Below are 285,021 nucleotides of genomic sequence, written 5' to 3' on the forward strand. Positions count from 1 at the left end.
TGACGAGAGCCGGCCAGCGGGACGTGATGAAGAGATAGATGGATCCATTGAGTGAGAACGTTTAATGTGTTGGCCACGTTAAACGTGTAGTGGCAGGCGCTGAGCTGACCTCCACAATGGCCAAGGCAGCAGGAAGAGATTCTTCCTTCTTCCCCCCGCTCTTCAAGCCATGCAGTGTCCCCTGCATCTTCCCACCTCCATCCCAACGAGGCTTCCAAGCCAACAGCACGCGTTTTGCTCTGTGTTGAATAAAAGTAGCTCCTAACAAGGGCTTTTGGTCTCTGACCCAGCAGCTCATGCATTTTTGGGAGGGTGAAAGACATGGGGTGCAAAAGCCCAGCGCTGCAGCACCGCAACGGCTGCCTAACACCCCACCTGCTGAAAACTCGTTGTTTGTATTCTGCATGCAGGTTTCCTTTGTTTGCACACATTTCTATTAGGCCTTAATAGGCTTCATTGAAGTATTTTCAGGTTCTGCCGAAAAACAAAACGCCAAAGGACGCCTGAAATGCTGGGTTCCTAATGTCCTTCCTCAGATTTCAGCTTTTAAGACAGCACATCAAAACAGGAACATAATGAAGCTGCTATTATTACTAATGCCTTCCACATTATTTGAGTTGCAGGGAACAATTAAACGGCACAAATGACGTGCTGTTACACTTGGGGACGCTGCCAAACGGCGGCTCCATTCACCTTCTCTCCTCTACTTCTGTTCTTCCCCACCTGCTCCCTGTCAGGAGGCGAGGCGCAGCCGGTTTGCTCCGCTTCCTCTGAAATTCAAATCAAAGAAAACTCCAAACGCTCCCGTTTCCTTTCAGAAAAAAATGAAACGAAATGCGTGCAAAAAACGTCACCTTCCGGAGGCTTTTGCCCCGTAACAGCGGCAGCCCCTTGATGCCTCCGGTGCGGGGCAAATCGCACAGTGGCTCTCCGTGCTGGGAGGAGACCCACCTTGCACCCGGCTGCCTCTTCTGCTGCTGAAGAGCCCGGCAGGTCTCCTCAGTTCTCTGTCCAAGCTTTTATGAGCCAGACTCATTAATCACCTCGCCCTTACCAAGGGAGACCTCGCTACACACTCCCTGCTTGCCAGCTCTGGATCGAAAAGAGATGGATGCGGTTCCTGGGCTTTTGACCTGAGGTTGCTCGGAGCTTCAGGTTTTGCAGCCCTCTGTGCAGGATGGTTGTGTCCCGTCCCACCTGTGGAGCACCTGGTCAAGAGATGGAGCTCTGTGATGTCTTGCCCGTGGTTCGGGCTGTGCAGGTTGGCAGGAGCTGCGAGCTTTAGCCTCGCAGAAAGCCATCCGGCCGTGCAGCGGGTAGAGATGCCATGCCCAGCCACACAGTTAAACAGACGAATAACGCTGCCCTGGCACCGGGTACCAAGTGTCATTCATTTTATGGCTGGAAGCAGCCAGGAGAAAGCATCTTTTCGGGCTAGGAAATGCACACAACACCACTGAAGCTGTTGGAGGGTTTTGCCTCGTATTGTGAAGTTCTGGACACACGGCTTCCGAAAACGGCATGTTCCACCAGTCCCCCAGGAGAATGGCCACGGTGAAAGCACAGGGACGGCTTCAGCATCCTTGGGCTGTGATCTGGAGAATCTGCGTAACTCAGAAACCTTCAGCCCACAACTGTGTCTTTACGCAAGCTGCCAACTTTGGTTTGGATCTGTAGGCTTGTGCCTTCTTCATTGGGCTTCCTCCTCCAGCTGGGTCTGACAGATGAGGACTGGGGTGGGAGGAGTATCTTTAGCAAGGAAGGCACCTGGCAGGCGTTGGGTCAATTGATGAGATGTGGGGGTGGTCAGGGCCAGAAAATTATAAAGGGCACAAGTTGAGCAATCACTGCAAGTGGTACAAGGTGGTTGGAAGATGATTCATTAGCAAAGAGCTTGTGGACACCGGAGGAGCTTGGCACTCTCAACAAGGACGGATCTCCAGGGGCTTGTTATAGACAGGTAAGGTAGAAAAAGGAGCTCAGAGACTTTTCTCTGAGTACCTACAAGGGGTTTTGGTTTTAAGTGAAACGATGGTGGTATTGGAAACCATCTACGAACATACGCTTGTTTGCTCCCGTCTCCAAGTGGTTTGGTAACGCTCTGGGTGGAAAAATCCAACTGTGACAGTGGCAACGGGTGAGCGGCTTCTGACTTCCACCGTTAGTGGGGTGGGATGTGGGGAGGTGATGGGAGGCTTGTATCTGGTCTTTAGGCTTGAATCTACCAAGGAGGGCATCAGCACTTTCTTCTGAGCTCCTGAAGCTTCAAAAAAGCTGGAGATGGAGTGGCTGAGGGCAGTAATGGCAGCTGGGAGAGTGGGCACAGGGTGTGTTAGACCAGTGCTCTTACATGCTGTAGGGCTGCAGGATGTTCTCGTGGGTTTATACCAAGTAGAGCAGGGAATTGATACATCTTGAGTGCCACGTTCTGCATTTGACATCTACTGAGGTTTTTTTGAGCCATCTTGTGTGTGTGTATTCATTCTTGCAAAAGGCTCTTGCCTGTTTGCTTTAACACTAATGAGATATTCTCCCTCATTTCTTTGTTACGCCAGCTCTAATTTCCAACTCTTTGACATGAGCAACCATTTTTCTCTGAAAGGCTGAGATCATGTGGCGGGATTATAAATTTACTCCTGAAATGCTCCATTAATAAATAATAAAGTGTTTATAAATATGCAAAATAGATTATTAGTCAATTCTACAAAATCTTGGCTACAGGAGCATAAAAGTGTGCCCTGCAGCTTGTATATCTATTATAAAAAAGAGGAAGAAACTAAAAAGAAATTTAGATTCCCTTTTTAAGTTCCAAGCAGCAAATGCTGAATAACTTACTTCTGATAGTGATTATGTTAAAAGCAAATCATTTGTTTCCTTGAACAGTAGCAAACAACGTGCTGCAAATATGTGATTTTCAAAAATATTACATCGACGCAGAGGGACAAGAGCAAGTTGTTCGTTTGAACAGCTCATTAAATAGCAGCTCTTCAGCAGACACCTCACCCTGCCCGCACGTACCCTGAGTGGTACTATTGTTTTATTTAAGCTCAGTGAGCTTCAGGAATGCTAACACCGTTTAAATAGACCCGAGTCTTAACGACAGGAGCTCAGACTGGAACTTTGAATTAAGTCCCGTTGAAGTTTGCGTGTTCCCAAGTGGTACCGGCCAAAGGGTGGTGCACGGCCGCGCAAGAGAAGTGCGTGGTGACTTGGGGCCACGCTCGTTGGGGTGCATGGGCTGTGGCGAATGTCGCCTCTGAGTGTTCTCATTTACTGTGTAGCACAGCCTCCGCGTCCCCCACCGGCCGTAGCCACGCCTGTGGTGGGTTTAGGGACAGGGTTAGAGCTGGAGCATCAAACGGTTGACCCCTGCCAGGGGACGGGTATTGATTGCTGCTGTACAGGCTGGGCATACGGCTTTTATGAGCTGGTGGGTTTGTGTCATTGAGTTAGCCTTGGGAAATAGTGGGTGCTGAGGGTCCTCTGGCCAACCTCTGCTTCTCTAGCAAGACCCATCCTTGTCAGCAGGTCGTTGCAGCAATGTTTTGCCTTGTTTCTCCAAAAGAAATGGCCTTATTCCTCCTCCGCCACAGCTTTATCTACACAGGCTTTGCTACCCTGTGTTAAACCACAACGATTGGGGGTGGGAGTGAAGTAACTGGGAAGGTGGTGGCAGAAATATCAGAGGAAGCTGGGTGGCGTTCACTTCTGAGCTCTGACAGCATTGCTTCACCATCAACGAGAGGAACTGGTCCGTTTCAACAAAAAAAATGTGTCAGATCAAGGAAAGAAAACAGGAGAAATTGCCTAAATAGACTGTTTTTTCTGTTTACCTGAGGAACATCTTGATGCCACCAGGATCTGTGCCGTAGGGATCCTTACGCGAGGAGAGGGAGAGAGCTGGGTGATTTCAGACACTGTCCAAAAGGCGCCGCTGAGACAACTCTGCTGACAGCCAGGCAGAAATGAAGTGGGGAAATGTCAGATGTTCTTGACCTGAGCTTAAACCTTTATGAATTGAGGGCAGGAGAGGAGAAAAGTGTCTATAAAGAAGAGCTTCTTTTCACGTAAATATGTTCGTATCAGGGCAGAGGCAGTCTGGAAACTCATGGTGGGGGGCGAGGACACCTGATAGGGGGAGGCAAAGGTTTTAGAAGAGATGCCTCAAGGAACTGATGATGATTTGAAGCGTTTTATTCATTTTTGCTCAGCAGCAGCACCGCGATTATTCTGGGCTGGCATCAGAGCTGATGAGGACCAGCCACATGAAGCCAGGCCTCCTTGTATCTCCTCTAACAGACGCAGGGCAGCAAAAAATACTTGTTACCTGGCGAGAAACCCACCCTGGAAAGTACCAGCTGAGACTTACTGTGAATAGGGCCAGCAAGTCTGGAGGAGAGAGTTTGGCTTCTGTGATCCGATAGCCCGGAGTGAGTTGCTCTCCTGCCTGTGTGTAAGTGGGAGTGCTGCCACAGTTATTTCACTGGCTTTTAGACTTGGCAGAGGAGTCCCGAAGGATGCTCTGTGCTGCCTAACGCAGAGGAGATGGCCAAACTGGCTCATTTGGCATTTGGAATTGGTAGAAGTCCTGAGCAGGTATCTGTTGCTAAACTGTCGCTAGGCCAGAATTACAACATGGACATTAGATTAAATTATCTATAAAAGGCCAGTGGAAGAAGCCCAGAGGAGTCAGGAAGAGCTTTAAGTAGATGATATGTGTTACCCTTCATACAAAAGCCTTAAAATAAATCGAGCTGGCTGAAATGGTGCAGCAGGTCATCTAATTTTTATCCCCTCTCATCTTCCAAACCAATAGTCCCCCATCTGCACACCACAAAGCTGAAACCCTGCCCAGGAAGCCCTAGTCCTCGCCTCACGTGAGAATCAGTGGGTTCCGTCCATCATTGGGAGGGATGGAGTAGGCAGCGGCAGGCAACGACTAGGAGTGTATCCTCAAGCCAGGGCTGGCAGCCTTTGAAGGCTGGCATTTAAGATTGTAATTTCTTCCAAAATAGAGATTGAACACGCTGGCTGAAGCTGTTCAAGCCCCTCAGGACCTGCCTTGTCTGCCCGCAGTCTAAGCAGGTTCTCCCCTTGGGGCCAGGAGTCGTCCCCCACCACGGAGGGAAGCAATTGACCAAGATGGCTTATGAGAAGCCAGCAGGAAAGGACTGAAAATCCTAGAAACCAGCTTTGTGCCTCATAAACCATCAAGAACTGCATCGGGATTTTTAAGGCCCTTTTCTTCTCAGCTTTACAAGCAACGGCCACCCCTTCCATTAGGCTTTCTTGAACTGAAGAGCTGTTTTTCATGAGATAGATAGAAGTGCTGTTTTGAATTATATTCAGCTCATTTAACATGCCATGAGCAAGCGGTCACTAGAGAAGCAAGCCAACCGGGAGCTTGCTTAGTTGAGCTCTGAGGAGTAGATGTCTGTTAGAAACCAGAAGAACCTAGAAAAGTTTCTGGTCTTGTACAAATTGGTAATTGCCAGCTGTTAAGGAGATGAACTATCTTCAATGATGTTTTTGTGCAGCCTAGCTACAGACTACTTGGTCTTAAGCAATTAGAGCTATTCCTGTTTCACACTCTTAACAGAGCTCGTTGTCAGGGATAATTCAAATCATCTAGGTTAAGCTAACATCTCCCTGATAGCACTTGCCAAACATTGCTGGCAATTTTGCAGTCATCAGTATCAAGGCATCCAAAGATCACTGACACTAAGACACACAAGACAGACGCCCCCTCCCTTTTCCAGGGTTATAAACATCTTAGCTCCGTTCATTTAACCTCACACTTGCGCACAGACTTGCTAATAAGAGCAGCAGCTTGTATAAAGTTGGCAAGAGTCGCATACAAAAAAGAGGGGAAGTCGTGTTATACTCTGGCCCATGCATAACTCTGCTAGATACTGGAGAAATAACCCTTTAATAGGATCCCTTTAAAAAAAAATATTTATATCTGAAGACTTGTCTGAGAAAATCTTTGTTGTCCAAGAACTTAGTTGCAGCTTCCAGGCTTCCCCTATCAAAATTCACAAGGGGCTAAACTGAGCCTTGCCCCTTCTGCCCAGAGCCCCAGCTGCAATCATCATCAAGCTCTAGCTTTTCAGCTCTTAATTAGCAAATAATTTACACCAGATTTTTGGTCATTTGCTCATCTTACACTTGAGATCTCATCACAAAGGCAGTACAGCCAGAGAGAGCAGCCATTACATGGCATCTTCACTTCTGCAGCCTATGCTAAGGGGGGGGTGAGGGGCTGTCCTGTTTAGCCACAGCTGGCTGATGGGTCTTGAACTTCCTACACAAACCAGCTTTGCTGCATAACAGCTGGCTCGTGGCTGAGGCCTGATACCATTTTGGTAAGTATTTTGAATTAAATTGAGTTTTACTTTACTGACAGGACATAATTTAAAAGGCACTGGCTGGACACCGGCTGCCTTTTGTCTGCAAGACTGAATTACTCTTAGACTTTTACTGAAGAGATGAAGACATCAAGGCATGAGCAATTGTAGGAGAGGAGAGAGGCAGAGCTGATGCATGTACTGCGTCACTCTGCCCAGGGTCTAGGAGTGTCTGCAATCCATGTAAAAGTAGTGCAAGAGGGAAACAATCTAAAAGTGTGCACAAAATAAACAAGTGAGCCCCAGATTGCCCTAATCCTCATCTCTAGCACTTCATCTCACCATGCCCTGAAAGCCACAAAATTGCTTCAGAGACAGGGAACTTGGTCAAGCTAGACCGAAGTGGAAGGAAGTCTGCTTAATGGCTGTGGTGTGGCCTGGCCACCCCAGGGAGGGGATGTGGCTTGGTTCACTCAACTGGGCTCAGAGTCTGGGCCAACAGGTCCGCAGCTTGCGGGCTCCAAGGTACCGAACGTGGGGGTTGTTGAAGCTACTGAAATAGCTTCCCTATTGCAGAGCGTTTTACCTTTTGAATCCAGGCATAAGCCTACCTTCTTGATGGGCACCTTGTGTGACTGAACATAAGTCCTCTTCCATGCTGCTAAAACCAGTTTCTCCCCTTGTCACGCTCTGGTTAAAGGTCACAGGACTAAAGGATTTGCACTGCAGGGATCACCAAACTTCAACAAGAAACAGCCCCTGTCCCATTCACTCCCTAAACATAACACAGAAGACACGGGGGATTTCAAGAACATGTTTAATGATGGCAGTTTCTGCTGAAACATCAGAAATCCATTCAAACTAGTCTTACCCCTTTTTTCTTAAAAAGAAGCTTTGGTCACAATGACAAATTCTCTCAAACATTTTTAAACAAAGTTCAAGCAATTTCAGAAAACAAAACGCATGGTCCTGATAATTCCGCACACAAAAACTGCAGCAGCAGAAACTCACCTAACAGAAGAAAAAAACCCTAATGAAAACCATAGCCCGTCACCCTGCAGAGATTACACCACGTACACTGAATTAGAGGGAACGGCTGCAAACAAAGGGTTCAAATGTGTTTAGTGCTTGTGTGTTCCAGCTTCATTAGTGCTCGTAGAGTTCTACAAGTCAGTTTAGGTTTAAGATAAGCATTAAGATAGCACAAGTTACTGTGCTAATCAAGCATTTGCAGTCATCTTCTGGGGCAAAAGGCAAGAAAACCCCACCCCAAAACCCAAATACAAAGCTATCCGTGTACGTCTGACTTAATTCTGCAGGCAAGCACGGCACACCAGCCTCTGGCTTCTCAAATGCAACCTCCAGTGACAGGGCTGTGGTTGGAGTAAAGAAGCTGCGGGTTTTTCCTCCGCAGCACAGCATACACAAATAGGAAAGCCTCTAAATTTGCTTGCTCTGTTTGCCTCTGCTACTAGTCGGTGGATTTTGTAAGCAGTGGGCAAGCTATAGGCAGACATCTGTAATAACGTTTCTCTTTTCATTTTCTGTAACAAAAAAATACGGGTTTAAAGATGCTCTTGAACAAAGCAAGTTTGACTATGCAACACAAAATAGCAGCAGATACTAAGACATGTTACAGTCACAATGCAATTGAATCTGCAGTGTAAGATACACAGAACATTAAGGTAAAACATTCATGTAGTGGTTAATGGCTATTTCTTCTCCAATGAACTCCTAGAACTACCTGAACCAAACAGTCCAAATTATTAAAACTATGTTTTAAACTAATTCCTACCATTAAAAAAATATTCATATATATATACTATTAGATGAGTCACGTCAAGTGCTCTTAAAATCTTAACTAAATATAGCTATAGAATATTTAACCAGACACTTTAAATCACATACAGCAACTTTTGTAGAGGTAAACACCGCCTCACATTTGCGACAGCAACTGAGTATCAAACAAAGCATTCAGATTATTTTCATGACCACAAGCAACTGGTGAGGTTGGCCTTTTATTTCCACCAAGCAGCTGCTGCTGCTTCCCCATAAGCGCTTTTTAGCTTACGGCACACAGTTTGGGAACTTCCCCGAGGAGCCAGAGCATCCCAGCAGCAGCTGGGCACCTCCATCCTCAACATCTTGAAATACCTGGTCCCTGTCTACCGTTGACATTTGGCCACCTTATGGAAACAGTGGGAACTTTTAGACACATGCAAGGAAAGCGGCTGGCCTTTGCCAGCCTAACTCAGCAAGTGACCTGAAGTTGGTGGAAGAACTCCTGATTTCAAGAACTTACTCACCCTTGGATAGGAGAAGTGCCCTTTATGCACCTTTACCTCTCATCTCTCTCCTACATAACTTGGTCTCTCCTTTCTTTTGTGCACAGAGAAGGCTTCATTCCCTCTCCGCCACTCTTCCAGCGCGCCCGATGCTCAGTTTAATGAGTTTGGCAGAAAAGTGGACATGAACATGTTGCCATGGTGTCTGCTCAGCCAGGGCAGCCACCTCACTCCATCGCCTCCTTCCACAAATGCAAACAGAAGCTTTTAACCTCTCTCACTCCTCTCAGCATCGCCACTTCTCTGACTTCAAAAGGACTTGGTCTGCCTAAGAAGTTCAATCCACAGTCTTCAAAGTACTTTAGTCCTGAAAAGACACAGTATTTCCTTCAGAATCATCCAGCCTAAGTCGGAAACTTGTTTTACCTAGGCAGGGAAAGAGCCCCAGATCTTATCTCAACCCACAGCACCGTTCAGCTTACCGGTCCCTGCAATTCCTACCAGGAACACAACCTGCTCGGCTCCATCCTCACCTCGCAGCCGACACGTTAAATATTGCTTAGTAACGGTAATACAGAATGACTCAAATTCATTCCGTGAATGAAAATAACATAGCATTTTTATATTGCCTCAATGACTAATATTAACACAACAGTCTGCTGTGGGATTTTTCCATCCAGGCTGAGCGGGCTGTTTGCAAAGCTTTCGCTGAGTCACGGCTAGGGAAAGCAAGCCGTGTTAGGGGAGCTTCTTTGATGAGAGCGCAACGCTGCTGGAAAGGAAAGGAAAAAAAAAAAAAACACCAAAAAACCCCCACAACATTCCCCTTCACCTCCTCTTACTGACTGCAGGGCCCAAGGGAACGGCGCAGAACTGCAGTGGGTTGTGGTATCATGACAAAGCAGCTCAGTGTTCTCGGCAAGCCTCAAATCCCAATCGGTCTTCAAAAAAAAAAAAACCCAAAACAAAAAATAAAAAAAAACCAAAACACACCCAAAACTAGCAGCTTGCTGCAAGGATGGTGCTTTGCCAGATACTCTGCAGTCTCCTTGAGGGGTTGTAACTGCAGGAGGCTAGTAAGACGGTCAGGCAAACAGCAGGACAATGCTAAAAAAAATTGGAAAACATGCACTCCCCGAGAAAAGCAAGGTTCCAGCCAGCTTAAAAACCCCAAATAAAAAGGTGTTAAGGGGTGCAGTAAACCGAGAATAAACATGTCAAAGAGAAGTCTGAACTGCATCTGTGGTTACTTTAAAGGAAAACCACAAAGTAAAGAAACTAAACCAGTTAGGTTTGCCCTTTCTAAGGATGGCCTGGAAAGCGTACATGCTTGCGGTCTTCTAAACCCGATCCATCCAGATGCAGTAATCTAATTCTCATAGTGTCACCCCACAGCTCTGACCTCTGCAAGCACAAAGCACAGCAGGGAGCGATGGTTAAAAACACATCCTTGAGTTAAATGGGATTTGTCAAGCAGGTGCTAGGGAAAAAACTTCCAGTTTGATATAGATTAAGATCACTTACATGAAGCTTCCATGAAAAATAAGAGGTGTTCCTTCTGCAATCTAATCGTTCCACATGAGAACTTATTTTGCTTAGAAAAAAGGTAATATAGATGAATGGTAGATAAGTTACAGTAAGCACAGGACAGTACAAAACACTGTTTTTACTCCCTGTGGAAGGGCAGAAAATTACAAAAATATATCTTCTTTAATCCAAGATTGTTGTAGTTTAGGGCATGCCTGATTCTTCCTGTTTCCCTGTGGTCTCATTCAAGTTGGTCTGATCAGAGCTCCTTGGGACAATGAGAATGTCATCACGAAAGCTTAGTGCAATTGTTGTTTTTTAAAAAAAAAAAAATAATCAGTAGCAAGTCAAGAAAGTTTTCTACTTGAGTCAACCTCTCACCCCCTGCCCCCACAAAATCCTACGCTAAACATACAGTGTGGCATTTCAGCATGGCTTACATTTGTACCACCTAAAGCCATAAGTCACCTCTGTAAGTCCCAAATAATACACCTTCATTTTTCCTTTAAACACATGATGTGTTTAACAACGACCAAAGTTTAACAGTGACTAAAGTACTGAATTAGGATTTTAGAAAATAAGTCCTTGGGGCAGTTTGGTTCAATCTTCCTTTTCTTCTTCCTTCTTCAAAACTTATTTAGACCATAATGAGCTGCAAGTCGGTACATAGGACTGCTTCTTTTCATGCGTTAGTGATACCGCAGCCCTCCTAAAGCAAGAGAGCACTGAGTTTGCAAAGAGGAACTCTGGTCATTCCAATACAACAGTTTGGAAACCAGGGAACCGAATGGTGACGTTTTGGTCATAAGATCCATAGCCTGCTGTACAAACAGCACCTCGAGGAGATGAGGCTTGGTTTGGTTGTAACGCCGCAGAGATGAAAGCCTCCCCTTTCACAGTTATGGCTTCAGCAGGTCCCTCGACAGCAGAATGACATCTTGCAGGGCACCAACGCTCCACAGAGCTGCTTTACCTGGAAAGCAGAAGAATTAGTACAGCTGTAGATTTGCAATTAAATAGCTCACGGGCAGAGACGAGAACCCATGCGCAAAATGGGGGGGGGGGGGGGGGGAAACAAAACACAAAAAGCCACAAAGCAAAAGGCAGCATTATTCACAGTGATTGCCATCAGTTCCCTCCAGCAGTTGATTTCCATGGTGACACTGGACACTGATGTGATGTTAACGCTGTGGCAGAGAAGCCAAACCAAGCGAAGTGAAAAAAACCAGAGTTACACCAGACAAAACCCAGATGCTGAAAGATCCTGTGACCAGCCACTGTGCAGACCAGAGAAGGGAGTGTGCACAGGGGGGCTGCTATTTCACTGCACCTGAAACAGCATCTTAGACATCACAGCTTTTTTTTTTTTTCCACACCAGTGCAGCCCCTTCCTAACCAACACGCGTGGACTGTCCTCCTTGCTGCGGATTCTCCTCCTGACACCCTCCTGCTTTAACTGCTTCAGGGTTCAAATAAAAAAAGTCTTAATAGGAACTTGTTATACTCCACGAAGGAGGCGAGAGCCCTCCTGTAGGACTGCACCGCCAGTGTATAATTGACTGAAAAAGCCAGCAGACTGCGGTGTGCTTTGCAACAACTGTTACAGCCACATGAGGAAAGAACCTAGCCTTCAAAAACCAAACAAGAATTGCTTTTTGATCATCTCTTTCCTCCCTTGCTGTGGACCCAGGGGAAATCCTTAACAGCAGCACCAAAGCTTTGGCAATTTGTTGTATTTATAGTAAGCAGCTGACTCTGTTAGTGATTTGCACCCCCTTCAGATGAGGATAAATGATACCCCTCCATTTACACACAGCTTGTCACTGCTGCCTGCTGGGGAAAAAAAAAAAAATTAAGCTGCTACAAACCCCAGTGCAATTCACCTAGCATCATCCAGAATGGCCTGCGGCTTTTGCCGGCAAAAAAATCCATTAAAGCTGCTCCCTTGAGAGTCAACACCTTGCCGTAACAAGCAGACAATACCATGCTCCATTCAGAGCTGCACACACAGCCAGGATCTGGAAAGGATGTATTCAAAGAGAAGACACCAATAGTGTAACTCTCATATTTTACAGAGACTCCCAAAAGACTCGAGCACATCAAAGGCTGAGCCCTGCAACTGTGATGAAGATGTTTCCACACAGTTCAATGCTATCGGCGCCTGAAAAAGGGATGAATCCAGCCTTTACATGTGGTGCATCTTTCCTCTAAAACATCCTGCAAGCTCTCAAAAGCCCTTTAGTCCCATGATGGTTGAATAAATGTTCCTCTTCCCTCTGCCTGCCACCACTCCTAACACATAAATCTTTCTGCTTTCAAGAGCACTTTGGAAGATGCATTCCTAAAATGCTTCCGCGTTTTGCTTGTGGTGCTGCCGTTGGAGGGAAAAATGACAATCCATGTGGAAAACAAACTGAGGAATTTCACTTAGCCGACAGGAACGATGAAGGCTTCAATCTGAACCAAGAGGAACCTGAGGCTTTCTTTTAGTAGTTATTTAGAATCCCGACATTGAGGTTGGGACAATTCCAGCTCCGGCATTTAAATTCCAAGTTCTTCCCTAACTCCAGGCTCTCACGTGGCACGTATCACCCTGGACTCGTAACGCTCTGTGGAGACGGTCGTGAAATGCAGGCAGCTGGGCTCGGCAAGCACAGCAAGAGCAGAATGCGCTGCCTCCAGCAGCTGCGAGGCAGCAGGGAGAGGAGACACTGCTGATACCCCAGATTACTGAAGTGCTTTCAAAGCCTTTCATGTGCAAGGCGCCACAGAATTTATTCAGTACTTGTTTTCGGTTTTCTATTGAAGCTGACAAGAAATCCCCCAATGAGCTCTGCTAGAGTTAATAAGCTTAATAAGCTAACAATTTTATTTACCTTTTCAGAAACGGGTTCTTTTTGCATCTGTTTTAATCTCTTCTCTCTTATTACACAAAACAAGCGGCGTGCTCTGTGATGGGGGATGGACACTAATACCAGTTTGTCCGGGACATCTACCCATAACCTACTTTACTTCAGTCCTCTCTCCTTGAGTATCACAGTGCCAACTCTCTGATGAGCCAGTGACCTGTCCCATCAAGTAGGAGATCATGAAACCTGCGCAACTTTCCCTTGCCTTCTTGAAAGAAAGTGCTAAAGTAGCAAAGAGGAGAGGGAAACCTTAAAATCAAGATCTATTGATGGGATGAGAAAGAGGACACTTGGAGGATGGGATTTAGCTTTCCACTAACTCATTTTCCAAGATGTGCAGCAAGTGTAATCCCATCATAAAACACGAAAAAAATATCTGACATATGGAAAATGATGATGTTCATATAATCCAAAAAAATCAATTGGACAGGGATACCTTTTGGCCTTCAGCAGCACAGATTGAACTGGCGATGAAAAACAAACACCCTTTCCATGTTCAGTTTGCTTTTTTCGTGTAGCTTTATAATAATTTCAGAACAATTCTTGAACTTTTTATCCAAACACCTCTTTCCATACCAGAGCAAATACACACAGAAAACCATCCTCCATTTTAAAAAATGGTTTCCGTGAAGCTGTTCAAGGAGGTGCCTAAGTGATCTGGCATCTTCGCTCTGTGACAATCTTTGATTTATTCTTTCAGCCTCTTGTCGCACAGAAATTGTGCCTGCAGGATTAGAGAAGCCATTGACAGACCTGTTTCCCCGCTACTGAAATGAGATCGCAAAGGGGGCATCTAATCCTGCACACACACTTCTGCATTTGTCGGAGGCAGGCAGTGGGTGGCTTTTGCATCCACAGAAAGGACTGTGTTTGGTTAAGATTTTGAAGTAATCTCATTAGCCTGCTTTACGGGGGGAAGGTGCTTATTTCTCATTGCTCCACGGCCCAAGGGAAGTCGGGGGTGGGATCTACCAGAAGTCCAAAACCTTAAAGCCTCCTGAAAAAAAATTTTTTTAAAAAAAAAAAGTAACAACCTTCATCCAACAGCCCAATTTACAGAGTTTGCAGCTCTTTGATGCCGCATGTAAGACTGGAAACAAATACACACAAGGACAAAGTATTAAAGGAAAGAAAATTAACTGCATGAGAACAACTGGAGAGGTATATGTCGCTTCTCCCCTGTTGCTGCTAGACACCAACTGCCTTTTAATTAGAGCACTGTTTGCATTACGTGGGGGAGACAGCACAGAATCTCAATTGCTCCCCCAAACACAGATGCAAGTGCCAGTATAGATCTTTCAACAATGGAGGGGGGACCTCAAACAAACCAGCCCCGAGACTACCCACATCATCCTCAGCAAAGACTCATGCTACAAACCCTGAACAACTCTCTATTTATGACCTGCACAGCAGTCGGAGTAGGTTAATACTGGGGTAATACACTTAGTATTATGCACAGGAGATACCTAATGTCATGGCACTCCAGGCCAGCCCGTCAGATTTTTCCCTACTGCCATGCTGGTGGTAACCCCAGAGATCTGAAAGCATAGGATTGTCTTTCAGCACATATAAGTAACGCTTGAATTGAATAATGCTTTAGTCCATCACAAGCAACACATCCCTACTGCATTGCTCTTTGGAAAACTGGTTCCCTTTTCACTCCATTCCCATGTTTTCTCAGAAGCCTGTACTGTAAAAATACTTTTGGTGCCTTTCTAGTGGAAAGCACTGAGCAAACATCATTGCAGATCATCGCTTTATGAAGAATGGACCATTTTCCCCATAGTTTCACAGCCCTTAAATCAAAAACGAACAGGACAAAAGATTCCAGCTAATTTCAATGGGATATTCAGGAGCCAAGGAGACTTAAAAATTCTAGGTTTAAACGGCTGCGGAAAGTTGGTTTCTGATGTAGATATGGCAGAATGTATGTTACAACACTGAACAATGGCCAGTCCAGCCCATAGGCATATCTTTCAGTACCCATGTGTCACAAAGAAATAAAGAATCAAGGAAATCAAAATAATGGCTCTTGTCAGCCATGGCACTGCACCGGTGGATCGTGCTACAGCGTGGGGCTGCACGAGGTTCAGCCTCTCTGAAAGCAATCCCAAGTCCTTATACAGTCACCAAAGCAGCACCTGGTCAAAATCCCCTCGCCGAGGCTTGGTAGCATAGATGGGCCAAAATTCTGTCGTGCCATAAGCCAACTAAGCACCGCTGCTAGGAGACTGCTTGAATAAACCCGAACAGCCGCCACAACTGATACTGACTGCTGGCAAGGATGCACCTTCATTTGAATTAAAAAATAAATAAATAAAAGAGAGAGCGTGGAATATTTTAGCCCATGGGTACTTGGCAGGAGACATCTGTCACTCCTCTGTCCCCATCGCGACTGCTTCCAGGTTGCTGCAACTCATGACATGTTGCTTTAGTTGGCTAACAAGCTGAAACAGCAGTATCACCCCATTCCTTATGGATCAGCCCTGGTGATACCTCTGCAAATTCACCTGATGCATCTGCCCTTTTTTTTTTTTTCTTTGAGATAATGGAGAAGGGAAGTAGTTTTCCTGACTTAGCAATTAACAAAGGCTCTTTTAAAACTGTAGGCACTTGCTGAATATCCAAAACAAACCTGTCTCTCCAGTTGTGTGGCTACCTGCATGTATTTATAACTCCCACAGAGAAGGATAAAATTACCTCCCCTTACCCTGTTTTCCTGGAATTTGCACCCAGCTGCAAAAAACAAAAGAAGCCTTAGATAGCACACGGCAACTATTCCCTGAATGACAATTTTGGGGGTGGGGGGACACCGGGGAAGGAAACCCAACAGAAGAACTGGTAGAAATTAGTTCACTAACTTACTGCGGGTGTGTTTGACGTGTCCTTTCTGAAGCTCTAGCCCTCTCTTCCCATCTGAACGCAAGCACCTACAAAGAACCCTCCTGACTGGTTTAATGGGGATGGCAATGGTGAAACTTAGCAATTCACATTCGCAAAGAAGTGTCTTTTCTGGTCACAGGAGATAGGAACTGTTTGGGGATGTACTGCCCATGCCATACAAAGGAACCAGAGAGCTTGATACCTTCTACAGCAAATGTATCTTCAAAGAAGATTTCCCAAAATCAGTACTGTTAAGAGGCTGTCTGTAAGATGATCTCCCCCTCAAAACTGAGGTAGCTCTGTTTGAGCTAAACAAATATGTGTCTGAAACAGCACGGACTTCAGAAAATGTGGAATTTAATAGCTGTTGCACTGTGACAGAAAGGAAGAATGCAGAGCTGAAGAGAGGACTGGTTGGCTAAGAACCAAAAACCCCTACAGTCTCCAACCAGAGCATCACAAAAGGTGAAGAGCCATTTGTACTGCAGAGGAAGGCATGAAGACCAAATATCTTTTGTGAAAGCATCAGCACAGTGTGTGCTCCAGCGAAGCAACATCAGATTGCACGACTACAGCCCTCAAGAGTCAGATGGTTTCCAGCAAGCTCTCTTTTTTTCTTCATCTAGTATTTCACTATCAGACATCTTATCCTGAAGCACTGCCGCGATTGAGAATATTCTGTTCTTACTCTTTGGAAAAGCCCTCTGGTCTCACTCCCAAAAGTTCACAGAGAAAGTACTCAGTTAAGAGACAGAGGGGCAGGAGACACAGGCTCTTAAAGTAGGCCATGGTGAGACAGATCTCTGCACTCTGGTTTTAACAAAGCTCAGTCCCAAAGTAAAAACTGTCCAAGCTGAAATTATTACAACAAACACAGGGCAACTACAAAGAATGGCAACAGTCAGGCAAGGACTGAGAGGAATCTTCTACTTCAAGAACTAATTATTTATACATAAAGGCACGACTCACACCCTTCATTGTTTCATGGTTTCCAACTACTGCTTGACTTTTATAGAGAAGTAATGCAGTTATTTTGAAAACAACCAGCAGAGCATGCGGTGGTATGTGTTTTAGATGCTGGCACACACGTGCTTAGAGCAAATGGGTTGTTCCCCCTTTCCAAAGTTAGGACATGGGCAACATGGGTAAAGTCTGTAAAATCTCCAGTTAGCAGTTGTCAAGATCTGTGTTTTTATAATTAGGAGAGCTCATTTCAGCCAAAGTGAGACAGATTTTAGAGTAGGCCTTATTTGGATGAGAATGCAACTCAAATGCCGTGGGTGGCTTGATACAAATAAAAATAAGAGATGCAGATATCCTGTTGCCATAAATCAATGCACGGCATCTTCATGCGCTGAGTGGCTGCTATAAATCTCAGGCCCAGAATAGGCACCAAAAGTTTTGGGTTGTCACACTGCTTCTTTTTCAAAAAAGGAAATACATTTAAGGAAAGTTTGTTGCTAAGGGATAACTGCTAACAACATCATCGAGGGACCACAGTCCTCTCTTTGTCACAGAAGAACATGAGAGCTCTCTGGTACAAACCCAGAGATTGGTGGAGATTTGCTGTCACTTCCCTCCCAGGCTCACGGCAATGGCAGTGCCTGAGAAAGCAGCCCTTGACCCACAGCCCTCCATCCAGTGTGTGTTGAGGCACTTGAGAGTGCACAGGAACGACTGCCAGCAGCTGCCCGAGAGGGGAAGTTCAGTCCGTTAAACCTTGTTAGCTATTTGGGGCACGTGTATCCCGTTGTGCTGCTCCGCAGAGCAAAGAGGAGGGCAGACAGCCTAGGGGCAGTAATGTGGTTATTACAAGAGCAGGAGAGTACAGCGCAATGTGTGCTGAGAACAGGCGGAGGGGCTGTAAAGGTGAGTGATCGTGCTTGGGCAAAGCAAAAGGGAGACTGACTGCCTCATCTCTGCCAAGCTGGCCCAGCAGAGAAAAAAAGAGCTGACTTCACTAATAAGAACTCCGTGAGCAAACCTAACTGGATGGGCTCGCAGCAGTACCTGTATTTCACATCAAACACTGTTGAGTCTTCATCCTCATCGTCTTCTTCGTTCAGAGGAGCCATTTCTACACGCTCGGCTGGAGTGGTGATTATGTCGTACTTCCTGGTCTTCTTAATCCTCTTGCCAGACCTGAAACACAGAGGTGGGAAGGGAAGGATCATCTTCATACAGTATTCCTTGGAGAGGCTGAAGCTGTTCCCACCAACACAAACCGCCCTGTTTGATCCAGACCTCCCCAGATACGAAGGCTGCGGAGCCAGCCTGAGTCCCTTCCCACTGCCTTTCCAAGGTCACGATTTGTGCCTGTCGGTGTAGAGCACAGTTTCTCATCAACTGCAATCCAGATCAACATCAGTCTTTTGGCCCCTGACAAACCAGAGATCCTCTGGCATCCCGGGCAGGCATACGAGCGCAGCAGCCCACTGAGTCCTCCTGCTGCCATGCTCAATAAGTGAGACATGGGCTTAATCAGCTGAAGCAGCCACTGGTTTAGGGAACGTGTTTAGATTAGAAAGCCCAGGTTAAGCCCTACTGAGACAGTGGAATGTTCTAGGCAGGATTATAAGGAGCAAAGGGGTGGTGCTGTTTAGGTACAAACAACCTGCTCTCTTTTGTTGCCATCGGGCCAAGCTCAGGACTCCCAGAGCAACCTTGAGCCTTATCTGAGAATTTTCACGCTCTATGCTGTGTAAGTGCTATGAAAAATTATCAACTGTTGTTCCAAGCTAACTGTACCTACCACCTCTCCTCCTACAGATGCCAGCCTTACTTTCCTTTGGAGATGGAGATGCTCAAGCGCCTGCATATCCCACGGTTTTGAGAGATCTGTTTTCTAACACTTACTTTCAATTAACAAACAATTGGTACGCGGCTTTTCAACTAATTTTCTGCCTCTAGCTTGAATTATGCAGGTTCTTTCTATTTCACCCACTCCTTTCATGCATATTAGGAGGGTCACACTGCTCATGCATGAATTCAGTTTTGAGATTATACATTAACAAAGGTGCTGATGTGTAGGGCTAAGCCTTCAGGGAAAAAAGCGGATGCTTTTGGTTAACAAACTGCAGAATTTTCCCCTTAACCTTTTATAAAAGAAAACTGGCGACTGCCAAGCACGGGAAGGGAGCTGGTGCAGGCACAAGCAAGCAGCCCCTAAATTTTGGTAATCACAACCACCGCTCCAAGCAGACAGCACGTCATGAGTACACTTTCACTGTCAAGATATCTTGCCTTGGCATGTCATACAAGGCGTGCCGGATTCAACACTGCCATTTTTGCATCAAGAATGTAACCTTTTAAAGAGTTACACAGCAGCAAGAACCAAGGTGCGACCATTACAGAGACACTGGGACTCAAGCCCTGCGTTTGCACCTCCACTGCAATGATCCCTCCTAGGCTTCAAGCAAAGGAAATTTAAATCCGTGAACAGCTCGGACGTGGAATTCTCAGTGCCTCTGCCTAGCATTGCTTTTGGGCAGTTGTCCAAGGCTGAACAAACAGGTCCCAGCCCTTGGGATGGAGCAGTTTGCACTTCCTCCCTGTTCTGAAGGCTAAGGTCGCATTAGAAGCGAGAAGAAAGATGTCTCCTGTTGTCTAATCTTTATAGCAATCTGTGCTGCTGGGTCACGTAGAGCACAGGCTGGTTTGTTCTATTACTGCTGTTGTTGAAACACGCAGTTTTATATCCAATACAGTAGGACTCAACCCAAACACTTGAAAACCCTTTTAAAAACACTTCTCTATATTATTCTGCTTCTCAGCCAAGAACTAGCAGCAAAGTGATGCAGGGAGGTCTCATCTTGCAAGTAATGCACTGCTGTTACAAGAAACATTTACTCATGCTGTGAAGCCTAAACACAGACCAAACCTAACCTGTGTCTACCTGTCAGAACAAACCAAGCACAGCCTCACCACTTTGCTTTTCATGTACAAGATACAGGGGGTTTCCATAGCTCCACTCATTTAAGACCTTACCTCCATGTCAGGCCCACTTTATTGAGAGACATCCTCCCTCGTTCCCTCCATTACAAAACATAACTTCATTCTATGGAGTTCATTTTACAACAGTTAATTTTGGAGTGTTTGAAGCAATTACTGCAGCACAGGTATTTTTAGAAATGGAAAACCAGAACCCTTTAGCCTCCAGCCATTAATTAGTCTATTTGGGCTACACTTTAAAGAGGACCCGGAGCAGAACTCACTGCACAGCGATCTATTAATCCTCCACCACCCTCTCTTAACCACAGTGCTCATTTAGAAAAGGGAGGGAGCTCGTTTTGCTGTTGGGTTTTGGCTAAGCCGCTACAATCGCTTGTTTGCCATTGGCAGGGCAAAGGGTCTTTCCTTGCCTCTTCTTTCTCAATTAATTCCACACCAGATTATCTAGCTAATTTGTCACTAGTCTGCACTTTTCAGTAGTCCATTTTCTCACACTTGCTCACTTGAACGGCAACTCCCATAGGCTTCACAAATACTAGAAGAACCACCCAAGCTAAGTTTCAAGGAAAGCCTTGGGAGTGTCCCTACACGCACGCAAAATAAGCCGTCCCATCAGGAAACGGTTGCACATTAAAACCCCCGAACCTCGGAAGGATCCCTGTAATCATCAGTGATAACAATGCGAAAGGAAAAACACTTTATCCAGCGGGTGGGACCAGGCAGCATCTTTTGTTTGGAGACACAGCGGAGTCAGCAGAGTAGCACAGAGCAGGAACTACAGAACACAAGTGTTACATGAACTTTGGAGACCTCCTGGATAGGATCAGGACAGGTGAGCTACCATGGGCAAAGAGAGGATCTCCTTTCCAGCCACGTTCATTTTGTGGGGGGTTTTTTAAAGCAAAAAAAGCAGCATGCTGGAAGCTGTGTTCAGAAGAGTACACCCCTTGCACAACGACAAGCTGAAATGCTCTCTGAGTGGTTTAGCCAGGGTAGAAGTAGCACTGGGTATTTCAGCACAGAAAACTGTCTTCCACTTAAAAAAAAAAAAAAAGAAAAATCACATTGAAACTGCTATCTGACTTCAGCCACCCCCCGTAATTAGAAGGGGATGCTACAGGTCTTGCACTGAATCATCATGAAGAAGAAAAAAACAATTTAACTACAGCCAGGGATATTAACCTTTCACTTTAGACCCAGTGCTGCTCCCACCAAAACAAACTCACTGGTGTTAACAGAAGGCCGGCATAGTAAGCACAGCGCTTAATTGAGAGAAGATGAAGAATAACATATTGGACGTGGGGCCCTGTTTCCAGTTCCCCCTGAGCTGTTTGGCCACCGTGGTGTTTGTACACTGGTACTGCCCTTGGGCTCAAATGCCCGCGGCACCACACCAGGGCCGGATCCATTAGAACTCAGAGGGACTCCATGCACCGCACCGCGCAGTGCAAGGAGGGACAACACACGGAGATGGGCTGGAGCAGAACGCTGACTTTCTGTCTCCATGTTTTGACCAGGGGCTATTTTGATCAAGCACCAGTCATATGCAGCGCTGCATCCTGCTTTCCGAGGCATCATGTGGTGGAGTAAATGCTCAAGTCAACTCACTAGTTCACTGTATTATATACGTCTCTAATCTATTTTAGTCAACAAGCCTGATGTTCAAAGATAATGCTTTTCTTGACCCAGAGAGAGAGGTCTCTGCATTTCTAATCTAGCATTAACACTTCCTGCCAAGAGATACAGAGGGAGGGGACCTGGAAAAAAAAAAAGAAAAACCAAAAAAACCCTATCCCTTCTTAGCAGAGTGCTCATTGGAAGTCTAATTAAGCCGGCAACAACCTTCCTCCTAGAACTGCAGCAATGTTATATTGGGAATGGAATTAGGACCAGTTTATTTACTGTCAATGGGACCCCTTAGCCATTAAAAAAAAAATTATAGAAATATAAACCTGGGGAAACTCCAGGCTTATTACCAGCTAGCTGATGAATTAGATCTGTGATATTCCATTACTGCTGATCTGTCTGGGTATCTCTGCTCTCTGGACGGTGCTGTACACACCACCGTTAAACCATGAAGGTAAGTCCTTACATGTTTTCCGGATATACACCTCGCTGTAGCAAACTGAAGATGCTGTGCTGAAGGTCCTTAAGATGGAATAAACTCAGCCACAAAGAGCAGAAGCGTCCTCTTGTTTAATTGCGCTGCTAATAGGAGGGATGTATCCGAGGCTGCTACTGGGAATAACTTCAGGAACACCTAAATGGGATACTGTTGTGGTTCAACGAAGCAGTGATGTCTGTAAGTAATTAAAATACAGCCACTCATACCTGGTGGTCAGTACAAGTACCAGCACGTACTTCCAAACGTTACAGCACAGTCAGACCCATACTGCCTGAGGTGTACTCGAGAAGTATCCTTGGTTTATAGGGCAGAGCTACAGACACTTTTCGTGATCTACCCAAACTCTACAAAGCAGTGAATCCTACAACAAGAAACAGCATTCATCCTCTGTTGTGACTGTCCACATCAGAGCTGTAAAGAGCCCAAGACAGTATGAGACAGCGATCCCCCCCCTCCCTTCCTTCCGCCAATTTGCCGTCACGCTCGCATCAAGACAACCAGTCTTCCCAACGACAGGACCTCTGAGACATAGGACTAGTGTCCCTTTTGTCATTCTCTGTGGCCCTAACTAAACTACTTGCAGCTTAAGTGAAGCTTTCAACGCGGGTCACAAATATATGTTTTGGGGTTGGTTGTTTTGTTGGGTTTTTCTGTTCTTCTCCATTTAAGGTCATTTTAATAGTAAGTTTTTCTTTCCTGTTCTTGGCAGAGGTCTCGTCTTTGCTGGAGTACTCTAACTGGTTATAATACAATTAATTTTAAATCAGTCAAATTCTCCAGGGCTAAGCCTTGGATGGCCCCAAGCAACTGCCCAGCTCATAGAACAATGGGTCTTGTATCCTATGATCATACGCTTGAACCTCTCTCCTCAATTTCGGTAATTTATACCAGTTTTGCAATTACTGGAAAACTAAGCTCAAAGTCGTATTTGAGGAAGAAATCAAAACTGAACAACAAGCAACAAAACAAAGCAATGCATTACAAAATAAGCAGGTAGCTTCTCTCTAAAAATTGAGATAAATAGCAGCCTTTTCCAGCCTGGGTTCTGTTCATTCAAGGACAGGTCAATACATGTAGCAAACACTGCACACAGTTTTCTGCAACTAAAGCTTTGGGTTGCTTTCAGTTGGCCCATTTGCACAGAAATAACTTATCCGGTTTCCCTGGAAGGCATATGGTCTACCAGCACAGATAGCCACATCTGAAAAATCACGTTTCCTGGGAGCTGATCCCAAAAATTGCATTGCAATGAAATGAACTGAGCTGCACCAGGAGAGAGAAATAGGGCAGAATACGGGGGTAGAAAAGCAAAAATCAAAAACACAGACGAAAGAGTGAATTCGGCCACATGAACTGTTCATAAGCTGTTGCAAGACGCTGTATTTCTTGGTAATGCAACTTACCCAACTATTTGACTGAGAATAACATGAAATTTGGTCTGCTGTGGAAATGGTTTTGGTTTGGGAACACGCAGTGCCCAGGGGTATAGGAAAGAAAGCAAGCCCAGAACCGAGCTCACCAAAAAAAAAAAAAAAAATACTATAGCAAATTAGGCCTTGACACATGTAGCCAAGTAGAAAAGTCTTGGCTGACCTTCATAGACCCTAGTAGCCACAGAGAGAAAGGAAATTCAGACCACTTTGGTTAATACCACATTCTGAATCACAGGACCATCAGATGGATTCAGAGCATAACATTCCCCAAAAAAATGAAGAGGAATCTCTGAGCGATGCCTTAAAAACAAAGCTGGAAAGTTGGAGAAATATATCCATCCCTGCTCAAACAAAAAATGGAAAATAATATATACCTAAAAATATATAAAAATTAGATGTATAAAAAAATAAACTGTACAAAAAAATAAAACCAATGCCTGTGACAAGAATATCTGGCCACTCACTACTTCATTTCATCTCTACAACCCATATCTAAAACGATAATTTACTTGCAGCAACCCAGAGCAATTTCACAGTGAAGCTTTAATCAAAGATTGGATTCCAGCAAAATCTCTTTAACAGGAATCCATGACACTTCAGAAAAAAAAAATCGCAATGTTTTTGACTAAGTATGAACAAAGCTCTTATTCTGATGGAGAAAAGCTTTACATTTATTGAGGGTAAATCCCTTATCTCTTCTGCAACAGAATCGCCTCCAATCTATGTTGTCAGCTACAAGTGTGACACTGTACAAACATACCTGTTGGTATTCTCGTCTCATTTGCAGATGGCATAACGGTTTACAAACAAGTGCTCTGTCAGATAAAGAAACTCAGAAGACAAAAGCTTCATTTTCCATTTTCCCTGCAGGTTCCCTTAAAGATATATGAGATATCTCAGAGGGATTTTTATTTTCTTTTTACATACCTTTAATGCTGCATTAACTCTGACCAGTTGCATAATGACAACTTTGGCATGGGAGAATTAATCCATCACTCCCAAGGTGACTTTAACCTGGACCCGGGTTTGCTGACTATGATTATAGGGAAAGGTCTTTAGAGGCTATCAGTTTGCTTTCTTTGGCTAGAAGTGTTCAGCCTTATGCAGGTCTCCTTGACACAAGGTCTCGCTTTATACTCAGAAGAAACTGAGGCAGAGGAAGTAAGCTCTCTCTAGAGAGACCTAGCAGTAGAAACTTAAGATTTTCTGCACTTAGTTATACACTTCCTAATTCTATCTCACATACCTACTATCCGTTTTGCCGTGTTTGTTCATGACAACTTTATACAGCTGCAAAGTGGTTGTATCGATTAAAAAAAAATTCTCTTCAATATTTTACTGTGTTCTCCCAAACCACCTCGCTTTAATGAGCAAATTTATTTGCATTGTCTTTTGCCAGCTGCTGCAACGGCTAAGAAGAATTTGGTTAAACGTCAATTTCTTTAGAAAATATCAGTTCTTATCATCTCGGTCTTTAAGACCACACTTTATAATACTGCCGTTGTGAACGCTGCCCTTTCTACACGGAATTAATTCAGAAGCAGGAGAAGCAGAGCATTCAGCTGCAGCCATCATGTAAAGACAAAGGAGCTGCTTGAAGACAGAACAAGGAAGAATTCACCAACTCCACTTGTTCAACTACTTCTGTCACCTGAGACGTGGCGCACACCTCCTCCCTGCCGCCGAGAGCCAGCTGCTCTGCTCTCCGGGCTCTTTCCTGCTGCCCCAACCTAGAAGTCAGACAACTGTTAACTACTGAAAGTTTGTGATCTTCCCTGGCAAAGCTGGGCACAAACAGGCAACAACTTTTCATTTGTAGACTGCAAGACAGGGACAGCCTCTAGTGCACACCCTGACAGCACTCTCGCCACTACCCTGAGAGAAATAATAATTAACACTAACAGTGCCAAAGAGAGTTTTAATATTTGCTTTTCTTCTGCTCTGGCAACAAGCCAAGAGGAAGGCTGGCTTTCCAGAGGGACTGAGTTTAATTTGCTCGTGTACCTCACAGCAGGAGACATTACATGAGTTTCAAGGGCTGCCTGGATAACTCAAGCACGCACCAGCACCAACCCACTTCAGCAGCATGAAGGGCAGTGAATGAACTGGCCCACAGCAGTTACACCACAATAAATGGACAAGATACAAGCCCCAAGCAGATGCAAACCTCTGCCCAGCTTCCTGCTGCTCACTAGCAGCTCCTGGCTTCTCCTGGCTCCGCAAGCAACTGGGACCATCTTCCCTTGTGATGGAAACAGGGGCTTGAATGCATCAGCACTCTACCTGACCAAAACATCGGGGAGCGTGGCTACACATCACAGTTCCAGTCAAATCAGGGCTGTGGTCTAAACCAACACCTACTTTTGGTTATGGACCTTCTCAAGCCTATCTGCGTAAGCTTCATTAAAAGGAAAGAGTTGTCTTTTTTTACGCAGCAGGAGCTACTACAGCGGCAGCATCTGCACTACCCCACGGTGCAGACCACGCACATGGCAGAGAACTCTGGAGATCAAGCAGGGCCACCCAGAGCCTGCTGTCCCATTGGGCTTTGAGGATGGAGACCCTACAGCCTCCCCAGGCCACCCACCCCAGCAACCTACCATCCCCACAGCAAAAAACCCACCTCACTTATTTTCATACATTCTGGTGGAATTTACCAAGTTGCGGTTTGTGCCCACCCCAGACCCCAGTCCCCAGCCATGGCCGAGCTGGCACCCGTGGTACCCCGCACCCGAAAAAAGCCATTTGAAACCCAACTCCTGCCCTGCTTTTCTGCAGAAGCGGAGGAAGACGCAGGTTTGTGAGGCCGGAGCCACCCCTATGAGGTGTCTCCCAGCAGTTTCATGAGGCGCTTACACACGCCATGATGGAAATCAGGCTCTAAAACCCATCATTAAAAGGCGAGGAGCTCCGTACCGCCCGGGCCTCCCGCCTCTCCGGGGAGGCCGAGCGCCTCCCGCCTGCCTCGGCCGGAGCCCGCCCGACCCCCGGCCTCCCCGCTCCTCCCCGGCCGGACTCAGCGGAGCCCCGAGGCCTCGGCCCGGCACCTGCCGGGGGAGGGCGCGGCGCGGCCCGGCCGGGCCCTACCTGAAGACGCGGAGCAGGAGACAGGCGATGAGGGCGGCCGTGAGGGCGCAGGCCCCGATGACGGCGGCCTTCAGCGCGGAGAGGTCGCGGAGCAGAGCGGGCACGGGGCTGAGCTGGGCCCCGCTGTGGTTGCCGGGGGCTCCGGCCGGTTCGGCGGGCAACCGGCTGCCGTTCACCACCACCGCCGCTACCGGGCCCGCCGCAGGCTCCTGGCTGCCGTGAGCGCCGGGCACGGCCGGCAACAACAGGGGCGGCAGCAGGCAGACCCAGAGCAACAACAGCGGGGCAACGGAGCGCATCCTGCCCGGCTCCGGCCGCCGCCGTGCCGAGCCCCGGAAGGCAGCACCGGCCCGGCCCGGCCCGCCCCCTACCCCCGAGAGGCGCCGCCTCCCGCCGCCGGGCCCGCCGCCGAGGGGGGCGGCCGGCACCGTGGCCTTCGGCGCCTCCTCCTGCTCCTCCTCATCCTCCTCCTCCCCGCCGGGCCCCCCGGCTCCTCAGGGCCCCGCCGGGGCCAACGGCGTTTCCTCGCCGGTCAACGCCTGCTCTTAATGAGAACGGGCAGCGTCTGCCCCATGCAGGGGATCGAACGGCCACCCAACACGGCACAGGCCTCCCGTGCTGCCGGGCCGGCTCGGCGCGGCTGCTGAAACCGAGAGTTTCTAGATGGGATTTGCCCTTTTTTTTGCCTTTCCACTGGTCATTTAGGCTTTGCTGTGGGGTTAATTTGTTTACCGATATTTCACATCTCCAAAAATCTTAAAAATCTTAAGGTTCGTGGATGACGGCTCTGCGAACCATCCCGGGTTGTGCAGAGCAGTGCCATCAGACAGGCCAGACAGGGAGGATAAATCAGGGATCCCACTCCAGGATACCGCGAAGACACGACTTAGTTTTGCTTTCCAGGTTTTATTCACATAAGCTTCAACCCTGCAAAATAACTGTCTGGGGAGAGGAGTGTGTTGCCACCAAAATGAAGTGAATCGGAGACAAGAGGGAAAGAAATGAGCTGATTTCCTTCCTATTAAACCCAATACGTCGGGGTTGGTGTGGCAGGGTATAATCTATACAAACGTGTGACTAAACTGTGAAAAAAGATTGCAGAGGCGTATTCCTTCTGGCAACGTCCCATTGGAAAGGTGGCAGTGAAATAATGCGCGGTTCATCGGCTCCCGCAGCCAATTGGGATGCTGTGTCAAACGCCACCCACTCGGGAATAAAAGCATCCTGTGTTTTTCTGCAGGAAGTTCTTCGGGATGAGGAAATTTTGACGTGGACGATGTGCAGAAGGCTCCCTAGACGTTCTGAATTGGTCATTGTTCCAGCTTTATTTCACTGCTTACTTTGGTGTGGTGTCCCAGTTTCCAACATGGGGCCCCAGTTTATTTCTGTTTGGGGGGGTGGGGGGGGAAATATCCAGCTGGGCAGAAGGTCAAATTGGTGATGCGGACTCTTTCCCAAACCTTGGTGTGAGCGCTGCTCACATGATTTACTGTTTGTAAACACTGACCCTGATGCCGGCCCTGCCTGTTCCGAGATGTTTGCCAGCTGCTGCTCGGCCTCTGTCAGGTTTCGCTTGGTCACACCCTGCCATTCCCCTTGCAGTGTGGTGCTTTTCCGTAGGGTGAAGGAAGAGGTGAAAGGGGGCCCCCAAAGCGAGAACCACCTCCAGCTGATCACAGAGCTTAGAGTCCAAATCCACATCAACCATTCGCCATAACTTGTATATTGAAATCAGAGCTCCACAGTGCCGTGTACGGGGCACGTACCTGGTCAAAGACACTCTTCACCCTCCGAAACTAATATTCACATATTGCTGTATGGGAATCCCAAGTGTGAATCCACTCGGGATTCTGCCTTCAGTGCTCAGCCGTTAGACGGGAGTGATGGGTAAACGCTAGATGGTGTCCCACATTGATCCTTACCTTTGGTGTTCCTTGGGCAAGAGGAGATGAACGGCAAAGACTCCTACTAACCTCGCTCAGAGCCGAGTACTGCCAACTTTGCCGTGGGGTGACACAGGATGGGTGGGCAGCACAAAATCCTTCTTGAGCATGAAAAATGGACGTTGCTGGGCCTCTAATTTTCCTGCGATCGTCTTTGATCTGATCTCGGCACTGCTGCTGTGGTGCTGGATTGGCAAAGGGGCGCTGTAGGCTTTGTAAGCCAAGTCATTCTGTTTCACATCCATTTTTTAATAGAGCCAGACTTATTCCTGAAATAAATATTCTGCAGGTTTGCAACAGGATTTGCTGTATTACATGAGTGTATCAGTGTAATTTCCTCTCAAATGCACAGCCTGAAACATCTGTTACTTGACTAGCATAAACTGGGCAGTGGTAGATGCTGGATCTGGCACTTTTGTTTGACTTTTATTACTAATTTGGCTTTTTTTTGATGTTCCCATGGCAGATATTTCAGTCTACTAAGATTTAGGCTGAAAGCCAGCGGAGGGAATTAATATTTATTGTCGCTCCAGAGCTCTTCTATTTGACAAGGTGCAATTGTACCTGTGTGTGTGGTGTCAAACATATTCCAAACAGTCTAGAAATGATAAAGCTTAGGATTCTTCTGGCTTGTTTCTGATCCCCCTAAGAAGTAGGCTTATGCTGTTGGGATTTTTGGTGCTCAGGTGAGAAGCTGCACAGCAGAAGGAGGTAAAGGAAGGTGTTATCCATGTGCAAAGTGCAGTTGATTCCGTGTGTACCCTTGCTCTGTCCCCTGCCTTCTAAGGATCTTATTTATGCCGCCTTCTGCCTGGGTCTGAACATAATTAGGTTTAAGCAGCCTCTCTGTGACGGTGGTTAACGATTTGGATGCTTTTTATTGCATTACGTGCATTCGGTTATGTTCTGATCAGCAATGTCTAGACACACGTGGGGGTAGAGGCATGACTCTGGTTGGAAATTAAACCTGCGGAGTGGGGGGCTCCCATAATTCGTACCTCTCTGTACCTCTTGTGTGAACCCTGCATCACTAGAAGGTGTCAGAGAAATGCAGATGTGACCAACCACAGAGCGTTTCAGGAAGATGATGCTCCACTTCAGTGGAGCCTGGAGCCACATGTCAAGCTCTCCGAAAGAAACAGGAATCTTCCTCTTGGCTTAGAGGAGACTCCCATCAAACTCTGCGTTGCTTTGCGGAGTTGAGCATGTGCCTGGAGGTGTCTGTGACCTGCGAGGAGATGGAGCAGAGCTGCCGGCTGGCACTCTGCAGCATTAGTCCTGTGGTTCACCAAGTGTCCCCTTCCCATGGACATTCTCCGTGGGGTGGGTGGATGTGTACCACCCAGTAATTCTGCTGCTCCTTTGGAGCATCTCCTTATGAGGAAAGGCTGAGAGAGCTGGGACTCTTTAGCCTGGAGAAGAGAAGGCTGAGGGGAGACCTTATTACTGTTTACAAGTATCTAAAGGGTGGATTTAAGGAGGATGGAGCCAGACTCTTTTCAGTGGTTCCCAGTAACAGGACAAGGGGTAACGGGCAGAAGCTGGAACATAGGAAGTTCCGATCGAATATGAGAAAAAACTTCTTAACGGTGAGGGTGCCAGAGCACTGGAACAGGCTGCCCAGGGAGGCTGTGGAGTCCCCTTCTCTGGAGACTTTCAAGCCCCGCCTGGATGCAGTCCTGAGTAATGTGCTCTGGGCAATCCTGCTGTAGCAGGGGAGTTGGACTAGACGATCTCTAGAGGTCCCTTCCAACTCTGAAAATTCCGTGATTCCTTTTGGCAAAGGATTGCCTCCTGTGGCTGCCCTTAAACGTTGTACTTGTGGCCTGGAAGACCTAGATTTATGCCATGATGCCTCCATTCTGCAGTGCAATTACATTATATGCCACCATACAGGACATTATATTCCACCATATTGTGTGGGATGCTGAGGAACCGCTCAATTACAATTTAATTTGGTTTTGTTCTTTAATTAGGCCAGAGTGGGCATTGTTCCCATCTGTTCAGTAGAAATCTCAAGTGACTGATTCTTAAGAAAATAATATCTCAGCTGTGATAATTTTTTTTTTTCCTGACCTATACAAGGTATTTAGCGTAGTCTTTTCCCCTTTATATGTTAAAATGGCTGAACCAGTGGAAAATGGCTGAACTTGCTTGAGGATGAGGCATTAAAGCCCCAGGAGGTAGTGTGTCGCCCGAGGACTTCCCGGCATCTCAGCTAACTTTAGACAACATAAACTGATCCAGCTGTCCTTGCTGCCTTAACTTCCTTTGGAGCCAGAAGAGGGAAGTTTTACCCCAGAAGGGCAAATACTAAGCCAACCTCAAGAAATGCTATGCTGGAAAGGAATCCCGAAACCATAACGGAGGGGAAAAAGGGCCCTCATCTCAATGATGGTCGTGGAGTAGGATCTTCCAGGTTTTCAACCCTGCAATAAACTCCAGCCATTCAAACTCTCGGCTTTCAGAATAACATTATACTTGCTAATTTTACTTGCTCTTCATATTAACATTCAAATAAGTAAATAGGCTGTTGGAGCGGAGGGAGCTTGGAAGCATTTTTTACCGTCCCACCCCTAAAAATGCCATTAAAGTGGGGAGCAAGACATCCAAAATCTCTGTCAAATGGCAGTATCCCAAGGAAATATTTGCAGATTGTTGCTATATAAATAATACGTGAATATTGCTTCTGAATTTTAAATTAACTTTGCAATCCTAGCTGGATTCTCAAGATGCTGAGGACTTTTTGAGTAAATGTATTTGAGGTGAAGAGTCATTAACATGACAGTTTTGGGTAACATAATTTGTTTCATGTGGCTTCAGGTTTTTTTGGTTTGGGTTGGGGTTTTTTTGTGGGTTTATTTTTTTTTTCCTTGTAGATGCTTTACTGATATTTCGCATGTCATTTGCCTAATTTGGGAATCATTCCTAGTTCCCGGTTTGGAATGCGGGATTTCGCAACTCTGTTCTTCAATGACATCATGTGGTTTGTTCTGAACAGAGCAGTAACAAATAAGAGCAAGGGGAGTTTACCAGCCCTTCTATAATAAACATTTTATCTGAATAGTCATCTTCTGGGGATCTGAACTAATTTGTGGGGTTTAGATTTTACCTAGCAAGTCACGTTTTCCGTGTATATGGGACAAAGAGTCCCACTTGGCTGACAAGGATACTACATCTCGGTTTCATCTCCCCCTGAGCAGTGGTTGCTGTGAAAGCCTGCGCTCCCGAGAGCTTTGGTAGAAGAACAGGACTTTGAGAAGTGGAGAGGAAATTCATAGTCGGTGAAAAATGCAGAAAATATTTGGTTTCCTTTCTGATGAGAGCTTGCTTTTCTTTCCTGGTAACAAATGCGAATCTCAAGGAGAAGGCTTTGCTGATTGCAGGGGTGGGAGCTGGCGTGGCTTTTCTCTCCCCCCGAGCTGTTCTTCCAGTTTACACCTGTTCGGTATCATTATAAGCTGGAGCTCTCGCTAGCAATTGCGCTTTCTGTAGAAGACCCTGGTGCTGGCTAAACAGAACGAGCGAGAGTCTTTCTATACGCAATTGCTTCTGGGAATGACAGATTTTGGTATTTATGGATGCCTATTACAAGAGCATCCCCATTTGTGGGGAAGGCTCTTCATGCATTGCTTAGCAATGCATATGAAGCTCAGGCTGCCCTTTCCTTTCTGCTCTCCGATGGCCTCCAGGCAGCACCCAGATGTATTTTTAGCTCTCAGAACAGGGAAGAATTTGCAAGAAATTGTGCAGAGAAGAAATGAGCAACGGAGTTGAAACTGGCTCAATTGTTGGATTTAGGCAAGTTGGATTTGCGGGAATGAATACATGTTTCTGTATGAGAAATGAAATGTATACAAAATGAGGCAAACTACCTTCCCAAGGATTTTCTGCAGAAGTAATACACCTTCTGGACAAAGACTGAAGCTCCAGTAAGGAGGAAATAAAGTTTAACGTGTAAGGGATCAGTGGTACATGAGCACACCTCTGACGTCTCAAAACTAAAAACCCAGGCTACCCGCAGAGATATAAATTCAAGGCGCCACCAGGTCTCGATCAGAGAGTCTTTGAGCTTGGATGTCAGACAGGAGAGCACGTGGTAATTGCAAGGATTAATCATTCTTCCAGCGGCTATCGATAGATAACCTCAACCAGCAGTGCAGTAAAACTGCAATGCCTCATCTATCACGAGCGGTCCGAGGGCTGCTGTGACGTCCTAGCGCTAATTAAAGCCCAGTGATCTAGAGCCAGCAGTAGCTTCAGACAGACTTGGACCAGTCTGACTCCTTCGCACGTTCCTAGTTAGCACATTATATTAGCCTGTTATTCCTATAACCCTGTAAAGCATTTATGGCTTTTTACAGACACTTAAAAGCCGGTGTTATTGCTGCAAAAGGCTTGCAATTTAAGTCTATGATAAGCAGCAGATTTCTTTTGAACAAAGGTTGGTGCAGTCATTAAGCTGGGGCGCAGAGATTATCTCTTGAACAGGTTCCTACAATATCGCTAATATACACAATGTCACAGTGTAGCAGTTAATCTGAAAAAAAGCAGGGGAAGGAAGGACACCAGTAAACCACAAATCTTTGTTTAGTTTGGATAACAATAATCAAAGAATGCAAAAGCCGATTATGACTTTGCCTCCCGCTGCTTCGCTGCCTATGCATGCAGTACATCCCGGCTGGCCCGCTGAAGTGCAACCTCAAGAAGCTGACAAATAGTTCAAGTAATTTTTTTAAATTTTTTTTTTTAAGATAATTTGCAGATTGTGTCCTTAGACTGTTTTTCTTCATCTCAGCTGCATAAAATAAACTCATGGGGGTGGTAGCTGCTAATCTTGCAGCCTCAGATGGCTTTGGAGGTTTACTGATGATGTTAAAGTGACTGCCAAGTAGCAGGACTCCATCCAGAATTACAAGTGACCTGGATGTGAAAAAAACAGAATTGGGTTTTAACCCCTACTTATATTATCTCCTGGTCCAGCTGAACTGTCGTTGCCCCCAGACACGGCACTTATTTTGTCATCACAGGAGAGATAAGTCTCAGGCCAAAGGAGATATATGTGTGCTGTAATACCGTTTCTCATCCATCAGTACCTGCTCACCTAGGTCTTAAAAGTCCTGCACAGGTATAAGAAGCAGAGAAGCCACCTGAGCCCTTCTAGGGTGCCGCACTAACACATCACGGTCGTTGCCACTTTGAAAGCAGCCCTGGGATGTCTGCGCACCGTTTGTCACGCAGACATCCCTTTGGAGCGTGTAGCTGGGTTCCAGAAAGCCTGAAGCTCACGGAGTTGCTGTAGGACTTGCCTGTCCATCCCATGGTGGAACACCTCACCCTGACGGGTGCCTTTGGAGAGGTCGTGCCCTCTCCCCACGTCACCCCGCACCTGTGGGTCGGAGTGACCCCGCTGATCCCGGGTGCTCTTCTGTAAAGCATGTACCATGTCAAAGTGCTAGGGAAGAGCTAGTTATCGAGAGCAACACGCCTGGCCAAACATCTGCTTGTATTTCACAGGAATCCTAACACCTGATGGAGCAGGGAAGAGGCAAAGCGCCTCCTGGCTCTACTGAGACATTCCCCTTTAAGCAGCAGCAGACTTTAATTCTGGTTTAATGGAGCAATGCCTGTAACTGTCATCCCAGCACCGGCCTGTCCCCTGGAATGACACTGATCTTGAGTTGCCTCGAATAACTCTCCGGGTGGAACGTCGCCCCTGGAAGCTGTGAGATTAAACCCTTGTGGCATCTTGTTACAGGAATCAGCGGATAGAGGATTATAGATGTGCAAGTGGCACCCGCTCTCTGGGGAAGGTAGGGAAACATCTGTTAACATCTGCAGCCGGGCTTCCAAATCCCCAGTGTGAACCAGAGCCAAGACTGTTTCATGGCAAGATGGATACCAGGAGGAGGAAGAGGACACCCCGAAAGGTGCACTGACAAGGGAAGGTCCACGAGCTCTTGCTACGGTCTGTTGCGTTCAAAAAGGGCCGAACACTGTGGCTCATTAGTGCTGTTTTTGTTTGCTTGGTTTTGCTGTGATTTCCAGAGGGGGATTTCTCTGGTTTTACTTTAGAAATATGAAGCCTTATCTTTGTTTGGCTGGAGGGTCCCTAAGGATGAGTGGAGAAATAGTGGGATTATGACCTTACTAGATCAAAAGATAAAAGATAAGCAATCAGGAAAGGAAGGATTATTTCTTAAATTGCAGGAAACTCACTGCTGCTTGTTATCATCTATTTAATTCAAATATCAGAAAGACACCTGGGGTAAGAATCTAGATGTTCAGGCATCTCATCACTTTAAAAAAAACCCCTCACAGCTACTTTCCACTCTGCTTAAAAAGCAAAGCAGAAAGGGAAGATGTCTTGCTAGTTCTCAAATAAGAAACATGTTTTTTCAACTAAATTCTTAAGCCTCTGTTACACATGAAGAGTAGGTGTAAAATACATGTTTCCTTTACAGAGCACCATTAAATCAGCTAAATAAATGTCGCTTCCCACTACACAAATTGTCACTTAAGCCAGCCTTTGTGAGCTGCTATTTCTACCCATATCTTGTTTTTGCTGCCTGAAACACCATTTTAAATATTTCCAGCAGCACCCCAAATACAGCTGATTTTTGGAAGCAAGCACTTCAAATAAGGTTGGCTGTAAAGAATTTGCCTGGCGCTAAACACGCGCTGTCAGTGCTGTTATCAGCACAGTGCCACAAACCCTTCCTCACCTGTGGGATGCTAATGGGTTTAGTGCAGTTGAGATGAAAGGTGTCTGGTCCGTGAGCCTATCCTGTTTCTCCCCATTTTCTTTCCCCAATCCAAACACCTGTGAAAGAACGTAGTGTTTCTGAAGGTAGGAGTCTAATAGCACTGTATGGAGCCAAGCATAACACACAGTCCTCCCCAAGGAGACTGATTCACCGTAGTCCCAGCTATGAGGGTTTGTTAATCTAGCCTCTGCTCCAGCTCCCGTCCCCTGCCAAATCTGCTGCTCCTCTAAATCCTGAGCACCGAGACCCCTGCGAGCGCTTCTCCCGAGCCAGACGTATTTACTACCTTCCAGTGCGCCTTTCTTCACCTTAAGTCAAACCCCTTAAAATTTCAGTCCTAAACTTTGAGCACGGCTCTACCCAGTGCCTGGTAGGGTGAACCTTGTTAGAGCATTAAACCTCACGCAGTCCAGGCAACAGCATCCCCGTTCTCTAGAAGAAGGGCTGATAGAAAAATCAACTCATTTGAATTCAGCTTGGAAAAATTTCCACTTTATGTCATGCTTCCTGCCAGCAGAATGCAAAGCCTTTTTATCAGACTAAACCTTCTCCAAATCCCTGGGCAGTGGGTAATAATGTCTACTTCTATAGTCTACTTCAAAGCATTTCATCAAAGCCTTCACTACCTGCACAACACCGTAATGACCTTTATTTTACAGAGAGATAAAGCCGCGCTCAGGAGCCGCGTAGGCCGGTGGAGAAAGGTGCGATGGCGCGGTGTGCTCTGTATGCGGATCTGTACCTATTGCTTTGGCTGAGCGATGCGAGTGGTAAATTGGGAAGTGCTTCCAGGTCACAGAAAAATGATACCGTGCAGACAGTTTCTCCACAGGCTACTGGGCATCAGCTAACGCCAGACAGGGTGGGCCGGACCTACAGGCAAAGATCATTCCTCTGCTCCCCCCTAATACAAATCCTTGGGCATTGGGTGCTCTGGGGCCACCTAAAGTAATCTGGCACTGGGTTCTCTTGCCCCAGTTCCCTGGCTGCGCTGCTCCATCCACCATTGCTCCAGAACATCCTTTCCTGGCTGCCGCTGTAGATCCTCAAAGGGAGGGATGCTCCCTTTCCAGCATGGCAGGAAAACCTGTACACGGGAGTTGCTCTGCGCTGGCTAAATTTGCCCAGTTTCCCTAGGGCTGACAGACCAGTGGTCCGTCTGCAGTTGACAGTGTCCCGAGGAGTCCTCCACCTGCTCCTAGTCCCGTTCTCCTCCAGCCAAGAGGTGCTGGGTGCTGGGTTAAGGGAGCTGCAGACTGCCTGCAGGCCACAGCAGATTCCGAGTCCTAAACCCTGTTTGGGTTCTCTAGAATCCCTCCTGAAATAGCGGTTGTAAGTTCAAATCCAGCCCCAAACACCTAAACCAAAGGAAAGATGAGAGACATTTTCACTTGTGAATTTTCATCCGCCAGCAGAGGAGTGAGTGTAGATTTGAGAGAAATAAGAGAGAGTTAGTTACGCTCCCTTGAATAATCCACTCTTGTCAACAGAGGTTGCTAATAGAGGTTCTGCCTGGGCATTTGGATGGAAATTAATGCACTGAGGAGACAAAGCCTTGTGCATTTTGCAGACATGACACTAGCTCAGTGAACGGAAATGATACATCGAGTTTTATTATAGAAGATTCTTGGTAGACCTGTTTATTAAATGGCTTGCCTGCCAGAAGTGCTAAAGGATTCTCTGCTGTTTTCCTCCCAGCTTGCTGTATCAGACATCTCTAGGGCTTCAGGTGGAGCATCTCCCCATACACTGCACTTTTTAGGGTTTTCCCCCCATGGCATGATCGTAATGAGCATCACCTTTAAAGCCTATAGGCATCAGCAGAGACGAGATTTCCAACCTGCCTGGCTCTGAGATTCGCTGCACTGAGATATTTTCACTCTTGAGTTTCTAGTCTACCCAGATTCCTTTGCATTATCTTTCTGGTTTCCCTGGTGCTTGTGATGGCTTTCAACTTCATGTCACATTTGTGAATGCCTGTCATGCTTTTGTTCAATCCTTTTTTAGAGTCATCAATAAAAATGTCAAAAAAGACCAAAGACCTGATCTCTGTGATGCCCTAATAAACATAATTCTATACCACAGTAACTCCCTGTTTAGTATTCCCCTTTGTTTGCAGCCGCTCAGCTGTGATTCGGTCCATGGACTATTGCATTCAGATCATCCAAAGAGCTAAATTTTATGATATGATATCAAATGCTTTACCAAATCCAAACATGCTCACAGATTTTTAAGATCAGAAAGAAGCACGAGAGCATCAAATCTGCTCCTTTCAGTCCTCGGTTGAGCATGCTAACGGGTATCACTAAAGCATCTCTTCCAGAATGTCTGTAGTTAAAGGCCCCAGGAGACGGGAAATCAAATATTTTGCTTCATTAATCACACATATTGCTTTTTTTTGTTTTAAATAACTTATTGTTAAATTTAATCATGCTTTACCTTCTAGACATTGTTTTTGTGCCTTTTTTCTCTAGATTAAAGATTGTCTAGTACCCAGTTGTTTCCCACTATGCTTATTGATGTTTCATGCAGTGATCTTAGGGGTGGTTTGTTGTTTTTTTTTCTTTTTCTTACTAACACTGCTCTTGGTTCTGCAAACTCTTCTTTTCATACATACCAGCCAGTCTCTGTGATGAGGAGGATCTGCTTTCACGGGGCAATTTGCAGGCTTTGAAGTAGAGTTTCTAATTCTACCCATAAGCAGATACCTGTCAGCTCTGGGAAGGCTCCCCTTCCTGCACACCTTGCTATGGCTTGTGGGTTCCCTGATGGACTTTAATTTTCATCTCTCCGTACATAACTCATTTCCAATCATTTAAAAGCCCAGGTGAGGTTCAAGAGCATCTCTAAGCAATGGTCCCGAGTCGCTCACTCAAATGTGGGCAAAGGCAGAGTAACTGCTTTGAAGTCGGTGATGGGAAACAGGTCTAAATGTCAGGGGAGACAGACACAATCTCTTTTGATATCTCTGGAGCAGGTCACGCAGAAATAGCATCCCAAACAATATCTCTGACCAGCTGTTCATCTGGTGCCTCCGGTCATTCTCCGCATACCTCAGATCCCGTCTCCCAGCTGACAAGAAAACCAACGAATCCAAAAATGGAATTACCTAATTTTCTTCCCCATTATCTGAGGCTCATAATAGAAATGTGAAGCGACCTGCTGTATTTCAGCAGCGGAACCGAAGATGCTGGTTGACTCTCAGGTCTCAATTCTCACTACATCACATTTCCATTTGCAAAGGCCAGGGTCAAGCCTGGTGGGTTTGGGTTTTTTTTGTTCAGGAAAAGCTCCCTACAGATAAACTGGGATTCTTTCAGAGTTGAAGAGGGAAGGGGAGAAAAAAGGAAAGAAAGAGCTGCAGGATTTATTTAATAGAAAAAGCTTACTTCTCAGGTGGTGTAATTGGGGGTAGTTCTGCTGACTTCCACCCATTGAAGACTGGGAGCACCCTGTGCTCCACCACCTCACCCCATGACTTGTGGCAAGGGTGATCCAGGCTTCGCTCTGTCCTTTCATTGCAGCCAAACAGGGCCGAGTAGTGCCTTTCTCCGTGGGAAGGACCGTGACTCACCTGCCGTGATGTGGATTCGGGGATTCTCCAGAGCCACGGGTGGAGGAGAGACAGGCAGCACTCTCCTCACCCTCCTACCTCCCAATCCCGCAGGCAGGGAATTGAGAGGAAGGATATTTAAACATTTTCTTTACTTGCTCGATCTCCGAGTCCAAATATACGGGTGTCTAGGTCTGGGCTTCAGCTGGAGAGCTGTAAATAAGGACCTCTAAGCTGTCTTAAGCTTGTAAATCTTCCCGTCATCCTGAGAAATCAACTGACGTCATCAGTCAGACCCGCCAGAGCACACTTCATTATGCTCAATTACTCGGGGTCGAAAGCAAACCCCAGGGCAGCCCGCAGAGCTCGGACCTCGCGGAGCAAAGAGGAAGCAGGGCAAGCACGGCACCCGCAAGGAGCTGAGGTGCTGCTCCTCCTGGGCTGTGGCGCGAGATGGACGTGGCCGGCAGCCGGCTGCGACGCCGTGCGGAGCCACGGTGCCATCGGTTCCCTGGCGTCGAGGTTGCCAAGGAAGCAAAGTCACAGGATCTCCTCCGCGACCATCTGCGCTGTCTCGTAAGGCATCAAACTCGTCAAGGAGATTTCTCCCCTGGGACATCATCTAGACCCTTGCCGGGGTGTTTGACTTGCACGGTAGCGAAATGCCTCCAAGTTAAATTAATTATTCCAAAATCGGAGAAGGTGAAAAAGCTCTGCTGCGAGCTCGGTGCCACAGCAGCAGGAAATTATTTTGCTCTTGGTTTGGGACTCCACAGTGTCAGGAAGGCCCATGTTTTATATCTGAGCAGCAGAGCTAGACCTCTACATCCTTATCCGTGTACCTAAGTGAGTGTCAGCCCCAGGCTACGAATTCAGGCCACATTGTGTGTGCCGGGGCCCTGCGACAGCTTTTCATAACGTGATCCTCTCGGATGTGGCTTCCCACGCACAGTCCTGCTTCATAGACATGATGGAGGACACAGAACCTGCCTGCAGGCCAGTGAGGAGAGCGGTGAGGACATCCTCTCTTCCCTGGCCATCCTTCCTGTGGAAAGGACTGTGGAAGCGCAGGTTTCTCTGGAGACAGCGAAGCCAGAGAAATGAAAAAGAGCAGCTTCTGTGAAGCGAGGAAGGGGGAGAGCGGGTCAGGCAGGGCCACTGACCCACGTCCCGCACTGTGAAGCTGCTCTACAGCACATCAGGGGCTTTTCGGAGAGAGAGGCCAAGCCCTGGCTGGCAAAGTTACATCCTGACAGTTGCCGTGATGAATGGGATGTGATTCACGTAGCAAGTGTGATCCCGTGGTGGAAGTCGCTTTGCTGGAGGATTGATGACGCTCAGCATAGGTTAGTTCATCTCTCCCGGTTCCCTGCCCCTCTGCCCTAGATCCTGCAGGACACAGAGACCACAGCTCGCCTCCACCAGCCCCAAACGTCCCTCAGCGTGTAAGAGAGACTGAAGGCATCGCCGGGGGTTGCCTGTATCGGAAGGATGAGTTGTCCAGATCTACTTCTGGGCACCTGAGAGTTGTAGCCTGGCTGAAAAGAGCATTGCAGCCCCCCACTGAAAAGCTGCAGTGACGTTATGCCACAGCCTGGGCTAGATAAGCAGGCTGCGAGGGAGCAAAGGGGTCGAGAAGAGGGTGTTTCTCGGTTCAGACTGCAAATAAGAGTGGAAGTTGCAATAGGGCAAATCCTTGGTGGGAAACAGCGGGAGGAACGAAAGCTGGAGACTTCTGTGCTACCGTGTAAAACGGTGTTTGGGACTCCAGGGACAAGAGTGTCCTTTCGAGCTCCTATTTCATTCTGCATCAGGGTGCAGTCAAGAAACAACGTGGGAACAATGATATGACCCGGGGACAGGTCCCCAGTTCTCAAAGAATAAGAGGTTAAATTCAAGCAATTTTGTAACTTTCTTTTCCCAAGTTCAGGACCGTCTCGCGGAACCTTTGGGGATGAGAGAAGGAAATTTTCCCCCTCGTTGGAAGCATCATTGCCCTGCGATACAGGCAGGCTGGGAAGAACCAGGGAGCTGCATGTGGTAGGAGAACAATGCCAGGCTGCCTCGGAGGTTGGCGTTGCTGCAGCTTTCTCTCCTGCTATATTTCAAGAGGGTTTTAGTAACTCTTGGGTCCTCTTAAAACAGATTGTCTGATTCTTGGCAGTATATTTTGAGCGCCCAATTTGTTTCGTGGCACAGAAGCGTTTCTGGACCACGATGTTTCTATGTCAACACATGCTTGAGGAGGTAATTTTTTCAGCAGAAGTGGCAGGTGTTAGAATCCAGATCAGAGCTCTCTCCACATCTCCGCATATTTTTAGTAAAGGACTTTTTTAATAAGACGTGTTGATATGTTTTCTCTATGTGGGATTAAAAGCACTTTAGGCTCACGCACGGAGTTTTGCTTTATAAATCTGTGGGAGTGCAGATTTTCTCCACTCTTGTCCACTCTTGTTATATTGCCTTTGTGAAATGGGAATAATAAACCTTGTCTGCCTCCTGAAGGGGCAGAGAATTAACTCTTTGAAGTTTGTAAGACCATATAAATGCCTTGCTATTATTAACGTTACTACTACTCGGGGCTTTTAAACAGCTGCCACATTTCACTTCAGAGGAGGGTGCCTTGAACTGGTAGGTGAAGCGAACACAGTATATCAGGGTGTTACGCTGAAAAAAAAGCTTTGGCTTCTGTTAGGTTGAAAGGCACTATATAAATATGAGTTATTTGTAGAAATGGATTTTATAACCCTATCATTCTCCTCTGGTGTACCTCTTAATCTAAGGGTTTCAGTATCCTTTATGAACACTTAACAAGACCTATATTAAGCTTCAAGCCTCTTCAGTGCACATATTTTACATTTACATCGAGTCAATGCAATGGGGACAGATCCGTTTTTTTGCCCAGCTCACGCAGCAGGTCAGCGATGGACCTGAGTGGCCTGCTTGGCTAATTAACAATTCGTGATGACCCGCTGCACAGATAATGGCAAGAGAAATGTGGTAGCTTTAGGAAGTGGTGGCCTCTCGATGCTGTCACGGTTTTGGAAGATTTGCGGCCTCTTCTTTTTCTAGGGATAGCTGAAGACCGATGGTCCCATTTAACAAACGTGGGCTCCCGCTAAGTGGTTTTGGGTGACAGGCACCAGGGCCAGGCTCTGAGCCTGGTGTCTGTGTTTGATCTGCACTCACCCCTTCCCATACCTTTCATGAATACCAGGACAAGAATAATAAAGGAAAGCCCATGAGTGTCCCAATTAATGCAGTTTTGGAGACACAATGGGTAAATTATACAGACTGGGAAACTAAGGCAAAGAGCTGGTATTTCAGACAGTTCTGTATTCAGGGTGCCAGACTTTTGATTGCTATAAGATGAAGGATTTAGGACCAGATAAGCATTTCTTGAAGGAAGATGCTGAGGACTTCGCTAGTCTTAGTCCCTCCATTTCTACACTGGGAACCTTTTCAATCTGCCTTGAATCTTTGTCAATGGAGTGAAAACATTTTTTCTAAGCTTTGATTTACTATTTCTGCTTGAGGAGGAAAGAATCACAATTTGATCCGCGATACCTCAGCAGCGCAGAACGACACTGCGGGACGATGGCGGTTTCAGCCCGTGGCTGGTAACTCTCCCTGAGCTTTCAAAGCCGCGGAGCAACAACAGGGCAGTGCAGTCCTCTGGCCTCTTCTCAGGCAAAGGTTCTTCTCTTGATGTCCTCCAGACGGTGTGCATGGGAAGGCAGCAGTGTGTTAATGTGGAGTGGAGGAAAGCCAAGAAATCAGTTGCTTGATTTTTCTAGACCAAGTTCTGTAAGCCGGTAAAGGCCACAGGGATGCGTGGACAAGCCCACGGCGCTTCTCTGGGCACAAGGCTGCAGGGAGGTTCTCCATCACTCGGTGACCCATCCCCTCTCTATGGGAAGTTTCCAGCCCCTCGTGCTGGAACAAGGTCTGTGCGCACCGTCTGTCAGGGGACGGAAAGTGGCAGGGTCCGAGTCCGTCCAGTCACCTCTGCAACCAACCTCCCTCTTCAAAAAAAGAGCAAGCATTAGGTTTCCCCTGCGCTTGTTAATGAAGCCCCTGTCCTTGGCCATACCAGATGGTAAACCTGTCCAGTCTTAGCTCTGGTATCTCAAGAGCATTATGGTTTGAGAAACCCACAACAATTTACTGTCGTTTGGACAACTATTCTATCACCTGATGACCCCTCCCCACCTGGGAAGGGGAATCGGGGAAAAACAAGGAAACACGAGGGTTGAAATATAATTAGATTTAATAGGATGAGACTAAATAATTAACTTTAATAATACTAAAGAAACAGCATTGATCCTGATACCAATATAAAATATATGAGGGTTATACCCAGCCAATTCTATCAGCAGGGAGCCATGCACTCCCCGCAGGGGATGGCCAATGTGGGACACTGCCAGCGCTACAGATTAGGGTGGAAGGGAAGGGCTCAGGGGTCCGGCACCGGGGCAAGGAGTTCTCTGGATCAACGCCATCAAGGAAGAGAGAGACTCCTCAGCAAACTTTCTAATTTATATTGAATGTGACGTTCATGGTATGAAACAATCCTGTTGGCCAGCTTGGGTCAAGTGCCCGGGTCTCGCTCCTCAACCCTGCACCAGGAGAGCTCAAAAATACTGAGACCTTGAAACCCACATCCCATAGCTAGCTATAAAGTAAATATTTTTACAAATTCAGACACTGGGGTCTTCTGAAAGTGCAGTTTTCCCCAGCATTAGAAGATAAATTAGTCCTGTGTCACTCAAACCAGGACAAAGAGGTACACGCAAGCCACAAATCGGTATGTGCAAAGGAGACTGTTATTGCAGGGACCGGACTCTAACCCTCCTCGCCGGGAGGCTCACGGCAGGCAGGGGGAGAGCAGGGGCCCTCTGCGAGCTCACACGGACCTGCCATGGGAGGTACCACCCTGCCCACCTCCTCCTTCTCCTGAGCGGGAACAGCACAGGGAGCAGGATGCTGCTGACCGGCAGGGATGTGTTTGGATCCCTCAGGCTTGGCCTGAAGGGATCTTATCCATGGCCAAGGGGAGAGTTCAGTTCACAACTCAGTTTAATCATGGACAGCTGTTTATTTTGCCTGTGAAGTCTCCGCTGGCTGCTAAGCTACACATCAGGCAGCCGCAGACTTCACTCTTGAATTGCAGCCGTAGCCACCAGTTCTGACACGATGCCCAGGTCTGGGACAGTGTTTTAGCACTGAACGGCTCTTCATCCTCCAGCTACTTCCCAGGAGCCCGAGACACTGGCACAGGTTGCCCAGAGAGGTGGGGGAGGCCCCATCCCTGGAGACATTCAAGGCCAGGCTTGACGAGGCTCTGAGCAACCCAATCTAGTTGAAGATGTCCCTGCTGACTGCAGGGGGGTTGGACTAGGTGACCTTTAAAGGTCCTTTCCAACCCAACACATTCTATGATTCTATGATTCACTTCTTCTCTCTCCTTCTCTTGTGCCTACTGAACCTTTTCCCGTGGCACTGGCTCACAACTGCTACATGCTGCATCCGCTGCCTGGAAAGGAGAAACTGCTGGAGGCAGGGAAAACTGTGAGCCAGCGTGGGCTCCTGGAGTGATCCACCCGCCCCTCGCAAGCCCAGACAGCTTCAGGGCATGAACGGTCTGATGAGCCTTTTCCCTTGTCTGGGAGAACTGCTGTTGCTGCTGAATTTATTACCCGTGTTATCCTTTGTCCTGCTGCACGCAGTGGTGGGCACATTTCCAGGGGGGTGCAGGGGACATGGGTGTGCTCCCCTGTGGGTCAGGACCAGGACGTGGGTATCCGAGTCCCTGTGTGTTTCCACGCCACCTGGGTCCCATCACTAGTGTCTTTGCCAAGAATCTATTGATTTCAGGCACACCGAACGCAGGCCTTTAGATGCATTTGTTGCTTTATATCTTCAAAGTACTCAACAAGCATTAGCTAATTAATCTTTCTAGTGTGGCCTAGAAAAAATTAGGCCTAAAAAAAATTACCTGTAAAACAGGTAAATATTATTCTTGCTCTGGAGCCAGAGGATTTAAAACAAGAAGATACAGTGGCTCCACCAAGCTATCCCAGAAAATTGTGTGAAGGCCAATAGCGAAGGCTCCTGACTGCTGATGGCAGCCATCATCTGTGCTGCCACGGGGATACGTACGTGGCATGCTTTTCCAGAGGAATTAACAGTACAGACCTCATTTGTCATCACGGTGATATGCTGAGATGCAGCATGAATTCTGATTTCTAGCCCTGTAACCCGCAGGGGCTTCACCAAGTATGGAGTTACCAGAAGGGACAAAATGGAACGTGGTCCCTGTTCTCAGCATCGCTGTGCATTAGATGCTCAGCTGCATTTACAGGTGCCATGTGAGTTAGAAAACGAAATACTGTGAGACAGCCTCTTCTTTTACAGCCACTTCATTTACAGCTGCCGAGGAAATCGGATTTTGAAGAGGCAGCTGAATTTAGGATGTTTCTTTCCACCAAACCACCGAAATTTCCAGACGGGTGGACTGTGGAGGCATGAGGGTACCCTGGATGTGAAAAATAAAGCAGCTTCCTATTGCTGTTCTCAGTTTGAGCTGAAATTTCCCTATGAAAAATATGTAGCTGCCAGCACTGCGGGTGGAAATTATTTGCCGTACTTTTGCATGCTCGCCTTTTGAATAATGTCAGTCTTAATAAGAAAAAAAAACACAGCCTAAGAGCTTGACACCGTTTTGCCCGGTTTGATGATCAAAAGTGCTTTTGTTCTTTCTGCTGCTCCTGTTGTTTTACAGGGAGAAGACTTCAACAAACAGAGAGCGAGGCCGCCCAGGCGGCGGCAGAGACGAGGATTAAACTCCAGGAGTGAGGCGCGGATGATACCTGGAGGTGACACGTTTTGTACTGAACATGTCATTAGCTCCCACAAAGCTGTCTCGCTGACGCCTCTTCATTAGCCACATACTTCCCAGCCCAATTGCCCATGTAGCTCTGCAAGGGATCCCATCGCTTTATCCCAACGGTGCCGCATACAAAGCAGGAAAGCTCCAGATTTCAAGCTAGCCCCACAGCAGGAGATATAATTAGGGAGCCTGGTCCATCAATATTTCACCGCATCTCTGCTCCGTGAGGGAACGGGCTGTGGGATGTTTCTCTGTAGCTCATGTGCTTCTCAAACTTACCTCCTTGACAACTCTTTAGTTTAAACAAAGATTATTTTGGAACTGGAGCTGTCAAAAAGAAAAAAAAAAAAAAAAACAAACCAACCAAACCCAGCAGCTCCAGGAAGTTTTCTTGTTAAAATATGTTGGCTCGGCAGCACCATCTTCTGTTCTGCCCTTTAAACAGCCTTAGATGTCACACTTTAAAAATGAGCGCCAGTGCCTCCGTTAGCTCGGGGCAAAAGAACAGTTTGAATAAGATTGAGTTAATGTTTTCCATGCTGGGAGTCGAAGCCATAAACCAGACACAGCCCAAGAGATGGGAAGCGTGAGCCCAGCCCTGCAGAGCGAGGGGACGGCAGGGACCGATAAATCCACGGTTTGGCCATGTGAAACCTCGCAACCAGGGGCAAATCTCCCCAAGTCAAGTGGTTTCCCAGGTGAGATGCTTTCCCACTGGTGGTTGTACCCCTGCTTATAGGATTTTTTCAAGGGCTGTGACCCCCTCGTTACTGCGGGGGCTTTGGGGGAGCAGGAGGTCAGGTCCTGCTCTGCAGAGTCCACCGTGCACACCCGCTGAGCGGGGACATTTGCTGCGGGGTTTGCTGGGCTTTGAGGTGGGGACGTTCCTCCCTGCCAGAAAAGCTGCTCGATGGGCGCTCTTTGGTGGTGCTGCGTAAATGCCAGGTCCCACCCGGCAGAGCCCAGGGAGATCCAGGATAGGAGAGGTGGCAGAGGGAGGAAGGACTTGGAGGAGCCAAGGCAGGCTGGAGAGCTCGCATACAACAGCGAAAAATCAGGAATTACAGGAGGAGCTGCTCCTTGTCCCACTGCTCCGCAGCACATTGGGATTCAGGCAGAGATCTGTGGCATGAAGGTTAAATTAGGAGGGCAGCCACAGTAATTTCTCGTATCTTCTTCTGGCTGGCTGCTGCCTCCTCTCAACGTCCTGCACACATCCTCTGGGCCAGCCCCTCATCTCCTTCATAGAATCACAGAATGGTTCGGGTTGGAAGGGACCTTAAAGATCATCTAGTTCCAACCCCCCTGCCCTGGGCAGGGACACCTCCCACTAGATCAGGTTGCTCAGAGCCCCATCCAGCCTGGCCTTAAAAACTTCCAGGGGTGGGGCTCCCACCACCTCTCTGGGCAACCTGTTCCAGTGTCTCACCACCCTCATGGTGAAGAATTTCTTCCTAACGTCCAGTCTGAATCGACCCACCTCTAGTTTTAATCCATTCCCTCTAGTCCTACCATTACCCAACATCCTAAAAAGTCCCTCACCAGCTTTCTTGTAGGCCCCCTTAAGATCCTGGTAGATACACCTTCACCTCCACATACTCTGCTTCTTCATCCCACCATGCAGGCAACTACCCCTATGTATCTCTCTAGCGTGTGCGTGAGAAAGAGAGAGAATATCCATATTTACCTTTTACTTTAGAGTATTGTTGCGGTCCCGAAGTAATTAATATCTGAGCAGCTCAGTTCCTTGCGTGGCGATCATCACACGAGAGGAAAGTGTTCTTATGAAAAATACAACAAAGCCCTTAAATCTAAAACACAGCAGCTTTCTTGTAAGAGACACTCCGTGGCAGGATCCTGCAACACAGCAATCAGTCGCGCTTTAATATACAGGCCAGGGTAATGTAAGAAATACTTGGAGAGCAGCCACAGCTTTCACAGCAGCTGCTGCTACATTTTTTGTCAGGATTAAGTTCATTTCAATTATAGAAAGGCTTGTGATCACCTGCTAGGAGGTCTTCAGGAGGCCTAGGGTGTGTATACAGCTATATTTAAACACGAAATGCCCGGCATACTCCGGCACCATCCCATTTGCAGAGCGCTCTGCAGACATCCCCTAATTAAGTGTTTAAGTATAGTTTCCGTCGAACTTTATGGCTTGGTAGGAGCGGATTTTTTTTTTAAAGATCCACATAAATCCTAATTTAATTTGGAGGCAATTTAAAGGAGCTGAGGAGACTGAATAAAATGGACATCGTGCCGTGCATCCCTTTGTCACTGCTGCATTGCTCGGGCTGCGCCAGAAGAGGGCTAAAAATCGTACCTTTTGGTGCTGCTTCAACCCTTCACTTCACACAATGAAATGCTCGGGTCCCAGTGTAAGCACCCAGATGCCCAGGCAAACCTCAAAAAGGAGAATTTCATTTTGCACAGAGGTTGATGGACAACGTGGGCAGCAAAAAGGCTGAGAAACCAGCATGGGAGCCTGGAGCCCTCTGTGCAACCTCAGAAGAAGAGCAGTGGGAGCCGGGACAGAAAATGAACGTCCGTGGTCTGTGGTAGGAGGATGGGCAGTTTCACATGGCCCTTCTGCCAGCCACTGACACCAAAGGTCTCTTCCACGATGCAGCCGGGCCCAAGAGTCTCGTTGGCTGCAGTGTGGAAGGGAAGCAGCAAATGGGGATTGCTCAGGGGTTTAAGTGACCATTCTACGTGTGGCCTGTGCCATTTCCCTCCCTGCTCCAACCCGGGTACAACCACAAACACAAACCTCTGGGGCTCCCGAAGTTTAATCATACTCATATTTTGCCCTTCTGTGCCCTCTTCCGTGGCAGGTTTGCAGAATTAGCAGCAGATGGTCCCACAAGAGATACCAGTGTCCCCGTCTGACGGCAGGAGAAGGCAGGTATGAAAGGGGCAGCCGTTCCCCTCCTGCTTCACCTCCCGCTCCCCAGCGGGCATCTAAAGGGGATGTCATGTTGCAGGGCTGGCCAGCAAGGGGACCACTGATGCTCCCCCTTCCTACCACGCCTGTCTTGTCATCGTCAGACCCTGCAATTGCTGTGAAGGGACAGAAAACAAAGAGGCCAGAGGGCTCTGGCAGCTCAGGCAGAAGGGAGACCTCTCAGGGCAACAACAGCAAGGGCTTGGCAGGAGTGACTTCTGGTGAGAAGGTCTGGCACCTCATCCTCTGACAGCAGTGATGGCAGGCAAGTCACAGCTATCATTTGACCTAGGGAATGATGCAGTTTGATTGTCCTTTTAAAAATAAATTAGGAAATAGCTAATGCCAATTTTTAAGAAGTGTCAGAACAACAGAAGCTTCCTAGCACTATCCAAAGTGCTGCCAGAAGGTTGTTCTCAAAGGAATTAATTTTGTCTAATTAAATATCTCCACAGAGCTCTCCAAGTATCAAACCAAAACATCAACAAGCAGCACTTTGCAGACTAATCGGAATCACGCTGGCGATTGGCGTCGTGTGCTGAAGTGTTAACAGATGGAGCGGATGGTCACGGTGGAGGAGTGGGAAGACAAAGCTCCCTTTCCACCTCTGCCCCAAAACAACGCACTTCATCCCCCGTCTCGGCTTACCCATCTGCGAAATGCATGGAAAATACTTCCTATAGCATGGATTTACCCAGAGGGCAAGCTAGCTGTGGTCACGGAGCGGTGCGGCAGAGGCTTTGAGGGAGCTGAGAGCTTTGGATTTTTGGATGAGGTTCAGCTGAGCCAGGGTAGAAGCCCTGGTGGGATCTGGAGGATTACATCTCGCTCCGCGCTGCAGCAAGGGGACTTGCATTGCTTGCAAAGCCTCAGCGTTTCTCAGTGTTAGGCTGATGGTTGGAATCGATGATCTGAAAGGTCCCTTCCAACCCAGACAATTCTATGATTCTGTGATTCAGGCGTGCCAGAGGCTGGCTCCCAAATCTCTCCAAGATGGACCGGCGGGTTGAGCTGCCTCCTGGAGGCAAAGGGCTGCCGCCAAGTCCTGCCCTGGAGCATCCTCTTCTTGCATTGCTAATTCACACAAAAAATAAAGCATTTTTGCATTCAGCCTGATTCAGTTACTGTCACTGGCTCCTTTTTAAGTCCCGAGGAAGTGGAAACCTTGCATTACAGCCAGCTCTGTTGCTGCCCCAAAGTTGTTTTCAACTCCTTCTCTTTATCAAAGAACAGTGCGTTTACATCCACGGCCGTGTTTTGGCAAGCTGGAGAGATTTTTGACACTTGGAAAATAGAGCTTTTAAAAATATTTCTTACCTCAATACCTTCCATTTTAGAAAAGCTGGGCTATTCATTGCAAATCAGGTTAAACGAAAAGAAGTGGGAAGCAGCAAAGTCCTCAAAAAAAGTATAAATAGCCAGCTGAAATTGCCAGTGCAGGTTGGTACAGGGTATAATACAGCCATTCAGCGCAGGCTCAATTACTTCTCAAACCGTTCTGAAAAGCCCACTGGCTTTGCTACCTGTTACGAGCATTCACCCTGTTTCTGGGAGACAGCGCGAACTCTGGATGAGATGCGACGCGGTGGCCGCCTGATGCTCCTGGAAAGACCTCCCTGAGTCCGGTGCTGCATTTTGCGATGCAAACGTGGGGCCTTAGCACCGCACGGGATCATCTGCGGGACAGACAGGAGCATCTCACCCTCTAGAAAACTCTCTGATTATCCATCCCTTCCAGCAGACAATAACATTATTCCAGGTCGGGGCTTTTGTTTGTTTTTTTTTTTAGTGGAGTGACAGACACGCCGATGAATTGTTTGCATTGCCGGATGATTCCCATTGGCAGGGATAATCTTGCTGCAGTAGGGGGGGGGAAAAAAAATCCAAAAATTACCTTTTGTTTTGTAAAGCCACTGCAAATAATAAAGGCCATAAATTATCAGTGCTGCGCACCTACAACCGTTTAAAATTTTCTACTCATAGCATCTCACGTTCCTGTCGGCCTGATCCGCAGAAATGCTGGGGAATAGCCACAAGCGGCCCGAGGGTGGAGAGGGGCTAAAGATGATTTTCACCAGGAGGGGGGGCTCTCTCTGCACCAACTGCGGGCGAACCACGGCCTGCTGCAGGCAGGAAAAACGGCAGGGGAAAAGCTGGGCTCCCCATTTTGTTCCTGATGCGTTTTCTGATAGGTTTGCAAGAATTTCACAGGCTATTTAACTGCAGTGATTTGGTTTTGTACAGCTAGCAGTGCCCTATAAATCTAATAGTAAAACAAGCTTCCATGCAAAGTGTGCTTTTATTCCCGCTTCAATGCGACAACTTAGGTTTTTTGGAGAAATTTGGCACAGGGAGGGGAGAGTACACTTGTCGCATCCCTTACAGGTCTGTAGGTGAGAACCTTTCCCTTATGATTTTAAGATGTTTACAGGATGCTAAAAGCTGTGCAAGCCACCGCCACACTTGAGATCTGAATTTCCTATTAAAAAAAAAAAAAAGTTCAGGTAAGATAAAAGTATTGTTGCCCCTCTGACCTAAATAAACTGAGAAATAAAATCAAGAACTTAGAATTGGGAAGGGAAGGGAAGGGAAGGGAAGGGAAGGGAAGGGAAGGGAAGGGAAGGGAAGGGAAGGGAAGGGAAGGGAAGGGAAGGGAAGGGAAGGGAAGGGAAGGGAAGGGAAGGGAAGGGAAGGGAAGGGAAGGGAAGGGAAGGGAAGGGAAGGGAAGGGAAGGGAAGGGAAGGGAAGGGAAGGGAAAGGTGCTGAACGATTCATTTCTTTGAGTCGGTTTTGTGCATTTACAAATATACAAAATCCTCATTTTCTGCACAGGAGGTCTCAAACAACTGGGGCAGTTTCCTTGTTCAGAGCTGCTGACCCAGATCTTGCTCAGTTTTTCCAGCATCACACACCATTTCTTGTTCAGGGTGTTCTGGAACCCCCTTATTTCTCACTTTCAGTAATATTACTCCTTACTTTTCAGTTTGTCTTGCTCTCTTGTGTGCCTGAGGCAAAACACCGATCATCCACACATCCACCCACAGGCTCCCAAAGCAGAAATCCACTGCCCAGGCGGTTTGAACCCCCGCGCTGTCATTTTTGGGGACAGGGAGATGCCTTTATGCCCTTTGGCTGCCTGAAACCAGCGACACTGGGCTCAATTCTGCGTGCTCCAGGGAAGCACAATTCTCTTTTTTTGTTTCCTCTGGGAGTTTTTCCTGTATTTCTAGGTTGGGTTTTTTTTCCCCAGTCTCACCGACCCCCGTCCCGGACCACGAGGTGGCAGCCGCCGGTTTCCAGCGGGGTGGCAGCCACCGCATTCCAGAATCCTATATTGGAGGATATATGAATATATATATATATACACACACATATACATATATATGCTCCAATATCCTCCCTGAGGGTGCTCCGCTGCGCGTTATAGCAGGGTGGGAATGGGCACGGGGGGGATGTTTTTGCTCCAGCGTCACCGACAAGGGAAATATTATCAACAACCGGGGGGGCGTTGAGGTGATTCAGGGTTCGGTTTATCAGGCCCTGGGTTGAAGGACTCCTCGCTGCTCCTGCTGGGTGACAAAATAGGTCTCTCCTGCCTCTTGTCCTCTGGGATCCCTAAACGGATCTCTGGGAGTTTAGTTGTATTTTCTCTCATGTTTTGCGCTTCATTTCATCCTGTCCATTTGAATATCAAATGCAGTTTAATTCTCCTGGCTGTTAACACGCTGAGCAAGTACGGCCAATTAGCAGCCCTGTCATTTGACTTCCTAATTGCTACCTTTTTCTTCTTTTCTTTTTTTTTATTTTTTTTTTCCCCCTTGCAACAGGAATGTAACTTATCTCACAAGCGGGAATTACGTTCCAATTTACTGCCATGGACAAAGCAGTGCGTGGTGAAGACGTGTTTCCTTTTTGCATGCTGTGTTGGTTTGGGCTAGATTTCAAGTCTGACCTCTCCCTATATATATATATATGTAGGTATATACTGGATTTTTATGCACTATTGTGGGTGGCGCTAGACAGACAGCGTGGACAGACAAGCAGGCATTCTTTCTTCTCTTTTGCAAGGGCTTTATCTTCGTCTCAGAACAGGAGGGATTTAAGTCTGCTGGTATCAATTTGATTAAGAACACGGAACGTTTTTCATTATTTCTTTTTTTTGTTTCTTCTCTGTTGGGATATTCCTAAGCACGAGGAAATTGTGCAATCAAAACGACCGTGTAACTCAGAATTGCAACAACTCGTAATTGCAACAGCCTTTGGAGTCAGCTTACGCCTGACTGCTGAAATAGTTTTATTCACTGATAGAATATTTCTGTGTTTAAAGAAGAAAGCCTGTGACACATACCCTTAAAGCCATGATTTAGGTTTCAGTCTTATAAACAGATGGGGATAACCATAGGGTTTGGTTTGTTTCTTAGCCCACGAGAGCCGTATTCACCCCAGCTTCGGTCACAAAATTCCTGGCAGAGTAACGGCATTTCAGGACTGATTTAATCTCTCTGTATTTCATAGTTACTTCCATGAGGCACACAGGACAGGGGGCCTCAGCATTTCACCGTGACAACAGGACTGAGATGGGGACCTGCCTCTGCAAATCTCCCTCAGCCATCAGCAGACAGGGGTCTTGGGGCTAGAGCAGTCCCAGAGCCACCTAGAAGGAGGAAATGGGGCCAGTGTACCACGTATTAACCAGTTCCTGGCAAACCCCTCTCCGGAGAGGTCCACCAGTTTCCAAAGGTGTATTTTGGAAATGGAAGACCTGCATTTACGCAGCCAGGTGAGATGGTGAGGAGACACCACACATCTCATGGTAGGCCGGGCTCCAAACGTGTGTCAGGCAGCACCGTGCCTTTCTCTTTAGTGGTCACTTTAACAGAAGCTGGACCAGCAGGGATGAAAATTGATGCAGTTCTCCCAGCAGGTCAGCGGTCTCATTAGGTACGTATTTAACAGGAAAACATTCCAGCGCTGAGCCAAACCACAGCATTAGAGGTAAAGCCAGAGTCCCCGCGAAACCCAGTTATCCTCTGAGCACTGCTTTAATCTCTCACCTACCTTTGGTATTTACATTCATTTCTTCAATACAGGATTTTTGTTTACCCAGGGGAATGTGTCATTCTCCCCAGGGGAGCTCAAATTTTAGCCAGGTGCAAGTCACGGCAGTGCTTTGCCAAATGACCCACCACCCTGCACTTGATGACACAGGGACAACTGCAGTTCCGCGGTGGAAGAGGAGAAGCCCTTGTGCCACCACTGCTGGTATTTACCGGCACAGCCATGCTACCAGCAGGACGCAGGGATAAGGCTGGGATGCCAATGTTCAACCCAGCCTGCTGAGGGACCTCCCCATCTTCTAATGGTCTTGTAATGGAGGGCATCAGCCAAAATACCAGTTACCCTCTTCCAGGAGTGTTAGACTGGCATGATGTGTGTCCTGCAAAGGAATATGGATCCTCTAGCATATTCCTGCAGATTTACACCATCAACCAGACAACTGGGACATGATTCTCCGTAAGCAGGAAGCAAAGCCTCATTTCCTGCGAATTTGTGTCCTGTATTACCGCAAAAATCCCGACTCCCTCCCCATGTCTCCCGTCACACCCACACCAAGCCGTGCCGTGATGATATGCACACTAATTAGCAGGCTAAAACGCACGTGCAGGCTGGCCGGGCAGCTGCCGCTGAGCGGGATGGCAGATGGCCACGCTCACAGCCTTCCTACCCCAAGCTCGAGCGTCTGGAGGTCAAGTGGGGGAAGGGGTTTTTGGGAGACACTCAGAAACTTCTCTTTGGTTCTTCTACGTGTCATTTTTCAAGTGCGGTTGGATTCGGCAGCAGAGCTCAAAGCATCATAGGAGGCACCGCCAGATCCTGCAGCACAGCATTCCCATAGGAAAGTGGGATAACAAGGCTGCGTTGAGCTGAGCTGGCTGCCGTCTCGCGTGACTCCACAAAATCTCTACCTTCTGTGTCTCCTAAACATCCTCAGCAAGTCTGGAATTGCATATGTTGTCACACTAGAACAAGCTCCTGTTGGCTGGAGCTGGTAGCAGCTTCCAGACTTTTCGTTTTCTGGGGTAACACAGAAATACATGCTGGAGTTAGCAAATGTATAAATATTGAAACCAGAAGTGGGGTAACTTCTTTGTAAGACTGAAAGTGTTGGTAGGATCCCTCCTGTAGTTCCTCTTCCTATAGTTCCTCTACCTGCCCCCTTAGATGGTCATTTACTCAGGCATTAAGGCAACGCAGAGGAAGCTCTGGGTTCTCTTCCCCCGCCGATTTCGCAGTGCCCTCAGTGGGTGCTGGTTTAGGAGAGAGGAACCGGCCAAGCCCCGAGCTGTGGCACCATGGGGCTGTTTCGCGGTCAACATGCACCAACCCAAGTCCTCAGTGATGCTGGCAGAAGGCATCTTGCACTTCTTTGCACCGGTCCCCTATTCCCACCCCTCTGTGTGCTGGCCCATGTGCTCCAGGTACTGACCCAGGTGGAAAATAGAGAAAAAAGGAAAAAGATTGAGTTTGAGTCCAGATGAATTCATCGGTCTGGCTGAAGGCGTGACCACTCACTAGCAAGCATCTCCTCAAGAGAAGGCGCCGCTTTCTCTTTGAGCAGCAGCTGATATAGAAGACAGTTATTAAAAAACCAGCCTGAAGTTGTAGCTAGACGAATATCTTCCATAGATACAAGCACTGCTGCCAAGAACAGTCCCCCTTTCCTCCAGTCCCGGCCACAGTTTCCCAACACGGCAGTGCCCTCGCCTTGAGCTGATGGGTGGTTTCAGCCAGATCTGAGCTGGCTGGAAGCTCCTGCTTAGTTGTCAGCTAAATTAGTTCCCTGACCCAGCACCCTGGGTGGCCATGTGCGGCCGAGGATGGCGAGAAGGACATCCGTCTCTCCCATTCAACACTCCCATGGCTTTGTGCCCAATTAAAATGACTATTAACTGTAGCCTTCGTTAGTAGGATTGTCAACGGCAACTTTTAATCAAGTGTTTGGCTTGCGGAAGAGGCGGAGGAGGGAAAGGATCCTTTTTCCATTTACCACGGATGCTTTTAAAAGAAAAAAAAGACAACCTAAAGAAAATTCCCCACGAGTAATTTGAGTGTGATACAGCTGGATTTTAAAACTCAGGATTTAGGTGTGGGAGGGAAAAAGTATATTTTAAATCCCCACTTTCTCTCCCCAGCCAGATGAGTTTTAGCAAGGATCAGGTGAAGGTGGTGACTGTTTTCCATGTTGGCTCTTGAATGCTTCTGCCAGAACTGGATTTTTATGTCCCATTTACAACAGGGCTGGAGCAGGGGAAAAGTGCTGTAATGGAAGTGCTGACACCAGTTCATCGCACGGCAGCCCTGCTAACGATGCCCCTGGAGCTGGAAGAACCGACTTGGCAGCTTATACCGGGCCAAGCCTGACAGAAAGGCTCTTTGAGAATAACTTACTGCTCTAAAAATAAACACAGAAAGGCTAAACTTCTTTGCACTGGATGGGTGGCAAAATCATTCTCGGCTTTATCCGAGTCCCAGGACATTGTCCAGGGCTTCCCCAGCCAGTGCTGCCACAGGACAGGGTTAATTGCTTGAGGTGTGGTGGGAATTGTTTGGTGTGACTTATAAATGCTCTTTATCTGATAGAGGAGGTACCCGAAGGAGAGAGGAAAAACTGGCTGAGCCGGAATAGCCCTGGCCTCGCTGAGGGTGGAGGCAGAGTAGTGCACAAGACTAAAGGTGGCTTATCTACGCTGTGTCCTTCTATCCCTGTGGGACTGCAGAAGGAAAGCCGCTGGCCACCAAGTGTCCTCTCAGCCTTCCAGGGCTGCACTGGGCTGGTGCAGTCCTGCTCTGGGCTTCCTCACACATTTGTCATGACTGTGATCCCTTTTGCTTGTACGGAGTGGAAATCCGTTCCTGGGGAGGAGGAACAAAGGCTGGGTGGCTGTAAGCCACCATGCTGTGGTCTTCAGGGAGTTTCTGGTTGTGTTCTCGGAGGAGCCGCCTTTCTCTTTTCTCCCATTGAAACGCACGTTGTGCCACAAACCGCAGGGCGAAGTCGGGGGAGCAAACCGACTGCAGGTGTGCTCAGGGCACACAGAGACCCAGGAGAGGTGGCACTGCAGAAATGGAGTTGCTATTTAGCACCATGTGAAAGCGCTTCAGCTGCGGACACCACCATTTATCTTGATTTTTCAAGAAACCAAGCCCAAAGCTGAGCCTCGAGCGGAGCTGAGCTCAGTTGTTGTTTGTGGGGGGGAGAACGGTGCAAAAATCAGGAAGTTCTGAGGCTCGCTGAAGCAGAAACGCTTGTTCAAACCGCAAAATCTAAAGGGAAATTTAAGGGAGCCTGGGGCTTTTAACAAGGAACTGTTCTTTTTTACACAATGAGAGTTTCTCTTAGCAATGCACCAGCGTTTAAGCAGGGAGGTGACACCTAGCCAGCAGGACCAAGAGCACAGGAAACACAAGGGACGCTCAGGAGATGGGAAAGCGATGGGGGCACCACAAGAGCTGGAAAATTAATTCAAAAATATGTGTTTTGAGTGGACTGCTCCAGTTTGGAAAAGCGTAGAGGTTACTTGAAAAGCAGGCTATGAGCAGATGTTTTAAACTCAAAACACATTAAGGTGAAAAGGCCTGACGCAGCCGTGCTCAGCGAGGCCCCAGCATGGTGTGACACATCCCTTACTGCAAGGCACTGCCCTGCTTTGGGAAATGTATTAATTTAATGGAAGCCAGTGGCTGCGTTTACCCATTGCCCTGTGACAACGGTGTCCACTGTGTGGAAACCCCGATAAAGCTAAGAAGATAACAAAGGTGGGGCATCTTTGCCTTCCACTCCCTTGTGTGTGTTTACCGAGCTCAAACCCTTTTGCTTTCTTTGTCTCAGATCGCAGCCTTGGAAATGCAGCAGTAAAATTCCAGCAATTCCCTCCAGCCGATGGGAGGCTGCCATGTGGGCAGGTCCATGCACGGCCACCAGTCCTCTCCACCATCAGACTTCTTCCTGTAACTCCAGGCTGGGACGGAGCTTAGCTTTCACCCGGAATGCAGGTTTGCAGTTCTGCCAGGGAGGCTCTGTAGGAAGCCTTGCGTGCTGGGGAAGGGTTTCGTTTCATTTCTCTGTACAGCTTGTAAAAGGCTTCTTAGAAACCAGATCTTTGCACTTTACTTGGGTTTGCTTATCTGCCAAAAGCTGTTTCAAGTTACTCTTTCCATGCCATATTAAAAGAATCCTCAGGTAAGAAAGAGGTAGCAACAACAAGTACTGTATACCTTTGTTGAAAAGTCACCGCTTCTAATTACGTTCCCTCCTTATAAGCTTTAATATCGAGGACTACAAAATGAGGTCAACCTCTATTAAATGTAATGACTTTCCCTGTGGAGCTTGCAATGAAAGCAGCTGCACAACAAAGGTTTCTATTTAAGCGGGGGGAGTTTCTGTTACAAAGAAGTCCCCTAACTCAGAGCAGGGGCTTCATTTTCATTTGCTGGCTGCAACAAAATGAAAAGATTTGGGTTGAGACTTTAACCAGTGCTTATCTGAGAAAAACAGACAGGAGAAGATGAATTAAAACATAAAGATGGGGAAGAACAAAAGCCATGTTGCTGCAGGAGCTGACCTAGAACTGCTCTGGCAAGAAATACCTTAAATTGCAGCTTCAGTGGGGGCAGAAAGCCCAACTGCATCCTTGGGCCAAAGCAGGGCCATCATGAGCCACAAGCTCCGTCCTTGGGCCAAACCAGAGCCACTGTGAACCACAAGCTGCATCCTTGGACCAAACCAGGGCCATCATGAGCCACAGCTGTGGCCTTGAACCAAATCAGGGCCATCATGAGCTGCAGCTGCATGCAGTGAGCACCGAGAGGTTCTAGAAGAGCGGTTTTGTCTCTTGTTTTCCTGCAGGTTAGGCACAGTTGGTTCCTCAGAGGTGCCACAAGGAGCAGAAATGGAACCTGTAGTGAATATAGGAGCTGATTTTGAATGTTGTGATGAGTACTGTTTGTGCAGCAGTGCTGTGACGCTCTCGTTGGGCAGCTTGTGTGGCCAAGTGCCTGCTGGGTAGATGTTGCCTTGCCCAACTGGTAAGTCTGCAAATCTCTGATTTTTTGTACGTCAAGAGTGCAGTAGCTTGAATGGGTTGCTTAGTGCTCCCGTAGCTATTTGTGTGGCTCTTTATCTTGGTATTTTAAGCTAGGTAGGCATGATGCTGTCCTAAGAAATTTTGTGCTAGAAACTGGAGGTAACTTTCCTCCATGGAGGAAACATGGCTGTAACTTTCAAAAATTGCTGTTGCCCCAATAAGAATCTAACAACTGGCAACGTAAGCTTGCTCTTTCTTTAAAGGCATTTTTTTTTCTTCCTGTAGCCTTGCAGGCAGAAATTTGCCAGGCAGTTGTTAAAACACTGTGCCTGCCAAGCGCAAGAGGATTATTTTAGCATCCGCTCTCCGCTAATATTAACTGCTCCGCGTTCAGGTCGCCATGTTTGAGGCTGTGTCGAAAGCGGCTTTAGAAAGGCAGCTGCTGGCTTGTTCACCTCCCGCCTCAGCTCTTCCCCCCCCCGCAGTGCTGCTTAGCTCTCTGCTTTACTTCTTTTTTTTTATATTGCTGCAGTCAGTTGAAATTTCATGCAAATGATATCTGCCTTTATTAATGCCCCAGCGTGCTAGTGACGCACTGCAGCCTTTCTCACAGGAAACAAAAAAAAAAAAAAAAAAAAAAAAAGAAAATTACCCTGGGGCGCTCTGGGAAGCGAGGCTGCGGACCGACTTTCTCCGGCAACCGAGCTTCTCGCCCTTTAAGAAAAAAGCCTGCAGTAATTTTCCATTACCCTGCAACGGTTCTTGTCTACGTGGCGAGAATTGTTTGTGGAGGCTGGAGCATCACGGGTGAGGCGCGAGCCCTGCTCCGGCTGCCGTTGCTTGGCTACGCGCTCGGCATGCCGGCAGCGTGCCAGGCTCCCGGGAAGCACCTTTGTTCCCGAGAAGAGATTGGAGTTGTGTTTTCATGCCAAAGGCAGGGGACAAACGCTGCCTTTCTCAAAGCAGCCCAGCAGAACTGGGGTTTCCAAATAGCGCGAGCCAGCCAAATACTCGGTTATAATAACATGCTTGAGGTCGATCTCCTGTGATGGTTTCCCTGCCTTTGCACAAGGAAATGTCTTGTAGCGAGCTTGTGTTGTTTTGTTTGCTGTTGCACCAGTCATAATAGTCACTTAATCGAGGCAGCGTGTGGAATCGGGGAGAAATAACATCACCAAAATCTCCCCCTGCTTTTGCTGTTTCCACCTAATAAACTGGACGGGTAGTTGTTGTTCTGCAACTTGATAAACAGATATTTATTTATTGATTTTTAATGTAAGCTCTGGACTCCCGATGGGGGAGTCTCTGCTCTAGTCAGGGGAGGGTTATCTGAAGTGCTTGAAATATTTCAAATGCCACCAGCAAAATCTGCAGCGGCACGGAGGCAGAGGCTTGCGTGCTTTCCCTGCTCGCTGGGGCTAGGCTTCGCGCACGGCAGCAGTGTTAGCGCTACAGGCATTTCCATGATGTTTCAACCATGGCTTCAGCTCTGGAACAGCTTATTTTATTTGTGTGAGGCTTGACGCTTCCATTAATAACACAGCTTTGTGCTCCTCTGCTAGCAGCCTGCGCTGTCAAGGTCTTTCCCTCCAGCGGCTGCCAAACTGACTGATAACTGCTAAGCACACGAGTCCTCCCCATTAGGTAACGCTGCCGTTTGCTTTCTGCAGCAGCTCCAGGTGCCCTCGGGAGCTGGCCCCCAGGAGGAATGACTGAACATGTTGTTTCGGGGTGTCTGGCTACCACCGGAAACCCGAGAATTGAAAAACTTGGTAGAGGGTGGAACACATGGAGCGTCAGCCTTGATTTTGCTTCATGGAGTATGAAGCCAGAGGGGAATTTTATATGCTTGTAATCTGGCATCCTTCATCGCGCAGGTGAAGGAACCTCACCCAGCCAAGCCCTGGCACAGCTACAGAGGGGACCACCTACCTGGCCCCACTCCTTGGGGGGGGCTCCAGACAACTTGTGGCTTTGAGGCATCTCTCCCTGGGCACTGGCACAGCCCTCCCTGCAGCCCGGTCACCCCGCCATGTTTGTCTCCTAACCACAACCTCTCTGAGGCTTACAGTTTAAAGATGTTGGCTTCCTGCAGTTTCTCTTGAAAATTAGCAATGTTCTCTGCTTTCTGGGCTCCTTTATGGTCCCGTTTCCTCACATCCAGCCTTTCTACCACCTCCTCATCATCATCCCTGCTGCCAATGGCTCTGTTGCTGCCACCCAGCTCAGCTGGTGCCATCTGGGGACCTGCACAGCACTCCCCGCATCCCGGAGAGCCATACGAGAAGGATGGATGGAGCTGGGCATGTTTAGCAGCTTGGCTGTGTGCTGTCTCTCACCTGGAACACGCTTGTCCTTCATCAGTGAAGTCTGCTTTGTATGTTGGGAATGACTGAGCAGATGTTTAGGATGGTGAGTTTCCATATCCCTAGGTCAACTTTTCCCATATGGATAACTCGATGGTTAGAAACAGCGCCTTATCCATCCTACACATTGTTTGGCATTCTGTTCAGTTAACTTTTTGACTTGTCTTATCTGTCCTTGGATATTTATTTTTTTTTTAAAAAAAGTCAACTACTGCCTCTTAGCAATTTCAGAAAACCTTGGTATCTAAAAAAAAGTTTGGCTCTTGAGAAGCAATTGTTAGTAGTAGCCATTTTTCTTTTCAGGTGTGAAAAGCAGAACTTCTGAATTCTTAAATCTTTTCAGGAAGGCAAGCTAATACAGTGGCTGGTGAAGGAGGATCCCTTTCTGAAATACACTTGGCCCTGTGCTGCGTCTGCTATGATGTGCCACCACCACGGCTTGCCTTGGCTTGGGATTTGCTCCTCATAGGAAAAACGCGGTGGATCTGGTCTGCCAGGAGGAGGGTTTGCCTCCCTGGTTGGAGCAGTCAGGAATGTGGGTGAGTCACTGCCTTGTTTGAGGAATGAAACCTTCCTTCCCAGTTTCTTATGCCTTTTTTTGTTTGCTTTTAGAACTGGAGTGTGTTGTTGAAGGTAACTCGTGCTCCTGTGGCTTCTCTGTGGCTCAATCTTAACACCTGGTTTCACATTTTGTATTTCTTTCTTAAAAGCACTCAGAAATCCATAGGATCCGGCAGATTTTATGAGATCAGAGCAGGCAAAACCACTTCTGTCCCCAGCGAACACAGCTCATTTTCAGTACAACCGGTGCAGCAGGGTGTAGTTGTTCTCGCTAATTAAAATAGTGGCGATTTCTAAATACAAAATTAGAACAGTCTTTGAGGACAATTTGTTTCAAGGAGGCAAGAAAAGCAGAGGAGAAGAGAATGTGTAGGAAAGACACAAAAAACACAGCACAATTTTCTAACTTTTCTAGCTTTCAGCTCTTTGATTAAGCTTAGGGGGGGACCTGTGGCCATTTTGTGAATGATTTATCTGATTTCAAAGCTTTTTAATACCTCAAATGATATTACTACCTTTGAAAATAAGGTCCCTACTTTATGTGGATGCTTAAGTATGAGTTTAGGTTCTTTCTTTTATGTTTTGCAGATTGGAAAAAAAGGAGCTATTAAAAGCCTTTTCTTACATTATGCCATTTTTCCTCTACTGCAATTTGACATCTAAAACTGATCTTTTTTTTCCCTTATATAATAGATAGCTTTCATTCTTGAGTTTGGTGTGGGGTTTTTTTGGGGTTGTTTTTTGTTTTGTTTTTTTTTTTTTACATTTCGATGTATGTCTGCCAGATATTCCCCAAAGCTCAGTATTTATATTTATTCCCCAGCAAGCATGTGACTTGTATGACTGCATAATTATATCAAAATGAATTTGGGTTCCTTTTGTTGCAAAATGTTCTTGGGCTACAGATACGATTTGAATGCGTGATAAGCTCTGAGTACTGAGATTACAAGAAAAACTATCTACAAAATCCTACGGATTAAGGTCATGCATGAGATATTTAATTCTCCTTCCTGTGAGGTTTGATTGCAAGATACAGTCTGCTCCCACTGACTTCTTAAAAATGAGAAAGCTTGAAAAATTGACTAGATTCTGTCAAATTTGTTTTGCTGCTAGAGGAGCTGGAGGTGTTGAAGAAATAGGGAACTGTGAGGAAAAGAAGAAGCAGGGACCAGGAGGGTCAAAATCCCTGCTGGCTCACAGCTTGAAAGCAAGGAAAGCCACCAAGATGACTCCCTTTTTTTTTTTTCTGCCAGAATTTGATCCACTATAGAATTAACTCTATCAGAAGGGGCAGCTTTTCCTCTTCTTTGTTGCTGTGATTGCAGCAGTGTTTCAAGGCTGCAGTTGGGACCAAGGCTCCATTTTGCCTGGCCAAAGAATCCGTGTCCTTGCAAGTAAAAGACGCAAAGTGAGGGCAGGAGAAATGTGGAGAGCAGAATGGAGGTCGCGGGGGAAGCTCCTTGGCCCTATAGAAATTCAGTTATAGGTGGGTTTTTTTTTTTCCCCCAGAGGCAGGTATATGATGACACAATATGCCATAGAGCCTTGACTTGACGGAAGGTAAAACTGGGATTGCGCTCTCTGGGCCAGCCAGGCCCTGAAGACCACTGCTCACCTCTAAACCAGGAGCTGAGTTTATTTTAAAGAGATGACCATTCTTCTGCTTGAATTTGCTCTGAGATCACCAGTTCTTTTTTTCCACAAGCTATTGAAAAATCCTCCGATGGGAATAGCTTCCAGTATTACGACATACAAATGGGGTGTATCCTTACGGAGAGCAAACCACGCTGGTTTTAACAGTTAAACATAGATCACCCACATGTGCTCTCTCTCAAAATGACCTGGGGGTGTAACAATTTCGCCCCGTTGCAGACATTATTAGTCTCTTCTGTCCTTCATGCTGCCTGTAACTAGGGCATCGCTGCTGCCTGACTGCATGTCCCAAGGGAGCCGGGTGGTGTTTGTGCAAACCTGATTGGGCTGAGAAAGGGGTGGAGAAATGCAGTTCTCTGCCCAGGATATATTTAGTGAATGCAGCTGTGGGAGGCAACAGGAACAAGAGAGTTCTTGTATTGCCAGAGCTCTGACAGCTCACATGCCTAAGTAACCTCCTGTTTTCTTAGCAATATGTTCGTTCCCCCCCCCCCCATAGCGTTTTTAATTTGAATGTAAAGTTATACTTTAATGGAGCCAGAATTCTTCCTGGAGCTTAAAAGTGAGATGCATTACGGTGCCAGCCTTGCTATAGCCCTTCAGGAGGAGCAGCAGGCACCTTCCATGTGCACTGGACCTTCTCCATGGCATGAAGGGAGATTTGACTTCATCCGTTAGAGAGGCTAGTGGTGAAGGAATATGCCTTTCATGTACACTGCAGCGCTTGCTTGGACTGGAAACAGCCCATCAGCACCAGTACGGCCCCTCCCAAGCAAATAAACTCTGCTTCTTGCTAGGGCTGATGAGCTGGGGTGGAGAGGCTGCTTTTGGTATTCCAGGGCAGTTCGTTGTGCTGTGCAAACTCTGCTGGTCTTCCTGGCATCTCTGAGATTCTCTGTTAAGTCATGGAATAAAAAAAAGAGCACAAAAACTATTTTACAGACGCACCGGGTCAAGTGGGAGCATGTTGCTGTTGCTCTGCATTAGGACTAATTTGTCTGTGCTCCCTGGCCATGTTCAGGCTTGCCCCTGGAGAAAATAGACTAAGGCTGGGAATTCCCCAAGCATTTTCTTACCCGGCTTGCTCAGCAGTGCGCAACAGGCCATGAGCTAGTCTGCCTCAAACATTAAAAGTTTATGACAAATCAAACTGTAGAATATAAAAAGAACTTTTTTTTTTTTGGGGGGGGGGGCGGGTGGGAGTGGGCTGGTCCTGTTCTAATGCAGTTAAGGGGTTAGAAAAACAAGGCTGGTGCAGGGAGACCCAAAGTATGTCTTTGTGTCTGGGCATAGCGCAGGGATGATGGAGATGTATCCATTTAGAGGGAGACAGACTATGCCATGGCATTCTTAGAGCTTGCCCCACCTTATGGTGTTTTTCCATCCCACAGCAGCATGGCTGGGAGATGCTGCAGTGGCACAGCAGTGTGACAGCAGTGACACAGGGCTCCTCTGCCAGGGCAGCACCCTGACCCTTCCCGCCCCACGCTGGGCTGCCTGGCTTTGCCCTTCCTGTGGCAGGGACTTGGACCCACCCGAAATTCCCATCAGAAATGCAGCTCCTGTGGGTGGCTTTCACAGTTCCTCCACAGGCTGGCACAGATCCTGAAACAAATCCAGCTTTTATCCATATTTTTCTATGTAGGGGTTCTGGATATAGCTGTCCCACCTTTGCATGGTGTGACCTGAGAGAATTTTGGCGGTTTATTGAAAATATACTAAAGTGTGTAGTATACCAAAGTGTAAAAAAAGAACAAATCTGCACTGAGCTCGATGCCCTGGGTACCCACGTATTCTCTCCCTAATTCTCACTAAGTCTGTGGCTGAGACTTGAGCTTTTTCAGCAGTTAAATGGTTAACTTCAGGACTAATTGGCTCTGAGGCTCCAGTCCTTTGCAACAGATTATTGGCATGCTGGTAAGAGCAGCTCCCTTCCTTCCCTTCCCCCATCATTATAAAAACATGTACTGTAGCGAGAAACCAAATACCACATGGCGCCCTACACGGAGCCCATCCGTGCTCCAGCTCGGTATTTAGCACAAAAGTCCCTTTATGTTTGGGAAGCGGAGGGAGAAAATTCTGGAAACGCAAGATCGCGGTGATACCGGCTGAATCAGCAGATTTATTTGCACTGACCGGGGCGCTGGAGCCCAGAGCCCGGTGTCCCAGCTCAGCCTGAACCCACTCGCCCCACGCCGGTGGGGATGGGTCCCTGGGTGGTTGCCCAAAGGTGGGAGATGCTGGTCCCTGCACAAGGAGAGCTCTGTGCGCGTCCCCCGTCCTTCCCTGTTTGTCAGGTCACGGCTTTGTGGAGGGCTCCGAAGAGTCCCTGAGGGACTGAATGTAAAGAGAGAAAAATGAAAGCTTTTAAAAGAAAGGAAAAAAAAAAAAAAAGTTGCATTTATGGTTTCCTGCGGGGACGCCTGCGTTTGTAGGCAGCTGTCTACAGAGGCAGTCGCCATTTCGTGAAGCGGCGTTAATGCAGCGGGAGGAGACATGTTGTGTTCGGGGGAGTTTGTATTTTAAGGTTTTTCTCTCTGGTTTTCATTGAGAGGCTTATTCATGCCACCTTCACCCTCTTTCAGTCCAAAGGCTTTCATTTTTAAAGTTAAGCTAACAAAATAATAACAAGAAGTAAGAAAAACAAGGAAAAAGGGGAAAAGTTCTCCTGAGGGGAATCACAACCAGAATCGTGTCTCTCTCCACGAGACTTTAAAAAATTCAGAGGTGTAAGATGGTTCCAAAAACGCCACGAAGCCCCTAGCGAGGATAACCAGGATGATAACACAGCTCACGGAGGCATGGCTGAGGTGTTCAGGGGAAATGTAGTATATTAGGCATGTTTTAAATACAGTGTTTGATTCTAGTATAAAAAGATGGCTGACTGGTCTATGCACACATGCTACCGGCCCTCTTTGACTTGCACAGGCTGACTTGACTTCCAGGTATTGAGATCTTAGTTTTGATCTAAAAAAATCTCAGGCCGCTGCCAGTGCGGCAGAACCGCTCGTTTGATCAAAAGAGAAAAAACTGATTGTGGCAGGAGCAAGGTCAGACTGAATCCTCTTAACTGCAAAACTCGTGGAGAAAGCAACAGCATTTTTGTTAAGGGGCTTTGGTTTTGGAGTTTACTGTCTCCACTCCGGGATCTTTCACTTGCAAAATACATTATAAGGCTCATTTGTTTAACAAGTCGCTGGGAGAGGGAGCATTAATGCTGGCATTTGGGAATACGAGCGATATTGTTGCATTTGATTTTGGTTTCGTGTCATTATTTTCTGGTTTCAGAGTCAGGAAAAGCTGCTCATTTATTTTTCATGTAGCTGTATTTTTATCCTGGCTTCTTAAGGAGGCAGGGCTCACGAAATCGTGCTGTTAGAGGCCTTGAGCTTTTGATCCGATGTTCAGTTTCAACAAATTCTGGTTCTGGTGTTTCTGCGCTTTTGGGGGAGGCTGCAGGTTGTAGAGACAAATTAGTGGTTCTGCGAAAAAGGACTACAAAATGAGTGCAAAGGCTGTTTTTTTTCTGCTTTCCTTGTTGACGGAGCAATCGGCATCTCTGTGCCAGTTGACCGGTCAGTAACGTAGAGCCGAGAGCGACGGCGGGCTCTGTGGGCATGGCGCAGGCGCGGCGATGCTGGGGGGTATGCGGAAGCAGGCCTCCTTGTTTCAGCTGCTCACGAAAGGCTTGATAACTTCTAACCGCGATATTCATATCGAAACTAGGGTTGCAGAAAGGATTAGTCATACTTAAAACCAAGAGAAAGTCCGATTCCGCCATGTTAACTGCAGTTGAATTTTTGCAAGGCCTTTGATCTCCTCGCTCTGGGCCTAGAAGAGCATTTCTTTTTAAAGCCTGTCACCTGCGAAGATTTCTCTGAGATGCTGATTCCTTCGTGACAGAAAAGCAATGTAAAGAAACCTTTTTTGCCACCTCAAGATCGTTATTTTCTTGATTGCCCTTTTATATCCTCCAAGGGTTACATTAAATCTGCAGGTCAAATGTAACTGGAATGCAGCGTGCCCCGACGACCAGCAATATGTGTGGTACAGAGCTCTCGTGGAAACTTCATGTGCATCTTTGGTTTGTTCGTATAAGACTCTGCATTATAATGATAATATAAAGCATAAAATCATATATAAAAATTACTTTTCCAGCATATACTAATATGCCTTTCTGAACCTCTTAATTAGGTTATATTTTCTCCTATGCTTAATTCCATTTTATTATCATCACTTGAGTAGACTTTCTGAGTTTAAATAATTGTTTTTCAACTTCATTTTTTATTCTAATTTTCATTGTCTTTAGTGTGTGTGTATATCTCTATATAAAGATAATCCTTTATTAATCTGATGAAGAGAATAGTTTTCATTCATGCAGCAAAAGTACTGTCCCTGAATATTCATTATCAGCACCTGATATCTTAGCCAGAAGCACAATATATTAATAATTGGAGTTTAAGGAAAAAAAAAAAAAGCCAGTTATTAAAGTCCCAGTGTTTCATTTTTGTTCATGTTATGATTCTAAATTATTCAAGCATTTGACTGTATCTCCTACACATACAATTCATGTTCCCCATGCATTTTTTTCCTTAAAAGCATTCTATGGTCTCCTTTATCTTACATACGACGTCAGTGTTCAAATGTACTCTTTAATACCAACAATGTGTGTGGATTGTTACAATAAAATTTTAGATGGTTCCCTGATTAAATGCATTTTTTTTTTTACGTATTTGCTTCTACTTAAGTCTAACATTCAATCTCTTGATATTCTGTTTCATGGCAAGGTTTTAAAGGTATACTGAAGCAGATGAATAAGAGGTGAAGTACCTAGCACAATTTAATCCATATTATTCCTTTTGCCATTATTAATAAAAATAGGCAAGAATAAGAAATGTTGGGGAAAATACAAAGATTATTGATGCAGATATACCTGCTTATATGTGCTTGCTCTTACTCTTGGAACTCACAGACCTCTGCTTTATGTTCTGGGTTAGTTCATGGCAGTTACATTTTCCAAGTACTGACATACATGTTTGTTCCTAAATTCATTTCATATGCTTCCAAATCCTTAGGACAACATTCCATTTAGACACACCAAGAAAAACCTGGAGTGATTCCACTGACCTAAATGTAATTACTCAGCTCCGAATTAAAGGCACAGGCACGTAACTGAAGACCCATATATTTGGAGTAACAAGAAGAGATCAAAATCCCAGCTTTTGTTATTAATCTAAATGTTTCTAGACCTTAAAACAAGACACATTTGTAGAGAGAGGTAGTAACTTCTTGTGAAATCCGCTATTAAATTTTGAAGCAAGTCGTCTTTTGGGCATACAGAATCTTGTTCAGGTCTTCTGCTGGGTGAAACTGCGATGACAGTTGCAGTCAGATTGTTCAGACAGTGATCAAGTGCTGTGGATGTCTCACCCAAGGTGTCTTGCGTCCCCTTTGCCGCTTTAATTGTACAAAAAGCCATTGACCTAATTTTGCGACAAGACTCTACCAACGGTGTTTTCTTGGGCTGATTACGTTTTTTCACCAGCTCACCTTCTAATACTAAGCTTTGACTAAATATGAAAAAAAAACCCCAAAACATTGTGAATGATTTCAAGCTGAGAGAAGATTATCACCGTTAGTGGCTTGGTCAGAGCGAAGGAGTATTTCTTTCACCATGCAAATCTGTTGCCTGCAACAGTTAAAGCTGCTAAATCTGGAGCTTAGATGGAGGACATGCCTGATGTGCACAAAACCGCTCCAGTCCCTAGGCTGATGAGCGCTCCTAGATGGATAAAGCTCTGGCAGGAGCCAGTTTATAGCGAACTGACTGCAGGAAGAAAATATAAAACCTCACGGGAAACATCCGTCTGACACAGAAGCTATTTCTGTTCAGGTGACATTCTAATCCAAGTGTGTCCCTGATATAGCATCACTACATCAAAAATTGATGGGACTCCACATCTAACAAGTGTTGACAAATACGAAGAAGTTTGTTTTGAGCTACAAAAATGAGGGGTCTTCTCTTTTATGTATATGGTACGTTACAACGGGGTGATTCAGGGCTTCATCAGACTGTCTATAAAATAAAAAAAATATATGCTTATAAGATTTCAGAAAAAAGGCACAGTTTCTTTTCACTGCATGTGGCAATTTGCTGCATAATGCATCATTTTGTCAACTATTATATAGCAATCAATAAAATGCCTTATGGTGCTACCTGCACTCAGGAGACAAGAATGAAGATTGTTATGGAAACAGGCTTGAAACTTGCTTGAAATAAAAATCCCAGTTCTATACTTGCGTTTTTGGAGGCCCGGGTTGTTTTTCTTTTCTTTCTAGAGTAGCTGTAATTCATCTTGTTCGATTTGAGTGAAATTCATCATGTTTGCAAGGCTAGTATGAAGCCCCTGTGCCTCCACGATTTATCAAGAAAGTATATTTGTTGTTATGCTCGTCATCTAAACTTTCCAAAGTATCCACTAGAACTCAGATGGAGAGTTAGTAGAAAATAAAAATTAGAGCTTATAGTTGGGGGGGAGGGGTGTCCTTGATTTTCATGTGTAAATACATATTTGTGCTAAGTCTGTTTTCCTTTTTCTGATTATATTCCTCAAATACTTAAGCAATCAAACTTTACTGGCTCATGTTTGCAGCAAATAAATTTCAAGGATAGACAGATGAATGCCTTCGGAAAATGAACTTTAAATCTGCACAAGGAAGTAATCAAGCTAGAATTTCAAATTATCCGGGTTTAAAAAAACCTCCAAATTATTATTAATTTCATTGCCAAATGTGTTTTTTCCCAGCTACGTTTAAAATCCAAATACTCTGAAGATTTTGCTTAAAAGTTATAAAGTGTTCTCTTCTGACTCTGTACGTACCAATTGTGTGATATATTGGAAAGTGAGAGAACAGTATCTCTGTTTTGAAACGTAAAATTGGGTATGGCTCTCTTAATCTTGCCAATGCTTTTTTTACAGACTCTTGATAAAACAATGACCGCCTCCCAGCTCAGCAGAACACTCCTACGACTCTGCAGACCATATTTTCCAGCTAGAATGGTAAGACAAAGAACACTGTTAGCAGCTTCTACTCTTTAAACAGATTTAAAACCCCACCAATATGTCTAATCCTTGCATGTTTCCAGTCCTGCAAGTATCCAAGCAGCAGGCTTCATCAGTAGGGAGAAATTAAAGTGTGTAAGTCAAGTCACAGAACCTGCCTTTGCTTGCTATAGCTACAGGTATTAAAGTTCCTGGGAAGGTGCACATTACTTTCTTATTTGCTGTCAAAGGTGATTTCAGTAATAAGCGAAGTTGCATCATTCTTTTTCTCGTAAGGAGACATGTAATACCTTGTTAGCACTTACAGAAATTCTAGTGTCCAAGTAGGGACAGGCAAAATGGTCAATCAGTATTTTTTCTACCACGTCCCAGTCCTCTTATAAAAGTTTGTCAAGCCAAGCACAATAGTTTGTTACCTAAAAGCTGACCTGAAAAAAAAAAAAAAACTTCTTACAGGTAGCAGGGGTTAAAAAATGGGGGTAAAGAAACAGATCCGTTGTTCCAAGCTCCAGTGGCTTACTTTAAGAAGCAATTAAACATATTATTAAACAATCACAAACTGTCATAAGATTTCATCAAAATAAGGGCTAGTGTATCTTTCCCGCTTTTCTTATACCTCTAAGACTGCTGTTTAAGGCAATCACTGTATGTTAAATGTTGACCAAATACAGTGTTAAATACCTTGACAGAGGTGGTTACTATTTCTTACAGTTAAGATGGCAACAAGGGATAATTAGAAGATGATCTGTAATAACAACAAAGAACTTCAAGTTTCAAACCTCCTTAGGAAAAGTGAACTTGATTTCTCATGAAAAATATATGTATATTCCTTAGTCAAGTTAATAGAAAGCACAATAATTAATCCTCTCATTAGACAACAGTTACTGGTCTTTTATTTGCCTTATTCTGTACAGGAACTCATGCAAAACTGAAATAGCGAAGTGGGTAAGTTTGGGAACTCTTAGATCCAAAATTTGAGCTCAGGCCACAAGATCATGTGTACAGGAACAATACTGATTCTTTGATGCACTGTGACCAACAAGTTAAAAATTTGCTTAGGAAAGACAGCTAAGATATTGGTTCCATTTCTCAATTCCATTACGTCCTTATAGTTTTTATTGATAGCTTATTTTTCTTTGGAAACAGGAATAAAAAGAGCTGAATCTTGGTTAAAATTGCTTCATTTTGAATAAATTGAAAAAGCACTGGAGTTTGGCTTAGCAGACTGAAAGATTTTTTTTTCTTTACCATATGTTTATGACACTGATAGGAATTTGTTTCTAATTACTCTTGGTAATAAACCTTTTTCTTGCTGCTCGCAAGGTTCATCGTTCTAAACGCGAGCACCGAAAAAGTGCTAGCAAAACCACCATATTAACATAATCTTAGTTTTCAGTGTTAAATCCTAGAAACAAAAAGGGCGTATGTAAAAGTTCTCTCTGTGTGTGTGGATGTGTTTGCAATTATTCATTACAGGCTGGAACAAAAGTCTGGATTTGAATTCCAGATCCAGCCCCGGAGCAGAATGAATAGCATGAGCTGATTGCTAGAATTGGGTTTTACCCTTGCTGCTGCTGTTGCTACTGCTTGTTTTGTGACAGCAGCATAAACCTTTAGCCAGGATCAATATACCATAATCATCCTCACCCGTCACACAGGGAAGTTGGTTCCATGCTTAGAAGAACTTTGTCTTTATTTGCATTTCTGTCTGTTGCTGTTATTCCGTGTCACGGCTGTGAGAAGCCCACAGATGCGAGCGGCGCAGGCATAGCCGGACTCTTGAAGCATCTGGGCACGTTGCTCAAAAATCCCAGGTTTTCAGCAGTGTGATAGAAGGTAATTTCTATCTGCCTGCACAATGACTTGATTTTAATAGTGAATTACTGAGGAAGGAAACAGAAGGGGAAAAAAAATAAAATAAAAGATTGTTTTAGTAACATGTTACAGGTTACATACAAAAATAGAAAATAGGACTTTATTCAGGACAATGACAATTTCTGTGAACATCCAGTTTGGAGGAAGTTAAATGCCTGCCACAAAACAGCTTGCTGTGTTCAAAGGGCATTTGATATCCTGTTTGCGTATTCTCTATCGAAATAATCCAAACTATTATGTTTGGCTTCAGGCCTAGAAAATTATTATTGATTTCTCCCGAACAGTGATAGAATTTTGGTTGAAAAAAAGTTTGGTGACATCGCACATCTCTCAATCTTGTTTAGACTCTGGCTTTTCACTTCAAAAGGCAGATACAATACTTAACCATTTTGTCAAATACGGGTGTTAGATCTCTCCCTCTCCATTATATTTGTGTCACCAAAGAGCTATATGCTACATTTGCACCTTGTGTATCACAAAGAACGAGCTGCTTCACCAATCTTTTGGTATCCTCTGGTACAGAGGGCATGTTGGGGTCGGCAGGGAAGGGACACCGTCCTGTGAAACTACAGTGTGCTTTTGCGTGTCGTCCCTAAGGGATAATAACAATCTTCACGGGAGCTGGGGAGAAGGAAAAAAGGTTGTAGGAGAAAATAGTTGGAGTAAGTATCAGAAAGTGAGGTTGTGTGTATCTGGAATGCTAGCTGCAGATGCAGTCTCAGAAAATAGTTCCCAAATTAGTAATGGAAACGTTAAGTTGTCTCGTTATTATCAGACATGTAGTTCATAAAACATGGCTGAAGTATTTGGTCTAATGATACACAAAGCAAGGAAACGTGTTCTCTAAAATAGAAGAAATAAACGGTATGGAGGAATTTGCAGTTGTGTAGAAATGCTGAACTTAGACGGAAAAAAACAGGGGTAACCACAGAGGCAGTAGAAATGAGAATTTTGTGTTTACACAAAACTGACCATGGGCGATAAAGAAGTGAAAAAGGAGACCGGCACTATTCTACTGTTTAATTAGGAAAAAAGAATGCAAACAGATAGACTGTTACTGGTACATGAACAGCAAAGTTGTCTGACAAGTACTGCAGGTCTGGAGAGAGTGATACTTACGTTCATGTACATGTAACTCACTTGAAGCCAAGAAACAGGGGAGGTAATGGATACCAGTGTAAGCTTTTTTGGAGCTGCTTTAGGCCTTGGTGGCCAGGAAGCAAAAGAGCAGTACTGAATATATTTAATAAGGATATTAGACTTCCAGTAATTTTTCGGTTACACGTAACAGCAATACAGAAAGTGATTTCCAAAACCGCTTCTGTCTGTTAATGTATATTTTTTTAAAAGAGGAACAGTCTATTGTGTTAGATTCGGGTATAGTTAGAGAAAATCAGATAACAGTTTGAGCATACAGGTTAGGTCTTGTTCAATTACAATCTTAAACTCTTCTGCCTGGAACTACAGTACTCTTAAAAAGTGCAATTATGATCTCTTTTCTCCCTTTCATGTGGTTATTGCAAGTGATCACACTTTATATATCTTTCTAGAAATGTACTTGGATTCTGGGAAGAAACAATCGAAAAGCTGGAAATTGTACACTGAACTTCTCATCTTGATCCTTACTGTGAAGTCATACCTTGCAGCGTCGGCTGAAAATGCCTGCATGAGTAGAAGTGCTTTTGCTGTGCCCTACTTTTATCTAGTTCCCGCCTTATCCTTGGCTGCCTTTCCCCTTTCTTCACCATTGGTTGTTTTCCAAGGAGGACAGTATCTGGGTTCTGTCCATGCAAACACCTTTACATGCAGTTACGCATGAGTAGCTCCAGTGAGAGCAAGAGGATTAGCCTTTGCAAGAATCTGAATGGGAATGAAGTTGCAGAACAGGCTTCCTGCTCTGCATAGTCTCCATAGACCAGAAGTTCAATTCTTTTTCTTGTGGGGGTGGGGAAAAAAGGCCTTTTGCCCTCTTCCTGTGAGAAGCAGTATCTGCTCTTTTGCTCCACCATTGATTCCTTGGATGGAGAGTCCCATGCTGCGGTACCTTTATGTGGGCCACCGCATGTGGGCCACCATTCCTTCTTTGAAGATGGTAACCACCTTATCACCACTCTCTACAAGCCAGTAGATTTGTGTGTTCCTCCCCTGCTATGCTATACAGGGAGGTCAGCTTTTCTCTGTATTTTTAAAGGAAATACATCTCTTGACTTAAAATCATTTCTCCTCAGGGACATAAGTGAGCAGTTCTTTTCAGCTGACCAGCTACTTCTGGCTTTTCCAGGACCCAGCTCAGGAGATCGCTGCTAAAGTCCAACTGCATGATTTCAAGTGCCGGACTAGCTCCTGAGACCTTCCACAATCATTTTAAGCATTGTTGGTTTAATTGCTGCCATAACTACCCACGTTATTAGTATAAAAAAGGAAGAATAGGACTCCTTTCTCTCTGCTTTTAATGGAGTAAGCCATGCAAATAAAAGGAGGAGACAGGCATGCATATCATTCAAACTGACTGCTGAAGTATGTAAATATTAATTATGCTGTTCTGTCAGGCTTGCTGGGTGTGCCTCTTGCAGAGGAACATCATAACCAACTGTATGGGGACAGGCGTTTGTGACAGTGACCAAGAATGTGGGGGATGCCCCTCTATTGTGCTGATATCTGAAGTGGTTTCCATGGCAGTAGTCAAAATAGGAGGCAGCGTCCTGGTGAGGTTGGCATACGAGACAGTTTCTATGGTGTTGGCTAAAAAAAGTGCGATACCTAGTTTTATTTGCGTGTCTGTCGTGTTTTTGAGAGGTACGAATGAGGGCTGGGATTGCTGTTGCAGGTGGGCAATGCGAGTGCTCTGGCTCTTTCCACCGGCGGGGCTTAGGAGCGGGTTCAGGGTGTACAGTGACGGAGGCCCAGGGCAGTTGGCTGTACTTTGGTCAAGAGAGCAAAGGTTTTTGTGGCACCTCTGTCTGTGGTGAGGTGGAGCCGGTGCCCAGCCCTGGTGCTGGGTGGGCTGTGCCAGGGCCCAGGCCAGGCTGCCGCCTATAGAATCATAGAACAGTTTGGGCTGGAATGGACCTCTAAAGGTCACCTAGTCCAACACCCTGCAACGAGCAGGGACATCTTCCACTAGATCAGGTTGCTCAGAGCCCCGTCCAGCCTGACCTTGAATATTTCCAGGGGTGGGGCATCTACCACTTCTCTGGGCAACCTGGGTCAGTGTTTCACCACCCTCAGTTGTAAAAAGTTTCTTCCTTCTATCTAGTCTAAATCTTCCCTCTTTTAGTTTAAAACCATTACCCCGTGTCCTATCACAACAGGCCCTGCTAAAGGGCTAATGAATCATAGAATTATCGAATGGTTTATGTTGGAAGGGACCTTAAAGATCACCTAGTTCCAACCCCCCTGCCATGGGGCAGGGACACAGGTTGCTCAAAGCCCCATCCAGCCTGGCCTTGAGAACTGAGGTCTTTCTGCAGGAATGGCAGATAGGGAACTGGGTCGTTAGGCGAGGGGTGTTTACAGGCCAAGTTAGGGGGGTGAGCCCCTGTGTAGGTCGGTGCAGGTTGGCGAGGGGCGCCTTGGGCGCCTTGGGCAGGCTGAGGTCTGAAGAGACATCTGAAGCGTGGGCTAGGAGAGAAGGCGGTGCTCAGATCAAGCAGGTCACGGCTGCGATGATGCGGGGTGGAGCCGGGGACGCGCCGGACAGGTGGGGCTGGGGAGCGGGTGGCAGCAGGGCCCAGGGCTGCCGGCGGGGCGGGCGCTCCGAGCCGGCTCCCTGCCGCCCTCCTCCCCCTGAGGGGAGGCTTGTGCGGACGGGGCACGAGCCCGCGGTGGGCGGGGTGTGGGGCGCGAAGAGTCGGGCGGAAGCCAATAGGAGCGCCGAGGTGGGGGAGCGGCGGCGAGGGCGACCAATGGAGGCGATGCGCGCGCTCGGACTGTGGCGGGGCGGTCGCGTCGCAGCCAATGGAGGAGCGGCGCGCGGCGCGCGCGCGCAGCCGAGGGCGGGGCGGGGCGGAGGGGTGGAGGGGGGGCAGGGGCGCGGGCCCGCCCCTTCCTCGCCGCAGTGAGTAGTGAGCGGGCGGCCATGTTGTGGGGGGGGGGAGGGGAGGAAGGAGTTGAGAGGAGACGGGAGAGAGTCTCTCACACATACGGCACAAGATGGCCGGGGAAGCAGCCGCAGCTGCGGACGGGCTCCCGGGCGCTGTCCCCGCCGCTCGGAGCGGGGAGGTCCGGCGAGCCGCCCTTGGGTGCCGGTCTCGGCGACCAAGTCGGGCCCAGCGCTCTGAGGGGGGTTGCGGGACGACGGAGGAGGGCGGCGAGCCGGGCTGCCTTGCCGGGGCTGCCGACGAGCGGAGGGCAATGGCGCCGGGCTGCGGAGCTCTGCCCGCGCCTCTCCCTCGCCGGGCGGGCGCGGGGCTGCCCTTCACCGCGGGCAGGGCGAGGAGGGGAGCAGCGCCCCGTTCTCAGGGCCCCCGGTGCCTGCCGACGGGCTGCTCTTCGCCGGGTAAGTGCTTGAGTCTCTTCGCTTCTCATTGTCCTTTGTCCTTGGGAGGAAAAACAAAATGTCCTTGGAGCCGGGAGGGGGAGGGGGCGCCTGCCTCTCCCTGCCCCCCCCCCCCCGCCTTTCCCTGAGGGGAGCCGTGGGAACCCCCGCTTGTCTCCGTGACCCTTTTTTGGGGGGAGCCTCGCAGTTTCGGGGGGGAACGGCGGGAGAAGGGGTGCCGCAGAGGGAGCCCGGCTCGGCGACCGCCCCGCTGACACTCGGCGGCTGCCGGGCTGCAGAGCGCTTCCCCCCCCGCCTCCGCGGCTCCTGCAGCACCGAGCACCCCGTCCCCCATTGCAGCAGGGAGGACGGGGGGGCAGCTGCAGACGGGTCCCCCAATGCAGCAGTGGGGAGAGGGGGGGCTGCAGACTTGTTCCCCTCCAGTGCAGCGTGGAAGGGGGGCATCTGCAAACCAGCTTGTAACTCCAATGCAGCAGTAAAGGGGGGGGGGAGAGGTGAAGGCTGGACTACATCATCAGTTAAATGTTTAGCCCCAAGCCCATGTCTGTTTAAAGAGCATTTGTTGCCCATTGCTGCTCAGAAGGGGATATGTTTTCGTAGTTTGTAAGAACAAAGACGCCATGTCCTTTTCTCTTAAAAATAAAACTTGGTGGTTTTTTTGTGGGGTGTTGGCTTTTAACTCTTTCTAAACCAGTAGGAAAAAAACAGGCTGCGGATAAGACAGCTTAGTACTTTACTGAAACAATAGGTAGAAATTTACTTCACTCGAAAAACAGCAGTTCAGGTGCAGAACTTTAAAGCAAACTCTTAAGAATTACGTGCAAGATGATTTTGCAATTAAAACGGCAGTACAAAAACTTACAAGCTTAAAAAAAACAAAGCTCGGTCATGCCAAGTCTACAGTTTAAAGTTGGCAAAATACTACAGTTGTGATTTAGACGACACTACGAGAAGAAAAGGTAGTTACTTAAGTATGAATTACATGCTAAGGAAACGAATGAGTTTCTGTGTGACATTAAAAGCTTTTAAAAAACATTTATTAGGTGTCAGTTTTGGTTTTAGTATTCAGTTTATGTATTTTTCAGGGAGCTTGCAGTAATTTCTGTTTATGTAGCTTTTTTATCGTTGTTTCGATGGTTAATAATTTAGAAGTTGTACAACACCTATTGCAAGACTTTCTAAAAATGCAAGTTTAAATGGAATGCCTGATGTTTGTTATGCGTTGGCTCGCATTCGGCAATTACCAATTTAAGGATAAAATGGTAATTCCAAATGCATAAAAAGTCACTGTAGTAGAGAAAGATGTAAATATATGAAGAACTTTAGTTTTAATTGGAGATTGTGTATAGCCACATTTGTTGAATTTATCTGGTATACACTTGTACAGGATTATAAAACTCCGTGCAGGTTTTAAATATTGCAATTGGAGGTAAATCTATATTTTTCTGGTACTTCCTCTGCAAATACGAATCCGTCATTACAACAATGAAAGTTGGTTTTTTTTTTGAAATATAAAAACAAGTTTCAGTGACTGTTGGACTTCTATCACCTTTATGCAGAGTGTTCGGTATTTTTATTTTTGATTTGGATTATGGTGGTTTTATAACCCCAGCAACAGTTCTGCAGTGTAGAACAGGTTCTGACATACACACTTTGCTGAAAAGAAAGTTCTAGCTTTAGGTGGGTGTCTGCTGAATTTTTCTTTTTTATATATATATATTAGGGGATAATTTTTAAAATAGCTTTGACTTGTTTCTTTCAGCTACTGAAAATAAAATAGCAGCTAAATGTCTCTGAAAGTAAATTGCTCTTAATTCTTAATGTAGTTTATTAAATGATTTTGTGGTTTTATATATATAGGGTATACAAATTTTAATTTGTATCTAGATATCTTTTAAGGTAACATTAAAATGTTATTTTAATTTACCCACGTATTTACAGGATGATTCCAAACTTCTAGAGTATGAAATAGTGGTGATAAATATAACTGCTGCAAAATAAAATATTAAGCCTTTTCACAAAAGGCGAGAAAAGTTGGTTAAAGGTAGTGCAGATATGGTGTTCCTTGTGTTAAAGAGCATAGTTTAGGATCTGATTAAAGGTTAAAGAAGTTGAAGGACAAAGAAGATAATCTTTTTTGGGGAGATCAAGAAACTTATGACTTAAAATTCAGAGATGATGATGACAGAAGCCATTTTAAAATTACTTTGCTATCACTAGAGGTTATATTTAATTTTGCATAGGCTACTTCTAAAGACTTTCATGTGGACAAAAAAAAAGTAGAAGGACCGACAGGTATTGTGTGATAAATTACTCAGTAAAAAATTATATCTTAAATTGGCTAGACATTTGATCTTTAAGTCATTCAAAATTAAAGTAATGGGAGACAGAAGAGCAGATTGCAGTTATTCATGCAAAAATATAGACCATGCATGTTATATGTCAGTCACTCTTCATCTCAGTGTTTTTCTTCAGCCAAGTATGTACAGCCACCCGTACTTTTATTTTTAGAGTTGAGTTCTAAAGATACAGTTACTGCTATCATAAGTTTTTCCTAACCTAATAATTACCTAAAGATCAATAAATTTCAAGTGTCTGACTTGTTTTGCTTTTCTAAAGCAAAATGCTGAAAATTTCCATACTTTTTATTTTTTTTAGGTAGAATTCCATGAACAATACCTTATTTCCTGACTGGCTTCCAGAAGAATCGTTCATACCTTATTTTCTTAGGTAAGAGTGGTTGTAACTTATGGTAGTATGTTAATTTTCTCATTATTTTTTTTCATCTTGGGATTTGTCTTTTTGCTACTGTGCAGACGGGAAGAAGAAAAATCTCATTTTTAAATTGAAGGGGAGACATTTTGTAAATTATCTGTACTCTTTAAAAGCCTTGTTTTGCAGATATGGGTAGACTGTCTTAGAATAATGTGATCTTTATGCTGCTACTTCTGTATAAATTTTAGTTTAATAAAGTTATTTAATAAGTGGATTGTTATTTTTTTATATATGTATACACATACACGTGCATTATATTTGTTGGGAAATGACAGTATTTTCATATAAACCCAGAAGTTCTGTGTGTCCCATTTTACCAGTGAAAACATGCATTGAACTTTAAAAATTGTTTGTTTTTTGTACTTAATGAGTTTGTAGCATTAACGCTTGGGAATATTGTAGAATTTGTATATGATAGTAATAACCCTAGACTTCAGGTATTCATACAGAAGGAAATTTTTGGGGCCTGTTTCTCATTTTTGAAGACCTGAATGCTAATGCTTGTTAAGGATAGAATATTACATTCTTGTTCTGTAGGTAAAATTTTTATTAATTGTAAGACACCTTACGTGTTTTGAAAAAGTTCACATCAGTCAAGAACTGTAGGTAAAATCTGTATGTACCTTTTGTTTTCATACAACCATGGTTTTGTGTTGTGTTTTTTTTCTTTTTTTTTTTCTTTAAAGGCTATTACTGGATATTGTTCTCACTTCCAAAGAGTCAGATGGCTCGTTGGGTGAAAGACCTTGAGCAGATTTCTGTACTGTGCATACCAGGTATGTTATACTGTGTTAGTTTTGTTGTTGATTTTTTTAAATTATCCTGGAAGTAATTTTTTTTATCGAAATAAACATTGAACATTTAAGCTACAATGTGTATTATCCTGTTGAATTCTCTTTCAAGTTTTAGTGCATTTGAAAACTGTTAGTATGTACTAAATACAGTAATGTTAATGTTTCCTTACGCATCTTGTAAGATTTTTATCGTCGCTCATAAATAAGACTTTTTTAAAAAATCCGAAATGATCATGTCAGCACGTTGTAAAATAAAGCTGTGCTTGTGAGAATTGCCATCTCTACTAAGGACATTCAGTCTAATCAAACTTCAGAAATTCTTTTCCTTCAGTTGAAGATACTGGTTCACTAGCAGGTGACGTTCATAAGCTTTTCCTTTCCAATAAATTGTTTCTATACAATAAACTTCAAAATTCTTTTTTCAGTGTAAATTTTACTCTTAAAAGCCTAAACCTGCACCCAGTCGTTACGAAGTATCTTGCTGTCCTTCTTGCGGTATAAACAAATCAGCTTTCTAATGTTTGGGTTGGTTTTTTTTACACTTTAATGTACTGCATTTAGAGACAGAGTAACATGTTACATTTGAATCCTGCTTTCACCACTGTGTAATTAAAAGGTGGGAATCTTCTTTGCCTATCTTAACTGGTTCCTTTTCACAGCTTACCATGCTAACGTACTTCAGTACATATTCAGGGCCTCCAAGTGTAAGCCATCTTCATGAAGACACGTGTATCAAGATTCTCAAAAATCTCTTGATAATTTGCCTTTAAAATCATGATAACTTAAGAATACAGATCTTATGAACCCCTACCTGAGTGCAGCTGTTCTCGTTGTCTTGGAGGAAGGTTTCAGCCTGTTCATATAAGAGAAGTCATATACCGATTTTTGCATAAGCTTTTTAAAATGTCTCTTTAGATTGTAGTAAACCTGTACTTGCAATAAGTCACTGCTAATATGCAAGACAATTCAAATAATATTTATAGATAATAGATGTGTACCATACAGCATGGACAACATGCAACAAAATGGCTAATGAACAAGGTTGTTAGGTATGTTCTAGAACTTCATTGTGTAACTGTCTGATGTGAAGTTTGAGAACGAGAAGTTTGTGTTAGAAGTGACCTGGTACCTTGAGAAGGACAGCAGAACATATATGGAATACCACATGAATTTTCAATTTAGAGGGTCAAAATCTTCAAGTCTTGCAGTCTATTACGATAAAGGCAAGACTAGCCTGATTCACATAAAAGTCTGATAGTAATGATGGGATTGAACTTGTCAAACTCAAGATTTGTATTCCTGATGTTAAATCCTTAAATTTCTAAAGCTGCAACTTTTAATTGACCTGCTCTTTAAAAAAATAAAAAAAATATAAAAAAGACAGTGCTCGAGCAGGGTCCTCTTGAATGGCCTGAGCATTTTATGACGAATATGAAATTGAGCAGTGTGATCTTAGGTATTTCCTGTATCATAATGATGTTTGTGCTGAATAGATATTATAATAAAAACATTTAAATGTCCCTTGTTACTTTTGTGAGCTCTTTGGAGCTACCTTTTCTTGTAAGAACAGCGTGTTTTCATCTAGTAAATGGCAACTTGATCTTTAGGCTAGGTAGACCTCAGTAGGCTAGATGCACACTTCTGGGGACTTGAGAAAAATTTTAGTTCATGACCATCCTACAGCATACTAATGAGGATTGATGAGGTCAGAAGAATGCTCTCTGGTTGAGTCTTTTTTTGGCAGAGGAAGCTGTTCCTCTGTGGTGATAAAAAGCCATACTAAGTATTCTCATAGAATTAATTTGTAGCATTGACAGTTTATGTGGGAAAAACATTGGTGTGGTGATATATATCATCTTTACAGAAATCCTTCATTAATTTATCCTGAGAAAGAATGTGGTGTCAGGTAAATAGCTTTAAAGCATCTGGCCTCACCTCATGCTGTAAAAGGAGATACACTTTCCTCATTCTTAGAGCTAGAATTGCCAATCTTTTGGTAAAGGAGTCATGGACATACAATGCAAGGCATGTTTTATGTGGTATAGGCTGTACTGTACTTGTGAGACCTCATTCTACGATTTAAAAATAAATATAAGCCACAACTATAAGATTAACTAAAAGGAATAAAAAGTAAATCTATGTTTATTTTTAAGTTGGGGATGGATTTTTTTAATCACGCAAGTTACAACAACTACTGTGAGTAGTTTGATTAAAAGATTTTTAGTTTGACATTTATTTAAAAAAATGTTAAATAGGAAATACAGGTGTTAATCTGAAAGGCTAATTTTTTTCAGCTGAAACTTGTATTTATTAGCTTTATAGTTTGTGGCTTTTGGCATAAGCCTTCAGCTTTTGTGATGCATAGTATATTTCAGGAATTAATGTGTTTTGGATATTAAAATTTGAAAACTCAAAATACAGTGGTATATTTTATAAAGGTGGAAAAATGATCGCTCACGTGATCATACGAATGAAATGTAATACGTTATTAAATCTTGGTTCTGTTTTTGCAAAACTCATTGTTTGGTTCATCCGTTCACTTAAGAGTAGAGAACTCTTACTACTACTGAGTGGTACCACCCTGACAAATATTAGATTCCTTTTGCAAAATTTTGCTGAGGTAAGAACACACTCTGGTTGAGTCTTAATAACTTTTTCCGTAGAGGAAGCTATTCCTCTGTGGTAATATAAAGCCATATTAAGTATCCTCATTAAAGCTTCTATGAAATTACCATACCTGGATGTTAACTATAAAATTAAAGAAAACAGGAACTGCCTTGAATGCAGAGTATGTATGTTTAGCTGTGCCATAAATTATTAAAAATAAGTTCAGAGCTGTAAGTTGAAAATCTCTCAATTGTTAACTTTACCTAGGCTTTTTGTATTAAATTGTAGTTTCTCAGTGGCACTTTTTTGAGTGGAACGGCACCTAAATGACAAAAGAAGATTTAAAGGGCATAAGTAAACGTCTTTGCCCTGTTCATGGCTTGCGCTTTGTATGACTGATAGATGCCTCTTGGATGATCAAAGTCCAGCAACCATGTTGTGTTTCTTCTGCCAAGTGCCTATCCACCATTTTAGAAGTACATCAGTCTTGTGCTTCCATTTAATAGTAGCTGTTGGATCACATTTTAAATGCTTGTTTTCAACCTCTAAATTTCATGTTCATTTGGATATTCTGCATGTTTGTGCCAGTTTCCTATAATTTTTTATCATTTCCCCTTTCTAAAGGGATTTTTTTCCATATTAATCATTTCAAGTAAATTGCATCAACAAAGAAATTACAATTCTGTTCATCACAGCTTGCTTTCGTTTCCACATCTGAGTAGCTATCAATTTGAAGAGGAGAACTGAGAAGAGTGTAGAAAATTATGCACAGTATATCACTGAATAGATCCATTAATTTTTATGTATTTGAGGCTATATTCTAATATAAGTAGATTCTGAGAGATCATGAGATCTCTTTGCTTGTACAGGTTAGGTGGATAACTTGTATGCCTCTTGATAGTGGAGGATGTGGATTGCCAATAAGTATTTTTAAAGTTGAGTTTTCAAATTTGGGCCTTGTCCATATAGAGATAACTTTGGGATACAGAGAAGAGAACTTGTTCCGTGTCAGCGTGTTAAATAATGCCACTGCATCTAGCTGATATCACCTCTTAGTAAAATGAGTATTTTAATTGTTTTTATGTGAAGGGCAGATCAGTTCGTTTCGGCATACTTCCATGTGATGCCCAATTTTCTTTTTCAAAAATTGCAAGAAGGATTTTCTTCTTGTTGTTGCTTTGTTTCTTAAGGGATTTGCATATAAGACTGGGTCTGAATTTCTTGGGTGGTTTGCACAGGTTCTTTGTTAACAGGTTGCCTAGTTCAAATTTTTTATAAAAATGTCTTTTGTGCTATATGCTGTGATGTGCTGGGGATGTTTATTTTATTTGGGATAGGAATTTTGTAATAGTCTTAGGCTAGTGCTCTGGTCTTCTAGGCCCTTAAGTTGTTCTCTTTTTTTTTTCATTTTTTAATTTTCTTTTAATTCAAGTATTTAATATATCATTTTCCCTACAGATGTGTTGAGGAATTGATTTACTCACTGTAAGCAAAATAACTGCTCTTGATTGAAGCACTGGTAAGTTGTTATTCTGAGTAACGTTTACTTTTTAGCTTTTAAAAAAAACCCAGTGAACACACGTGGCTATAATGTGGCTATAATGTTTAACTTGCTGAAGTTTTTGACAGAATACATCCTGAAATTCCTTAAAGTTTGTCTGTGTGCACGTATGTGTTTCTAGAAGGCTTAGTTAGAAGGACCACAGGAGCATTCTTGCTGGGCTCTTGGGAAGTGAAGCTATACTTGGATAGTTCTCACAACCTGTCTCAATGGAGAACAGCTTTCATATCTAATTGTAGTTCTTTGGTCTTCTGCTTCTGTGATTTAACTCCTTATTTTGTTGAGAAGTATTTGCTCATTCAGAATGCTTTGGTACACAAATGTCTGTCTCTACTAAGTACTACACACAATTTGGATAACATGGTGTGGAAAGTATCATAGCAGGAAGAATATGTCTTACAAGCATCTTGTGTTGTCCTTTTACACTTCTGACAGGATCAGTGAGGGTCTTTGAGCAGATAGTTACTGTTTTCTGTTCTATGTTCTGGTTCTGTTCTTCATTCATACCATTTTCTGCAAAGCTGAACCTTTATGTAATGCTGATACAGTTTTCTGTATTAAACTGCTAGCTGTTAGACTTCATCTAGGAACCATTCACCATATAGTCAAAATACAAAATTGGCGGGGTTGAGTAGAAAAACACATTCAGTTTTATATTGGATGAATATGGGGATAGGATTTTCTCCAGTTTCCTTTACTGAAAGGAATTTGGTCTTGATGACCTTTTGCTGTCTCTAGCACATTCTGTGGCTCTCTTGGGAGTTGTCGCTGGAAAGACCCAAGTCCTTTTGTCTTCTTGTCTGATTAAAATTCAGACTCTTTGATTCTACAGTTTTAATTAGGGCATCCATTGCATTTTGTGTATGTGAATCAGTTTTTTTAGTGGGAAGCTCTATTCCTGTAGAACTACGCTTCAGAATATATGCTTTTCTTTAAAGGAGACAGTTTCTTGGAGACAGTTCTTTCAGTATGACATGCTACCTGATTGAGTAATGCTTTCCTTACACTGTAGACAGCTTGAGAAAATGTTCCAAGAAGGAAATATTCTCTTGTTTCGGTGAAGAGATGATAGTGATTTTTAACTGTCCAATGGCTACGTATGGTAGCAGAGACCATCTATGCTGCCTCAGTCGCTAGAAAAGCGGCTACTCCCAAAGTCCCCTGCTTTCTTCTCATCTACTCACGTGATGTGGAGACTAATGTAGAACTCTTTGAAAAGGAAAAAGAGTGTATGTGGGGGCTAAGGTATAAGTCTTGCTAGGCTATATTATCCTGGCCTTGTGCTGCTTTTAGGTACATTTAATTTTGAACCAATTTTATCACTGAGTTTTCACTCCTGAAGCAAAACAGTAGAATTCATGAACTTTAAGGAATTGCATTCTTATTGTGCGTACTTGTGCTCAGTTTTGATGATCTTTGATTAGTGTTTTATCTCTTCTGCTGCTGTGTTCTGTAAATTTTACTACTTTGTTCTTTCAGAAGTCTTAAACTAATTATCACACTGTAGGTATGTGTAGAACAGCATATTTCTCACTATGTTAGAAGTAAATGTTACTCCTTCCAACTCTTCCTCAAAACTCTTCTTGTGCTGTCCACTGTTGCCTTTTTTCCCCAGTCACTGGCTATAATCTCTAAACATGTGACTCATGTTCCATTTTTATATTAATCTTCATCTGTTTCCTGCATCTTTCTGTGTGCATTTTTCTGTTTCCTCTCATTGGATTGTAAAGCAGTTGTCAGATCTGGTTTCTTGGGCAGGAATTTGTCTTTTCAGTTACACACTGAGTAATTCTCCCATCCTCTTGCGGTTTATAATCCTTGCCCAAAGGAAGGGGTGAATGTGAAACTCTTAATTGACTTAGAAACAGTTGTCTTCAAAAGAAGTTGGCTTCAAAATGCCTTTGTAAAAACATCCAAATGTATGGATCTTGAAAAGATCCAGTATTACCCTCTGGTAAACATAAATAATGTTTAGTTGAAACACTGATTTTTAATTATCTTTTTTTAATAGAAGGGGGTGAAATATTTGAAAACACCAGGAGCTTTGTTGAAGTTGGCATACTTTGCTTAATGCAATAAAATTTATTATTTAAAAAATAATATCCACAAAAAACAATGGATCTGTGAATAAAGTCACATCTTACCTGAAATTAATCTCTAAATCTGAGAAACTTGGCAAACAGCCTTTGTTAGCTAAAAATACCTGATCCTACATGAGTTGTGCTTTTACTGCTGTGCCTGCTGAACATCTAGTAGTGGTAAAAGTGGACTTAGGACTGTCCAGAGTACTTAGTTACTTTTAACGATTGGACAGAACATCATTATGGACTTTAGAAGTCAATAAAGGGCACGTCTGCTTTTCCCTGTAGTGTCAAAGTTACCGACATGTGTCTTTGAAAATGAAAATCTTGCTTTAATGAACTTTGAAGTGTAGAACTTCAGGTTTGGTTTGCTCAAAACGTCATTCTGTCCATTCAGCTCCCTCTGTTGGAGTGAATTCCCCTTAATAGCAGTAAGTTTTAAGTTCAAACCTCAGTGTGAGGGATTTCACTCTGGAAAACTTTGTGTCTTGGTGTCTTGCGCCCTTGCGGTGATGCATGGACATTCTGCGTGTTACTGACCTTCAGTCTCAGACTAAAGAAACGCAAGGTTTCCATAGCCATGAAACTGCTGAAGCTGTGGATTTGGCCCTAAGAGATATCTTTTATTGCTCTGGCCCGGTAATAGGTAGAGCAAACAAATAAGGAATTACAAAAAGCCTAAAGAGAAAAACTTTGTGAACTCATATCTTTCAAAACTGTTGCCTTAAACCTTAGGCATGGTTGGGAATGGTATCTGTCCGTTGATACGGAGTGTCAATATGTTACCAGTGTTTTGAAGGAAACTTTGAAAGTGTTACATGACTATCCAGGTCCCTTATTTATTGCTACCAAAATCCTATGTTTGGAAAAAAATACAGTAAATAGAAGATAATAAAGCTTGAAAAATGGGATGATGCCTAACTGATGTTAGAGAAGGAATGAAATATTAACATCATCTAGCAAAAAAATTGGGCTACTCAATGGATGCCTTAAGTGTAGGATCACTGCATATGTCTTAGTGGTGAAGGAGTGTATTTTTGCAACGTTATTGAAACTCCTCAGTAAAATGTGTGTTAATTCATAAATAAACAAATGCTGAGAAATCTTTTAAAGCAAATGTAGATTTCACATGAAAAATGTACAGATTGCTATTAATATTTTGGCCATTACTGTGGCATCTTTTTGATGTATGAATAACTTTTAGAATAAGGGCTGTTGTAGCATCGTCTTAATTATAATCAGTTGTTATATCATCAGTTCCGTATACTACTAATTATTTTACAAGGTCAAGAGAAGTGATTAAAATGAATATGGCGAAGTTACTTGCAAAGTTTTTGGTACAACCAAATGCAAGTGAACCTAGTAGGGAAACTTGCCCTTGAATTTACTTTTGGCAGATCTCATTAGTGTCTAAGGCAGAAGGCTAACCCAACTGCAAAGGGCTTTTCAAGGCTGATTAATATGTAACCAAATGACGTTTTTGAGAGCTGGGGAAAGGTGATGCCAGTAACTAAATTTCCTTATGTTAAGCTTCTTACAATAGCTATAAAATTTTTTTTTAATGGTCTTATTTATGGGGTTTCCACTGTGCTCATGTTAGTACTTCTGAATATTTGATTGTGACAATAATAGACAACTGTCATGGTTTGGTTTTTGTGTTTTGGTACTTTGGTCAAGGCATTGGCATTAAAAATTATTCAAGGTTTTAATTTATCTTTAAATGCCTAGATGGATTTGAAATTAGGCTAGTATACCAAAACAGCCCCAAAAAACTGTTTATTCAGTTTAGTGTGGGGAAAAAATATTTTAAAATATTTAATTCCTGTCTTAAGTGAGGATGAGTTGAATGCTTGAAACAAAGAATTTCTGCAACCTTTGAATGTTCAATTTCTGAATCTGAAAATATGAAGATCCTGTGGTTGGATACTATTACAACTATGCACGTTGCACAATACAAAGCAAAGTGAATTACCAGATCCCGTATTCCACTTCTATGTGTTGTCATTCTTTTCCCTTGTATTTAAAATGAGGAATTCTATAGAGGAATATAAGACAGGACGTATGGGCAGTTGTGAAAGTCAGACTGAGGCTTGTTGCACTCGTTCCATTGCTGTTTGATTTGCTATAACTAGTTATTTTGAAATGAGAATGGGGAAACTGGAATGATGAGGCAGAGACCACTAGATGGCTCCACTGATTTTTGATGTCCTGTGGGTAATTTCTGCATCACTTTTTGTAAGAATCTGCCCAGGATTATCAGGGGAACAACATAGTGGTGAAGCTGGCTTTCAGACTAAAATGAGATTAGTACACATTCAAAAGAATAAATTGACGCTGGAGTGCAGATACTAAAAACCATGAAGACATTTTAAAACCTTTTTTGTATGTCAATCTCTGCAGTTAGCATTGGTTTTAAAATGATGTTTTTAACACTTAATAACTGCCTGTACTTGATTTTTGCATGTTAGGAGGAGTAGTGTTTTGGCTTTTTGGTTTTTTTTTTTTTTTAAGTACATGGGCTTATTTTTATTGGAAGAAAATGTAAAGATGGGTTTATTTGGTTTGTATTTATACATGTGGAAGTCATTTGATCAGTTTGGTTTGTCACTCACCTGTGGTCTTGGTTGCTGTTATATGAAGAGGAAAGTTGGAATATGGATCAGGAGTAGTATGGTGGCCTTGCTAAAGGCAACTAGTGTAACTTGTTACCATTTTCATCTGATTTCTGACATGTCCTATCCCACCAGTAACTGAACCAGCCATTCTGTTTGCATATAAGTGTGTGTTTGCTGTTGCACTGTATGTCTTTCATGAGCTAGAAGACTGGGTTAAGATGGTGGAATGTCATCTCTCTAGCCACCATCTGTATATAGGAAACCAGTTTTCATGCCTATTACATTGGTTTTGATGGATCTGTGTCTTTGAAGAAAGGAGCATGGACAGTAGTTGAAAAAAATTGGCTTAGTATAATAACCTTGGTTTTCCACTAAGCAGTGTCAGCTTTAGTAGATGGGTCGGTCCAATAAAGATGGTTGCCAGAGCAAATATCTTGGATTTCCTGCTATTGATTTCTCTAGTGTTTTAACACTATGGAGAAATTTCAAATGGAATTTATGGAGCCTGAACGGGTTCTTGAACTTCTAATCATTCCTCCCCTACTTCTCTATAGTTTTGGTTAAAGTTTATATTTTTGACTCTTGAACTGATGATTTGACATTGTTTGTTCATGATAAAATTAGATGTTCTGGAATATGTAATAAGGAATGAAGCATCAGTTATATGTTTAAACTATCTTCAAGGTACAGTAGTTGAATGTCTTAGTTTAAAGATATGATCTGTATTCCAACAGCATTTTTCTTTTAATTTTCCATAAAGAATCCAATCAGATGAAGAGTGTCAAAAGGAGTCTACGAATGAGACACCAAGATGGCAGTTCCACTGTTGATTGAGAGGTTGAGGAAATGGACTAATGCATGAGTGCTGTGATATGTCTGTCCAAGAGAAGGATGTTAAAACGTGGACTCTCGTGTTATTAAACCAGAGAAGATCTGGGTTGTGATCATCCTATCAAAATGGACTTTGCACTTGAATTAATGAGGGAGGACTCTATCAGTGACTGTCCAATGATGGATCTGTTTGAGAACTGGGTGGCAAAATTTTCCTCTTGGGTTGTGTATGCATCACAGGCAAATTCGTTTGGTAAGAGATCTGTTGCTCCCCCTTTGGAGAAAATGTAATGTTTTTTTAAGTGACTTAATAAAAGGTTTTGGTTTCTTTCACACTTTGTGTTTGTCCTTTCTGGCTGAATATTTTTTTTATTGTGTTGATATTGAAGTGAGTTACATTTTTGGTTGCTATTAAAGTGAAAAATACTTTGGCTGCTAAGCACTAAAGGCATGGTAAAATTTTGTGCTATACTTGATTTAAAATGTGGTTTTCATTTGCAAATTGTCTTCACTTTGCCATGACTTCTGATGAATTTTTTATTTGCTGGTTTGTTCATTCAGGTGCTTAAAGTTAGGGGTTTTTCAGGACCTGACCTATTGTCAGGGTACTACTTCTGCTGAATTTTCTGAAGTTATTTTAAGATGAAATTGATATCGGTGGAAGGCTGGGAAATATGACAATAAAGGAGTACTTGAATGTTTTGTGTAACCTTTTTCGGTATGCTTCTTCGGTTGTGTATGGGTACAGAAACTTTTCAACAGATTTCCTGGACAACATACTTCCTAAACAGTCTCTTGTGTCTTCAAATTGTTCTGTACAAGCGTCCAGTCTCCTTCACCGCTATTTGATGTAGACTTAGCTGCATGATACTGTACCATGTATTTGATGAGAAAAAAATGGAGTTGCTTTTGATATTGCTACAGATGATGTGTTAACCTTTACAAATGAATTTTAAAATGGTCCTGATGATCAACAAAGCAATTTCCTTTCAAGTTTCTTGTGGATCAAATAGTTAAACTGTAGCCACCTTGCTATGTACGTTTCACCTGAAATTCATAGTTGTCTTTGTTTTATGCTGGAGGGCCAAGATGACAAACCTGATGCTGAGATAACCTAGGTGTTTTCTTTTAAAAACAAACACAAAATACAGACAAAACCAAAACCCCATTGTTTGTTTAACCATTTGGCTTGCTCAGAGTTCTTTGTAAATATCCGTTTTTACCATGATGAATTGTTCATACCTGTTTAATCTTGTTATTCTGATGATGCACGCTTGCTCAGGTTTGGGTTTGCCATGTGGTATATGGTGGAGTTGGATACTGGGACCAACCCATAGGGATGCCCATTCAGATGAGTGGATTTCCTTGGTGTTCCGAAAATTGCTTGGAAGGGTCTTGCATAGTGGTTTTTAGTTATTGTAGTTTAGGAGCAAGGGGTCTTCTGTAAATAATTGCTAAAGTGAAAGTCCTTAAAATGGACTGTGGCAGTGGAGTGTACCTGCTCCAACCTCGATGTGGAAAGATGATAGGTTGTTGGAGGATGCGAATGGCAAGTGCGTGGAGGAGTTGATGGGGACTCTGTTGGTTCTGCTGGTAGAAGGTGATGTTTTCGGGGTGTTGGGATGCTGTGCCATGGATCGTCCCCATAGGAGCCCAAACTAACCCATTACCCCTTTTCCCCCTAGTGTCTGATTTCCCTGTCTTGTTGTGATGCTTACGCATATGCAAGATGTCCTTGCACTTTAAGGAGGCTGTTGCTTGTGGGAAGACAACTGGTGGTCAGAATCCAGGAGGTTCAGGGATGCTTGGATTGCCTCCATTTCCCCTGGGATACATCCTCTCGATAGTAGGATGTTGTATTTGACGTGTTGCTTGATTTCCAGTTCTACAGCTCAGCTGTTATATGGCTTTAAAATTAATATGTCGTGTTAAGATCTGTTAACGAACATGAATGGGTTAAGGATGGGAATTAGAAATAACCCTTTTAATGGTGTCATCCTTATTTTACAGTAGTGCCTTGGTGTAACCGGTGAAAATTGTGTAGCTGTTGGATTTTTATTGTCAGGGAGAACCACTAGGGAGGCGCTGTTGAGCTGGAGGGGGCTTCCAGCAACGTGGGGTTCTTGTCCCAGCGCCTGAAGCCCTTGTCCCACGCTTTAGGTGCAAGCCTTGGGTGACAAATGGTGGAGCTGTTGTCTGGGGCTACTGCCACTGAATGGAGAAAAAGCTACCCCTTGGGTGGGCTGAGCCCCAAGGTGGGTTGCTGCTGGCTGCATGGCTGTTAGCTCCACTTCCATTCTTTCAAAATGGCTTGTAAGAGCACCACTTCCTGTCCAGGGAGGAAGTAATTTTAGCCCAGGCACTGAAATATTTAGCAAATCTTTAAAACAAAAGGCACAAATTCCATTTCTTTCTGGTTTCAAAAGGGTGTCTGAGCCACATGGGGTTAAGGTGCCCCTTCAGCTGGGGTAGTTGGAAGAAGCCGGGGCTGTGGGGCTAGCAGGCACCCTTTAGGTGGAGGCTATCTCTTTTTTTGGTAGAAATGAAGGGGTGGGTCTATGGTACATCACCTGAGTTGTGGGGTAAATGTAGAGAGTGTCAATCAAAGGCAGAGCTCAGAGCTGGGAAGGAGCTCTAGATGGCGGCTGTGCCTTAGAGAGAGCGCGCTCAGCTCCGTGCCTTCCCCAACACTTTACGCAACTTTCCCTAACTTTCGGGCAGCCTCAGGGGGCCCCCACAGCCCCTTGCCTCTCCTAGGCACTAATCGGGGGCCGAGCGGACCTTTTTCGGGCAGAAAAGCAGCTTTTGAGGGCTCCTTTTTCGTGCCTTGCTGGAAAGAAGAAGCCGTGGAGAGAGCCCAGGTCGTTGTTTTTCCAGCTTAGAAGCCATGGCGTACCTCCATTTTTGTGCGCTCTCCTAATGAGCTTTTTCCCCCGGACATTTTTCTACTAATTATCGCTTCTTTTGGTTTATCGGCAGCATATTTTTTGGGATTAGAATATATATTTTTTTTCATTCTCTGAAATTCGTATTTTATCATTATAACGCTAAATATTTTGGATCTAATGTTTTTCCACTACCCGAAACTAATATCGACTTGGTCCTGGCGGCGGTGCATGGATCAGGTAGGTGAGCAATTATTAATAATAATTTTTAGATTTCTGCCGTTTTGAGTACTTTGATTTTCGACCGATTTGAGCTGTATTGGGATGACGCAATAAGATACAGAGATTATTTGCATCCAGTGTTACTTTGGGAAAGTTTGCAGGATGCTCCTCTGCTGTGTTTATTCTCGGATTTTTCTTCTAAAAACGATTATTTATTTTAAATCTCCGTTTTGCCGTGTTGATCAGTGTTGTGTATTGTTATAACAATATCATTGCAGCGTCAGGACTTTGTTCCTGATAATGAAAGCCAGTGAAACGAACTGGGACCTTACCTTTCTTTCAACTTTTGACAGTAAATACCTGGGCACAGGACTTCAAAGCAAACAGACACCCCTGACCCCCTCTTAATATTTAAGAATAAAAAGATGATGAGAAATAAGGACAAAAGCCAAGGAGAGGAGGGTTCAGTCCACAGCAATGCATCGAGGTATGATCTATCAACTTTCTTTTTTTTTTTTTTTTTTTTTTTGGTAAAACCTGTGAATACCCTGTATACTTTGACAGCCTTGGGTTACTGTCAGTGCTTAATACAAAACATTTTACTGATTTTGTTTCCTTTTTAAGGAATGACCTTGAGATTGTTAGCATGCCACACCCTAATTTTTTTTGGTAGCAATTTCTGAAAGTTGTGTTGTGACTTAAGGGCCCATGTCATAGTCAAAAGGTACTGTACCTTTATTCAGGGGAGCCCTTTTCTCTGTATTATGTTTTTCCAGCTTTTGAATTTCAGTTTTTAGGTTTTTTGTGCTGTGAAAAATGACCTTGTCGGTTTAGCCATTGCTGCATTGCACCATTTTACATACAAGGCAAATTTTTCTTTGAAGAATCTCAGAAGTCTAAACTTTAACTGAGGGCCATACAGAAGCCTGGTGTAGTAGTAAATTATAGTAAATAGACACAAGAAAAAGTTACATGAATGAAAAAAAGCTCATTTTAAAATATAAACTGGAAAGTGCTTGTTTGTCCGATACCCCTTACTTCAAATTTTATTTGAGCTTGTAGAACTTTGATACTGTTTAGGTATTTTAGAATATTTTGATACATTTTAACCAGACTTTCTCCTGCTGGTGATAGCATTTCGTGTTATAAAATATACACTGGGACTGGTAACAAGAGCCTCCAAATGCTTTGCTTGTTTGTTTGATACATTTTTGCTCAGAGTGTTTTTATTTACTTTTGTTGACTAATGAGATTCTTTACAGATTTTTATAAACTTAACCTTGATGTGGGAAAAGTATGAAAGACTGGAAATGTTTCTGTGCTAGGAATGCAGAAGTATAATTACTGAATTGCTCATTTTGTATTTAAAGAGTCGGCTTTTTCGAAAATTGGAAATTAAACTATATGCATTTTTGTTTTCTAGTTTGTACATACACTTGAGTTTTGCATTTTGTTAATTTTGATTGAATCGTGGCCTGTTTATTTTTCTCTGGTGTTGTCTTCAGTAATTTTTAACCAACATTAATAAAAAAGAATTTTGAACTGTCTGTTGTATCACATGTGCTCTATGTGATGTTTGCAGGTGTTTGAATAGTATTCTTGATGTCCAGTATTTAACCTTCCTTAAACACACAAACTTGAAATACTGTGGGAATACATATTTTATCAAATTACTGTAACCTTAGAAGCATAAACTTGGATGCTATTCTGGATTTATTAAAATTGCACTCAAATTTTAAATCCTAAAATGGATATAGGTAAGTTTGTTTAATTTGAAATCATTATTAACTAAATTAGCCACAGGGGCTGTTGAAGCATTACATATAGCACCTATACAGAGCTTTTTATAATAATGCAGTTTAAAAACACATCAGAGTTTTAAACCATGCTATCTTTATATTACTGGAAATACTGCACACAAAATATTGCCTAAAAGAGTCGATTTTTTTTTTTAAGTTACATATGGTTGTTTAAGTCTTTGTGTTTGGGTTTTTTTTTAAGTGTGGATTACCAGCAAGAGCAATAATAAGTATAATTTTTTCAGGAAATCTGAATTAAGGTATTTTATCAGTATTAGAAATAATGCTAACTAGGAGATGAAATTGGAGACATCTAGCAGTAGTTATACAGGAAAAAAAAACCCCTTTGGGGTTTTTTTTGTCCTTAGGGGTATTATATTTGCATAGTCTCTCATGTGTGCTTTTGGTGTTTTCATTGAAAGGTTATATATTGTAATTGATCAATTTGTATGTAACACCTGTTGTGTGAAGTTTCTCTTCTCCCCCTTTATGATTTTTTTTTTCTCAAAATGAATTTACTGAGGGTAACATCCACTCACCTGGAGTGTGGGAACAATGGAGCACAGGATATTTGTAAGTGAGCCCTGTCGACCTTATTTCTGAGCTGTGAGTCAGCTGAATGTCGTAAAATGGGCTTTACTTCCTGAGGTTGACTTGAAGTTGTAGGGGAAATGATTTCTAGGAAGTCAAGCCACCACTTTGCTTTACTGTAGCCCAGAAATGTACTGATGTCTGCACTTCACGTGCTGCTGGCCGGTTTTCTCCCCAGTTTTGGGACCAGCTCAGCATCTGTGGGAATACATGAAGTCCTGTGACCCAGACCCTGGTGGGAGGCCTGGGTGATGGAGATGGGCGGAAAAGTCTCTGGGCTGGAGAAGCAAAAATTCAGGCCTAGAGAAAGGTGTTAAAGCAGAAGAAAACACAGTTCCTGTACACCACCTTAGCGTCCTGACTGGGGAATATGTTTGGAATTGACTCCTACCTCTCCAGTCCTGAGGAAACACAAAGGCATATGCTGAATGAACAAAAATACCTGAGAATTGTCCTAAAACAGATGATTCTTCTTGGGGAGGGAAATGGCGTTAACTCTTTACAGTTTGGAAGCTGAGGGGTCTGCCTTGTGCCTTTCTAGATGAACAGCAACACCTGTCCTTTGTATATTGACAGTAAACCTTTCCAAACTTGAAGCTGATTGATTTCATGCAACTTTCTCCACCTGGGATAAAAGTTGGGATGCTGCAGTTACTGGTGACCACCACCTGTGTATCTGGGACTCACATTAAATAATTGAACAAACCCCTGGCGTGTTTTCTAGCATCTTCTGTGCTGCCTTTCTGAAGGGCAGGTGTTGCGAGAGGGTACCTCCATGGTGGAACCCTAGTGTGAACTTCAGAGGTGAGAGGCAGGCTGAGGTCCTGAAGTCCAGGAGTGAGTTTTGTGGGGGATAGCAAGGAACAGGCGGTGGATAAGGTGGTCCTCTCCTTTCCCCTCACTTCCATCTCTTGCAGCTGCTCCTGCACCTCCTAAATACACCAGGGTGGGAATGGTTTCTGCTGCAGAAGCTGCAGGGCTGAACAAAACCCTTGCGTCTGTATCCAGCACTTGGCTTCTCTAGTGCTAAAATGTTATTTATTTGGGGAAATAAAAAGGATTGTGGTGGGTTAGATCTCAGCCTGTTTTCTGTTGAGAGAGCTGGAAGTCTGAGGTCTGAAATGGCGTGGGTTTTTTTTTTTTTTTTTTTTTGCTCAGCAGCCACCTTAGAGAGGCAGAGAGCTCTGCAGTGTGTGCTGCAGCCCTCGCAGAGCAGAACACCCTGGTTTTACGTGGCAGCCATTTTATGAAGATGTAGTTCCATACGAAAGAGGATTTGGTGGGGGGGGAGGAGGGAAACGAAGATGTTAAACAAAAATTGCCCTCTCTGACTGCCTATGAAAGCAGAGGGCATCCCTTTTCATGTTTCGGTAGCGCTCGGCAAGCCCCGATTTCCCCGTGAAAGGAGAAGGGAAGGCTGCACCGCCTGGCATTTTGGTGCGGGTCCAGTTCAGTCACAAAATGGCTGTTCCTTTGTGCCGCATAGCTGACAGACATACTGCATTGCACTGTGTGCGCTCCGCGATCAGCAGGAAGTTGCTGGTGGGGAGTTCAAAGGCCATGGCGTGCTGGCTGGGGACGGGGATTGGCTGCGCTCGCCTGCAGACGGGCGGGTGGCCATGGCGGCCGAGCCCTGCCTGCGCGCGATGCCTGCGCGCGCCGCACACCCGCTCCCGCACCACCCACAGCTCTGCTGGGCTCTACTGGGTGTACTGGGAGCCTGGCCCTGGAGCGCACCGCTGCCGCCTTCCCTCGCTTCCCCTCATCTGGCAGTCGTGGGCTTTTATTTATTTTTTTTTTATTTTTTTTTTTCTTAATAGGGCAGGCTATTTTGAGAAGCAAGCGGCTTGAAAAGGAGCAGGGTTATTTTTGGTGCAGATTTTTTCTTTTTTTTTTTTTCCCCTTCCCTTTCTTTTTAAACTTTGAAAGGAATCACAGAATATCATAGTATTCCTGGAACATCTGGCCTTTTTTTTTTTTTTCAGCATCCTTAAACCACTAACACTGACTTGCTTTCAACGTGCATTTTGCAACTGATTGTCTTTGACCTGACTGGAAACATTGAACACGTTTATTAAAATGCCTCTGACTATGTGTTTCAGCTTTTCATCCGGGCTGACGGGTTATTCTTTTAGCTGTTGCTGCCATCATTTATCTACCGAATCTTTCAGTTTCATTTGAGTCTTTCGGTTTCATTTGCACTGCTGGATTCTTTAAGGATTTCCCCCTCTCCTCTCCCTTTTTTAAGCTTTAACCCTGTATGAAGCTGTCCGGAGGCTTTTTTGAAACGGGAAAATGCTTGATCAGTGCAGAACACAAAAGGAATAATGTGCAAGGAATTCATATGAATAATGATGTAATCCGTGTGCAGCACAAAGGAGATTGTTCTTGTTTTGCTTTGTTACTTCTGTTTCACATTACCCTCTCGAAGGAAATGTCTCATCTAATTACGAATGCACAATTCTGAGACTTTCAACTTCTCTGTTTCCTGTTTTGTGATTGCTGCCAGGAGTGGATACAATATACACAGGGCTATAAAAAAGCCTCACCAACTGCAAGAAGCTACATTTAGCTGCAATTTAATCTCTTCTGGATTGTTCTTTTTTAGGGAAACATCTTAAGCTAATTAATGAAACCTTGCGTATTCTCTAAATGCGTGACCGTTTTGCTGAGTAAAAATGGGAAAAATAGGAATAAAGAGCTCACCTGGGTAGTTCTGTAACCCTGCAAAAATGCTCGTGTGGCAGGCAGTGTGTGCTGCTGCCCGGGCGTTGCTGTAGGTGTGTGCACGTGGGCGCACGCATGCTCCCACCGCTCTCCTGCCTGAGCCCACCCATGCCTTCAGCCGAGAGGAGCTGACGTGGCTGAGATGGTAGATTAGAGCCAGTTCCGCTTTCTGTTGGGTTGATGTTTCACCTGCTGCACTTCGAGGGCAACAGTTGCCCTTATCTGCACCTTCCCCTATTTCCTATATGAGCCGAAGCCTAACTCTCCCACGGCTGCAGGAGAAGCAACGTCGTGGTGCGGTGCCACACCGTCGTACCCTGACTGCTTGTAGGGAATGGCACTTCTGAGAAGACAGGAGGATCTCACGGGTGCGCCTTGGGAGCAGCGTGGCTGTGCGCATTTGGGGTGCAATAACCGTGTTTTGCACTAAAACAAATATTTCCACTATTAGCCTTGTGTTAGACCTTTAAGAGAGCTCAGAGGGAGGGCCAAGAAGGCAGTGACATTTAATTTTAATCAGTATAGGAAGAAACCAGTTCCTGTCTTTGTTTTCATATTTTACCTGTAGTCTCAGAAAGCTGTTCATACGATTAGCAGGTTACTGAGTTGATCAGCCTGTCTCTTAGGAATTTTTATACTGAGATGTCTCTTTATTCAGGCTTAGCACTGCTAGTTTTAGGGAGCAGATGCAGTGAGACTAGCCACGTGGCTAAGTACCTGGGGCTGAGCAGTCGTGTAGGGACTGAACTGAAGCTTCTGATGCCATGGCCTTGCTGCTTCTGAACTGGAGACAGCTAAAGGAAACCTACTTTGGGTGGGTTTGGCAGCTTATGCTGAAATTACATCTCCTGGAGGAGCGTGTATCCACTGTATCTTGTTTTCGTCCCTTCCAGAAGGAATTGCAATGTTAAATTAGGCTGTTAAGTTCTGAAGGTGGAGAAGCGCTTTAAATCTCCCATTGCCCCAAGCTGAAATCCAGCTCAGGAAGATGGTGATAATGGATGGGGAAAGATTCGGTTCTGCATTGTCTTTCCTCTCCTTCAAGGAAAATAAATACAAACAGAAGAGCACTGGGGGAGGGGGTGGCCTGGATTACCATAATTAGATATAAGCAGCCTTCTAGCAAAGGGTGTACTGTTCTACTGACATGGTGTCTTACATAAACTTTTCTGATGTGTTTTTATTAAAAGACATGCTGAAAAGCCATTTTGAAGATGCATTTTCAGCTGGTGGTGGTGTGCATGTAAAGTCCACCTTTATATCCTGTGAAGGATCCTTGTAATGAAAGCAAAAAAGGCTAGATGAAAAATTCACATCTAGTGACTTGCAGTGAAGTCTGTCACTCTGTTAATCCCTCCTTTTCTTGGAACAGGGATCGTCTTCTGGATATAATAAGAAGCAAAATGTCGAGTCTTTCCAAATGTTCAGTAGCTCTTGTGTCACTCAATTTTCAGTGTACAGCTTGCTTTATATTTACCTGTGGGATGAGATAGTCTGCGCTGGGGTGTATGTGTTTTTCTGGCCTTGGCTTCTAAGGTTAAAAAAATAAAAAGGCTGAAAGGATGATCTCCGGTTCCCATCTGGTATTGTGCTGGTAGTGCTCGCATGGCTTTTGGTCTTGGCAGGGCTTGTGAGGAGTAGGTTTGCCAAGCGCCGGGTGCTTTACGGGTGGGATGCTGAACACTTCACTACTCCTGAACCTTTACCCGGGCTATGAACATGCATCTTGCAATGTCAAGAATCCACTGTCTCCAGAACACCTGGCTCCGTAGGAAAAAGTTGTGTTGTAACTATTTATGTTTCTTGCAAGTTTTATTGCTAGGTGTGGATGACTTAATAGAATTGCTAATATATTAACTATAGGAGTCGTTTGCATCCCTTTTATGGGGAGGAACCTCTGCTCTTAACTACGGAGTTGTCACCAGTTGAGAGCTTTGAATGCCATGTGCTGTCTGTAAAACGGAGGCTTAATGATGAGCCTTAAATCTCTTGGTTAAAAACAGCTTTTAACAGTCACTTGGAAGAAAACCCTCGGGCCAGGTCAGACTCCCCTCTTCTGAGCTGCCAGCTCATCTGGAACCAGAACGGAGTTTGTGCACCTTCATCTTCTTGTTAATGGGTTTGGGTCCTAAATTTCCATATTACTGCAGTTCTTTAAGCTGTTAGGTCTTAAAGGAAGTTTGCAAATGTTATGGGAGAAAAAAACAACCCCCCTTTCTGTACTAATTTAAACCAAAATTGCGTGTGTGCACTCCATCCCCGCCCCCCCATCTACATGGCCTTTACAAAAAGTCGTCTGCTGCTGCTGTGCGGAGTCCTCTTTGTGCTGCCATTGGGCCTCAGCCGGGCTGTCCCCTGCTGTGACAAAGCAGAAGCTGGGGCCGGAATGGCAGAGTTAACCCCTGCCCGCCTTGGGGGAAGGTGTGTGACCCTGGGCTCCTTCCATGGCCTGGCTGTGAGGAGTGGACCAGGACCAGCCGGGGTCCCCCGGCGGGTGGTGGCTGGTGGATGTGGAGAGGTGGTGGATATGGAGACGCTCCGCCGCCTTCCCGGGCAGGGAGAGACAGCCCTTTTCAAAACCCTGAGAACCGCAATTGTCCTTCCCTTTCTGTGCAGGGGAGGGGAAGGATGCTGCCTTTGGAGATTCTCAATGGTGCTCCTTAATCAATCAGACAGGTCTTGACTCCTTTTGTCCCTGTGCTGTTTTTCTTTTTTTCTTTTTCTTTTCCCACTAAACATCCCAAGCATTTTCAGCCTCTGGCTCAAAGATCAGAGAGCGAGAGAGCCAACTCGCCCAATCGTGAATGAACTGCTCCTTTTGCTTGCTTATGCGAGCATAATGTGGTGGCTTTGTAGTGGAGAAAAAAAAACAACCCACTTTTGGAAAATACTTGTCATTCAGGACAGCCCAATGTGCTGTACAGGGCGCTGCAGCAGAGCAGTGAGGGATATATTTAGCTCGCTGCGTGCTCAGGATTGCTTTACTTTTGGCAGTTGGGAGTCCTGTGCTGGGGCAAGTAACGGTGGCCAGAATTCGTATGAAGCTTTCCCTCCGCCTCCTCCCCTTCCTCCTCCTTTGAGCCAGGCTGGAAACCAGCACGACCCAATTCTGGTGGTTATTTAGATAGGATACCTGCTGAGTGCATAATCCCGCAGTTGTTACGGTAGCACCATGGCCCTGTTGAGCGTAAATGTAATTAACACCCAACCTGTGCAAGCAAGGTTTGCAGTCAGGTCTGGAAAATGTGTGTATTCTCCCTGGTAACTCTTCCCGCTTGCCTATTTAAGAAAAAAAAAAAGTTGCCAGTCACAAAACGAGGTTGTGGAAGTATTTTTTCTGTTTTTTGAAGGATATGTTGGTTATTGTAGAGGGGCAACCCTGTAACCTTGGGAGTGTTTGTGCCCTTTAAAAGCCTGCCCAGAGTTGGCCAAATTTTATTGTGAATATAAGAAGTTATTTGAGACTTGCTTCTGAACAGAATGAAGAGCCTGGCTGCATTTAGCGTATTCTGGTTTAAGTTCCTGCATTGAGACTGACCATTGTTAAAAATACGTACCATGCGTACGGATAGTAGAGTAGCAGGAATATTTTTCTTCCCTCCCTTCCCCCCATTTCCACTTTTGCCTGCAGGAAATAAATCGGGAAGAGCTCTTGCATTGATGGACCCCTCCCAAGGCTTATCACTAAGAAAATCTTTGCCTTGGGAGACAGGCAAGCACCAATCACTCTTTTTAACAGACTCTCGGAATAAAATAATGGGAACTCAAAAAGCTAGGACTGAATTTATCTTCAGTATGATGGTCTAAGTGTCATTCACTTCACTTTCCTGCAAGCTCCAGGTACTCCGAGGCCTTGGTGACACTTACTATATAGTATTTGCTCATGTTTTTTTCCCCAAGGCAAGGCCTCTGTGGTCCACATATTATCCCCTCTTTATCAAACGTTATCCCCTCTTCATCAGGTGATCTATAGCCAGCATCAGTCTTGTGTTTCCCTGCCTTGTTTAGCCTAGAGGTGAAATTGAATGTGGTTCGGTGGGGTTTTTTTACAGCTACTCTGTGACTTGGGTGCATGCATAAATATTAACTGATGGTGCTTGTTTTATTTGCAGTATATATAGATATTTCATATGTGCTTATATATAATGATAGGGAACATCACATTTACAAATCAAATATTCAAAGGAGATGTTTAACGACATCACAGTATCCTGCTGAGTTGGTGCATTAGCATCTTCTGTGGTTTGTTACCATCCCTTTGTGTGTACAACAGTTTGAGCGTAGGTCACTTTGGGAAGACACATCAGTGTAAATAGTTTTAAACTGGTGGCCTACACTGGCTTTGCTGATCTGTGCTTTGGAGTGATCCCAGGGCCGTTGCCACTGGTGGACAGGTGAGACTGGCAGCCCTCGCTGAAGAGCTGTGGGGGCTGAGAAGCCTCTTGTACTGGTAGAGCTGGACCTGACAGATATGCCTGGTCTGGAGAAGACATCCCGCTCGCTTTGGGGAGCCACAGCCTAGCTGCCCGCTGCTGTGCTGTGGGTCGGTAGTGCCGTATGGCAGCAGGTCCGGTGGGCTGACCTGCGGTTCTGACCCATGACCCCCTGGATGTTTGAAGGTTGCTGTGGAGTTGGAATGCTTGAGCTGTTGCAGACGCTTGGCTTGGCTCTGCCAGAGAGGGGCGTTGAGGACCCAGGGGTGCCCCAAAATTTGCATCTTTTCTCCTCTGTAACTCGTCTGTGCTGCCAAACGTGGTATACTTCCACTGTTCTGGTTCCTGTAAAGGCTTGGTCCTGATTTTGCTAAGCCGGCAGAGACCTATTTTGCTGTTCCTCTGGGCTCGTCTTCTGAAGTGTTAACAAGTTCAAGTGGCTCATGGAGGAGTCCAGCAGCCCAGTCAGTACTGGCATAAGCACCAGTACTGGGAACGTGAGCTGTAGAGTGAGGAAGGGTGGGAGATGTGAGGGGGGTCTCCCAGCTACCTGCCGTTGGCCTTTCGGTGGCAGTGAGTCAAGACGGGGATGGGCACCGGAGTGTCAGTTATCCACAGAACATGTGAAGCTGTGTCCAACAGCACAGAGAGTTTAAGTGTTATGTTTGCTGAGGGGATCAATAAATTTGGTTTCTGATATTGTCCAGTCCCTGGTGTTATCCAGCCCTGGGAATTCATGCCAAGGACCTTCTCGAGCCTGCTCAGGGTGGTTTTGCTGGTGCTGAGTACCTGCTGAGCTTGCAAAGCCAGGTGAAACGTTGCTGTTTGGATTCAAACTTGCTTAGATTCAAAATGTTCACAGCTAAAGCTAGGAGGAGCTTGGCTTGTGGGAGGGTCTTGGGTCATTAATCCTCCATTAATCCTCCCTGGCTGAATTCAAGTTCTGTCCATCAAAAGCCAAATTTTAAAGTCTGGGACAGACTGGTCCCTGTTAAAACCATTCTCTTGTCAGCTCTTGGTTCCAGATACGTGTATTTGGGTAATTTTTTCAGCTTGTCTTACACCTTCTGGAAACATACATGATCTTTGTACTGGTTGAGAGCTTATAAAATGTTCTGTTGCTGTTAGCAATGATCCCCTATAAAATTAAGTCATATGTGAAATATTAAACGCTAAGGCAGGAGGCTTCAGGCACACGGTAATTGCCTTGTAAACAGAGATGCCTGATTGTAAAGGGTCTTATCGCTGCCGTTCAGCTACTTATTTCTTGGAAGAAACGTGCCCTTCTTGGTAAGGGATGATTTAGTTTTCTTCCCCCACAAGTCAGGAGTAGACTCTTAATTAAAACAGAATTATAGCCTGAAGTATTTCTTAGAAAACAGGGGAGCATATTTGGCTGAGCCGTAGCAGATCTTAATTTTTATAGGAGTTTCTCACTTCAAGGGAGTTACCAAAGGTCCAGCTGTAGCTTTCTTGATGTTCAGGGGTATTTCTCTGCTGAATTTGGAGGGGGGTGGACTGGCTGAACGGTGATTTTTGTCACAATTGATTATAGCTTATCCCCCACTTACAGTTTAATTGAAAGTAGGTCTTGTTTGGATGTAACTTAGGGGCACTAAAGCAGGGCATATTCCAAAAATAACTTCTGAAAAGAGGACTTAAATCTCCAGTTATGTACAGTGTAAGGCCTGACTTGACATCTAATGTTGCTAATCCTTTATACTCTGTTGGCAGGTAGAAATGCTTCCTGATTGTCTCGGTGAGACTTAGAAAGGATTGCTTTATGGAATTAGCCTTTTTATTGTATCAATGTAGAAATAAAGACAAGCACATATCCTTTTGCCTGGAGAACAGGTTCCTTATTAAAAAAGAATTCTTTGTAACAGCCTTTGAAAGGACATACCACTTCTCATCTGCATTTCTTTCCTTAGTAGGGCAAGCATGCGCATACCTGTACATGCAGATGTGTGTGTCATCTCTCTGTCACTAGAGAATTCACCCTCTTTTCAGATGACGTGGTTGACATCTTGGAAAAAAAAGAATTACAGTGTCCAGGCAATGCTGTGGATAAAGCACGTTAATTATGGCTATCAGTGTGCAGAAAGGCTGTGTCCTTGAAATAAAGCTTAAGGCCTTGAGAAACAAAAGAGCTCCAGAGTGGGAGGAGGCCACTAATTACTGTTCTGCCTTTAAACAAATACTGCCAAAGCTGTCTGGCCTCAGTCTAGCCTGGGTTGTTATAATTTCTTCCAGCTATTGCTAATAAATCTGATAGAAGAAAAGTGCCTTCGTCTTTCTTGTGTCCCCGTGGAACATGGAACGCCAGCACGACTCAACCAGAGCCTGATGTTGCCACTTTGCGTTGTGACAGTAGAGGTTTGGAGGCCTCCAGATCCCATTCTTTTGTGGGAGTCGAGTCCCCATCCCTGCAGGAGGCTCTGTGGGACGGTGTCCTGCTGAGCCCTGCCCGTGGAAACCGGCTGTCCCCAGAGCTGCTGGAGCGTCGTCTCCTTAAGTGGTGTGGCAATGTTTCCTAATAAATTCCCTTGGTTTTCTTGAAAAAAACAAAACCAACCATGAAACTCTGAAATTTCTCTAATGGAGAAGTTTCGTCACTTTCTCTAAGTAGACTTGGTTGCAGAGCGATGTGGTTGAGCGGGATGCTGGGAGCAGACATCACCAGATCCATGGATGTGCTCAACCGTGCGGAGGGTGTCAGGGCGGGACGTGATGGAGGACGCTGGTGGTGGGGTGTAGCAGGAGGGCACAGCGATGGAGGGTTATGGTGGAGAGGAGGGGACTGCAAGGAAGGGACAGGCGGCGGCAGGGTGTAGCGAGACGGCTCTGTGTGGGGCTGTGCCTTTGGTTGTCACAGGTAGGAGTGGGACGGGCAGGAGTGACCATGAAGCCTGGAAGGGTGGCAGTTCAACTTGATTTTCCAGCCCTGCTATGAGGGAGCGATGCCGTTACCCCCCGCCTCCTTCGAAACTGAGCTGGGATGATGAAACCAGCAGCCATCAGTGACGGCTCGCCCTCCGCTCCTTCCTGAAAAGCCTCCGTTTCTCTCACTTCAGCCGTAGAAATTCTCGCTGTTTGTGTTTCCCCTGCTTGTGCTGCGCCCTTCCAGCGTAAGGACTTGCGACAGACCCACAGCAGGGCGGCAGCCGCCACTGCCAGGCGATCGCAAGATGGTGGAAGAGGGATGGCTGTAAGATGGCGGGCGGCAGCCTGCCTGCCTGCCTGCCGGAGGCGTCTCCGGAGCCGGCTCCTGCAGCGCTCGGCTGCCGCCCTCTGCCCGCTCCCACCCAGCCGGCAGCTGCACCGGCCCCGAGCTGCTGCAGCCGGCCTCGCACGCTTCACAGACAGCTTAAGAAATTGATTTAAGAGTAAATAAAAAAAAGCTTATTTCCATGGTGTAAATTAGCCCTATTTGCCTGTGGATGTACCTGTGAATAGGAGCTGGCTCTGGTGATGCCGTCTCTGTAGTGCACTGATTTCTGAAGAATTCTATGTAATTGTACCTCTGCTTTTTGCTTTTTTTGTCCCTGTGTTATTTCTTTCTTGAGTTGTGAAATCCGAGCAGCGCCTCCCATGTGTCTTGTTACGTTTTGTAGTTTTGTACCAAAAAGGAGAAAAATTAAAAATCTGATTTCCCTCTGCAAAGTTTTCCTGACTCTTCTTTTCCTGGTGTTATACCTGCAGCGTGCCCTTAAATATTACAAAAGCATCCAGCGGCGGAGCAGGAGCTGGCTTGGGAAAAGGCGCTCCTTGTTCAGCAAGTTTGCAGTTTTGTTATTGCCCTGCTGCATTTGGGTTTGTGACAGAGTGGGGTTTGCAATGCTGCCTGACTAGCATGGATGTTATATGTCGTAATGAGGTTTCCGTTTTCTTTAATTGGGTTTTGAAATGAAAACTAGATGTTGGGGTGATTGGGCAAAGGTATTTTGAGTATTTTGGCCACCTACAATAGTTTGACCTCTCTATGTTTTGTTGAGGAGCCTGCGTTTAAGTGAATAATCTGTATTTTAACTCCTTTGAAGGTAAAGGGAAAAAACAAAGATAAATACATGTATTTGCTGTTCTGCTCCCCCGTTATTGGATGCTAGAGACATGCAGTCTGCACAGCGTTGGTGTAATCCTTTAAACGGGAACTCCCCCGACCACGTGCCTGTGGGAGCGCCTTTCTGTTGCTGAATTGATTTTTTTTTTTGCAAGAAACGTGATATTCACTGTAATATATAATATCATGCATACTGTATTTATTGCTGGCCCCTTTTCAGAAATTGGATGTCGGATTTTTGAACCACTGGCTGTACTAGGGTGTAGTGGAGAGCCATGCCAGAACAGCTGCTTATCTTTAACGTAGCAGGATGGTCTCTGGACACTCCAGCTCCCAATATACCTTATCCTTGCTCTGAGCGAGCCACATCCTCCCTGCAGGACCTGTGCTGGTGGTATTCATGCTTTTCTTCATGTTATCACCACTCTCTTTGTTTTGGCTGATGAGCAGGAGGTACCGTACAGTGATTTGGAGCCTGCAGTCTTGCCGGTGTGTTCGTGTCTGTCCTGGGAAGGAATCGCATCTGCTTCAATCTGCCCTTTTGGGACCACGCGGTTCACACTTGCATTTAGGCTATTCCAAGCCTATCGTTGTAGCTTGGGACGTGGCTCAGGTTTGCTCACTGCGTATTTCAAAGGTGTGATGGTACAGTTAAAATGTAATCTCTTCTTTCTCTACCATCAGTCACTCGGCATCCGAAGAAGCCTCTGGCTCTGACTCTGCAAGCCAGTCTGAAAGCGAGCAGGGCAGCGAGCAGGGCAGCGAGTCAAACAGCAGCTCGGAGTCCTCTGAAAGTCAGTCTGAATCCGAAAGTGAATCAACGGGTTCAAAATCCCAGCAGACCCCTCCTGAAACCAAAGAAAAACCGGCCTCTAAGAAGGAAAGGATAGCAGATGTTAAAAAGGTATTGCCCCTGCTGCTCTGCAAAGCCGTGTTACCTCTGTTCCCACCACGAAAGAGCAGACAGCAGGACCTTAACGAAGCTGTCTTCAACTTCCCTGCCACCCGCACACTGACCAAACAGTCCCCGGCCTCTGGTGTGTCCACATCACTCGTTGGCTGTTTGGTCTGGGTGCTTGCGTCCTGCTGGTGTCACCCTTGTGAGCGGGAGCTTGTGTGTTTGATGGGACAACCCTTTGGGGACCAGCTAAGTAGCGATGGGGCTGACTGGTGCGAATGAAGGGCAGGTGCTGGTCATCAATACGTGACCCTGTCATTTCATCCTTTCCCTTTGTCTTTTCACTCCTCTCTCCTGTCTCTCCCTCAGAAGTGGTAAAGCTCCCCCATAGGATACGTAATCAGGAGAAGGCTTGTCTAGCGTTTGGGCCACTGTGGATTGTTTCCGTCACTGTCTTCCTTTTTGAAAAGAGTAAAGGAAAAGAGGAGGAGGGAAAAAAAGCTATTTAACTTTTATTATTTTTAGGTCCAGAACAGTGTTTTTTTTGTTGTGCTTTTTTCTGCAGCTTCCCAGCTACCCTCTAGCAATTCCCCCTCAAATAGCCAGGTTTGCCCTCCGCCTGTTGCTGCGCGGGAGGAAGAGGGATTGCAGGTGTCTAATGCACGTGGCTGGTGTCGCACTGGTTGGCATTGCCCCTGCCCAGTGCCGCAGCTGTGCCTTGGTCACCTGCTCTACCTGAGGGATGGAGGCACCTGAGTAACACGGCAGAGTGTGGGGTGAGAAAGAGGAGCTCAGATACCCGTTTGGAAACAGGAACTCGGTGAACCGAGTTTGCTTGGAGGGAGGAAAATCAGGTTAGGTCAGGGATGTTTTTTGTTTGCTTGTGGTGTGTAACTATCCTGTTCGTCTTAGCTGTAGTTTGCACTTTGCGCAGCTTGTTCACGAGTGAGTTTTACGGAGAAAGTTGCTTTCAGCCTGTGCTCCCCACCTACCTGCAAGGGAGGAGTGAAGGATTTTGTTACCAGCTTCTCTCTCTCGGGAATCTCCAGGCCGTTGGTTCCGGTCACGGCTAAATCTCATGTGTTCAAGCTGGCAAGGAAGGGTACGTTTATAAGGCAGTTGTGGTAACACAATATTAAAATTTCAGTTTTATTGTTGATAAGTGGGGACTGAAGGAAGTTTTCTCTTTCTCTATGGTCTTCTATGAGCGTGTCCCTAACAATAAACATTAAAATTATCCTATGAGGGAGCGCATCCATACTCAGGGTGATAATTAGCATGGATGAAACATGAAAAGGTCAGGGCACCCTCTAATAAGAGAGCCTCTCCCTTCCTTAATTTTTCTCTGTTAATGGGTGTTTTCCTTAGCTAGGTCTAACCTAGGCGTGTTGATACCTGTTCCCCTTGAATAACCAATGCAATTAATTATTATATTATTGTTTATTTTGTATTTCTGTCTAGATACACCCATGAAGGTGAGGTTGATTTGCATTAGGTGCTGTTCAGATTTCTCATGGGAGCTGATCCCTCATCCAAAAACTGTGCCATTTAAAAGATAAAAAACCCAAAGTTCTTCAGACGGTTCGGGGAGTATTTTGACTTTTCCTTTCATGTGAATTTATTTCTCTACTCGCATGCCCAGCAGAGATACACCTTCGCAATCTGTCTGTTGCCGTGTTATCCCATTACTCCTGTAACAGCAGCAGAAAAATTGCTGGGCTGCAGCCTTGTATTCATCACGCTTTCAGTCCCAAGTTGCTGCTGCATCTGGCGGTGTATTTTGATTTCTTTTTCCTGCCAGCGGCTTGCAGAGAGGTTTGAGGACCGGAGGGAGAGAGAAGCAGGAGAAGAATGAAGAGGTTTACAAAACTGTATGAGGATAAGCTCTGCTGAGGGAGGAAGGGGTTGTTAGTGGAGGTGTTTGAGAGGCACGTCGGTGGCTTGTATTTGCCCTGTAAAGCTTTGGGTGTCCTGTGGCACCAACACAGCTCTGCGTTCATGTCCCTCAGGGCATCAGTTCTTGTCTCGCCCTTCTCCTGTCCATCCAGCAAGAACAAATGTGTGCTGGTGTATGCAGTGTGTTACGCTACTTAGGGCCTGGTTACAGCAAATAGAGCACGACCGTTCCCAGCAGTCAGCTCTGCACGTCCGCACGTCCCGCGCTGCCAGACCGCATTCGCATCAGTGCATTCAGGAGAAGAACCTGGCCGTCCTGCCACCTTGCGTCCCCAAGGGTCAGGGTGCCCCCAGTCCATTTGCCATCCAGGTTGGGCCACAGAATTCACTTTTGAAGTTGCTGCTGGCGATGTCTCGTCACCGGGCTCGTCGGGCACATGGTGGGGTTTTCCCTGCAGAAGGGAATTGTGGTGGAAGCTCTTAGTGACAGTGAATTGTCCCTTTGTGTTGGTACGTCCATTCATTCATTCCACGTCCAAGGTGTTGCCTCCTTACCTTCAGCACTGTTGCTTGCAAAGGGCTGGCCATCTCAGCCCTCTGTCCTTCCGCCTGAGTGAGCTGTAGAGTAATTTGTACCCTGGTAGAAAGATGGACCACTATAAAGACAATGCTGAGATAAAACATGCCGCTTTAGAGTGTTGCCAAATACCCCAAAATAATCATAATCCTTTTCAGCCAGTTTTTTAAAGAGTCCATCTACTGGTTGCTGATTCCGTAATGGTTTTGTGTTGATTTTAAAAAAAAAACAAACACATTTGCCATCAGACTTCTCTAAAATGTCAGAAATAATTGGGGTAAAGCAGGCCTTCTGATGGTCTGTTTATTTTGCAGATGTGGGAAGAATATCCTGATGTTTATGGGGTTAGGAGGTCAAACCGAAGCAGACAAGAACCGTCGCGATTTAATATAAAAGATGAGGTAAGAAAATAATAAAAAAAAAAAAATAAAAAAAAAGATGAGGGATTGCTGAACATATAAAACCAACAAAACCCAAAGAGCAAAGGCAGGTCTCATCTGCATTGCCTTGCAAACACTGAGTCCTGACCTGGAGCGTGGATGTTGGAGCTCACAGTTAAGGTCCCAGTCCTGCAGCTGGATCCGCTTGTCCTGAGACCTCTGGAGTCCGCGGGCCACTGCGTGGGCTGAGATCCGCATGCACTGATCTGATTGCTGGAATGGGGCGTAATGCAAGTCATGCTCTGCTGTAGAAACGTCCTGGAGAGAATGAGTCTATGTAAAAAAAAAACAACAAAAACAAAACAAAACCAAAACGTAACACACATTCAACCCAGGAATAAAGGAAACTTCCCAGAAACAGCTCACAACAACAAAACAGGCATTGTTGCCCATCCCGGAATGGATCATGCTGATAAATGCGTGTGTGTGTGTGTGTGTGTGTGTGTGTGTGTGTGTGTTCAGCTTTATGAACCATCACTTTTCTTTGGTTGAGTATTGGGGAGTCTTTTACACTTCGGTTGGAGGTGACAGTGGTCAGAGCCTGGCAGAGAGACCTTCCAATTGTTCCTTTTTTCAGAACATTGGGGTTTTTTTCTGAAGATGTAGGAATTAGCTGCTGCCTTCATTTACATCCAGTGGGCTTTCTGCATAGAGCTTTTCATCTACAGGTCTTCAGGAGGGTTGAGTGGTTACAGAGGAGAAGAAAGAAAACCAGGGGAGAGGCTTAGGCCGAAAGGAAAGCTTAGGGCATAGAGCGAGGTGCAAAAACACACAGTTGGGAACCTAAAGATAAGTAGTCAGATTTTTGGCAGAGCAGGAGCCCAGTGGTGCTCTCTGATAGTCTGTTTGTGCTTCGCCGCCGAAATGTGCATTTGGATGCTCGAGAGATCCGAGTCGCGTGGCAAGCGCTGGTCTCCGGCTCTTTGCTCTGGTGCCTTGTGGCACCCCCAGTGCCACCCCCCAGACTCCTGTGCTGGATGTCCCGCATAGCAGCAGGTTAGGAAGGAGCTCAGGGGCACATCATTGACTTAGCTTTTGTTTTCCTTTTCAAGTTCGGCAAAGCCCAGGCTCGCTGGCCGCCTCTCTGTGCGATGCCCCGGCATGCACTGTGCTGGCGATGTCACACCCACCACAGACCTCCGCTGCAGACCCCAGTGCCCTGTTAGGGGCTCAGGTAAGTCCCGCCTTTTTTTGTTTTACAATATTACGTGGTTTTGCAAATGTTGTTTTCTTTTTCGATATCTTTATTTCCTACTACTTAAGGTACGATAAAGTTTTTTTTAAAAAAAAAAAAAAATAAAAAAAATCCGGATGTAAAAACTTTGCTATACCACAAAATATTGTAAAAAACAAAAAAAAACCCAACTCCTCCGAATGACCCCACTGCCACCTTTGTGAAGCGGAAAGCCAAAATTAACAAGATTGGACCACCCCCTTCCCCCCTCCCAGCCCCAAACAACACTGACTGGTCTCCGTAGGGCAACTCCCATCTGCAGCAGAGTCCGATGGAGGGTGTGACATGTCAGGAGCACAGTGCTGGGGCCTCGCAAAGAGCAGGAGGAGATGGAAAAGTCTTGCTTTTCGAAGGCCTAAACGCCAAGAGGGAGGAAATAGCGTAGCTCGAGCCTGCATGGTGCTGAGCACTCCTTGCTGCTGCTGGAGCTGGCAGAAACCCAAGGCGCTTGACACCTCTTAAGATTGCTTTTTACCTTTACAGGGTTAATCCTGTCGCCAGTGACCTGCTCTTGTCGCTTGCTGCTTGGGACTTCCAGCACAGTGTCTAGGAGCTTTTTTTTTATTGCCTTCTTCCCTAACGCTTCTCTGCGGTATTAGCAAGCAGCGTCGCCCGGGCAGCGTGGCAGGCTCAGAGCGCGGAGCGAGAATCAGCCATCGCACCTCCCCGTGTGCTCCCCCTGCTCGGGGGAGATGGCGTGTAGGTGGAGGCTGTTCAGTTTTTGGGGCACTGGTGAATCACCAGTCTGTCCTCTGAGACCAGCAGTTTGGGCAGGGTTATTTCGGTGTTAGAAATGATTGCCTTCTGGGAATTACCCGGAGGCCGCCAGGCACACGGTGTAGGTCTCGGAGCTGCGATCCGAGAGGGTGGTAACTTGTGACCGATACCGAGGCGTGGGCCGAAAGATCAGGAAGCGAAAGGGCAGTTTTGCATAGGAGCACAGAGCTGCTCAGAGAACTAGAGCTGTCTCCAGGAATAAGAGCGCACATGAATTTTTTAGTAAAAACGGTACTTGCCCATGTGTTTTCTCTGCAGTTAATAAATCAGCTTCAGGTTTCAGTCAGGGGAAGTGAGACGCGCAGAGCCAGGTGCCTATTAGACTATTCTGGGGCAGTCGAGAAATAAATGTGCCCAAATGAGACACAATCCTTATGCTATAAAAAGGGTGGTTTGAGATTGGAGTTAGTAATAAATGGCACAGTGCATCTGTCCTGTGAGAGAGAGGCCACAAGGCATGCACCAGAGTTCCCAAAATACAGCTGGTTTTATTACTGAAAAAAATATTCTGCTCATTTGCATTTTCATTAATGCTTTGCCTCGTGTCTTTGCTGAAAGTTCAAACACTACCGGTATCGCTGGGAGAGAGAAGCTCAGCAGACAAAAGAAAACCAACCTGGTGAGCCGAGGTTCTCCAGCTTTTCTGGAGCAGTAAATCTTGGCCTCCGTTAAGCCTGAAGTGAGCAAATCCTCACTTTGACTTTAGTCTGAAATATTTCTTGCCTCTAAGCGAGCCTTCATCTCTCCTAGTAGGCAGCACGAGCTCAAGAGGCTCTCCTGGACCATGCCAGTGGCCTCGAGTCTCCGTTTCTCTTGCCCTGGACTAGCAGTGAGGATGCTGGTGGACAACCTATAGGATCAGAGCTTTGCAGCTGCTCCTGCATTGCCCTGCTTGGTGCTACTTACACAGCATCATTGTGTTTTGTACAGCACAGCCCCATGGCAAAATACAGCATCATTAATCTAGTAAAAGCATGCACATTTGAAGTGCTGGGAGAGAGGAAGAAGAGATTAGATGGGAGGCATCGGTGAGGCATGGAGAGGGAAGGCTCATCCCTTCAGCTGGAAGTGGGGAAAGCAAGTTGTTAAGAAGCCAGTTCCTAGTCCAGTTGGAAGTGGTGGTGCTGGAATGAGTTGGTCATGTTTATAGTGTTTAGTAGGGGAAAGGAGAAGTAGGGAAGGGAAGTCATCTTTCTCCTCAGCAGCGGCACCCCAGAGGGGCAGCAGAATTTTGCCAGTGCTGATACGTAGCCTCTGAGAGCGAGCAATGTGCACCCGGCATCTCTTGCTGGGCTGACGAAGAGCTTGGTGGGGACGGGAGACGGATTTTGTCAGCTTAGCTTGTGTCATTCAGGGAGGTGACGTTATTAAAACTCAAGTTGCATGCGATTTCCCAACCGGTCTGCTTCCTGATGGCGGTGGGTGGCAGGCTGGAGACCAGACGGGACCTTGGGTGCATGCTCCGGACCTGGCGTGCTCCCAGCTCTCTGGTTATCATCTGCGCTTCCTTAAGCGGGGAGTTTACCACCAGCCAGAGCCTGTGGGTTGTTGTTGATAACGGGGTGATCCAAGCACAAGCTCCGTTTGCGCTGCGGAGTCCAGGGCAGAGGTGCAAATCTCACCCTTGGGCTGATTTGAGCAAGTCAGCGTGGAGTTTTGCAGCTGGGTCCTGAAATGTGGATTTAAGCGGAATTAAGAGGTTGCTAAAATGTGCTTTAAAAAAAATATAAAATATTCTTATTTATGTATAGAATGGTAGAAAGCAGCTTTCGGCCAGAGCTTGGAGCCTGGCACCCCAGGGTTAGGATGCCAGGGGGAGCTGGTGAGGAGGAGAACAGGGGTCGGTGGTAGATGAGGGAGCGGGGAGGAGAGGCTGAGTCACCGCTGGCTGCTGGCACGGAGCTTCCCGGCACTGGGGCAGGGAGGATGTGGGAGCACAAGGCAGGCAGATGACTCAGGCTGGGGACTGGCTGTGTCAGAGGAGATAGAGCTGGGCTTGACGCGCATCCAAAAAAGACAATGGTGTCTTTGAAAAATGTAGCTGAAGGCGGCTGAGTTGCAGTCACAAGTTAGATTTTTCAAGGGAGAAAGAGGTGAGGAAAAGACGAGTCGTTAAGAGACGAGCGTTGGCTTTGAAGAGACAGTGACAGAGCAGGGAAAGACTAGCGGTGTTAGGAAAGTAGACGCTAGGAACTTGAAAAATGGGATTCTGGCAAAGAAGCAGAGTTAGCTTCAAAGAGCCAAAGGTTGTATTTAGTTTTCTCCAAATTTGATCTCTGACGCAGAACAGAAGAAAAATCCACCTCTCTTTACTTGTGGTTTGCCAAAAGACAGTAAAAAGTAAACGTGCGTTGAGGGACAGCTGTCGAAAAAATACGCCAAAAATGGGAATGGAAAAGCAGCACGCTTCGGAAAGTGGATAAGAGATTAAAAGAGAAAAAGAAAACTGAGGACTCTTAAACTTAGCTGTGTCGAAATTGAAATCTGTGGAATGCTTGGCCTATGTTGCAAGGGTAGGTAGGGCTCCGTGGTGTTTGCCGGTCACTTGCTTCCTGGATGCCTGCTCTGTGAGACAGGGATTTCATGCAGGGCAGTGAAACAGGTGGATGAACACCTGTTCGTAGTAGGATCTGGTGCAAAAGATGTTATTGTGGGACACGTAAGTCTGACACCAAACCACAGTGAAATTCAGCAAAGCTCTTGATCTAACGTGGCATCCAGTATTTCAGTATATTTTAATGGAAATACTGATGCAAGTGAGAAGGAAATTTCTGTTTGTGGAAGGGAAGCGGTAAAATGGAAATAAAGGATACAGAAGAAAGCAGAGGGGTGAACCCCGGTTCTCCAGAGCCTCGGCTTTTTCGTGTTGCAGCTCACACCGTTTCACAAAATTCTTACGTGAACACCCCAGGGGGGTGGTGGCTGTACCAGGAGATGCAAACTGAGGTACCCGTGGTGATGGACAGACATTACCTAGAGCTAAAGCTGAATACTACGGCAAAAATCAGTATCAAGTGGAAGCTTTCCAGTAAGTGTGTAGAGCAAGCAATCTTGAAGGCTACTTCTATCACTTTAAGTACTCCTGCTGAAATCTCACAGTGGTTTCTTCAGTTTTCTCCCTGCCGATGTGTGTTTTCTGGGGCAAGTGTATAAAGTGAAGTCACATGTTGGTTGAGGGCTGTTAATTTGTGTGGCAATCCGTTTTTATGGTTGACTAGTTTTTACGAAAATGGAGTTGTGTACAGCCAGCCTAAGATATATTTTTTTAGCTATCTTGGTCTGTAGGAGTTAATGACGCCCACTTTTAAAATATTACAGCAAGTAGTTAGAATCTCTCCAGATATATTTAGCCAGAGAGACTTCACTGGTGGAGACTGGAGGATTAGGAGGAGGGAAAGCAGCAGGACATGGCTCTGACCCAGTCAGGTCCTCAGCGACTTTTGCTGTGGGAGAAATACACAAACAGGAAAGCAAGGATGCTCTTATGATGAGAATATTGGTTTTTTATAAGAATTTCCTTCCTTATAGGAAGTTTCTTTAATGAAGGCAGAGATCATAGTGCATATCTGTGGCTGCGAAAGTTTCTGCAATCGCAGAAACTAAGCCTGAACGCCCCCAAATATTGCAGGATTCTTGCTGAAAATGGCAAGTATGGGCGTACGTTCAGCCATGGGGCTTTCGGTTGGAAGCCGTGTGAAATAGCTGAGCCTTGGCACTGTGGCAGGACCTGAAAGTGCCGTCCAGGAAACACAAAGTCACGCTGCTGCCGGGTCCTTGAGCTCATCAGGCGGGAGCGATGCTCACCTTGCAGCAGAGGCGGCAGAAACTGAGCTCTCTCTAATTTTGCCTCCAGTGCCTGGGCGGTGCGAGGTTTGGTGGGTTAAATTCAGCCCTTGGTTTTGTAATCCGCCGGGGCATTGCACACACTCCGGGTCTGCCTGGCCACTGCCACTGCTGAGGCAGCAGCTGCCAGGTATCCGAGGTCGATGCTGAGAGGTGGCAGCCTTGCGCATCCCGAGCTCAGGCACTCCAGGACAGGTGTAGTAGATCTCTCCAGCCTTTCTGCAGAGAGTTACCTTCTTCAAGTGGCATTAACCCTCCAGCCGAGGTGGCACAGAGGGGACAGTGCTGGGGAGCTGCTCTTTTGCAGCCCCCGTCGCACCAGAGCATCCTTCCAGCGCTGCAGGGCAAGAGCAGCCGGGCTTTGCCTGGGCTCAGACCGTGTGCATGCGTTTCACTTGCATCCTTGGGGAGACAGTCCGGAGTGAAGTCTACAACCTGATTTTCTTTCTTTTCAATTAAAGGCAAGTAGCGAATCTGAAAATGAGAGCCCAAAAAGAAGAGGCCAGAAGCAAATGAAAAAACCGTAAGTTTCTAGGGAAAAGGGTTTTGAATGGTGGTACTTTGACTTGTTTTATTTTTCAGAATAGTAGAATTGGATTTTTTTGATAGGCGTTGTCAACATGGAGAGCTTGTAAAATAAATTATTTAATATTTCCAGTAATAGTACTCTGGCTGACTGAAATTGAATTATGAATAGGGTTTTACAGATGGAGGCAATTTCCCAGCTTTTCTTTTGTTTATATTTTCCCACTTTGCCCGTGACAGAATCTGACCAAGTTAGATGCACTTTCTGTTGTCAGTATTTCACTTCTCCATCAGGTCACTTATTCTCCTTCAGAGATACTTAAAATAGTTTAATCCCTGCTCCCCCCACTTTTTTCATTAATAGAGAATAAAATGTTAAATTACTATCCTCTTTTATCTTTTATAATACTCTGCTAAAACAAAAGAACTTCCATCGAGGGTATTTTGGATGTCTGATCACCATAACTGAGTTCACTTACAGTCATATTTTACTGCCTTTTCCCATCTGATAAGTGCCTCTTAGTTTTTCCAAACACTGAAGTGAACTGAAGGGAACTGCAAGCTGCCTGCTGGAGAAAGCTTACGCACGGCTGCGTGATCCTGCTCCCTTTCTCCTCTTTCTTGTCTTTTAGTTTTTCATTTAGTTGTACACATCAACGTAGGAGGGAATATAATAAAGTGCAGGGAGGACTGTGGTAGTATGGGCCTCTCCTGGGCAAGGGGAATAACCCCTGCGGACTCTCTGCCGTCCCCTCAGAGAGACGAGGGGGTCCTTCAAAGGGCATTTTGGAGCTGCAGCTTTGCTCTGAATTGCCCACAGAGAACGTGCTTCCTTCCACTAATGGTATGGTGTGATTTGGCTTCACGCTTGGAAACTTTGATTGCCTGAATTTAGGGGTGGCAGGAGAATTCTCGCTCCGTTTTCCGGGCTACAAGGAGATCGTGTAACTGTGCATGTTGTGGCTCATACTCCGCAAGTGAAAGTGAGCACTTCTCTTAAGATTTTTCCAGCTCATTTCAGAAATGCCGAAGTGGAAAGGAAAAATAAATAAATGGAAGCATTTACCTACCCAGTTGTAAGAAGTACATCTCTGCCACGAGCACTGTTGTAGCATGTGTATTAAGAGACACTCTCACTCCAGGTCACTGCCCCTCCGTGAACTAAAGCCTCGGTGACTGAGGCCTCTTCCTAAAAGCAGGGAATCACACCATGAAGTCCCCCGTGCGTTGCACTGAACGCAACCAAGAGTGCAGTTTCGAACTTCTTCTCGTAATTATGGCCCGCTGGTATTAACCTAGATGGCTTGGATATCTGCTTAGCCGAGTATTTGTGTTGAAATATGATTACCCTTCGTGACCTACGTTTCTGACCATAGAAATAAATGGAAAAGAGAGGTCTCTGGTGAAGAAGAGGATGAAGATGGAGGGGAGCAAGGCACCAGTGGAGAGAGTGAGCCTGAACCGAAGAAAGTTAAAGCAAGAAGACCTGGCCAAAGGAGGTAAGGAGCGGTTGGTTCAGTCTGTCTCGTTTTCTGCCTATGTCTTTTCTGCCTGTGCTGGGTTGGAGAGGTAATGTTTATTTGTCACTAAAGGATGTTTGGGTTATTTTTCTGCAATATTAACCTTGTTTCTGACCTAGTAAGCCTAGGACCTAGTTGCTCTCTTGTTTACCCATTTCATGCTCTGGTGAGTGATGCAGTGGTTTCCATGGTAGTTAGACTAAATCCCTAGGAGTCTAATATTTGAGATTCATGCTTTCTTAAAGACATTTCTAAAATGGATATGTATGTAAAACACACTGTGTTATGACTTTCTATTAATTCTTATTTTAGAACAGTGGCCAAAACCAGTGTTAAAAAACCTCACAAACCCCAGCGTGGGAAGAAGAGAAAGAAACCAGACTCATCTGAAGATGATGATGATGACGAAGATGATGAGACCCCCAAGAGACAAACTCGACGAAGAGCAGCCAAAAATGTCAGGTATCAAGAAGTGTGGGGTTGCTTGATGATGATGAGAGCTGGCTGGCTGGGAAAGAGGGAGCGCCAGAGGGCCCTGACTCCCTGCGTGATCCTGCGGAGAGACTCTCCTCTGCCCTGCAGAGATCCGTTGGCTGAGATGGGGTTATTCTGACAGTTCATGCTGCAAACACCTGACTTCTTTTTACCTGGTTTTGCCAGCTGTAAAAGAGGGAATATATACCAGTCCCTCCTAGAAAAATGTGAGGAGGTTTGCATAATGTTTCTAAAGCACTCTAAGATGTGATTAAGAACTACAAATAATCGATTAAAATGAGTAAAACGAGCTGTGCTAGATTGGACCAATTGCCTGAGAGTGGCTGATAGGTAATGCCTTGGGACAGAGCGTTGAGACGTGGTGGAGGTAAAGCATTATCCATTCCACAATATACCTTCTCACCTTTTGGCAGCCCTAATAAGGAACTTGCAAAGAGCCACCCAAAGAATATTTTTTGGTGGTTGAATGCTCATCAAAGATGAGAAGTGTAGTTCCTAGGGCACTGTAGGCACCCACACAGCCTTTCAGTGCTCTGCAACCTCCGTTGTTAAACATAAAATAATCTTTCACCGGATCGAGGAGACTTTCTCTGTTGATGGCCTTGCTTCTGCTGCAGGGATTGTACCACCTCCTTATGAAGCATCTGGTGTTGACCGTAGTCAGGAAAACTATATGGATGAGACAGAGCGTTAGTCTGATGAAGTGTAGCTATCTGAGTGTCTCCGGGAAAAATGCTGAATGGCTAACTTAAGAAATGCACGTGCTGAACGTGCACTGAACCACAGGAGAGATGCTGGAGAAGGCTCGCTCCAGTCTATGCCGTTCTGTGTGTTTCTGGACTGGGAAGAGTCAAGGGCTTTTTATCAGTTTGGTTTTGATCTTGTTCAGTTACAAAGAGGATGATGATTTTGAGACGGATTCTGATGACCTGATAGAGATGACTGGGGAAGGAGCTGATGAACAACAAGACAACAGTGAAACTATTGAGAAAGTCTTGGACATCAGGCTTGGAAAAAAAGGAGGTGCGTAGTTCTGGAAAAAGCCTTTATTTCTGATGTCAATCATGTGCACTCACAGTTTCTCTTGAGCTGGTGCAATGCCTTTGCAACTTCAAAGTGGGGCCAAGGGTTGTTTCAGTGCTCTTCACCCTTTCCTCTATGCCTCTTATTTATGTCTTCTAGCAGCTTTTGTAAAATCTAGTACTGAAAAACCTAAAACGTCAAGTTTATGTGCTTGGCAGCTTTCATTCAGCGTGCACGCGTTTTAAAGATGCAGTCATTGTTCTGTGATTCTTGCTTTTCTCTTCTTCGAAATATAAAATAGATCTTTCAGTAGAGTCAGTTTTCATAGCTCCATTGACAAAGCCGTAATGAAAATAAAGCTGGTGTTTTGTTCTCGTAGCCTTACAAAAGTGGTTTTGTAAAACTGAATGGTCGCGAACGTTTTCAAGAGACCTCTGAATTATACTTAAAGAAAAGGCATTTATGACAGATTTAAAAAGATTCTGTTGTATAGAAAACTTTTGTGTGCCTGTCTTGCTGGGCTGCAAATCTGTAGGATATTCTTTGTGCTGTCACAAAAGATGTATTAGAACTTTCTGCTCTAATGCAGCTCATGTCCAGTGCTTGATAACCAAGGTACCGACTGCAGCCTGATTTCTCTTGCAGCCACTGGTGCTTCCACCACCGTGTATGCAACTGAAGCTAATGGCAACCCAAGCGCTGACTTTGATCCTGAAAAGGATGAGGGAGAAGTTCAGTACCTGATCAAATGGAAAGGCTGGTCATACATCCATAGCACATGGGAGAGTGAAGAGTCCCTGCAGCAGCAGAAAGTGAAAGGCCTGAAAAAGCTAGAAAACTTCAAGAAAAAAGAGGAGGAGATCAAGCAATGGTATGCTTTACTTCAACCAGCAATTTGGCCTTGGGCAAATCTTTTTTAGCCAGAGGTTTGCAGAGTCATGACTGACAACATTTGATTTCTTCTTGCAAAGCATGTTTCGTTCAAAGCAACTGTTTTCAGTGCACAGAACTCACGTCTCTCTTTGCCTGCTGATGAAAGTCGCCCCTCATAAAGATGATGTCTGTGGCCATGGTGTTGAAAGAGAGAGGAAGAGGCATGAAATCCACAATATTGCCTTTCCCAGGCTTAAAAATCGGGGTAGCTGACAACAAATAAATGGTGCACGGATTGTCTTGGCCTGAGAGGTGACATGAGGGCTTGCGGCCTTATTAACCCTTGTTAATTATGGGCTTTTCTGTGTGCAAGTTTTCGTATCAGTTTCTGTCTGCCCTCCCCAGGAACTATAAGGGGAGCTACAGTGTGTTTCCAAAGTGATAAAGCTGGAGTAGCAGCTTCAATTCTGGTTTTGAGACTGATTCTTGCAGCAGAATAAGGTGTCATTTGACAGGGAGACAGTACGAACGTCTACGACATTTGCTTCTCAGTAATGATTTATAATTATGGGAAGCTTTAAGAAACACGTCATATAAGCAGTAGTCTGCTTCTGTGGCTTGGCTGAATGACAGGACTGTATAGGAAAGTAGAATTTCTATATGTGGCCTCCATGAGCATTATGACAGAAACATTAGAATGTTTTTGTTTGTTTGTTTTGGGTTTTTTTTGCATCTAGGCTGGGCAAGGTATCACCTGAAGATGTAGAATATTTCAACTGCCAACAAGAGCTAGCTTCAGAGCTGAACAAACAATATCAAATAGTGGAGAGAGTAATTGGTAAGTGAACCCAACGCTTTCGTAAAGATGTGGGAACTTTTAACATCTAGTGACAGCAGAATGGCGCTCTCTTCTTCCCTGTCCTCCAGTATCTCTGGAGAAAAAACCATGGTATTAAGTCTACTTCAGTGTGCAAAATTCAGGGATTTGAGCAGTGGAAATCCAGGTTTACAGATTTCTATTTACAATCAATACGAGTCAATCACTCTCCTTGCCTTGGAGTATGGGATGATACACTAATTTCCAAGGGAATTTGAAGTTGCTGCTGCTGAAGTTCTTTGACTTCATCCCTTTGGATGCAAGGTGTTTGCATCCAAAGCAGCAGTACAGGCCTGGCTTTTGTGAAGACCACTTTCTGTGACGTGGTTGAGGATGTGGTTAGGCTGCAGAGCAATTTAGGGTTTAGATTTTCATGATTACTTATTAAAAATAAAAACAGGACTTACCGAGCACTTCACTAATATCACAGTCATGTCAGTCAGAGGTGCCGGCAGCCAGTTGCTTTGGGAATTGGCTTGGAGAGCTGTTTAACTGGTTATTTCCATACAATTCCTATGAAAACGAGTGGGGTGTGCGGCAGTGACAGCCTGCCAGCCCTGCTCCCTCTGCTGGCTGCCTGCACTCCAAACCCTTCCTTCCCTTCTCTCTCCAAACACAGCTGTGAAGACCAGTAAGTCTGCGACAGGACATTCAGATTTCCCAGGTAAAGGAGCATTTTTTTGGTCCCTCTAAACTTTTCCTACTAGCCGAGACCTGTCTTGTGGTTTATGGGTGGTTCTGACTGCCCCTGTGAGCCACCTTTGTGGTTCAGCCACAGAACCACCGTTGCTGAGGTTTAGGCTTTTTTTTTTTTTTTTTTTCTTTTTTTGCATATTTTGCAGCAAACAGTCGCAAAACATCCTCGAATGACCCCGAATACCTGTGTAAGTGGATGGGGCTGCCCTATGCCGAGTGCAGCTGGGAAGATGAGGCTCTGATAAGCAAGAAATTCCAGCACTGCATCGACAGCTTCAACAATCGTAACAACTCCAAAACGATCCCTACCCGGGACTGCAAGGTTTGCTTCCTTCTCTTCTCTCCCGTTGCTGGGTTTCTTCAGGCTGGGTGATGGCGCAAACGGTGGGAATGCGAAGTTTTGTCAGGGTAAATTTCGGAGAACGTTCTCCCATCCTCCCACCAGTGTTTGAATGGTTGTTTGCTGTTCTTGTATTGTACTTGAGGCAGAGATGTGAACCCCCTTTTGGTTTCATTTACTCCATGCACAGTGAAAACGTTATGTCCCCCTGGGGAGTGGGAGGCTTAATTAATCCTGCAAAATGCTTCCTCCTCAGAAGGAGCTGGTGCAGAAACACAAGGTTTTAATATCAGCTGGATGAAAAAACAGCACACCTGGGAAAAGAGAAAACCTGCAAGATGCTGGTAGAGTGGAGGAGAGGGACAGAGATAATGGGAGGAAAAAAAAACAGGACAAAAAAGAAAGTGGAGCTTGTTCCATCTCGTGTGCGTTATGTACAGCACAGTGCACTCTTGGGGGGACTCGCAGCTCTGGTCATCAGAACCAGAGGACAGCAGGCGAAACGCAACGCTGCGGAGTGGTTATCTGAATTGCAGACACAAGCACCGGCTAGGAGAATGTGGACAGACTTTAACCAATGAACGGATACACATTTATTGCTGAATTTTCAACCCTACTTTGTCTTTTTCTTCAGTGGGCTTACAGCATCGTCTTTTCCAGGTACTGAAGCAGAGGCCGAGGTTTGTTGCCTTGAAGAAACAGCCTTCTTACATTGGCGGTGAGAACCTGGAGCTGCGAGATTACCAGCTGGAGGGCCTCAACTGGCTCGCTCACTCGTGGTGCAAGTACGTGTCGATGCTATGTGGTTCTCTGGTCACCACTGCAAGTGAGCCACGTTCGTTTTATGCTTCCTGATTTTTGTCCCAGTAGGATCTGGTCCTCTTGTTTTCGGCTGAGGTCTTTACACGGCCTGCTTCTGGAGCTTGAAGGATTTCACGTTACCATGCCCAGCTGCATTGCAGACACCGCAAGCAGGAACTATCTGGAGCATGAACTTAAGAAACCTTTTGCGAAAACAAAAAGCATTTTCCCTCCCTGGGCCTGTTCACATGCTGGACTTGGCTGTTGTGTGAGCCTACTCCGTATCAGCCCTAATTTTCCATTGCCCTAACTGAAAAAAAGGTTTCTGGCTCGGCATGCTTAAACACTCGTTGAAGTGTTTGAGAAATGTCCTTCTAAAATTAGGCCACTGACTGCCCTCTCCCTTTGCCTTTGTCCTTGCTTGCCAGTTTGGAGTGATCGTAGCCTGTACCTTTTTGCACGTTGTTGTGCCATGTGCAGTCTGGATGTCCCGGGGATCCACTTGGAAGTGTTCAGATAAATGTTTTTGCGCTGCCTCCTTTGTGTCCCTGTCATGGATTGCTATTCGTGTTGGTGCACAATAATAATAAATTAGCAGTGGTGGAAACACGCGCTTAGACAGGATTTATGTTTGTTCTCTTCTTTCCCAGGAACAACAGCGTGATCCTGGCTGATGAAATGGGCCTGGGCAAGACGATTCAGACGATATCGTTCCTGTCGTACCTCTTCCATCAGCACCAGCTGTATGGCCCGTTCCTGGTGGTGGTGCCCCTGTCCACTCTCACCTCATGGCAGAGAGAGTTTGAAGTGTGGGCGCCCGAGATAAATGTGGTGGTTTACATCGGGGACCTCATGAGCAGGAACATGGTGCGTAATTGGAAAGCAAAGGGTGTGAGGCTGGGTAGAAACGCTGGGTGCAAAGCAGCAGCTTCTCTCCGCTGGAGAGGCTGACGGACAGTAGTGGCAGTGCTGCAGGCAGCTAGAGCTGGTGTAGCTGAGCACTGGGGTATAATTCAGCGCTGCAGGGGCTTTTCTACCTTATTGCCCCTCTTAGAGTGAGCGCAGGAGTACTGGCTTCCCTCGGAGGGTCTGGAAACCACTACTGGACTGGGCGGCAACATGCTGCAGTAAGGAGTGTAGCAGTGTGGAAGTGCTTGCCTCCTATATTCTGAATTATTCAGACGATGAAGCGCACAAATGTTGTGAGTCTAGTCGTGTCAATAGTGAGATGATGCATTCATTTGGCAGATGAGGGTAAGGTCACAACAGCAAGTTGTTTGACCTTATTTTGTTACCTGTGCAAGGGCAATTGAACCACCTGTGCACTAAACCAAGCTGCTCCTTGGGCATCCTGAACTCATCGAATAACACCTTGAACAACAAAGTTTTGGGCTCAGTCGGAGTCTCTGGCTATATCTACACCAAACTAATGATTGTTAACTCCTTTCAATAACATTGGTTAAAGTTAACATTTGTCTCCTTTCACAGATACGTGAATATGAGTGGATCCACTCTCAGTCTAAAAGGTTGAAATTCAATGCGCTTATCACAACGTACGAGATCCTCCTCAAGGATAAGGTGAGTAATGGTCCAAGGATGTTTTTGTTTAGACTTTCTCTCGCTTGCAAAGGGGGAAGCCAGCCCCCAACTAGGGGGTTTCACCTCTTTCCTCAGTGGTGATGGAGAACCTATAGCTGCTATTTGCTTTTGCTTGCCAGCAATGCAGAGGGAACGTGGGACGTGGTTATATATAGTGTCTTCACTCTTGTACTGCACAGTTGTGTTACTCTTTTTACTTGTAAGACACCAGGCAGGGCAGTAGTTGGATCTTACCTGGTTTAATTAGGCTAGTTAAGAGGGCAAAACATTACACTGAACCGCTAGCCATAGTGTTAATAATGTCTGCATTTTTATACTTAGAAGAAATCTGTCTTCAGGGCTCATCAGCACATCACTGAGTCCTAGCAGAAAACAAAAAGCTTAATACTAATGCAAAAAAAAAATAAAATTCAAAACTCTTGGATTACCTTAACTTTATAGGCTTATTCACCTGCTCTCCTGCTCCAGTGGAGCTGGTGCTACAGCAGGACCCCAGGGGCATGGAGAAAGGGAGGAGTAGGGGGCTGGGGGCAGGACTGTGCTTTCCGGGTAAAGCAAAGGTGGATTTAAAACAGGCATACGTGCTGAAAGGCTGTTCGCATATGGCAGAAGTGCTATACGGCATGGCTAATTTTCACGTTTCCTTTCCGGGGAGGCAAAACTAGTCTAGGGATGGGGCAGGACGCCCTGGAAAGCACATGCTGCAGTGCTTTCTGGCCATGGAGCAAGGTGATGGGGCTTGTCTGACCCAGCGTCTCCTTGGGGCCTGTTTTTTTTTTTTTTTTTCTCTTTTTTCCTCCAGGCTGTTTTGGGAAGTATTAACTGGGCCTTTCTAGGCGTGGATGAAGCCCATCGGTTGAAAAATGACGACTCTTTGCTGTACAAAACTTTGATTGATTTCAAGTCCAACCACAGGCTGCTGATCACCGGCACCCCGCTTCAAAATTCACTCAAGGAGCTCTGGTCCCTGCTGCATTTCATCATGCCAGAGAAGTAAGTCTCCCTTTGGTCCTTCAAAAAATACCTCTGTGTCCATTCTTGTGCAGTGAATAGACTCGAGGGAGTGCAGAATGGCAGAAATCCCTGAATTAAATCTCTGAATTAAACTCAGTGGCGTTAGAGCAATGAAAGGGGAACAGAGTTTGGTGTGGGAAAATCAGAGGTTAAATGACTAACACAAGGGGCATTTCTGGCAGCAAATTGAACGGGGAAACCTAATACATGTCTTTCAAATATGTCTGCTGTCTTAGAGCCATCTCTAAAAAGCTAAACTTGTTTTAAGCAATCATCTCAACCATTTCTGAGGTTTCCAGTACATTGTGGTTCAGCCACACTCGCCAACCATTTTATGGCAGTTTCTAGGAGTATTGCTCAAGGAGGGTGCTGTCTAGCCAATTGTTCGCGTGTCCACGTTACAACAAATGTTTTGTTTTCTTTAAAACAAAATGGGCTAAGACAAGCAAGCCCCTAAACTCACCAAAATTATGTTTGCAAAAAGAGCTGTCCCCCACATTCTTTTTGCTGGATCACAGAAAGAACAATGGAGAGATTTGAGGTCTCCCATGTGGAGGAGAAGAGCAGATCTCCGCATTTCAAAGGAGCTGTTGGAGGAAGAAGCGATCCAAAAAAGCCTTCAGAGCAGTGTAAAACATAGTCCAGTTGTCAAAGCCCTGCCTAGGGGAGGGCACTGTGGAAAGTTCAGAAACTGCTGCCAGGTAAACGCCAGCAGGAGACAGCAGAGCAGAATGCTAAAAAACTTGGGATTTTGGGTCCTGGGAGTTAGTGTGGAGCTCAAAGATAAGATGTTAGGAAGATACCTGAGCCCAGAGAGCTTCTGCCTTTCCCAGTCTGTTTTGTTAGCCAGAGCAGAGTGAACCTTTTCTCCTCCACTGTACCTCCATCAAATTGATGATCTGTCTTGTGCAGCAGGAGTATGTCCGGTAGATGATGTTTGGTGCAATAAGACAAGAGGTATTCTGAACCGTCTCTGCTCCTCGTTTCTGTTGCTAGATTTGAGTTCTGGGAGGATTTTGAAGAGGATCACGGAAAAGGTAGAGAGAATGGCTATCAGAGCCTTCATAAAGTCCTGGAGCCATTTCTCCTGCGCAGAGTGAAGAAGGATGTGGAGAAATCATTGCCAGCCAAAGTGGAGCAGATCCTCCGCGTGGAAATGTCTGCTTTGCAGAAACAGTATTACAAGTGAGTCATTTATTAAGTTACTGGGAGAGCCAGTAGAAGTGGGCACATCTTTCTACGTGCCTTGGGAATATGTTTCAGTATACTTTGTCCTTCAGAATGCAGCGTGACAGCCATCCCCTGTAGCAGCAGGGGCTTCACGGTAGGAGTCTGAGGGGGAGGGCTTGTGTATCTTTTCCTCCGTGGTAGTCTGGAGATGCTTTTTTAGTGGGGTACAGTTCAGCTGGCCAGTTTGGCACGACTGAGGCGATGTGGGGTTTTGGGTAACGTGCAAGTAAAGCACCTCACAAAATTGTGGTGCTGTTTAATGATAAGCTGTAATGATATCAAGAGGAAAGTAACATCAGGTTTTCTAGTGAGGAAACAGCAGTATCCTGTAGAAGAGCAGACTGAAGCCTAAACAAGATGTCCCTGAAGGTTTTATTCCTCCCAGGCTCCAGCGTGCCCAGTCTGCACTGTGAAATGATCTGGACTTCTCGTTTTCTTGCCTGCAGGTGGATTTTGACAAGAAACTACAAAGCTCTTTCAAAGGGAACGAGGGGGAGCACATCTGGTTTCCTGAACATTGTGATGGAGTTGAAAAAGTGCTGCAACCACTGCTATCTTATCAAGCCTCCTGAGGAAAACGAGCGGGAGAATGGCCTTGAGACCCTGCAGGTGGGCCGTGTCTTTGGTTACCACCTTTTTTCCTTAACTTTCCTCTTTCTGTTCTCCCACCAAGATAAGATGTGGTGAAGCTTTAGCTTCTGTGCCTTCTCCATTAGAAATAGTCCTCACAGCTAAGCCACTTGAGTCTCCAGCTCTCTGCTTTCACTGTAGGCAACGTTTTGTGGCCATCTAGAGTGGGAGGTGCATGCAATATAAGATCTGTCTTGGATGATTCATTTTGCGTGTGGCCTCTGCGCTGTAAATCCAGATGATTTGATGAGAGGTGTACGGGAGAAGCATGACGCCAAAAGAACCACATCTCTGCATGTCTCTGTAGTGCACTTAAGGGTAAGGTTGGAAAGCATCAGCTGGAATGACGGTTACTTCTTCAGTCTCTGATCAGGAGCAGTGGAAAGCTAATTCTCTTGGACAAGCTGCTGACCAGGCTGCGGGAGAGAGGCAACAGAGTGCTGATCTTCTCCCAGATGGTGAGGATGCTGGACATCTTGGCGGAGTACCTGACTATCAAACACTACCCTTTTCAGGTGAGAAACATCAGCATGGAAAACAGCGGGGTTCACTTGAAAACTCAAGAAAATGCAGAAGGAGCCTGGGCAATGGGAGTCACTGAGTTTCCCAGAGATTCGTTGCTGGGATTACAGGTTGCATTTACTGAAATACATTGGAGGGAACTGGGAAGTCCCTTCATTTCAGTGTGGCCCCATCTCTGCAAAACGCCGCCTCTGACAGGCTTTGGGTTGTGTGTCCTGTGATAAACCCTGAGGAGAGGATAGCGAACACAGAGACCCTGGCTGGGAGCCTGTAACGGGAGCTGCAGTGTCACCCGCTGTGTGACTGTTGCCTGAGCGTACCCACCGTCCTGCCCTCGCGACACAGCAGGCTAAGGCAGTGCAGTTATTTTTAATTGGCGGCTATTTTTAATGATTAAATGCTCCAGGCAGGGAAGGAGGCTTGGATGCAGCAGTTCCTCAGGGCTCCTTTACCTTCTTTCTTTTATCATTATTGTTGATTTTTCCAGCGCTTGGACGGCTCGATCAAAGGGGAGATCCGAAAGCAGGCGCTGGACCACTTCAACGCTGACGGCTCTGAGGTACCGCAGCTGGGGATGTCCTGCCACAGGAGGGGCCGGGTGGGCTGCCCGCGCAGCGGGCGTTTATAGCTGAGCCGCAGGCTCTGCCTGCCAAGACAGGATTAGTTGAGTTCATTTATTTTAACAGGACCCCGGATACTTTTAAAGACACAGATATAGCAGGTTTTGCAACTAGCCATGTTGCTTATTTTAAATCTCCCACACCCAAAGAACAGGGCTGCAAGTCACATCTCCAGAAAGACCCAAAGAGGCTGGGAAGAGCCAGAATTTAGCAATTCTCTCCCCATGGTCGTGGGGAAGGAGACAGTTGCTAAACGATTCCTGCGGTCTGAAACTGGTTTTGGATATGAAATGGCAGAGGCAAAAGGGGGATTATAATGTCTGCAGGCAGTGGAGTCTGGTGTTGGAGGTGAAAATCTTCAGTGTAATAGGAGAGGGCATCTCGAGCCTCTCGTCTGGGCTTGCTGACTCACAGTCACTGGTGCAAGGCACTTGTTTGGTGTCACTGTCAGCCCCGCCGTGAGAAATACCTCTCCTTACTCCAGAAGCCTGGACTGGAGGGGGATTCTTGGCTGACACAGGAGATGCAGCTAGGTGCTTCATGGTTGTGGGAAAGCTAACAAACAAAAGTGATCAGGAGACAGCAGTGCGGGTGGGAAAGGAGCAAGAATCCCCATAGAAGCTGCCCTTTCCCCTCTCCTGGGGGCATCCATGAGGACTCAGGCATCTTGGCTCTAACCTGGCACCCCGTGCCCTTGGGCAGTGACTCAAACAGTCTGTTAGTTGCTGATCTCACCCCCAGCGGGCTTCAGGCAACAAAAAGCATGTGTTTGCCTGCTGCCTTTGTAGGAGTCTGGTGGGCAGCATGGTCTGACCTTCAATAGCGACTCCAAGCTGCCCTCGCCCTGAGCTGGTTGCGTTGCTCTCCCATAACAATCCATGTTGTGCCCTTCCTGTAAGAGCACATCTTTCACCCCTTCTGGCACCACCTCACCTTGTGCCTTGGCTTAAAGACCAGTGGTGGTTAGCCTGCATGAGCAGCGTGTGTGGGAAGGAAGTCCTTTTTCTGTTTTAAGAAGCACGATTGCAACAGAGCCCTCCCTCCGTTTCCTTGCATAGCTTTGGAAAGTTATAGCTATTTTACGTCCACAGTTACAGGCTGGCTAACTCACGGATGCCTTTTTTTTGTGTCCCCCCAGGACTTTTGTTTCTTGTTGTCAACACGAGCTGGAGGGCTGGGAATTAATTTGGCCTCTGCTGATACTGTCGTTATCTTTGACTCGGACTGGAACCCCCAAAATGATCTTCAGGCTCAGGCTCGGGCTCACCGAATTGGACAAAAAAAGCAGGTCAGAAGAGTTGCCTGGGTCGTTTTCTCTGTGGCTTCAGTGTGTGCATCTAAATGGGCTCCTGCCTCACCAGAGCTTCTGAAAACATGGTCTTTTTGCCCCCGATCCTGACTCCAGAGAGTACTGCCAACCCAAGGGAAGCTCATTTAAAAGCCAGGAAATGAAAAATCAGCCCAAATTTGCCAGATGCCAGGTTCTTCTGTTGGCTTCGGGTTCTGGGATGGTTCAAAACCAAGAACCCAACCAGTGGCATTACACATCTCAGCCTAGTGGACTCTGTTCTTTCTTGTCCTGAAAAACTTAGAAAGTAGAACATCCACCTTTACTAGTGTTCTTTTAGCTATATGAAAATTTGATGATAATTTTGGATTTAAAGTGATTGTTTCAGAAGATTTTTATTCTGTGCTTAGACACACAAGATCTGTGTTAAACAGCCTGATTTTAACTGGTCCCCCTGAGATATAAAAGAATGTGCATGTTTTCATTCTAAAAAGACACATCTGTGCATGAAGAGACTGTCCCAGCGGACCAGTCTCCTGCAAAACAACTGAGTGATGCATCGCTGTGTCAGCAGAGCATGTTCAAGCCCAGGAAATTTATCTCCTCTTCTTTTTTTTTGCCCTTCAGGTGAATATTTACCGCTTGGTCACAAAGGGTACGGTAGAGGAGGAGATCATTGAGAGGGCCAAGAAGAAAATGGTGCTGGATCATTTGGTGATCCAGCGTATGGACACCACTGGCCGCACTGTTCTGGACAACAACTCTGGGCGATCCAAGTAAGTGATTGTGTCAGGAGACAGAAATGTCTGGTGCAACATGTGGCATAACCAGCTTCACCTGCTAGTATTTCCCAGTATTTATTTGGTAGGATACAGGGCAGAAGGCTAATAAATAGTGGCAGCTTCCCCTGCAACCATTAATTTAGACATATAGGATAATAAGATGATCAGAAATAAAAAAAAAACTAGTTTTAATGCATTACTTGTTTTTCTTTCTGTCTTCCTCCCAGAGATCATCCTGGTCTGAGGGAACCTGGTAGTGATTGTGGAACAGCTTCAATTTGGCGGTGACCTCAGAGTCCCCCCATTTTCCCCCAGCAGATGGAGGTTTTTCCCTTTACAGTAGTTGTCTGTGCTAGAGCAGGAAAGAGATGAGGGACTGAATAAAAAGGCTTTTTATATTGCTGGGTAGAAAACTTACTTCTTGCTTTATTAGGAAAAACTTTGGTATGGTTTTGTGCTGTAGCAGTGCTGACTTAACAGCTCAAACCACGTTTTCCTTCTCATTTGTTCTTGCAGCTCAAATCCTTTCAACAAAGAGGAGCTGACAGCTATTCTGAAATTTGGAGCCGAAGATCTCTTCAAGGAGCTTGAAGGGGAAGAGTCAGAGCCTCAGGTAGTTTGAAATTGAAATCACATAAGCTGTTTGTAGTCCTCTGCAGGTCTGCATGGGGGATCGTGTGGGTTTGCTCCCTCTTTGTACTTGCCCTGTGAGTGAGAGCAGGTCAGGGATGGGGGCACGTGTGAGTCCTGAGAAGCTGAAGGAAGAGAGCTCTGGGGTTGGGAGATCAGGGGGTTGAGGAGAGCCTTGTTGTCAGGGGGTTAAATAGTAATGGTCACCGAGACGGTCCCTTGGCTCCTGAGGATTCATTAGCTAGTTATAGCACAGCCTGCTGAAAGCTCCTCTCCCTGCCTCCTCTGAGTACTTCTTCAGCATCCTTTTTTGGTTGTTCTTATAGAGAGGCAGGAGTCAGCACAGTGAAGTCAGATAGGTTGCTCTCTCCTGCTTCAGCACAGCATTGCTTGACAGTTTAGTATTGAGTGCTTCGACCAATTCTCTTAATGGCCCGAGTAGCAGAGCTTCCCCCCGAGGGAAACAGTCCCCAGTTCATACATCTCACTATCTGGAAGTTTTCCCTGTTGTGCAGCCTTGGTGTTCCTTTTCTTCTGTCCTATCACCCTTATTTATACTCTTTTGTACCGCTTGAGATAGTTCATCCCTGCCCTCGGTGATGACACCCTGCGGATATTTGCACTTTATTTAGCTCGTATCAGCACAGTGCGTGTTTAGCTGTTGCACCCCACCAGTCTGGTCTCAAAGCCTCTTATTTCCTGCTGCGCTCGGCACCCTCCGCTTTATCGCTCTTTCTTTCTGACTGGTAGGAGATGGACATCGATGAGATTTTGCGTCTGGCTGAAACACGAGAAAATGAAGTGTCCACCAGTGCCACCGACGAGCTCCTCTCCCAGTTCAAGGTACGGACCCCCAGGCTCTGTCCTGGCGCGCGGGAATGTGGCTCCCCACATCTTGCCACCGTGGTAAGGTCAGTAGCAAACAGGACGAATCAGGCCCAGTGAGAGGTGAGCTGTACAAAGCAGTTTGCTGAGGGCTTGTCTGGGTTCGGTAGCTGTGGAGATACGTAGGTATTAATTTCATTTCAAGTAAGTGGTTTTGAAGGCTGTGAATAAAATGCAGAATTTACCAAATTTGGAAACAAAACCGATAACTTAGAGAGGCTCAGCAGTACTTCTTAAACTGCACGTACTTTCTCAAAAGCTGTTAGCCCAAAGACGTGGCAAGGAACCAGGAATGTAGTGACATAGGGATCAGTTATAAAGTAGTTATGGAAATGTTGGCAAAATTCCTACATGGAAGGAGTTGAGGCTTAGCAGACAGCTCTGGGGTATTCCTGCCAGGGGAGGGAATTTCTAAAAGTGTTCCTTTGCTTATGAAAGGTGGCCAACTTTGCAACCATGGAGGAGGAAGAGACAGAGCTGGATGAGCGATCGCAGAAGGACTGGGACGATATCATTCCAGAGGAGCAGAGGAAAAAGGTGGAGGAGGAAGAACGGCAGAAAGAATTGGAGGAAATCTACATGCTGCCTCGAATCCGGAGCTCGACTAAAAAGGTATGGCCCATCTCGAGGAGCTGGGAGGCAAGAGGCTAGAGTTGGTAAAGGCAACGCTCAAGGGAAGTCTTCTTCTTTCCATCTGAGTGCTTCTTTGCCTCCTCCAAAGTTGTTTAGGAGTAAAGCACAGAGGTAGCACATTGACCTCTTGTTGGCATCATGCATTGTGCCCATGGTTTTTAATGCAGTGTGAGGGCCCTCATTGGACTTGGCAAGACTCATCTTGTCTTAGCAGACAAAGTAAAGAGAACCTGTAGTGAGCACAGGGCAAAATATCCAGCTCTATAACGCAGGTTTTACTGCAGTTTATGCCATTTTCCAGCTATTTCTTTCCCTTGGGTTCTCTAGCTCCCTGGGCTGCTCTTGCCAAAATGTGACTTTTGCAGGCAAAAGAGATGGCATCTTCTCAAATCCTTTTTTTAGGTGTTATGTTCTACCCCAGTCCAACGGAAAACAGACTGTACGAGGAAACTCTGCTAAGATATGGGACTTTGAGGGGTTATGAAGTCTTCTGTGGGATAAGCAGGGGAAAAATATTAAAGTGAAAACTAGAGAGAAGGATAATTTGTATTGGATGATTCCAGATTAATTTCTGAGGTGTCATGGTTTTCAAAACAGCCTAAGGGACTGTGGCACAAAACCATGATGATCAACGTGTTTTAATGTATCTTAGTAAATGAATGTACCTTAGTAAATGGAAATGCAGTTGTGGAACTGCTGGCTGCGAGGCTGTAAAGGGAGGATGACCACCAGAGCCTTAGCTAGCTGGAAACGGCAAGCGTGTGGAGCCTCTCTGGGTTGGTTACATGGGCTTCTGCATCTCCATGAAGAGGTGTCAAGGTGTTTTACAGTCTGAATGTTGAAATGGGGCTGGTGCCTGGGAAGGGACAGTAAAAGTTGGCAGATCAGCAGTTGTTAACTGTCCTGCTGTTTTTTTTTGTCCATACAGGCTCAGACAAATGACAGTGAATCAGATGCAGAAACTAAGAGAAGGCTTCAGAGGTCATCTGGATCAGAAAGCGAAACCGATGATACTGATGACGAGAAGAGACCAAAGCGCAGGGGACGTCCTCGAAGTGTTAGAAAAGATACTGTGGAAGGATTTACTGATGCTGAAATCAGGAGGTTAGTGCTGAAAACAAATATAGAAATCCTGCACAGGTGGAGAAAAGCCCTGATTAATCCAGGAGGTGTCCACCTGTAAGCACAACGGTGGGTTAAGTGGAGCTGGTTCGTTTGGCCAGCTTCTGCATCTTTCTATAATTCAGTTAGCTCCCAGCTGATGACCTCAATATTCAGGTCTGTGCAAAATGGACTGGCTTGTCTTTAATTAGGCGAGAGCAAAGCTGGTACCTTCCTGAAATGAATCTTTGTTGTAACTGCCTTTCCTGGGCCAAGTGGATTGAGCTAATTCCATATCACACGTGAGATCTTAGGTGCCATGAGATACAGAGCTGGACAAGCCAAGGACTCTGGCCTTCCTGACACTCTTCTGGCAGTAGGCCTGCTGACGTAAGCTTTAAGTGAAAGGCAAGCTCTGGCAAAATGACCCCATGAGAAGCACTGGTCTTGTTGGTCCCAGCAGTTGTGTATCTTCTCATCCACTGTGTCCCTGAAGTCAGCTGGGGGCTGAATTCCAGAGCATTATTTTCTTCTCCTATCGCCTAACTCTTGAGCCTTTCCCAAAGATCTTTGTTTTATGGCTCTGACCAGATGTTCAGCCACGGTTGTATGTTTTCCTTGAGTTTCTCCCTCTGTCTCCAAGGTGATGTATTTTTAAACAGGACATGGTCAGACGTTTCAGATTGTGGTAGCCCTGAAATCATAGAGAAGGAAGGAGGTGTTGTGATATGAGCTGCGGCAGCTGTTTACTTTATTGTCATGTAGCAGAAAGAGGCAGAAAGAGCACAAGATGAAAAAGAGAAGGGGAAAAAATTAACTCATTTTAAAAATAATCTGTAGTTGAAGCCATTGGGTCTGATCCCAGCACAAGGCAGTGTTCAATTGCAGCAACAGCGTCTGACTTTTGCCCTGAAGTTGTGTGTTAGCCATGGCAGTGATTTTCACAATAAAAATAAGACATAAAAATAAATAGCAATCCTTGTCTGCAAACCTCTGTGATGGATTGCACCACATTTGGCTCTTCTCTGATGGGTTGTTAGACTTATAGGCTGAGCGTTAAAATTACCAATGACATTGATTTAATGCCTCTTTTCTCCTTGGAAAAATGAAGTTAATGATTACCAACATGGCGTGAGCCAATGCTTTCTTTCAGTTTATTTTTTACACTATGCTTACGGCTCCCCATTTTTTTTTTTTTCTTCATCTGTGAAACATCCAACATTCATAATAATGTTGTGTTCTTCTCCAGCCAAGGTCACAAAACTGTTCGTGGAGGCTAATGGATTAGGCTTCCCAGTCCTGAGTGATGCTTAGCTGATCAGCGTGGAATGCAAGGTTGATAGCGTGGCAGGCTGTAATTAATATATTCAAGCATATTTGTGATAGTGTTCCCACTTTGTGTGGCAGTTGCTTTAATTTCTCTTTTTCTTTTCTTTTTTTTTTTTTTTTTTGGCTTTTTGCTTAGGTTTATCAAGGCTTACAAGAAGTTTGGACTGCCTCTTGAACGGTAAGTCTCAACCTGGCCCTGCTCCGGAGGATAATTGCAGCGGGGACGTTGAGTTTCTAAGCACGACCATCCACACGTTGCTGTGGGTGGTTGATACAACCTCCACGGTGGTTGATACAACCTCCACCAGCCTTGCTGCTGTGTGGTCAGTAACCCAAGCACTGCCATGCGGTCCCTCGTGTCTCAGTTGATGGGCAGGGATGAAGGCTGGCCAAAAAGCAGCTAGAGCAGTAGTGGCGCCGGGCCGTGCGCAGCATCATCCTGCTGGCAGAGTCTGGCCCTTGGGGCATTTCCACTCTGCCTCGGAAGGAGAGGGAGCAGCTGTCTGAGCAGCAAATGCTACCTAAAACGCTTGCCAAGCTTCTCTATGCATGTTAGTTTCAAGAGTGAATTCAGAGCATCTTTCGTTTGCTGCCATATCCCTCTTGAAGGGAAGCAGGGAGAGGCACACACCGTCCTCGAGCGTGGGTCTGCAGAGCCCTGCACGAGTGTGTGACCCAGCGTAAGCGAGGGAGGAAGGGACATGGGCACATGTGCTGGGTCTGGAAAGCTGTAGCCCTTGCTGAGGTCTCGGAGCTGAGGCAGGGATCCCTGCATACGTAGTCTGAGAAATGGCTGTGGTTTTTTAGCTGGTTGTGAAACTGTTGTGAAATACAAGGCTTGCGTATGGGCCTTGATGTTACTAACTTCAGCCAGGCAAAAGGGACAGCAGATGGCAGCTTTTGACCATCAAATGGAGTTAATATGAAACTGAGAAAGCATGAAGGAGGACCGGACAGTCACAGAAGGTACCTCTTGTACCCAGGATAGACAGTTCTCACCTTTGCTTTAATACTAAAAAAATCCAAAGGATTGGATCAGTTACACTACATCTGCACTGTACTGCAGCTGTCGGACCTAAAAAAAGACTAAAACTGTGTTGTTTCCTGCATGACCTCGACTCGTGCAGGACAGCAGGTTTCCTACATTCATACATATACAGCATTCACTGGTAAAAGCTATGAAACAATTGCTCGGGGAGTGACTGGGAGGAGATACGCTGTATCAAATACAAAACTTTTAATTCTCTTTTCCCCTTTCCCAGGCTGGAGTGTATTGCCCGGGATGCTGAGCTGGTGGATAAGTCTGTGGCTGATCTGAAACGGTTAGGGGAACTCATCCACAATAGCTGTGTGTCAGCAATGCAAGAATACGAGGAGCAGCTGAAAGAAAATCCAGGTGAAGGTGAGCAAGAGGGTTGTGTGCTGCTGTTATGGTGCTTTTGGGGCAAGTTCCATGGAGGTGGTGAGAAAACCATTCCCTTGCTGGGCAGGGAGGCATAGAATCATAGAATTGTTGAGGTTGGAAGGGACCTTTAAGATCATCGAGTCCAACCTTTAACCTACCCTGACAAAAGCCACTTCTAAACCATGTCCCTAAGTGCCCCATCTACCCTTTTTTGAAACACCTCCAGGGATGGTGAATCCACCACCTCCCTGGGCAGCCAATTCCAATGTTTAATAACACTTTCAGTGAAAAAATGTTTCCTAATATCCAATCTAAACCTCCCCTGACGTAACTTGAACCCGTTTCCTCTCGTCCTATCACTTGTCACCAGGGAGAAGAGGTCAGCCCCCATCTCTCTACAACCTCCTTTCAGGTAGTTGTAGAGGGTGATGAGGTCTCCCCTCAGCCTCCTCTTCTCCAAGCTAAACAACCCCAGCTCCCTCAGTCGTTGTTCATAAGGTTTGTCCTCCAGACCCCTCACCAGCTTTGTAGCCCTTTTGCATGCCGCACTGCAACTTAAACGCAAAGAACAAGCACACACTTAAACCATCCCATCTCTGCCAGGCAGCCCTCACCAACGGAGGGAAACCCCTGAGTCTTCTGCTCAGAATGGAAAGTGCCGTTTGGGTCTGTTGCCTTCTGCTGAGCATGAGTTTTCGTGGGGAGAGGCTGAAGTCATCAGCTTATTTAATGCCGGGCCACAAGGCGAAGCAGATCATATTGAACTGCTCCTGGGACTGGTGATCAAACTGGTGCTGTGTACTCCATGGTAAAGCTGGATCCGCAATTAGCACTTGTCGGAGCTGGCATCATCAACCACTCTGCGGCTGTTCTGTTGGTTTGGAGATAAGAGGGGTCTGGGCTGGATTTCACGCTGTGTCTCTGCCTGTTGCAGCTGAACAAAACTACTGAAGGAACAGCTCCAGCGTACTTAGATGTATTTTTAATAAAATGATACCGGGAGGTGTTCGGATTGCAGATCTAAGTGAGTTAGTGAAACAAAACTTAGATTTTCGGCCTACCTTAGCAGGTAGCCTTATGTTTAAATAAGGTATTGCAGGAAAGGTCTTGATCTCTGTGCGTCTAAACGTTTTTACAGAGGCATTTCTTTCTGTAAGAGTTCTCTTAGTTGCTGTGTTTTGTTGCTGAGCAGGGAAAGGACCTGGAAAAAGAAGAGGTCCTACTATCAAGATTTCTGGTGTCCAGGTCAACGTGAAATCCATCATCCAGCACGAAGAGGAGTTTGAAATGCTGCATAAATCCATTCCCACGGACCCAGAGGAAAGGAAGAAGTGAGTTTGGCTAAGTAGGCAATGCAGATAGAGGCTCAGGGAATTTGGATTTTGTAGTGGAAAGAGAATAGCCTAGATATGTGGATTTGCTTTATCCTGCGCAGCATTAAAAGTAGCTCATGTTTGAAATGCCTTCAGGTACCGCCTGACGTGCCGTGTCAAAGCTGCCCATTTTGATGTAGACTGGGGAGTGGAGGAGGATTCTCGCTTGTTAGTGGGAATTTACGAGCATGGTTATGGAAACTGGGAGCTAATTAAAACAGATCCGGAATTGAAGTTATCTGATAAGGTAGGTCGCTTTGCTTGTTGCTTGCATTGGGTCCGTTGCAGTGTTCATAGACAACATGTTTGATTTACTCCAGAAACAGATGTTTATGTTTGTAACCACTCCAAAAATAATAATAAATAATAATGAGGAAAACAGTGACCTCCATGGAATGTTACATGCTTGATGGAAAGCAGAGTTGCGTTATTTGATTGGCAGTAAATTTTCTCTGAACGGTACCATATGAACCACACTGAAATGATGCAGGAAGAAAATGGTAATGCTGACATGTGTGGTTACGTGCACAGTGGAGACGGTGCATTGCATAATTGTGACTTGATATTTCCTTGAGCATCTCACAAGAAGCTGAGTCTGAATTTCTGCGTGGAAATAATTTTTCACAGATTTGACACTGCTTGTTTCAAGACTGGTCTGTGTTAGCTTTGAGGGTATGGTTACATGACTGGCTACGGCAGCAAAGCCAGCTGGAAAGCCTCCATCTAGTTCCTCTGTTCCTCAGTCATTCCCATAAGAACCGTTTGTGGGGGCCATGTTGAAATGATCCAGGTTAAAAATAAGCCGCCATCTGTTGTGTCAGCACAGTGGAAGGAGAGCAAACTGCAACATAGGGCTGAAGAACATCGGGACTCTCTACACCAGCTTTGCTGACAATCTGCTGCATTCCCATGACATCCCCGCTAGTGCCTTTAGCAAAGATCACACTGTGGCTTGAGAGCCCTCCTACGTGAAGTTCAGAAAGGCATTTTCCAAAGGAAACAATTGCCTGAGACATGCCACCCAATTTCCGATGACGTGTCAAGGTAACCAGAGTTAGGAAACTGAGATACTTCCTCCACGATATGGCACCTTGCAGCCTTGTTTTCTGCTCAAAATTCTGCATCTGTATCATTGCTGTAGCAATGTCTCAGGTTACCAAAGAGGACCACCCTGCGGTGATAAGGCTGTCACAAACAAAGCTGATGTGTCAAGGGGAGCGGACTCAGTTTTGCAACTCAGAGTCCCACATATAATTTGCAAAGTTTCTTTTCTTCTACCAGAAAGATCATAGAGAATCTAGAGAGCTTCCTTGGGGTCCTTTCACTTCTGCAAAAGGCCAGGGGGAGGGATGCTTGCTATAGGAGCTTTGCTTTTGGCTAGACAGGGAGAGTCTGTGTGGGAGCTGGAAGAAATACTTGAACCTTCTTGTTCCCCGAGAAGGTGCAGCATCTCCAACCCTTTGCTGGACCTGGAGGGACTGCTGCTAGTGTGTATCTCTTTTGTCAGTGTTTGATATAGGTACATGTGGGTGTATTTTTTTTTTCTTCTTCTTTATCAAAGATCCTACCTGTTGAGACAGATAAGAAACCTCAGGGAAAACAGCTCCAGACCCGAGTTGATTATCTACTGAAACTGCTGAAGAAAGATCTGGACAAGAAAGAAAACTTGAAAGATGGGGAAGAGGTGAGATGTGGCCGCTTGATTCTGGGGCTTTCAGAATGAGTGGTTTGCTGATGGTAGGAGAGAGCCTGTGTTCCCAGGTCACTGAACATCATCTACATGACAGAATATGGACTTGTCTGTGATACTGAAATGATAATTAGTAAGGGACAAGTAATTAACTATTACATTTGCTGAAGAACTCGGGCTCATCAGGTTTCCTGCCGCTCTGCAGGACCGGCAGCTGTTGGTGAGACGTTCAGGAGATGGGGTATATCCTCAGGAAGCAGCTGTAGCTGTTTGCTTGCTCTGACTTGTTCTGTGTTTTCACCAGGGCAAGCTAAAGAAGAGGAAACCACGAGTAAAGAAAGAGAACAAGGCTCCCAAAGTCAAAGATGAGCATGGGAACGAACTCTCCTCTCCTCGGCACTCAGACAACCAGTCAGAAGAAGGTGAAGTCAAGGTGAGTCAACTCGGTGGCTAGCGGTGTTTCCAGGTTTCCTTGAGCTCTGTTGTTACGGCAGAAACTCGCCTTGAGAAGCACCACTAGCAAATGCCCTGTGGAGTCAGGGGACACTGTGGAGTGCATTCCCACGGGAGGCTGGCAAATTCACAAAAGCACATCCAGCTCTCGGCGTGAAAGAAGGACCTTTCCCACCCACTCTTTTACATTGGTGCTTTTAAGTGTTTTGATGGATCCTAGAATGGCCACACACATCCACGTATTGACTTGGAGGAAAGGTTGTCTCAGGACAAACTCTGTTGCCCTTATAAAGGAGAGAAAGAAGAATTGTTTCCCTCTCCTTTTCAGTACGTCAGCCGGTGGTGAAGCTGGAGTTTACCAAGGTCATGCTGTTGCTTAGAAAACCTTCTCTCTTTGAGTGGTTTGGCTTGAAGTCTAAGGCTTTTTGTTCATGTGCTGATCAGTATCTACCTTAGGGGCTGAGCATTCTCAAGCGCAGCTGGCAAAGGAAAGCGGTGCTTATCTGCAGTTTGCCAGCTAGTTACGGATTGGGGCTCGCCTGGTTTTTATACCCTTTTTTCCAAGGGTTGGGTGGGTTGCAGCTGGTTAAGTAGGGCTTGCTGTCTGGTTAAAGAGGTGCGAGGGCAAATTTGGATGGACCTCAAAAATTGCCTGTGTTTCAAGGATGTAAGTTTTATGGAAGAAAGTGTACGTGAGGTGATGGACTCCAACTTTGTGCTGTGACTGATTGGGTTTTTTTTTAGGAGGATGGCTTGGAAAAGAGCCCCGTGAAAAAGAAACAGAAGAAGAAAGAGAATAAAGAGAACAAGGAAAAACAGACAACAACTAAGAAAGAAAAGGAAAGCGATAAAGAGAAAAAGAAGACAAAAGACAAGAAAGAAAAGGTATGCAGTACTCTCCGGAGCAGTTTAAGAGATAGGAAACTCTTTGAGCAGAAGGACAAGTTATGAGACTTATGATTCACTAAAGGCCCTGTGTGAAGAGACATCAGCGAAGCGCTGTGGGGTGAGGTGGTATCCCATGTTCAGTCCTCTTGGATTCTTTTTGTGAAGAATTGCAACAAAGAGTGGAGAAAGCAATGTATCCTAAAGCTTGATGGAATGTGAGCGAAAAAGAAAAGCTGTCCCTGTGACAGCGATATGGCCAAATAGCTGATGTTAAGAAAGAAAGGGGGAAGAGCCTGGAGCACTCAGATCAAAGTTCTGTTCAGCTGTGATTTATCACAAGCTTGGCAGCTCCTTGTCTGTATTCCCCTCTAATTTAAATTCACCCCAAATAACCCAGCTGTCCACACCACCAAGACTGTGAGTTGTCCTTGTGGCAGTTCAGGACTCACCAGAATGAGTGTTTCAACATCAACGGTATGTTGTGGACTAAACTGTCCCATGAGTTTTGGGTACAACTGCCCTGAGGCTGGGTTCAAATTGGAAGGGGAGTAAAAGCTTCTGTAATAATGACCTGAAGTACCTGTCCAAGGAACAGGTATGTACTGCATGCCCAGTGTGTTTTGACACTGAGGTCATAAGTGCAAACCAAGAAGTTTTGTTGCATATGTAGGGGAAAGTTTGCTTTCCAGTGATTTTTGGTATGACTTTGACTCTAAAGGGCTTTGACTACAGGTAAGTCATGTAAGTCAAAATTTACCCTAACGGGCCATGATTTGAGGTTACTTTCCAGAGGGTCTGAGGACTACTGGCATCACCAAGTTGCAAATCCTTGTAGACATGAGAGTACTCTGAGCTCTGTCCTTTGCAAGGGATATATATTCTTTATCTTAACCTCTCTTCCAAGTCTTCAACGCTGTTTTTCTCTCCATGAGTATGAATATCGTATTCATGTCCAAAATGTTGACTCTGACTTCTCTCTACTCCCTCAGGGATGACGTAAAGCTAAATAGAGGCATTATAGCTAAACAATTTGAGATCTTGGGAGGAAAGTTGTAGGAGCGGTGCCCAGGGTTTAACAGCTGCCAGTAACAATAGTGTGGAGGTTGTTAGTTGGATCACTTGGGATCCTGCAGTCTGGCTCATCATGTGATGTGTGTAATTTGTCCTTGTAAAGCCTAAAGGTGGTGAAGCCAAATCTGGAAGTAAAGGGAAGAGATCACAAGGTCCTGTCCACATTACTGCAGGGAGTGAACCGATCCCCATTGGAGAAGACGAGGATGACGATCTGGACCAAGAAACATTCAGCATAGTGAGTATTTCCCTCGGGAGATGGGAGGACAGTGGCAGAGAGCCCAGCAAGGCAGCTAGGGTTTTTGCTTACATGTTATCCAAGGATGTGTTTTAGGTGTCAGGGTGTGAGCCCCCTTCTAGTGCTCCACCGTGATTTCCTCTGGCCGGTCTGAGAGCATGGCAGGACAACCCTGTACGAGAGTTGTCCACCAGCTGCCTCTGTGCCTACCAGCTGGCTGCTGTAAATGACACTTCAACTGGAAGAAACTTCAAAGCTCTTTCAGCTCCCGATTCTCACCAAGCAGTTGCGCTGTTCAAGGGTTCAGATAACTCTCCTCAAAATTCAGCTTTGCATGAGTGCACATGTTCACCCCCTGCCTCTGCCAGGGATGTCATCCAGGGCAGACGAAGGCAGCATGTCAACAGGACATGCAGAAGGGCTCTCTCCTTCAGCTGATAATTTCCCCCTGCTCGTTTGACAGCCCTGGGTTACAGAAGACCCTGCGGCCTTAGGTGGTAGCCATTCTCCTGTAGAAGCCAAGGAGCTATTATGGCTCTTCCAGGTGGGGAAATACAGGAGAGTTTTGAGGGTGACCTTGCTGTGGCGGTGGGAGGTGTGGAGTTGTCTGAGCTGTAAGCACTTCCTGAGCTGTGTTAATGCTCTTGCAACAAACGCGCTCGCAAGGCTGCTTGTGAAAATAGCCTTTTAGTAAAAGTTGTCATGACAGAATCTCCTTGGCCTGACTTGCACAGGGAAGTGCTGAAATATCGCTTTTTAGCAACAGTTCTCTAAATTAAAATCTGTGTATTCCCTGCGGGTCTTGTGTTATTTTTTTTTGTGTCTGTTTTTTCCTTTTACTTTCCCTCTGTGATGCATGAGAGGTCCAGTCAGGCAGTAGAGACCTGTCTGATTTACTGTCTGTGCACAGTGTTGATGAGCGCAGCCGACAAAGGTGGTGCTTTCATCTCATGTTTTCCAGTTTGGGTAAAAGCAATAGATTAAAGCGCCCACAGATGGGGATGGACAGGGAGGTTATTGAGTGAGCGCTCATTCAGCTGGGGCTGCTGGTTCAGCATGTCAGTGCTCGGTTATGCTTCCCTGCCTGCCGTGGGATCAGGGCAAAGAGCAAACCGAGTGCGATTACGGTTTGCAAAGCAAACTGTTCCCCTCGAAAAGGGGCAGCGGTGGAGATGGGGAGACTCTCGTCTTTTCCTCATTATTTTCTGCAGCATGTCTAACAAATTGCTATTTTCATAGCTGATTTCTCATTGCCTAATGGTCAGATAAAGCTAATACCTCATGCTAATGAACTTCTTCCAGCTCTGTCTGATTAAGAGCCCTGTGCCAAATTAATGACTTTGTGCTCTCTGTTGCTTTTTCAAGTGCAAGGAAAGGATGAGACCAGTCAAAAAAGCACTAAAGCAACTCGATAAGCCTGATAAGGGACTGACGGTTCAAGAACAGCTGGAGCACACGCGCAACTGCCTCCTAAAAATTGGGGACCGCATCTCTGAGTGCCTTAAAGCCTACACCGACCAGGATCATATCAAACTATGGAGAAGGTGGGGGATCATTTTGTTTTCTTTGGCTGGTCTACGATATTTAAAAACGGTAGTCAGAGGGTTTTATGTGGATGAGTGTGCCATTGGCCTCTTATTTAGCCTGTGAGATCTTATGTTCTCTAGCCCACTCAGTCCACGACCAGTGTCAGGTGAGGGTTTTGTCTGCAAGTTGTTTCAACAACTTGAAACAATGCAAGGTGTTTCATTTAAATTGATTTCAGAGCTAGTTTAGATAAACCAATGCAAACCTCTTTATTTTACTTTGAAGAGCTTGGTTCCAGATCTCTTCTGATCATCCTGTCCTGGGCTGGGTTTGAGACTCTTTTCCAGAGAGGGTAGAACTGATTTGATGTTAGTTTGAAAGCAGTTGGCAATTAAACTGCCGATGTAGCAATTAACAGACAATGTTCATGTCCTTCCAGGAACCTATGGATATTTGTGTCAAAATTCACAGAATTTGATGCCAGAAAACTGCACAAACTCTACAAGATGGCTCATAAGAAAAGATCGCAGGAAGAGGAGGTGAGACCTGAAGTGCCTTCCCTCCGGTTGCTGTCTGTCTGTGTACTGTCTTTAAAAGTTGTCACACTTGAAGTGTCAATACTTTTTTGCCTCTTATCATGGGCTTGCTTTATTGTTGTTGGCAGTCTGTGATTTTCTTAACATCTAAACAGTCTGGTTGCATTTGCCTTCTCTTTCATGTGGCATTTCTCCCTTCACCTAACAACACTGGTCACCTTGTTCTGGCTGTTCTGACCAAGAAAAAGCATTGCTTGGTGTGGAATGTTGCGTTGAGTTCATCTTTAGAGTGAAAAGTCTGGGAATGCTGCCCTGTAGGGATGGGATGTAGAAGCAGAGTCGCATGGGGCAAAATTGTGCCTGTCCACCCACCACGTTTGTACCATTGCCATTCATATTACGCTTGGCCACAGTTGGTTCACCAAGTCCTCAAGTGGCCCACAGCGTGGGGAGTCTGCAGAAAAATCCGGAGCCTGACAGATAAGGCTCTTGCTCTCCTAGTCTGAATCTTTTGGTGGAAGAGCAGTTGAGCTGTAACCCTCTCTTCTGCCTTGCAGGAGCAGAAGAAGAAGGAGGACATGTCCAGCATGAAGAAGCCGTTCCGCCCAGAGCCTTCAGGCTCCAGCCGCGATTCTGTGATGTCCCAGTCTCATGTGCCTCACAATCCCCATTCCCAGAAGATCCACATGCCCCCATCCCATGCCCAGCAGCAGATGCACGGGCACCCGCGTGACAACTACGGTCATCCAAACAAGAGACATTTCAGCAACACAGGTGAGTGCCGGCAAGCCAGGAGAGACCATCCCTTCTAACCTCCTGGCTGTTTGCTCTTGGACACAAATCCTTCCGGAACTTGCGTCTGGTCAGGTTTAAAAGTGATGGGATGGAACATATTATTGCCACTGTGCTTCTCGCTGGTCTAGAAAACATGGTGATATAGTGATGAAGAGTATAAGAATAGGACAGAATAAGATTTGCTAAAGTAATGATAAAGAAATTCAGAGAATAAAATTGGGCCCACGTAGTTGAGGGAGGAGAAAGTTAAAGGCCCACAGCAATAGTTATAATTTCTTTGAGAATTCAGCAAAGTAATGGGTTTAAACTAAAGTATGAAAGACACTTACTGGTGCTTTCCTCATTGCAGACCGAGGAGAATGGCAGAGGGATCGAAAGTTCAACTACGGTGGCAACAGCAACCAGATGTGGGGTGGGGAGCGGCATCACCAGTATGAGCAGCACTGGTACAAGGACCACCACTACGGGGATCGGCGATCTCGTGGAGAGCCCCACCGGAGCTCTGGGAACTACAGACCAAATAACCTCTCCCGCAAGAGGCCATACGAACAGTACAACAGTGACCGAGACCACAGAGGCCACCGAGATTATTATGACAGGTAATCCCCTTTCATCTCGGAAAGGCTGGGAAGAGTTTGCAGTGATGTACCCGGCCATGGTGGTCAGGTGTTCCTTGGGGAACTGATCTCCATCCATTTGTTTTCTCTCTGCAGGCACCACCATGATTCCAAGCGTCGACGATCCGATGAGTTCAGGCCTCAGAACTACCACCAGCAGGATTTCCGACGGATGTCTGATCACAGGCCACCCATGGGATACCATGGCCAAGGACCTTCGGACCACTACCGGTCCTTCCACACAGACAAATCGGGAGATTACAAACAGCCTCTCCCGCCACCTCACCCTGCAGTGTCGGACCCTCGCTCGCCCCCCTCTCAGAAATCCCCCCACGATTCCAAGTCACCTCTCGATCACAGGTCACCTCTGGATAGGTCGTTAGAACAGAAAAACAATCCAGATTATAACTGGAACATTCGGAAAACATAAAGTGACTGAGAGGGGGGGAAAGCGCACGTCTGAAATACTTGGTTTGATGCAACAGCGGCTGGTTTCTCCAAGCCAGCAATCAGAAACTCTGAACATGCTGCTATCATCTTGCTGGGTCAAGGAGGATTTTGGGGGAGTAGGTGGAGGAAGATTTTTTCCCTAGCTCTCGGTTTGGATTCCCATTTCCTTTCCCCTCTTTTACCATTGAACTCTGGAACCACCCTTGCTGCCTCATTCTTCGTTTTGTTTTGGTTTTCCCCATTCCAATGGACCCAAGGGAATTTTCCCCAGCCAGTGTTTCCCCAAACCGAGAAGGTGGATCGATGCTGCTTAGGATCGTGCAGAAGGCTGCGTGCCTGCTCTGACTTGATGTTATGTGACAGATGCTGCTTTGGGATTGGGGATAAACTGGTTGGGCTGGGCTTTGTCTGTAACCAGCACAGGGCAATGGGAGAATATGTTCAAGGAGGGACAGGAGAGTCCCTCAGCAGCCAAGCTTGGTTGAAAGAGGGACTCGATGTCTCCCTGCAGAGTGTCTCCAAAGGAGTTGGAGCCATGCTGGTGACAATCCATTGCTTTCCTGGCCCACATTATCATTTCTGTGTCTTTATCCATTTCAAGAAACTGGCTCTGCTTTGATTGCTCTTGTGTCCCCTGCAACAGAAGAGGTGTGGAGGATCTTCCTCCCATCTCCAGGGCTGGAACTGGCAAATCTTGACTCCAGGGGGCTTTGGGATATGTGAAAAATAGACAAACTTCCTTAGCAAAGGCTTAGTTCTCTTCTAACCAGTAGGAAAAAAAATTGGGGTGAGAGCAGTATTTCCCAGTGGACAGGGCTCAGGAATTTGTAACAAAACTCCTCTTCTCTTCTGACATGGGCAGCTTGGATGGTCCAGGAACTAACAGATGCTAGCTGGGAGCTGCAAGGTCAAAAGGTGGCTCTGGGTATCTAGGGCTCCTGAAGTTCCTAATCTCCCTGCCACTGAGGTGCTCCAGTCTTTGGGCAAGTCACTTCTCTCTGCACTTCGTGAAAACAGTGATCACAAAACTGTACTGCAACAAAAGCATAAGGGATGGCAGAGCGGAGTTAAATAGGAATCCAGTGGACTGATCACTGTTCAGCAGTCACCTTCCTGCCACCCTGCCAGCAGTCAGCAGTAACTCTGAATTGCTGAAAGACCTTCTGTCTGTCGACATTGGAAACGTGCCTGAGGGCTTGGCACCTAAGTGAGCAGGGGGAGAATTAAAAATCCTTGGAGCAAATGTCTTAGGAGCCCAGCAGGGCAGAGGGAAGAGAGGAGTCTGCAGCCCAGCTTAGTGGACTTGAGAGCAAACACTCCTCCAAGTATTCGAGCCCCAATGTGTGCTGCAGAACAGTGCCCGGGCTGGAGACTGCTGTGGTGAGAGGGGCTGCGCACAGATTGCTGGCCAGAAGTAGTTTGGGTGATTATTTTTCAGGTCCTAGGTCTTTGTCCATAGAGTCACATCCCTGGAGACCATAAAGCTCTCCCAACAGCCAGGCTGCCCTGAGCCTGGTGTCCAGGGATGGGTCATCTCCCGGAGCTCAGTATTGAAGACCAGGCTGTTCCAGACTCCTCTTTTTGGTGGGGAACAGAAGCCGGGCTTCCTATTAAGATGCCAGTATCTGACCCTAATAAGCTGTGATGTTTTTTCCCTGAAAGGCTGAGGGGAGATGGGTGTTCAGGGCTGGCTTCCTGACTCCAGCCAGTGCCTTGGAAGGTGCACACAAACCAACACTAATACTTCCTTCCACCCTCCCTCCATGCAGCGCATCCCTTGGAATCTGTTGCCCTCAATCCCGCCTTTCTGAGCCCGCTGCTTTAACAGGACACGCAGGAAGTGTTTTGCTCCCCTTTTGTTTTCATTTTGCAAGATTTCCACCAAATGCAGGGCAGTTTTGCTTCCTCAGGGGCTCCGTACTGCCCCGAGAGAGTGTTAACACTTGTGTTTACCTGCGCAGGAGGAGGTGAAGGCAAGTCTTCCACGGTCCCCCTTGGAGCTGCCGGGTGACGGGAGGTGTTGAGACAGCGTGTTTCCGCGGTGTTTCTCACTAAGCTGTGATTGCAGGCGCGCTTGCTGCGGTATTCAACAAAGAGGTCCTTTCTTTTCAGAGGTATTAGCTTTTAATGTGAAAATGGAAGAAACCTGGGAGGGGCAAAGAGAATTGCTCTTTTTGTTCGCCAAGCGGTGCTATCGTGATGGAAAGCTCGTGCCATACACTTGTAGCAAAAGGCAATACTGGCCAGACCAGTGTTACGGTTGGTGCAGGAAAACTTGGAGCCCCAGCAAGAGGCGTTTTCTGTGTGCAGGCGTGGGGGGGGTTTCTGCTCGTTCCAGGTGTGAGCTTGGTTGGGGTTTCCTTTTTTTGGGCAACAGCAAAAGCTTTACCCGTATCCACCGAAGAGCTGTCCCCGCTGTCACGTTAGCCTGACACTGAAGTCACATAGTTTTGTTCACTCATGGTGGGTGGGTCTTCACTGGGTTGGGCTTTAATGAAGCTGGAGAACTAGATTTGGGAGAAAATCCTCCCTGAGCCCACGCACACGCACGCATGTGTTTTATGTCCCCTCGACATAGGGACCAGACACAGTCACTTGGATGTGAGTGGGATCAGAGGGGACGGGTCCACAGCCATAAACCTCACTGCGGTGTTTGTGTCAGCATCTGGTACAGCTCTTCCTTCCCAACCAGCTGCGGGATTCCCTCTAGCCTCGCTGCAGGACAAAGTAGCAACTTGCTGGGTTTTCTTTTTTTTTTTTTTTTTAAAAAAAAGAGAGTTTTTCAGCCTGACCCCTTTGGAAATGGTGTAAAGTCGTGAATTCACACGATGGAAGTCCTGCGGCCCGAAACCTGCTGCGGGGACAGGCAATGCGGTGCCCAACCGAAGTGGATACTTAAACAGCGCTCTGAAGTCATTACGTGAACAGTTTTAAGTGATCCACGCAAAAATACTATTCTGCTTTCACCCATTTCCTCCTGACCTCCGTCTCCCCTCCGGGGAGAGAAGGACTCTTACTGTAAAAATGTGGACTTTTAAACCTGTTGACTAAAAACAGTAATTAATATTAATTTATATTTGTGAAAAAAATGCCACTGTCCTAGTGATTTCTGATGTAAATATGTTGTTTATATAGTATGTATTAAATTTTCCTACATTGTAAAACTGCTGTACTTTTGATTCTTGTATATTAAAAAGTGTTACTGAGATTTTCAGAACCGCGCCAGCGTGGTGTGTCTGGGGGGGTCCTGCAGCCCCTCGGTGCGGCGGCCGCTCGGGTGGAAGCATTGGGCGAGTGCCTAAAACTGGGGCTCTTACGGGATCACGGGGCCCTTTCCTGCGAGCCACGGGCATGCCGGGATGGGTATTTTCACTCTGCAGGAATAAGCATGTTCTTCTTGGCTGTTTTACATAGTTTCGCAGTCTGCGGTGATAGAGACTTGGAAACCCCTTCGGATGGGAATTTCCACCCGATCAGAAGCCCGTTTCCACCAGGATTTCACTGGGATGGTACCGATGTTTATGTGTTTGTCCAACCTCCGTCTTTTCTGGATCTCTGGAGGTGTGTAAACTTCTTTTTGACCCTTTCTGGGGAGAATTCCCCTTTCTCTAGGAGAAGTGCTGCTCCCACGACATCAGTGGAGTTCTCCGCTCTGTCCCCAGCCCTTCCTGGGCAGGACGTGCCTCTCCCCAGGTGGGATGCGACGGTATCCTGCGGGCTGCTGTGGGTTTGGTCTTTCCGCTCCACCCGTTCACACCAAAGCCCACATGGGCAAGACACGGTGCTGGGATTGAAGCTATTTCTCCCAAGTTACAAAAGCTCATTGTAAAAATCCCTTTTCACACCTGGAGCCGCCGGGTCCAGCCCTTCCCAGCCTCTCTGCTGCTGGGCCAAGTTTCAGCCAAGAGTGAAATTTCACAGTTGAGTTATATGTTCCTGAAAAATGGTTTTCCTAATGGAAAAAGAGTGACTGGCCGCGAGCCGTGGGGCTGCGGCAGGGAGAGGTGTGGGGGCTATGGGGGGCTGTGCTGGTTGTCCCTGCCCAGGGCACAGGGGGGTGAATCTACCTGAGGCAGGTGATATTTTTAATTCGGCGCTGGTTAATTTCTTACCCAGGGCTGCCTGCGGGAAAACTGGAGAAGCAGAGCCCTGAGGAGAGAGCCAGGGCAGTGGGCAGGTAAGGATACGGCCGCCCTGATGCCGTGGGACGTGGGGAGGAGCTCAGCCCGGCATCCCCCTGCCAGCCCGCATCCGCAGCACCACGCTGCAAACGCTGAAATCCTGAGGCCTCGTCAAAGCCGATGAGGAAATGACCCCTTGGCGTGATGCGACTTGCCCCATCTCCCTGCCAGGTGGGTCCAGGTGGTCCCACAGGAGCGTCTCCTCCGTAAGGCCATGGCCCATGCCCTGTGGTGGCCATCCCAGGGTGCTGGGCAGAGCAGGGGCCGTGGCTGGGCCGGCTCGGCGTCGCCCAGGCTGGTGGCTACCGGACGGCTTGTCTCGGTGGGGGGACCCGGGGGGGGTGTCCCTCAGCAGGAAGGGGAGCAGGACCCTCACCATGCCTCGCACCCACCGCAGGGAGGGGACGGGGAGGCCGAGAAGCCCCTGCTTTTCGCTTTACGCCATGCCGGAGGGGACCCTCTAGAGGGCAGCCGGTTCCCGGCAAAAAGCCGTTATTTTGGTGAACGACATTCCGCAGCCGTGGCTGTTCCCAGCCAGCCGGGGGTGAGGAGCGGCTGGGCGACGGCCGTGTCCCCCGCTCGCCCCGAGCCCTCGGGTGCAAAGCTGGGAGCAGCCCAAGGCTCTGACCGAAGCCCGGGGATGGGCGTGAACAGCCAAAACGGGGCTTGAGGCCATACCTGTGGCACTTGAGCAGCCATCGCACCACAGGACGATGTCCTTCAGGCTGAGGGGTAGGACAGGACAGGACCTTGGGGCCCCCAGGGGCTGCCCGCAGAGGCTGGAGCTGCACCTTCGCCGTCCATGGAGTATGACCCGGAGAACAATTTGATCCTCTTCAAGATGCCACAGGCTCAGCGCTGCCACCGCTGCCGGTCCCTGCGTGGCCTGGGCCTTCCCCACCCACCTCCTGGGGGAGGTTCAGTGCCACGTGTGATTAACGAGGACAGGGACACCCCGGTCACTCACGGGTCACCTTGCATCAGCACTTTGTCCCACCAGGAGATGCAGGTGAGTTCTTGCCCGCTGGCCGCCCAAGGCTGGAGAGCAGGGGACCATTGGTGAAGTCTTGGCAGGGCAGCGAGCGAGGGACATCCCCGTCCCCCCATGATCTGGGCATTTTTTGGATGACTTGGCAGATTTGGCTAAAGCCGAGCTCCTGGGAGCTGGTGCAAGTGGTGGCGAGGGAGTGGGATTGGCGCTTTCCGAAAGCTGCCAGTTCTTCGGGGCACTGAAGGAGAGGGGATGTCAGGGCTCAGATCTCTGGGTGCCTTTGCATGGATTTGCCCAAATAATGTGCGTTTTCAGCTGATGCCGGTGTCCCACCCGGCCTCAGCATCTCTCTGGCCGCCAGCTGCAGGGGTGCAAGGAGTCCTTCAGCTTTTCAAAGAAGGAAAATGAACAGAAACAAAAAAAAAAAATTGCAGTTTTGGTTTCCCTCATTAGAGGGCAGTAAAAGACCCGACCAAGGCAAGGAGCGGTGCCCAAGAAAGGGGAGATCATGGGGATCATACCCCAGCTGCCGGGGCGAGCAGGGGAAGGGCGACAGGACCCGCTTGGTCTCCACGGCTGCGTGTCTCCTTCCCCCGCGAGGCGAGGCTCCAATAGATTATGATCTGTATTTTCTCCCCCCACCCCCTCTTTATATTTCTCATTTGGCTGCAGACAATAAAACCCCAGAGTGAGATTCTCGGGAGAATTTAGGACAGCTCTCAAAGGGTCCCCGGGTTACAGAGGGAAGAAAGCTGCTTTCGTGAATGCGGAAATGGGGCAGCATTCCCATCCGGAGCAGCGAACAGCACCCTCCAACACACCGGGAACAAAACGAGACCCACTCGTTTATTGTCAAAAAAACCTCAAACTTTACTTGCGTTTCTCTCAATAAATAATTTACAGTATATACACGCGGTGACACTCCCCTGGGTCTCAACGCGGGGAGGAGGTGGGGGAGAGGGGCCTTCTCGCAATGCCCCCCCCCCCCCGCCTTTGCTTATGTATTTCTTTTGTTTCCAAGTATCGGGTCTTTCTTGGCCACACTTCACCTTTAACCAGAACTGGGTCAAACACAACCAAAATAAAGTGCTTCACTGTTTGCCTTTAAAATAGGGATAACCCAACCACCACGCGACAGACGGCCACCACTGGAGTGCTCACCCGGACAGTGGGACTGAGCCACGCCATAATCAAATTGACTTTCCTTGGCTGGAAATCACCCCTAAACCACAGCTCATCGTGCCGTAGGGTGATCGCTACATGGGAAAGGGAGGTGCTAAGGGAAGTATTGACTTGTTGGCACGCTGTGGCTTGGCCGGCTAAGACTGCTTTCAAGAAGCTCCGCGTCTTCAGAGGGATGCTTTGCACAGCCGCTGGTAATCTATGGGGCAACACAGCAAGGAAGAAAAAAGCTTCCTCTCACCCAGTGACAAATTTTGACGTTCAAAACTTGCGCTTTCAATTTCTAGGGAAGACAGGAACTCGGTTCTTTCTTTAACAAAGGAAACAAAAAGTCCAAATCAGCAGTTAGTGCATTGGGAAGCCAAAAACTGTCCTGTGCCGTGGTCCAGTGGCTGCTCTCTGCAGCGCCTCCGAGCTGTGATATCCTTATTTCCAAATCTCCCTCAACAGAACACCTGGGGCACCAGCAAACAAAGCAAGGAGCAAAGTAGTAAACACATCTTTTTGTTTCGTTTCTTTCCTTAAACATTTAAAAACCAAGTACATCTCTTCATCTGTACAGTCACACGAGATCAATGCCAGGGCTCTATATATTAAAGAGACAATATAAATTACATCCATTGACACAATTTTGCATTTCTCTGCTGCTTTACAAATGGAGCTCTAGAGCTGTTAGGACACAATGAATAGTCACGTAGAGTATTTACACCAGGCTGCCTCTTGGCACCAGTTCAGACTGCCAAACGTAGCCTGTTCCCACCTCTTTTGGTGCTAGCTTGTCTCATCGTGCCCAGAGACCTCCCCTGAGAGCAGGAGGTGCCCCCAAGAGTGAGACGTGGTGTGGGGCTGGTTTCTGGGAACTTCCCCCTGAGGAAAGGAGGGGAAACCCATCAAGAGGTCTCTCCAAGAGGCAGACCAAAGGTGGTCTTGCCGTTTGTTCAGCGGGCGATGAGGTGAACCACAGAGGAACATGAAGAGGAGGAGATGGGCAGCACTGCGTGGTGGGGGAAGGAGATCATTGATGGTTTCAAGGCAGGGAACAGACATCTGGGGACAGTCGAGGGGGGGGGGGGGTCCTCTGCTGCATCCTGTCTTCTGGCTGGATTTCTGACATTTCCCCATTTCTGATACAAGCCCAGAAGGGCTTAAGGTGCAACTGGTCTGCAATGGGGTTGCAAGTCATGGCCCCAGGACGAGGAGCAGAGCAGAGACCTAGCAGCAAACAAACAGAGCACGATGCTCCTGCTCCATCCCAGGGCCCGGCCGAGCCATGGGCAGGTGAGGGGGTGTGGGGCTGGAGGGAGGTGTGGGTCGGGTCTCCCACTGAGCAGCCTCCCCGCTGCCAGTTTTAGGGGACCAGGCAGCAAACGGCGCAAGGAACTCATCCAACACTGGGCAGAAGTTACAGAAACCGCTTGAGTACTGGCCAGGTTTCTCCCGTTGCCATCAAGAGTCCTCGGTGGGTCCGGGCAGAGACAGGGGAGCCAGGAATACAACTACCAAGTGAATCAGCCGAATGAACTGGCTAAAACAGGAGATGCCCTTTGAACCGTAACAAACACAAGCTGAGGCTTGAGGAACACATTCCCCTTACACCCAGAAGATGCCTGGCACTGGTGGGACCCTTCCCCACCATTTCGGCCCCTTGCACCGATGGGGCTGCAGGGAGAGCGGGATATGCCCTGTCAGGGGCCAGGATTGGCCCCGTCTCGCTGCTCCGCGCCCTCCTCGCAGGTTCTGCTCTCCAAAGACAAAGCCACGGTTGCACACGCCAATGTCACAGTCACTACGTGCATTTTCGGGACCTGAGGGAGCACTACGAGGAGGAGGGGGCTCCTTGGCACCCATGCTACTGGGAGGAGGAGGACGACGAGAAGGGGAGGCGAGGAAGGTCAGACAAGGTACAGCCCAGCAAAAACTCCTGACCGATCCCATTGGCAGCACATTCTTCCCAGGCAAGAGCTGGGAAGGTGGAGGACCTGATGCTGAAGAGAGGGGTTGAGATTTGAGGACAACCCATGCGGCTCTGATATCCAACCTCCCGTTGTCCAGCGCTGCCATCTCATCCCTGGTCCCCTCCTGCTCCCATTTCCCTGCTCTCCACGGTGGGAAGGAGCAAACCTCTATAACAAGCCCAACCAACACTGACTCAAACACAGCAGTGCTACCCAGAGCGTGGGGGAGGTCCCCGAGGGAGCCATGTTGCCTGGGGCGAGGTCCCGTGTCCTTTCATAGAGGTGCAGCTTGTCTTTGTTGGAGTGAAGCATCTTCACATCCTCAAAGGCATAGTAAGCAGCCAGCATGAAGTTGACATCCCCTGTCGTGAGGAGGTCGAAGACGCAGGACTGGAAGTAGAGGTCCTCCACAGGCAGCTTTTCCCTGCACTTGGCCGTGGCTGTTTCGTATGTGAAGGCCTGGGGTGGGGCTGACAGACTGGGCCCCTTCCTACGAGCACGGCCCTCTGTGGCCTGAGCTGAGCGGATGGTCTGGAAGTCAATCTGTTGGTTGAGTGGACAACCACGGAGGCACAGGTAGAGGCCCTGACTGTCCCGGTCCTCCACAGCGTTGACCACCTCCTCCGGCATCCGCACAGCGAAGGTGAGGTACCGGCCCACCTGCCTCACCACAATGGTGGTGCCAATGTACTTTGCTTGGATCTCGATGTGTTGGCCCGACACCTTCTCGGTGATCTTCAGGCTGTTGGCTCCATGCTTGTCCCCACCATTCTTGGAGCCATCGGCAAAGGCAGCAGGGAGCTCGTCCATCTCTGCCTGGTACACTTTCTGGTCCACACACTCCTGGAAGCTCTTGAAGATGATGGTGAGCTGCGAGGGAGGAAAGAAAGGAGCAGAGTTACAACCAGCAATGACCACCTGAGAGCACGGGGCCACCACCAGGAGCAGCATGGGAGATGGAGGAGCCACCTCCTCAGCCCAGCCGGGACTGTGGTCATGGGCAGGTGCTTCATCCTAAGAACTTACCCTAACTTTTAGGCACCCAGACATGGCCATCCTGCTTCAGCACAGGGATATGGATACCACGTATGGAGTGAAGACCCGGACACTGGACTGAATGTACCACCTGGATCTACACTGTTATCTCCAGGCCCAACACAGGACCCCCCTTGTAGCTAGCGCTGGTTGGAGTATCACTACTCACAGGCTTGTGGTGACATGCCTGTGCATGCAGCACTTCTTGCCTCCAGGGCCTGGCAGTCGGCAGAGGGGGATGAGCCCTGACTCTCCTAGAGGCAGTGGAGCTTCTTCTCTGGCTCCGATGGCATTTACATCTTAAAGGCTGGACCTCTTCCTTTCCCTGGCTACTCACAGACTAGAGTCTTCTCCTCTGGGCACCAGAACGTGCCGTGCTCCATCTCAACCATGCAGACACACACATGTTCAGCATGTTTGAGTGGGCAGGTCCTTCTAGGGGTGATATGGGAGTAGACTGAGCCCAACACGGCTCCCACCCTTGGCTAGGCTCACACACTTGCTGTCCTGGCTACCTGTCTCCTGCTACCTCCTCTGGGTCCAGCCCCATCTCTGCCTGGAGGATGGAGGGTAGACCAGAGAACATCATGCAAAAACAAAGGAAGAGCCCCATGGACTGAGAGACTCCCACATTTTCCAGCAGCACATGGTCCTCTAGCAATGACCCAGTAATGCTTTCCACAGCTCATGATGCAGATCTCATGACTAATCCCTCCTCACCACAAGCCCGTGAGGCAGATAACGGGTGAAAAGGCTCAATTAAGATGGTGATCCTGGGATCCAGCCTAGAAATTGCAGGTCCCTGGGGTCCTTATGGAGTGCTTCCCTCAAGCCAGATTTCCCTGCAAGCTTCAGCAGGTTTTGATGTCTTTTGGTAGGTAAGGAGTTGAGAGCATCGTTAAGTATCTTTAAGGAGTTTTTTTAGGGACAAGTCAAAACTAAAAAGCCAGCTCCAGCTCAGGCTAAACAGGAGACATCCAGAGCTGAGAAGCAGTCCCTGTCCTACATGTGCTTCTCTCCTCTCCCCACATACAGGGAGAAGATCTCCCAGACACAGCGGACATCTTCCAAAAGCAGGAACTTTTGGAAGCTCTTTGGAAGCTTTGGCTCCTGCTCAGCCTCCCTTTTTTTGGCACAAAAAGTGGCCTGTTAGCTTGAGAGCTTGTGCACCACGGAGCAACATGACAACTCATCAGCTCCAGGTCTCTCCTGAAGCTGAGGCCATGGTCACACGAGTCCTGATGCATCACAGCAACACATTTTCACTTGGGTTTTCTCAGTGTTTGTCCTGCACCTTCAGGATGCTTATTTAGGCTGTCAAAGCACCACCAGAAAAAGAACGTGCCCCAGAAAATGCCTTGACTTGGCTGCAAACCACAAAGACAATTCTGAGCCTGGGCAGTGGGGAAGGCAGCGCGAGGAACTCAGCTCCCTCCAGGATGTTCCCTGCAAGCTGGAGCCTCCCTGGAGGGCTATCCTGGATTTTCTTGGACCTTGGGTGACCAAAGCTGACACCATCATTCCTGGTCTGGCTGTTCACAGAAACCTGGAGTCCCTCAAGTGGGAGCCCTCTTAATTTGCCATCCCCGACTTTGGCCATGATTGCCCTCTGAGCTGCAGCGTCTCTGCCTGCTACCCATGATGGGGCTGGATGTGCTCAGGAAGAAACCACAGGTCATTCGCAAGTCATGGTGGAAGGAAAGAGGAAGGATGGGTGTCTGATATTTTAGGCCAAACACTCAAATTCAGAAGAGCTCCCACCCAGTCTTCCCCTCCCCAAGGAGATGTGCAAACAGTGGAGGACACAGAGGGTGGGAAGAAAGGCTGTTCAGAAGCACCTCTTCCCTTGCCCACCTCTGCTCACGGGGACATGTCCGAGGCTCACCTTGCTGGTGGCGGTGGCCGTGGATCCAGGCAGCACCGGCGTGTTGGTGACCTGGACATTCAGGTAGTTATTGTCTATGAGCGGCCAAGCCCCTTGCACCTTGCAGGTTTGGAAAGTGTCTGTGAAAGTCCTGAGGTGGGGGTCCCCGAAGAGCCCGCAGTGGGTGTAGTTGGGGGCAGCCGAATGTTTGTGAAAGCTCTTCTCGTAGTGGCAGATTTCGGGGCTGTCAGAGCGCTCCTGGCTATCCCCGGGGGGCAATGTCCGGAGGCGGGGCTGGGACGTGGGGCCATCTTTGGAGCAGTTGTGTTGCTCCATGAGATCGTCTATGCCATGCACGGCGGAGTGGTAGGCCAGGTCGCCCCTGCAGGTGCGGGCGGTGCGGCGGGTGCAGTGCGCGTAGGCGCGCAGCGCCGTGCAGAATTCCGGCGCCTCCTCCGTGCCCAGGTGGTGGGAGCCCGACGTGGCCGCCCAGAACTCAGAGTTGCACTTGAGGATCTTGCATGGAGATGTCACTGCGGGAAGGGAGGGAAACACAAGGCGGTCAATGCTTGCATGCCTGCGTGTGGGACATCCAACTCTACCCCCAGCAAGAGGTTGGTGTCCTCCTCCCACAGCGCAAACTCGTGACATTGGCTCTACCGCATGACCGGGCCTCGCTCACCAGACGTGACCCTCTCACATGACCCAACTCTCCTGCATCAAAGCCAAAGAAACCAACAGGATCTGCCCCAATTTAAGCCAAGAAGGGAAAGAGCATCCAGCCTTTAGAGTAATGCTCCTGGGGGAAAACCAGGGTGTAGAAGAATGGGACATATTCATTAGCAGCGATAAGGGAGAATCATCAATGTGGGGGGAAAAGGTGGGGGTTTTAATGCCTTTTTGGGGTTTGACATTCAAAGCTTTGTGCTGCATGAATTGCTGTGCGTTGTGTCCAGACCGAGCTCTACCAGCACGCCGTCTGCCTTCCTTTTCCTCTTTCATGGGCACGGGGAAACCCAGCCCCGGCATGACCGCTGTGCCCCAGACACATCGACACGCCGGGGTGAGAGCAGGATCTGTGCCGTGACCGACCCTGCCGCAGAGCCAGCGGCCACCCCGCCACCCTCACGGCTGCAGCGGTGCATGGAGCAACGCTTGCCAATGTCCCCGTGCCCCCGGAAAGGAGGAGAAGCCAAAAAACCTCCTTCTTGCCTGCCGTGCGCCTCTGCCAAGCCCCGGCAGCCCGTTCCCAGCCAAGGCCCACTGAGAGAGAACAAGAGGTGGAGGAGAAAAACCGGCGCGGCCGGGTGCGGGGATGCCAGCAGAGCCCCCGCCTCCCCCTCGCACCCGCCTTGCGTCGCCCATGCGGAGGCGAAGCCAAAGGCAGCAGGGCCCTCGCCGGGCTCAGCCGCGGCCCCGGTGCTCGCCGGCAAGGCAGAGGAAAGCAGAGAAAATTCAGATCCTGGTTGGTTTGTTGTTTTTTGTCTCCCCCAACGCCTGCTTCCCTGGAGCAGCCTTGAAAGCGGCTGTGCAAAAAGCACACGGCCATCCCCGGACGTCGCACAGACTCTGCTCTGCCCGCGCCAGTTTGCATTCGTGCTGGGTGAACCCAGGCTCACACCACTTCAAATTCATGGTGTTTTTCCTTCCCCTCCTCTTAAGCGACCCCCTCGGAGGGCTTGGAGACAGGACGGACTCGGGCACAAAAAGGACAAGAAGAAAAGCCCCACCATTTCCAGATGCTTTCGTGGTGCCTCTCGCAGGCGTACACGTACGTTCCTGTCTCGGGGTTTGTTTAGAAGGAGGCTGGCGAGGCATCTGTGCCAAAACCATTTCAGATTTGTTTAAAAAGAAAGTTACAAAACCCAGTATTGTTTCAGGGAAAACAGTATGTTTTACTTTTAAACATCGCAGTGCTGGAAACCTAAACATAGCTGGTGCTGGAAAATCAGAAAGGGAGACCAAGGCTATAAAACACCGAGCAGCCCGGCTTTAAGAAACGAGCCTGCCTCCTCTCCCTTTCCAAGAAGAGTGAGGTGCAAATAGGAAATGGTGACAGGTTCCTCACAGTTTTAAAATTCATGTTTACTAAACTCAGATGCTAGCAACAGCACCGAGAACCCAGGAGCTGTTTTGGCTTGGCACCATCCCATTAGAACCTGCAAGAAGCACCGTGAAAAGCCTTTAACTCATCATTGACCAGAGGCGACACGGTAACAAGCTTTTGACCTGGGACACGGGCTCACGCTTCTGCTAAGCCTTCTGCACCCATGGGTCAAATTGAAAACACAGTTATTATCTCATGTCCCTTTTTTTTCCCCACCCCAAGAGTGTGGTTTTCCACCAAAGACGCTTTGCTTATCAGTGGGCTCCCCACCACAGCCACCGCCTTGCCACGGAGGGTTTTTTTGCTCGGCCTTTCTCCCGGATGAGAAACACGACGAAATGCTGTCTCGTTACCTACAGGAAGAAAAGCCCTGCTCCCCAGCGCTGCCCGCCTTGGCTCGGGAGGCTGTAGGTTCAAACACGGCTGTTGCAATATGCTATAGCCAGCATGGTGCCGAAAATCTGAGGGAGAAGTCAGGGATGGCATTTAATGCAGGCGATGGTGCACGGTAGCAGAGTCAGAGTGACAGGAACGAACTTCCTGGCATGGGGAGCGCACGCAGGCATGTTTCGGGACGAGATTCTCACGGTGCAGGTTTATCGGGGTGGAAAATAAGGAAAATGCATCTCACTCCCTCTGACCAGGGGCTTTGCAGATGCCCCAGGACACTCCCAGTGGAAGGCAGGAGTCAAAAAACCACGCAGGAGTGTGACCAGTGCCGCCACTGCCAGTTATCCCAAACAATTGTGGCACCAGGCAATTAAAAGCATTGCTCTCCTAGTAGTTATGCTAATGTACAGCTGGAGGATGCCTTGAGGTTGCGTGTGACCAAACCGAATGCGCTGTCACTGCAGACAGACTTGCCAGCACAGCCCCAGGAGGAGCTGGAGGACGCGTCCCTGGCCATGCGGGACCCACACACCCCACTTCGCCTGGCGGCTCGGTGAGGCACCGGCATGAAGGTGCAAAGCATCCCGTCCAGCTCGCAGAGCCCAGCCCTTCGGCCGCTGTGTAGATAGTTGTTTTTTTTTTTTTTATTTAGTAGGAATAAAGCCGTAGCCTGCTGCTCTTTAAGGACGTGCTTCGTTTGCTTGGATCAGGAGATGCAAGCGCGAGCTGCGGCAGCCTACGGACAGGGTGGGCTGCTGCAAAACAGCCCCCCCAGATACTCGCTGCTAAACACGTCCTTGTGCCGAGCATCCCTCGCCGCCGCACCGCCCCAGGGTCACGCATGACTTTATAAAGTACTGAGTTAAAACAAACAAACAAACAAAAAAACCCCAACAAACCCCAACAAAACCATGGGCAGGGAAGCCCATCTCCTTCCTCCCTGGGCCTGAAGGGGGAGCGTTCTTCTTTAAGATGTTATCGCTCGGGTTTTTTGGCACCCGTCCCTTTTTCGCTGTTTCGCTCAGGGCCCCATATAAGGCCAGATCTCCAAAGCCAGGTGCCGAGCGGCAGAGGCGGTGTGTGTGCGAGCAGGGCCGCGCGCCCTCCCCGGCCCCTCACGCCTGGGCTACCCCGGAGAGGCTTCTCCAAGCGCACCGGTGGCCAAAGGCTTTGGCAAAGCCCTGGCGCTGCTGGGGAAGGACCACAGCTGATGAAGGCCATGGAGAAAAGCAGGCACAACCCTCTCCCCCTCCGACGAGCAGGCCTTGCCTTGCCTCGTCCCCTCTGGCAGCAGCTTTGGCACAGGCGGTGCAGGCTCATTTGTACCCGGGCCAAGAAACGATGTTTATTCAATTTCGCATAATCTATTTTCCATCGACTCAACAATGGATCTGTTTTTCAACCACAGATGACTTAGCACGGAAACAAACCCCTCTCGAGCAGGAACCCAGCTCTCCTGGGATCTCTGAGACACCTCCGGGGGTCCGGGTGATGCCACCACCCTCCTCCCTCCACAAGGGGCCCTTCACCCTGGGGACGGGTGACTTCAACCCCTGGTAGCCCAGCCACCTCCCAACCTCCCCATTATCTTCTCTTTTCAAGGGCTTGGTGCCACTCAAATGAGACAAAAAACTTCCTTCGGTATCTTGAAACCAACGATTTCAGAAAGTTTCAAGCCAGAAGAAATCATTAAATCACCAAGGCCAAGACGGCCCCCTCCCTGTGCGCAGCCCGGTGCCCCCTGTTTGTTCAGGTATACCTCCCATGAGGACTTCTGCGGTCTGCCCAGTCTGAAAGGCCACCCCTTTCCTCAGCGGGCCGTTTCAGGAGTTTATCACCTTTACAAAACGCGGGTCTTGGTTCTAAGTGGATTTTATCTGACTTCATTGTAAGGACATAAAAAGAACCAGCGATTTTCTCCAAAGCAGTAAAAGGTCCGTTAGTAACCAGTCCGTTTCCCACAAAGATATTTACACACTGCAATCAAGTCACTTGTCAATCCTCTAGATAAGCTTAAACGGTCTGCACTTTTAAGTTCTCGCTGGAAGGTGTTTGCCCAGCCCTACCATCACACCGCCCTCCGGCAGGCTCGTTTCCTGCAAAAACCTACCACCCATTGGGGCGATACCGATGTGGGACGCGCGCTCCCCGCTCTCCCGAGGTCACCCCTTTCGCCGGGGCATTGCACCGCAGCCGGCACCAAGATGTGCAGTTTGGCCGTGACCTTTTCCAGAGCTCCCAGTTTGCAAAGCGCCAGTCCTCCATCCTGCAAGGATCCCGTGGTCCACCTGCCCGGGCGAGCTCCTACTTGGTCAGGAACCTGGGGTATCGCACGACCCGGGTCCCACTGCTCTGCCCTCGTCATTGGTACGTTATATTACACGCTGCTAAATCAAGTGTTCAAACACATTACTTGCACACATCTCACTTTTACCAACCTTTTAATTATCGGTGCCCCCTATTTTCCCTTCAGCTGGTGTCAGGTTGCCTGGATTTCATTTACCCAAATCATGCTTTTTCAGAAAACGAGCACAAAATCAACAATTCCTCTGTTCTGCTGGAATTTCTCTAGCAAAGACAATTAGTGGAAATTAATTTCAGAAAGCAAAAGCCAAATCCTTCGAGACTCCTGCATGCATGTTAACCAGACCTGTTAATTTTAAAGCGCTCACTGCTAAGAGATGTTGTTTAATATCCTCTTGGTTACTAACGGGCTGGAAAGTATTTCATCACCCACATGTGATGCAAATACATCATCCCGCGTCTTTCCAAATATATGGATTGAAGTGTAGATGTGCAAGCCTCACACATGCAGTAAAAGGCTTTTTCGGAGAACACAGTAAAACGTAATTACCTTTGGCCTCAGATCTGAGCACCTAGACTTCGGCTCCTAAACACATATTTATTTAAGTAATCTAAATAAACATATTTATGCTGACACCTCAATAGGAAAGGCACGATTCTCGGAGGTGCTAAATACCAGCAACATCTACCAGCCTCAAGGAGATGTGGGCTGCTCAGCTCCTGGGCGGACAGCCGTCACCACCAGCACCAGAATGACCCCAAGAGAGTTAATAAACCCACAGTGCTCCTCAAAAACCCAGCTGACAGGATCCCTTCCAGAAAGATTTCAGGAGTCCAAAGCAAAACCAGAGGGGATGAAAGACATCAGCCCTTTGCATCCAGCCTCTTGCCCTGTCCACGTCCCATTGGGGAAGTCTACAAGAGCCATCCCACCTGCCGACCACGCTGGACTCACGTCTTGGTGCCCGCGTGGGCTGCAAGGCCAACACACATCAACTGGTGCCATGTCACACCAGGGAGAGAAATGAGCCCATGAGTGCCGTCCGCAGCCCTGATGGAGGGGGTGTCGCGGGCAGGAGCAGCTCTCCTGAGCCCCAAAGGGCACCGTGGGGAGAGGAAGACCCAAGGGCCACCTGACCCAAGCTTCGTGAAAGGATTTGTGCACGATGGCAGCGCCGGGCTCTTCCAGCGACCTCCTTTGAACTGTTAATCAAGCACAATCTTGCAGAATAATAGCCTGGTTATTATTGCCTTGTTTGCATAACAAAGGGGCCCAATAAAACTGATTTGACTGTGCTCAGAGGGGGTGTGAAAGATCAGCCCTGAGAAAAGAGCTGCAGGAATGCAGCAAACTGCTCCAAAGCCTCAACCCAGGAAGAAAGACAATGCAATTTGCCATCAAGAAAAGCCCAATAGACCAATAAATTACCCATGTGCAAAGGGATTAGATCAGGTTTCAGTTGCACTGAAGTGGGGGGAGGAAGACCAGGAGGAGGGAACTGAAGGAGAAAAATAAACCTGACTCTCTTAAAGCGCTGGAGCCCATATTTTGCAAGGGGAGGTTGGCTCGGAGGGGCCACCTTCCACACTGGGGCCTGGTTTTTGTGCTCTTTTCCACTGGCAAAAGCAGCAGATGCATTAAATCCAGACAAAGGATGTGTTGATAGAGTGACTCGAGATGCATCCAAGAGCACACCTCAATCCACGCAGCTTCTTTTAACCCAGTCTTTGTCTTGCTCAAGAGGATGCTGGGGAAAGGTTTCTCCAGTTTCTCTAAGTCAAACGAGGGACACGGAAGCTTTCTCGTTTCAACCTGCGTCAATCACTAAAGCATCTGGAGGACCTGCCACGGCCAACTCCCTTTTGTCCTCAGCACCGAGTTCATGGCCCCCCATCTCTCCTCTCCTGGCGTCGCGGAGACACAGGGCAAGCACAGGCAGGAAAAAAGCAGAGGCAGTGTCTTCACGGGCATGAACCGTTGGATGCTGCCGAAGGAGCCCTTGATCGTTCCTGTCACTTAGTCAGCTCTTTTGGCTCCGAGAGTCAGCTTACCACTGACCCGGCATGCTTAGCGGGGGCGAACGTGTCTCTCCCCAGCGCCTCCCCGGCCAGCATCACTCCTCCACGCTCACCTCGACATCCCCATGCAGGGAGCAGGGCGAGCACACACCACTGGAGAGGGCATCAACCATGGAGCTCATAGCCAGGGCCGTGAGCGGCTGACGATGCTGCTCTGAGAATTACCGGCAAATCTTGGGAAGTGCGGGAGGCACGATGGGCTGAAAGGAGGAACCAGCGTTTACAGCCAAAGCAGTAACAGAGTTACAGACTTTGCTCTGAGAACTTCATCCTGGGATTCAGGCTTCAGCGTTGTCTTTGCCACAACCGTCAAGGTTCCACCAGCTTGGAGGAAGCAGCGCTGGTGGACAGTTCGGAGGATGCGGGTTTTGCTCCATGGGTGCATGCTGTGAGCTGGTGGATGGAGGGAAGTGATCTCCTCTGATTCTCCATCTGCAGAAAGCTGCTAATGAAGCTGGCTCCCCGCCACAGGGTGCCGCGGGCTGGAAAGCGGTGCTGGAGCTGCACACCTGGGCTTTCCCAGCTGGGGAGTGCCCGGCTGCTTGCACCAAGAGTTCTCAAGAGCTGGTAAATCTCCTCGAGGGGGAGTGGTCCATTTTACAGGTGAGGACGCTGAGGAAGTGAAGGGTTTCACCCAAGACAGAGCCCGGCGAGAAGAGAGGTGGATTCGCTCTCTCATCCCCTGCATGAAGCCATCACCCTCAGCTTCCTCCCCTGGCCAACACCACCCGTGTCCCCAGTCCCTCTGAAGCAGCGGTACCCAGACAAGGCCACCTCCACCAACCACCCCCATCGCCGAGTGTTTCGGGTTTCCAGCAGACATCCCTCTCCCCACGCCGAAGCTGTTTTCCCAGGGTGCCTTTGAAGGCACGGCTGCCACCCACCAGCGCCCGGGGGCCCCCCAGGTGTGGCAGCAGGTCCCTCGCCCTCCTCCCCCTCGCCCGGGCAGCGGCGGGGCTGGCAGGGAAACGCTTTCTGCTCACAGGTGTGGATTCCCTCTAGGAATAATCATCCCCGCCGTGCTCTTGTGAAATTTCAACCCTTCAAACGCAGAGGTAAATGAGACACGAAACGAAGAGATGGAGAAAAGCCCGGAGCACATAAATCTGGATGAGGCAAATTTATACAATTAAACGCCTGCCAAAAAAATTGCGGCATCTCAATCGGAGGCGTTGGTTTGCGCGCAGGGCGTGGGGTGGCAGCTGCCCGGCTGGCAGGCAGCAGCACCACGAGCCCCCCGAATACCCACGCGGGCACCCAACTAGTGCTGGGACCACACGGGGATCTAGTGGATCCCCTCCTGCGGGTTGGGCTCCCACCGACACCAGACTCGCTCCCCACCGCTCATGTCCCATGGAAGCCACAATAGCTGTTCCTCCTTCACAGCCACAGACCTTCGGAGGTTTATTTATTTTCAAATGCACCTGATTGCTGCCTCCCCTGGGCTCAAGGTTTTAATTTTTGGAGAAAAAGTAACTTTTTAACTACAACAGACCCCCCCCGCCGAGTCCCACTGCCCCGCACCCTCCCAACCCCAGCACAGTGATGCTCTCAACATCGCTGTGGGCTGGCAAAGCCCAGAGCCAGGATCTGTCCCTAAAACGTCCTGCCACATGTCCTCGTCATCTCAGGAAGGGCCGTCTGGAGTGTGTCACAAGGCAAGAAAAAAAAAAAGTAGCTTGTCCAAAACCTGAAATGCCATAGATCATTACTAGGGCTTTGGGGACCAAAGTCAACAGCTGTCCAGGAAGGAGAGGAAACCAAGGGAGGAGAAAGTACTTTGGGCTCAAGTGGAGCTTGCTCTCTGCCTGACCCATAAAAACCCCATATATGCAAGGATAGCTCTGCTTGTTGGGAATTCAACAGCCAAACTCCCCGGGAGGCTCAGGCAGCTGAAAGTGGGACTCGACACCCTTCTGGTGCTCCACCCTGAAGGACTTACTGTTCTCCCATCTGCAGGGACGCCAGCCCCTGGCTGCCCCGCACACCCCGGCCAGGCCGTTAGACAGAGCGGCTCAGTCTGCGCCTACGAGGGCTGCGTGTGTGTAGGAGCCAGCTTGTTCTCTGCAGTAAGAGCCCAATGACTTCATCAAGGGGATGGCATCTGGTTTTGCAGTTGGCCATAATTCAATTCTCCCCCTTGCTGCAGGAATTTCAGCTGGTGAAGCAGTGATTTACTCAGCCGGGCTGCACTTGAGTGCAAAGCAATCTTGAGGCTACAATCGAATGCCCTGTTATTTTGAGAGCTCACGGACAAGGGAATAAATATCCTCTTCTTCTCATCCCAGTAGCTGCCAAGTGCAGGGTACGAAGCTTTTTAAAGGCATTTAGGGGCTCTCCTCTTACAAGCGCGCACCGGGTGCCGTGCACGGCCAGGCAGGGCCCTGCCTGCACAGATCCCTCCTGATCTGCAGCATCAAGACAGGATTTGCCAGGACAGCCAGAAAAACGCCAGGCTCCCCCTTGACCTGACCCACACCACAGCTGCATCTCTGAGCATCCCCCACGCTCCCCGAAACCCCTTCCCTGTCACCCCAGCACACACCACTCCTGCCTCGCAGCAGCCCCGAGTTCACCCCAGCCCCCTTCAATCCACCTGGGACCCTAATGCTATTTTTTTGGTCCTGGGTTCCCACACTCTCCCTTATTCCACGTTTGGCATCTGCTCCAATGGGCAAAGCAAATCAAACCCATCCAGGTGGACCAAACACCCTCGTCTTTGACCTTTGCTGTCCTGCTAACACTCATCCCCTTGGGAGCTGTTGGACTTGCAGGGCCCCTTCAATCCACCTGGGACCCTAATGCTCTTTTTTTGGTCCTGGGTTCCCACACTCATCCTTATTCCTAGTCTGGTGTCTGCTCCAATGGGCAAAGCAAATCAAAAACCCAATCAAACCCATGAAATGGACCAAACCCCCTCATCTTTGATCTTCTTTGCTGTCCTCCTAACGCTCATGCCCTTGGGAGCTGCAGGACTCCGCTGGGGGGGGTCTCCCAAAGGGCTGATGGGCTGAGGAGGGGCTCACTCGGGCCATGCACTGCCCTGCCAGAGCCTACGGTTGCTTTACGGCATGTGCCCACCAGGGAGCCAGAAGAGAGACCACAAAACTCATTGTCCCTGGGCCCTGATCCAGCGCGGCAGCCCGGTGCTCCGGGGACAGCAGGTTGGTGCAGAGACGGAGCAGAGCCCCCAGGTTAGGAAGTTTTTATGGCTGCCCAGCCCTGCAAGCCCTTTCATGGGCACATCCGACCCAGCACGGCTCTTTGGGCCACAAAGAAGGAAACCTCAGCTGCTGCCATGATAAACCCAAAGTCACTCTTTATAGCCCCCCGTTCCCAGTAACGAAGGGCTGGGAATTTCAGGATTTTCTGTGGAAAAAAGCAACATATCCACCCCACCTGCATTAAAAATGAGGCGCCTCCTTCCAGCCCCACAACGAGCCTTGCTGGCAGTCGCAGAGAACTCCCTGTTCCAAGTACGAGACCAGCTCCGAGCGAGCAACAAAACAGGGAAGCCAAAATATTTCCAGGTTTACGTTTTGAATCCCTCCCTTCTTCTCTGCCCCGACAACGTCCTGCACAGGCGCGCTGCTCCCCTGACGCCACCTTCCCGGGCCCCCAGCACAGCTCCCCGGTCGCGGCGTTGTGGAGGTGTTGTTTTAACAGCCCCTAAGCCCCCCTTCTCAATTTCGGCTTAATGCTGCCATCGTGTCCCTCCCTGCCGCTGAGACAAAAGCCATTTATCAACCGAGCCGATACACCTCCAGTAGGGACGGATCCTTATCTGGAATCATACTGCATTGCTCAGATGGACCAAGAGCAGGAAAATCTCATATATTTTTTTTTTTTTTGGGGGGGGGAGGCAGGAGCGTATTATGAGCCATTGCCGAAACGGCAAGGCTGAAGACAAACCGGGAAAGCCAAAGCAAACCGGAGTACGAGGGAGAGAGCGCAAAGCCTGACATCTGGGGCAAAACACCCAGGGCCAGATTTTGGAAGTGCAGGAGGGTAACAAAAGGATTTGCAAGAAAACTCGGCAGAGCTTGTACTGGGAGGCACGGGGGGGGTCAGCCGAGCACCCCGGGGAAATCAGGGTCCCAGGCGGGAAGGGAGAGCACCCACGAGCATCCGACGCTGGGACTTGGCACAAGCAGGACTTCTGCCAGGGAAGGTGTCAGCAGTGGCCTGCTCTGCCCAAACCTCCTTCCCCAGCTGCCCCACGCTCAGAGGTCACCCCGACCTACACGGGGGGGGGGGGGGGACACGGACGGGGACAGACACCCACACCGGTGCCCCCCAGCCCAAGGGTGCTCGACGGCGGGGGCCGCCCAGGAGGCAGCGGGGTGAAGCCCATCGGTGTGAGAGCAGCCTAAGCGGGAATCCAGCCCGGGGTGTGCGCGTAGGGGGGGGGGGTGGGGGGGGGTGTTAAGCAAATAAATAAATAGGGCAGGACTCGGCGAGGCACTGATCTGACACGCCGAGCGCCCGCTTGGGCAGCCTCCAGCGGCCCCGCTCACCCGGGGCTCTCCGGAGGGGTGCGAAGCTTCCTCGGGGCTGGGAACCTGCTGGGAACCCACAAAATCCCAGGAAGCAGTAGGGAAAAACAGGCAAAAGTTCCTCCAGGGAATAAATCCCCCCCTCTTCCCCCCCCCCCCCACCACCACCACCACTACCTTCCCAACCCCAAAAAAAGCTTTCGACGAAAGCCCCCGGCGCGCTCCCAGCCCCTGCGCACGGGGAGCACCGTCTCCGCCTGCGCCCCGCTCCCGCGGGCTCCGGATCGCCCCGTTCTGCCAGTTCTTTGCACCTTATTTGACTGCTGAAGGGAGAATCAAACAAAGCAGCCAGCCAGATCTCCTATCAAGTTCTTTCTTGCACCGTAAATCTCACCCGCCTTCAACGCTTTGCAACTCCAAAACGCTCCGAAAAAGGACGTTAAGCAACGCACGTTGGGAACAGCTCCAGAGTTTCCAGAAAAAAAAAGAAAAAAAAAAAAAAAAAAAAGGGGGTGGGGGTGGGTGTTCAGCTTCCAGCCTGCTGGGAAATCCCCTGGGAGAAACGGGGACCAGAGGGGACACCTCAGCGCCAAGGGCAGCGCTGAAAACGGTCGCTTTCCTGCAGCAGGGCTAAGAGGGCAAAGTGGGGGGGGGGGGGGGGAAGGGCGTAAAGCAGTTATTTATTTATTTACTGCATGTGTGTGCAAGACTGCTTCACCTACGGTTATGCAAAAGAAAGGCAGAGGCGATTTAAAAATTAATAAGTTACATTTTTAAAAAAGGAAAGTTTGACTAAACGAAAAAGATAAACGGGGAGGGGGGGATTTAAGCGTTAGGGCTTTTCTTTCTCCCTTCTGCTTTCTCTCCTTCCCCCCCCCCCCCCCCGCGCCAAACCCTTGCAAATGAAGAAAAAAAAAAAAAAAAGGAGGTAAAGAAATTGGAGAGTTTTGGAAGGAACAAATCCGCCTCTGTGGACTGGGTTTCCCCTCCCCCAACAAAAACAAGCACTCAGGGCTTGAAGGAATTTGCAGGCAGAGATCTGCCAAAAACATTGTGAAAAACTATGGGGGATTCATTGGAAACAGATGGCGTTTTCAGCTGTAATTCTGAAATTCTCTCCTTTTCTGACACAATACAAACAAACCGGGGATTGGGGAGGGGGGAGGCAGAGCCCGGCGCTCGGTGCGAGCGGCCGGGGGGGGCGCGGGGAAGGAAGGGCCGGCGGGCGAGGGCTCGCCCGGGGGAGCCGATGCTTGCCCGGACCATTTGGTTGCCATCCCGCCCTCGGACAGCAAAACAGCTCCTGTGTTAAGTTTTCCAACGAAATAATGGTGCTGAGTTCCTCACCCCCCCCCAAAAAAAAAACACAAAAAAAAAACGCGCCGGGAGAGAAGGGGGATCCCGCTCGGTGCCGCCCGCGCATCCTCCGCCGCCCTCCGCGCTGCCGGGCCCAGGTGAGCCCCGGGGCCGTGCTCCCCCCTCCATAAAGCCGCGCAGCATCCCCCCCCCCAGACACCCGAACTTCCCAAAAATCACAAAGCAACGACCCCCTTTCCCGCCCCATTCTCCGCAACCTCCCTCGGGTTCTTCCCTTCCCGGGGGGTCTCGGAGCAGGGACCCCCCACTGCACTCAAGGGCTGAAATTTGGCATCTGGGGTGTTAATGTGTGGGGGTGTCCCGTCCGTCCCCCCCACCCCCCGTTTCCTTTCAAGGCACAGAGCCCCCCCGGGAACGGGAGAACAAGGTAACCTGCCTGACGCTGTCAGCAACAACCCCCGGCTGCCTTCCCCGGGAATTGCTTTGATTCCGACCATCTCCTTCCTTGTGGGATGAGGCAGCGGGGAGACAAAGAAGATGAGGTCAAGGAAAAACACCCACCGCAGCTGCTTGGGGAAAAGGGAATCGGGGAGGGGGGGGAAGGGGGGGGGGGGGGACGGGGGACGGACACGACCCACACCAAAACTGAGCCCCACTTGCTTATTTTAAACATGTGGCAAACTGCTGCAAAAGAGAGGGAGAGAGAAAGAGGCCCAGAGACAGGGGGAACGGAGGCGGCTATCCAAAGGCTGCGAGAAATACAGGGGAGGTGAGGGGGAAATAATCTTCAAAATAAAGAGGCTGTTCCTTACCTGAAGGGAAGATGCAGAGAAAGACAGGGAGGATTTGGAAAAGTCCCAGGGCTGTGGATCCTGCCCCTCTCCCCATACCCATCCATCCAGCTCGAGCTTTAACCACTATCCTCTCCCTGGAAGAAGAGTTTAAAAAGAAAAGAAAAAAAAAAAAAAGAAAAAAAAAAGGAGAAGGGAAGAGAGGGAGAGAAAAACAAAAGGGAAAAATAAATCAATCGAAAGAAAGACTTGGGAAAAAATAAAATCAAAAGCCCCACATGGCTCCGCGGAGCGATGCAGGGACGGGCGGCCCCAGCTCCGGGCTGCGGTGGCCTCTGCACTGAGAGATTACACAGACTTTTTCTCCTTCTTTCCTCCTCCTCCTCCTCTCCTTCCCCTCCTCCTCCTTCTCTCCTTCCCCTCCCATTACAAACCAGCCCAAACCATCAATCATCCCGGCTGCCTTCCAATGCCTGCATCCTCTCCCTGCGCCTCCTCCACTCCCCGGCGCGGCCGCCCGCCTCCCCGGCCATGCTCCTCCGGCGGCGTGGAAGGGGCGGAGGAACGAGCGCCCTGCTCCGCAGCCATGGGGAGGGAGAGGGGAAGAAAGAGCCTGGTAGACCCGCACAAGGGGGTTACTGCTGTGGGTCCAGCCACCAAACCCTCCCGGGCCCTGTGGGGAAGGGGGTCGGGGGGTGTGTGTGGGCAAGGGGGTGTCGATGGTCCCATGGAACAAGGGCTGCGGGAAGGAGTCTTGGGATTTTTTGTGCCCCGTCTCCCCGCCGTCATGCATGGCCGCTCGGTTGCAATCTGGGAGAGGGGCTTCCTCCCACCCCACCGGGGTCTCGGCACCCAGCGCGCCCTCCCTGCCGCTTTCCCGTGGGCCTAACGAGCGCTTTGGATTTCCCCAAAATGAAGCAGTTTGGAGCCGAGGGGCCATCGCACAGCAGAGGGGGGAAACTGAGGCAGGGAGATGCTAAGCAGATTGTGCGGGGCAGGGGTTGCGAGAGCGATGCTGTGGCCCCCAGCCCGCTGGGACACGGCCCCTCCCCGCCCGGCACAAGGAGCTCCTCCATGCTGCCCCAGCCCTGGCTGCGCACTAGGTGTGAGCGTTTCACAACCGTTCCAGGTCATTCACCCGCGCTGGCACTGACAGCGGTGAAGTAAGCCCAGGTGACTCAGAAACAGCAAGTCTCATAGATCCTTATCATTAGACCGACATTCCTCGGAGAGGGGGACGACTGTCGGGGGTCCCCAAATCCTGCTGCCAGCCCGCTGAGGACTGATGGAGAGGACTAACGCGTACCTAACGCTCTCTCAGGACCTCCACCATAGCCTGGTCTGCACCACCAGCCCGCATATAGACCTGGATATTCAGCTTTTGCTGGGGGTAAGTCTCACCAGTTGTGTGGGTACAGTTGTCCCGAGGGGTCTCACTTTGTAAGCACCCCTTAAAGACCCTTTGGGCAGCCCCCAGGCAGACGGCAGTCCTGGGAGCACCCGCATGGACCATGTAGATGGAGCAGCAGCTTGAAGCACACAGGTATTTGCCCTTTGGGTTTCAAAATCCTGCTCTCTTTCACCTGCAATGCCACAGCACAAGGAGGCGAGTAGCTTGGACCTGCAGCCCCAGCATCCCAGGGGTCTGCTCCACCCAGGAAAGGGCTAAGAGGCATCCCCTTAACAGCTCACTTGGACCTATTTAAAATTTCTTTTGAAGGATGTTTTAGCCACAGCGAACTAAGACAACTTCACTTCTGAATGAGCGTGCCCACGGGTGTAAGCTTTAATTAATATACTTTAACTTCCCTGTTTTAGATCATTAGCCCTCCTTTGATTGAGTGCCCCCTTGCCATCCTAATGTTTCAACTCCTTTCTCTTGGGGATCTTATACAAAGAATAAAAGGATGCTGGATGTTTTACACAACCCTTCTTCCAACTCTGTAAATGCCCTTTAACAACAGATCTTTCCTCCTGTAGCTCGGTATAGGCCTGGGATGCTCCTTGACTCTGCTCCTAGTTGTCCTTGGAAAATCCCCTCTCTTACACCTCACAATCACTCTTGGGGATGCTTTTTGGAGTGATGATAGCTCAAAGTCTCCAAGAAGACGTTGTGATCTCCTCCTGCTGTGGACCGAACCTGTGATTCGGCTACAACAAATATCCCATGGAAGGTGAGGGGAGGAAGAGGAGCTGGGAGTGAATATCCACGGAGCAAAGGGGTCTAACCACACCTATCCAGTTCTCCTTGGGGGAAACTGAGCCCCCTGGCCTCCAAACAAAGGAGGAGCTTCACCGGGGGCTTCATCCAGGCTGCAGCTGCAATTAAAACACTGACGCTTTTCCATCTGGGACCCAGATGGGATCCAAAAATCCTGGGGCCTTGCCTGCTTGACTGGAGATGTGTCTCTGTCCTGATCCTCCTACAGCTGCCCTCAGACGATGTCCACTAAAAGTCAGAAGGAGCTCTGTGTGCGGAAGAGCTGCCAGACCAGGCTGAGCTGGGCAGGAGATGAAAGCTGGCAGCCCGGATCCAGACCTGTAGCAAAGGCAGCGTGGGAGGAACGCCTACTCCAAAGCACCTCTTTGTGGGGGGATGTCAAACAGGGGCAAATATGTCCAAACCCTGCCAGCTGCTGCTACCACCCAAGAAGAAATGCCTGCTGATGGGATGTGTAGGCAGCTGGAGCTGGAAGGGGCCTGGAGGGAGGAGGGAGAGGGTCCATGAGCTGGGGAGAGCCCAGGCTGGGGGGAGAGAACAAGGGATGGGATTTCAGACCCCAAATCCCTTCTTCTCGCTCTCACCCTGTCCTCTTGCAATGCAACCCCTGCTTTTATTCCAGTCTGAAACATATCACTTCTGCCATCGTCCCGGCTGATCACATATAGCATGATCTATTTATTTTTAACTCAAAAAACCCTGTCTGAATTACAAACTTTTAAAATCCAGCTGCTAAATAGCTGCTGTGAGGTTGTTTGACCGAAGGCGCCAATTTGGTATTGCCGTTTTGTGGCAAGCTGACACCTCGCAACGATAGACTGGAATCCGGTTCGAAGCATCATTTTTAAAATAAGACCCTTGTTGGAGCTTCTGCCTTTGGCGTAGGGAGAACTGTGCTGCCATAAAGCAACGGTCCGATGCCCCTGGCTCCAGTTTGTCAAAATTTCTCCTTGATTTTGCTCAGTTGCATCATGCATTGCAAATGGGATTGCTGTTTTTGGCACCGATCAAAGCAGCGGATTTCGCTGGAGAAAACAACAGATGTGTCCAAACCGTAACTGCAGAGCAGGAAAAGGCCCCAAATAAGGTGCGTTTCTGAAATCCTGCTCCCCCTTCCCCATTTTTGAAATAACCTTCACCTTTCTCATTAGCTGAATCAAAGATCTGGACTTTAAATCACCTACTGAAACGCAGGTGATGTGAAATTCGGATCTCCGCCTTGGTGAATGGGGATATCTGGGCTTGGAAATGTGGAGTGACTGTGTTTTCTTCTGTTTCTTTATTTCTCGAAGCCTGGCCGGGGCTCCCCCGTTTAGGCAGCGCCGAGCCCGATGCTCTTCGCAAACAGTATGTGGGAAACCACCCACCGCTACAAGGCAAACAGCTCCGAGGCACAGCGGAGTTTCGCCGCGCAGCCGCTCAGCTCCGGGGGCAAAGGCACCTCCGCGGTCACAGACGCGGCGAGTCTCCTGTCTGGTGTCATTACGGAGGGGTGACACGCAAATCGCAGCCGGGGTTAGGTGAGAGAGCGTTCTCCGAGGGATTTGCGGGATGAGCGGGAGGATCCTGGTTCCCAGCGGAAACTCAGCCGGCATCACTCGCCTCAACTTTACTTTTCTCTGCCCTGCATCACGCCGGGCACGGCTGGGGGCTTCAGCGGGGCTGAATAAACGTGTCTTAATTTGAACCCCAAGGTTTACAGGCGATACCTCCCCTCACAACCTTCCTAATGGAATTATTCACTACCTGTAATTATAGGGCTAAAACGGTAAACACGGGCATTTCTGAGGGCTGTAGCTAGTAGTTAGAGGAATGGATGGCAGGGCTCCTGCTCTGCTCCTGACTCTCCCACGACCTTTCTGCATGGCCACTCTTCACGCCACAATCTCCGCGAAGCTTCAGCACGTGCCTTTGCCCGCTCTGCCTCAGGACAAGGCACTCGACCACGCCGGATGAGACGTGGTCACCTGTGCAGGAAGCCAATCCTGAAATGTTCTGCACTGATACATGTTTGGGGTGAGCAGCGAAAAGCAAACTGCTCCCTAAAGGAAGAAGAAAGGAACTTTGGAGCGGAAACCCCCAAATTGTTGTCTGGGGAGGTTTGATGACTGATCCCAAAACGTTTGTGGAAGTAAAACCAAACACCTGTGCTCTGAACAGTTCCCTTATTAAAGAAAAAAACTCCCAAGAAGAAGAAAACAAAAAAAAACCTTCATCTTTTTGCAGGAACAGCCACACCTCTCACGTTTGCAATACTGGAAGATGCTGCTTTTCATTGTAAAGACCCTTCTTTTACTCATAATTCATTTTCTTTTATCATTTTACAGTTTCCCTGGCTGACAGCATGAGCAGACGCTCTCCCTGAGCTGTGCCCCTCCAAGCTGCCCGATACGCATCTCAACCCCCTTCCCTACTAACCCGTAGGGTTACTAACCTACTAACCCTACCGACAACAGCTGGGAAAGCGGCTGACGGGGCAGGTGTCCCCCCCAAGGTCTCGCTAGTGCTCACGGAACTGCTGCAGTCCCTGCCCGAGGATGGAGCCGGGCTTTGAAGACCGACCCACTCCTGCGTGGCAAAGCGCGGGGAAGAGTTTGCTGGTTTAGCTGATCCTCCTCCCCACAGCTGCCCTGGGAACACCAGGCTCCCCAGTCCGGCTGGGGAATGAGAGGTCAGCGGGTTGAAAGCGGAGTAAAACACAGCTTGGCAACACCAATAAATAAAATAGTAAGAATGCTTGATTGACCCGCAACTTTGCATCCTCAGATTAACCGATTAACAGCAGCCCCGACTGAAGTCGCCGCGGGTGACTAGGCTAGGGCTACCTAGCCATCTTGGTTGCCTAGCTAGGGCTACCAAGATGATGAGGGGCCTGGAACACCTCTCTTATGACGAAAGGCTGAAGGATTTGGGTCTCTTTATTCTGGAAAAAAGACGGGGGGGGATCTTATCAACATTTATAAATACTTAAAGGGTGGGTGTCAGGAGGATGGGGCCAGGCTCTTTTCAGTGGTGGCCAGCGACAGGACAAGAGGTAATGGGCACAAACTTGACCATAGGAAGTTCCACCTAAACATGACGAGGAGCTTCTTTCCTTTGAGGGTGGCAGAGCCCTGGCACAGGCTGCCCAGAGAGGTGGTGGAGTCTCCATCTCTGGAGACATTCAGAACCCCCCTGGACGTGTTCCTGTGCCACCTGCTCTGGGTGACCCTGCTCTGGCAGGGGGTTGGACTGGATGATCTCCAGAGGTCCCTTCCAACCCCTGCCATTCTGTGATTCTGTGACCCTGCTGTGGGTGACTTTGCTGTGGGCTCTCTCTTCAAAGTCCCCATTCCAAGCTCACAGCCCATAAAAGTCACCTCTAAATGCTCACCACCGGCCAGGCTGGACAAGGGGAAGGGAAGATGGGCTGGTGGAGAACTTGCAGTCTCACCCATGAGAGCAAGCAAAACGAGCAGGGATATTTCCAGGCAAATAGAGTTCATCCCATCAACTTTTTTTTTTTTTTTGACTGGTGGCATTCATTCGTGTCTCTCCCTTTCCCTGGCTTGCAAAGCCCTGTGGGGTGAGGCCTGATTCCTACACGTGGGAGCGTGTAACCACCCCTTGTTCGGCAGTGTTTGGAGGGCTGGCTGGAATTCACCATCTGTATATTTAGTTCTCTGCGGGGAGATGGTCTTCCTGGCCCAGTCTCCTCTTTGGGGTAAATACCAAGCAATATCTCTTTCCTGTATCTTCTTCGCATCTGGGCTCCAAAAGAAAGAAAATAAAAGGTGGCCCAGGAGGTTCCCAAGAGCAAGTTCGAACGGCCAAATGTCAGCTCAGCAGAAAAGATGGGTAAATCTGAACTGCCAAAAAATAAACAGCACAGAAGAACTGCAGAGAACCGGGTGTTTATCAGCGGAGACAGAAACCAGTCTGTGTAATGGGACAGTCTTTCTCTGCTGCGTTTAAATACTCCTGGTATCTTGACAAAGTGCAAACACAGCTCCCTAATTCCACCCCACCTCCCCCCAAGCAACAGGTCAGCTAAGGACATCTCCTGGGTCTCGTTTAAAGGTGGGAGATGACATGGAGCGTTTGCAAAGCTGCATCTTCAACTTGTTGAGAAAGGGGTGGTTGAAGGATCCTATGGAAAAAGGTCTGTGAAAGCCAAGGACCTTGCCCAGGTCCCCACGTGTCAATTCCTGACAGCAGTGGCCAGAAATACAACCCCGCCGCAGGACACCTTTCCTGTGCTGTCAGTCATGAAACACTGTCAGTGTCATCAGCTGATTGAAAACTTTTTTCCTGAATATCTGGGAAAGAGACATTCCTTCTTATGGGAAAAAGGCAAAAAAAAGAACCTCCCCAAAAACCCAACTTTAATCTAGCACCTCTATAGGTATTTCGGCAAATGAAAATGGGAGTTTTTGTGAGAGTGGCTTGGAGGTGGCACTGGGAGTTCTCCTGGCTCCAAGCTCAGGCCAGAGCTGGGACTGGAGATGGGCTGGGGCTTGGCTGGAGCTGGGACTGGGGCTGGGCTGGAGCTGGGGCTGGGACTAGGTCTGGGACTATAGCTGGGGCTGGGAGTGGGGCTGGGAGTGGGACCAGGGCTGGGACTGGGGCTTGGGCTTGTACTGGGACTGGGACTAGACTGGGGCTAGGGCTGGGACTGGAGCTGCGACAGGGACTGGAGCCAGGACTGGGGCTGAGCTGGGGATGGGGCTTGTGCTGGGACTGAGACTGAGAGCAGACTGGGGCTGGGACCAAGGCTGCGACTGGGACTGGAGCTGGGACTAGACTGGGGCTGGGGCTGGGGCCGGGGCTGCGGCCCCACTGGGTGGTGCTGTTATCCCTGCGCCGCCTGCAAAAGTATCCAGTTTATAAAATAAATGCAATCCAACGCCGCCTTAAACCACATGACATAACAGCAGCTTGCGAGCTTCCATTAAAATCTCAATTTGGGGAAATTGATTCTACCTCTGAGCAATTGCGATGCAATTACTCCAACAGGCAGCAATCAAGAATCACATCAAAACAACACCAAACTTTCATCTCCTGCCTCGCAACCACCACCACAACAAAAAGCACCTGTCTCTCAAACACGGCCCGGTTTCCTTAAATGTATATAATATTTAGGAAGGGCAACATGCGGGTCCCAAGAGTGGAAGCAAACCTCCACAGAGGCTGCTCTGGCTGGTGCCTCTGAAATGTCCTGACTGGGGGCTATACTCTGTCCCGTCCCCCCCCTCCTGTCTGAGGTTATGGGCTATTTACGGACTCAGTTCACCAGGAGCAAAGTCTCCCCCCACGGCCAGACACGCTCCAGCTGCCCATCCTCTCCCTGCGCACAGATGTGGCCGTCCCTCCCCATGTCCCACATCTGTCCAGATGCCACCATCCCCCCCCCCTACCCCACCCCCCCCCACCCCTTTGGCTTCTTGCCCTCGGAGGCTACGAACCCCCCAGCGCTTCGCCACCACAGAGAGTTTAGGGGAAAGCTTTGTGTCCCCGCAAACCAAGCGCTCCCGTCTCGATAATCGCGATCTCCCCCCACCCCCCCCCCCCCACACCCCCCTCCGCCTTGATGAGCTCGCCAACGGAATGGGGCAAATATCGGGGAGGGGGTTTTCAGTTTTCATCAGGGGTCGGGCGAGGAATTATTCAATTGACTGAGCCCAGCGGGGTGCATTTCCAGCGGCAGCCCCATCAGAAGGGCGGATAAATGAATCGCCGCATGCTCGCCGGGCTGGTATCAAGCCGGACAGAGGGAGCGAGAAAATGGGAAGAAACGAGGTTTCTTAGAAAAAAGGCCGGGAAAGGGGGGGGGGGGGGGGCGGGGGGGGAGATGGGGCGGGGGGGACGGGACACGGCCGGGGAGCGGCAGCGACAGCCTCAACAGGTCCCGCGGAGGAAGGGCCATGCAGGGAGCCGGGGGCAGCATGCGGCCGAGGGGGGGGGCGCCCGCGTAGCCCCCCCGCCCCCGCTTACCTTAGCGGCCGCATCAGCCTCTCCAGCCCTCCGCGGGGGTCGGTGCGGGGAGCGGCGGCTTTTGGTTTGGTGGGTTGGTTTTTTTGTCGGGTTTTTTTTTTTTTTTTTCCCCGCTTTTCCCAGGAGGGGGGAGATAAAACCGAAAATAAACCCAAATGAAATAAACCCAAGTGAAATAAACCCAAATGAAATAATAAACCCAAATGAAATAAAAGCAAAAAACAAAAAAAAGGCAAATAAAATAAAAAAATAGAGACAAATAAAATAAAATAGTGGTGGGGGGGAAAAAAAACCCAACCCACAGAAGAGGCGGGGGGGTTGGGGGGGGGGAAGGCCAACGGCGGGGCGCAGGCAGCCCCCCCTGCCCTGCGCAGGGCAGCCCCGGCGGGGAGCAGCGCGGCCTCGCTCAGCGGGACGCGGGGAGCCGCATCGCCCTCCCGGAGCATGTGAGAGGCAGCGGAGGAGATAGAGCCAGATAGGGAGGTCCCCTCCCTCCCCTCCTTCCCTCCTTCCTTCCCTCCTCCCTCCCTCCGCACACGCTGAGCAGCGTCGTTCGCATGCGGCGGCGGAGGGAGGGAAGGCGCAGCCCCCGGCCGGGCGGAGGGGGAGCTGGGGGGGGTGTGGGTGTGTGTGTCCCGGTTGAAATTCCGCCCCCCCCCACCCGCACAGCACCCCCTTTCCCTGTGCAGGCAGCCAGGGTCGGGTGGGGGGAGGACGGGACAGAGCTGGTTTTGCAGGGTGCATCCCCTCCCGGAGCGGTGGGGATGCTCCACCTGCAGCGGGAGGGTATGGAGGGGAAGGGGGGAGTTGAGGGGGGCACCCCCTTTCGGGCACGTGTGGGCGCTGAGAGCATCTTTCCGTTGACAGGGGATTGCAGCGAGGACCGGGGTTGGGAGAGGGACGGGGACACAGGCAATGGGGAAGGGATGGGGACCTCGGGGTACCCTAATAGCCCCCCTGCCCCAGCTGCCCCAGTACCCAGCATTGCCTGGAGCTGGGCAGTGTGACAGCACCCCCCCCCCCCGCCTCCAGCCTCCCCCACCGTCGGGATGAACACCCATCTCCCTTAGAGGCCTGGGGGGGGCATCGATTTTTGGCATGCGTGGCTACCAGGGTGCCTGCTCTCCGGCCGCTCTGATGGGAAAGCTCCGGGTGCAAGGCTGTGCCAGCCAGAGTGTCAGACACACAATTAATTACTGCAGCCCCAGAGCCACAAACGTGCTAAAAATACTGTCGCCGAAGCGTGCGCATAATAGCAGCCCTTTGCAAAGTGTTTCTTTCTCCCCTTTCTTTTTTTTTTCTTCTTTTTTTTTTTTTTTTTTCCCCTAATGCAAGAGACAACAATTGCGGAGAGCACACAGCGGCTCTCCGCTGCTTGATTAAGTCAGCGGCGAACACAAAATGTGCCTGTTCAGCTCAGGCTTAAGGAGGGATTTGAGTGTGCGTTAGGTACAAATTAGAAAATGGATGTGATTTAATCACAACAAATCTAAACAGCCCTGCTACGGAAACCCTGCCATCAAAGAGGTCTTTTGCTTAAATGTGGATGCTCGGGGTGTATGGTCCTGACAAAGGAGCGACGTGTTTGGGGATGAATTCTTAAAGCAAGAAGAGAGAGATGGCTGGGGAAAGCCTGATGTATCCCAGATAAGTTATCAGCTATGGACGGAATGGCTTCCTTCCGTAATAATTATTTGCAAATCAGTTCACAGTTCTGGATGCTGTGGTGTCTGGACGCTACGGTGCAGACAGAGCTGCTTCTCTCAGGCCTGGGACGCTGCACAGACGGGAAACCAGGCACAAACCCTGCCTGAGAGGAGGTAAACTGCTTGTTCGGAGAAGCCCAAGTGAATGCAGCAGACAAAGAGGAGGTGGGGGGGGGGGCGGGGGGAGAGAAGTGGTTGCAAGCCCAGGCCTTCCTGCAGGTGTGCGCAGTGGGTCGGGCTGGCGTCCCAGGCTGTAAAACGCTGTACGCTGGAGCGTTACTAATCTGAGCGCTTGGGGACTGTGGCACCACGGTATGAGGAGGGGGGGGGCAAAGGGGGGGTATCGCCACCTCAAACGCATCGCTTTTGGCTGGGCTGTGGAAGTGCTTCCCTGAGAAGACAAAGCGCAAGACAGAAGAAATGCTAATGCACGGGCGGGCCGGGAGGGCCTCGGTAACAGCGGCAGAGCGTTGGGGCGGCAGCGAATGGGTGCTGAGCCGGGTTCCGGTTGGGACCGGGGAGCCCCGGAGCAGGGAGGCTCCCAGCGAGCACAGCCGCGCTTGCGGGAACTCTCAGAAGTCTCCACCGGCCACTTCCCTCAGCTCTTATCAGCGCGCCGTTCATCTTTGGCACCGCAACTGGAGTTGGCACCTTCAGTTCCAAGGGCAAGGTGCACGGCTTTGACGTTGCCACTTCCTCCATAAACGCCCAGCGAGGGGCAGGTGTGACGGCACCCCTCTGCGGGCACCCTTCCTTCCGCGCGAGCTTCGCTCCGGGGGTGAGAACAACACCCAGCTCAAACCCAGGGCATTGCTGTAGATGCGGCAGACGGATAACTGCGGATCGTGGGAGAAGAGAAGGGCTTGATGGAGAATGGGCTATTGGCCTTTCAGATAGGCTCTGAGAGCAGTGGTGCAAATTTGCCCTTGGTGTGTAAAGTACAGCCAGGTGAAAATTAAGTCCGGAATATTCAGATTCTCCTTTGCTTTGCTTGTCCTGGGAATCCCCAATTTAGTGCCTGTGACCAGCATCACCAACTTGTGCTGAAGACGAATTTGTCCCCCCTCCCTGCTCAGCGACCTGCCAGGTCCACAAAACAAACAAAGCCAAGAGTGCCGGTACACTTTGTCCTTCCAGAAATGATTAAGACAACACAACTGAGCAGGCAGTTAAAGGAGGAGCTTGGCCACGGGAGAAGAGGGATGGTAGGGCAAGATCCACCATCAGCAGGCAGGTGGCTGTCCTGAGGAGCAGGAGGGTCCGGATGACCCAGGGAATGTCGATGGGTTGGGGCATGCGGCAGAGATCACTCCACAGCTCACTGAAGCTGATGGAAGTCATCTTCAAGGGTTTGTGGGGCATCACCAGGTTGAGATGCAGGGGCAATGGAGAGTATGAGACACACGAGCTTTTCTTTTGCCATTTTCATCCATACACAAGAGTCACCTAAACCTATTATTTTGAAGGCATTTTCCACACTGCAGCTATCTTCCTTGACCTCTAAAAGATCTGGCTGATCCTGATCTCAAGATGAAAGATTGCCACCTCACGGGCCGTGAACACCCGTCCGTGAGATTAGGCTCTGAATTATTAATACAATCAATGACTACCTCTTTTCATCCTAGAAGAGGCACAAAGGAAAGCTATGGGGGCCCTGAAAGGGAGGGAGGGAGGATTCTCAAGCAAGGGGGGGAGAAATCACCAGTGGAAACTGGTTTTCTTTGGGTGGAAATACCTCCTGTGTCTGGGTTTTTTTGGAGGCAGGAACAACGGCACCATTCAGGAGGTGACGACCCAGCTACGTTTGTAGGGCTGATGGTTGCACTGAGAAAACCCCTGTGGGGACCGTGTGTCTGGGGAAGGACATCCTTCCTTCCAGGCCCTTTCCTGTATTCGGTGCATCATGGGCTAAACCAAAACGGCGTCCCCAGGAGCTTCAACTGCAGAGCTGAAGCATGTGTCACCTTGGAGGAGAGGAAGGGCTGGGGAGCAAAGACATGTTTATCCTTCCAGTGCCACAAAGCTACCTCTATGCTACGTTATCCAGGCAAGGAGGTGAGACCTGACCCCCAGGCAGGTAACGGAGCCCGTGTTTTGTGGGGTGCATTTGGCTCTCTGTGGGGTTTCTTCACCACAGGGAGGACATGGATGTCTCCAGACTGGAGTCCAGCAGTGAACCGGCGTAAGATGGACTGCAAGGCTGCGCGTTTGCTGCCTGGAGGGAGGCAGCCTTTCCTTTCCCCTTTCCTCTGTGAACGCTGCGGTGCGTAGGTACCGTCAACACACGATGTTGGGTCTCTCTTCTAATCTCGACACTTTTCCTTGGCTTGGGCCTGACCTACCTACTTCAGCCATTTCAATGAAATTGTTTCTGCTCCTTGCCCTGTTGCATTCGGGAGGAAGCTACCATGGACCCATCCTGATCCCGGACCAGGGAAAAGGCGCAGCTCCCCAGTTCTGAGCTCCATGGAGAAAATGAAGCCAACTGGAACCCAAAAATAAAAGCTATCTTCACTCCATTTTTCAAGAGGTTAAAAAAAAAAAGCTATTGTGTTCATAGAGCTATTCTTTCCGGGTAGATAATGCAAAGCATTGCTTCAGAGCTGGCCAAAATGTCTGAGAAACATTTTTTTCCTCATTTTCATTACAATTGATATCAGCATTGCAAATAAGATAAGACAAGAAGTGTACAGTTACAATTATGTAGCGCTTTGTGATCACAAACAGATTCTGTAATCCCTACTCAGGGGGGTTTTGGAGCTGAATTTAGCTTATTGCGGAGCATAAAGTTGAGCTCAGCCAAGACTGCTCTCCCACTCCGTAGGATTCTCATCTGCACTCTGGTCACACGAGGGACCCGTGGCAAGCCAGCAAAAATCTCACAGGCGCATCAACTACCCTGGCCGGGGACCAAGCCTCCTTTTTTCCTCTGCAGCCATTTATTAATATTCTTCTACCTATTAAGTGTAAACCAACGTTTGCTTTAAGCATCAAAACCCAATACCCGTTCAACTGCAGCCTGAGCAGTAAATGGGGCTACTGAGAAACACCAGAAGTCCTTTCTGTTGCCAGGTATTGCTAGAGAAAATATTTAAGCCTTGGTTCAACAGAGAATTTGTAATTTTGCCGTGCCAGGATCTCACCGCTGCTGAAATGCTGCGTGTGGGCACATCACTTGTCTGACAGAGTCCCTGGTAAAACGTGGGAAGATGGGGCAAAGATACCGCGGAAAAAGGCTGTTGAGTGTCACATCTCTGGGAAAGAGCCCATCAGCAGCTGGAGCCAAGGAGTCCTCCTCACCATGGCTACGAGTGAGCATTTATGGGCTCTGACCTGGTCAGAGGTGTCCTCTCCTGAGGGCCACGTCCATGGCCCATGGGCAAAGGCAGGATCCTGAGCAGGTGGAAATATTCCCCCTCCCTCACCTGTGCTTCTAAACCATCTGACCTCAAGGTATTTGCAGCAGGCATGGGGGTAATCCCTTGGGTTCGGCGCGGCCACCCCATGTTTAAATTTAGGCACGAGTTGAAATACCTGGCTGAGCTCTACGTTTATAGTAGAGCAGCCCCTGTCAGTCAGATGGACTCAGCGGAGCGATGCAATCCACAGCAAACATTAAACTCAGCTCCAGGCTTCGCACGGATAAAGCTGTAGAGACAGCGAGATGGACAGGAGTCAAGTGCATCTGGACTTCTGGGGAGCAATCCCAGCTGCTCCTGGCTTCTGCTGTCATTCCTTGACTTTATGTCACAAGATGGAAAGAGCAAAAGACATAAGGTCAGTGGCAAGAGGATGACCCCTCCTCAAAAATAGTCCCTCACTGTGATACAGAGCTCTACCTCCATTTCCAGGCAGCTGTTAGATTAGAGAAACATTTTTATATCATTATATCTCCTACAGCAATCTGCAAAGAGCAGCTTGGGGAGGCATTTGGGGTTTTATGTGAATTTAGGTTGCAGTTTGCAAAAGTGCGTCGTTCCTACAATGCTGCTTAGGTTTCCTGCAGAGACTGGTGCATTAGAGGCAAGTCTGGCTAGAAGGTCCGTAAAATGTCACCTGCCAAGCAGTCTGGAGAATCTAAGCCTCCCTAGATAATTCAGTCCCATTAGGTGCCTCATGCAGGACACCAGCCTGTATAGCCTTCAGTTCAGAAGGCTACAGCTGAAGAGAGAGTTGGGGAAAAATTAAATTCCATTGGAAAATTCAGGTGTTTTTCTGGCGAGATGGTGTTAACTTCAGTCTCAAATCACTTCCAGAGTTGATGGCTTAAATCTAAAAATAAGGAGTAATGGAGGTGGGAGCTCCAAAAAGTCAAGGAGCTGCGTGAAGGAGTTCAATGCCAGCAAAATGGCACGAGGAGGCATTAAACGATTAATACCGTTGGGTGAAGGCATCTAAGACCCTTCTCCTCCAAAGCAGCTTTTTTCTGTCTGCGTGCAGCTTGACCCAACAGAAAGGATAACTGTCGTGGTTTTGGCCAAATGGGCCAGTGGCTGGTGACAGATGCTCCCCCCCAACCTCTTGCACACGGAGAGGAGGAGGAGAGATGAAGAGATTTGCGAGTTTAGAAGAAACTAAACTACTTTAATGAAATATTAATAATAAAATAAAAAGGAAAATAATTAAATAGATATAATATATACAAAACCGTATTAAGCTCCCAGGATGACGTCACCGGCAGGCACTGGGGAAGTCCCAGACTGGACTCAGCAACGGGCGGGAACTGGATTCCAGAGCTGGAGTCAGGAACACACGGATCAGGATATAAGGCAGATGAACAGACAGGGTCCTCCTCGGACGTCAGCCATTGAAGGAAGAGGGTTGACCCTTTGATCCCTCAGCTTTTATACTGAGCATGGGGCAGATGGGATGGAATACCCTGGTGGCCAATTGTGGGTCACCTGTCCTTGTCCGCTCCTCCCCGCAGGTGGGACCCCTCTATGCTTTCTGCTTCCAACCCTCTAACGGGGCAAATAACGAAATTAGCTGACCTTGGTTGTTATAGCAATAAGCATAAGCAAGAGCCTCTCTGCGTACCATTCCTCAGCACTAATTGTAAACATTGGTCTTATCACTCTGAGAACGAACCGTTTTCGGCACAATATGCTGTTAATTTCAGAGAGTTAGAAGAGGCCTAGCTAAGAAGTAAAATTACTGAACAGAAAGTTGGTTCTGTTTTACCTCAAACCAGGACGATAGCCCAGAATTCCCATCCCCACCAGCCCACCTTGCAGGGCTGTGATGTCCCCCCTCCCTGGGACCAGCCGCCCTCCCCTCGCTGTTGCCGGTGGCTCGCTATCGTTCCCTGCTCCGCTCCAGCGCCTCCTCACCGAGGGAATACAAATTGGTCGGCTCTGAAGCATATGGAGGAGAAGAATGCTCAGCTGTGAATTTCGGGGACGGGTATTATACAAACCCAGCCACCAGCACATCACCTTTTCAAAGGCTTCAAATCCGCTACAAATTGCTTCTGAATGACAATGGGAATTTCTCGCCCTTCACAAAGCCCCCCATATTAGCATCTTTATTGGAATAAACTAGCTAATTTCTCCAGTTGGAGGGCTGGTCTGGAGAATCCTTAATGCCAATTAGATGGATATTTATCAGCACCCTGACGCTTGTGGGGTGGCAGGGAAGGCTGCTGCCTGGTCCGGCGAGTGGCTCGCCACCTGCCCAAGTCCGGACCAGAGACAAAGAGATGGGGAACACTCAGTCCCCAGGGCCAGCAGCAAAGCAGGACATCACAGGGACCAAGGGATCCTCTATTTTAATCCTCAATATGTTCTTTGTGGCATTTGGTAATTCCCAGGCGCAGGGCGGGGAGGCTGAACCTGTGCTTGCAGGAATAATGATAAATCTGTGCCCTTCGCTATCCTTCAGGTCCCCCTATGAAAAATATACCTCCAGCTAAGCCAGGCTGACTGAATTCAGCTGGACTGAAACATGCATGGAATAGAAGGAGATATATTCTGTCTGTCTATCCATCCTGAATAACTGTACGGCAGTTTGTCGTTGGGTTCAGCATTTATCTTGTAAAATGGCTGTAAAGAAAAAGGAAAAAAAAAAAAGAAAAAAAAAGGACAAAGAGCAAAGCCCAACTTCATAAATATAAATATCCCCAAATCTAAAACCTCATGATGTTGCAGGTAAGCAGAGTTCATTCCTCACTATGGGTGGAAAATGTGGGGAGGCTTCTCTTCGCTGTGTGCTCCCTGGAGCAGCATTTGTCAGGGCATTCAAAATGCAGCACTGGCCTGGCCCATAGCTGGGACGGCTCAGGACTGTCCCAGCGCTGTGCCCACAGATAGCCCCGAGCTAGAGCCCGGGTACCAGCCGTGCTGTAGTTAACTGCAGGGTTACCAGAGGGAGCAAGGAGAAAGGGTGACGTGCCTTTTTGCCCATGGCAGGTATCATTCATCTCTGATTTGTTTGGCCAGAAGTGGCTCAGATCAGTTGGATTCAGTGTCTCTGACTCTCAGCAGGACAATATTTCCCCTTCGTTTTTGTGTTAAACTCTCGGATTTAATCCATGGGGCACAGTTGTCCAGGAGCACTGAAGAATCCATGGTGTCATTTGCGGGGCGGGGGGCGACAGGTCCTTTTGGATTTTATTCTCTTACGAGGCCAGACTCGGTGGAGGAATTCTGAAAATGTCTCATCTCCGTGCTGAGCAAACACAGCCCGAAGGCAGAGCGGGGCTAGTTTTGACACCGCCTGTCTCATCGTCAGAACCGGGGAAGGCTCCCCCAGATGTGGGACATCAGAGGCAAAGCTGGCGACTTCGGAGTCGTTATCAACGCTGTGTGCTGTGTACCAGGCAAAGCAGCAAGCCCATGTCAGGCTGCTGTCTCCGTGCTTCCCCCATGGATAAATATTGGCTCAGCCTCTCCCCGTGGTGTTGCCTGAGAGCAGCTCCTTGCCCTTCGCACAGAGCACCAACCTCCCAGTGTGGCAAGCCCCTTCCCGATCTCCCTCCCACCTCCTCCGAGGGTTAATGGAAAGAGGAGATGGGCTGCCGAAATGCCGGTAAACAAGGCCCAGCTGCTGGGTTAGGCGGGGGGAGAGGGTCAAAGGACAAAAATGAGGACAAGTCTGTACGCAGCCCCGGCGGCTGCTGCTGCCACCTGCCCCAGCCCCAGGATGGAAATTGCTGCTCAACTCTGCCTTCTTCCCATTGAAGGTGTCACCCTTCTTCTAGATCGTGTTTTTTTGGGCTAAAAAATAATTCATTTTATTTGTTAGAGGGTTTCTTCTCCCCTAGACAAGCGGCTCGTGAAGGTCCCATGGAGGCAAGTTGTCTCGATCTGGGTTTTTTTCTGAGGTGGAGGCACAAGGGTTCCTGCTGAGGAGGGGGTTTGACCCAACACGTGCAGAGCAGCGGGCATTTGCTGTCCATCACCCAAACCGCTGGGCCACCTCCCTCCACAAATTATATTTGAGAATTCCTTCCCTGACCACTGATAGGCGGCCACTGCTGGGGTGGGATGCGAGAGAAAAGGCTACAGGCTTCCCTATCCCTTGCAAGTGCTCCTATCCCAAGTACCAACCATCTTTCAGCAGTGCTCTGGTGATGGGATTAAGGTGCATTAGGAGTTTTTGTTCTGGTCTCTCCCAGGGAGTATCAAATGCAGTGAAATATCTCATTTTGCTGGTGGCTTTTTGAAAAATGTGTGGTATGTGTTAATGTCAGAAAGGCAAGGTCAAAGGAACAGGACCACAGGACACAGGGCTGGAAAAACCCTTTTAGGGCCAGAGATCGGTCCATGTTATTGTAGCCCTGTTCGCACTGTTTTAAAAGAAGTGCAGTTGTTTACCCTCAGCACATGTGCTGCAAGGCTGTTGGTGGATCACAACTGTTTTCTGGGAAGAAATGCGAAAGAAAAGCCGCGGCTCATGTGTTACTTGTCCTTCAACAAAAGACCAAACCCTGCACCAACTCAGCGCGAGCTCTGTCTCCTCCACCCGTGGGCATTGTCCTTCCCGGGGAGGTTTCCACTTTACCCAAGGAACACAGGTTGTTGCTGATATTTATGCCAGAGTTTTAGGTTTCCCATTTAGGCTGGAGGAACGTGACCTTGAGTTTGAGCAGCGTTTCCGCAAAAATCAGCACTGAATGGAGACGAACTCCAGTTTGTAGGAGTCAACTATGGGATGGTTTAGGAAGGATGTTGAGAGTATCGCATCCAGCTGAAAGAAGCATCGGCGCAGGCGAATCTCAACACCAAAAGCCCTTTAGCCAGCATGAATAAACGAAGTGCCTTGCTGCTGGCATCAGATGCAATTGTTAACTAAGCCCTTTGATGGAAAAAGGGTCCCATGTGACATCCCTACCAACTACCTCCTCCACGCTTGGGTTCCCCATCCATCTGTGACATGTTTCTCTTATGGGGCCAAAGCCCCCAGCCTGACCCACTCGATCTCAGAGTCATCTAGGCCTGAAACTGTTCCTCATGTGGAGGCAGAAGTGGTTTTAGGTCAACTGCTCAGGGATAATTTATGCTATGGTGCTTCTAGTTTGGTACGTATAGTATGGAGAGTTCTGGAGAAGTCTCCCTGTAATGGTGGCTCACATATTGCTACTCTTGGCTTTTACGCCCTCAAATTGCTCCGTTTTCATGGATCGCAGTAGTGCTGGGGTGGATTGGTGTGCAAAGAGGGTTGCACCTTCCTCCAAGCAGATGTGACATGTAGCGGCAACTAGAGGTAAGCACCGAGTGGATGTGGGTCATGCACCTGCCGTATGGCTTGAAGCAAGTCCCACACCGAGTGGTGCAAATGGGAGAGTTATAAACCCTTTCAGGAAACAGACTTACAAGGACTGGAGCTGTTTTACGAGCGGTGAAGTGAAATTAGTGGTAGCAATGGCAGAAACACTGTTTTTGTGGTGAAGAAAACATTGTGTGGACAAAGCCAATACAGCTTGACCAGCTTCCTGCAAGACTCTTCTGAGCAGTTTGTTTCACTTTGGCTCCTGGCTCCATCTTCCAGACGTATTCTGTTTGCTAGCGATTTTAGCTGAGTTTTTAAAAGCCAGGCCTCCAAACCCAACAGTGTTGCTGAATCAGAGGTACATTTGCCAGAATTGCCTGGACTCAAACCTGACTGTGAGCTCTCTCCAGACTCTCCTGGACCAGAGGCTGATGTCCCATCCGAGTCAGCAACCATGGATGGAATGGATGAGGTGCTATGGTGGTATTGGCTGGTGTCTTGGCTGCCGGGCTGGGGTGGGAAGGCACAGGTTATGTTTTATGAGGGATGAGTCTTCTCTCCCCTCGACATGAGCGTTGTTGGTTCCAGCTCTGCCGTGCTGAAAGTTTTAAAGGTCTGATTGCACGCTGGATACCTGACAGGCATCCCTGGCCTTGGATACTGGGCAGACCCTTCTGCAGCACTTCTTGTAACGGTGAAGCACTTTCTATGTCTTTTATGTTCTTCGTGCCCACGGAGCCTCAGCTACACTAATTTTAATCTACTGTGGGATTAAAATGAACCGGGGTGGACAGTCCTTGGGGAGACATAACCTAGAATTGGGGCAAATAAAGAAGGTGGTGTTATTGTCGGGGTGGAGTACAGTCACCCCAAAACCCCGAAGGCAGATGGGGCAGGGAAGGGAAAGTCCTCGCACCAGCATTTATCAGGATGCCGTGATTAGCAGCCACGGCTCTGCTCGTTGAAGACTTCCATTTACAAAGTTGATAATGCACCGGCAGGAGGGAGCAGGGAACCAAAAGCTGAATTTTTCAGCTGTTAATTATCAAGGTCACGTTGCATTTACATTGGGTTTTCCTGCTGTTGTGCTTTAATTTCATTACAGATGTGTTTGTTAGGATATAGCTGGTCTGAGCACAGATGAGCACTGAGAGAATTCCCCCTGCAGAACACGATCTTTTTCCAAACAGGCAGTTCATGCATTGCTTGTTCGTAGCAGCATATTTCTGGAAGACAAGCAATTTTCTTCCCTTTAAAAGGACTTGGGGGAAAAAAGGACCATCATTTCCAGGCAGAAATTTTTCTGAGGAGGATATATTTGTGCCTGGCTGAGGAAAGACACGAAAAGGTCAAAGAAAATTAAAATCACATGCTCAGAACATTTTAGGGCAGGTGTTTTTCCTAAGCCAGAATTCAGCTTTTGGAGGGTGTATCCCAGGATTTATGCTCCTCTTAACGTTTCACCTGTTGCACTAGTACTGGAGGGTGAATGATTTCCTGTCCCTCGCAGCCTGGTTTCCCTGGACCCAACTCAATAACTCAGCTTTAAACACGTTGCAATTATTTTTGCAGCTAGAATGAAGGCTCAGACAAGTGCTCCGGTCTGGCTGCTCATCGCCGCATTTCACTTGGCATGTAGGCTACGGATGAGGAATGCACAGAATTTCCTTTTCCAGCCCGTCAGATCCTCTGTCTTGAGCCTGGCCCAGCCCCAAGAGCACAACGGATGCAGCTGGAGAAGGGCAGGTCCAATCTTGCTGCTAAGCTCCAGTGACACTTAACCTCCTCTGCCGTGTGATCAGCCAGCAGCTGGAGGTGGATGCTAATAAGTGGCTGAGCATCAGCTGCTGCCTGTTGAAATGGGTCCTTTGTGAAGGAAGAGGAGTTTATTTCCCAGGCTGGAGGAGGTGGTGATGGAGGTTAGGGCTCTTGTGGGAGAAGATGGAGGTGCCCTTGATGCTGAATGAAGGTGATTTCCTGATTTTGTGTCTTGATTTCTTCATTGGTGTTGGTCTATTTGAGCAGGTAATGGGGCTGTAGGCTTCCCCTCTACCTACTAAAAATTGCTGCTAGGATTCTTGTCCTGTTGTGAAAGCTGACTGCAACTAATTGTAATTTCTTAGTGTCAGCAGTAGGTGGGAATCAATGGGGAGCTTTGAGCTATCAAATAATGAAACCGGTTAATCCCTTGTGTTTCTCTAGAAAAAGTGTTAGGGCGGAACGTTAGCCCTTTGGGGCAAACTGTCTTCTCAGTGACACCTATGTTCTGTGAGACAACAAGCCTTTCCCACAGGTCTGTTAGCTTGGCCTTGGTTGCAATGGGAGCTGTAAACATAAGATCAAATTCTGCCTTATCTCATCCCTAAAAATTATTTTTCTTGGCCTGGAATGGAACACTAACTGGCTTCTTTCCTAAAGCAGCTGCACAGCAAAGATGGGATTGAACGAACCTCTTTCCCTTGAGCTTAGGAACAACTCAAGATGGGTAGAAAACCGCTGTTGCATCACTGATACAGAAATAACTATAATTCACACCATGTACGAAGATACCAGTCTGATTACTAACAGCGATGGCTGTACTGGTCAAAACTATCTTTACTGCATCAGGAAAACCAGTTTTATCCCAAGGATGCTGCTAAGAAATGAAGAGGGTTTGGTTTTGGTTTTTGTTTTTTTTTTTTCTTTGGTGGAATCAACCCAGCAAACAGTGCATAAATTGCTGGAAGAAAGTCAGACTTCAAAAAGCATTAGAAAATATTCCTCTTCCTCCCCAGATTATAGATTTCCTTTATTGGAAGAACAGTGCCTTGAAAACAGACTGTAATGAAATTTGCTATTTAATTAGTCTTCATTTTATTTATGTATTTAATTTTGCTGGAGTGGTTAAAGACTATTCAGGTTGAGGGAATTTCTTTATTTTCCTCTGCGTATTTCCTTATATTAAAATTTTTAAGACCGTCAAACGTTCTCTTCTGATTTTGCTAGGAGGTCTTCCTTGGCTGTGTAGAGGCAGGTTTGCCGAATAATGTTTATTAACATAATCAAAATATTAACAAAGACCTCTTTTAAACAAAGTGCTGGCTAGGCACTGGAATGAAAGAACTGTTAACAAAACCTATGAGTTTAAACCAGAAAGGAACTTTCCTCAGTTGATCAGCTTTGTGTTCCTGACGGTGTCATTATTTTGCTATTCAGTAACCATACAGGGCTCCATCCTCACTTGATTTTTTCACATCAAAAATCAAAGAGAAATCAGAAGTAATTTCTGGAGTGAAGCTTTTCAGGCTTCTCTCTCCAGCAAAAAGGAATCTAATCTTAATTCTCCTACTTACTGCTGTCTCTGGCCTCTTGGCCAATTAGGTTGGGTTGGATTTAGCTTAACCCGAAGCAATCATCAGGTCATGACGATTCTGGAAACAATTTTATTTTTTTTTTTTTTAAACTGAACTATTTTGTTCTTCTCTCTTCCCCCTGGTTGCTATAAAGCAAAAGGCTTCAGTTGTCTTTTCTCCAGAGGGATCAGCAACAGCTTGCGGAACAAGCGCTATGCTAATGAAATCCTCTCTTAGTTTAATCTAAGTGGGGGTTTTGGTTAAACTCTGTTGGTTCAGTGACCCCCCTCCCCCAGCACAGAACTGCCCTGGGGATGGCTCAGCCTGTGGGACAGTCCTGGAGAGACTGATTCTGGGGGCTGAACCCAAGCGGTGGTAACCCAGCGCCAGCGTTATCCCCAGCTCCCGATGCTTTGCTGGCTATGAAAGAGGACAGAACAGAGGGGGAAAAAGTATCCCTGGTCTCTGCATCACCAGGAATAGCTTCGAACAGCCACTGCGGCGATGCCTTGTTGCCCTTCTCTCCGTGCTGGGGCTGCTGAGCTGGTGATGGGGAGGAGGAAGGATGCTGTTCCTCTTGAGCTGCTTGGCAGAGCATCCCGGGGTGCCGAGCAGGTCACGCAGGCTGTGCGTGCCGTACCATCCCATCTGCGCAGCCCCACCTTACCAGTGCACGGTGTGGAAAATTCCCTCCCAGACTCTAAAGCGTATTACAACGCTGCAGGATGTACAGAATGGACAGCATTTGAAGTGTTTCCTTATAGGATAATCAGAGGAAGTCATTGTATTAAATATCCATTTGTGTCATTAGCCTTTTATTTGGTGCTTCATCCAGACATCCTGTTTGCTTCCCCTTTGAAGTAATGAATATGTTTCCTGTGTGCCGGGTCTGATCCAAAGCTCCCGTATAAAAGCAAGTTACCGAGCTGAGATCAGTCATGTGCTCAGCGGGGAAAAACATCTCCAGACTCACCTTGTGGGAGGAATTTTGAGGTAAATCCAGAGCAGTGTTTATTGGCTGCCCTTAAAACCACTCCTTGAGCTATCCTGTCTAGAGGTTATAGCTACCTGCTCCATCTTGTACGGGGAAGAAGTTTCTGGCATCTGACACCTCGCCGTACTGTGGTGGGATGTCGCAGGAACATCACGGTGTTGTCCTGAGCGGTTGAGAGAACTGGCCCAGCTCCCAGGGCGCACAGAGCAAATGCGGAGCCATAATTCTGTATATTAGGAGGCATCAGGGCCAAAGAACTGGGACGTCGCTGTCTTTAAAGGTGGGAAGTGTCCAAGCTGCTCTACATCCCTCTCCCTTCCTCCTTCCAATTCTGACTGGGAAAGCTCCCGCTGCCTTTCCTGCAGGAAGGATGAGTGTCCAGCTGATTTGCAGTAACTGCTTCGTATCTGCAACCTTACTCATCCTCAGGGGCTGACTCTGCGATCGCCGCAGCTAGCAGCAAACCCCACTCTGTTTTTAAATCTGTATCTGAGACAAGAGAGGGAGGCTTTGTATGTGGGGCCTGGAGGTAGAGGCATGACATATGCTAATGAGTAGATTATAGCCACATCCAAGATACACATTAAATACCAGGAGGAATGCTGTGCCAGCATGGGAGATGCCGCCCCAAGAAACAGCTGGAGGAGCTGCATAACCCCTTCAAATGCCTCTTCACCCTTGGCTGCAGTGGGGAGGGCAAGAGGGAGGGTAACCAACTCTCCGTGGCTATCAAACAAGTGCTGGCCTCTTTTGCTGCCAGGTAGGGAAGGGTTAATCGGGGAAGCGCAGCCCCTAAGGGCTGGGACTGTTGTTCCATGCAGATTGGCTTCTTGTTTCTCCTATTGATCGCAATCACGCAGAGCTGTGCCTGTAACAAACTGCCTTAAATCATTGCAATCATAATAAGCACACCTTGGTAAATAATGCATGAGATGTCCGTAAGCCTATATTCATTAGAAGGAAGGCGCATATAGAGCGCGGTAATCATCTGGGCTGGAGCGGGGGCTTGGCGGGTTGGATTGAGATGTAGTAGCTGCTAGGGATCAGCCCTGCGCTGAGGTGGGTTTCGGGCAGGCTCCCCAGCCCCTCAAGATGTTGGAAATACAGACAGGCTCCTTTTCACGTTCATGAATTTTGCACGAGGTGTTTAAAACGCCTCCAAGCTTCACAGCATAATACAGGTTGGGCGGAAGTGGGCTCGTGGCAAGTCTCCAAATAGCATAATAGCCAGGCGTCGCAATTAATAGTATTTAATATATCTTAATGACAACAAAACACATAGCGGGTAACAAGTTTTGCTGTGAAAGCCTCATAGCCAAGTTAATGGTCTGGATATTAGAAGCCTTTGTTTTAAAATGCAAATTAAAAATGCTTAGTTTTCCATTTGTCTTGAGGAGCCGAGTGGTGTTGACGTGTGGAGCTTCTTTAAGGCAACTTTGTCTTCTCAGGCTGGGGGTTGGTGTAGTCCTCGGCCAGACCCCACAGCAGGGCCGGCTCAGGTGCTGTAGCCTTCATTAGAAGGTTCCTAGGGCAAATTGCAGGGAAAATTAGTTAGGCAGTAATTTCCACCTCCCTTTCATCCTAGGGAGAAGATTATTATTATCACTATTATTATTTTGTTAAATGACAGTGATAAGGACAGTTTGGCTTTTGTATGGTTAGAAGAGATAGGAGCGGGGGCAGAAACATTCCTGGTGATATCAGACAGCTGCGGATGGTGATGGGTCATTTCACTCCATTATGGTTTCTGGCAAGCGAGCATTAAAGGGTGTGTGAGGGCACCGTGTCTCAGCGATGACTTCATTTGGCTGTCTAAACAAACAGCCATTCCTCACCAGGTGCAAAGGGCCTTGTATTTGTTTTTTTCCTCCATGAATGAAAAAGAAATACCTAAAGTGAAAATAGTAGCAGTGGATTGTATCTGCTTGACAACCGTGGTGGTCCCTACCTCCTGCGAAACAGCCGCGATGTGAGCCACGGCAGGGAGAACTCACTTGTCCATGCTCAGCCCCGATGGGGTGCCTTCATGGCCAGATGAGCAGGTTCAAAAGCCTGGACCTCAAAACTCATAGACCTTCTGTTGGCACTGTTCGGCTCTAGGTTGTCTGTATCCAACGTGCAGGTCTGCTGAGTAGTACCCACAGTGGGTTGGGTGAGTAGGATCTGAACTTGCACAAGGCACGGAAGTCTTGTAGGAGCAGTTGCTAAGCCCCTGGGGGTATGTGCTGGAGGGAGGGCTAGGCCTCTGGTGTGCTCCATCTGTCTGAGATTGGCTTCTCCTAAAACACGAGTGTGGGAACTGATCTTGTGGATGGTGTCCAAGTCTTGAAAATGGGTGAAGAGACAAACCTGGCTGGTAACTCAATTACGCAGCCCACTTCTAGCTGTCCTCCTGCACCCCATCCTTCACTGGTGCACCTACTTGCATCTGAATGCTTACCCTCACCATGCATCAAACCTCAGTGATCTTGAAGTCTCCTTGACTCCTTGAAGTGATGAAGTGGAAAATCTGGAAGTGCTGGGGAATCTCTTGTCCCTGGAAGGAGATGTCCTCTTTGAGAGCGCCAGGGGATCTGCTGGTTTTAGAAGATCATCTCAGGTTCACTTCTTTCTGAACCAGACCAAAGCATTTTATAGATGCAAGCAATTTAAACTTACTTTAGACTCCTAAGTAGGCCATATCTGAGATAAATTTGAAAACCCAGCTCTCCTGTTGGCAGCCACATCTTAAACTTTCATCGAACTGCTCTACCTTCAGCTCTGAAGTTGTATTTTTGTCCTTGATACTCTTGCTGGAAGGCTGTTGCAGAAACTCACAGCCAGTGGTTACGGTTAAATATAAGGAAGAATAGTAAAACTTTTCCTCTCTAAAAATACATTTCTGAGTGTCAAGCTCAGTCTTATCTCCAGGAACAGTCTGAAGAGCTTGAGATGATTTTTGAGTCCTGGGTTTTTTCCAGAATCAATTCTTTTTGCTCCTTTCTTGTGTAATTAAAGAAATAAATCCCCCAGCAGCTCAGCTCCACATAGATCAGAGCCCCCCCTCCAAAGAAAAGTGATGATCCTAGCTATTTTGTAGATAAACTATAACATTTTTTTTCCCCCTGTACTTCCAGCTGCATCATCTGTCACAGAAGCAGAATGACCAAGAGTGAAAAGGTCAGTAAATTTTAAGCTGGTCCAGTTAGACTGGAGAAGAAGGATCAGCTAACCTGAGGGAAAGCAGATAAATGGGGAAATATTACCAAGCCTTCACCTTCGCACCACGCTGCCTCGAATGCTGCTTGCCTCTGCAGTGGTCCCGAGAGATGTGGCAATCTGTAGCCATGAAAATATCAGTCCTGGCAAGGTCCCCTGGAAGCGGAGCCCCGGTATGGGCACCCTGTGCAGGGACGTGGGGATGAGTGTGGTGTGTAACACATCTCTGCTGGCCTGGATGCTCGGGGGAGGCGGCTTCACCCTCCAGATGGTGGTTAGAGCCCATCAGACTCACTTTCTTTGGTAACCTGAGCCAGGATTTGAGCCAGAGGCCTCCAAAGGTGAAAGGCTAATACGCTCGCCTCCCTCCCTGCCACCGAGCCCCCTTCGCTTTGTTAAGGCGATGCACGAACTTTGGGAAATGGCTCCTGCAACCTATAAATGATGAATGAAATGAGAAAGCCCCGCTCGGCGCGCAGGGATAATGCGCTGGCCGCTGGGCTGTTTGCTCTGCGGTGTTCAGCAAACAGGCTGCAAAGAAAGCTCAGCAGGATCCCGGACAAAAGGAAAGGACAATCAACTGGAAAACTCACTGGGTTCAATTATGGGCTGGAATTTAATCCCGGTAGGTTTGGAAGGGCTTCCCCAGCCATTTGGCCCCCGGGCAAAAATCCGTCTCGCAAGTAGGTTTCTCTGAGGTCTCAGGACAGCACGCAGAGGTATTAGGCTCATAAAGGGTTTCTTATTCACAGAAAGCCCTGAAGATACTTCAGAAGCTTGTCCAGATTACTTCTGGGTGAAGCCATAATGCTGGAAGTGAAAGGAGCTGGGGTGTTCTTGTGGCTAGGAAATCCAGGCTGCAAAGAAGAGAGGGGTGGTTAAAGCCCGTAAATAGTTCTCAGCTAATGAAATTGCCTGGTGGGGAAAAGGGGAAAATAGCTCCTTTTTAAAGCAGATGAGGCAAACATGCCTCCCAACATATTTTCTGCTCATAAAACTCAGTCTGGGTTTCTAGGTAACTAGTGGAGAAACCCCAGGGAGAAGTTTGTAAGGGTTTCCCACACTAGCTAGATTTGAATAACTGAATGGAACTGCTGAATGTCAACCTTATCTCCCACAGAGCGTGGCTTACGCCATCCCACCTCTCCTGAGGCTCACTCGTGTGCGAAGCAAACCTGGAAGCCTGGAGGCCCTTCATGTTGGGACACCCAATGTTGGGGTCCAGCATTCACCAAGTGCGCGGCTAAGAGGGACCTTTGTCACACCATCTAGTCCGATCTCCTGGCTGTCTCTGCTTAAATCCCAGTTTTGCGCTCTCTTTCTGATTGTAATCCTGGATTCCTGGGGCTGCCCATCCTCTTGCAGCGCCATCTCCCTTGGGGGGCTTGTTCACCTGCTGGATGGGGATTTCAGAGCCTGATGGGCATTCATAAGGTACTGCTCCAGATCTTACTGTTTCTTTATTTTGTTTTATTTCTAAACATTTTTATTTTTATTTCTAAGCAGCGGTTACTTTCTGGAGCTCAAATTCTCTGCTGGCCTCGGGCTTACCTTGAGCCCTGCTTACGGCCTCGCCGTGCTTGGTAATAAGGTAGTGAGTCAAACTGGTTGTCAAAGGCACAGAGAGGTTCGGGCGTTGGGATGGATTTTTTTCCTTGCTGGCCGTGGTTTTGTCGCAGGACCAGGCTGTGCCCGCAAACAGCGGGGGGGATAAGCGAGGAAAAGGCTCCTTCCTCCTCCTGTCGTGAGGGATGGAGCCGGGAGTGAGCAGCATCCTATTGAAAATTATTTTTAATATTTCTTCCTGACTTTTTAAGATAGTTTGCTTTACCCTAATTAATATTGCACTGGAAATAAGCATTTGGATCCCATCTAAGCCTTGATGTGAGCAGAGGCGTTACAATGAAATCGGACCAGATGAGTGTTTGGTTTCGATGAGGCTTTTTTCCATACTGACCCGTCTTTACTGGGATTCAGACCAGTTAATCCAGGGTGTGAATGATAACCTGGTACATTGCTGCAGTTGAAAACAGTATAGGGTTCTTGCCAGTTGAATCTCGAGTCCAGGGAAGCCTTGACTGGCAAAGCGGGGAATCCAGGTGCGTTAAACGCACCGGTGCTGTTTTGTGCACAGGGACAACTTAAATCTAGGTAACAAACTTGACGGGTTTGTCGCTGCTGTTAAAAAGCAGCTGTAGAGAAGGCAGACGGCCAGCTGATCATCCGCGCAATATAAGTGGGCCTCAGGATGGGAAAGATGGAGATACTTCTCCTGCTTGCAGCCAGCGCTGTGGTGAGCAGGCAGGGATGCTGAAGGGACCACGGCACAGAGACCGTTTACCGTTGTGACTGAACTTAATATTACTCGTATGGCCATGCAAACTGGCAGCCACACAAATGAAAGGTGCGGGGCAGTGCCTGTATCCTTCCCTTCATGCGGAGGAAGGCGAGCTGCTGCTGCTGTGTGTGGAAAGGGTAAGTCCAGAGGAAGGAATCGGCACGTGCCTGCTTCCAGAGGGTCGAGCCGGCACAGGCAGAGCGTCTGAATGCGGCTGCGATGAAATCTGGTGATAAGTACGTTAAAAAGGGGGTGTCGTTCTGCAGACGCAGAGGTCAGGTGTGACTGTCTGTGGAGGCTGGGAAAACTCTCGACATCTGAGGATTAATTAACAGAGGCTGCCAATCTCTGCAAACACAAGCTGCTCTTGTGTTTGCAGAGTAGAAGGAGCTGTAAATGAAACACAACAAACTGCGCAGCTGACAAGTGGAGAGAAGAGGTTGCCTTATTAATTGAAGTCTGGGAAAAGGTTGGCTGGTGAACCAGTTTCAGACCAATCTCGCCAGGCCTGGGACTAGCCAGTCCCTGTTTCTGGCAGAGATACTGGGCAATCTCATCAGTTGCTCTCGTGCCATTTGTTATAGCTCTTCTCCTGGGTTCTTGTTCCCAGGCACTTTGTCCTAATGGATGATTTCTGCTTCCCTTGTCCCTGCTCCGGGACAACGTGCCCTACCACGCCAGACTGGCCTTTGTTGTATAGGATCACCCCCAAAAAGCTGGGAGTTTGCAGGATGGTCCGGTGTGACCGAGCCTTTCTCCGACCTAGCTCTTGCTGCTGTACACCTGCCTCGGCTCCGGTCTCTCAACCCTTGCCATCCCTGAGCATCCCTCTGGCCCAGGCTTGTGGTTTAGTACAATCCCAGATTTCTCCGTTTCCTGCTCCATACCCAGTTCTAGCTGGGCTCTAACCACTTAGGCTACCTGGATCCTTTTCTCGCTTAAGCGAGAGTTTGAAGCTCACGTGAGCTGCTAATGTCTGTTCAGGTATTTAGCAGAGGCTGACTTGTGTTGCAAGGAGAGGACGATATGTTCTGTACATCCCTCCTGCCCTGAAGCCATTGTTTTATCTTCAGATCAGTTTTATTCCCCCACTCCACCCCCCCCCCCCCACTAGACACTCTTTGGGAGGACAGATATAAATTAAAAGCAAATTATGCAACCTGATACCATCACTCAACTGACACCTATCTCTGCCCACATGCCCTGAATAAATGAAACCACCGTCATATCTGACTACAGACTATGGAAGAGCTGGGGGGGGTGGGTCTGAAGGTCAAAACACTCAGACACTGTATCCATCATGCGTTTGGGTGGACTTTAAATAGTGCTGCATCAAGCAACTGCCTTTCCCTTCGTGGTCGTGCAGTTTCAGGTGACAGCTATTGGATCACAAAGCAGAAGTGGTGGCGTGAAATTCCCTTCGGAGGAAAGATGGATGGTGCGTGTTTCTGTTCGCTCTACCTGATGCAGTCTGGGATCTGCCTCCCGTTACAGGGGATATTCTGTCTTGGAGCTGCTGCTGGAGGTGCGCAGACCTCAAGAGTGCTGACGCCAGGCCAGGAGGTCTGGACGATGGGCTGCCGCACATCCATTCCTCCCTTGTTGTGGGAAGGGCGTGCACGATGCCACTTTTCTTTGCATTGACAGCAGGTACGTAGCCCTCCAGCTCAACTCTGCCCGTCCGGGAAATCAGAGCTGGCTGCGTCTCTTTTCCAACCACCTTCTTACCAGCGAGAGATCTGCTGTCTCTGGATCCGTCCAACACCGCATACTCCATCCAGCCAGCCATCCGTCCATCGGGCCACCCCTTCCTCCCAGCTGCAGTTCACCATCACCTGTGTAAATGCTGCTCCCCATTCAGTCTGTGCTTGCAAAGCTTTAAAAGGCTCCAGACGCTGAAACCCGACTGCTCGGGGCTGTGCCGCAACCAGCTGGGTGCTGTTTATTGCCCCAAAAGGCTGCCTTTAATTGCAGGAGCTGGCGAGGCAGCGCCGACCGAAGGGCTCGGCTGCAGGCTCCTGTTTCATCGGAGGCGGCTGAGCGCAGCAGTAATTCTCCCCTGGTTCCTTCCACACGGGGATTTTGTGTCTTGGGATGAGCTACAGGTCTGGCCGCTCGGTGTGAGCTCCCAAAGCTCGTGTGAGAGCCGACATCCCCCCCGTCATCTCTGCCTGCCTTTTCCTCACGGGCAGCGTGGGGCTCATCCCCCACCCTGGCACAAGGGATGCTCCAGCTGGTGGCCCTAAAAGAAATCCCACGTCTTGTGCTTCTGTCCGGTTCTCTACAGAGCCGAGGAGCTGAATTGTCCTCTGAAAACCCACTGTCCCTCTGGAGAAGGGTGAGGCCAGGCCTGTCCTGAAGCTGAACGCTCTCCTGTGGTGGAAGGTGTGGCATAAAATTAGGCAACCAGGGGAGATCATGAGAAATGAGAGTGAGCTCAGGGGCTCAGCTTGAGGGTCTCGTGGAGCAAAGTCCTTGAAACAGGCTTCCCTGGGGCCAGGGACAGCATCCTGCATGGTCTGCTCTCCATCGATACCTGCTAAGCATCTCCATTCCTGATTTAGTTGGTTATGCACGGAGAAGCCGTCTTTGTAGCATGTCACCATCTCTGGGGACAACGTTCCCTTCCTCGTGTTTCCTTCTATGGCCGTGCAGTAGGAGCAGAAGGGTGTTTCTTCTGCTTGGTTGAGAAAAGCATCCAAGCTACTGTCTCCTTCGTATGGCTGAAGAGTGCCGATGGATGAGGTGGGGGGGGACGTGCCCAAATTTTCTGCAAATCACCAAATTTGCTGCTCTCAGCGACATCCAGATAGCGCTGCAGTGACGGTCTGTGCAGCTTTGAGGCACCCTCTGCCCAGAGCTCAGCCAAACCTGTTGCATTTCAGGTTGCCTGGATAACTTCTCCAGTGACAAGCTCAGCCCGCAGATAAGGCTCGAAGGATATTACTGCATTTCCCAAGAGCGCCCAGCTTTTGAAATGCCATTTCCCCTGGTAGTAGGAGTTCTGGAAACTGAAACAAGCCAGAAGATCAGTATCTTTAACCGTATCATGAGGATTTCTTTTGGGAAAAGGCATCTGTGTAACGAGTTGTCGTAGGTGCGTGAATGGAAGGTGTTGAAAATCAGCTGAGGGGCAAAGCGTATGGGGGAGGGTGTGTCTCTGGGTGTGCTGAAAGGAAATGTTATCTCCAAATTGCTCATTAAAAACTTCATTTTAACGTCCTGATTCAGCTCCTGTTTATTCCAGTGCAACCGGGAGCAGCTCCCCCGAAGCGCAGCCCGTGCCCGGCGATACGGCAGTACCAGCCAGCGGGGTTGCGGCAGGAGGAAAGCGAGAGCGGAGCCGAGCCCTGAGTCTTCAGCTCTTCATTTTGGAGCACACAGCAGTTCTCACTTGACCTCAAGTGAAAAGCCCTATTCGAGGGAATTTCTCTGTCAATATCGAATATAACTCCCTCCTTGTAGATTCTTTGGTCTACCTGGCTTTGACCACCAGCTAGTCAGCCTTGGGTCTGCTGCTTTTGACGTCCACTCAAGATGTCATCTTGACATCCGAATGCTGCTTTGGCAGATTTTCGAGGCAGTCCGTGAGTAGTCATTCAAACGCTGTTCAAAACCCTCATCTATATAAGCTAGTAGCAAAGCAGCTTCCAGAGCTGCGCTCTATTCCAGCAGCTCCCTTTGCCAGCTAGAAATTACACTATTTTCCAATTTCATTATTACCTCTGTTTTTTATTATAGCATCATTAGAGTGAGAAAACTGGAAAGGAAGTGGGGATTGTATAATGCAGGAAATAGGGAATTAATACCTCTAGCATACGATGGAACAGTGCAGAGCTGTGACAGTGGCAGGAAAATATAGAGCAAATCAAGATTGCGCAGGTTGGACAAGGATGAGACTTCTCCACTTGCTCTGAGGGGTATTAACTTGCAAAAAGCATTATTTCTCAGAAACGCAAGATCTGCATTTTCTTTTCGCATGCGCGTGTGCTTGCTTGTGTATGAGGTCATCACGGGAATATGGAAAGATTTAAAAAAAAAAAAAAGCTTTTATGGTAAATAGATGGGCTTTAGCACGTCGGCAGAAGAAAGCTGATTTATTGCCTGGGAAATTGTGTTGGGGCATTTTAAGAAAGGGGCTACGCACGATGATAACAAAGAATTGTCTATTCTTTACCACGTGGTTCTCCAGTGCTAAATCCTGGGAAGTGTTTATTGGCTCTTGAGCATTTATAACTACCGGCTTCAGTGGGCTGGGGTCTGAATAGGAAAGTGCAGCTCACGACAGCCAGGAATGCGGAGGGGTTTGTCTTTTTTCATTCTGAAAGAGTAGGCAGCGCTAAATAGCGAAAAACACCCTGGTTGGGGTTTTTTTTTTTCCTTTTTTTCTTTTTTTTTGGTTTTCCTGCCACTCTTCAAATGGCATCTATATTTTTCAGGCTTGCTGACATACACAAATCAGACAAATAGCCCGTTATTTACTGCGCACCCTAAAATTCCGTGCCGGAGTGTGGCAATCCAGTTGGTGTAATACATGGAAATGGCATTGCCCGCAGTTTCTGCGGATGCTGGGATAAAGGCAGGCATTTGTGAAATGTATCCCTTAAAGCCCCCCATTTTTTTTTTGTAGTAACACCGGAAAGTAATTAAATCCCGGTATGTATCATTTTTATTTTGACACCGTCTTTTGAGAAGTTAAGTGATTATTTCAGGCAAACAACTCGGCAGCAGAAACTGTGTGTGTATCCCTTCTGCAGTTGTCAGACCTCAACAAACGCGCTTTTAATAACAGCTTGTTATTCAGTTCGCTGGGTTGCAAATAGAGGCAGATTTTAGAAACAACTTCTTATTTATATATCTTCTGATCATTTTGAACGCCTGACAGCCCTGCAATAAAGATGCCGCTTAGCTGAGTTATGCCTTCAAAGGAGCTGCAGGCAAAGCGATAACGAAGGGGACGACGCAAATATCGGTTGGAAAGCACCAAGAGGGTAGGGAGCGGTGAATTTTAAAGGTATAAAATCCGGATTATGCATTTCCAGAGCTTCTCGAAGCCCTTTGCAGCCTGTTGAGAGCAGAATGATCTCCCACTTCCCGCGGGGAGGCCAGCGCCGGGGTGGAGAGACGCGGCCGGGCAAGGCCAGGGAGGATGCGGGGAAGCGTTTTGCATCACCTGGAAAGGCGAGGAGGAGGTGGAAGGAAAGCCGGTGGCGGTGACCGAACCTGCCGTGAGTTCCTGGAAAGGCAACGGCTCTCGGGCTCGTTCCCCGCTGCCACCGCAGCCATGAGTGCGGCGGGCTGGGGCCACCCCCAGCAAGGCTTTGAAGGTCCAAGAGTTATATAGGAAAATTACGGGATGTGAAATAAAATACTAGGCGATCGATGAAAAACATACATTTATTGAGATGTAACAGTCAATTGCATGGCTGTTAAACAGCTATAACCATCTATTAAATAATCAGTTCAGCTGGTATTTATTTAATATAATCGCAGCCTATTAAACGTGAATTAAGTACAGAGTTAAGTGTCTCTGGGACACACAGCTGAAAATGGTGCCAGGAACATTTTATGTTGCCTGAAACCCTTTGTGGAAAACTCCCACAAACACCGGCTTTGCAAAATTGTCCTTCGCTCGACAGGGGAAACACAATATGAGATTTTTAATTTTGTCCTGAACTGCGGCAGAGCTCCGTAGCCACTTTTACCTAGAGCGAGACTTAACGTAGGTGCTTAATTTCTGGAGATCAAAAATACTCGACTGGCTTTTTGGAACTGTTCCTGTACAGATTTTGTGCGGTTTATTTTGCTTTACTTGCACATCTTTGCTCCCCTGATTGCCTGATACTTATGCAGTTATTCACACCAGCACAAAGCGAGTCCAAAGTAAATGTAAAATGCTGCTAAATCAACATGGAATTTGCTCTGACCTGGCTGGGCTCACGAACGGGAGATGTGAATAAGGAGCAGCTCTCGCTCTGGAAATGCGAGGTCAGAGGACCCAAGGGGACGTATAATCGTCAACTCCCAACAACTTCGCATTTTCTTTCTACCAGCTTATGGAGGTTTGTGCCCTGGCTGACGGGCGCGGGCCGTCAGTGTGGTTTGCTCGCTCTGTGTTCAGGCGCTGCTCTGAAGGATGCTGGTGCCAAACACCTCGGAGCAAGCACACACGAGTTAGTACCTGGGATGAAACTCCTATTTGTTACTCGGTGAAATTGCTGCCGTTGATGTTCTGGGTTCGGGTCAAAGCCTTTCTATTTTTGCTTACTTTATTCCTCCTCTTTCTCCCTTTTATTGACAAGTGAAACCAAGCAAAGACTCTTGTCTTTCAAAATAAATATCCAGACTGAATGCCACACAAACCTCATATGGTGTGCATTAGAGACTTATTTTCGTGGGAGCTTGCAAAGAAAAGCTGCCGGAGTCAGGGCAGACCCTCACTCACCAGCCCTCAATGCCAGGGTCTGTCTGCGGTATTTTACGTGCCGATTATTTGTGTTTATTTTACTGGGCTTTGTGCCTTTCCCTGGCTTCCTGCGTGTCATTTCACCATTCCCAGGGTGTGGGAGTGCTGTGGCGAGCCGATGGCAATTCATTCTCCCCATCAGAGATGACTTCCCGGATAGTGGCAAATACAAGAGGCGAGCGAACCCACGCGGGGTGTGATCCTGCCTCCCAAAGTCCCTCCCGTCTTGCAGCGGAGGCAGAAACGAGCCGGGATTGCGCTAAACGGGCAGATCCTGGTTCCTGTGGAACCTGTATGCCTCTGTGTAATGAATGCTGCCGCTGCAATCCCCGTTCCCCTCCCTCCGGCTAATTAGCCCGTGTTTAACACCCAGACAAAACCCTGCTGCACCTGCGCTGCCTTGGGAAGCACAATGCTGGGGCAGCCAACAAAGCGGCATGGCAGGGACCCCGACGCGCTGAAAGCCCCGCCATCCCTTGCAAAAAGGATGATAGAAAAGGGAGGGGAAAATAAAAAAAAAAAAAAAAGAAAGGAGGAGGAGGAGGAGGAGGAGATTCACTCACTTGGACTTTTTCTTTATTGGAGAGAATGGGTGAAAGCCCCACAAAAGCGGCTTAATAAAGAGGAGAAGGGAGAACAAGGCGAGAGGGGAAGTGCAGGGCAGGCTGAAAGGAAGGAGGGCTTTCCAGGTTGCATTGTCCCCTTCGCCCTCCAGAGATCCTTAGTCAACGTCTCAAAAGCCGTCGATGACATCAAGTTGATTGGTTTTGCCGCAGCCGTTAAAAGTAGGGGCTGGAGAATCGATGCGGCCAGCTTCCGCGCAGGACCCACTTGTTAGGAGGACAAAACGAGCCTCATTCACGGGCACTACAAAGAGGGGAGCTCTGCTTTGATGTGGTGACGGATGGTCCCGTCACCTGTTTCTACAGGAACTGCGCGATGTGTTTTCATCCGGCTCCCCGGCCAAGGTCTTCCTAGAAATAGCTGCGGTTCAGCAATGGGTGAAACTATTCCTTTTTGCAAAAAATACTGAAAAGTCTTTAATGAGAAGAATATAAATAATTTTCTATCTCCCATCCAAGAAGGGTAGACATATTCCTCCCTGCCCAACGCACACGTGGAAGGAGACCTTATGCAGAACTTGGGGTTTTTTATGGACATGCTGGATGACAATTTGGCTCGCTTTTAGGACATGACTTTTAGAAGATGCTGCTGCTTTGCTATAGAAGTTAAATCTCAGATGTGCCACGGCGGGGATTCAGGCTCCCACGCTGATGGCTCTGCAGTGGATGGAGGCAGGCTCAGGAGAGAACAAAGTGGGCTGCAGGGCTCACAGTCACCTGTGAGACAACCTGAGTTGCTGCGATTGTTTGTGTGATAGATAAACTGTGCTGGAGGAGGGAAACCAGAGATGGGATGGTTAAATGACTTTCCTGAGATTGCTGAAAGAGTAAATGTTGAGGATGGCTATAGATCTCAGGAGATTCTTATTTCCAGGCCAGTATGGCCATATTTTTAGTCATCTTTTCTTGTTATTATTTGTACAGGATGGATAAAGTGGAGCCCATGAAGCCCAGTCGGGATCACAGGTCTGTTGTGCAAGGTGCTGGATTTCTCCTTGCCTGAGTTAGCGCTCCCTGATCCACAGTTTGGTGCAAAATTCCTGAGAGGGATTTTTATCTGAGAGAGTCTGGCTGCTGTGAAGGAGCTCTCTGACTTAATGATTCCCCTTTGCTTGTGCTTAGGGGGTCTGGGACACGCCAAGCACATCCACGTCGCCTTCACAGCACCCCAGGAACACCAAGGCATCATGGACACGGGTGGGTTGTCCGTGACCGACCAGTTGCAGGATGATGCCTCTGCTGGTGGGATGTCTGGCATCTGGGACTGCAGGACAAATGGTTAATTAGGAGATTGCTCATAAAAGTAATAGTAACAGTCATTACAAGCTTCAGGCGTAACATGGTAGATATCGAAACATGAGCAGAATACATTCAGGCTTAAATAGGAGAGTGATCAGAAGGTCCGTCCTAACAAGGATCCCTAGGAGTCTAATATGCTGGACATAAATTAGTATCATCAGTTCAAACACCTTGAAAATTGGAAGTAAATTACTTCAGACACTTAGGACAGATGGTATCGATGCACCAGACAGAGCCCCATCTCTCAGGGCAACGCCGCTTCCTCCCTCCCCCGTGAGCTGGACCGTGGCAGCGAGATGGTGGGACTATTGCTTGATGCTGATGTGAATTCCCTGAACCTCCTGGAACAGCAGACGAGAGAAGAGGAAAAGAAAGCTACTGGCGCCTGATTTTTCTGGAAGCGCTGCTTCGGTTTCATCCAGAACACGAGCAGCAGAGAGAAAAGCTAGTTCACTAACCCAGGCTCCTGCTGCGTCCTCCTACAGTGATATAAATATGGCTGGGAAATGTCTGTACTGTTTATTACTTTGAAGTCAAATGTGCACCGGTTATTTTCAGAAACACGGGTGAAGAAATGCATTCTGGCTGGCTCTGAGTTGCTAGGTCACCTGACAAATTTCCCTCTCCCTGTCCCCCTGCTTGTATATACATATGGAAATGCAGACGTGGATATTCTAATGTATATATTAAAGCTAGACCAAATGTTGGTGTGCTGTTTGGAGATGTGTGGCATGGAAATAAATCACTGAGGAGAGCAAGGAAGGGACTTGCGCTGCTCCCTGGCAGCTTTGGTTTGCTCCAGGCTGTACAACGGAGCAAGACACAGCTCCTGAACGGAGGGGCAGGCAGGTGGATGCAGATCAAACCCTATGGGCGGAAAGACCATCCACCGTTCTCCTGTGGGTTTGACAGGGGATTTCAAGTGTGTTCAGGGAGAAGCTGGAGGGGGTTTGGCTCAACGCTGACAGCTTCAAGTGGGGAGAGGGCTCGTGGCAAGGAGCGGGGAGAGGAGGGCTGGTTTCTCCATTCCCCAGGGCTACGTGGTTGGGCGGGGGCTGCAGCCTTTGGGGGACCCTGTGGAGGAGGCTGCTATGGAAGTGGTGGAGGAGAGGACATAGGGGACAACTGGGCCAGCTCCCTGCCTCACCCAACTGCATGGAAGTGTCCCAGGATGCCAGGTCCAAACAGCCAACCAAAGCAAATCAAGACTTTAAGGAAAGCACAAGGGTAAAGAAGATTATCGAGCTCTTTTGTTTCCCACGTGTCAGTTGCTATTATTTGCTTTCTGACCCTCATGATTAGATAAAATGAAAAAAGACCTTGGAAGGGTGACTTAGGTCTACCCAGGGCTATGAAAAGCGGAGGTGCTGTTCTCACAAACAGTGAGATAGTGGACCTAGAACACAGCAGAAGACACCAGGGACTGATCCCCCACCTGATGCCACCAAGAGCAAGCTAGCTCTGTGTGGGAGCCCCCCACGCTTTCCAAATCTCTGCCTTTCACTCAGAAAGCTGGTGCTGTCCTGTCTATGACGTGGGGACAAGGCTAATTGCATAGCTCAAATGCTAGAACGGCTATGTGCAAAGCTCCCTGAGAACGTGGCCTGCTCATTACGCTCATTATCCGTGCTTTTCCAGACACGCGATGGATGGACAACCACGTGGCCTCGAGAGGGTTTTGTGCACAGACCTGTGCGCTGATAGAGAGGAGAGCTGTAATGGGGAGGAGGGCAGGGCCTGGGGTTGTCTTAATTGGGTGTTAATGGGTCCCAACTGGGAGACAGGCTCAGCTGGGTGCCAATTACCCTAATTGATAAGAAGCTCTGATTGGATCCTTGGAGGAAGCGAGTTCCTCACTGAACTTACTAAAGGGAGGCTGGAAAAGGAAATGGCTGTTTCTTGAAAGGGGGAAGGGTTTGGTTATTGATTTTATTTTATTTTATTTTATTTTTTGGGGGGTGGGGTGGTCTGTCATTATGATTTGGAAATGTGTTGTGGAGCAAGTGGAAGGCTTGAAAAACAAAACCAAGAGAGCTGTGTGGGGTGGGGAATGAGACTGCAGCAGCGCAAACAAAAACACTCGGAAGAAAGTTTCCCAGGGCGGGTAGGAGAAGGGAAGGCTTGGCAGGGCTTCCTGAGGGCTGTCTGCTTGTTCAACCGCTTGCAAGGCAAAACTGGAGCTGCACCTTCCCGCTTCTGCTGCGACGTGTCCCCAGCAAGCGAGAGGGGCTTGGGAAGTGATGGGTGGAAGCCCCGGGCTGTGGGGAAGGTGGTGGTGTGGCTCTGGCTCCTTCCTTGCTGTGTTCGCAGCTTCGAGACCTAGACCTCTCTGGTCGGCTTGCAGGGGCTGGTGGGTGCTGGAAGGTGGGGTCCCCAGAGGTCCCAGGTAAGATACGGCTCATCTATACGTTAGGACGAGGATGCCTATTTGAGCTTGGGGTAGCTCCGTACTCGCCGCTGCGCGCAGCATCGGGCTCCGTGTCGGTGGTGCGTGGAGAAATGGGGTCGGGGAGAGGAGTTTTTTTTTTTCTCTGTGTCTCTGAGCGTGCTGGCAGTACTGCTGTGAATGACAGGTTTTGACTTAAAATAAGACGGTTTCCTTCCTCCTGGGACTTGGCTGTTACAGCTGTTTGCACAGTTGGACTAGATGGGCCCAAAGGAAGTGGGAGCTTCTGGTTGTGCTTGAGCCTGTCGGAGTTAACCCTTTGCAAATAAGAAGGAAACTGAGGCACAGAGAGGTCATGCACCAAATGCAATGCAGCAAGTTTAAATTGGCTCCGTTCTGCCAGATAAGTCAAGACTAACCACAACAGCACATCTGCTGGTGGAGGCTCTTCGCTGTTTATTTTGCTTTTGTTTTGCTGAAAATCCTAGAAATTCTTCCTTTGCTGGCCAAATTGATCCGTGGCCCTAACTCTGTTGAGAGATGGTAACTTTGGTGTCTGTCGGAGCCCTTGAAATCCTTCCCACAAAGGGTTTTCCCTTCCTGTAGGAGGAAGGAGTGCAGCGGGCGTCGTGCAGCCTTGCTGCAGTGCCAGGCACTGGTAATAACCTCATTAGAGGATCTCCTCTTCCTCTCCCTTTTTCTGCCTAGGACCATAAAGCACTTGCAGATGTGAAGGCAGCTTCCAAGCATGGCTCACCTGCTCTTCGCAGCGCTCGGTCTTGATGCAGCTCCAGGGAGCTCTTTAGAAAGCCCTTGTAAAAGTATCAAAAGGGATGACTGGATGTTTTTGTTAGGGTTGGATGTATTGCCTCTGATTTGGTTTTCTGGCCTGGGCTTTGTTGCATTGTTAAAGCTTTATTCTTCTCTGAGTAGCTAAGGTGCCTGGGCAGACCAAAGGTCTAGTTTGCCCAGCGCCCTGCCTCCGAGGCCGTACTTTCCTACTCATTAGTACTGGCTCTGTGCGTGGGACCGCTCCGCAGTACATCTGATCTGGATCCCCTGTCGGCACGTACCGAACTTGCACTGGTTTTACTCCTATGTGCGATGTAGGAAGTTGGATGCTATTTAATGCAACGCAGACACCTGATCTGTCAGAATTAATTTGCCAGCACCCTTAGAGCTGGAAAAATGAGTTTTTATTGGAATGGTACTCTAAACCATTTTTTTATCATGTTTTTGAGCTACAACCGGGCAACAAATGCTGGATTTCATGTGGTTTTTTGAATCACAGCTTTAGACGGTTCATATTAGATGCTTTTGGAAAGAGGATCAGAAGGGGGCAAGTAAGGAGTGATTCTCCTCATACTAATCTCTCAGCTGGTATTAAACAGGCAAGACTGGCCATAACCATATGAATTTTATCTGCCTCTGGTGGTTAAAAAGGAAAAGTACAGCTGGGACATGAAGGAAACCAGCACAGTCTCAGCCCTGAGTGCACACTGCTGACTTATCGGCTTTTAAATTGCTGACAAATGACAAGCTCCTGTAATGATCCAGTTCAGAGGGTACCTTCTTGGAGAAACACAGGGATGCTCCTGGCAGGGTCATTACTGGAAGCCGTTAATCACTGATTTGATATTCAAAGCTGATGGCGAAGTCAAAGCAGGTCAGCATGCTAATGGTCATCAGCGGTGGCAACGACCAATTTCCACAGAATTATTGTCAGCGCAGGCAGCAATAAGCAGCTCAGAAAAAGCAATCTTTTATTTTTAAATGGGAGCCAGTATGGGGTGGGCTGTAGGGGCAGAATGAACCGCTGCCTGACAGGAGGCAGATTTGCTTCTAATTGGGAGAGGCGAGCAGTCAGGAGAGATGCAGCTGTAACTCCAGGGGCAAGCAGCATTTCCCAGCTGAGACCATCTGCTGTCATTTGCAGCTGAGAAATTAAACAAGGTAATGCTTCTGCTTAGCGTGAGGGAGTTGGTGTGCATCACGGGTGAGCATCGGCTGGGGGATGCTTGGTCCTAGGCACTGGAGACCTCTCCTTCCTCAACTGCCTGCTCCAGCGTGGGAGCTGGGCAGAGCTGTGTGCTGCCCGGTTTAGAGGTGGAAAAGATGCCAGTAGCTCTCAAAGTCATTGCCCAGCCCTTGTCTGGGAGCACCCTGTCCAGGAAGACTGCGAAATGCCCTTTTGTATCCAGTACTGCTGTTTTCTGACAGCCCTAAAGACACCCCAGGAACAACGGAGGCAGGTTCATGGTGCGTTTTCCCCTGGTCCCACACGGTGGTATGGAGGTACCCTCTTGGAGCACAGTTGGTGTGAACTGTTGGTGTGCCAACATGGACAATTTGCTGTGGACCCTCTGATTTTTGTCTTGTGGTTTCCGGTTCTGTTAAAGCAGCTGAGTTGGTTTTCCATGGATGTGAGTTTAAAAGTATTTTGATATTTAGTTCTATCTCTGAACGCTTTGAGTGGCTTTCCCTCAAACATTTTCATTTGCTTTCCTTTAAAGAGAAATGAGAGCACTGATTCCCGCCAGGAGCCAGAAGCGGTGCTCGGCGCCCAGTTATGGTTCAAAGCCGTGAGGGTTTCTCCAGTCTGCAATTATTCCTGCACTCATGGCTGAGGAGCTGCTGTGCAAAATCGGAACAAAAAGACTGTCTTTGCCCTAAAAATCTCCCCATCTAACTCCGTCCTGTTATCCCAAACAGTTTTCTTTGGGAAAGAAAGATTCCAGCATCGTGTTAGGGATTACTCATTACTCTGAATTATTGACTCGGGGTAGGTGAATCCGAGACATCTTGGAATTATTCCCCTACAAAAGCATATGTGGTGTGAGAACAATACCCCTGGAAATGGAGAGAGCAGGACAATGAGCGCTGCTTGGTCACAGTCACGTTTGCTGAAGGCAGGTTTCCATCTAGGGATGAGGCAGGAGCTTCATCACCCTTCACTTCTCTGCCCCTGTGCTCGGGTGGCCTTTCGCTGGTGCCAGTTTTACTTGAAATGGACACACTTGTACTAGGAGTTGGACTTGAGACCAGCAATTAATTTCACATAATACCTTTGTTGTCCCTGACTTGGACCAGATTTGAACTGGTGACCTGGAGATGAAAGTCACCATAGTCCCTTAATAGTCCCCCGAGGCGGGCAGGCAGCCTTCTTGCCGGCTGTGCTAAAAAGCCACGGCCAGGCTATTTCCCTGCCTCCCTCAAGTTTAACCCTCTCCCACTCCCCTTCCTTCTCCCCACCTCCTCCAGCTCTCCTTTGCCTGCTGGGCATGACCAGGATAAAAGGAAGAGCAATGAGAGCCATATGCGAAGCCTTTTAACCTCTCTGCAATGGCCTGTGGTGAGTTCGGTTGGGGGCTGAGTCGTCCTGGGGTCCTCTGGGTTGCTCGAGCCTCCGGTCATGGCTTTGAGGGGCCTGCAACAAGTGGAAATGTATTTGCTGGAAAAGAAACGTGAGTGTTCAGGGGTAGAAGACCTGTAACTGGCACCCAGTTGAAGAGCACAAGGCTCTCCCTGGTTCCTTTCGTTCTCCATCTGATGCTCGTACAGTCTTTACCCTGCTCTAGTCCCCTGCTTCTCCCCATGGCGTGGCAGTGGCTGGTGGGATGAATTGGAAAGCAAATTCCCAGCATCTGTGTTGTTTTAAGTCTGAGTGCAAACACAAGGAATTACCCTTTCCCATAACACTATCTTCAATCCTCTTCCTAATGTAAACTAGGAAAACCCCTCTGGCCTTGCATCTTTCCGACAAGATGCAGGATCATCCATTTTCCTGTCCTCTGTGTTGCTGAGCCATAAACACGGAACTCCAGAAGCCAGTGTAATACTGGCATGCCCTCAGGTGGGGAGGTCAGTCGAGTGTGGCTGCGTTCCACTCCTTCCTTAGCCAGGAGGTTTATAGCTGAAGCACCCTGCCTTGAGGACCTTCAGAAATAGTGCTTGAAATGTGTTTCTAAAAGAGGATTAGACAAACCTGGGTGTATTCTTGAACAGTTCCAACTGACCAGAGCAGGCAGGGACTCCCTGTTTGCGTGTCTCTTACCTTGACTTGTCTTTGGCCCATCTTCTTGCCTCCTCTTGATGTCCTGGGGCTCCTTGTCTGACCCTGACTTTGCAGGGGGGAAAAGTGGGATTGTGGTGCCCTAACTGAAACCTGGGCTGGGTAAGGAGGGATGGAGACTGTTCCCAACTGTTGACCATGCAATTACCCTTGTGGAGTATCAGTAGCTGTCATCTTGTTCCCAGAAATGTCCAGGCCTCCTCTGGGATGAGAAGTAACCCCTCAGGGCTGGTGAGTGAGTGTGCTTCCACTTGAGGCAAAGGTGCCATGTTTTGGGCTGCATCCTCACCAGCGGAGCTGAGTCTGCCAAGTCTTGTAGCTCTGGTGGGGAGGTGGGGTCCTCTGAGGTGTGTTTTATGCAACCTAAAAATCCATGTGAGAGGAAGGAAAAGTGAACTATATCCTAGGAAAATATCCCATTTTGGTGCTGCCCAGGAGGTGTCTTGCTGCGGTCTGGTGAAGACCAAGAAGTGAGGGTCGTGCTTTGGCAGCAGAAGGCGGCAGTGAGGTTTGTGCTGCAGAAAACTCCCGCCCTGGAATGCAAAAAGATTTTTATGGCCACTAATAAATTAAACCTCATGTGTTGCCTCTAAAAATGCAGTGGTAATGAACCAGCCTGAATTTGCAGATAAGGGGAGCGGAGCACAGGGTAACATGCTCGTTTTCCTGAAGTTGCAGGACCATCCGGTGGTATGGTGGGGTGACACGTAGGAGCCCATCTCTCCGGTGCAATAATATTTCCTTCCGGCTTTTGCTCCTCTGCCACAACATACCCAAATATTCTCTTCCAAAATCCTCCCTCTGATTTTTCCTCTAGCAATGCATGGTGTACTTGTTAGTTATCTTTGACAGATTCCTCAGAAAACTGGGATTACTGTCTATCCAGAGGAATGCCTCTCCATTGGGGAAAAAAAAAAAAAGTTCTGAAAATTAAAAAAAAAAAATGCTGAAAACTCCATATGTCCCTTTCTGTCTATTCTCCAGAGCCGTGGTTGCTCAGCAATCCCTTCTTGGAGGGCTGGCTGCCAGATTAGTGACACGAGTTCGTTAGGAGGGGGAACACGTTTCTGCAGGTCCCATGCTGAGGAGTGTGCAGGCAGGCGGGAGCTCTGCAAAGCCTTCCACATCTCCCCACCAGCTGATGTGGAAACAGGAGAGGCACCCTTTCCCCAGCTAATTTTTTTTTTTTTTCTTTTCCCTCAGTCCTAGCCCTCTTTCACAGATGTCTTAAGGACCTTACAAAGTCTCTTGCCTGTGGGCTCTTGGCCCTGCTGAAGCAGAGGGTGCCTGCGGGCAGAGTAACCCCCTCTTGGACAGCTGGATGAAGACATCACTCGTCAGGCATCAGCCCTCTCCAGGTAACAAATCTCTCGCTCCTGCTTTGCAGGAATGTCTGCAGTCACACGCTCGCTCGCACCTGAGGCTGTCAGCCTTCAAAGCCCCTTCTGCCCCGCACCCCCCGCTCTCCCGGGCTGACCCCCTCCAGCTGCCTGGGAGGAGGAGAGGTGCACGCACATCCCGGGTTGGGATTTGGTCCTGCGCAGCCTGAACAGGCTCCAGTCCCAGCCAAGCACCTCCCGGCTGTCGGGGCAGTAAGGAAATACCAGCGCAGGGCAAAAGGGAAGGGAACAAACTTCTGCTGCCGTGCTGGAAGGGGTTGTGAGGATCTGGCACTGCCCTCCTCCCTGAGCTGCAAGCCCCTTCTCCTTCCTGCCTCCTCCTGTCCACCCAACCTGGCTGCTCCACCTAGCCCCCATTGCTACCTGTGCCTTCTGACCTCCCCTACTCTATAATAACAGCATTAATAATAATGATCACTTTAATCTTTTTTTTTTTTTCCTTTCCCCCCCACCCCGGGGGTGACAAAGTGCAATGGGAGAGCATGAGAAAGGATTTACGTGAGCGTGAAGGGCTCCGGTGCAGGAGGTTACTCCTGGTCGGTGAATTAGTGTCCCTTGGTGTCTTGCCACAGGGAGGTGATGAGATGACAACTCGGTCATCCTGCTGTCACGCAGGAGAAAAATGAAAGGGTGTTCAGCAGCAGGAGTGAGGGCTGGCAGTCCTGAGAGGGACCATGCCTGCCGTATGCCGCCCGACACCAGGAGATGGGACCAGCTGTGAAGGCTGTGGCCGAGTTGTCTGTTTAGAAACAGGTTTGGGGTTTAGGTCCACGGCCAGTGAATTTTGGCTGGTCTGTTCCATCCAGGGATCAGCCAAGAAGATCATATTCCCCTTGCGTAACAACATGAAGTGCAGCATCAGGGAGTACATTCTGCCTCAGAAATTGCGTTGCAGTAGATCAGATGATTGACTTGTTAAGCTTTCTGGCTCTCAGTAGGGTTTTCACTTTGCACGCTGTCAAAAGCCAATTTTATTTTTTTTTTTTGAGTACTGCATCTGCCTTGTGCTGTGCTGTACGTGGGGAATGGGGTCTTTGAAGCACTATTATGTTTTTTTGCTGGAGAAGCATCTCCTTAGAACAACAGGAAATATTTCCGCGGTCCTTGCCATGTGTCCCAAAGCGTGGATTGCCTCTAGCACATGAGAAAGGTGCTGAAAATAGCAGCATGTGGACCTTGGGGTGAGGGGGACTAAAAAAAATAATAAATGGACACATGGTAGGCACCAGGAGAGAGGCAGTGATAGAGCCCTTCCAGGGAAAACGACCCTCCATTATGGGTCACGGAGTAAACGCAGATGTCTTGAATTGTAAGTAGCTGGAGGAAGCAGAGCAGAGCCATCGCGTGGTTTCCAGGAGAGGGTTTGCCCGGCGGGCAAGGCTGATGGGATGTTGGCCACGGTGCGAGACAGCAGAGCCCAACTTGGATATTAGCTCGGGGGATGGCAGGGCAGCCCTGCCTGGGACTCGCCAATCGTTCCGGCCCCTCAGCTGCCCAGGAGCAGGTCCCAGGTTGGCTTTCATCCTGTCCTGCAGTCTGGGAGCTCTCTGCCTCCCTGCTCACTCTTAGAATAGTTTTGATTTTAATTTTTTTTTTTTTTGCTTGAACTTTTGGGAGGGGAGGGGAATTTATGGCAGAGAAAAAAAGCAAGCAACTTTGGCCAAAGCCATGCCTCATGCGTGGTTTTGTCAGAGTGAAGATTCAAAGTTTGATCTCATATATATATGTGTGTATATATATATATATATCACTGGGCAATCCCACCTTTGCTTGCAGCCTTAAGCCTTGAGAAAAGAGGACCCTTAAAATAAATTAAACTCGTTATGGGTGAGAATTGGGAATACGCCCTGAGAGGGGAACGGAAGAACTATCCTTCCCAGGCAAACCTGGGTCCTGCTGCTGGGCTAACCTCTGCTGCAGGGAAAATTGTTTATATTTCAGTTACTGAGATATGAAAAATAAATAAAAAAAGGGAAAAATCAGTGATACTTTAAAAAATAGTCCTAAGGAAGCAGTGACAAATAGCTGATCCACTTATTTGCTTCTGGAGGAGCACCATGATGGAGTGTGTAAGTGCCTGGCAGCAGTTCTCCCTCCTGTGCTCTTCTCACCTCCTGGATCTGAAGGCTTGGCCAGCCGGAGACTGTCCGGTGCTTTCCATCAGTTCTCCATTCATATTGCTTGCGTCCTTCGTAGTGAGTGAAAAAGAAGGAAAAACACAGCTCGAAAAATAAAGGTGAGAGAGATTACGAGGTATCATCCTTTTGTTAAGCATGTGCTTGGAGATCTCTTGGCAAAGTTTTCCTTTTGAAGCTGAATTTGACTGTATTTCTTAACGAAGGGAAGGAGTTTCAGCTGCAAAAGTGCTGTGCAATGAGACACTGAGCTCAGCTCACTGCAGCAAAAAGGGACCTGGATTCTGACCTCACCCGGGCTGCAGGCAGTTGCAGGAGGAATAAAAAGTAAATCTGGGCTTATTGCCATGAGTAATATGATGTCTTTACATCCTGACCTGATTGTATTAATTCTTCATGGCAAATATCATATGGAAGTGGCTGATTAGTACCTAGCAATGAGAGTGGGATTGGCCATCTGGTGTGCTTGGAAGAAAAAAAAAAACAAAACCAAAACAAACCAAAAACCACCACGTAATCAAGATGAAACAAAACTGAAAAAACATAAGTCTTTCAAATAATGAATTAGCTGGATTCATTAAATATCGGTTCAGGTTTCTTTGCTGACACTTGCGTGCGGCCAGGTCGTGAAGCGGCTGCACGGCTGTAGCTGGGAGAAAAGAGGCTGAGGGCGTGCAGTGAATCGGGCTCATTTTGCAAGTAAAACTCCGTAAGAAACCAGTGGTGTTTTACCTGACTTACTGTCAGGTTTTCCTTTGTTCTGGGCAACCCTGTGTTGAGTGTCTGTGAGTCCTTACCCAGGGAGTGCAGCTTGTTTAGAGGCAAAATTAATTAAAGTCAACTTTTTCTTTCCCTGAGTTAAAGCAGACAGGGAAACCGATCTTTTTCTTATGTCTTACCTAAGCTCGGAAAAAGCATCTGAGCCTCGTCTGGCAAGGCAGTCGTATAAATCCTTTCCTTGAAACTCTGCTCACATCTGGCTGCACAATGACAGGCAGCTTGGGGACAAAAGACCTGTCTGTGCATTTGCTCTTGTTGATTTATTTTTTTTTTTTTTCCCTTCCCCGCAGTCCCGAGAGAAGGTGGTATGAGAGAATGGCACTCTGCATAGACCCGAGGAACCCTGCAGAAGCTCCTCTTGGGGTTTGGCAGCAGAGATGTCCCATGAGATCTACCACGGCTGAGGGTCGTATTCTGGGGCATGCACACTTACTGAGATGAGCCTTCAGATGCTACGATATTGGGACTTTTGCTGAAGAATTTTTTGCTGCTGTTAGAAGTAGCCAGGAGGAGCCCAGCTTGGTTTGGAAAACAGGGTGGGAAGCTTGAAATGACTACTAGAGGGCTCCAGGGGGATGACAAAGTGGCCGGGTTCCTTGGATGGGTGGGGAGAGCAGTCAGGGAACCTGGGTTTGAGTCAGTGGTTTCCATCTGTGTAAGGGTTGGCCAGAGGTGAGCTTCAGCTTGCTCTTCAGCCAAATGTCCTTGCTGGACTGGCCACTCGTGAAAGACCTGGGTGTGCCAGAAGTTTACTGTGCTCTGCAATGCTTCCTCCTGGAAAGTTTCGTTTATTTTTGCTAGCCATGGCTTTCCTGCACAGCACCTATGTGGGCTGTGAATAAGTGAGTTTGGATGGCAGGGCACTGGAATGGGTGGTGGAAAGGGGATGAGACCTCTTGGCTGAGACTGTAGAGACCATGTCTGTATGCTCGCCCCCCAGAGCTTGACTAATCCAATGCTAAATCCCTGGAATCAAGGAGTTCTTGAAGGCAACACCAAGGATGCTAAGAAGTGGTGGATAAATTTATCAAGAAAAGCTCATAGAGCTTCACTTGAACAGCATACGCTGCTATAGATTAGGTTTAGGTTCAAATGTACAGACTATTATTCCTGTGGGTTTGACTGTTGGTCAGACGACACATCCCCTGCGTTGGGATGCTGCAACGCTTGGGCAGTGGTCTGGGAGTTCAGTGCTGCTGTTGTGATGCTGCTCAGAAGGGAATAGACCAGAGCAGACACACCATGAGGGCTGGTTCCCACCTCTTGGAGGGGGGCGTGTGTGGGTGCTTCTACCATGTGGCATCAAAATAGATGGTTTGGGGCAGTCCCTTTATGTTTGACCTAAAAAGTCACCATAATAAGCATTATGAAGAATCGCTGCAAGTTGCTGCTGAGTTGCAGGATAAGACGAACATTTAGGGAAACATCTTTCCTCCCTTCCCCAGACTCAGCTTCAATCCCCGCCTCTCCTCCCCTCTCCCTGTGTGGCCCTTGTGCTCTCCTGAGTGGCTGCAGTTCTGGGGTGCAATGGGTGGTTTTCCACGGGTTTAAGAGTGATTGGGAAAAGGCGGTGTTTGGCCTGGGGTGGTTCACAGCCTCCCCACACACAGGACGCCCCGCAGCCCCGACCCCTGCTCTTCATGCTGGTGGAGCATCACGTGTGAGCACCATCTTCAGCTGCAGACTGAAGGAGTTATCTCTGATAACAAAACTGCTCTTCTGAGAAAGAAACAGGGCCCTGAGTGTTCAGAGGGAAGCAGAAGCGTGAAGGTACCCCCTGAACAAAGCAGCGCTGTGAACCTGCATGGGAGGCCAGATCCCTTGGTCCCAGCTTATAGGGAGGAACCGAGTGCCTTTGTCTTTATTCTCCATTTACTACGTGCCTAACGAACTCTGGTTTTGCTTTTAATTTAAGCCTGCCCTTCTTCCCCCCCTCCCCCCCCCCAAAAGTTACTGATCAATGCTATAATCCAGCCGGATTGCTCGGCAGACCAGCAGTGCTCTACAACCATGGCCTTTTTAACAGGCTCCTTATTAAGTGTGCTGCTCGCCAGGTAAACAAGCCGGGGGAAGGCGGCTGCGGAGTGATGTATTTCCCAAACACTCCGGAGTTGCCAAAGCTGTGGACCAAAGTGTATGTGTGTGTGTGTGATCAGAGCCATGAGAGAAAGTCATTTGTCACTGGCTGTACTGACAGATGCTCTTAATTGTCCACGCCTTTCTCTGAAGGATGAGTCATGGTCGTGCTGGGAGAGCAGCAAGGGTTTTTTCTTCCTCGGGTTGCAGAATAACTGTAAGCAGTAGATGTATACGCTTACTGCAAAAAGCCCTAAATTTGTGATATTCATGGAGAAACCAAGTTCCCAGGACACAGCCAGCACCTTATATCCCCTATTAACGGTTGGACTTGATGATCTTAAAGGTCTTTTCCAACTTAAACGATTCTATGATTCTATTTAGGCGGCTGCCGGAGGATCCAACTTGATGATGTTGCAGGATGAAGGCTTACGTGCTGTGGGCTGAGACTGTGCAAACACCCTCCCGTCTTCCCAGCCCTGTTCCACCTTCACTAGATGAGGTCTTCCCCGGATTTATTTCCCGTAGGATTGTAATGATGCATTTCAGACTTCTACTGTAGATATTAAGCTGGTTCCAGGGAGGTATTTTGTGGCTGTGGCGGCTGATGGTTGCAGTGAGCCGGGGTGTGGTGACCCCGGCATGTCCCTCTCTTGGTACTGCAGGTTTTGCTCTTCTCAAAGGTGCGGGGCTGCTGCTGGAAATCGCGCTGTTGATCTCTGGAAGGTGGCTGTCAGGCTGTGAGCAGCTAAGAGTCTGACTGCGACTTTCCTATTTATTTTACTTAAAGATGCAAACAACAAGCAGGCGGGAACCACTCTTGATCATTCACAAAATCCGTCTGGGTTTTGCACCAGTGACCTGCAGGTCAAAGGCTCCGTGCCCTCTTCAGTCCCAGAGAATCGAGTCTATTGTTGCCCACGAACTGCAGGTACAGCCTGGCTTTCAGCCACTGCTTGCTTTTGAAGCCTGGTATGCAGCTTCGGAGTGTCCCCTCATTGTCACACTTCAGCTTTTCACACCGTGTTTTCGTATCCGAAGGCTAACAAAGCGGGATGGGGATCGGCAAGCCATGCAGCTTGTGATGGGCCAGACCCAGGCTCCTTCATCCCTCTCCTTCTCTCCAAGGCTGTCGTGGCTTGGGTGAAGCTCTGCCTGGTGGTAGATCTGATCAGCCCACCATCTCCTGCAGCCCGTCTTGGAGACCATCTCATGAAATGCAGACCGCAGGTCCCTCCCCATCGCCTGCCAGCCCGTTCCTTGTGTAGCTCCTATATGTGAACCTCTGATTTCATGCCCTGGGGAAGCATCTTTGTGATAGCATGCCCGAAGGTGGATGCTACGTTGAGGCCAAATTGGTACGTTATCCCATTTTTTGCATGGCCGGTGTGATGCAATGAACGGTTAGGTGTTGTCTCTGCATGGCTGCTTCCAGCGGCAAACGTTTTGCTCTGGGATTGCTCCATTTCCCAGAGAAGTGATTTTTATTATTTTTTCCCCCCCCTATATTTCTCCTATGGACTCCTGATATTTGTTCATTACTAATCTAACCATAAACAGCCTCTTGCTTGAGAGCAAGCCTTTGCCAGCTGATTATGGGAAACCTAAAATACACTGAACTCCGATTCATCAGGGTGTGATAAGATTTGATCCTTTTATAACTGGTATGTGGATGACTGATGGCTTTATAAATAATAATATCATGTGACTAATATGACACATAAATTATAATTAATAACAACATTCCATGGGGTGGGAAGGGTGGATTCAGCCAGACACCTTTCCCACCCCATCCCCATCTGAAACAACACGTCTGTGGCAATAAAGCAAGTGTTAAAAGTACACCTGGCGTGGCACAGCATATAATAAATGCCACAGAGTGAGTCACAAATAAAAAAAAAAAAACCACCAAAAAACAAGCTTCCATTGATGAAAAAATTAAGGGAAAGATAATCAGCAAGTGACATCAGCTGCGACTGACGGCACTGTGCAAATATGCATAATTATGCAAGCAATTTGCTTAGCATCGATGGTATCTGTTAAGAGGTAAAACCAGCCCGGTGCGCTGTGGGAAGGTCCACGCAAATCGCAACGGGGCCAGCGCCTGCGAACCTGATTTAGAGCTTCACCGAACTATGGATCGTCCCTGCAACCGCTTGGCCTCTGGGGAGCTGGAACGGTTTCTGCTACCTGCCTTTTCCATGTGCCGGCGACAGCTGTGACCAAGGCAGGGATAACTCCCACCTCCAGGGATCAGCTGACTAGGCAAATATATAATTGCATTTATTTGGTTAAAGGAAAAAAAAACCCCAACACTCAAAACACCTTATAGCAACCTTAATATACGTTTGTTCGTTTGTTCCAATGTTAGCAGGACTCCAACATACTGTTTTCAAAATATTCTCGTTTCTCTCCAGTGGTTTTACTGCTTCCAAATACGTTCCGTGCCCCAGCTCAGCAGTAGGCAGTTATTTAAAACAATACATTTCTCTTAAGTGCGGGGTTTTCTCAGAGGTCTTGGCTTGTTCAGACTTTAACTAGGCTTTTGCATGCAAATTTAATGTGTCATTGCGGCATACTTAGGAATAATTAATATAGAAGGGTTACTTGTAAATTAGTACTAGGGACAGATTTGTGAACCCAACCCCAGCAGCGTTTTTCCTTTAAACGCTCGAGCCGATGACAGGTTTGATGTGAGAGTGTCAAGTGACATTTACTAGCCAGGAGTATTTATATTCTGGATGTGTGTGGTGGGAGGTTTTGGGATTTTTTTTTTCCCCCCCTCACTTTTTTCTCTTCCCAAATTTTGCAGCTGCGCTTTGATTCACACGAAGCGGCCAAAGCTGCGAGTTTAGAGTGTTCCAGTTCGTTCCCTCGTTAGAAACCAGAATGGCAATTCCAGCGACCCCCCCGGGGAAAGGGGCTGTGGTGTTTTACCTCCAATATGAAGGCAGGCAAACTTATCTCATGAAATCTTGCCTGAGATACGGTGAATATAGATGTATCTGCTACAGCGTGAAGCTTTTCTCTGTTAAACGCCACAGAAGGCTGCAAACACTTTGGGGGTGCAAGAGGCAGCTCTTTTGCTGCCCAGGAAAGGTGACTCCTTATTAACTGCAACATCTTTCCGAAAGCGCAACGTAAAATATTTGGGAATTTTTTTTTTTTTTTTTTTTTCCCCCCCAAATGTAAAATCAATCAATTGGAAAACTGCAAATTCCCTCCTAAAAGCTTAGAGGGGAGGGAAAGCCCTCCTGTTTCAGGATGCAAAGTGGCTTGTTACTGAAGGGGATTGGGAACAAACCTCCCCTGAAACAGCTGGGGCCGATCCCCAGCGGAGTCAGGATGCGGGACCAGATGGTCAGGCCTCCTTTGACAATTCTATTCTTTATTTACATGAAAACACACTTTTGGTTGGGGGAAAAAGAATTGCAACCGGTTCTGCTGTGGGCGAACGTAACGAAAATGGAAAAACTTCTCTATTCTGACAAGTTTACTGCCTTTTTGACTGTCGTATCACTGGGAATATCAAACAAGGAGCAAGCAGATCAAGAAGGGAAAGCATCAGCTCTTTTTTTGGCTTCCCGGGACCAGCAGAAATCCAGACAAAAATTGCTGGTGGTTGATATATCGACCTGTTTTCATTAGAACTTCAGTGTTTCTTTCAGCTGAAAGAGAAGATATGATATGTCTTGATTAAATGAAATGTCATCTGAGTGTTGAATTAATTACGTAGAACATGGGCAAGGACTTGGGATTGCATTAATTTGGCTGCTCTGGAGAAAACATCAATAGGCTGTTTGCGAATGATAACTTTATACTCTGTCATCTTCTACGTAGGCATCTCGCAGCTCTCTGCAAACATTGATGTATTAAGCTTGGTCGAGGTAGGAAAGCATTAAAATTCCTCTTTTGTACAAGCCAGAGTAGCACTGAGAAAGCTTTTCAGGCTTTTCCTCTGCAGTTCAAAGGCAATGGGGGTTTGATGTGCAAAGGTGGGCAGGACTGGACCCTAAATAAACCATTAAAAGCCTTTCTGGTGCCTCAGTCCTACTGAGTTGCACAGGATCGGCAGAAGAGCTGGTAAGAGAAGACCAGATTTCCATGGTTTTCAGCGCTGTAGTTTTAAAATTAGTATTAAGTTGTTCCCTGCCTGGTGGTTTATTAAGAACCAGCCACAGCCAGGCTTTGGCAAAGATCAAGGTGATTTTTACAAGCCCAGGTTGACTCAAGTGAGTTGTCATGTACTGCTTTCTGGGAAAAGGCAATTATAACTCAGGAGGTTCTGATTTGGAAATTATTTTGGCAGATGCATTCTTTTTAAGTATATTTATGCATGCTAAAGCAGTAGTGAAGATGAGGCGATGGGAAAGGTGACTCAAAGCAAAAGTCTGAGTGGGGTCATGTTGTATTTCAGAGAAGTGCTAAAAGCAAATTTTAAGATATTCCATGGGCTTACCACCGCATTTTAAAGGTCGCTTAGGGCTTGAGGACGGGCTCTGTGTGACTCCTGGAACTTTGTAAAAGTGCTTGAAACCTGCCTTTTTGAAAGACCACGTGGGCAGAGATGCAATGGCTGATCTACCCACAACATCTGAGCCCTGGTTCGGGTTATATTAGGGACAAGGCAGGATAATCGTGCGGGTTCGCTGCCTGCTCAACCCTTCACCTTCTCCTAAAGGTGGCCCAGGCAGATTCTGTTACGTATGGAAGCGCAGAGCCCTCCCCAGCCAGGTAGCGTATATAAATAGCAGGAATCATTACTGGCAATTGTCGTGTGAGATTTTATAGTGCAGGCGTAGTTTTATGGTTGTTATTTATTTTTACGGTTCGTTGGATCCAGGCCCCCAATTTACTTCATAGCTCTCCAATGTCAACAATTATCAGGCAGCCGCTAATTGGGGCTGGATCGGGATCAGCAGCCTATCGCTGAAAATCTCTGTGGGTGACATTTCTGACACCCCCGAAATTAATGGCAACAAGCCCAATGACACCGAGAAAGCCAGAAACTTCCCATCTCCAATGACAGGTCTGTAGAACTCAGAACGAATCCCGATTTCCATACCGATAAAAGCTAACGAAGCGTGGAGGAGCTTCATTAAGTCATAAGCAGTTTTTGCATTGGTGGCTGGATGCAAGGGAGGGATCACAGGGTTTTTTTTGTGTTAGTGGTTGTATAACCGTGTAGGACAGTGTTCTGGAGAACTCAACCTTTGGATGATGATGAGAGAAAGACAAAAGGTAAGGGAAGAAGGAAGCATTATGGCGTCATTACAAGAAACAGGAAAAGAGTAAAAGCATTGACCTTTTTGACAACATTTCTTAAATTTCAAATTCCCCAAAAAAGTAGCAAAAATTCAAAAATAAAATGTAGACTTGGCCATAATTTGCTTCCAAAAAAAAAAAAAACCCACCCCAATGACAACCAAAATGTCAGCTGTAATTTTTGGTCTCAGAACCTATTTAAGCCTTTAGTTAAATTCAGGGTTTTTTTCTATGTGTCTTCTATGGGGCAAAATAGTAAAAAATGGTGTTCCCCACCTGCTCTACTAGTGGCAGAGACCAACGTGTGCTACGTGACCCTTGCTGTCCCTGTTGCCACCTGTCCCGTTGCTTTCAGGGGGCAGAGCCTGCAGACCCCGTGCCAGCTGTAGTGCAGGAGGGGCAGGAGTTCGGCACCTCCAACCTGCCTCTTCTGCAGGCGGAGGTGGCAGATCGTGGTAACCTTTCCGAGCGGTGCGAACAGTTGACGTATGTGCACTGAGGGCAATTTTAAAATGTGGGTTTGATAGATTTTTAAAAATCTAAGCCACTCTCGGTGGTGTTTTTCTGTCCGAGAAACCACTAAATCTGTCGTGCTCTGCTTGTGTGCCATGCAGGGAGGTTGCAAACACCCCAGAAATGATTCCCCCAGCCCTATATTTCACCTTCCTTTTGATTGCTCTGTCATTTTAAGACTTTAGATAATAGGCCATTATTCTCAGAATTGCTGTTATATTTTATTAATAGGATGGGGGGGAGAAATTTATTGTCACAAACTCTGAAAGATTTGCACTTGGAGCGCTCACAGCTCTTGAAAAGGGCAATTCATTTAGCCGCCTCGTTTGATGGATGTAGACTCTCGTCTCCTCCTCCCTACTTTTCCAGGTCCTACCAGCATTTGCAGCCCGTCGGGGCAGGTGCCCTTCAAGGTTGGCGGCAGGACCGGCAGTTTGGTCTCTTGGTCTCCAAGCATCGTCTGGAGCTGATCCTCCGCCAGATGCGGCGGTGGGTTGTAGTGGTGGAGGCTGGGTTAGTGCTGGTGGCTGGAGCCCAGAAGATCTGAGTTTTCCTCTCGCATCTGTGCGTGTGGGTGTGTGTACACGTACGTACAGCCAGAACAAGTCTGTTCCTGTTTGGGAGATCAGTGTCAAAAGTGTATTTTGTAAGAGCTGGCCGGGCTCCTGTTTCCACATTACTAACCAAAAGCAGTTAGCTGGTTTTTTTGGGGGCCTCTGCTTTTCCAAATCAGTGCGCGGCTCTGTCTCTTCCTTTAGAAAAAGGAAGGGAAGGACATGCTCCAGAGCCATTTCTACAAAAAGGCTCTCTGTTGAAGGGGCCTTAGCAGTTTGTCCCGGTTTGGTGGGGCTGGGTATGACAGTGTGGACAACTTGTGACTGCAGCGGTAAGGGAAGGGAAAACCCCGGCTGGGGGATGGGGACCGACTTGCAAAAAGGTTTCTGCTCCCCTGGTGCTCTCAAGAAAGGAGCAAGTACAGACACGTTGGATCTAGCTGCGTCTCTCCCTTTGTCTCTACAAATCGTACCTTCTCCAAAGCTCCAGATGCTTAGTGCAAGGAGGGTTTTTTTACCCCAAAGTGCTTGAACACCTGAGGCTGAAATTCCTGTTCTCACTTCTGCCTTCCCTTCCCCAGGCTGGGTGTCTCCTTCATTCGTTATCCCTGGGTGGGGGGTAAGCTACTGATTGCAGTGTCCTGCAAGCGCCCATAATTCTCTTCGGTGAAAAGCATCATCCGGGGGTATTTTAAGCATCACTATACTGTTGGGGATGGGGAGAGGAGTAATGTATGTTGGACCAAGTGGCTTTGTGAACCCCTCGGTGGCTGTGGGCATGTCAGTGGCCGGCCCGGCCCAGCCTCCGCTAGGAGGAAGAGGAGGGGGAAGGAAGGAAGGAAGAAAGGATGGAGAGCACGGCTTGCTCCAGTCAGTGCCTTAACCCATCCCGCTGCCCCTGGAGTTGTAGCATCTGGGGCGGGGGGGGGCAAACAGCAAGAGGTGGCCCTCAGGGGAAATAAGACACCTGTGTGGGAATCAGCTTTAGTTACTAGCCCTTGCCTGACTGTTGGTTGGTTTGTGTTTGTTTTTTTTTTCTTTTTCTTCTTTTCCTTTGACACATTTTTCTCCAGCTCCTTTTTCTGTCAGACCCAGAAAAAATGGTATTTAATCTGCAGATACAGCCTACAGCTGGAGTAAATGTATGCATACCTGCACCTTTGACTGGGTTGAGGTATTTGTCGGGGGGAGCAAAAGTGCTTCCATATTCTTGGATGAGGGTTGTGCATTTTATGCAAAGGGGGAATATAAATTCATAGCTACCCATTACAGAAGTAGCAGCTGGTCTTATTAGATGTGTTTGTCTCCTAACTGATGCGATGCAGTCACCAAAGTGCTGGTTTATGGTCTGAAAGAGGACGGTGCAGCCTGGCCTGTGACAGCTGGAGGACGGAGGAGGGCTCTATGAATCCCCCACGGCCAAACTGGGTGGTGGTGGTGGGTGCTGGCAAACAGCTGTCCAGACAGCCAGCCTGTGCACGGAGCTCCTGGGGATCCTGCCTTTACCTTATTAATGCAAAGACCTCAATGACATAAACCAACATTGACAAGTTGGTATCCCGTATGGAAGGATTTGAAGACGATCTTTCCTGGAAGAAATGCTCCCAAATATTCTTATTGATGGAGTTGGAAAGAGAAATGGGAATTACTGACTCCCTGTTCAATCTGCAACCGACAGATCCAACTGTTGAAAGAAATCAGTTGGGAAGTCAGTGGGTGCTTTCTGATGTTTTAGTGGTTCATTTCCAACGTTTCTAGTCATACCCTTTCAAATCTCAAGCTTCTAAAATCCTTGATTAGGTACAAACAGTATGGGCTGGTTTCCAAAGCTGCTGAGCTGTTAAGAACATTTTGACAATGAGAACGGGCACGTTAGATGCCCAAATATACACTCCGGAGCCCAGGTTTAAGCGTCTGGGTTTTCACGCTTTGTTTCTACTGTCTGCACCTTTAGAAAGTAGAAAACAACTACCATGTCGCTCCCTACTTATCATTAATCCAAACGATTTGAAGATAGTTCATTGTGTTATAAATCAGTCCGTTCCCTTTCTCAATTCGCTGTGTTGCAAATTGTCAGGCTATAGAAGATTTCTGTGCGTTAACACAATAGATCTTGCGTTGTCCCTGCTGTTTTCTGAGCACCGTACGGCTAGCAGCAGTCAGATTTATACATTTTTTTCCCATTTTGAAGTTTTCTCTCGTTAGGTTGAGTTGTCGTGCAGCTGCTTCTGTCTCTCTGCTGGCTACTGAATCTTTAAGGTCCCGTCATTTCGGGGGGGACGGGGCTCAAAAGGTCCCTGGGGAGAGCTGCTTTGCATCCTGAACCCAGGAGCAAGTGTTACAGGTCCCAATTTGCAAACAAGGAACTGCTGACACTAATTATCTTGGTTGCTTATTTATCTCTTGATAGTTACTGCAATCCAATTAAAATCATTGTTCCTTGCAGGTGGCGTATTCCTCCATTTGAATTTCGGGAGACATAAACCACAGCAGCTTGGGGGGAAGATCCTTCTGTGATGGGAAAATTCACTTTTGAAAATTTGCTGTGAAATTCACTTTTGTTTAAAAGAAGAAAAAGAAAAAAAAAACTTAAAAAATGCAGAGACTATGGAGTGATCACAAGCCTCCAGTAATGGAGATTTAAGAGGGTAAATATTGTTAACTTGCTTAGAACCCTTAAATCATGATTCGATTTTAATGATATTGGATAAATGAGGTCTTGAATTACCAACAATTTCTGAGAAAATTGTCGAGAGAAAGCAGATCTATGCACGCCGGGGCGGAATGTGTTTTAGAAAAAAAAAAATAAATACAGTTTTGTTTTTTAAAAAATTCTCACCGTCGTCTTTCAAGTGGTTCCTGAGAAAATTATCTTTAAGTAACTGCGGGGAATTGGCATGGTGATTTAGAGTCGGGCTGAAAACGTGGGTGCACGTGGGTCCTGACAGTGAAATTGGAAGTAACGTATACGCTGAGCTATGAGACGGCCATTGCTTTAATGAAAGGCATAACGGTGACACTGCATGAACTTAATATTTAGCCGGTGACGTTTGCGCTTCGCGAGAGCCCAGGGGAGGCAATTAGGAGGGCTGTAGAAGGAGGGAATAATTTTACCTGTCACGTTTCTAAGTGGGCAGCTCTCCGTGTGTGTGTGTGTGCCTATGTATGCGTATTTGTATGTCTGTGACAGAAATTAATGGAATAGAGAGGCTTGGCGGGGACTGTCAAGCCTGTGGTTAGAGGTGGGGAAGGAGCTATTTGCAAACCCACAAGATTTATTTGTGGAACTGGTGGGTAGGTGGGGGGTGAAGTTAGCAGATTTTAGCCTTCAGGGCTTTCATCTGCTTTAAATTCAGTTGAAAAAAATTGCTAATTGTAACAGCAAGTAGGTAAGTTACCCATGTATATCTTACAGATGACTTCATTATATTTTTTATTTAAAAGTAATTCTCTGATGCATTTTTTTTTCCCCCCCCTGTTTCTCAGAATGTACCTGGGGAGTGGTAGGGGGAGGAGGCTCCAAATTCAGCACTTGCAGCTCACAGGTCTCTGAATGGCATTGTCCTGCCCAGCATTAACCTGGCAAACCAGAGCTGTGTCCTTTTGGGATGGAAAATTAAATGGCATTAAGCTGGTGTGAAATGCTGTACAAAAATGCTCCTCGCTCTGCAGGCTTGCAAATACCAGAACTGTAGTGCAACACATGCTCCAGTGCTTGCAGGAAGGTTTGGCTGATGTCAACTTTGTGGTCACCGTGGTCTTCAGCTACTGCTGAACTCCACATCTTTCACCTCCATTGTTTTTGGGAGGTGTAGATCTACAGTATCTCATGCCCAAGGCAAATAAAGCTGGTGAGGGACAACAAGTGCACAGAGCACCAAAATGCCGAATCCAAAGAGTCATTTCAGTGTCAAGTTCTTAATGATTTTCCATTCTTTACGAGGTGTTTGTGGGTTGACTTTTTCTTTTCCCCCCAAACAAACCTTCTGCCCCATCTCAGTGCTCACTTGAGGCATCTCTAAGTTCCTTGCTATAGAAGAGGGTTCTGGGGACAGCACTGGGGACATAACCAAGACTTCCTCATCACCGTGCAGTTGGCCGTGCCAAACAGCTGAACCATCTGAGTTCCTCACCTGACCTGCTGGCTGGTGCAACTGGGCCCAACCCCTACCACAGGCACTGTGAGGGGTTTCAAAGTAGGGGATGGACATCTCAGGAGCTTGGCTCTGGTGCCCTGAAGCAAATAACAGCGATCGAGCCATGTATCGTTGCTTCTCCTCATCGCTCGCCTAGGTACCTGCCCTGCTTCTGCCAGAAGTTATTGGCCCGTATCAGTTGGGCAGTGTGAATACACGGATCAACCGCTGCAGCAGATGAGCAAACGCATCATCAAGCAGTGCTTTGAGCTAAAACACTACTGTGACTTTAAACATTGCTGTGACTTTAAACACTACTGTGACTCTGAGGCAGTTATTTTGGGGGGAATATGTATGAACTAGTGCTTAAAAACTTGGCTTGAGCCAAGGGCAGAGAAGACGCCTCACTTAGCCTAGGAATGCTTTTGACAGAGACACGTTGTCACTGTATCTCTTGGCTGGGAAAAAGTTGTACCTTTCTTGCAAATTGAAAGATTTTGCCGAAGTCCAACCGCTGTAGGAACAGCAGCTTCTCTCTTGATCACGTTTTCGGTTTTAAAACCCGTTTCTAGTCCAGCGACGAGGAGAAAACTCAAAGCTCATTCAAATGAGATTTTTAATGGAGAAAGTCACGTTGAATCTAAACCAGTTTCATGTTCTTCTCTGTATAAGTCGTGACTTTTTAAAGACCAGGGACTGACACCGCAGTTAACGTTGTGTTACCCATGCTCGGCACTTGTCTGTGAGTAGAAAGGTGATGGTGGGGAGGAGCTTGTGGTGTTATTTTTCCAAGGGCCTGATGGTTTAGCTATCTAATTTGGGAAGCGGGACTATGTCCCGCTGACTCTTATCACCCTTTCAGCGAGGCAGATAGCAGCCAGCGCATTACTCACTGTTACCCCAGAGATATCTGCTCTCTGAGTATGTGTTATAAAACGTGGCAGCCAAAACGGTGAAACCTCTCAGCACCCGGCACAGGGAGGTGGCTTTAGCCCCATAGGGAGAGAGGTGGATGGACGTGTCCTTGTCACCTGCTGCAGAGGATGCAAGAGCCTTGTTGGCTCTGCTCTGTTGTCACTCAATTAGCCAATTCTCTGGGGGATTGAAGGATGGAGAGGGGATAAGCCATGATATAGGGAAGTTCCTTAACTTAGTTTACTGTCGCCAATACTGCAATAATAAGGACAACTTTATTATAGTTAAAGAAGAAAAAAAAAAAAATCCCTCTCTATCTGTTGCTGTCTGCTCCCCAACAGCTGGTTGTGAGGCACCAGGAAGGGATTTAACCTCTTACGAGCACTTTGCAGCTTGGTCTTCCACGCAGGGTTTCAACGTGCTTAGCTCACGTGTGCGGTTTTTATTCCCGTTTTGCAGATGGAAAATAGAGCCACGCAGTTCAGAGGTGCCTACAGCTCCTTGCTGAAAATCCAGCGTGGCCCTGGCTGCGGGTGAGCTGGTGGCGCAGCGCAGCGCGCAGCCTGGATCGCCCCGCGCTCGTCCGGATTTACCCCTCGGGGTGATGCCACGCACTGGACTTCGGTGGTGGTGAGTCTGGACAGGCAGCAAATCCTCCCATCCTCAGGAGCGCTCCCTGTTTTGGTCCGGGAAAAAGCTATGAGATCCGGCTCTCAAATGTTCTTCCGGTGTAAAAATGGGAGTTTTCGGAAGATGGGCTGAAGCTTTCCCTGCAGTTTTGGAGAATGCTCTAGGCTCCGTTCTAGCAGAGGTAAACTTCCTTTTGCTCTCACTGGGGGTGTGGGGGAAGGAAAAGATGGAGTGGAAAGTGTTTGCCGTTTCCTCCAAGTGCGATAGAGAGCTTTTGGGATTGCACTGGGCTCCGGTACCTGCCATGCCATGGGGCTGCACCTGCTGCGGGTGTGACAAGTACATGAAATACATATTGCACACAAGCTCCTGGATCCCCTTAAAACAGGGTTCATGCTTTAACTTGCAAAGATGAAGAAACAGCGATAGAGAATTTATTGATTTTTTGCCAGTGGCAGAAATGTGTGTTTGTAGCCGGTCTTCTGACTTGAAACAAAACAACAAAACCCCCCCAAACCCCTCCAAAATCATTTAGCAGGTTCTCTCCATGATATTCTGATGGACCCTATGGATTTTCAGACCCACCTGCTTGTGGATGCTCGTTCTGTGTGAGCGTGAAAATGGACATTGCGGAGGCTGGAGGGCCCTGGGTAGAGCCATGAGGCTGGCTTGATGGGATGAAGGTGCAGGTTACGCCTTCTCATCGTGATGTGATGCATGATCCCACACTGACTGGTGTTACCAAGAAGCACCTGTGGCTTCGTTTGATCACCCTTACATCTGTCCCAGGGCAAACTGGCCTATTAGCCAGGAACCCACCGGTTTGTGTATCTGTGTGTAGTGGGGAGCAGAGACAGAAGGAAGCAATATTGAGTCACAGCAGTCAAGAAGTGTCAAAGATTGGCAATTTTTGACGCACAAAAGGGTAAGTGATGCTGAACTCTTTCTAGTCTGATTCCAGCTGAACACAAAGCTTTTTACCCTCTTAATCCTCACTCCCGAGTTATAGCTCAGATGTCCAGGTTTTTATGGAGATTCTCTTCTGTGTGTGACCCTGGTCCCAAGCAAATAGCAAGGCGCCCCTGACTGTTGGGTGGTGTGCGTTGAACGTTGAGTGTGGTGTTGATCTTGTAAGCTTTTTGGTTGTTTGCCTCCCTTACTGACCGTGAGGGGAATCAATGGGAATCCTTCCTGAGAAAGAAAGAAACCTAAAGTGGCCATGGGCGTAATATCTCACTTCCCATTTTGATTTGTGGAAGGTGAACCCAAGTTGCTCCTCACTCTTCTGGGGAGACCCCTAACCTTCCTGTGCTGCCTTCAAGGGAAGCGGTTCCCGGGCTCTCCTCTGTCGTCTTCCCACCTAAACCGTTCACTTCCCTCCTCACCAAACGCTGAAAGGTTCCTCCGCGCTTCCCAGCGCGCGGACTGTCATGACTATGAATCCGTGTCTCCTGGCTGTAGATATGAATGCCCTGTTTTGTTTTGAGCCTTGTTTGTATTATTTTTGATTTGCATATTCGGGCTTGACATAAAACCCAGCGGAGAGGCTCTCAGTCAGCCGAGGCCACTTCTGCATTCGCCGCAGATGAGCGTGGTGCTCCAGGGAACCAGTTTTATTCCAGGCTTCGCCAGCGATTCATTTCTGGATGCTGTCTCTGTGATCCCCTTTGGGCCTCAGTTTCCTGTTCTGTAAAATGGAGATAATACCCTTTTATGGCACAGGGCTGCTTTGAAGCCTTCACAAAATACCCTGATGTGTTTGGATGAAAGTTTCTATAAAGTAGATTTTTTTTAAAAAGCATGCAGCTCTCATTGAGGAGCTCGTGTGAAGTGATCGGGGCTGCAGAATTACTCCCCAGGATGAATGTGTCTGTGTCGAACCCTCAGACAATGCTGAACACTGGAACAATATTCGTGTAACTTTTCTAAAGGCATCCACTGTCGGTGCCCATGGCAGGGTTTGCTGCTATTCATTCTTTTTGTTTATTTTATGGAAATCCTTTTTCCTTCTCATTGAAAACACAAACAAAAAGAGGGGATGACAAAAAAATAAAGAATTTCGCCCTGTAAGCCCCATAAAATTGATTCATCCCGAAGAAGTTTTTAACAGTGCCAACCCTCTGCCTGTCTGTCCGATTTTAAAAGAAACTCTCCTCTTTCTCCTGACTGTCGTATTATGGGGGAAAAAAACCGCGAAAGCGGGAATGAAAGCGATGCAGAATTTTTGTCTCCTCTCTTTTCTCACTCCGGTGCCTTTATGTGTGCTCTCTCCCACCTCCCCCTCCTCCATCGCCCTCCCTCCTGCTCTGCCTCAGTTCCCATTGAAATGTCAAATGCAGCAGTTGTCTGCAAGTGAAAGAGGGGCTCCCTGGTGGGAACAGGCTGCCCTTCTAACCTGAAGGCCTCGGCTGTTCTCTTCTCCCCTTTTTGGTGTTTCCCATCCCACTTTCTCAGCAGATGTTGTGTGGGGCAGCACAGGCTGTAAAGGAATGGGTTTCTTTTCACCTGGCCATGTGAATGGGCTGGCACAGAAACGCTGGCTTATTCTCTCAGACTCTGGCAACAGCTTACACAGAAAGAGATTGTTTCTGAGAGCTGTCTTTTTTTTCTTTCTTCTTTTTTTTTTTTTTTTTTTAGACGAAGATAGGGGGGAAAAAAGCTGAGAGACGCTGGCTGTATTTTAAGCTTCCTCCTTGGGTGCCAAAGGAGTCCGTAGAGTTTTGTTGCTGCTACTTTTGTTCCTTTTATAGTTTCAATTCAAGCCCCAGGCTTTCAGCTCCCCTTTGTCTTAGCCCTGCTTTTCCCAAGCAGTTGACATGAGAATCGTTTCGGCAAGATGGTGGAGGTTCATCCAAGAGCGTTGCCCCGGCTTAGTTCAGGGCTGTAGTTTTTGACTCTTTGAGCGGCTGCGTGGTGGAAGTTTGCGAGAGAGCGACACTTCGCATGCTTCTGCAGGGAAAACATTCGGTTTCAAAAGAGTTCTGCCTGAAAATATGTGACAACGTGGTGCAAAAATGCTCACGCTCTATCCTAACATTGGGTTTTGTCACTGTGCGATTTGAGATGGGAGAGTCGCATTAGAAGTGGAAGAAATCAAGGGTGTGTGAGTTTTCACCCTTTCTCCCTCTTTTTTGGCTTGCTGAATATCTGACTTAATGTGGCTGGTTGTCCCCTGTAGCCTGCTCGCTCTCCTTCATCAAGACCTTGGGCACCTAGGGTTGGCCAACTGAAGTGCACCAGAGAGGTACCGGGAAGAGATACTCCCCTCCCACGTGCAGATGTCTTCGCTTGGCACCTCCAGTGCAATGCCACTTATTAAGCCCACTTTTGGCCATGTCTCTGTGCCCTGAGCCCAGCTCATTATATTGAGACTTAATCTATATTCCAGAGCAAATTCTGAACCTGGGGTAGTGGATTGTTTGATTCCCGATGAGAGAAATCCACATGCTGCTGATCCTGAAAAATGGAGCTGTCGTTTACTGATTTAACGAGTAAATAAAGAGCTATTCTGAAACACTGTAGGGATATTGTGCCAGTGGTTCTCTTTGAGTATTTATACACATTTTAACTCCAGTTGTTTTTTGTTGTGTGTGCGTGTGGTTTTTTAAAAATCTGAAGTTTATTTTTGCCGTGGTGCTTGGAAAGCTGTAAATGATCCACAAGGAATTAACAGACAAAAGTCCCTGGCTCTGCTCCACCCTATTGAAGTTGATGGCAAAACTCCCATTGACTTCAGTGGAAGTAACAACTAAGGCCTGTGAGAGTAAACAATAAATCAGTTTTACAATCAGAATATCTTTCTAAGTCCTGTTCTTAGCTCTTTATGTGACTGAGGTGTTAGGTGCTCACGTGATGACGAAAGGCATAAACAAATCACAAGCATCTTCTCAGGTGAAATACAGAATTGTGAAGGTGAAATTGCTAAATTTGAAAGCTCTGGGTAGGCTTCACCTTTCAGACAATATTTTGGAAACCTGCACTCAAATTCCGTTAACAAGAATACATGCAATGTGTTGGAGAGGTTGAACCGTCTCTCTCTCCAGCGAGAGTATGAGAACGTTTTCCCTTTCCTGTTTGCAAAAAATGCAGTTTTTAGAGCTGTGGGACAGGAGGAGTCAGCAAACTGAACCTCCTGCCTGGATAAGTGGACATGTCACAAATCCCATTCAAAAACTAACCGGGTTCCCCTCCAGACAGAACTCCAGCACGTGCGGTGCTTGTGGTGGGGCGTTTGTAGAAGCATTTTTCCCTCTGTCTGTTCTGGCACGTCTACCAGGGTTAAAATGATTCCCTTAAATAAAAGGATGGTATGACTAACTCGGATGTATAGCTCTTATTTGGCCTGTTTTATCAGTGGACTTCAGGTGATTTTTGAAGGAAACAAACATCATTATCTTACATTTTACACACGGGAACCCAAGGCTCTACGGCATGGCCAAATATGCAAGGATAGAGTTCAGCCGTTGCCTAAGTCTAGCATCTTATCCCCTGCCTTTTAAAAGCTTTATCCCTAAAACGTGTCTTGAGCTAAGGGCTCTGTATTGTAAGGTTTTCCTATTGATTCCTTCCCTGGAGTTTGCGCCTTTTGGAGGAGATGGGGCATTGCTAATTGCTTCAGCTGTTCTTGACTGTTACAGGGCACTTGAGCAGAACTGTGCAGCTTGAGTGTTTGCGCTTTGTAAAATAACCCTTCGGCCTTGCGGAATGGGAGGATTAACAAGTTTAGCCTTCTTGATTTGTTTTGAATTATTTTGTACGTGGTATTCGTCTAGGGCACAGCATAGCTGAAGGTAAGGCAAGGTTGTCACTAGATGATCTGAAGATGAGTGCCATGGAAATAAAGTGCTATTGTTGCTCTTCGAGCAATGACACTGACCGAAATAAAAGGCTTCTGGGTAGGAAATAGCAGGCTGCTTCCAGGGAGCATCCATGGTGTACCTCAGATTGCCATGAATGCTAGCCCTGCTAGGCAACCAGCAAAGGGAGCTGCAGGCAGCCGTAAGCCAGGCCAAAAAGAGAAAAAGGGAAAAAAAAGACTAACCCTGAGAAAAAGGGGTACGTTCTTCCTAATTGTGCTCTGGACTGTAAGTCTTTTTATTCTTGTCTTTTGTTGCGTTTTCCCCCTTCCTTTCCACACCCCAGCAGCAGCCGGTGGGTCTCAGCGCTGGAGAGCGTTGGGTGGTCGTATCCCCCCGCCCCGTCCTGCTCTGCCTGACCTCCAGGTGGGCTTGGGGCGAGTGGCAGGAGAGCGGCAGCACCTCCGCGGGGTGGGCCATGTGAGCTGGGTCAGACTGCAGTGTTGACCATGACCCTTGGGAAGAGGAGGGTGAAACCCACCGTCTGCTGAAGGACACGGAGTCCGACTCTGGGTGTTGGTAGAGTTGCCGTTTCACCTAAGGATAAACACCCAGCTGTAATGGACAAGATTTTCTGAAGTGGCTGGTGGCTAACATCATGTTCCGAGTGTTTCCAGCCTTTAACGGAGATGTCTGAACAGTACTTTGAAGAAGGCAGTGGCGGACAAAAAAAAGGTGAAAGAGCATGCCCATGGCTAGATGAGAAGTCAGTGGCAGAGAGGAGAATCAAATGTGACTCTCCCCTGCCCAGGCAATCGCCCTCGCTTCTGGGCCGTCTTTTCTCTCGCCAGTCTGTGCAAGTGGACTAAACCTCAGTTAAAATCACGGCGTGAGGGACAACAAAAAGGGAGGGCGGCTCGGGGGGAGAGAAATGGCTTTGGGCGAGAGCTGAGGGGAGCTGGAGCAGCGCAGGGCAGCGGGGCGAGAGTGGTGGCAGCGCCAGCAGAAACTGCTCGGCGGCTCTGAGGAATCGAGGACCAGGAGCTGTTGGGGCAGGGAGAGAAACTACCCGTGGTGATGGTCTCACCTCTCAGACACGTTTCTTGCTGCCTGTTTTCTCTGACGTTTCCCCAGGCTCTCTTCCTTTGTTGTAAGATGTGGATTGGCAGCAAAGCGGTTCGCAAATATTTATCAAAGTACTCGATTAATCAGAATTTATCACATATGCCTCCCATCTTCAAACACTTGAGCAGTGTCACTGGAGCAGTGATACCCTCTGGAGATCAGGAGGTGCTGGAAGTAACGTGAGGCACCTCCTGCCTTTCAGCACAGGCTGGGGGCTGAAATGCAGGGCAGGCTTCTAGCATGGCCAGCTGTAGCTCAGGAAGCAGCCTCAAGAGGGAGAGAAGGCTTTCTCACGGGCTTTTATGACCAACGTTCAAAGAGAAATGTCTTGAGAGAAAAGGCTGGGCTTTCTGGCTGGAGGAAACTCAGCCCTGCAGATCTGCTCTGCGGCTTTGTTTTCCGTGATGCTCCTCTTCTGCCTGGTCCTTCCCGTCGCTCCTGCTGATGACTGGGGCCTGCTTTCTAAACCTGGGGACTATACAGCTTAGTCTGGGATGAGGAGTCTCACCTAAACGGAGGCAGGTCTGTGACTTTTCTCCTCAGAGATGCGTCATCCCCGTGCGCGACAGGGCAAATAGACTGGACAGGAGGGGAACGAACGGATTAGTTCCCTTGAACTGAAGGATGCTCTGGCATTTTTGGTTAATCACTGGACAAGGCTAGCACAATCGGGCAAGTGACCGATATAATAAATAACAAATGGAAAACGCTCTACTTCCAGCTAAGGAGCTGGCTGTTTAAAAGGCAGCGAGAGGTTTGCAGCACCAGCCCTAGCAACAAAAGTTATCCCAAACACGTAAATGCAGCAGAGCTCCAAACACGTGAGGCCCAAGCCACCATCAACCCACTGCATCATGCTATTAAAAGGAATGGGGCCTCCATTAACTACTTAAAGGATGACGCAAACGCATCAGAAGAAATTTGCGGTGCACGTAAAGAAGAAGCATGTTGCACCATATCTAATTGCCAGAATAATTATTTTCTGCTATGCAAATTACCAGGAGCAAATTCACTGCAGTACATTTATATGTATTTAATTATCATCAAGAGCTGGAGTTGAGGGACTAGATTTAATATATAGTCAGAGTTTGTGTGTGTATTTGCAGAGAACTCGTTATTTTGCCACAGCTGGATTTGTTTATTTTAAATAAATCATTATGGCAGATACAGTTTCTGCGTGTTTGCCCATTTGCCGATTTATTGTAAAAATTGTGGTTTCACTTATATGGGAGGTTTCTATCAAGCACACATCACCCCTCTTGCTCGCAAGCTGCATGTTTCTGAATGTTTTAAGGAGGAGCTCAATGCAAAGACAAGACACCAGTCCATGTATTAACCAAGAGTAGAGGAGCAGGAGGAGTTAGGATGACCTGGGTGGGTTAAGGTTTTGTAATGGGCCACGGGTCTTCATGCTTGTAGGCTGAAAACTTGAATTCGAGCTTCACCCGTTTGTAAGCCAAAGCTGTCACTGTTCACTGGCTATTTGATGGTGTGCATAAGGCGAGTTAGTGCTTTTCGGTTTCTAGTGAATATTTTATATTTTCTCATCGTAACAAGAAACAACAGACGTGGATGCGGGATGGAGGATTACCACTTCTGAACCTGAGATGGTTCTTCTCCACTTACGCTTCAGATTTTGTGGACCAGAGCTTTACTGAAGATATTGGGATATCAATTCAAGGCTCAAGTTATAAGAAAAAAACTGGGAAGAAATACTTTTGCCACTTAAACTTTGTGGTTTGGTTGTTGTCTGTTAATGGAGCTCTTGGAAAGGATGATCCCAAAGCCAGCAGTGTAGGTGACTGCTCAGGCAAGAAAAATCATGTTGTGTAGCCCCCAGGGGTGGTGTGTGTGACCTGATCCTATTGAAAACTAGGGATTTGCTGCCCTGGAGATGCTGCTCCATAACAATCCACGCTCCAGCTGGGAGAGCTGGTCGTTGAGAGAGAGACAGATTTAATTCCTGTGTTACCTGCCTCGTAGCTTTGCTTACCTTGATCTGGAAGCAGCAACCAGGATGCAGTTGGCTTCTGCTTAGCACCCAACTGTTTGTTGTGGCCACTGTTTCACAACCAAGGAGGGAGGCTCCCGAGCTGGCCGGTTCACCGCCTGCCATGGCCATGCCAGGTGGAAATGCGGTTCCAGTGCAATTAGGAACACAGACCGTTGCCAAGCCTTCCTTTGTGTTTCTTTGTTTCCTCTTGTGGATTTCGACACAAGTTGCAAAACCAGGGGTAATGAAGGGTCATGAAGGTACCATGCTGTGTCACGAGTGGTGGGATGGGGCCAGCTTCTGGTGACATCTCCGTGAGGATGCCCACAGGACCCTTATTTGCGGTGTCCCTGGGCTGGTTTGTGGATAATTGATGGGTACCCTGAGGTTCTGCCTCCCCAGGACATCCTTTTCTATGTTAGTTTATTTTTTAAATAATTAACAGACTTTGTGACTGCCTGTCTATCTGTCCCCCTGGAATTCCTCTGCAGCTGCTCTCCTCGCTTCCCACAGCCCCTCCCTCTCCTCCCCGACATGCTTTTCCTTTCACTGCATCTTACAGGGGTGTCTTTTGTTTTAACTTCACTTTGCGATGAAACCTCCGAGCAGTTTCTGAACGGGATACCCTTTGCCACTCGCTGGTGTGCTGAAATCTTCCCTTCCCTCCCAGATGCACAAGGGAACCTTCCGCTCCTGACAAAGAAGCTGATTTCAGCCCAAATAATTCAGTGCAGGGTAACTCTTGCCTGATGGGCTCCTCCTTTCTCTCCAAACTGCCGTCACAGATTGCCCGTCCCTGCAGCGCAAAGGGGTGGGTGCAGTTGAGGATAGACAGGGACCACCGTTCCCCCCCTGTTTGTCCCCTCCTGTGTGCCCTCCCTGTGGTCGGCGGTGGCTGCAGCTCGCTGTGGTCTGGCCGATGCGTGGGTTGACACAGCTGGCATGGACAGGAGGTTATTCGAGCAGCCTGGCATGTGTCTTCTGCAGCTGTCGAGAGCAAGGACAAGAGCCTGTTCCTTCTCTCTTCCCAGAGCATCTGGCTTGCTGTGGCACTGGCAACGGTACGGGCAGTAGAGAAGCTGTAGCACATCTTCTTCACTGGCACAGGTTGTCCAGGGAAGCTGTCAATGCCCCATCCCTGGAGGTGTTCAAGGCCAGGCTGGATCGGGCTTGGAGCAGCCTGGTCTAGTGGGAGGTGTCCCTGCCCAGGGCAGGGGGGTTGGAACTAGATGATCTTTACGGTCCCTTCCAACCCGGACTGCTCTATGATTCTGTGATTCTTGCCACTGGGAAGATCAACTATTGCAGGTGCTGGCTTCCGTTCTGCTGCTATGCTGGCCTCTGATCCCAGAGGAAAGTCTTACTAATAAGACCTAAGAAGGTCTTACTAAGAAGAGAAGCCCCCAAAGTGCAGGGGAGCTGCTGGAGACATCTGCTTCACGTTTTGTGCTCTGTATAAGTGGTCATCAGCAAGGGCAGATGTTGTGGCTGGATGAAAATCGTGATTTCTGTGTAAAAGTCTGGGATCCCAGGGAAGTGCTGTTTTCTGGGCGTGCATTTGGGAGTGAGAAATGCTAGGACTATGCTTGTTGAACCTGGATCTCTTCTCATTGTCAACAGAAGACTTTGTCAGATTGTTCCTCTTCCACCTCATATGAAGCCCGTCCACCTATTTTAGCGGCTTTATAAATAATAACCTTCCTTCTCGTCTTTACTTGCCTGGGCTTGCTGCTCTCCAGATCCACGTTTTAATTGACACACAGCTTGTGGCGTGGCTGGAGGCGATGCCAATAATGCACATATTCATGGCATGGCAGGCAGATAGGCCCCCTCCCTCAGACACCATCATTCAAAGCAAACATCAGACAAGCAGCCGGCTTTGATGTGGCTCCGGGGTTTGCAGCCTCAAAAGAGGAATCTTTGGAGCCCCGTTTGCACTGTTCCTTGTGCCAGACGTTGCAGCAATGTCATAACGGCCAAGCAACTGTGTCCTCAGCACGGTGGAAGGAGTATTTTGCAGTTCCTCAGCAGACATGGTTGTGTTAAGGAGTAATCAAGAGCAGCCTGGGCTTTGCAGGGATGGATACTGTGAAAATGAGAATAATAATAATCATCAGGGATGGGGAGTGGGGCAGGGAGGGTGGGTGATAGGGCTGTTGGACCATCTGAGGCACTTGTCAGAGGACGTTAGCCCCGCAATCAGGAGAAGCTGAAGAGGAGGGAAGGGAAGACAGCAAGAGAAACGCTGCAGCGGGGACAGCTTTGTGTCAGCACACAAAGCTTTTTTTTCTCAGCGGGGCTGCTGGGATTTGCTCAGGTCTCCTCCCAGATAAATTAACTCAGTACAACACCTGCTCCTTTAATATGGCCAGGCTAACTCCACTGCAGACCTGGCCTTTCTTTCTCTCTCTTTTTTCTTCTTTTTTTTTTTTTTTTTTTTTTTTTAAAATATCGTGAAGGCAGCCTGTGAACTCCCTTCTCCTGTTGTCTTCCCCCCTAAACAACTCCTTTCTCGTGGAGGGTGAGATTGTTTCCCCCAGAAGAAGGACTGCAAAAAAAAAAAAAAACAAACAAAAAAACCAACAACCAAAAACCAAACAGTTGAAAGATTTAGAACAAAACCCCACCAAAAAAAACCCAAACCCAAGCTGGCAAGAGGTGAAGGGTATGTAATTGCTATTCCTTATGCAGCCCACTAAAGCTGCATGTTTTAACCATCTGAGGACAGCAGGGAATTTTCTCTTCCCAGAGAGTCAAATGTGGGGTTTGCATTTTCTTTCTTTTCAGGAGGGGTGCGGGGAGAAAGAGGTGGACTTCATTTTCCTTGGGATTAGCTAAAGCTCCTTCCACTTTTATGTTGGCAACATGAGGTTTCATCAGACCCCTGATCCTGCGCTGAATAAAAATATAGCATTACCATCAAACTGCAAAACGGAGGGCTTGAACTTAACTGGATTAAAGCGCATTCGATACAGCATTCTTCACTTAATGGAGTGAGAGTTGGGGGGAAAAATGCTGCTGTGATGCCCAAATCAGCCCATGTCTCTGCCGGAGCGCAAAGGGGGTTCTATTCACTGTTCCTGACCGGAGAACCGCGGGCTGAATTTTCTTCCAGGATATTTGTCCTGATGCTCAGATGTCCCATTGCTGCAATTCTGTGGATTTATCCTTGACAATGCACCATTGGCAACCGGCTCGCTAATCAGTAGGGTGCACCTCATCTTCATGGAGATGTATGCATGAGCTTTAATTGCAAAATAAATGCGCTGAGCCACATTTGCTTATAGTTTGGCGTTTGCCTTTCCCATATGAATAAACATCCCTGGCTGCTCGTCTCTGTCCTGCACGCACTTTGATAGCGCTTTCGCAGCCTGTTTGCCACCGTTGTCTCTTGGTTTGCTCTTAGGATGCGCTTTTTTTTGCCAGATTTTGCAGGCTTTTCCCCTCCCCTAGGAGGAAGCAGAGTTTTTCTGACCTTCTCTGATGGCCCAAGGTATTGTGGGTTTAAAGGTATATTTGACGATGGAGCAGAGGCCTGGGAGAACCCACTCGTGCCGTGTTGTGTGTCGTGCCTCTCGTCTCAATCAGCACCCGCGTGCTTGGATGTATCCCCATACGTCCAGTAATGAGCACGGGCTAATTGCCTAGGCAGATAGAAAAATAGATAGGTAATTTGTAGCTATTTAATTTTACATTAGGCAGAGGGATGTAGGGGCAGAGGCTAATGTTGTTGGCATTTCTTTTCAGGGTTGTTAACCAGATACGCTGCCTCTGGGGCATAACAATACCTCCCTCGGTAGAGCTCTCTAATACTTTTATTACGTTCTTATTAATTTAGCAATGGCCTAAAGTCTGTGAGACACCTTCCAAAGCATGATCCCTGCCCTGAGGACCTTACAGACTAATTCCAAAGCATGATACAACCGGGGATTACTCAGTGAGGGCAAGGGCCTAATGGAGTAAGAAATGGTTTGTATTAGATAAATGGATAAGAATGAATCAGTGGAAGAGTTAATCACATCGTTCCTTGCAGGCATGCGGGGATAGGCAGCTCCTTAGGAGGTCTGTGGTGTGGCCGGTTGGTTTAGAGAGGTCTTTCCAAGCAGGGAGCATGGACAAAGGTTGTCTCGCATCTCCCAGGTCTGTTTTGCACCAGCTCCACGCAGATGGCTGCTCTGGGAAGCAACATGCTCCAAATGCAAAGAAGCGACGCGAGTAAATGATGTGGTCAGCCAAAGGGTTGGCTGTAGCCTTCAAAAGGGGACAGGTCCTGTCCCGCCAGGGACACAAACACCTCTCACCCCATCTCCTCTCTTAGCCCTTGAGATGCAGAGGGCATATTTGGAGCGAAATTGCAAAGCTGTGCCTTTTTGCCACAGATTTCAGTTCTTGGGAGGCCACAGACTGAGTGTCCCAAACAAAAGAGCCATCTGGGAGGCTGGGGAAAGGGCCGGAGGGGAGCGGGGTGGAAAAGGGCTCCTGCTCAAGGGTGGCCGAAGGGCCCCCCCATGCCCCCCAGCACCTGTCCTCCTTGTTTGAAGCCTGTAAGCTGCCCAGCGCGGCCAGCGGCTTGCGGGACAGATGGGGCTGCGACAGCTGAGGGATCTCCGGGCAGGAGGGATGAAAGCGAGACGGCGAGCCCTCCCCTCGGTGCCTCGGCAGAGCGGGCTGGTGCGAGCCGGTGGAGAACATTTGGTGTCCATGTGGCATCTGGCAGCAGAGTTTGCTTCTCTGGCATTTCCTTTGGTGAAAGGAAGAGCAAAGCAATTCGCTTCCAAGCAGCTGCTCTGCTCCGCTGGGAGGGAACAGCATCCTCCTCCCTGCCCTGGCCCTTCATCAGGGTGCTACAGAACGGTCCCCTAAACCAACATCCCCAGCCCCAGGTAAACATCCTTTGCCCTCATTTACTCCCTCATTTATTTTTATTTTTTTTTTACTACGGAGAAAAAGAAAAACTCTCTGCATCGCTTACTTTAAAAACTAGTTGCTGTGGCAACTGGACGCAGGGTTTAAAGTGGCCAGCTCTGCCTTCTTGACATCATTGTTTGACTTTGAGTTGCTGGAGCAACAGATTGCTGGGAAGAACCAGTGAGGTCGAGGTTTCTCTTTCTTTTTTCCTCCACATCGCTTTTCTTTGGGGCCTGAGAGCACCAGCGATGGTTTGCTTTTCACTGAAGACACACACTGTTAACATATGATGGGAAGATGTCAGGCGGTATTAGAAGAAATGGAGGTTAGGTCAAAGGCTCGTTACAATGGGAGAATTCCTACAAAACTGAAAAAAAAGAGAGAGAAGATGAATGAGCCATTATATTTGCCAAGATCAGAGGGTTAGAGAAGATGTGGCTCCAGCATGCTCAGTGTTAGGCATTTACCATGTAACGCTTTTCTATCCGTTTTTCTGAACCCCAAGTTTTTCCAAAGCAGAGACATAGCTCGGGTGATAAGCAGGGAATATAAAATTCCATCAGATATAGCTATATAAGTCAATACCATAACACAGCTCCTTCATTTCCTCTTAATGAGTCGTTACACTTATACCTTCCTTCCAAAACGTTTTTCTTTCTCTCAATGTCACCTCTGGCCACAGAATAGCTGTTTAACCCATCCCAGCCTGCAGTGGGACAGAGGAGGGGGTATAGGGCAGCAATTTACCTACTCGTTGCTTTCTAAAACTTACGTGTCCTCCAGGCTGATCGTCCAGGGCTCTGGCTATAGCCACAAGGGTGCCGGGAGGGTGCTGCCCATCCGATGCACCAATGGCACCCTGTGCCAGGAGCGCAGAGGGACCGTGTCCCCGTTGGGATGAGGGTATCTTGAAGACGATGGAACGAGACTTCAGTAAGCGGAATACTGTCCTTTATCAAAAAGCGTATATAGCCAGGAACGCTCAACTCCATTTTCCTAGAGTGAGACTCCTGTATCTTCACACACTGTTGTGGCTAAGAGCATCCTGGTCCCAGCTGAGCTCTTTGGGTGAACAAAACGGCGTGTTCCTGCATGGAGCTCCTTGGGAGATTTGGTCGGTTTTCTTCTGGAGTTGGTGTTTTCAGAGCATGAGGTGACAACAGCTACTAGCTTTTAAGCTGATGCTGAATTTGCAGTTCTCTGGGTTTGAGTTTTGAATTTCTTCCTGGCACGAGGCTGGCCAGGCGTGGTGTAAGGCCAGAGCAAGGGGGAGGCTGGAGGTGGGATGATGCGTACGCTGGAATACAGTTTTGGCATTATGTGTTAAATTAGTAATAAGGGAAATGTCAGAGCAAGGGCTGGTTTTTGGCAAACACTTCATGCTTCAAACCTAAATGATAACTCTTTCAGGAGGCTAAACATGTCCTTGACTACCTGACAAAATACCTATAGGATTTCAGTTTCTTTCGGTAAATGAGGAGTGGCCTTACATTGATGCTATTGGGTGGAATAGGATAAATGAAATGTAAAATGCAGTTTTTAAGAAAAATGCAACTGGAAGTTAAAAGCAAATTTTGAAAACAAGATTAGAGAAATAGTTTTTAAAAAAAAAAAAAAGTGAAAAATGTTGGCGTCAAAATAAAGGAAACTGTCATTAAAAGGTACTTAAAAAGCTGAGCTTTTCATGTTCTGAGAATTCCTGCTTGTGCGTCTGACTGTCCAGCTCATTCCAGGTTTCCATATATATATATACATATAAAAGTGCAAAACTGCACAATGAAGTTATGGTTTCAGGATTACACCCTCATTGCCCACAAAATACACAGAATTCAAATTAACAAATATACATGCCTCAAAGTCTACACAAAGTCAGCCACAAATATGCATGCAAGAATGCTGGTTGCTAGAGTTTGGAGTTAGCTATTAGTGAACATTTGTATGGTGCTCGGATAATTTGTTCTTAAACGCCACACACGTACCACATGGTTCAGATGTGGTTTGGGGAGCTATAAAATGGGATTTCAAACTGGATCTGTCCCTACTCTTAAACCCACGGCTCAATTAAGGCTCAGATGCATCTCAGCCATAGGGCTGGCGTCCTGAGTCTGGGATATTGTGACTAGCTGGGTTTTGTGGAGGCTAAAAGGCATGGATGCAGCTGCTTATTAGTGAATTTGTGCACGTGCCAGTCTGCAGTGAAATGTACTTGAAATAACCTATCCTAGATGCCTCTATGAGGATGATGGCCCTGATGATTTAGCTATTTCGGTTCCAGCTTGAATTATTCATGTATTTGAAAACACTCATGAATTATTTGTGTTTTCGCTAAATATATAATTTAAAACCCCAAATCCTTCCGACGAAATATAAAAATGAAAGTTATTTATTTATTTTTGCTGCTCTGAGATGCTGCCCCCCGCCCCAGAAGAGCCCGTCGGCTCGTGGGGAGCTGCGGTGGCAGGGCACAAAGATGTCTCAGGCAGCAGCATCCCTGCCTTAGCCGGTGCCAGCAGGGGAGCAGCCCCTGATTCAACAAGAAACAGGAAGAGTCTTATAGAACTTAGATCTAACCCCAGTTTGTTTTCTTAGCTTCTGGGTGCTGGGTTTTTTTTTGAGAACGGCGACTGCCTTGCACGCATGGGTTTAGGATTTAGGGTCTGCTTTCACAAGCTGACGCATCTGGATTTAAGATGCCCAGCAGTGGATCAAAAGAGCTTGGTCCCTGCGATGCAAAGGCCTGGTCTGGTACAAATTCACAAGCTGGTTCGAATGAATTCGACAGTTTTGGTGACATAACTTTATCCTGGCAAGCTTTATGCCAGGTCCAGTACTACTTATCATCTTCAGGCTGACATAATGTGGCCGACTAACTTAAAACTGGAGCACATCATATCATGCGCTGGGGCTAACTCAACAAAAATGTGTTTGTGCTTGATCCAGATCAAATCCGTCCTGCCACGAAATCTGGGAGTACAACAGATGTGATATTAATAGACGTGGAACCGCAGCCTAACCTCTCCCCCTCCCCAAACATCTGCGGCGGAGGGGGGACGGCCGCGCTGGGAGGAGGCATCCTGTAGGGACAGCAGTTCTGCTCTCCTTTAACTGTGTGAACTTCCCAGCGCTTACATTAATTTTAAAGAAAGTACTTTGGCATAACTGACATAAAATCTGGTCCCTTCACCTCAAGGGATTAGCTTCTTCCAGGGGAAGTTTGAGGAGCTGCGCTCTAATGAAGCATCTTAACATACGATGTAGTTTTTCTCATTGTTTTTTTTTCCTTGACACTCTTTCATTGCAGTAGAACTGCTTTATCTAGCTACTATATTAGTAGTTTTTCAACCTCTTTGGGCTTCAGGTTGTCTGAAAGATCTGGCTGGCGCCGAGGCCTTGATTTTACCTGGATGTGATATCGCCCTGAACTGGCCAGTGGCACGGCTGAGCCCCGTTAAAAATTGCTGAGCCCCTTCCATTTCATTGCTTCTGTGAGACCGAGGTCTGTGTTTTTCCCTGGTTAAAAAAAAAAAAAAAGACTCATAGTTTTCCATCAGATTCCCTGGTATTTTTACTCTTGTATTGACTCTATATTCCACTAGAAATCTTTCACATTCATGGTTTCTGTCATAAGAATTTAGATTCCGCCCCCCCCCCCCCCATATTAGCTGATTAGTGTGCTTTCATTTTGGCTACAGTACTGACTGCTTGGGGTGCGTGTGCGTGTGTGTGCGTGTGTGTGCGTGTGTGTGCGTGTGTGTGTGTGTGTGCGCTCAACAAAAGCCTTTTCTCTCATCTCTATATTCTGGGACAGAGGCCAAGTTGTGATTGTAATAATGTAATCTCTTCTGAATACTTGAAGTGATGGGAAAAAACGAGATTTTTGAAAATGAAATAGATTAATCTATACAGCTAGAGGGGGGAAATCATGAATTTTAATTAGCTCTTGAGAGTAATTTTCCTTAAAGTAGTACAAGCCAGGTGTGCAAAAGTATTCTCTTGCCTTGAGAGTCTTGCCTCTCCTTCTGGAGTCCTTGGAAAAGACGGTGACAAGTGACAAGTTCATTTGGGATGCTTCTGCTGAAGGGATTGAACATAAGGCAACTTGACAGGACCTGATTTTTCAGAGGTTGCACTTACGGCATTATCTGAAAATCAGGCTCCCCTTCCCCTAAAAACGCCTCGAAAACGGAAGCAGCTGCTCCCTTCAGCGTGCAGGAGGACTCTACTGCTTGCACACGCGGGGGAACGGTGATTTATCAACTTATTTTATTTAACTTTTGTTCAGGATGAGATCATTCCCTAAAAGGTGTTTGCGGTTTATTACCTTGCTGGCCGTTCTGCATGCAGGAGAGCGGAGGAAGAGCGTTCCGCGTGCCCTTCACTGGCCAGGGGCACGGGGCTTGTATCGGAGGAGGAAAGCTGACCCTCTGTAAGTCACCAGTGGTTGCACCCATCCTCCCAACTGGGCTGGGAGAAGACTCCCAGGGAATGGCCATCGCTTGGCTGATGAACACCATCTATTAAGCCAACATAATCCAACGACTTTTGATTGTGCGCAACACTCTTCGAAAGCCCTTCTTAGTTGTGAAGCCACCGAATATTCAATCTCTTTTCCTTTTTTTAATGGGGAAAGAGCAGTTTTCTGATGTTACAGCAAATAAAGTGCAGCGCCTGGGATTGGAGAAGTTTTTGGTTCCTTAACAAAGGTGTTTATTGACTGATCGTTTGAGTCCGGTCTTTGCCCAGAGCCCCCCCCTGCTTCGCCCATGCCAGGTGTATACCAAAAATCTCCCATCCTGGAGTGGTTACGAGCTCTTCAGCCTCCTCTTGCAGCCCTGATCTACAACCGCTGCCAAGGACACATGATTTTAGAGAACGTACTGCTTTACCTCAGTCTGAGTTCCATACCCCAGCTAGGCATACGGAAATTTTTCTAAACTTCCTTTTCAATCAGTCGCTTTGCCATCGTAATAGCCCGGGTTGCTTTTTTCTTAAGCCTGTTTTAATTCTTTACCTTTGTATTTTAGCAGCAAGTTGCCTTGAATTTACAGTTCCTGTTGAATTCCTCTATGAATAGCACCTAGGTTTCCTCCTCTGCAGCTGCAAACAAGGTTTAAAAGCTTTTGGGATTTCTTGGCAGCTAATAACTCCCAGACTTCAGCATAGTTCATTTTCGAAATGTTTCTCATGCTTCAATCTGGACAGCGTTAGGCAGGTCAGGGAATCCTGTCAGACTAGGGGCCAGGGGAGGATGTTCCATCAAAAGCTTTTTTGGCAAATTGGAAAAAAAAAAAAAAAAAGGCCAAAAGGACCTTTAGGAATACTGCTTAATATCCTTTCCATCCAAAATAGGAAAAGCACCTGTAGCTGATGCCAAGCACAGGACAAAATAAATAAATAAAAAAAATAATCCCCAAGCAAAGACCTCCAACTGGAAATATTTCCTGAATGATCTCACTGAGAATCCCGTAAGTGGCTGGATCAGTTTTAGGGAAAAGGGAACAAGGGCTTGAACTCCGTAGTGAAAGACAAGAAAAAGCTTCAGGAAAAAAAAATGAGCCAAACCCAGATGCAAGCTGTCAGAGGGGCTAGAATTTTTTTCATTCCTGATTGGGACCTCTTGACATTCACACGTAAAATGTCACGGGGATACAGCAGGACTTGAGGTGTAGAAACAGGTCTAAAAATGACATAAAATTATGTTTGTGGCTTTCATCCTGTGCCCACCTTGGTACAGAGGTGGAGCTGAGCAGGGGCAGAGCCTGAGGGCGAATGTTGTCCTTATAGACCTGGTATCGGTACGTGAAGGACGCGGCACGTGATGGATGGAGCAGCAGAGGACGTGTTTCATGTCATCTTGGACGTGCGCAGTTCATTCAGCTCTGCTGCACAGTAAAGGTCCATGTGTTTGGTTGGGTGCGTTGCCCCACAGAGACAGGAACCTTTTAGACTTGCGCCATCGCGTAGATTTCAGGCTCCCCTTTATGACAGGAAGAACAAGCTGCCCCATCAACCTCATCACCAAGTTGGGGTTTGTCCTTAACTACAAGCGGATCTTTGCCTGCATCTGACCTAGAGTCAGATACTGCCGCTCCTTTTTAATGATGTGTCTGCCATTAGTATTTATTTTAGATTTAATCAGTCGGCGCATGTCAGCTAATGCCTCAATAATTGTGATCTTGCTGTCAGGGAGGAAGGAAATTAAACCTCATGAGGTCACATCAAAACTGTGAATCTGGTATCAGCGTAACAAGGGTCCCACACAAGACTGATGGTATTCATGAAGGGTAGGTACTTAGCAGGTTGAGAGGCATGATCCAGGGAACAACACACAAGACTTTTTCTGTATAGATGGGCCAAACTGAGTCACTAAGAGACACGTCTGGATGTGGTACCTTCACTTGGCAAAAACCACCTGCTCCGAGCTGCATCTCTGGTGTCCAGAATTTCTGTGACTCGTGCTCTGCTCGACTTCTTAATTTTATCCGTTCAAAGAGGTTAAACTGGATGCATCTTCAGATGCAAAATCCGCCAGCCTTTGCTTCCAGCTGCACTGAAAATATTGCAAGGCATTTTCTTGTTGAGGCTAAGAAATGTGAAACAACTGGATCACACAGATCAGATGTTTTCAACCTGTAAATTGCAAATGAATTTGAGAGGCCTCCCTCCTGTTTTAACTGCCAGGAAAAAGAGTCTCGAAATCTTTCTTTTCCATTGCAACATAGGATCATGAGATAGAAGAGACTGAGGCCTGCCAAAATAAATCCTCATTGGAAGCTTGCTTGGAGCTTTACAAAAGATTTGAAGAACTTATCTGAGTTGAATTAGTTTGCCTAATCCTGGTGATAATTTGGCTGAAGAAGTTCACTGCTCTCAGATATCCTGCAGGCTGCGTGTTGTAGTACTTGGACACAGACTTAACAAGAACAGAGAGTCTCAGTGAACTTCCATATGACCATCTGAACACCTTCAACTTGCCAGACCGATGCATTTCATCAAAGTGGACTTTTCTGTCACAATACGACAGCTGAGTGCGAGGTACGAGCCTGCAACGGCACGTGTGTTCAGAAGGGAAAGTAATGCATGTGCCATATGGTAAGAATTGATGTCTGGTAATAGATGTTTCATATATTCCAAGAACATCATTTGCTCCAAATGCAAATTCATACTCTTTAACTCTTTTTTAACCGACAGCTTGTTTTTTAAGTTGAGGTCTCGGTTAATTCTGCTTCGGCTTTAATGGTTCTCGGAGATTTCATAGCATCGTACCCTTCCTCCGCACATGCTATCAGTGGTCTCAGCTCCACCTTGCCCTTCATCCCGGTGCCCCCGCCGGGAGGGCTGTGCGGCGCTGACAGCTTTTAATGAGCTGCAGAAATCCAGGGCAGGGGAGGTTGCTTTCAACGGGGGAGGGTGAGCTTATCTCTCTATTTACAGTCTCAAAAATACTCTCAGGTCCTGGGAGATGAAGGGCCTCTGCATGTAAATGTAAGAGACAATCACAGCGGTGTTACGGGCAAGTGAAGATGATGGAAACACCGTGATGGAACCACCCCCTGGCAAAGCTCTGGTTGGAGAGGGCAGTCCTCCCCCAGGCTTGGCATGCTCCAGGACTGTGCCTGTTTCATTGAACGCTTATTTAGAATAAATAGAGGAAAGAGGTTCCAGCATTATTGCATAACTCAGTTTTTCATTGGGTTTGGAGCTTCATGTTCTGCTGCTTCATTTTAAAAAAACCTTTTTGTTTTAAAACTTCTGCAGCGCCCAATTGTAAAAAAAATAAGTTACTAATTGTGCTCTTAAGAAAAAAAAAAAAGGAAAATTGCTAAACAATTTGTAAAGCTGAGTCTTATTTTCAGGAGAGAAGTGATCCTTAAGCACTTGATAAGAATGGTATTGATAAGATTTCTCTGGACAATGTAAACCTGACTCGGTTCAGCAAAAGCAATGCCTCACTCTTTTTGGGTGCCTTCGGTAAAAATCACCTCTAAGTCCTTTCTGTGCATCATCCTTTAGGAACAAATATGGGAATGCTGTGGTGTTTGAGGTGGAGGAAGAACAGCGCTCAAGACAGGGCTGGCACAGCTCAGCACTGAACTCCCCTGGGTTGGAAACAAACAAAAATACCATTTTTCCTTGAAGCCCTTAGGGGCATGCAAGGGAGCAGAGCAACTAATCGCTCAGCGATTAGTTGAGGAAGAACCACGCGAGTAGCGGCACCAGAGAACAGGCTGAGGTCTCCTCAGAGCTTCATACAGTGTTTTATCTGGGGGGAAGTGTTCCCCACTGCTCCCTGGGCCCTCCAGGCTTGGCTGGGAGAAGAGGGCATCTACCAAGCCCCCATGCCAGCACCTGCAGCCTTGCACGGACATCCTCAAAGGCAGCTGGGCTCTGGGTTCCTGCCCTGGCATGGGATGGGCCAGCGGAGGTCTTCGCCTAGGCAGAATGGTCCTTTGGCTGCTGCGCACCCCAGCTCGCTCTCTCGCTCTGTCTCTCTCTCTGTGCATATATATATATATATATATATATAAAAAGTATGTCTATGTTCTAGACACAGTTACACTTTTCTCCCCGACATGTTTCCCTTTCTCACTCTATCTGACTCGGATCAAGCTGCGTAACATGAAGTGCCTGTGTGTGGAGGTCCTGAGAGGAAGCATGGCCAAATTCAGAGGCATTTTAAAACACTGGAGCTTTGCACTTCAACGTGGTGCCTTCCGGTGCCAAAGAAATTCACAGGTTCTTATGTGAGCTGGAGGGACATGTGGTGGTGTTATATGTTTGCTTTGGAGGGCAGCCTACAGCCAACCCGCGGGGATCACAGCCCATTGTGCTAAGCAGTTTACAGACACATAATGAAAAGCTGTATCTGCCCCCCAAAATGCAAAATGCCTCTATGATGAGTCATTTCTGAGAGGGAACATCCAGTCATGCGGAGAGAGGAACAGTTGAGTGAAAGAGCTGGAAATCGGTCCCGAAACTCGACTGCGCTCACAAGGCAAATCTTGCTGAGATTGCCTCTGCAGGTCTGCTTTCAGCTTGTTGCCAGCTGCAGGTGAAACGTCTAGAGAGGGCTCCACAAAGTATTCAGAAAAAAGAAACTAGAATACTTCATATCTACTGCTTCCCCGCGGCGTGACAATAGTGGGATATTAGAATCCCGGCGCCTGTGCTTCCTTCACGGACAATGTTCTTGCTCTCAGCTCCAGAGCAAGCTGGAAAGAAGAAATGGTTTCTCCTTGCTCCTGCACATACATATTTCTGAAAGCCTCAGGATCAGTAGATAATTTCTATATTTTTGAGGGTATGTTTTCTGTCATCGTGTCGCTTGCTTTTGCAGCATGCAGGGAGGAAACTCAATTAAGTGTCAGGAAGGTGAACGAGCCGGACGTGCAGTAGAATCCTAAAAATCAGGAAGGTGGATGCACTCCCTGTTTGTATCGGCCACGGGCTCGCGGGAGGAACTGATCCAAGTCATAAAGTCTTTTAACTCCAGTGAGGCAAAGGATCCTGTGGTTCAGACCCCCATCAAATAGGGCGACAAAAGTTGTATGTGATGAAGACCAGGGGGGCACGTCATCAGTTCAAAACAAGGGAACAAAAACAGAGCAGAGAACTGCAGCCAATGTGCTGGGAAGGACTCCAAGAAAATAGCGAAGCTGCCTCTTTGTGTGCATGAGGCACGGTAACTGGACAACGGAGGGAAGAAACACCAACAACAAAAAAAGGAAGACTCTTCATTTCCAGAGACAGACCTTGTCCAGTGTTGTCTTCTTCCCCCGGACTGGTGCATGCATGTTTTGGCCGGTGCCAAGAGAAGGTGCAGAGGAGGTCCTGGGATTTTGTGGCAGCCCTGAAGACTGTAGCGCGCTCTGCCTTGGGATACACAAATCATGTTTAGCAACAGAGTAAGGTTTTCAAGTCGTCTTCTCCACCATTTTATGAGACTTTCGCTGCAGCAAAGAGAAGAGAGTCCAGGGCCTCTTCCCATGGATGGTTTGGCTATTTTGCTGGAACAATATTTGTGATGCCCAGACCCAGTTTTCTTCCCAGGCATGAGAGGAAGAGACATTTAAGGAGAGGGGAGAAAGGAAGTGCTGCTAAGAAGGAGAAAGCCTGTGTATTTTTTTACTTTATGAGCATCTAAGCAGGCCACTGTTATACTAGATAAAGGTGTCGGCTTGTTGACTTTGGTGTGGTGGAAAGGCACGTGTAATAACGGATGGACTGCTGTTGATGGAAGAATGGTTTGTATAACCAGTAGAAATAAATAGGTATGTAAATCTCCGGCAAACTTAAAGGCACTTTTAGCTGCCTGAAGAAGATGCTGTTTGTTTAAAGAATTTTTTTCCCAATGACTGTACCATTTCCTATCAAAATAAAATCTTGAAGGGGAAGAAGATTGTGAGGAGTGTTTCTTGTGCTGAGACAATATGTGATCTAACTTTCTGTATGGTTATGGAGAGACGTGTCCTTAGCCTAAATCTTTTAACTGGCCATTTAAAAAACTTTCTCTACAGCAACTGGCATAGGCACCAGCAGAAATCATGAGCTGCATCCTACACGTGAGAAGATCTGGAAAGTGGAATGCACCAAGGTACTTGCTTAAAACCTGTGTTGTGCTCTTCGATGACTGTCAAGGGATGAAGAGCAACAGGGCATTATTTCATGTTCTCCTGAAGAAACCAGACGGCACTACCAGAAGGAAAGAAGGCAGCTGCTGGAAAATGCCGACCCTTCAAGGCACCACCTGGCTTTTGGCCTACCTGGTGTGACTTTCTGCAATCACTCTTCTAATTTCTCCATTGACTTAACCAGTCAGTCAGGTCAGTGCTGGCAGGTTGCATTTTCATGTCATTTTTCTCAACCCACGGGCCTGGGATGAGGTGAATATCTGTCTCGTGGTGGCACAAAGAAGAGGAGCTTCCAGGACTTGCAGCCTGCAGATGTACAGATAAAGATGAGAGGACATCTGGTCTCACCCGCAGTCTGTTGTTAGCCGGCTGCAGTACCAGAGAGACAGGCCCTTGGCAGAGGTTTCTAAAGTGGCTTGAAGCAGGGAGGAGAGAGGGGTTGCTGGGAATTATACGTCCTTACGCTTTTGAAAAAGCAGGAAGGTCCTGGGGAGAGGGCTGGGCGAGAAAAGCTGCCAGATGTGAACAGATGCTCAGCCAGAGTTAAATATCCAAAGACTGAATCTGATTTTCTAAGAGAAGGTGTGCAGAGGTGTTCCCATGCAAACCTTTCATCTCTTTCTCCAGACTGGCCTCTCCTCAACATTACTGTCAATAAGAAAAGCTTTCAGGCTGGTGGTACCCTTCCCCACTCTCAGCCTCCACAATATCAACCAAAGATATGCAAGTTTGGGCTTTTTTTCATGTTCTTGTTATTTAAAGAAAGAATCATCTCAAACAAGGACAATCTATAATCAACCTATAAAGATACCTCAATGTTTTCCTGTATGATAAGCACAAATAGATAGAGATTGACTATCTAAAATTCAAATATCCCCCTGAAGCCCCCAACTCAGAAGTACAAATATCTCCCACACAGAGAATCACCTAGGGTCAAATTTTCTGCTGGTGTAAACTGGCAGAAATCCATTGAATTCTGCCATAAATCAATTTAATTAAAAGTGTCTTCTGCTGTGTCTTTGTTTAGCAATAATGTTCATTTGAGAAGGTGTGATGGCAGGAAAACAAATCCCTTCTTTACACTCCGTCCCCCCACCCCTTGGCTCAATTTTAATGTTTTTTAAAAATATTTATTTTTTTTTTAAACTGGAACAATAAACGTATTGTTCACAAAGAACCTTTTGTTCTGCCAATACATTCACTCAGAGGAACACTTATCTATGGTTGTGTATTGGAAAGGGAGGAGAGAAAGAGCCAGTGCAATCACAGGTATAAATTGTCCAGATAGGTAACGAAGATTATTTCACTTGATAAAATAAGACCACCCTCCTGCAAAACTGTACTTGAAGCATAAACAAAATAATGCTTTTCTGAACTTCTGAAATAATCTGATTTATTTAAGAACTTTTGGGTTTTTTTAGCTTTTCTACAAATCTGACTATTTCACTGGGACAAACCCATTAGGCCCAATTCAACAAAAATGCTCCAGAGCCCAAATTCACCAGCAAATCGCTTAACCGCATGCTTAAATTTAAGCAAGAGCTTAAGTCTCAAGCATTCATACCATTCCTGTGTGATTTATTCCTGGCCTTTTGGAGAGCAGGAGGAATGCAACGTGGCCGATTCACAGCCGATAAGGAGGCAAAACCGAAGTGACAGACTGAGGTGTTGGGAAATATTTGCTTGACTCTGCACTTGCGTATGGGCTGGAAAGGCTTCAGATGCTTCCTTGAACTCCGTAGGGAATCCTCATGATTTTTTTCCTGCTTTTCACATGGGTTTTAGCACACTCATGGGCTCCTAAGCCCCAGTGCTTAGCGCTTGCACCGTGACAGCCTGTAGCATGCAGGCTTTGGGTCTGCTTTGGGAAAAAAATTGGGACAGATCGTCAGTTTGCTAAACTGCTATGGTTGTGGAGGGCCAGCTCTCAAACAGGTCTCCGTTTCAGTCTGCAGTGCATCTGTGATTTTAGGTTACTTACACTGTGTGGAACATGTATCTTCAGCATTTTCTTGCCTTTATGTCACGTGGCATCTCCCAAAAACCTAGTCCTGTAGCGTCAGGTGTCACTATGCCCATCCTTATTTGTCCTGTGCCAAGATAGTCCTAAAAACAAGTCGTGCTGGACACTGTTAAGTCCAGTCATTCTTCTGAGCATCCTTGTGATCACTTCATTTTCATTTCCAACCTCTTTCCTCTGGTGAAGGAGCCATTAAAATTGTGTGCGTAGATACCAGGTAAAAGCGCATCTCCCCTACGCTGCGAAATGGTGCGGTATGTCTGCATTGTACTTTCTTTTTGTTTTAGTCCGCCCCGATCTCTCCCTCCTCATCTCTCTCAGCAGGGAGGAACTGTCACCCAGCCATCCTTTCTCTTCAGAGCACCCCACAGGTCCACAGCCCTCCAGGCAGGCAGGTGCTATAACGAACGATATCATCCAGTGGTTTGCAGCAAGAAGAAAGTCCTGGCCTCCTAGAGACTAAAGAAGAAACTTGGGGAAGAATCCAGACATTGAATGTGTACTCTGACTAGGAGACTAAAGACATAATGTGCTAATACAAGGATTTTCTTGGAAGTACAGGACCCTTCAGGTCCTCTCTGGCTGGCTTTGGTGGATGGGCTCCCATCCTACCTCACAGCTCACTACTGCCTGTGGTTTCTCCACTTAGGTAGGTGAGGGCTACATATTGCTTGATCTTCACTTTTGCAGTCCTCACTGAATAAAAATGTACAGTTCTTTCACGTGTGAAAAAGAAGTTTGTCAGTGCTGCTATAGTGAGACCATCCACTGAAACCATATTTGCTTTATTAAATCCATTTTTTCCCTGAAGTTTCCCCATCATATGCTGGCTCTGTTGAGCTGATGAGACCTCCTGAGATGTTTACAGGCTTTAGTAAAGAATTTGATGGACAATTTCATCCTTTGAGCTCAAGGTTTTAAATTTTAGCCTGCATTAAGCAGGGATATACTGGGGGATAAACTAATATTTTTTACTTCGAAGTCTTATTTCATTTGATCCAAAGCACCTTATTTTTCGGAGTTAAACATTACTGCTGGAAGTAATTTTAAATTTGCACAACATTGAATCCTAAGAATAGTTCTGAATTGACCTTACAAATGTATATGTCCTCTTTGGGACTGAAAGAGGAAAAAGAATCCGAAAGGGAGAAAAGAGAAAAGACTGCAGGAGCTAAAATAAAAAAAGACAATCCATTCATCACCTAAATAAAACCCACTAAGTGTTGAAATGAGGTCGAAAGATATTCGTTAAGACTGTGAAATAGAAAGGCAGCAATTATTTCTTTGGAAAGTCTCTCTTAAGGACTTAAGTAGAAGCCTGGAGGAGGCTGCCTCCAGCTAGACGGAATTGCCCCTGGCTTTACCAGGAGTGAGGGAAAGAAAGGAAGCAATTACCCACTGAACAATGGCGCGTTAAGACTCTCCTTTCTGTTTTCAAAACCAAGCTCCCTCCCCAGTGTGTTTTCCAGCTGGGGAGAGGAGGAGATGGCCTCCTGGGGAGGCAGCCAGCTGCAGGCAGGGATCCTCTCTCTGCTCTCCAGCAGGGCCCTGGATGGCTGGGCAGATGCTGGAGATGGAAGGGAGGGAAGTGCTGTGGGACCTCTGAGGCTTGCTCCTTCCTTCAGGGACAGGTCGCTGGAATAGGGCTATCCTGCGGACCCCGTTTTGGCAAGCCTTTCATCATTCCTCTTCCTCTCCACGCTGTCTCCTCCCTGCCCACCCACTCTCTCAACTGCCCTCCATAGCCAAAACTCATCCAGAAGCTTCTTGCCAAGAGGTCCTTGTGTCCTGTTCCCTCCTCAGTTTCCCTGGTGGTTTATCAGCTGGCCAAAAAGCCGAGAGAACAATGTGGTTTTGCCCCATCCCCATCTCCTCCTCCTTTCCCTCTGCCCAGGATGGGGATGGACAACACATGGCTGCCCCAAGAATCCAACCCAAACCTTGGTGTGTCTCAAAGGAGGCAGAAGGAAGATGGGCTGGGGATGAAACCATCACTTCGGGCAGATTCAGCTCTCAGGCATGGGAATTGGCTGAAAAGGATGCAGAGGAGTCCGACTGAGCCGCGGGAAGAGGTGGGGGACACAAATCCTCCAAAGCTGGGACCGAGCAGTCGTGCAGCTCCATCCTGCAAGGCATTGGCCTCCCTCCTCTCCTCTGGAAGTTAGCAGGAGTTGGGGAGGATCAGCCAAAAGTGCTGAAGAGGCAACCCTGAGCCCATTTAAAAAAAGGAACACCACCTTTTTTAATTAAAACCCAAGCCAAACCAATGCAGGCCCCCCTCTCAAACCTGCCTTGCTGCCAGAGTGAATTGCAGAGCATCTTTGCACGCAGCAGAAAGCTGCTGTTTTTTAAGGCATTGCTGCAGCGGTGTCCCTGGTGGGGTAAAATAAATCAGCAGCACACACGGGCCTGTGTAAAGGTCAGCGAGAGGCGTTAAAGACAAGGGGCCCTTCCAGCCTCCGCTGCCGCGTCCAGGGCAGGCGGTGGAGGGAGGGACCGCTCCGTTCACCGCCCACGCGGGAGCACTAACGGGGTTTCAACACACACGTGCTCTCCTTCCAGGAGTTGGGGGTTCGCCCATCTCCATCCTGCTTGAGTCGCTTGGCTTTGCAGGAACAAGCCCGTGCATCGGTGTGTCGGGCTGAGGCGGGAGAATGGCCGGAGCCCGGTCTGTTTTACGAGGTCTGTAAAGCTCTCGTAGGCGCTGGCAGCTCTCTCTGCGCCTCCTCTCCCCCTCTGGTCACATCTCCCCCTCCTCCCTCAGCCAGGCACCCAGCCTTGGCCTCCAGCCCCGGGGCTGCGCGCAGCTGGACGGTATTTTTGGGCTGCTTGGAACAGCCGATTCCCACCGCCTTTCTCAGCCAGCCTTGTTCCTCTTTATATATAACCTTAAAACCGTCTTCCTGTTCCTCCTCCCGTTGCCTTATCCTTACACTTTGCCTTTCCTGACCCATTTCTGCACTTTTTCTTTCCCCATCCTCTTGCACTTAGGTCAGAGGGATGCTTTCCCATCTCTGGGACACTTAATTCTGGTTGTCATCTGTGACTAGTGTTTCGCCTCCTTCCTCATGAGTCTGTCCCCAGCTCCGCATTTCTGCCAAAGGTCATATGAAGCACACGAGCCGACATTTCTGCATCCACGGGTTGGTCTGCAGGCTGAGTGACTGGAGGGGTTTGCTTATCTGGGTGGAAAGCACCCCGATGCCTCGGTGGTATGTGTGCACCCTCCATGCCTGCCAGGCTGCCATAAGCTGCTGCCACCTTTACCACGTGCGCTGCCTCACGTGTGTTGGAGGGCATTTTCCCTCTTTCATCCCTCCTCTGGATATCACTGACTTCATATCTGGAGGTCAAAACACTTGAGTACAAGGTGCGAGCAGGGCTGACCCCTGTAACGACAGCAGGTCACCAGGTCAGCAAGGAGACTGGTTTTGTTCGCTGGTCAACGTGAACTTGTTGCAGCCTCTCTTGGGGCAGTCTCTGCAGGAACATGGGAAAGCCAGTCAAGGTGGGGCTGCAGTGCCCCCAGGGACTTTGGTGTCTACCCAAGATAAAAGAACTTGATGGCTGAAACGTGGACTTTGAACTCATGTAATGATCTGACCTTGATGCTCTCTTAGGCTGAGTGAACTCTTCTAGATGACACCCTGGCCAGTAGCATGGATGAGGCCACTGATGGGTATCTGTGTTGCAAGTCCCTGATGTCTTCACATTCTTTATAGCACAGGTCTAAAAGCGTGTCAGGTGTGCTCTTGGGTTTCAGGAGCAGACTTCTCCCCCATGCACGCTGTGAAGCCTGAAGCTTGCACTAATTACCAGCTGAGCCCTCCTTTGGGACTCACTGGTGGAGAGGACCTGAAGTCAGTGAGGACTGTGGGTGGGTCTGAGGAAGATGAGAGCATGGTCACAGCTGAGCCTACTCACAGGTGTCCTAAATTTAGCTCCTCTCTGCTAATGTGGTGGGAAAGCGATAGCCGGCAGGGTGGGTGGAAATAATGAAAATTATGGAGCTCAGCTGTTGAGCTGATGCTCCTGCCCAGAGAGCACATATACCCACCCAGCCCCCAAGGAGAGCTCTGTTTGTTTTGCTGGGTCTGATGGGAGCTGCAAATCATGGTTCATCCTCCAGCGGTTCCCTAAGGTAGGACTACTGCTGTGGTTTTGCCGATAGGTCATTTTCTTTCACTTGAGGACAGACCTGTTGCTCTGTTCTCCCGTGTCGCCTACGTTCTACTTGTAGCTGGGAATAAGGAGCGGAGCCAGCGTGCAGCCGTGCGTGGCTCCCCTCTGCCTGCTCCTCTGCCCGGCAATCTGTAATCCTGATAAAGCACCATCTGGGCTGTAAGCGTGTGAATATGCGACATGACAGCACCTCAAATGCCTAGTTTATGCTTATTAATAACAAGCTGTAAAAATAGCAGTCAGACAAGATGAGATCATAAGGCTGATCGTGGGATGCCATATGCTGTCTGTTTTACTGAGCAAGCCTCACACAGAGGAGACCTGTGCTCCCTTCCTGGAGCAGGGTGGGATTGGGGGGTAGCAAGGGGGTGTATGGGCTCCTTCGTTTTTGGATAAGGCCTGTGTGAGCAGAGAGGCACTGCTGGAAATTGTTGAAAATCTCCAAGTCAGAGAAGCAGCAGCTCTGCAGACAGGACAAACATGCCATGGGTTTTAAATAGTTTTACCAGGCTGTCCCTCCAGCTGCTGTCCTGCTATGGCACGGACAGCACATAGAGACCTTCCGGAGCAACTGATCTTTGTCTCTTTGGAGTGATGGTACCTTAACAGAAGCTAAAGAATTTTTCTCTCTCTTTGGATTCTGTTTACTGCGAAATTAAGAGTTAAAAAACCCTAGGGACAAAATGCTGGGCCATTTACATTTGTACGTGCTTCAAAAAGATGATGTAGATCTTGGCCAGCAGCGGAATAGCAACATTTTCTGTACTTAAAGGAATGATATTTCCAGCACCTAGCAGTGTCCTATTTGTCTTTCACAAGCCTCTGGCTGAGAAGTGTTATTCTAGATTAGGGCTCTTCAAACTTTGATAGCTCATGGACCACTGTGCTGTGTTAGTGAAGTGTGAAGAGCAAGAACCTGCTCTCTGCTGGTGACTTCTTTTGCTCCCGAGATTTGCCTGTGTTGCACCTGGGCTGTGGTTCATGGCAAACAGCAGGAACAAACTTTCTGAATCCTTCCCTTTGTTTCAAGAGTTCCTTTTCTAATTTATATTGTTGCTCCTTTGGTGATGCCCTGGATTGTGGAGCTGCATACTCAAATTCCCTTGTGGACCCTTCTCTGGTTCCCTTTGCTGGTCCATTGCTGCCTTGCCAGAGGGGATGTTTTTTTTGAGGGGGGTGCGTGTGAATTTAATACCCAAACTAGCCCCTTGCTTGTCTGCTCTAAAAGAGGCTCAGGTGCCAATTAAAGCTTGCACAGTCGAGAGAAAAGTGGGACCTTCGGTAATATCCCTTCTCAATGCGGCAGGTTCTGCTGTCCCAGGATGTGTGTATGAGTCATTGTCTGGAAATCCAAGTGGCCAGATGTCCGCCAGATACCGCTGGGCTCCTGGAGTTGCTAACTTCAGCAGAAAGGGTGAGGGAAACGCGGCGGTTTCTTCCCTGCGGAGGTGGGGTGCGCAGGTGAGGAGCTCGGCGCATCCCTGCGGGCGGTGGGGCAGGGAGCCAGCGCTTGGGGGGCGGGAGGTGGTGGTGGGGGGGAGCTGCCCCCGGGGAGGCATCTGCAGGCAGCTGGGTCCATCTCCGTGCCCCCCGCTCGGGGAGGGAGGGGAGCTGTGAGAGCAGCTGCCCTGGAGCACTCGCTCCCCAGCTGCCGTCGGCTGCGGTGGTGGCTCGCAAGGAGCAGTAAGAGGGACCCCTGCAGGCCCCTGCTCCAAACAGCTGGGGAAACGCTCCTGTGGGCTTTGCGGGTGCCAAAGGCTTTTCTTTCTTAGCACGGGATTGATCCGAGGGCTCTGCTCCCTCGCTGCTCCCCTCCAGCCGCCGGGTTGCAATCTCCGTGCGAAGCACCAGCGGACAATGTCCCTGCGGTGCTTGTGCCGGGAGTTTCTGGAGGGAGGCAGAAACCTCGGGCTCTGGGTTGTGTGTTGGCTTTGCAACCAAGAGGGTATTCTTTTATTTAAATATATAAATAAATAAAGTTTCATTTTTCAAAAACTTTTTTTCACATCGTTCAAAGCCCGGTGACAATACAGAAATGTAGATATTCTGTTGCTTCTATGCAGTGGCACAAGAGATTTTTATTAAAATCAATAAAATAACTACTGTTGAACATATTAAACACTTTAAGATGTTGTGAAACACCAGGGAGTCCTGTTTTGAGGAAGGTCATTGACTCTTCGGGAGAAAAACACAGCTTTCTGAGGAAAATGCATGACTAGATGTAGTCAGTAGCTTGTTGGCCAAGGCTAGTGGTCTCTCCTTGCTTCGCATCCACCTCCAGCCTGCCCCATAGCCCTGGGTTGAGCGGTACCACCACCAGTGGGTGGCAACTGAGTCCCATCGGCCTTCAGAGGTCAGGCAATTATCTCCTTGGAAAGGGGAAATCAGCCAAAGCTCACAAACTCTGTTGCGATGAATAAGGCGCTGCAAGAAGCAGCTCTCTCCTCAGCAGTACGGTGGTTCTATGGGTGCGTTGCCCACATACATGCCCACCTTGGGGGATGTATAGACTGGGGCTCCATAATGAGCTGCCACCCTCTAGGAGCGCTGTATAAAAAAAAAAAACAACCCTTTTTTGTAATCTGGCCCTGAAGGAGCCTTGCTGGAAGGCGAGTCGGGGCAATGGCTCTGCAGGAGCCTCTTGTAATTGCCAGATTTAGGATGCTGAGCTCTGAATAAATCTCTGCTTTTACTTTGCTGGGATAATTCAGGCTTGAAAACTGAAGTGACAGCTTATAGCCAGGCTTTTCAGTTTGGCTTGTTGAAGATTGTGCGTGTGTGTATGTGGCTAAATGCAAATAGGTTGCTCCCAGAAAACACAGTGTCACAAATGCTAAACTTCTTATCTGCGTGGACTGATGGTGTGAGGGGCTGAAGACCCTATAAATTACCTTCTTTCCACTTGGAGTGAAAGTGATACTGGTGCTGTAGTCCCTGACAGTAAGGAATGGCTCCCTTTCTGGTTGGACAGGTTCGATTGGCCGCTAATTTACTCTCCCTCCTCTCATAATTCAGCACAGCTCTCTTGACGCAGTCTGCCAGCTCTCACCAATTTGCTGCTTGGAGGATTTTCTTGCAAGTGAATCGTGGATTCTAGTTAAAACACGTACAGAGCATGCTCCTGCTTGACGGCTCTGCTCTTAGATGTCACAGGAAGAGACAGTGTTTTGTATAACTGCAAGAAAAATACCATGTTCTAATTAGTGTAATTTATAGTCCCTTGCAGGCTAAAACAACAGCTGATGAGTCATGAAAGTTCCTTCTTCTGACATTTGCTGAAAGAAATGTTATTTTAGCTCCCATGACTTTTGGGGAGGAGGGGAGGGAGCAGTTGGTCTGAAATGCCTCACCCCTTCTCCAGTGCCTCCCCCCCCCCGCCACGTATTTCCTGTTTAAAGATTTCTGGTGTGTTGCTGTGCGGTGAGGAAACATTGATTATGGCCATGTCTAATTATCCGTTGTGGTGGAGCCCAGTTTGAGTGTCTACATTGGAACACAAGTTCCTGAGCCAATAGCGGTTTGCTGGGACAAGAGGTTCCGGCAGCTGCAATACTGTCATCGTTGAACCTGATGTAGCTGAGCAGACAGAGGACTGGACATTATGGTCCCCCCCCATGTGCTGTAACTAGGCACTGGTGTGTTGTGAACGTATTCGCTGTGGTTGGGTGAGGTCTGAGCACAGCATGGGTCCCTCAACTCCATTTACAAGGATGGTCTTGCCCCTGACTCACAACCTCCTCCTGCCCCTGTGATCCAAGGTGTCGTTCAAACTGGTCTCTGCAAAGATGAGAAAGAAGAAGATAAACAGCTTGGGAGCTGCTGGTTCTTAACTGCAGGAGTGACAAACACAAGGGTGGAGGATCCTTCCACCTTGTCCTGGAGACTGTCCCTGGCCATGTAAGTCTGGCTCCGGCCATCAGAGGTCAGCAATGGACCTGCCCAGCAGCCAGCTCGTCTCCTTGGAGCACACGTCTGCAGAGTCCTCTCCATTTGAGTATAAGGGATGCCATATGGACTATTTAATTCAACATCTGTTGTCCATGCATGTGTTTGGAGTGGTTAGTGACATAAAGTAAGATCCCTGGAATAGCGGTGTCTACAGCAAGCTGTATGAAAGGCTTTGCCCACAGCAAAGCTGAAGATTACTTTAATGATTTTTTTTTTCACCCTGGTGGCTTTTTTTGTTTGGCCACCATGAGATACAGGCATTCTTCAGATTAGTTTGTTGGAAGACAGGCAGTTGTTCTTGGAGAATAGGTAAAAAGATGCCAAAGTGATGGCTACCTTGCCCCCTTGTCTATGCACTTCAAGAACTTATGGAGGCATTTAAAACGATATGCTGGAGAAAAAAACAAAAAAAAACAAACAACAACACAACAACAAACCCCACAAACATTGTACAAAACTGAATCCTTCAGGTTGGATGAAAACAGAGCTCCAGAAAGTTCATCTAATGACATGTCAGTCCTGAAGGGTCCCCAGGCAGCAACCGAAGTGGTGGTTGCCCGGTTCTGCTGAAGGTGTGTGAAGGACTATGCTGGTCCACAGACCTCACGCTCCTAGAGGTGTTACTCCAGGTTCTGTCTTAGTCTGTGACTTTGGAGAATTTCTTTAAAATTCTGTGTGCTCATGGCAGAAAAACCGTTGCTCTTTTGACTCGGTTGACGGGCAGTGGGAGTGCGCACCTGAGAGTGGAGAGTCAGTGGTCAGGAAGAGGAGGCAAAGGTGGCTCCGTGACAGCAGTCAGGACTGAGTCGGGTGGTAGGTGAAGATGTGAGAACTGAGAATCTGTAAGGAAAGGAAATCTTACTGGGGCAGGGCAATCACAAAAAAAACCCCAAACCAGGAACTTGGTAGAACTTTGTAGGAATTTTGGTGACCTGTGCATAACTTGCTGCATCTGGAGAAACGTGTGACCTTTATTTTTCTGGCTTATCAGGGTCAATAATAAAACAAGATCAAAAGCCAGGGAAAATATTGCTTTGTATCCATACGCAAATGCTCCGTACCTGTGCAGCCATACAAAACAAGAGGAACTCTTAAGGCAAAAGATGATCCCAGCTGAGTGGTGCCAGATAGCAGGATTTCTGGCAGACAGACACAATTTTAGGTGATTTTTCCAGCTCTTTATGGCAGTTCTTGAGACAGTATATGATCCATTGCTACCACTTGAAGCATTGAATGACTTTAGAAAAATAGTGAAGGATTCAATAATTTCCTGAAAAATTAATTTCTCAGGGGGACGAAAATTCCTTTCTTAAGGACTGCGCTTAACCTGAAAACACCAAATCCCCAGGTAAATTTATCAAGTTGCTGGTTGTATATTGGTTCAAAGAGCTTTTGGGTGGATGGATCATTCATATAAGGCCTATACCATTTACTGAGGAAATGTTGGGGAAAAAGTCAGACTCAATTCAAATTAATCTGAATTCCACGGTAAAGACAGATTCAGTCTTAGTTTACCTTTTTTTCTTGTATCTTTGTAGCAAGAGGCCTCAGTTCCTGTGTTCAGATACTTGTACTGAAGTTTTAAGATTTGTGACAAAACCAGAAGCATTTGAAAGCAACATCCTCAGCGTTTTATCAGGCTTTCGGGGGAGAGGCATGCTGCTTTCCAATGTGATTAATAGAATTTTGCAGATGACTTCTAGCTCTTCCCTTCTTGGTCTCATTCCAGCCTCCTGCCTCTTCTTTCCTTTCTCTCATCAGTCACTGCTGCGTGAATATTGTCTCAGTCCCTCCAGGGCACCAAGTCAGCATCTGAATAATCCCACAGAGAGCGGCCGATTTTGTTCTTCTGGTTAAATCTGTGCATGTGGTTACAGCCCCTGCAGAATGGGAACATAAGCAGAGATTGCTGAGACATCAGTGGAAGACTTAAGAGCTGCTTATCAATAGCTCTTTTCCTCTGGGCCTATGTATAACAGCTGGGGCGACTTTCTGCAGCCAAGTGTGACAAATATTTGCTATTGTGAATGGAGACGTTTTTCTTTCTGCCTGTTACATATTAAGGATAGTCTTGATGAAAAGGCCGATGCTGATGTCTCAGAGGGCCTCCTTGTATGATACCAAAATGTTGTTATAGTGTGTAGCTTTGCTGGGATGGCCCCTGGATTTCACAGGGCAGGGAGATGGCTGTGAGCCTCTGGTTTGTGGCTTCCTTCCCAGAGCTGACGCTGGGCTTGAGACTTGCCCTCTGCATCTCTCCTACTTCTACATCAGGTGACTTTTGGTCCCTCTGCAGAGACTTGCTTGTCTCTGACGATAGCAGCAGCAGTCTTGGAGAAAGCTACAAAAGCCTTTCCATACGCTCACAGAAATATCTCTGGAAGCGGGAATCTTTGGGGAGATGCCGCATGTTGGGGGTTTTTTTGCCTCTTGATACTAAGCCAAGAGACTGGGTGAGGAATGCTGTCTGAGTGGAGGTTAATGCTTTGAAAGCCAGGAGTCTGTGCTACGTGCTCTGGGAAAAGGCAAGATGGGGTTTGATGCGGGTCAAGCAGCAGTTATGCTATGAAAGCTGTGGATGGCATGAGGTGGGGATGGTCACGAGACACAGGAGTGCAGCTGCAGCTAAATGGTACAACCAACAGCCAGTAGCACTGATTGTGCTATTCTGCATCCTAATGTACTATTCTACATCCTAATGTATTTTCAAGCAAGTGAAACCATCCATCACAGCTTGTTCCTCACCGGCACTATTTATGAGGCTGTCGGACGTGAAGATGATTGGTGATCAGCAGGTTCCACAGCTTGGTTGCCCGAGGTAGATTCTAGCCCAGACTAAGGCAGCTCTAGAAAAAAATTAAGCTGACTGATGTTCTAGTACTGAAATTTCTTTCTCAATGTGTTGTCTCAGGTGATGTCTCCTGAGGTGTCTATAGTCCTTGAAAGGGTCCTAGCCTAGGCTTGAATATCTGAGAGGTTAGTCTGGACATGTCAGGGTCTCTCTTTATCCCTCTGTCACACTTGCAGTGAAGGCAGAGGTCAGTGGCTTGGACAGAGGATAGAAATATGGATGGTATTTCTGCCTCTAAGGCAATTCCTTTGTCATCCCATAGGCCACTCTTGGCATATCCAAAAGCCTTGACAGATTTAAGCCCTTTATTTCAGGGAGCAATATCCAAAATTGGTCTTCTACCTACTGTGCCTGTGTTTCTCCGAGTTAGGGGTACATAGCTATGTGCCTGGGCTGTTGTAGGGCACCACCCATGGTGCCAAACCTTGAGCCCCAGATCCCTTGGTGGAACTTGCTATCCAATTGAAAAGACAAAATTCCTTGGAGAGCTTTAAAACGAAAACCCTTGGAGCATTCCCAAAATTGTTATGACGTGATACTAAGTAAACACCTAAGACAATGTTTACATGTGGCAAGCAAAGGTGCCCTGAAGCTGTTGCGACTTGACGGTTACCTCGTTAGTGTATCCTGGAGCAGCCAAGAAGGACTTTGTTTTTGACATAAGTGACCATGCAAGGCATGCGAAGTGCCTGGGTAACTGTGGCAATCTGCTGCTTAAATTGGAACATGGCAAATCAATTGCCAGTGGGCAGGCAACGCAGCTTTCCTCAAGTGAGGACTGGAGCGAAAACATACTTGATACTCTTAGAAATTGCTTTTCACCACCTGCCATACATCATAATCAGTGTGGCTGGGGGAGGAAAGGGCGGAAAGTCGCCTTTGCTCTGCTCCTTTGTGTTAAAGGAAAATCTGATCTGAAAAGCTTTCAATTTTTTCAGAAAGGTAGCCCTCTATTGGAAAGGCTGAAATAAGCCTGGGCATTACACCTATAGTTAGTGAAAGTCACTTTAAAATCCTCCCTTAATAACCTGGGATGCTCAGACATGGTCTTGTTCTTCTAAGTATAATTTATACCTGCGCTCCAGTGGTGAGGGGCAGCATAGGGCACAGGAAGCGATAGGTTCAGCAACTTGTAAGAGCGGCTTGTGTTTGCCTCTCAGGATGTTAGAAGGCCTAACAAGAGCAAATACCTTGCCTAGACCATAATTTATTCTTTTTTAGGAGTGTCAAGATCCCGGTTGACAGAATGAGGTTGATGGAGCAGTTGATCAGGAATCCGAGCAAAGCCTATATCTTAAGAATTCATGAAGTTGAATGTCTTGCACTGGAGTGTCTACATGGTCTTGCTGATGACTACATTTTTCAACCCTTACCTGCAAAGTTCCCTCCTCAAACCTAACCAAGGAGCTCTGATATATCTTTTTTTTCCTGCAATCCATCAAAGCCGTGCTTCCAGTTAAGGAGAAACTGGGCTTGGTTTTAGCAAAGATGGACAACACATATATGCAAAATATGCATATGTCTTGATCGTCATGCAGTCAAATCAGAGGCTGTCATGCTTCATAAAGCTGATCTGAGTCTTGTGCTAGTATGCTTTAGGAGTCAAATCTATTGTGCTCAGTTATGCAGAGAATTAAAAGTTGACGCTCATGTTCTTATATTCCAACAGTGCCTCTGAACACTGGGGAAAGCCTCACTGTGTGTTTACCTTGTTAGATTGCCAGCCAGTGTCCTGAAATAAAGTGGAGAAGCCCTGGGATGACTACTGCTTGCCCCATCAGGTGGTAAAGAGGTGGTGGGAGGCAGGTTGAGTGCACCCTCACAGCTGTGTCCAGAAGGCGGCAGGGGCAGAAGGGAAGAGGAGCTCTCAAGGGAAAGGATGTGGTTACTTGTGGAACTGATTGCAGAAAGCTGTGAGCTGGGAATGGGGGAGAAAGCTGCTAGATTTTCTAGGAAAGACTCCCGTGGATCAGTGTGACAGTATAAGATGGGCTGCTTTTAATAATCTGTTCAGAGCTATTTCTGCAAGAACAATGAATCTCTGTGCCTCAGTCACTCCCCATCTGTTTTCAGATCTCATCTGAAAACTCATCTTTCCTTCCTTTTCTCTCCCCTTCCGCTCTCTCTCCGCTGTCATTTTTTATTTTAAGTTTGCCTCTCTGCTCTCCAAAGCTTTTGTGAGGATGGAGTTTGAATGAGGCAATAGGCAAGGTTACACGCATTAAGCAGCGAAGCAAGAGCTGATTTATTTTTATTGCGCGCATTTATTTTCTTCACACCCCAAACATCTTCATAAAGGAAATGATTTAACCTTTGGAGTACAAAGCACAAGCCGAGGATTTCTGGATTCATGTTGTAAAGTACTGTAAATGTAAATTAAAAAGAGGAAAAGCATTAATCCCTCCCAAGTGTGATGTAGCTGGTGTGAGATGCTTCAGGTGATACTACTTGCTGTGGGAAGGATTACTGCCTTCACTCCCTGACTAAATATGAGAAGTAGCCTTTGGTTTTCTATACAAACATAAAAAGGAGCAAGGAGGGGAAAGACATTTTTACCTAGGTGTGTCCTTCAGTGATACTCCCTCTCCTTCCTTACGGTTCATGGTGGAATTCAGGTTCTTTGGGAGAGGCAGAAGGTGAGTGAAATGGGGATATGAGGTGTTAATGGGTTGGAATCTCTTAATGCATTAAACATAGGTTTAGGCATTCTCTCTTTATGCTCTTCCAGTCACCCCACCCAAACTGCTCTCAAGGGTACACTTCCCCTGGGTTAAAATAATGATTTCTCTGGTATTCAATCAGAATGCCTCTGTTCAGTAAGTACTTCCAACTTTTCATTAGGATAATTTTGCTACAGATTTTTTTTTTTCCCCTGCCAAAATACCCAGCCGTATGCTATTATTTTCTTCAGGTAAACTGCCACCACTTCCCTTTCCTGGGCCAGTGCTCCTGCCTGACAGCCTCCTATCTTGATAAATGATACAAGCCTAAAGGGCAGCATCTCGAGCCCCTTCCCGTGCCGGCTGAGCGTGTGTGCGCCGTGGCCACGAGAGCTCGGGCACTCTTCTTGCTGTGGGAAGTTTACACTAAAGGTCACAAGAAGATTCATCGTGCATAATTTTTTTTTTTTTATTTCTTCCCCAAGACAGTACTGAAAAGTGCTACATGCCGGGAATGAATGTTGGTGGCAATAAGGAATAGCAGTTTACCTAAGCTTGCAGCCTGTTGTAAGGAGGCTTTTACTTGCAGTGGTCCAAAGCCCTTTCTAGGGAAATGACCAGAGGTCAGAAAGTCTGTCAGCCGAAAATGAAGTGAAAGAATGGCGCCTTATTTGATAATCTGCACTGGAAGTTGTTCTCTGGGCTGCAATTCCATTTATTTTCTTTTTTTTTGTTTTAAGACTTGCCTTCCTCCTATGGGTGTCAGGAGCGTGCAGTGTTAACGGACGCTGCGGTTGTTTCTAGCACTGCCCATCCAAAGGCCTTAAACATTCGGGGCTCTGCTGTTAGGCGGTGGGGCATTTGGGACAGGTAGACCTTGAGAGCTGGAAAGTTGCGCTGTCGAGCTAATTAGCACGAGCTGATCAGCCTTTGAGCTCGGTGAAACAAAGCCCGCGTCTGCCATGTTGCGCCGCTGTGTTTTTCTGTCTGGCTTTAAAGCTCGCGAAGCTCTTCCGTGAGACCCAATGGGGAAGAACAAATTCCAGCTCCTCCTCTGCCCCATTCCCCTGAAACGGCTCCCTTCACCCCACCCCCAAATTAAAGGAAGAGTTTTTCTGTGAAACTCTAAATACATAGCTACAGATCAGCTAGAATAAGTCTGACTCAATCTGGCTGTGAAGTAACACCGAAAAGGAGCAAGGAAAAAAAAAAAAAGGCATTTAAACATAAAAGAAATGCTGAGAACCCAAAAATCCTTTAAGAAAAGCCAACTTCCCTGTTCTCAATTTCTAAATAAATGCCTTATCAGCAGCTCTGTTGTGGCTCATGCAGTTTCTCTGCTGTAGTTAGCTTGCAATAATATTTTATCCTCCCTTTCCTACAGTTCTCCTTACTGCATTGTAAATGAGACCTTGTGTTTTTCCCTTCAGCATCCACTTTATTCTCTGCTTGTATCCACAGACCTTAGGATGCCCTGCATGGCAAGCGGGGGGCGGGGGGGAATATAAATAAGCCAAGTTAATTTGCTGGTATCTGTTCTGAACACGATTGCTGTTAATTGTCAAGCTTGTTCTGGTTGCAAAAAAATAAGCTGGTTGAAAATAATCCACTGTGGGCTTCTGTATTTTGCTGACAACTTGCCAGCTACCAACTATGGGTGTGATAAATGCCCAAAAGTATAAAATTCCAACCAGCTCTCCATTCTTGTGCTTTCAAAGCTCTGCTTTTGGTTTCAGGCCTGTCATCAACGTGCCTGTTGCCTCCTCTGACAACCAAAACTCAGGAAAATATCACCGAATCCGGCATTTTGGGCTTGGCCAGCCTGTGCAGCTCCCTGAACCTGGGCAAGCTGTTGTACGGTGGTGCTGAGAACTTGCTTTCTAGCCACGTCTTAGCAAAATTCTCCTGAGCAACGTCACGCGGCTACTGAGCCGAGAGCCCTGGCTGGGCAGGGAGCGCGGCAATTCTGTCGGGGGGGTTACGGACAGGCTTTTTCTTTCTTGGAGGGAGCATGGGGAGGGGGCTGGGGTGTGTGCTTAAAGTTGTTAGACTTGAAAAATACCACTCAAAAGGTCACGTTCGTTGTCTGACCAGAACGATGCAGTGGAGGATTTCTGCCCATGCCGTGCAGCCGGTGAAGTGGTTGTGCCTGGCAGGTCAGGATGGGACACTGATGTGCCATGCACAGCCGCTGTCTGATAAAGGTCCTCAGGTTTTATAAATCTAGGTCTGACCATTTTTTTTTTTTAAAAGCCTAATAAACCTCAGAATTGGGCTTTGTTGAGGGAGGGGCAGATGTGCTCACTGCATAAACTGATGTTGGCTGTAAATATTCCCTTTTCGTTATGTTGCTCCTGTGAACACGCGGTGCTGTTAACGATGCTTTGGTTTAATACCCACAGCTAGTGCTCTTCCTCCCCCTCAGGCTTTAAAATGATTGACCAGTTATGGTCCGGGAAGCGAGTAGCCTTGTCTTGTGTCTCTTTGGGAAGGGATGGACAAATATTGAGGCTGTGCACTTAATAACTTTCACTTGTGTCATTTTCCCTGGAGATCCACGAGCAATATATTTCTTGACTCTAAGATAACGGTTCAAATGAAGCTTGGATGCCCTGAAGAATACCTGCAAAAGATAGAGCAAGAATCTACTTATCTTAACCCAGAGTTCTTGTTTGAGCCCGAGATATAAAATGCAAAAGGGAATCTGATGTTTCTTTGAACCCAGGTGCATCTGAAATTAAAGATATAGTTCAAAAAAGCTGCAAACACTTGAAGGTGGTGTTTTTCTACCTGCTGGAGCAGAGAGAGCATGAGAGGGCAGCACAGACAGATAAGTTCCTTTTTGTTTGTTTCTCGTTAAAGTGGCATTTTTAATTGAGTTTAATTGTACTCGGAGGAATGCGTGAGAAGAAGGTAGGTCTGATGGTTTAAAATAATAAAATGAAGGATAATAGGGTAAAGGGAAGATGTAATTATTGGCACTTCAAAGGGAAGGCATGAACTGGGTCAGTTCTCTGCCTTCTGAGTGTTTTCTAATCATGCTTGCTGTAGTACCTCGTGCAGTTTGATTTTTAAAATGTTCACAGTAATGGGAACTCTCCTGCTCCACAGACAGCATAGACCCCTCCAGCCCGACCTCTGCCCCATCCCCACCTTCATTTCATCCTTGTAGTCTCATTTCTTCACACCCCTGCAACAGTAGGACACATTCTAGCTCTTCCTGAACAAAGAAAATTATCCTTAAAATTCTACAGCTTTTGTAGATCAGTTTTCTACTGAATCTTAGAAAGGGATCCATGGCAGAACGGTACAACCTTCTCTCATTTCAGATGAAGGTTTAATATAAATGACAAGGTTCTCATCTATATAATATTGAATATTTTACAGAATTGTATTTTGAAGCTGGGCAAGGGCAGTGGTTATTTCTGGCAATTCCTCATTAGGTGCACTTCAGGAAAAGTCAGCCCATGATTAAAAAAAAAAAAAGCCTTTATACATCAGTATGCTGCAGTGCAGCAGCGGATCACACGATAACATAAATAACAGGATAGGCTGGTGGAGTAACATAAGGAATAAAGCTGACACAAGGACTCGAAGATAAAGGAAACTCTGAAAAATGAAATCCATGCCATGAGAGCCAAACGTCACAGCTGGAGGACATCAGGGATCCCAGCTACCAATGATGGTGCTGTATTAGAGACATGGTTGAATGCATAATTTTTTTTTTTTTCTAAATGGGAATTAAAAACAGATTAATAGGCCAGAAGGGAACCACAGTATAGACTGGTTGGAGCTCTGACAAACAACACAGGAGCTTTTAGAAATAGAGATTTTATTTTTTTTGTACACGATTTGGGCATTTGATGTGGTATTTCTGTAACTACGTTGGGACCTTTGGCTGAACATTTGAATTGTTATAACCATTCCTGAATCTTTAGGTGGGGAGAGAGGTCCGGAAGGCAAAATGACATCACTGAGGTCACGCAGAGCCTGGCTCTTTCTAAAGGAAAAACTTCCTGCTTTCCAGGCTCAGGCCATCTGGATGATCAAAGAGGACTGAAGAATTCTCCTAGGTCCCTTGCTACTGTTCACCACCTGTCTTTAAAAGACGAGAATTTCCTTACAGAATTGTGGTTGTTTACACAGTGCAGTGTTTTTTGAGGTCTAATATGCCTCGGTTGTGTGAGTCTACTGTTTTATTTTCCTTTCTCCTTTTCGCATGTGGATGGTGGCACTTGATAGAGTTTGTCAGTGAAAGGAGGTTCTAAATAAGATTATTCCTTTTTGGGCAAATGGGACAGGGCGACTCAATGGGTTAATCTCGACTTTCTTCCATTGTAGCTGCTCTTCTAATTAAAAATGCTGGCTGGCAGTTTGCGTTATCAGAAGACTGCGCTGAGGGCTTGCAGGCAGAATTTCTCCTGAGCTCTGGGAGCCACCGTGCTGTACGTTGGCGAAAGACACTGGAAAGCCTATCGTGGCCTGGCAGGCGGATGGAGATGTTCAGCCATTTACCAGCCCGTGTGAGCAAACTGATAGCAATTCCCGGGAGCTAGATCCTAATTACATTTCTCTGCTTGGGGATCATTTGAACCTTTAACGAGAGGTTGGTAAGGAGAGAGGGAGAGGTGGCTTTTTATTACAGCTGAGGAGAGGGGAAGGTTTTGCTGCCAGGGAACATGGTCGTCTTCCAGTGCCATACAAAGTCAGGTATCTTTCCCATCCACCATAGAAACAGTAGCTGCTCCCTTTTAATTGAGGGAGTGGACAGGTTTGGCTCAGTTAATGGTTCACTTTCCCCATGTGTTGCTTTCCGGCAGCAGGATTTTCATTTGCAGAGATGAGTTTGGCGTATGGTTCCCAATTCTGATATTTAGTGGCATTTCTCTCACTACTTGGGGGGTGGGATGGAGGGGGACAGATGTTTGACTAGCATTTCCAGTTTGGGAATGCCAGAGGTGGATCTACTCTTGCACAGACAGTTGTAGGACAGGAAGAATTGTTTCCTACACCCCATTGACTCTGATCTGGCCTCAAACAATTTATGGCTTAGGGCCTCAAGTCAGATACATCAATGTTCTGCCCTGTGCCCCTCTGCGGAACAGGACCAACACGGGGACAGAACTGAGTGCTGCCACAGAAACTTTACCAGCATTAGTTCAGAGGTTGCTCCCCCAGCTGTCTTTAGCCATAAATGCTTGAGATTGAAGACTGCTCATGGGATTTCGGTGCAAAGTCACGGACTGGCTTTTTGGAGTCTACCATGTCCACGTAAAAATTCCAAATCACCTGATCTGGGAATGGAGCCAGTATCAGACAGTCTAAATCAACCAGACAGAGAACAAAAGCTTGAATAAACTGTTCCAGGAATGGCAGGAGGGAGTTCTGGGATGTCCCTGACCAAAAAAAAAGCTTAAAAAGCCCACAGTGGTTTTATCGAAGTCTCTTCAGCTTGAAGAATAACAAATTGCAAGACCTAGCCCACTCTTCTTTCAAGTCCCAGTGTAGTTGGAAGCCTTTTGATGTTCACTCTGTTTTCCGATTACTTTAAAAACCTAATTAAATTCTATTGCTGCTATCAGCATTTTGGGACTTTGACCGTCTAAGGTTTGTCAATATTGTTCTTGCCATTCTGCACTAATTTATCACAGATTACCTCTTGCTAACCATGGGTTTTCAGATAGAAGGTCTTATAGCTTCAGTGAGCAAATGCTGATCACAGCATATGAGCAGAAATATGCTCAGCTGTGAACAGAAAAGTAATAATTTGGGGGTTTCTTCTGCAGTCCATCTTTTGTGATGCTGAAGAGATGGCTGAGGGATGAATAATGTGAGAAACCTATGGATAGTACATGCTCTTTCTAAAATGAGGAGTCATGATGTTCTTACAGTACCATGAAAAGTTCTCCCGAGGACATCACTGCATTTTTTTTTTTTAACAGGGGAAATATGAAAGTTACTGCCTCTGCTTCCTCTTTGAGATGTTTATAGCCTAAATGCTTTAGGTCTGTGGTGCCACCATAGCAGTGAAGACACTCAATGCTCAGCAGGCCACTGGGAACCCTCTGTACAGTGTCAGACTGGTTTTCCAGACTTGGGGCACTGGGAAATGTTTACTTATACTCCTGAGTTACTAGTGAGGATGGTATGGTTTAAGCTGCTCATCTTCCATTGCCCTCTTTGTTCTCCAGACTCATCTTTACCTTCCTTCGTAAGCTTTCTTCAGGCAGAGAACTGGAGGGGCTTTTTAAATAGCATCAGCAGGCTTGAAAAGGAGAAGATAATTTCACAAATAATTAGTCTCTGAGGGGATAGTAAAGGGAGTAGGCAGGGATGTTCCCTTCAACATCCCATGTGCAATGACTGTGGGTGTTGGCAGAATCTGCTGAGGAAGGGATCACACAGACTTCATGTTCTGTAAACAGCATCTCCTACGGCTGCTGTTGGAGAAATCGCATTGTACTACATAAACCACTGATGTAATGGGGAATTCTCATGTTCTTCAAGGAGTCATATCTGTCCTTTTCTGAGAATAAATCAGAGTCCTGGAAAGTAATCATTGCTCTAAAAAGGCTGGATGTGCCCTGTGTGTATATTTGGCATGCTCACACCACTGAACCTCCAGCTGAGTTTGCAGCCAGGTGCAATACTAGCTGAACCAAAATAAAGCATCTCAAGTCAATCCAGCTGGCATGCTGCTGAGTGTCTCACCTTTTGGCATAATCTTCTCACTTACTCATGCTCCTTATTGTGACAGAGCTCTTGCTGTTGCCCGTGGTTCCTTTAACTATCGTAGTTCACGCTGGTGCCTGGTACCCAAATGGTTAAATGCATTTGGCTTTGCTGTCCTCCTCAGTCCCTGTAGATTGTGTTGGAAGAATTGAATGAAATTGATAGAGCTAGCATTACAGTGAGCAAAACCCCCTGAAGAAAGAGTAGAAGGGTGGATAGAGAGAATGACCCCAAAGAAAACAGCTGTCAAGGGCAGCTATTGGTTTATCTTTCATGGAAAGAGAGATGTAATGAATTCTAAATTAAGAGAAACTGGAAGCAAGGCTGTTTATCAGCTCTCAGCTGCAGCATAAACAGGCACTTTAGAAGTATCGACTGCAGTCTCACTTAATGTACCAGTAGGTACGTTTCCTCAGTGCTTGGGAACACCACGTAAGCATCAGGTTAGACTAGAGCTCTGATATTTAAAATACGCTAGGTCAGGGCAAGAGCTGTTTTGCATCTTGATCCCCTTTCAGAGGGTCTTTGAACAGGGTTTTCTTCTCTTCGTAAACTAAAAGAGCAGTACATGTACGTGCAACCCAAATGACCTTTTTGCTTAAAGAAGCCATAAGGTACAAATGTAGGTAAAATCCCCAGGGGCAGCACTGCGTAAGGGTCTCTTCTTTGCAATTGCTGGAGATGCTGAGAACAAAACAGCTCCGAAGTTAAATATACTCGGAGACATCTCAAAGAAAATGTTATCCCACCATCTTCTGTGTTCATGCTGTGAGGATAATTGCTTCTTTGTAACCCCACTGCTCAGACCCTAGCTGCGTATTTATCAACTGACCATACAGGGGTGGTAAGCAATCTGACAACTGGCTCCAAATAACGTAATAAGGCTGACTGATGAGTTGTTCTTGTGATTCTTGACTTCGGTTTGTTGTGTTTTTTTTTTTTTCCACTCCCCAGCCTGTCTCTGAGACACAGGACAGGAAAAGTTATGTCTACCCAAAGAGGGTTTTGTGCCGTGGGCGTAGATTCCCTGATATTCACCTCTAATTTAAAGGAATTCTTGGTGCTGCAAAACATCGTAACCTAGGCAGGGTCCTCAATTAGTCACAGAAACATATATTTGAAAGAAACGCATATTTTTATCATCTAGTTCACAGCAGAGTGACTGATATCTGAGCCTGTATTTGTGAGCAATGTTCCCACCAGCAAGCTTTATAAGTGTTGATATAGTATATCCTATGAACTTGTTTGATAGGCTGAAGAATATATCTTAGGAACCAGTGAGCATTTAGTGAAACATTACTTTTGCTTAGATTTGATGGAAATTTTGATTCTACCGTGTCTTGAGCTCTAGTGTTTGTTCTTTTGCCTTATGTTTGGACAGATAGCAGCAGGAGGTTTCTGCAGCCAAATAACCTGTTGATTATCTGGCTTTTGCATATCCTTATTATTGAGCTGTGGCTCTCGGGGGCGGGGGGGGGGGCGTTGAGTACTAATGGCTAAGCCACAAAGCCAAAGATGCTAGAAGTGGATCCTCCATTCCTTCATCAACGCCACTTTCCCTCAGCTGAAGTGTTGAAGATGAATTTGTCTCAATGTGCCAGCTTAATAAAGGTCAAAATCCAGATGCCAGGGATGAATATGGCTCATTACGTTATCTCCTTGTGAAAACGAACCTCACCATCCTCTGAGGTGCTTTGACTCGTGTCCTTACTTGGCCACATGCTCTTTTGTCATTTTTGCGCATTTTCATGTCTTTAATTAAAAGAAAAGGCCTTCCCCATGGAAGATTAATTAGGATAAATGTGCTGCCATTAATATCTGCCATGTTTGGAAAGAGATGATTCACCCTGTGATTAAAGCCAAACGGAATCTGGAATCTGAGGAGTAATTAGCCCTCAGCGGCTCGTAAGTCTGAAGAAAGCACTATTTATCAGTGGCAGTGCTAATGCAATTACTTCTCCACTGCAGCCTCCTGGACTGATAAATCATAGCCTGAGCGTTGGGAGAAGCTATCAATTCAGGATTATGCTTCTCCGGGTCTACAAAGCGAAAAAGGGGAAACAAAGGGACGGTCAGCTTCTCAACATCTCTGATTTGTATCAAAACTATGGAGGCCAATGGAGTCTGAGCATCAATTCTGAATCCATTTCCTCCTCCTATAGAAAGCTCTGCACCTTTACAAAAATCATTGCAACTGACTGAAATTCGGCTTGATTTTTTTGCAGGGAACTGAATCCAAGAGAAGTTCGTGTTTGGTAGCTGTGAAAATTGGGCAGAACAGCGTATCTCTGCTGAAGCTGAACTTTGAATCCACCTCTGCTTAGAGCATTTTTGCTTGTTTTTCCTATCAGGGCTTTGTGTAGGAGTGGTTGGTGAGCAGTGTGTTTTTAAGATGCTGCTTCTTCACATGCTGCTCATGCTTACTCTGTTGTTGGGGTGTTAGGACTGTTTTGCAAACCTGGAGAACCTTTCCTGTGGGATCTGAACAACAAAAATATTCTCCTTTCCTTCACATGCACTGTTCCAAGTCTCTGAGTTGAGGCAGAAAGTGGTGAAGTAAGTGATCTGGGCCCCTTTCAGAAACCAGGTGTATCCTTGATGATGCTCTGCTTACTTGGATAGAAGTGTGCCTTTTTGCATGAGGGATTTGTCCTTGAGACTTCCAATTCCCACCTCTCTAATAAAATCCTCATAAAACTGAACGTCTCACACAGCAAGTAACTCCTGTCTCTTCATCCTGCTGTTTCATAAGGGCCGTTTTCCAAGTCTGACTCACGCAATGCTGTACCACATTGAAAGTAAGCTCAGCTCCATCAGATGACCTGGGCCATTCCTAGAGCCTTTCCGACTGATGGAATGCAACTCTGTGCCATCACCTTTCATGAACGCTGTATTCCTCAATCCCTTCCGTTTCCCGTAACGCAGGGTATGGAATAGACCAGCCAATAAAATGTCTGGAGGATATGGATGGGAATACGATATGCTAGGAACGGATTGCTGGCCTGAGCCACAGGGAAATAGCTTGGTCCATTGCATTATGGTCATATACAACGATGGTGCGTTTAAACTTGACTTCTTATCTCTGAGCGGAGCCCAAATAAACAAGCACAGCTGAGGGAAGTGCAGTGGGGATCAGGCTAGATGAAATCTTCCTTTTCACAGCTGCAACCTGCTGATAGAGTCTGGGATAATTTCTTTTCTCTTTTTATCCTCTCTGACACAAAGGAATTTGTGTCAAGACCCAAGCTGTTTCTTGCACCAGCTGAAATAGTAACTCTGTCTTTAGATGTTGCAGCGGTGGCTTTGTTGGAGCTGAAGTCTGTGTAGGATAGACGACACGTTCAGTGTTTTATGTGACCACCTCCACAGGTACTTTCCATAGTAGTTCACATCTGCTGTGCTTCAGCCAGAGGCGAGGGTAGGGTTAATTGTGGAGCAGCAGTGTAAAGGTGAAGCTTGTCCTTCAAATTTCAGGCAGGTCTTCGTTCAGGGACAGAGAAAATGAGCAATGTTTGGGATGCTCTTGTGGCAGGTGTTAATTGTGTTGGGTTTATTTTTTTTTTTTAAAGCAGATGGGCAAACAAAGGCAGGGTGAGATTTCTTGAAGGAAAAGCTAGCAGATAAAATTATGTCAGCAGCTGCTGTGTTGCATCCGTTGACACGTTGGCTGAGTATGGTACGTGTCACGGTGGAACAGCTCCAGCATCAATGGAAGAATACTGAAGTTTTTTCGGTTTTTTAGACACTGAAAGAGAAGTCTGATGTCCCCTCTGGCTGCTGGGGAAAAAAAAAAAATAATCTAATTACCTACTGGTCCTCTTCTGGAAAAGATCTGATGTGAGATGAACGCTTTTCTGAGATGACTTTCTTCAGCAAGTGTGTCCTCGACCTAGTCTTGTATTAAACACTTTGATTCTTTTTATTTTCACAGTGCAAATAGAAGGTAGTTTTGATCACTGGAGAGTGGTTTGCCTTCCTAGGCCTGGTTCTCTCATGTCAAATTTTGGGGCTAATACATTGTTCCACAGACAGCTTGCCAGAGATAACATTGGCCAACAGACTCTTATGAAGATCAAAGGGATTAAATCCAAAATTCAGGAAAAAAAAATGGAGAAAAGATAAGGACTGTATTGTGAGGTGAAAAAAAACAACCAGTATTTAGACAAGTGCCTCTGTCTTAGTGTCATGATAGCAATCAGTTAAAATCTTCTGGTGGGGCATCAGCAGCCCTTTAACTACAGCTTGGAACCACATGGTGAAATAAGCCATGAGCTAATATAGTGGGACTGGTAATACTAAATTTCTGTGCATTTTATGCATATTCTCTACAAGAACAGTTTCCTTGGGTGAAGAAAGGTGGGATTAAGAAAGTCCCAGTGTCTGTTGCTATTCATTGTGTGGTAGAAAACTAACTCCAGAAACAAAATGCAGAACAAGAAGCAGTGGGTTGAAGTGACCCATTGCCTTCTCTATGGTACATACTTCCTCGGGTAAGCACAAGTACGTCAATTTTCTTTCTAGAAGGTCAGTAGTGGGAGCTATTGGGTTACCAGGGAGGTGGATTTCAAGAGACATTTGAAGTGTAATTGCTTGACTGGTTCTGGTTAGCCACAAGGTTGAGTTTGTAAAGGGGATGCAACGGGGAAAAAAATGGCCAAGACAAGTGAAGACTGACTCGAATTTAAAAAAAAACAACACCAAAACTCCTGTTTGAGGTTCAGTGGGCCAAAGGGGGAGATTAGCAGGATTGTTCCCTGTTATGGGTGCTTGTTGCATAAAGCTAAATTCTGCAGTCCGTCCCGAGCACTCCTTTTCCCTGTTCATGGCAGCAGCGGATCGGGAGAGGTGCTGGGGATGAAAAGGGAAGGACTGCATAGGGAAGAGTGTGGCCAGTAGGTCGAAGGAGGTCATTCTCCCCCTCTACTCTGCACTGGTGAGGCCACAACTGGAATACTGCATCCAGTTTTGGGGTCCCCAGTTCAAGAGGGACAGGGAACTGCTGGAGCGAGTCCAGCGAAGGGCAACTAAGATGATTGAGGGACAGGAGCATCTCCTTATGAGGAAAGGCTGAGAGAGCTGGGACTCTTTAGCCTGGAGAAGAGAAGGCTGAGGGGAGACCTTATTATGGCATACAAGCATCTAAAGGGTGGGTTGAAGGAGGATGGTGGCAGACTCTTTTCATTGGTTCCCAGTGACAGGACGAGGGGCAATGGGCACAAGTTGGAACATAGGAAGTTCCGTTCAAATACATGGAAAAACTTCTTTACAGCGAGGGTGCCAGAGTACTGGAACAGGCTGCCCAGGGAGGTTGTGGAGTCACCTTCTCTGGAGACTTTCAAGACCTGCTTGGATGCAGTCCTGAGTAATGTACTCTGGGCAATCTTGCTTTAGCAGGGGAGTTGGACTAGACGATCTCTAGAGGTCCCTTCCAGCTCTGAAGATTCTGTGATTCTGTGACTCCACCCAGCCCTTAAGATGAGCTGCTAGTTGCTTATTTATATTCTGTGGTCTGAGCTAGTGTTAAAGCCCTTGCTGACTTTGCAGTGGTAAATAATACCGACGAGCTGAAATGTCGATACCTCATAAAGCTAGGGATGTTTCAGTAATGCACAATGGGAAGTGAGAATGAAACTGGCTTTAGATGTAATCTGGACACTCAAACATCTTTCATAAAGGCTGTTTTAATTTTTTTTTTCCCCTCCCTGGACCCTCTTTGTCATTTGGGATGGCTGAATGGATTCAAATTAAAAAAAAAACCAACCAAACAACATAAGCATCTCCTTCCCGTTCTTCATTCCTGCTGCAAAGGCAGATGGGCTCGCATTTTGACTGGAGTCAGTTATTTCCCATATATTTGGTGAAACGTTCAAAGACTCCAACCCAAATTGAGTTTTGAAGCGGTCCTGAAGCAA

At 47.3% G+C, this 285,021-nt stretch overlaps 3 protein-coding genes across 13 annotated transcripts; 1 reads left to right on the top strand and 2 right to left on the bottom strand.

The window, feature by feature from the left end:
• Positions 1-7,150: 7,150 nt before the first annotated feature.
• On the bottom strand, positions 7,151-26,969 carry FAM174B (family with sequence similarity 174 member B). The gene is made up of 3 exons (XM_063346769.1): positions 26,548-26,969; positions 17,962-18,093; positions 7,151-11,132 (listed from the first exon to the last, which is right to left on the bottom strand). Exons 1-3 carry the CDS (start codon positions 26,844-26,846, stop codon positions 11,129-11,131), a joined length of 435 nt encoding a protein of 144 aa, XP_063202839.1. The 5' UTR covers positions 26,847-26,969; the 3' UTR covers positions 7,151-11,128.
• Positions 26,970-61,429: 34,460 nt separating this feature from the next.
• Positions 61,430-149,611, top strand: CHD2 (chromodomain helicase DNA binding protein 2). Of its 9 annotated transcripts, XM_063345658.1 has the most exons (44): positions 61,430-61,636; positions 70,292-70,372; positions 79,407-79,478; positions 80,210-80,299; positions 84,383-84,443; positions 89,942-93,137; positions 93,473-93,606; positions 107,414-107,633; positions 110,415-110,501; positions 116,856-116,917; positions 118,296-118,418; positions 118,752-118,901; positions 119,824-119,957; positions 120,603-120,828; positions 121,568-121,668; positions 122,327-122,371; positions 122,550-122,725; positions 123,404-123,528; positions 124,195-124,411; positions 125,033-125,122; positions 125,946-126,136; positions 127,154-127,342; positions 127,834-127,996; positions 128,380-128,532; positions 129,027-129,098; positions 130,298-130,447; positions 131,075-131,223; positions 131,746-131,842; positions 132,610-132,702; positions 133,183-133,356; positions 134,306-134,481; positions 135,944-135,985; positions 137,070-137,209; positions 138,405-138,543; positions 138,682-138,832; positions 140,147-140,269; positions 140,580-140,708; positions 141,473-141,613; positions 142,791-142,925; positions 144,291-144,469; positions 144,892-144,991; positions 145,546-145,762; positions 146,133-146,382; positions 146,497-149,611. In XM_063345658.1, the coding sequence occupies exons 7-44, from the start codon at positions 93,545-93,547 to the stop codon at positions 146,828-146,830; spliced, it is 5,505 nt and encodes a 1,834-aa protein (XP_063201728.1). In that variant the 5' UTR covers positions 61,430-61,636; positions 70,292-70,372; positions 79,407-79,478; positions 80,210-80,299; positions 84,383-84,443; positions 89,942-93,137; positions 93,473-93,544; the 3' UTR covers positions 146,831-149,611. The 9 variants fall into 9 exon arrangements, with proteins under 9 accessions (XP_063201728.1, XP_063201729.1, XP_063201727.1 ...); XM_063345659.1 differs by lacking the exons at positions 61,430-61,636; positions 70,292-70,372 and adding an exon at positions 76,318-76,748 and having other exon boundaries at positions 89,916-93,137; XM_063345657.1 differs by lacking the exons at positions 61,430-61,636; positions 70,292-70,372 and adding an exon at positions 76,318-76,748 and having other exon boundaries at positions 89,942-93,141.
• A 3,279-nt stretch (positions 149,612-152,890) lies between these two features.
• RGMA (repulsive guidance molecule BMP co-receptor a) lies at positions 152,891-180,182 on the bottom strand. Of its 3 annotated transcripts, XM_063347015.1 has the most exons (5): positions 179,977-180,182; positions 179,737-179,841; positions 171,564-171,679; positions 158,080-158,591; positions 152,891-156,029 (listed from the first exon to the last, which is right to left on the bottom strand). In XM_063347015.1, exons 1-5 carry the CDS (start codon positions 180,180-180,182, stop codon positions 155,328-155,330), a joined length of 1,641 nt encoding a protein of 546 aa, XP_063203085.1. In that variant the 3' UTR covers positions 152,891-155,327. The 3 variants fall into 3 exon arrangements, with proteins under 3 accessions (XP_063203085.1, XP_063203084.1, XP_063203083.1); XM_063347014.1 differs by lacking the exon at positions 179,977-180,182 and having other exon boundaries at positions 179,737-179,921; XM_063347013.1 differs by lacking the exons at positions 179,737-179,841; positions 179,977-180,182 and adding an exon at positions 171,987-172,005.
• Between the last annotated feature and the right edge of the window lie 104,839 nt (positions 180,183-285,021).

This window comes from Chroicocephalus ridibundus, chromosome 9, assembly GCF_963924245.1.
Source record: "Chroicocephalus ridibundus chromosome 9, bChrRid1.1, whole genome shotgun sequence".
In the NCBI taxonomy this organism is placed as follows: domain Eukaryota; kingdom Metazoa; phylum Chordata; class Aves; order Charadriiformes; family Laridae; genus Chroicocephalus; species Chroicocephalus ridibundus.

Bases quoted from the DNA above. Each gene is read 5' to 3' on its own strand.
- FAM174B (XM_063346769.1), bottom strand. From the start codon at position 26,846: ATGCGCTCCGTTGCCCCGCTGTTGTTGCTCTGGGTCTGCCTGCTGCCG. The intron at 18,094-26,547 runs GTAGGGCCCGGC...TCTGTGTTTCAG, and splicing joins CTCCTGCTCCGCGTCTTCAG to GTCTGGCAAGAGGATTAAGA.
- CHD2 (XM_063345658.1), top strand. From the start codon at position 93,545: ATGATGAGAAATAAGGACAAAAGCCAAGGAGAGGAGGGTTCAGTCCAC. The intron at 124,412-125,032 runs GTGCGTAATTGG...CTCCTTTCACAG, and splicing joins ACCTCATGAGCAGGAACATG to ATACGTGAATATGAGTGGAT. The intron at 145,763-146,132 runs GTGAGTGCCGGC...TCCTCATTGCAG, and splicing joins GAGACATTTCAGCAACACAG to ACCGAGGAGAATGGCAGAGG.
- RGMA (XM_063347015.1), bottom strand. From the start codon at position 180,182: ATGCTCCGGGAGGGCGATGCGGCTCCCCGCGTCCCGCTGAGCGAGGCC. The intron at 158,592-171,563 runs GTAAGGAACAGC...CCCTTCCCGCAG, and splicing joins TCTCTGCATCTTCCCTTCAG to TGACATCTCCATGCAAGATC. The intron at 156,030-158,079 runs GTGAGCCTCGGA...CCTCCCTCGCAG, and splicing joins CGGCCACCGCCACCAGCAAG to CTCACCATCATCTTCAAGAG.